Raw genomic sequence first — 266,972 nt, forward strand, 5'->3', positions numbered from 1 at the left:
TTGCTCGGCAACACTAACGTAGACCAAGATTGCATCTGTTCCATCTCTTCAGACTCCTCAAGAAGTTGGCAATGAGAAGACACGGTGGGTAACAACTTCTAGTGACTATTTGCAGTTTCATCATACTGCTCGGCAACACCAACGCAGACCAAAAATGCATCTGTTCCATCTCTTCAGACTCCTCAGGAAGTTGGCAATGAGAAGACACGGTGGGTAACAACTTCTAGTGACTAGTGGCAGTTTCATCATAGTGCTCGGCAACACCAACGTAGACCAAAAATGCATCTGTTCTATCTCTTCAGACATCGCAGGAAGTGGTCATTCATTGACGCCAGTCTAGTGTCCGGCATGGTCATTCCTTGTCGCCAGTCAAGTGTCCGGCATGGTCTTTCCTTGTCGCCAGTCAAGTGTCCGGCATCGTCATTCATTATCGCCAGTCAAGTGTCCGGCATCGTCATTCATTGTCGCCAGTCAAGTGTCCGGCATGGTCATTCATTGACGCCAGTCTAGTGTCCGGCATGGTCATTCCTTGTCGCCAGTCAAGTGTCCGGCATGGTCATTCATTATCGCCAGTCAAGTGTCCGGCATGTTCATTCATTATCGCCATTCAAGTGTCCGGCATGGTCATTCCTTGTCGCCATTCAAGTGTCCGGCATCGTCATTCATTGACGCCAGTCTAGTGTCCGGCATGGTCATTCATTGACGCCAGTCAAGTGTCCGGCATGGTCATTCATTATCGCCATTCAAGTGTCCGGCATGGTCATTCCTTGTCGCCATTCAAGTGTCCGGCATGGTCATTCATTATCGCCATTCAAGTGTCCGGCATGGTCATTCCTTGTCGCCATTCAAGTGTCCGGCATGGTCATTCGTTATCGCCAGTCAAGTGCCTGGCATGGTCATTCGTTATCGCCAGTCAAGTGTCCGGCATGGTCATTCATTATCGCTAGTCAAGCGTCCGGAATGGTCATTCATTATCGCCATTCAAGTGTCCGGCATGGTCATTCATTATCGCCATTCAAGTGTCCGGCATGGTCATTCCTTGTCGCCATTCAAGTGTCCGGCATGGTCATTCGTTATCGCCATTCAAGTGCCTGGTATGGTCATTTATTATCGCCAGTCAAGTGTCCGGCATGGTCATTCATTATCGCTAGTCAAGTGTCCGGCATGGTCATTCATTATCGCCAGTCAAGTGTCCGGCATAGTCATTCATTATCGCCAGTCAAGTGTCCGGCATGGTCATTTATTATCGCCAGTCAAGTGTCCGGCATCGTCATTCATTATCGCCAGTCAAGTGTCCGGCATGGTCATTTATTATCGCCATTCAAGTGTCCGGCATGGTCATTCATTGTCGCCAGTCAAGTGTCCGGCATGGTCATTTATTATCGCCATTCAAGTGTCCGGCATGGTCATTCATTGTTGCCAGTCAAGTGTCCGGCATAGTCATTCATTATCGCCAGTCAAGTGTCCGGCATGGTCATTTATTATCGCCATTCAAGTGTCCGGCATGGTCATTCATTGTCGCCAGTCAAGTGTCCGGCATAGTCATTCATTATCGCCAGTCAAGTGTCCGGCATGGTCATTTATTATCGCCATTCAAGTGTCCGGCATGGTCATTCATTGTCGCCAGTCAAGTGTCTGGCATGGTCATTCATTATCGCCAGTCAAGTGTCCGGCATGGTCATTCCTTGTCGCCAGTCAAGTGTTCGGCATGGTCATTGGCTTGTCATCAACTCCCCAAACAAAGCGCACGTAAAATATGACCTATACACCTGTCCCGGAAAGATTACAAATGGACAGTAGGAAAAATAGGAAAATCATTGCAATTGTTGAACGTGAACCTTACAAAATGTGCTGTTTTACTCACTTTCTTGTTGACTTAGCTTGGTTCGTCCGATTTGCCCCATCCCTACGTAAACTCATGACTTGTGATGTGACTAATCCCTACCTGATATTCGGCTCATCCTTACATAACTACACCCCTTACTCAGATGTCAATCAGCTCATTTGATTCATCAAACAGGGATTATAACAGTTATCAAGCCCTTCATGATCACCTTTTATTGCCTGATAATATCAACATAATCGTTCCAACATATATCAGTTAGGTGTGTCAGCTTCTGACGTTAATAGTCATAAAAACACAAGCTGAGAACGGATCATACAGTGAATAAAATAATAAATATTTATTCGCCAAGATCACAGATAATTTTGGTTATATGAAATAGATATGAATTTAGATAGAGGTATTATGGTATGGTTAAATTAATATATGAAGCTTGGAGGGTGGGGCTGTTGTTAGATACTGTCAGGTAATACCATGGAAACAGGTGAGATACAGGGTTCCAGAAAAGGGATGACATTGTGGAAGCTGCTTACACTGGTTGGGGTAAGTCTTTGCATTTAATTGTTTCATTTAGAATGGTGTATTTTGAAGATAGAATATTTAGTTGGGTATTGTTTCTAGATGTAACTATATGTATATATTGCTTTTGATAACGAGTAACCACTTAATTTTTTTTATTGAAGTATAATCACTTCTTTGAGTAGCATTTAGAAGTTGGTGTGATGAAGTAAGACGAGTTCTATGGATGAACAACTTCTTTATTACAATTAGTGCGACGTTTCGGTGTAGATCCTAACACCTTTATCAAGCAAGTGATTCTTTATTACAATTAGTGCGACGTTTCGGTGTAGATCCTGCTTGATAAAGGTGTTAGGATCTACACCGAAACGTCGCACTAATTGTAATAAAGAAGTAACTGTTGTTCATCCATAGAACTTGTCTTACTTCGAAGTATAATCAGTTTCACTCAGTGTAATGTAAATCGGAGTATTGACGCATCGGTGTATGTATTGTGAGGTATTGACACGTACCTAAGTGACAGTAGTTGTTGCTGTTCTATTGTAGAGTCCCGGAACTGACCGGTCAACCTTAGAATAACGTAAGGAGGAAGGAAGTACCTCCGATAGGTGTCAGCAGCGATATCTCCATATGAGTGTGGGCGTCATACAGCATCCTTCTGCGGAAGTACGTGACGTTGGATGGACAGAGACGTGGCATCCATGTTAACAGGCATCCTCAGCTCTTGAAATAGTTTCCATGACAACACATTATTAGTATTACTATGTGTTACTGAACCATGGTTCACATTGCATTTAAATTCAATAAACATCTTCAATTAAAACAAATGGCTGAATGGTTTATTTCTAATCCACTCTGGATTTATTGACATTATATAATTCTGATGCAATGAGATTTCTTTCATTGTAAAATAAGCAATAACACGGTCGATGTTTGCTGACATGGGTATATGTAAAACCAGCTGAGTTTATCAAAATCCTCTCAAGTTCAGCGAACGTACAGTTCAGGCGCTCGTGCCAACATGGATGTACATGCAACTCGGCAAGCATTGTTGTCAGCCTCGATTCTAAAATGCAGTTTGCAAAATGTGGACACCCCTCCTCTGGACCCTCACCTGTCAAAGCTCCTTGCGTCTGCCTCCACATGGGGCGGAGCTAGCACACAGGCTGAACAGTCGAAAAGAGATCTGGCCAAAGCTCGAGTCGTTATCCAGTACATTCAGCAAGTTCGTACTTTTTCGTATTTTACTTAAATACTTTACTTTATCTTTATTCATTTGTGCTGATGAATGGCTCGTTTCATTTTCAGTCGTACAACATAGCAAGTTGCCACCCTCACTGCCCGCTGAATATGTATTACTGAAGTTGATATTATACTGTCTGTGATGTTATATACTGTCTGTGTTGTTATATACTGTCTGTGATGTTATATACTGTCTGTGATGTTATATACTGTGTTGTTATATACTGTCTGTGTTGTTATATACTGTCTGTGATGTTATATACTGTCTGTGGTGTTATATACTGTCTGTGATGTTATATACTGTCTGTGATGTTATATACTGTCTGTGTTGTTATATACTGTCTGTGTTGCTATTGTATTACTACTCAAAAACAATCATCGTGTCAAGAGCATTAATCGTGTTATAGTTTATACTGTCACTATTGATACAGTTAGTTCATACTGTCACTATTGGAACAAGTAGTTTATACTGTCATTATTGAAACAGCTAGTTTATACTGTAACTATTGCTACAGTTACTTCATATTGTCACTATTGATAAGTTAGTTTATACTGTCACTATTGCTATAGTTAGTGTATACTGTCACTACTGATATAGCCAGTTTATACTGTCACTATTGAAACAGCTAGTTTATACTGTAACTATTGCTACAGTTAGTTTCTACTGTAACTATTGCTACAGTTAGTTTCTACTGTAACTATTGAAACAGTTAGTAGATACTGTTACTATGGATACATTGGACTGGTGTTCGTGTTATCGACCACTACTTTGCTGGTTAGGACATGTGCAACAACCCCCCCGCAGGCCCAGATCAATAATTTGACAAACTCATAACAATTGAAACGCCATTACCTCTATGAGTTTGCTTGCAGAATGCTTGCCCTCCGACTCACCGTGTTCGCCCTCCTGCTCTGTGGGACCTGTGGTTTCTCCAGGTATATCAAGACATTCACTGAATAAGCTCTTATCACAACTACAATTCCTACAATTTTATCTTATAATGTCAAACATCTCTAGAATCGAACCCCGGTGGCTTGGGTCTTGGCACTCACTGTCACTATATCACCCAACTCACTCACTATATCTCCCAACAAACTCACTCACTCACTATATCACCCAACTCACTCACTCACTCACTATATCACCCAACTCACTCACTCACTCACTATATCACCCAACTCACTCACTCACTATATCACCCAACTCACTAACTCACTCACTAAATCTCACAACAAACTCACTCACTCACTATACCACCCAACAAATCACTCACTCACTATATCACCCAACTAACTCACTCACTAAATCTCCCAACAAACTCACTCACCCACTCACGTTTCTTGAAGGTACTGGTTTAACCTGCTTAACAACTGCAACCCCCCTGAGCAACTGGTGGGGAAGTTCTGTGCTGTTGTGGTGGACAACGACGTCGACGATGACGGCATAGTAGACTTCAGAGACGTTCAAAAACAAATCCTGTATTTTGACTACGACGGTAAGGACTGTTTAGGGAGCAACCAATTGATAACCTGGAAGGGGGACTGGGATGTCCTTACAAAGTACTTCTACTGAGGAAAATAATTGCAAAAAACATATGACAGGCACAACTTACAGAGATCCTAGGAAGGACAGTGTGGTTAAGGACACTTGTTAACCCTCTAGAAAGAGAAAATATTAACATTGCGGAAAATATCTAATGAAGACAGTGATATGAACTATGTATTCATGTGTATTCAATTATCTTTATTCAGGTGTATGTATTCAGGCTGCAGTGTTCACATTCTCCGAAAAGTTCTGGGTTGGTTTGACAGTTCGCTTTCTGGGAGAAGTCCCATTCGCTGTCTGGGCTGCGTGTAGAGGGGACAAGGGCCCTGAGATGATGATGAGCCTAACCAGCCTGAGTGTGCCAGGATCACCCAAACCCTCTTTGCTGCATTTTTTATTTTAATCTGTAAATAATAATAACAACAACAACAACAACAATAATAATAATAGGGAGGGAGGTAGAAGAGGGAGGGTCAGTCAGTATACTAGGAGGAGTTATTGACCATCTCGTGGAAGGTCAGGATTATACGAACTTTGAAATGCAGGTTAGGGACAAACTCCAAAATGCCCATATCAAGCACAAACAAATTAAAACTCAAGAAAATCTGGAGTTCAGAGCTGAACGCTCGCAATAAAGTTAAAGCCACCAATACTTATGCTGTACTCGTCCTTTCCTATTCTTTTGGTGCTGTTAAATGGACGAAACTAGAAATTCAGGGTATTGACTCCCTCACACGAAGAATCATGTCAATACCCTGAATTTCTAGTTTCGTCCATTTAACAGCACCAAAAGAATAGGAAAGGACGAGTACAGCATAAGTATTGGTGGCTTTAACTTTATTGCGAGCGTTCAGCTCTGAACTCCAGATTTTCTTGAGTTTTAATTTGTTTGTGCTTGATATGGGCATTTTGGAGTTTGTCCCTAACCTGCATTTCAAAGTTCGTATAATCCTGACCTTCCACGAGATGGTCAATAACTCCTCCTAGTATACTGACTGACCCTCCCTCTTCTACCTCCCTCCCTATTATTATTATTGTTGTTGTTGTTGTTGTTGTTGTTATTATTATTTACAGATTAAAATAAAAAATGCAGCAAAGAGGGTTTGGGTGATCCTGGCACACTCAGGCTGGTTAGGCTCATCATCATCTCAGGGCCCTTGTCCCCTCTACACGCAGCCCAGACAGCGAATGGGACTTCTCCCAGAAAGCGAACTGTCAAACCAACCCAGAACTTTTCGGAGAATGTGAACACTGCAGCCTGAATACATACACCTGAATAAAGATAATTGAATACACATGAATACATAGTTCATATCACTGTCTTCATTAGATATTTTCCGCAATGTTAATATTTTCTCTTTCTAGAGGGTTAACAAGTGCCCTTAACCATCCCTCACACGAAGAATCATGTCAATAGATCCCACCACCCTCGCTCATCCCTCAATTGCCAATCATAATGGGAGGGTGTGGATTGATTAACGTGGATGCTCTTCATGATAGAATAATTTGTATTCTGCACATTTATTTGTCTGATGATCCTCTTGTGTAGCATGACAAGACTCCAGATGAAAACAAGGCATTCCGCAGTTTTCCTAAGCCAAGTATGTGGGCCATAATCTCAATGTCAGTGTTGATTTTGTTGATGGTTCTGTACTGCTGGACGGTACAGAAATGAGTGTCAACCAAGCGAAGTGCCATATCAAGTCGGCCCAGACTCAGTTGATCAAGGAGAGGCTAACTGGACAAATTATGTGCAGTGTGTTGAGAAGATCAGCAACCCTTATACCTTATAATGATGACCCAAACAACTATGGTATTTGTGAAAAACATTGTATTTCTCAATCTAACCAACAGATGACCCTTGCAGCTTGCAACAGTGGGAGGTCGTGACCAGGTGGACGTGCAGGTACGGCTACTCCGAGGACTACGCCCGATTCATGTACTCAATCTGGGACCCCAACAAAGATGGCGTTGTGAATGCAGATGACTTCACTGGATTCAGTAAGATATATTATAAAGATATGTGTCCATCAGCTGGTGCTTTTAGCGGGCGACTTTTAGTGTTTAGTCGAAAGAATTCAAGAATCATGGAATATATATTACAGTAACCTGATTATACAGAATAGACTGAGTGCACCACAATGTCTTACAACGTCGGAATGACGAACTAAACTGAAGGAAGCATTGAAAACGTCACATTGTTCAAGTGTCTTTGTGAATCTCGTGTCCGAGTTGATTTGGGGAAATATTGATTTGATTTAAGATTCCCGACCTGTAACATTACATGTAAACGCATGTATCGAAAGATCATCACAACATTAGATGATACTGGTTCAGTCAGTTGCTGTCCTTGTTTGTCAGAGTCAGCCGACGCACCCCTGCTCCCTGTTCCCAGCGTGAGTCGATGCTCCTGGTGTGAATCCCGTGTGTACTAATGATTATTCACAGGCAACCGTGATGATATACAGCTGGAACTGAAGCAACGTAAAGCAACATTCACTTACTTTTTTATCTTTTTTTTCAGATTTTTCCACTATCGACTTCTTATCGATTCAATATATTGTAAGTACATAAACAGTCAAGATTTGTCTGTTTAATCCCAAGTCACGAACACATTTTATTTCAACATCATTCTCCAATGTCACTCGTCACGTAGGTTCAATTCATTTGTAGGAAGCCGATTTGAGATGAAATCAATCACTCTGTCTTATTCCGTTAGTCGTGAGTTCGAATCCCTGATTAAAAGTCGAATCCCTACGTTCATCATACATTAAACACTGACTGAAGTGACATCACACATTGACTACCCAAACAGCGCTTGATATCAATTTCACACACTCACTCTCCTCCTGTCTTCAGCGTTTCAAGGACATGTACTGCGGTGACCCGAAAAACAGGGAGAACCCCGTTGACCGAGTCCAGTGTGCCGAGGTGGATGCACTCAAGCCAGAGGACATCAAGTGTACATAAGGATGACCCACAATCACCTGCAAGGGACCTGTCATCTAATGCTTGAAAAAGCAATTATGCTTTAGACCGTTGAAAAAAAGAAACTGACACCAAAAATGCCTCTTTGCCACGTTTAGTTAAAAATATATCTGGAGTTGCAGTTGTTGCAGTTGTTGCTGAAAAATATCCAGTTTCCCTCCAAAACCCCAGCAGATTATCGGAAACTAATGTAGAAACGTCAATAAAGCTGTTGGTAATAACAATATTTTTGTACTCCCTGGGGAAGTTGTCAGGGGCTGCCATCATCGCCGGGTGTCTGCTATTTTATTAGACGCTGCTTGTAGTGACTGAGGGGCGGTGGGGTAGCCTGGAGGTTAAGGCGTTCGACTGTCACACTGAAGGCCCGGGTTCGATTCCCCACATGAGTACAATGTGTGAAGCCCATTTCTGGTGTCCCCCGCCGTGATATTGCTGGAATATTGGTAAAAGCGGCGTAAAACAATACTCACTCACTCAAGACTTGTTTCTTCATCTCGATAACAAAGGAAACATTCGACATCTGCTCACAAAAGATGTTGCACATGTCATGGCTAGATGTTTAGTCCTGTCAAGGCTTGCCTGTTATAATAGATTGATGGGTAACATCACAAATGAACAGCTCAAGAGGCTTACTGCACGTATTGCTACAAAAACTTTAAGATGGACACCCATAACTTCTGCTCTGATGTCGCTGCATTGGTTGCCTCTCAAAGGTAGAACTGATTTAAAACTACTGACATTAGCCTACACATGCTTCCATGAATTAGCCCCGCTGTATCTGTTAGAACTGATAAGCCATCTAGATCTCTCCGTTCTGAAAGTGAACATCTGCTGAAAGTTAATAAAAACTTGAAAACTTGAAAACTTTTGGTCACTGATCTTTCGAATACTGTGCTTCAACACTTAGGAACAACAGACTTCAAGTCCATTTCCGGTGTCCTCCACTGTGATATTGCTGGGATATTGATAAAGGCTGGGTAAAACCATATTCACTCACTTGAAGTGATTGATCATAATCCGTCAAACAAATGGACTGGACAAAACAGATTAAATGCAGATTCACACTCATGTACTCATTCCACAAGGTGTTAAGACCTCTGTATTTATTGATAACCAAAACATGCTATAAGGGCTAGTCACATGGGTAGCTACAACATTGCAGAACTGGATAGATCAGAACATTTTTAATGCAAATGTCGTATTCAAACATCGAAAACTACATAAGGTCAATTTAGCAATTTCAAAGACTGAAACGAAAATACAGCGAGGGCTGAAACTTTATACCTAGAGTTTCCATATGTGGTTACTGTTGCAGAAGATATCCTCAAAAATCACACCCACCAATCCCTCTGGTGTGTTCTGGCTGTAATGTAATAGAGGTAGGGTAGTCAAAGGAATTATCAAACAATAGTTATCATTACATCATAGCCACAATTCCTGCAGTTTGGCTAATATCACACTGAAAAAAGTCAACAGACGTCTACTTCACTGTCACCATCCCAGCCAGTTGTGAGATAAACCGTACCTCGTGCAAAACCCCGTACACATGGCTGGACTCGTCATCTCTTTCCGCCCAATAATCCAATAGATGCAGATTTATTAGGGAGGTCAGAGGGACTACTTCCTGTGGTAGTATTCTAAGAAACATAGATAATGGAGGATTGGCTGGATCTAGCATATAACTGGGCGACAAAAGAAAGTATAGGTCGAGTTCCATGATCGATAAAAAAAATAACAAGAAGAGGTTTTGTTGTGAATTATAATATAATCTAGGGAGGGGAAAAAATTATTGATCAACCACAGTTTAAATGAAATTGTGCAATCACAGGTAATGTAAGCTCAAGGTAAACAATGGTGGGGTAAGAAGTTTCATTTTCAAAAGTGAAATGTCACCAAGAAATTGTCAGACACATTACAAGTTCATTGTCAACACAGTTGCCTTCAATAGCGTGTATGACCTTCAGCTGCCTCAATGCATGCTGTGATACGCCGCCTCATCGATGACGTATGTCTTCTGAAGACGTGGACTGGAATCCGTTGCCACACGTCTCTCAGGGCCTCCTGCAATTCTTGTCTGTTGACGGGAGGCAAATGGCGTGCTCTAATCTGTCTGTCAAGATGGTCCCACAGATGTTCAATATGATTCATATCGGGTGAGTGGGCAGGCCAGGGCAAAAGTCAACGTTCTGCTGGTTTAGAAAGTTCCGAGTCATTCTTGCAGTATGGGGCCTGGCATTGTCGTGTTGACACAATGCCCCCTGCTGTTGGTTTTGTAAGAACGGAAGCACAACAGGCTGCAACACTTGGTCTCTGTATTGCACAGCGTTCAGGTTTCCCTGTATAAGCACCAAATCAGTCTTCTGATCTCCACAAATACCGCCCCACACCATGACACCTCCCCCGCCGAATGGTTGGACCTCTCGAATACACGCCGGAGCCAAACGTTCCCCCCTCCGTCGATAAACTCGTTCTCTGCCGTCATTTCGAAACAAGTTAAACCGACTCTCATCAGTAAACAGCACTCGGCACCAATTTCTCACTTGCCAGCGTCGAACCTGCCTCTCCCATCGCAGTCTTATAATCAGGCGTCGATGTTGAGCAAAGGACAATACGCTCGGATTCCAGCAGCACGAAGTCGTCGTAGTACTGTACGTTGGCTAATGGGATGTGCCAACGCTGTTGCTGCCGTCGCCGTCGCCGTTACGAATCGCAGGTGAATGAGCCGTATCTGACCGTCCTCCAGTCGTGTTGTCACTCGGGGTCATCCGGTCCTGTGTCCTCCCTATCTGCCTGTACCGTTGAATCAGCCTGGCTACTGTCAATGGTGTACAACCAAACCTTCTGGCAATTTGGACCTGTGTTGCCCCCATTTCGGCCATACCGATGATGAAGCGAGATGGACAGGAAGAACAACAACTAGCACACAGGAAATAAAGCCACATGCACAGGAAGAACAACAACTAGCACACAGGAAATGAAGCAAGATGTACAGGAAGAACAGCAACTAGAACACAGGAAATGAAGCAAGATGTACAGGAAGAACAACAACTAGAACACAGGAAATGAAGCAAGATGTACAGGAAGAACAACAACTAGAACACAGGAAATGTAGCCAGATGGACAGGAAGAACAACAACTAGAACACAGGAAATGAAGCAAGATGTACAGGAAGAACAGCAACTAGAACACAGGAAATGTAGCCAGATGGACAGGAAGAACAACAACTAGCACACAGGAAATGAAGCAAGATGTACAGGAAGAACAACAACTAGAACACAGGAAATGAAGCCAGATGTACAGGAAGAACAACAACTAGCACACAGGAAATGAAGCAAGATGTACAGGAAGAACAACAACTAGCACACAGGAAATGAAGCAAGATGTACAGGAAGAACAACAACTAGCACACAGGAAATGAAGCAAGATGTACAGGAAGAACAACAACTAGAACACAGGAAATGAAGCGAGATGTACAGGAAGAACAACAACTAGAACACAGGAAATGAAGCAAGATGTACAGGAAGAACAACAACTAGCACACAGGAAATGTAGCCAGATGTACAGGAAGAACAACAACTAGCACACAGGAAATGTAGCCAGATGTACAGGAAGAACAACAACTAGAACACAGGAAATGAAGCAAGATGTACAGGAAGAACAACAACTAGCACACAGGAAATGTAGCCAGATGTACAGGAAGAACAACAACTAGAACACAGGAAATGAAGCAAGATGTACAGGAAGAACAACAACTAGAACACAGGAAATGTAGCCAGATGTACAGGAAGAACAACAACTAGCACACAGGAAATGAAGCAAGATGTACAGGAAGAACAACAACTAGCACACAGGAAATGAAGCAAGATGTACAGGAAGAACAACAACTAGCACACAGGAAATGAAGCAAGATGTACAGGAAGAACAACAACTAGCACACAGGAAATGAAGCAAGATGTACAGGAAGAACAACAACTAGAACACAGGAAATGAAGCAAGATGTACAGGAAGAACAACAACTAGCACACAGGAAATGAAGCGAGATGTACAGGAAGAACAACAACTAGCACACAGGAAATGAAGCAAGATGTACAGGAAGAACAACAACTAGCACACAGGAAATGAAGCCAGATGTACAGGAAGAACAACAACTAGAACACAGGAAATGAAGCAAGATATACAGTAAGCATTATTATCAAAAGGATGAAACAGTTGTGTCAAGCTGATAGGGCCTTAATTAAAATAGTCTGTTGCTTCATTAGATCTTTAAATGACAAAAAAATGACATAAAATCACGCGTACAGGTACTCTTTTATTCGTAAACTCATTAACATTTTGGTCAGGGGAGACAACCGTGTATTTTCAAGGCCCGTGGTTTCAGTCCTAGTTGTCCACCTTGATTGTCTTGTTGGCTGTCGGGTCCATGAAGCGTTTGCCGGTCATGTCGTTATAGTTGTTGCAGTCGAGAATAGCGTTGTCGCTCACCTGTGATACGTTTTTGATTTAAACATAATTTTTACAAGTTTTCAGAAATTAATGAGCCCTTCCTTAAAAACATGTACATGGTTAACGTTATATGATAAAACAATTGAGATATGTATAAACGGAGTATATGTATACAAACAGAGAGAAGCTTCAGTGTGGTTGAAATATGTATGGGCACAGTAATATGTTTATTAAAAGCAGGGACGATATTTGGTAATATCGAAGACGAATCGGTTGTAGCCAATATCAACTGTAATCACTCATTAATTTTGTGGTCTATGGATTTGGTAGTCAGGTTGTGGATCGGGTGGTCAGATTGTGAATCGGGTGGTCAGATCTGGGATCGCGTGGTCAGGTTATGGATCGGTCGGTGAGATTGGGGATCATGTGGTCAGGTTTCGGATGGTGTGGTCAGGTTGTGGTCGGATTGTCAGGTTGTGGATCGGGTGGTCAGGTTGGGATCGGGTGGTCAGGTTGGGGATCCTGTTGTCAGATTGGGATCTGATGGCCAGTTTGGGGATCCCGTTGTCAGATTGGGATGGGATGGCCAAGTTGGGGATCCCGTTGTCAGATTGGGATCGGATGGCCAAGTTGGGGATCCTGTTGTCAGATTGGGATCGGATGGCCAGGTTGGGGATCCTGTTGTCAGATTGGGATCGGATGGCCAAGTTGGGGATCCTGTTGTCAGATTGGGATCGGATGGCCAGTTTGGGGATCCCGTTGTCAGATTCGGATCGGATGGCCAGGTTGGGGATCTCGTTGTCAGATTGGGATCGGATGGCCAGGTTGGGGATCTCGTTGTCAGATTGGGATCGGATGGCCAAGTTGGGGATCCTGTTGTCAGATTGGGATGGGATGGCCAAGTTGGGGATCCCGTTGTCAGATTGGGATCAGATGGCCAGGTTGGGGATCCCGTTGTCAGATTGGGATCGGATGGCCAGGTTGTGGATCTCGTTGTCAGATTGGGATCGGATGGCCAAGTTGGGGATCCTGTTGTCAGATTGGGATCGGATGGCCAAGTTGGGGATCCCGTTGTCAGATTGGGATCGGATGGCCAGGTTTGGGATCGGATGGCCAGGTTGTGGATCTCGTTGTCAGATTGGGATCGGATGGCCAGGTTGGGGATCGGATGGCAAGGTTGTGGATCGGGAGCTCAGGTTGGGATCGGGTGCTCAGATTGTGGATCGGATGGCTAAGGTGTGGATCGGATGGCAAGGTTGTGGATCGGCGTGGGACATATTATTGGATCAGACCGGTTATTTACAGGCCGTCATCCTGATACTAGAATGTTGCAACAGCGGCGTTCGACAAGAAACAAAAACACCCCACACATGTCTTACAATGTCTATCTTGGTTCCGGGGGGATGGTGGTGCTCAACGACGCTGTTGTTGTCGAGGGTGTTGAAGGCTGTGATGAGGACCCAGCGCCGTTTGTCGCTGTTGTTGGCGGCACTGTTGTGGAGCAAGTTGCAGTGGAAGAATAGGGCGTCGCCTAGCAACCAGAAGTGACTGATGAGGAGGAGGTTTGGGGAACGTAGCATTGGCACACAGCTCTTTTATCACCATTTGTCCAAAATCTACTGGTAAACACAGGCGATTATTTTGATCTTCTTTAAATAATTGTGTGAGGGTTTTTTGCCGATGTGAGTAGTATTTCTGTTTTAACACGGTGTGTCAAATGTTGGAGGAAACGATGGGATGCAGGTCTCAGACGTTTAAAACTTGGGTGAAATTCACGAACGGGTAAGGTGCTGACAATCTGAGCAACACAAGCGAATCATCGTAGGGGACGTAACTCTGAACAATAGACACAGAGGTGTCTCTCTCGAACAAAATTATTTGCACTTGAGTTTTCCATCTACTTCAAACCAAGCGTTTGTTTTAATCCATAAACTTCGAGACATCCAGGGTGTGCTGGCATGATTAATCTCACCTTGTTCCAGCTCGACGTATCTGTGTTTGCACATGGCCTGCACCAGCTCCACTCGCTCGAGGTCAGCGCCGATCTGGCCAGCGACAAACTTGTGTTCGATACGTCCACACTTGTGGGATTTTTCCAGAATCTGAAACAGTCAGCAGTGAATGTCCAAACTAGTTGTTTGATGCTTAACGACGCTTCGGTACTAGTCCAGCTAAGTGACCCGTGATGTATTGACGGCGTATTCACGGTTGATGGAGGAACTAGTGAATGCAACTCGTGAAGTATTGATGGTGTTTTCACGGGTGATTGAGGAATAGTGAATACAACCCGTGAAGTATTGACGGTGTATTCACGGTTGATGGAGGAACTAGTGAATACAACCCGTGAAGTATAGATGGTGTTTTCACGGGTGATGGAGGAATAGTGAATACAACCCGTGAAGTATAGATGGTGTTTTCACGGGTGATGGAGGAATAGTGAATACAACCCGTGAGGTAGTGACGGTGTCTTCACGGGTGATGGAGGACCTAATGAATACAACCCGTGAAGTATTGACAGTGTATTCACGGTTGATGGAGGAATAGTGAATACAACCCGCGAAGTATAGATGGTGTTTTCACGGGTGATGGAGGAATAGTGAATACAACCCCTGAAGCATTGACGGTGTATTCATGGTTGATGGAGGAACTAGTGAATACAACCCGTGAAGTATAGATGGTGTTTTCACGGGTGATGGAGGAATAGTGAATACAACCCGTGAGGTAGTGACGGTGTCTTCACGGGTGATGGAGGACCTAATGAATACAACCCGTGAAGTATTGACAGTGTATTCACGGTTGATGGAGGAATAGTGAATACATCCCGCGAAGTATAGATGGTGTTTTCACGGGTGATGGAGGAATAGTGAATACAACCCGTGAAGTATTGACGGTGTATTCATGGTTGATGGAGGAACTAGTGAATACAACCCGTGAAGTATAGATGGTGTTTTCACGGGTGATGGAGGAATAGTGAATACAACCCGTGAGGTAGTGACGGTGTCTTCACGGGTGATGGAGGACCTAATGAATACAACCCGTGAAGTATTGACAGTGTATTCACGGGTGATGGAGGAATAGTGAATACAACCCGTGAAGTATAGATGGTGTTTTCACGGGTGATGGAGGAATAGTGAATACAACCCGTGAAGTATTGACGGTGTATTCATGGAATACTAGTGAATACAACCCGTGAAGTATAGATGGTGTTTTCACGGGTGATGGAGGAATAGTGAATACAACCCGTGAGGTAGTGACGGTGTCTTCACGGGTGATGGAGGACCTAGTGAATACAACCCGTGAAGTATTGATGTTGTTTTCACGGGTGATGGAGGAATAGTGAATACAACCCGTGAAGTAGTGACGGTGTCTTCACGGGTGATGGCGAGACTAGTGAATACAACCCGTGAAGTATAGATGGTGTTTTCACAGGTGATGGAGAAATAGTGAATTCAACCCGTGAAGTATTGACGGTGTATTCATGGTTGATGGAGGAACTAGTGAATACAACCCGTGAAGTAGTGACGGTGTCTTCACGGGTGATGGAGGAATAGTGAATACAACCCGTGAAGTATAGATGGTGTTTTCACGGGTGATGGAGGAATAGTGAATACAACCCGTGAAGTATAGATGGTGTTTTCACGGGTGATGGAGGAATAGTGAATACAACCCGTGAAGTATAGATGGTGTTTTCACGGGTGATGGAGGAATAGTGAATACAACCCGTGAGGTAGTGACGGTGTCTTCACGGGTGATGGAGGACCTAGTGAATACAACCCGTGAAGTATAGATGGTGTTTTCACGGGTGATGGAGGAATAATGAATACAACCCGTGAAGTATTGACGGTGTCTTCACGGGTGATGGCGGGACTAGTGAATACAACCCATGAAGTATAGATGGTGTATTCACGGGTGATGGAGGAACTAGTCAAGACAACCCGTGAAGCATTGACGGTGTATTCACGGGTGATGGAGGAACTAGTGAATTCAACCCGTGAAGTATTGACGGTGTATTCACGGGTGATGGAGGAATAGTGAATACAACCCGTGAAGTAGTGACGTTGAGGCTCTGGACAATCGTGGGTACAACGATAACCATTAACTTTTGATGTTTCCCACTGATCCCAAGAGAGGATACTAACGGTATATTCAAAGTTAGAAGACCATACAGTGTTTCTTCAAAGCCGATGAAAACTGTGTCATTAGTACAATTTAGAAAGCCTGAACTCTTAATCTACAAGATATTAGGAACGAACGCAACATCATGAGCATTCGGCGAACTGGAACATTTCATAATGAAAAATATACAATTGTTCTTACAGTCTCTTGGCTGTGTCGTGGGAAATAGTACTGACTTGTGGATGGTAAGCGCATCAAGTACGAAGCATCCCTGTGTCCTGTGATTGATCATGAGAGCCTAAGGATAAACCGTTGAATTGAAGGCTGGTCTATTGAGACCTGACATTTCATTTACAGGAGCTTACGTACTTCTACAGATCGATAAGAAGGCATTTTGGCATTCACATTATGAATTTAATTTTCACTTGGAAATTACTTGTTTAACCATATTTTTACCGAACTGTTTATCCATAGTTATCCACAGTTACCTCAAGGCACCCATTCTCTTTGTCGCATGTGTCGATAGCCGTGAACACCGCCAGCATATCCGGCTTGAGAAGTCCGTTGTAGTACCAGTAGCTGACAGACAAAACATGATTGAGTTTAACGCGACTTTGAGCATCTGTCAGGTTATATTGTTTGTTTGTTGTAAATAATCCACCTGAACAAGATAATCAGGGGATTGACACCATGAACATCAATCTACGCATTTGGGATGAGATGACATCTACCAAGTCAGCGATCCTGACTACCAGATCCCGTTAGTCGCCTCTTTGGACAAGCATGGGTTGTTGAGGACGAATTATAACCTGGTGATTACGGGGCTGTCCGGTTATAAGACAAGGAGAGGGCTTACCGCAGTAGTTTAGTGAGTGAGTGAGTGAGTGAGTTTAACGCCTATTTTAACATTATTCTAGGTATATCGCGGCGTGTAAGCTTAATGTGGGAGGAAAACAAAGTGATGCAGGTCTCAGACGTTTACCACTTAGGTGAAACCTACGAGCACGGGTATGGTGCTGACAAACCTAAAAACATAATCGGGGCGAACCGGGATTCGAACCCACAATCATAGGTTTCTGGCGTGCCCCGGGGCGCAACTCTGCATAGCGACGCAGTAGTTTAACAAAACATTACGGTATGGTGCTGACAGACGTTTGGTCATAATCTGATTGATTCAAATCTACGATTAGCGGATCCTAGAACAGCAAAGAGACACAACTCATCGTCTTCGGTAACTTCGGTCCCAGGGCCAGGGAGTTAAGTAAAAGCAAGGACACATGCTTATATTCGATGGACTCTTCTTTGAGCAAGGACTAACTATTTCATCGCAGTAAAAGTAAGAAATATTTTAATGAGAAAATAAAGAGGAAATACGATGGTATTATCTATAAAGTACCCATAATCCTGATGCCACACAAAACTTCCCCCAGTCTGCGCCTCCTTCATCATCAGTTTAGAGTGGTAGTGATACACATCGCCTCCCAGCAGCTGAAACAAACATCTCATGTACACTTGTAATCGCCAAAACCAGTCGCACACATTCTAGGAAATCCGAGTAGTGCCGACAGGCCGTTCGTGACTACTCGTGTCATTCCGGGACTAGCCGAATGGCGACATCCGCGCGCCCATTCGTGACCAATTCGTGTTATTCTGGGACAAGCCGAACAGCGACTCCAGACTCCAGCCCCTCTCGTGGCCATTTCTGCGACTGGGTTCCGTCTAAGCGCAAACGGTCATTGTTAAAAGAATTGTCAACTCGTTGCGTAATGATTCACATATATTTCCCCCATGTCATATGCATTCCAGGTGCTGTTTAAAACACATCGAGACTTGCGGTATGTATACAGTATGATTGAACAAATTTAATTATATCTAGGATATATTTTTAGATGCAAGATATATGTAATATCTTCATTAGTCATGAAGGATTCTTTGACTGAAATACTTGAAGACATACGCGCATTCTGATTGTTTTGTCGTATTTTCGCACAAAACATTCATCGATAGGGGGACACGTCTTCCTGTAGGTTACGGAAAGGGGCGAGTGGTGACGAATGCCGCGCGTCCTTATCGTGGTCATTTTATCAACCTGGTTTCGTCTTCGCGCATAACGAAGTCCACTGTTTGTGCCACTCCTGCCTTGTTACTTTCACCCCCTGTTATTCAGTATGGTAAAACAATTGTGCCTGTCACACTGGTATAGTTTTCATTACAAATATGCCTATAAGGTGAGGTGACGAGAAATTTGGTTTAAGATTATTGCACTTATATAGCGATGTGTGTGTGTGTGTGGCTGCTTGTCCTAGTCCGGTCTAGTGCTGATTTTATAGAGCCAGCTCACTAAGATACCATGCCGCAGTTTAACATGAATACCCCACTCAGACACAGTATACTGACTCCGAGCCGACCAGTCCTTGTTTTAGGCCCTTTACGCAGAGCGCCAGACAGGGTAACAACAAGTACCATCTTTTATATCTTTTAACGTCTTATAGTATGACGCGGCCGGGCAACGAACCACAGACCTTCCCCTCTCCGGGCAGACGCTCTACCACTAGACCACGGAGGCGGTCAATATGCCTATAAACAAAAACATATTAAGGAGAGATTCCTTTACCGATGTACCTATAATCTGATTCTGATTGGTTTGACGTGTTTTCGCACATGACATCGATCGATAGTCTTCTTGTTACATCTTCCCGAAGCAAGGGAGTTAACTGACTATAAAAGTCCAGTTTCCACCCTTGCCAAACTAGGCAGGGATAGGATCGATGGTAGCGCCACCAGTAGCTATTACGAATCATGTCTCTTCTATGTTCCTCCTATTGACCAACCAGACTCCACCTCTCATATTACTTGCATTTGCTTCCAACAAGATGGCGGCGTCCAGTCGTCTTGACTGGACGCCGCCATCTTGTTGGGAGCAAATAATCAATAATCTATGCAAAGTACATCAAATCACGTGAGATCCTTGATTAAAATGAAAAGATTTAGAAAATATGTCTACCGACCATCTGCACGACAGTCGTCATGCTGTTTACGAACCGGATGTCGATTTCCTTACGCGATGTTTGATTGGATTATGCGAGTCGTTTAATAGGCCAGCAAAAGTAACAGACACTCAAAAATTCCAATCTAGTTCGGCAAGGTTTGAAGCTGAACTTTCATCGTCAGTTAACTCCCTTGCCTAGGGAAAACAAGCAAGAATCTGAATAGTTCCGAGGTACTACGATAAATTAAGATAAGAATAGCAAATGACAAGACCAAAGTATCTCCAACATGCACATGTCATTGTTTCAATGTTGACACTTTGTTGATCTGAGGCTATTACGTTGAAAAACATTGTATCAACATTGATGTCTGATTGTTGATTATAGATAGACATTTCATCATCACAACTTTAGAATCCAACCAAAAATCTATCATTATGTCATGTCAACGTTGAAGTACAACATTGTTTCAACACTGATTCAACATTATTGTTCTCGCTGGTTCAAGTATGGAACTCTATGGCGTTGAACCAGCTTCCATTACCTTTTCAACAGTGCCAGCAACCCTCTCACTCCGCGACACCATGCCTGTGATGTCACTTCCGGGATGACTCCAGACACAGAGGCGGCTCTTCCGGTTGTTTCCATCGGACAGCTTTCATGCGCAAAAGGTGACATTATATTAGCATAGCTGGGAATGTGTTGGCGTAAGGTTTGAATCAATTTCGAACAGCATTCGCTGGTTTTAGCTGCACCTCCAAAGCTCTATTCATTCTGATGTGTAGATACGTGGCTACTTCAGTAAACAGGAGTTTTTCAGTTTTGATAATAGTAAATATGAGTACAACATTTCACTTATTTGTTCATTGTATGTGGAAGAAATCTCAATCTGTACTTTTACCTCGACCCTCATATTCATAAACTGGAATTATAAATGGAAACAGTGTACTTATTCAAAATGTTTCCATGTACGTATTTCATGCACTGAACATATCGTTATGTCAAGCGTATTCACACGTACGTCACGTGGATACCCTCTTACCTCACAGAAACAACTGCGGGATTTGACAAATAATCGCAAACCAACGCATCCACATCCACACCAAGAGCCATACCAACCCACATCCACGCCCACACCCACGTCAACATCCACATCCACATCAATACCCCTACCTCTGACCATACTCTAACCCACACATCCACATTCACGCCCACAATTTCACATCCACACCCACGCCCACGCCCACGCCCACATCCACACTCACGCCAGCATGATGTCAATGACTGGATTGTCTGGTCCAGACTCGATTATTTACAGACAGCCCTCATACAGCTGGAATATTGCTGAGTGCGGCGTTAAACAACAATCAAACAAAACTACCTTCAGTGATGTACAGCATGTACCCATTACCAAAATACAATGTCACATCGTGAACCATGTAATCTGAAGGAGGGAAGAGAGTAGTTCTTGTATTTTACATAGCGTACAATTGTACATGCCATCCATGATTACTCTTGTATCTACACACGACCTTCCGGTGCAGTACTCGAGGACTACACCCCTACCCGTTGTCTCCACTAACGTTGTACACGTACCCCGAAGGAATGCTTGAGGATCTCGCCGTTCTCCTCCAGCGCCTTCTTCACCTTATTGAGTTCCGCCGTGTTCAGAAGCCCCCTGTCAAGCAAACACTACTCCTATATACGTGTGTGACACTGGACCTAGATCCACGTGATGAGAGGCAGTACGTCATGGTTACGTGTGTGACACTGGACCTAGGTCCACGTGATGAGAGGCAGTACGCCATGGTTACGTGTGTGATACTGAACCTTGATCCACGTGAGGAAAGGAAGTACGTCATGGTTACGTGTGTGACACTGGACCTAGATCCACGTGATGAGAGGCAGTACGTCATGGTTACGTGTGTGACACTGGACCTAGGTCCACGTGATAAGAGTCAGTACGTCATGGTTACGTGTGTGATACTGAACATTGATCCACGTGAGGAAAGCAAGTACGTCATGGTTACGTGTGTTACACGGGATCAGATCCACGTGATAAGAGGCAGTACGTCATGGTTACGTGTGTTACACGGGATCAGATCCACGGGATAAGGGGCAGTACGTCATGGTTACGTGTGTGATACTGGACCTTGATCCACGTGAGGAAAGGAAGTACGTCATTGTTACGTGTGTGACACTGGACCTAGATCCACGCGATAAGAGGCAGTACGTCATGGTTACGTGTGTGACACTGGACTTAGATCCACGTGAGGAAAGGAAGTACGTCATGGTTACGTGTGTGACTCTAGACCTAGATCAACATGATAAGAGGCTGTACGTCATGGTTAAGTGTGTCACATTGGACCTAGGTCCACGTGATACGATGCAGTACGACATGGTTACGTATGTGATACTGGAACTAGATCCACGTGATAAGAGGCAGTACGTCATGGTTACGTGTGTTACACGGGATCAGGTCCACGTAATAAGGGGCAGTACGTCATGGTTACATGTGTGATACTGGACCTTGATCCACGCGAGGAAAGGAAGTACGTCATGCTTACGTGTTTGACACTGGACATAGACCCACGTGATAAAGGGCAGTATGTCATAGTTACGTGTGTGAGACTGGACCTAGATACACGTCATAATGAGCAGTACGTCGTGGTGAACCTACGTGTGACGTACCTGATGATGATGTATCCGTACTCATCGAATGCTTTCTTCATATCATCGGACGCTTTGAAGCCAGGCTTATACGTGAACTCTGGAATTAAACGCTGCAGTCAATTGTTATACATCACTTCCGGTCACATGGCCATCATTCTGGTTTATCTGGTTTACGCAGAGAGTTGTCACTGAGAAAAAAGATTTTATTTTAATAAGATTGTATTAAATTTTGATTCGTAAAATTAATTTGCACGGCACGGGTGGCCCAGTCGTCTAGGGTTCCGCGATTCGCTGTGCAGAGTTGCGTCCCTTGGGCACGCAAGAAACCTGTGATTGTGGGTTCGAATCTCTGTTCGTCCCGATTATGTTTCTAGGTTTGTCAGCAGAACGCCCGTGCTCGTGGGTTTCACCGAAGTGATAAACGTCTGAGGCCTGCGCCACTTCGGGCTTTCCTCCAACGCCGTGATGTAGTCTGGAATACTGTTAAAGCGGCGTTAAACCAAACTCACTCACTCACTCAAAATCGGGAATGACACCATACGTACAAGTGTGGCGCTACTGCATGAGGCACGTGCAAACTGTAGGATGTGTTTTGGTGTTACGGTTCACAGACGCACAGGTATTAATATTTCATGATCCCCTACTTTTTTGGGAGAGTATACATTTTACGGATTTCATTTTCAAATCGTTGTCGCTAAAATATGTTAAAATTTGCTGATAGACGAGGGATCATAATTGGGTCGAATCTGGGATTCAAACCCGACCATCGGATACTGGCAGCCAGGGGACGCAACTCTACACTGCGAGTTACTCTTCCATGGGTAACTGGACCACTCCACTCGTGATGTGATCAACACGGAGGGCTGAAATCAGTGACAATGACGTCCTATTTTGCTTTACTTACCAGTCGCCATTGTCTCGAATATTTGATCTGGTGAATCCAATTCTGAAGAGAATAAAGTGTTTCGTTATTCGAACAAAAAACGCACCGAAGGGTATCGAATGTAGTCTTATGCCACGGTGATATGCAGGGAAATTGGGATTTAGGGTTTGACGATCCAGTGAGCGATATCATGACCACAGATCCACGCCTTCGTTACGCTGACACGAAATGAACCAAGCCAATGAGCCAGACTCCTCATCCATTGAGTCGCCTCGTGCGACATGCATAGGTTGTTCGATGCCATTTCTAACTAGAATCCCAAGGGACGTTGGGATTCGAGGACAGAATAGGTACATCATACCCGATGGCGTGGACCTTGCTCATAATATCAATCACTGGTTTGACTTCATTATTTTACAGGTCGTCTGCATACAGCTGTTATAGTAAGTGTGACTTTAAACTGCAAACGAAAGCTGCCGTAATATATTTTGTTTGTTTGTTGTTTAACGGCGCACTCAGCAATATCCCAGCTATGTGACGGCGGTCTGTAAATAATCGAGTCTGGACCAGACAATCCAGTCATTGACATCATATGTATCCATCCACGCGATTGGGATACGATGACATGTATGAACCAAGTCAGCGAGCCTGACCATCCGATCCCGTTAGTCGCCTCTTACGACAAGCATAATCGCCTCTTACAGCAAGCATGGGTTACTGAAGACCTATTCTACCCCGGATCTTCACGGGTCTGCCGTAATATATAGCTGACGTCAAAAAACCCATCTCACGCACATAACAGCGAAAATTATGATCCACCATATACATAATTTTGTTAGCGGTAGCGTAAAACGATATTGTTTGTTTGTAGGACATGTACTCACATAATATTACAACCTTTCCAGACCGGCACAGCGGACGATCGGATCACAATGCACCTTCAGTCTGGCTGAAAGACATATGGCTAGTCCTATATATACGACGCATAAGATTAGTTTTTAGTTTGGTCAAGGCCAAATCTCTAACACACATTTGAGAAGGTGGTTGATAACACATGTAAGTTAATGGTCACGACGAATGTGGACATGAATTATTCATGTTGCTGATTACAAGTAACCTAAATTTCAGTTTATTCTGTCGGTCCGGGAATCAGTCTACAGATCGTTACTCTTCGGGTGGTAATTTTTATATTAACGGCACATCACATATGTTTTTAATGTAAAAAATTGACTTGCCTTTGCGTGTGTTTGTGACGAGTACCACCGATGGAGAAGGACGCATTCACTTTTTCGCGAACATCTGGTATCATCACTATTTGATTGTGATTCATAAAACTTGCTCATGATATAGTCGGAATCGTACAATCGACTCTTATCGATTTCTTATGAATATAGAATGGTTTTGTCGCTGTTATCCGTTGCACGCATGCTGTTTGGGGTGAATCGGCTTTTTACAACACCCTTACGGAATCGTCGTGATGAAAATGAATATTATGAAAATGCAAAAAAAACATGAAAATTATGCAAAACAGTTTATTATCACAGCCTGATTATAAGGTCGAAATGCCGATACACGAGCCGACCAGCTGTCAATCCACATGGTCATGACTTCGTAATAGTTGGCTCGATTACTGCAAGAGTCAGTATGCAGACAACAACAGAATTTGTACACAATTCCATCGCGTACACCTGCTGGTGCTGAGATGTAGATCCAACTTCCAGCCCATCTCCGTGATGAGATGAGCCCTGAGAGGAAAATATGCATTCCTCTAATTATTGTGGAGAAATATAGAGAATCTCACCCGAGTTTCCTTTGAAATCAAATATATCAACACAAATTGATAAAAGTGGAAAAACGCCGAAGCTTGCCTCGGCGTTTTTCCACTTTTATCGACGAGTTTTGATATATATGATATCACAAGGGTGAGATTTTATTTATCATCCAGCATCATTCTTCCAACTTTTTTCAGTTTGTAGACAGTAATAAGCAGTGTCTCAATAAAAAGTACTGCTAACAGCTTCAGTAGCAGAGCCATTAGTGATGCCATTTGATTGTGACGTCATGGTAACAATGACGTCATAATGGTCTGCAAAGCATTGTGATGCAATTTCATTGTAGCAATATCTACAGTATACATATCGCTTGGTCTCACGCAAGCGATATCTCCTGTGGGAGCCAGTTTTGGATGATAAAGCAAGAAACGACTGCATTTTATTTTTGAAAAATTTGACAAAGCAGGTATTTTCCATAGAATAGCCAAATAGACGAAACCTTATCATCGCCCCTGAGAAGTTTTCTGGATTAAGGCAACAGTAGTGGTAATGCTAGTTTCACATACCCCGCACTGAAAAACAGTAGCGCCATTTTTATCGTATTTATAGCCAATCAAATCGCTGGCTTTTTTTCAGTGCGGAGTATGTCAAGGACAAGGTCGTCTGTGGCGGACGGGGCACGGCAAAGGTCTTTTTGAGACGAATAAATGTACGTTAACTCATTATATCATCAGGTTTATGTGTCGCGGACAGAATGACGATGGGCGGGCTGACAGATGCCATCGATTGAACGTGTTTTGGCTCGTGGTATTTATGTACACCATCCAGTAAACAGAAAAATCGGTAAGTTAGCGGTACAAATTCTGAGCAGGGATTTTGGCTCGGAACAGAAAAATCACGATATTTTGAGCTTCTGAAGATGCAGGCTCCCAAAGCAAGGCTTCGATTTTCTCCGTCTATGTCTCATTGTGTAGCTAAATGTATTGGCTTGAAATGAGTGTGTAGTTTTATGGGGGTATTTACAGCGGACATAGTTGAATTCGTCCTCGAACGAACTAGGTGAGTTGGCCTCGTTACTTCCCTCTCCTTTGATATAGTATACTGACACTGGATGTGACCATATATCTTGTAGCTGCTATTTCTTTGCGTTGCAAGCCCCTGTGCTACTAGTGTGTCTAGTCGCATTGACGAATACACGGAGTTCACGTTCCACGGCGGTCCCATGTTCAAAGGGATTGCTGTCTAATTCACGCGGAAAGATTTTCTTTAGTTTTTTCAGCACGGTTTGGTCTTGATTTCAAAACACTGAACGACACAGGTGAACCAATTTTCACTAACAGAAGGCACGTGTCATCAATGCAGATAAAAGTTGCCGAAGCGGACATAAAGTATTCGCAAGAACCTTTCATCAAAACATGCTTGTAAAGGATTCCTGGCCCCAGTAGCAGAACGGTGTGTCATGACGTGAGTTCGATTATAAGCAATTTACTGACCTGATTGAACTTGTGTCAACCAGTGTTGAAACGGTAGGACTTCAGATGTGCCTTGAATGATGAGAGTGATTGGTGAGAGCTTGAAGTCTGTTGTTCCTAAGTGTTGAAGCACAGCATTCGAAAGGTCAGTGACCAAAAGTTTTCAAGTTTTCAAGTTTTTCGGAACTTTCTGCAGATGTTCACTTTCAGAACGGAGAGATCTAGATGGCTTATCAGTTCTAAGAGATATAGCGGGGCTAATTCATGGAAGCATGTGTAGGCTAATGTCAGTAGTTTAAAATCAGTTCCAGCTTTGAGAGGCAACCAATGCAGCGACATCAGAGCAGAAGTTATGGGTGTCCATCTTAAAGTTTTTGTAGCAATACGTGCAGTAAGCCTCTTGAGCTGTTCATTTGTGATGTTACCCATCAATCTATTATAACAGGCAAGCCTTGACAGGACTAAACATCTAGCCATGACATGTGCAACATCTTTTGTGAGCAGATGTCGAATGCTTCCTTTGTTATCGAGATGAAGAAACAAGTCTTGAGTGAGTATGGTTTTACGCCGCTTTTAGCAATATTCCAGCAATATCACGGCGGGGGACACCAGAAATGGGCTTCACACATTGTACCCATGTCGGGAATGGAACCCGGGTCTTCGGCGTGACGAGCGAACGCTTTAACCACTAGGCTACCTGACCGCAGTCTTGAAGATGTAGTTACATGTTGTTCAATTGTAAGATGAAACCCTAGAATTTTCACTGAATCAGAGAAGGCAAATAGATGGCGTTAACTCCCACCCGTTAAAGTTTTGAACTGTGTCCAACCAGCATTGCATCAGTCTTGTTGTTGTTTAATTTCAGGTTGTGTTCAAACCATCCACGACTTGGTGGCTCTCGTGCAATCTTCGATCTTTGGAAGCTCGAAGTTCCATATCAGTCATGGGCATAGTAGTGATAGCACGTGATGCACTTGGTGATTTGCCTCATACTTTTCATGTATAAAGTGAAAAGAATTGGCCCGAGAACTGATCCTTTAGGAACACAAGACTAGAGGACAATTCCATCTGATATTGCTTGATTGGTAGTTACTGGTGACTGCGTCCATCAAGTGTGACGAGATACATTTATATTGCTATAACACACAACTATGAGAGGTTAACAAGTGCTTCTTTGTATTGAATGCATGTAAAACGACAAGATAGTTCAAAATAACTGCCCCATGAAGATCCGGGTTAGAATAGGTCTTCAACAACCCATGCTTGACGGAACAGGCGACTAGGCTTGTAGCAGGCGACTAACGGAATCGGGTGGTCAGGCTCACAGACTTGGTTGATGCATGTCATCGTGTCCCAATTGTGTAGAGTGATGCTCGTGAATTCAGTCACTGCATTGTCTGGTCCAGATTCGATTATTTACAGACCATCATCATATAGCTGAAATATTGCTGAGTGCAGCTTTAAACAACAATCAAACAAACCAACAAATCAAAAGAACACGTGGGGTATCAAACATAACCTCAAAATCATCATCAAAGTTGCGTTATTGATTCTAGAGCATTTATGTTATTAATCGAAAGATACATTTCCCTGACGCATCTCAGAATACAATATTTACCAGTAACACTAATTAACTTCGACCGGTATGACACGAAAGTCAAGTATTACTTGGCGATCAGTGATCTGGGATGCCGATGTGTTTAGAAATGTTCAAAATTCAGTGTGTCCATCAGTAGCCATCTTCCCGGGGCAAGGGAGATAACTGACTCTTAAAGTCAAGTGTACAGTCAGTTACCTCCCTTGCCTCGGGAAGATGCTAGTATCTGGACCAAGAACACAACCACTTCGATACCTAGTCGATCATATTCATCATAATGCTTTTATTCCTGATTGAATCAATATAAATGAAAGTAATTATTTGTAACAATGAGGTCACTTGAAGGCAACTAACCATGGTACTGTGGCAGGTGAGAAAGTTACATATTCTCGTGATGTTGATTGTCTTTATTTGTAATAAATCGTGCATGTTGATATGCTTAACCTTGGAATTGGAATTGAGAAACGTGTGAGTGTACCATACGCCCAAGGCTGAGTTAAAAAGCCTCATCTGTTAAAGCAAAGACATCCTATGAAGTGAGGTACAATTAGATATAGGCAACTATAACTACTAGTGCCAAGCTCCTCACAGCGATAGCCCGTTCGCGGAGCTCTCTATACCATCGCTGCCACCAGTCAAAACTCCCCACTGTGATAGGTGGCCCCAACCATGCTTGGAGTTGAACTCGCAACCGAATGACCGTTGTTTACAAACAAGTGACGACTGTCGTGACGCCGAATACACATACCCCTGCGAAATTACTTTCTTTGTTTTCCCATTTGAATTTCTTTTTTTATTAAAACTATCATATTATTGATATAGTAAGAATGTAAGGGAGAAGTTGTTTGATTTTCCGTTAGTCTGCAATCTCGAACCAATCTGATTATACAAACAACAAAGTAAATTGATCTTGAAAACATGGTCAGTCGTAAACCTTTTCAAAATTCACCATGATGGCATTCCCAAAGACATAAACAAAAGTATGAACGTGACTACATTTGGGGTTAGAGGCCAAATTGCAAGATTCTTGTATAGCGCCGACACTGGTGGCAGCGATGTTACCGAGAGTGTAACGAAGGTGTCACGCGCTGAGAAGGAGCTTGTACTAGTACTACTGAGGGGAGACAATCCGTTGCGGACGGGTGCCCCGTGCAGGCATGGGCTCAGTAATCTGTAGATCTGTGGTATATTTTAATCTCATTAAAATCAGAGTCCATCAAGTCCAAATTGTAGGATCCAAGGAACGTATAAATATAACAAAATGTCATTCAAATCACATCTTAGTTCTCGCTACCGTTAAACAAAGATCTGAGCGCATCCCATCCAACGAACTTTGATCCGACCAATCAGAGCCTCGCTTGCAAAATCATGAAAGTGAAAGTCGGAATGTGTTTTCTAATCAAGTAACCTTGAAACATTTAACACGTGATATCCCGAACGACAATTACGAGCTTGATGACTAAATCCATACAATATAGGTCATCTATTGGCCATTCCAGAATCTTCTTTTGTCCATTTTTCATATTTAAAATCGAGTTTTTGTCAAAATATGTTTCGAAGCGTTGTCACCAGTTTGAAACTAGTGCCGTAAAGCACGAGACCAGCTGCCTTCTGACTGGCGGATGTCGACTTCTTGTCAGTCATTCCATTGGTCGGTCAAAGTTCGCGAAAGATCGTTCTGACGTGACCCGTAACGGGATGTCCTCAGATCTTTGTTTAGCGGTAGCAGAACTAAGATGTGATTTTAATGAGATTGTGTTATATCTATACGTTCCTTGGATCCTACAATTTGGACTTTAGGTAACATTATACATTATTTTATTTACACGAACAGAGATAGAATGTGACAACAGGAAGTCCCAGAAAACAGAATGTTCCAGAATAATAGGGTGTTCAGGTAACTATGTAAGGCATCCATAGAGCTTAGTGTTGCAGATAAAAATGTGCCCCGATATCAAAATGTTTCCAGATTAGAGGGTGTTCCAGATAACACGATATTACAGGTAACACGGTGTTCCAGATAATATGTGTTAAAAAACTAGGTATACAGATAAGAAGATGCCCTGCTAACATGGCGTTTCTTGATAACAGTGTTCCAGATACAAAGGCGTCCAAATAAAACTAGTGTTACAGATAACAGGATGTTCCAGATAATAATGTGTCGAGATAACAGGGTGTCCTTGAGGTAACGGGGTGTATCCAAATATACTCACTAACGCGAATCCTAGAAACATGTAGAGCAGTATGTACGTTAAGAAGAGATGTTTCCAATGTGTACAACTTGATGACAAAGGTAACATTCAGTTAAGTGTTACCTCAGTGTCAATATTCTTTATCACGATATGCTGCACGTGATTTCCAAACTTTACACCTATTCATGCACGAGACAAAAGGTGCATCTCAAGTCATGGATCTATGACGTCACATGTGATGCGTTCATGAGCGTCGGATCACACAACATATCAGTATGTTCGTTTGTGGATCAAACCAATCCAATATCTCTTGAATATGCATAATTCTTAATATATTAACCTGCATACATATACATGGTATTCGTGTTCTTTTTGTCGGTGAGTATGTTATCGTGTTTCCAGATTACAAGGAGTTTCCAGATAGTAAAGTGTTTCAGAAAGGAGGTTTTTCCCAGCATACAAACATTTTTCAAGATAGGTTTTCATTCCAGTTTATTTTTTTTCGAGATTACAGGCTATATGCAGATGGTGGTTTGTGTCAGATGTAAGTATTGGTATGATTCTACAATCAACGAAGTGATCAGCAGCATCGATGTTGGCTGCAGGAATGAGAGAGTGAGCGAATGAGGTTTTGCGCCGCTGTTTGCAATATCTTAGAAACATCACAGCGGCGGACACCATATAATATGGTGTAAGAGTGGCACGTTGAGGGGTGGAAATGGATACCACTCACTCACTCACTTCCTTTGATGCATGATTGTCTTAAGTCCATCCCTTCTCAGTTAAATCAGTAGGTACAATGCAAAGGGTTCTTCTTTTGACTGGTTCTTTCTCCATCATGGGGTAGCCTAGTGGTTAAAGCGTTCGCTCGTCACGCCGTGATGTTGCTGGAATATTGCTAAAAGCGGCGTAAAGCAATACCCACTCACTCACTCACTCACTCACTCATAACTGCCGTGTCTGACGTCAACACAATCCCTTGATAAGTTCCAGGTGGCTCAGTGTAGTCTGTCAGGTTTCAGGAGAACAAACGGATAGATAAAGTACTGGAGTGTTTTGTGTCGGGGTCGGGTTTCCAGTCAGTGATTATCTCTGCCCCTAGTTACATTTGACACCCCTACCGTCACACACAGATCTCACCCACACGCTAAAACACAGCAGCGTTCTTGTGGAACCAGCGCCCACCTCCGATCACAATGTGTGTTGGGTCTTCGAATGAGTTTCACAATGGCGTCAACAGTACTTCGGTTTTCTCATGGCGTGGCGGGTTTATGTGGGCGGGTGAGTGAGTGAGTTGGGTTTTACGCCGCTTTTAGCAACATTCCAGCAACATCACGGAAATCGAACGCTTTAAAGGAAAATCCAAACATTACCAGGTCTTGAACTTTGATCACTTTGACGGAACCCCAGTCTGTCCTACAGACCTAGAAACAAATATATCCAATACAGCCCATGCAAGTCTATAATATTTGACAAGTCTAGATTACTACAATATGAAAATGAAGAAGTCTCTGGGCTCCTTTTTATTCTATTTATAACTATAATTTAACTGGTTTTATTCTGTGAAATAGTTTATTTCAGAGACTCGATGTTAGTCCAACGTAGTCGGCAAGCAAAGGGGTGTTTTCGACAGACCAAGAATCACTATCAGAATCTGGTACAGATACAGTGAGTGAGTGAGTATGGTTTTACGCCGCTTTTAGCAATATTCCAGCAATATCAACAGAAATTGGATTCACACATTGTACCCATGTCGGGAATCGAACCCGGATCTTCGGCGTGACGAGCGAACGATTTAACCACTAGGCTACCCGACCGCCACTGGTACAGATACAACGACTGGCATTGGAAATGAACAGGGATCGATATCTCTGTACGAAAAAGATGAGGCCAATGTGCCCTCTTTAGCATTTGGAGAATATGCAATGATACACAGCCCTGTAATTTTTCCTTACAGCATGTGTATGAATGTGAGTGAGTGAGAAGGGTTAACGTTGCTTTTCGCAATATTCAAAAAATCCTGAAAGGGCTTCACACAGTTCTATCCAAGTGGGCATCGGATCTGGAACTTCAGCGTGACAAGAGAACACTTTTTTTCAGCGGGATAATATATCCCACATACCCCGCCACGAACAAGACAGACTGCACGTGGATTTCTGAGAGTCAGAATAAATCCCATATACACAGCTTCGAAGATAAAAGCCTCACGCTTTTTCCGAGTCAGTGAAAGTCACGTGACATAACAGTTAACCTCAGCTCAATCGAACAGCTGTTTTCTATCAATTTTTAATTATTATACAACGTCATATTAAAACATGTCGCTAAGATAAATTCGCTGTAGCAGTGGTGGTGAGTGGTATAAAAGTTAACGTGGGAGCATAAAGCCACATGTAGCCCGATTATTACTGCTACAACTTTTAATGTCACCAAACTGATTGAAGTGATTGACAGCAGTCGTTATTATTTCTATGTAGGGGAGGGGGCCAAAATTCCCATCCGACAACATAAACTTCTCAGCTTCACTATCGTAGGTAAAACGAGATGTAATACACAATTTATATGTGTTTATTGTAAGCTTGTCGTAAGTGGCAACTTAATGGGTCTGGTGGTCAGGCTCGGTTTTTTTTATTGTTTGTTGTTTAACGCCGCGCTCAGTAATATTCCAGCTGTAATAATCGAGTCTGGACCAGTCAATCCAGTGAATGACATCATGAGCATCGATCCACGCAACAGGGATACCATGACATACGACATGACAGCGAGCCTGACCACCTGATCCCGTTAGTCGCCTCTTACAACAAGACCTGGGTCTTCGCTGGAGGAGTCAAGCATGGGTTGCTGAAGATCAATTCCAACTCTGATTTTCAGGGGGATGTAATACAATAAACACGCTTTAACTTGTTGGCGTTGGTACATAACTTCTGTTGATAAGCAGCTTTTGAGGTTCACATGCCAAATATATAGTGTGTGTTTAAAGGATTTATTTGTATCATGTTTGTATATCATATTTTATTTTATTAGTTCGTTTCATAAAATGTTGTGTGTTCTGTACTGATTACACGGTCCTATCCGCGTATATAGCCCTCTCAACATTCTAGCTAGTGGCAAATTTGGAAGTACAGCGAAAAACGCGTTAATATGGACGGCACCGTTCCAAGTGCTTACCTGGATTAAGAGAATTCCTGGATTAACGAGTGATTATATGTAGCCGTTCCTGGCAGTTATTGCTGGTTAATCCGGGTTTCAGGACAAACAGGATTTTAACTGTATATCATTTGTGTTAATACATATTAAGTATGCAACACCGATATTTGTTAACGTAGGCAGGAAGTTGAACTTCTCACCTTTTCTCAATAGCGTCAACCACAGCCATCTTGTAATGTTGATTCTGTCACAGATCTGTATTACTTTCAGTTTGTCGAACGCGAACAATGCTGTGTGTCGAATATGACATTAATACCCGTATGTGTTCTTCATATAACCGCTTGTCCGAAGCAGGTCACCTTAAGTATATACCTGGGGTCACTACACGCCAGTATATGGGTTAAGAAGATGTTTATAAACACGATGGCCTCAGGCCAATGTCCAAAAACAAAAGTAAAATAAAACACAGAAATCCTGAAGAAAATTGTAAATATACACAACTCAACCAAAGTAAAATATGCTACTCGGGAGAAGTTAAAAAACCACCCGATTCTTTCATTATATTTATTGACTGAGGTTATTAATATCTATACATTAGAGCTGTGTGAAAGTACCTATTGCGTAAGTAATTAAATGTCCGACAATATGCCTTAATTTTAATAACCAAAAAATGTAAAAATATTATACCTGTAAGATCAGTATGTGATGTTTTGGGTTTTTTAACTTGCACTTTACATATTACCTAAAACAGCTGAAGTTATTATTTCAATTAAGCTCGGATTGTCTTAGGACACCGTTACTCACATGCAGATAAGTGGGTTGCAGTAAGTATTACATGAAACTGCATCTCAATGAAGTATATATGTTACATACTGGCACTATAAATTTAACATCAAGTTCCAATTGTGAGTAAATATGGTTTTACGCCGCTTTCACCAATATTATTCCACCAATATCACGATGGGAAAACCAGAAATGGACTTCACACATTACACCAATGTGGGGAATCGAACCCTGGTCTTCGACGAGACGAGACGAGACGAGCGAACGCTTGAACCACTAGCCTACCGAGCGCCCCCATATCCCCCCTCCCCCCAATTGTACGTTATTGGACACAAATAATGAGGACAATATAATGGAGACCTGGTTTTATACAGTAGCATGTTTAAGAGTCAGTATAGAAGGAGTACAACTGATCTATCCATTCCACCGTTGCGTGCAGCAAAACACAAGTGTCTTAAAGCTTGGATTTTAAACGCAAAGAGGCCCATAGCTTTTAATGACCTTGCAGGTCGTAGCTATAGGAGCGTCCCTTAGATGATCCACGTGATTATTCCACAAATACCCATAATCCTTTGTTGCTCCGAACCGGCTTAAGGATTTGCCAGATTGTAGCATTATTGTTTATAATGTGTCTATGATTGTGAAGTACGGAGGCTCTGTGGGCTGCGTTACGGCTGAGAGGCGACGGCTTACTGAGCACTCACACCGAACCAGATCTATTAACACGATCTGATCTCCATACTCGGGATCGAACCATAAATCGCCCTGCTTGGGAGCTCTCAGTCGCTCGTGGCAACGGGTTAAGATCTACCTGGTAGCGGGGCACTGCCGACACTCTAGTCTCAACTACCGTTAGGACATAGCGGGGAATAGGACAGCGTAGCGGGTTTGCGCTTTCTAAAATGTGACATCACAAATTGCAGTTAAAAGCTTGTTATTTAGAAGCTTTGGATCACTTTCTCCACCTTGTGAGATTTTTTAAAGATGGCGGAGCTCGATGTCGCTACGTTTCCTGCCGGAAACTGGATCGCGCATCAACTACGACTTGTGAATGATGACAGCAAGAAGTTGTTTCCTTCCACGGCAGGGTCTAAGAGGTCGTACAGAAAATATGATTCTCTTTATATGGTGGACTTCGAGGACTTCCCGGACGGTGCGCTGACCACTCGTATGATGGACAAACTCAATGTAGGTATTTGCTGCGGTTGGGTCAAATCGCATTTTGGCCTTTATACTTCAAGATACAGGGGATACGTATATTTTGATTTGATCATACTCTATTAACAAAAGTTTTGAAAAGTGTATCTACAAACACGTAAATATTATGAATAATGTAAGGCTGTATAGCTAGTCAATTGATATGACGTGTCGAAGCTTTTTAGCATACTGTATATAACTGAAGTTAGACCAAGTTATTGAAATATTGAAATAAGAAGACCACTCGTGAAAATATCTCCTTTCTCCCGTCACTCGACACATGGAATGTCCTCTGTATATCCACCTTCTTTGCTAAAACCGAATAGCAGCCATTTCGGTAAATCCGGCCTTTGCCACTTCGTTATAGCCGCTATTTCGTTCAACCGATTTCACTAAGTCCGAGTTCGTTTTAACTGAAAATTTGCTCTATCCCACTTTGTTATATACTGAGCTTGTACATAACCTGAAGAATCTACATAGTATTACTAAATAGACAAAACATGAACTTACATATATAAGTGGAATTCGTTGTTGGCGAGCTTATAAAAGGGTGTGAATGACAGTTAACGCTAATGATATATCCTACTGATATATAAACCAGTTTGTCTGTAATTGTATGTAATAGGGATATATGATATACGTTTCGGTAATCCTGGATATGTTTAAAATCATGACAAATAATCATGCCATCTCTCTATCAGCACAGACACACAAGCAATGGCGCGTGTCTATCATTTCAGATCGAGCCACGTGATAGGCGGTGTTATGGAAATTTACACGTTATTGCTCAACGTGGCTGAATAAACATCATAACAATCGAATATTTACAGACCGCCGTCATATAGCTGGAATATTGCTGAGTACGGCGTTAAACAACAAACAAACAAAATATATACGTCTTCAAATACTATAATAAATATCTACAAGCCTTAAGGGTGGCGCTGTGGTATCTAGTGATTAAAGCGTTTGCTGGTGCCAGGGCACAATGTGTGAAGCCCATTTCTGGTGTCACCCGCCGTGGTGTTTCTGGAATAGTGCTAATAGCGGCGTAAAACCGTACTCACTCTCTGATATTGATGAATAAGTACATACGCTAGAGTGTAAGTATGTCACATGGATAGTTGTACTTTTTCTAAAAGTAGCACTTTTAACACCGATGTTAACAATTTCAAATATTATGAGGCGGGTTTTAAAAAAAATGTATATATACATATTCATATATAATTATATTCTCTAAACGTAAAAAAAATATTTGTGAAAATATTCTTGTACCTTTTTCGTAAAATGTTCAATAAATTTTCACCTTATGCGAGAATGCAGTTGTGATCGAAGAACTCGATTTATTATGATTTCAACCACTTAATTAACAATATTAATGTGATCGAGACACAATATTCGGGCCAAAGAACACATTTATAATAATACAATTCTCAGTCAATGGCAACAGTTTTTTTATTTCAAAGGACGAGTCAAGATAAGAGACCGTTTTAGTCAATGAAAATGTCAGTTAAGAATTTACACTTTCACATTTTTGTAATTCTGACATGATCAAATACATAATCATATAAAAAATGATTGGAAAAGGGAATAATTATTCGAAACTCAAGGGAAACACTTATCATGAATAAAAACAATTTTTGACCGCATGTTTGTACTGTTTCTTCATAGACCTATCACCCGATATTGCATTAGATTCCAAACAACCTCGGCTAACCTAGATGGGTAGTAAATCAGTAACCAGCTCATAGTCCAAACCTAGGTTTTGAAATGGGTCTCTTCTAGACCTGCTTTGCGGTTTTACAAACTGGCCCTTTGATATGAATATAATGTTTATTTGTGATTGGTTAAAAGTCATAATTATTTACGTGAAAATTCCATGGCGTGAATTGAACCTGCAACTTCTCATATTATGTTTAGTTTTCCCACCGAGCCATCGGGTCAGGTGATGAAAGACTGTTCAATTTTCCATGTCATGACTTCAGTTGTGTCCATGATGCATGTGTTTCATTCTCTCGCTTGCTTTGATCGAATTCTTTTTATACCGCGACACAATGCATTGTTTCACTATAAGGTTTCTCGATGTTTTCTTATTTTTTCTTGTATTTCTACCATTTAGATGGTTCATGAGAACACGACTCTGGGGTTTTGGTTGAAAATGAAAAACCGCGAACTCGAGAAAAGGGCTTTTCCCTCGCAGTTTTACCTTAACATGTAACCTGCTGGGCCATAGACAATATACACTCATGTGTGATGGTGGCTAGACCTGAAACAAACGAAACAAAGAACGGTGATTCGATGATGAATTTTAAACGGGTATCATAGTCGTATTTTGGACCTTACGTTTATTTTTATTCTCATCCTAGTAACGTTTTGAAAACGTTTGTAATTGTTTGGTCAGATCCAAATTTGAAAAGTTTACTTTCGTTTTCCCGTCTTTTATTCAGTTTGAGAGGGGGCGGTCGGGTAGGCTAGTGGTTAAAGCGTTCGCGCGTCACACCGAAGGCCCGTGTTCGATTCCGCACATGGGTACAATGTGTGAAGCCCATTTCTGGTGTCGCCCGTCGCGATATTGCAGGAATATTGCTAAAAGCGGCGTAAAACCATACTCACTCACTCTCTCAAGTCTGAGACAAAGACTTGCTCATATTCAGAAATTAGAAACAAACGCTTCCCGAAAACGCTCAAATCAGCCATTTTGCCACATTTAGCCTTACCAATTCGTTAGGTCGTGTTAAAAACCATGCCAACTCCCTAATAACTGTGATACCAATTTCTTAATGTTTTCCTCGCTTCTTACACAACGCAGCTCTCACGGGCCTCAGTGAAAGTAGACTGTCATATAGCAGGTGTGTTCTTTTTTCAAATGTGGTAATTTGGAAACAATCACAGTAAACGATGGTTATAACGAACTTAAAGGGACCACTAATTTTAGTTCGTTATAACCGTAGTTGTAAAACCACGATGTATATTGATATGCTACCTTTTTTATCCTGTTATTCCAACTTTGATATAGCCATAGTACATACACAGTGGATGTTTCGTGAAGGGGCTATGGGCCCTGTCTCACACTCTCAGGGATCGAACTCAGTAAGTCGACGCTTCATGGAAACCTACAATCCAGCAATTAGCAATGTGTCGTGCTTTGCAGGGCACGTTGTTCACAACATTACACGGCGTGGCTTGCCAAGTGTCTGGGGGACAAAGATTAGCGTGATCATGTCTGTGGTATATCCGCTGATTACTGTAAGAGCTGAAGGCAGACATGCTAGATGAGGTGTGGAGTAAACGGTCTGCTTGGTGCCACCTATAGACACTCGACGTAGATTATTATGTGTGTGTTGCTAATGGTAGGACAGTAGGGAAATACAGACTGGGGGATGCATACACACACACGCACGCACACACAAACACGCACGCACGCACGCACGCACGCACGCATGGGATACAGTGGAGTGGAGTGAGTATGGTTTTACGCCGCTTTTAGCAATATTCCAGCAATATCACGACGGGGGACACCAGAAATGGGCATCACACATTGTACCCATGTCGGGATTCGAACCCGGGACTTCGGCGTGACGAGCGAACGCTTTAACCACTAGGCTACCCGACCGCCCCGCATAAGATACAGGGGTAGGTAGACACATGCAGAGTTGCGTCCCTTTGGCACGCCAGACACCTATGATTGTGGGTTCGAATTCCAGTTCTGCTCGATTATGTTTCTAGGTTTGTCAGCACCATACCCGTGCTCGTGGGTTTCACCGAAGTGGTAAAGGTCTGAGATCTGGATCACTTCGGGCTTTCCTCCCACATTAAGCTGACACGCCGCGGTGTAACTGGAATACTGTTAAAAGCGGCGTTAAACACAAATCACTCACTCACTCATAAGGATGATAGCTGTACCATGGTGCACAATGGGTGCATTGCAAACTATTTTAAGTCACTGATGCACATGTGGTTTTATGCGAGTGAGTCACGGGTTGAGATATGTGATTAATGAGCACCCTCATGTATCGTCTTTGAGTCGCACGCAAGGTAATTGATTCGATGGGGTTTTATGCCTTGAGTAGATACCCGCTGACATTTCAGTTCAAATCTGATCAATCTAGCGGGGATAGGTATTGATTAGATAACGGGATTGTTGTAGACATATACGGGGGATTTTATGGCAGCCTGATCACGTACAGGTACATACGCAAGACGTCGGTGTGAGACACACTAGTAACATAATATATAGTATGAGCCTCTTCGTGTGCTGAATGAGTTGGGTTTAACATTGCTCTGACGATGTTCCAATTATATCACGACATGTCTGTGGCATGAAAGCCCGAAGTGATGCAGGTCTCAGACGTTTACCACTTCGGTGAAACCCATGAAGTCCAGAAACATAATCAGATCGAAATTGAGGTTCGAACATGGGTTTCTGGCACATTTAAGGGACGCAACTCTGCACAGTGTTGCAGCACCTTAGACGATTTGACTGCTCCTGTGGTAGATAATCAGTTGCAGCCATACAAAGCGTCTCTGATCTAAACTGATATAACCGCTGGGATTCCATGCCTCTTAAATTTCTGCTTGGTATCTTTATAAATACATACTGCAGTTTACGTTCAAACAAAAGATAACTCTTTGAATAAGGTAAAAAACATGTACACGTGTACTTCCGTTTGACTTACCTCTAGAAAGGATTACATATAGAGCATCCGTGTTTATCCGGGTTAGAATAGATCTTCAGCAACCCATGCTTGTCGTAAGAAGCAACTAACGGGATCGGGTGGTAAGGTTCGCCGATTTGGTTTGATACATGTCATCTTATCCCAATTGCGTGGATCGATGCTCATGATGTCATTCACATGATTTCTGGTCTAGAATCGATTATTTACAGGCCGTTCTCATATGGCCGGAATATTGCTGAGTGCGGCGCTAAACAACAAACAAACAAACAACAGGGCATCATTACTATATTTACAAAGCATGTCGCTGGTTCACTCAAAACAAATATTTTTTTTAAATGGGCATAAGCCATGAAGCATAGTCTTTCTGTAAAAAAATATTTGAATCAAATTTGTTGTGAGTATGGGGTTTTATTTTATGTTTTTATATTGTTTAAGAAAAAAAGAGGGGGTGGAAGCATGAGTAAAATATGAATGAAAGGGCGACAGGTGAAGGTGGTGAGGGCAAATTGGGTTAATGTGTTCAAGATTATGTGTGTGTGTGTGTGTGTGTGTGTGTGTGTGTGTGTGTGTGTGTGTGTGTGTGTGTGTGTGTGTGTGTGTGTGTGTGTGTGTGTGTGTGTGTGTGTGTGTGTGTGCGTGCGCGTGCGTGCGTGTGTATGTGCGTGTGCGTGTTTATGCTCTCGCGTGTGCGTGTGCGAGTGACTTGTACTAGTCTGGATAAACTGTCATACAGACCCTGAAACAAATATATCCAATACAGCCTTTGCAAGTCCAGAATATTTGGCAAGTCTAGTATCTGAAAAAAAAGAAAGCTCTCTTGGCTATTTTGTATTTATTTATATTTTATGACTATAACTTTACAACTGTTTTTTCTGTAGATTATATTCATTTCAGAGACTAGATGTTAGTCTGTAGCCCGGACTAATGCCGATTTTATAGTGCTAGCCCACTCAGATATCATGCCGCAGTTTAACATGCATACCCTATTCAGACACGGTGTACTGACCCAGAGACGAGCCGCACAGGCCTTGTTTTTTTACCATTATTCCGAGCGCCAGGCAGGGTAACAAGTACGCGTTGCCGGGGCCAGTAGAACTCCCAACCTTCCCCTCTCCGGGTAGACGCTCTACCACTAGACCACGGAGGCGGTCTGACTGTGTGAACGATTCCTTATGGCTAAAAACATAGTGGTGGTGTTGAATTGGATGAATTTGTCTGTGAAAATTCGTGCGTTTTTATATAAATGTCAAGCCGTGTGTGTATTCACAAAATGTTTGTATTCCTCAACCATTAGTCACCGCTCTTTGGTCTAGTGGTAGAGCGTCCGCCCGGAGAGATGGTACTTGTTGTTACCTTGTCTGGCGCTCGGCATAAAGGGGCTTAAACAAGGACTGGTCGGCTCGGAGTCAGTATACTGTGTCTGAGTCTGGCATTCGTGTTAAACTGCGGCATGGTATCTCAGTGAGCTAGTAGTAAAAATCGGCATTAGGCCGGACTAGTACAAGCAGACACACGCCCCCACGCACGCACGCACGCACGCACGCTCGCACGTCGCTATGTAAGTGCAATCATCTTGGTCGCGATGGTGAACCCAAATTCACCTCACCTCACCTCAACCGTCAGTTTGAGCAATTGGCTGAAGCGCACGTAAAATATAACTTCTGTGGTACAAAGCTTCACAATTTCTCTCTGTTTTCACGGCTTCACAGATAGAGGGTGAGTCAATGACTTGGCTTTGATCAACAGTTAAGTTCAATCACGGTGTGTCAGTATTCACTAAAGAGATATTACTGCCAACTGCAAGATTTTTTCCATATTACATTTGAACAAGTCTAGACATATTGTGTAATGAGCTGTAGGAACAAGGCCCGGGCATCTTGTATTGACCAGGTATAACAGTAAACTGACGTCCGGGCTTAATAGAGGAAATACGGTACGCTTTATACTGTCAGCTGCATACTGCTATTTGAGTAGTTGGTTTTATACGTCCGTCAAGGTCATCTTGTTCCTAATAATTCCACAAGAACATCTGTCTATTGCCGGGCATATCAACGACTTTAATAGACAATTTGTCTGTCCGGTTGTCAAAAACCTTTCAATTTCCGGGGTTAGTCTTTCACAATTTCAGTTTTGTGCTGGAAGTTCTGAGAAAAAGACAAATTTGTTCAATTTCGTATCAAAATAATATGATAAATTGAAATGGGCGGATGCTAGTGTTGTCGTTTTTCGAAAAAATACGAACTAAATAATTTCAAATCAAAATCCCTGGACCGCCATGAAATATTTGAAACATTAACCTCAGGATTCAATTAAATGTTTATTGCGTGTAAAAGTCCAGAAGAATTTGGTTTTTTCCCTTTCAACCACAATATGCCCCTTCTTATCATACCGTGTCGCTTTAAATTCCTTAGCCATAGTGTCATCAAGTTTAAATGTACACGATATATGTCATTAATGTCAAGTACCTTAATGGTTCTCAGGTAAATACCACAACCGAAAAATCACGGACTGTTACAACAAAAGACGCCAAGGTGCTCATCCAACGCTCTACTGCCCCGCATAGCCTCGTTCTGGTGTTTGTTTCAGCTGGAAGAGATCCAAAAGAAACGGGAGACGATAGCTGACGTGTTGTTCAACTCGAACTCTAGGGACCCGGGGCATGTAAGTAGAATGTTTTATTACTGTCTGGTTTTAATAATACTTACATTCAGTTGGCGGGGTAGCCTAGTGGCTATTGCGTTAGCCCGTGACGCCGAAAGGATGGGTTTAATTCCTAAGTACAATGTGAAACCATTTATTGTGTACCTCGGCGTGATATTGCTGGAATAATGCTAAATTCGGTGTAAAACTATGCTCACTTACTTTCTCGTATGGTGGATTAGACATTCTACCATGGCATTGAAGGATGATCTAATTTAATTGGCTAATGGGCGATATCCACATCTGACCACATCACTGCACGGATTACGTGCGCCTATATCAACAGAATAGGTTTCACTCCTAATTAATCGAATTGATTTTCATGTGGGTACTTCAAAGATGTCTGCCTCCTCATTTGAAAGAGTGTGTCAGTGAGTGAGTTGGGTTTAACGCCTCTTTGAACAGTATTCCAGTTACATCAAGGCGTGTCAGCTTGGTCTTTTGTTTGTTTGCTGTTTAACGCCGCACTCAGCAATATTCCAGCTATGTGACGAAGATCTGTAAATAATCGAGTCTAGATTGACATCTTGAGCATCGATCCATACAATTGGGGTACGATGACGTGCATCAACCAAGTCAGCGAGCCTGACCACCCGATTACGCTAGTCGCCTCTTGCGACAAGCAAAGGCGCCTCTTACGACAAGCATAGTCGCCTCTTACGACAAGCAAAGTCGCCTCTTACGAGAAGCAAAGTCGCCTCTTACGACAAGCAAAGTCGCCTCTTACGACAAGCATAGTCGCCTCTCACGACAAGCAAAGTCCCCTCTTGCGACAAGCAAAGTCACCTCTTACGACAAGCAAAGGCGCCTCTTACGACAAGCATAGTCGCCTCTTACGACAAGCAAAGTCGCCTCTTACGAGAAGCAAAGTCGCCTCTTACGACAAGCATAGTCGCCTCTTACGACAAGCATAGTCGCCTCTTGCGACAAGCAAAATCACCTCTTACGACAAGCAAAGTCGCCTCTTACGACAAGCATAGTCGCCTCTTGCGACAAGCAAAGTCGCCTCTTGCGACAAGCATAGTCGCCTCTTGCGACAAGCATAGTCGCCTCTTACGACAAGCAAAGTCGCCTCTTACGACAAGCATAGTCGCCTCTTACGACAAGCAAAGTCGCCTCTTGCGACAAGCAAAGTCCCCTCTTGCGACAAGCATAGTCGCCTCTTACGACAAGCATAGTCGCCTCTTGCGACAAGCATGGTCGCCTCTTACGACAAGCATTGTCGCCTCTTACGACAAGCATTGTCGCCTCTTACGACAAGCATAGTCGCCTCTCACGACAAGCATAGACGCCTCTCACGACAAGCATAGTCGCCTCTCACGACAAGCATAGTCGCCTCTTACGACAAGCAAAGTCGCCTCTAACGACAAGCATAGTCGCCTCTAACGACAAGCAAAGTCGCCTCTTACGACAAGCAAAGTCGCCTCTTACGACAAGTATAGTCGCCTCTTACGACAAGCAAAGTCGCCTCTTACGACAAGTATAGTCGCCTCTTACGACAAGCATAGTCGCCTCTTGCGACAAGCAAAGTCGCCTCTTACGACAAGCATAGTCGCCTCTTGCGACAAGCATAGTCGCCTCTCACGACAAGCATTGTCGTCTCTTACGACAAGCATAGTCGCCTCTTACGACAAGCATAGTCGCCTCTTACGACAAGCATAGTCGCCTCTCACGACAAGCATAGTCGCCTCTCACGACAAGCATAGTCGCCTCTTACGACAAGCAAAATCGCCTCTTACGACAAGCATAGTCGCCTCTTACGACAAGCAAAGTCGCCTCTTACGACAAGCATAGTCGCCTCTTACGACAAGCAAAGTCGCCTCTTACGACAAGCATAGTCGCCTCTTACGACAAGCATAGTCGCCTCTTACGACAAGCAAAGTCACCTCTTACGACAAGCATAGTCGCCTCTTACGACAAGCATGTGCTGCTGAAGGATCCCGGATCCTCATGGGTTGTCACCTTCATCTGGAAAGCCCGAATTGATGCAATTTCAAAAAGAAAAGGTGTATGTCTTGAAGTATTGACATCAAAGTTTAAATCCCCTGTGACGTCCTAATGACTACCCATACTCGATTATCCACTGTAATATTTCTCCATATTTTTATAATGACACCCAGGACTCCTTTGCTATCGCTGCTTTGTGAGTGAGTGAGTAAGTTTTACGCCGCCTTTAGCAATATTCCAGCAACATCACGACGGGGGACACCAGAAATGGGCTTCACACATTGTGCCTATGTTGGGAATCGAACCCGGGTCTTCGGCGCGACGAGCGAACGCTTTAACCACTAGGCTACCCCACCGCCGCTGCTTCGCTCTCTCCATCTCGCTTACCAGTTACCTCCTACAGAATTTGTGTCGCGGATGAAATTATCGTATACAGTGTATCGTTACAATTTTTTCCGTTCAGTGGTTTGCCTGATCCAGACTCGATCATTTACTTTTAGTCGTGATGTTTCTAAATTAATTCTTACTTGCAGTGTATAGCAACATTCACTCACTGACACTTTGAACGAGTCATCAGCTGTGACATATATTAGATTCACCATAACTAGAAAAGAAAACGAAACGATTACTATTAAATAACAATAGTAATGATGATGATGATGATGATGATGATGATGATGATGATGATGGTGGTGGTGGTGGTGGTGGTGGTGGTAAACCTGGATACTTTTACATTCGTTATTTAAGAAAACCTTCAATCCTTATTACATTGTGTATATATACCAGAACGTATCTTTAAAAAAACTACACAAGCTGCACTAATGCTTGTGAAACTGGAACACTCTATGTTGTAGCGTAGGACAATTGATTTGAATGTCATAACTGGGATTAATTTTTCAATGATAAACTCATTCCATATAACACCCCCCTGAACTATTGATGTCTCAGTGCTATGTTTGACTGGAGATCGTGTTTTTTCGTAGACCCAGATTAATATAACCCCTATTGACAATGCACACAGCAAATCAAAAATCGTTTTTGTTTATTCGACGGGGTTGTGTTACCTGCCTGATATGTCAAGGCTCGTCCAACAACTTACCCCGCTATACCACCCGCTCCCGTAAATTGTGTCCTTGTTAAGTCATTGTCTCTTTTTCGTACAAATACTTTTCCACTAGATACAATAATTAATGATACATAACCTCCTGAATAAAATACCATGACAATCAAATGCAAATAATTTCGCTTTATAACGAGACAATAATCAACCCTTCAGAAGGTAATTGTTTTCATATTACGCGCCTGCGCAAAGCACCTTGGTAACGCAATTATTACAAAGCAGACGACAGAAGTGGAAACTGGTTAGATTGACGCACACATCTGAAATATTTCTTAAAACTTTGAAGAAAACATCGTTTGTAATCTGAAAGAAGCTATCAAACCCCAAGGTATGTGATTATTATGTTAGGATTAACATACATGTACGTTAGACAGACAGGTTTCTGTCAATGCAAATATCTAGCTAATTTGCTGGTGTGGGATTACAAGTATACGTGAATCCATGTTGCTGGCCTCTAGCCTAGACAAGACAGGTCACAGAAATAATGTTAGGTTTCATGCTGTAAAGTCTTTACTTGACGAATTCATCTTAAAATAAACACATAGGTATCCTTATGATTAAATACGGTTAGAATAGCGTTCGAGCGCTTGAGAAAATATTTCTGATACTGCGTTTTGGATTTTCGTAACCTGTATGTATAGATAGATGAATTAAAAAGATAGGGAATGTTTTAAGAATATACAAATTGTATATATGTGACATGAACCGTAGAAAGTTGTATATTTTCAATAGCTTTAAGTTACATGTAGAAGCTGTCGTATCAAAACTACCCAACAAAATTAAGTATACACTTGAAAATGCACATTCATTCTGCTCGTTACTGTGTACTGTAAAATTGGGACCATCGTGTTCCTTGAGATACCGTATGTATCACCTGTTGTGAGATATGCCTACTCTATGATTTGATATCAACTCCATCACCATCGGGGGGCACAGATGGCCCAGTCGTCTAAGGCGCCGCGATTCGCTGTGCAGAGTTGCGTCACTTGGGCGCGCCAGAAACCTATGATTGTGGGTTCGAATCCCGGTTCGCCCCGATTATGTTTCTAGGTTTGTCAGCACCATACCCGTGCTCGTGGGTTTCACCGAAGTGGTACACGTCTGAGACCTGCATCACTTCGGGATTTCCTTCCACATTAAGCTGTCACGCCGTGATATAACTGGAATACTGTTAAAAGCGGCGTCACACCCAGCTCACTCACATCGAATAACCGTTGCTTGTTTGTTTCATGTTTAGCCACTATCAAACGTGGTGTTTGGATTGTCTGGTTATTTACAGGCCACCGTCAACAATCAACAATCATTGTGACGTTTCAGTTCAGGTGCGAGTACGTTTTCCAACAACTGGGGATAGCAAGGGTATACAGCTAGCTTTACATATAAACATAGACTAACGCATAGCTTAGTTTTCATATGTTTATAGATATGGCATTTTTTTTACAAATCCTTGTATATTTGTGAAACATACATTAATCCGTTGAAGATAACTGTAGCTCTTGTTTAGTGTTTCGATAGTTTCTGTCTATTAGTTCAGGGCACAACATAAGCTCGCGAGAGAGACATGAGTTCGAGCCTTGATGCCCCGAACTAGCATTTCTTAACAAACAGAGGTGTCCCAGGCTAGGGTTTGAATTAGGCTTAAATTGATTGTTATTTTTAAAAGGGAGATATTAACTTCTTACTGCCTGTTTCGTATTTTTTACTATTATATTTACTAAATTACAATTTTGAGGGTAAACGCGGATAGAATATGATCTACGTTTATAACGAACACACGAAGTGACGGATATAACGAACTTATGCTGTATATATGCTTATAACGAACTACGGTTATAACGACCTAAAATTAGTTGTCCCTTAGAGTTCGCTATAACCGTAGTATTCTGTAATTGATTTATATGATTAATGTACTATCACTATTCATTTGGATGATGTTTAGTTACACTTATTGCTAGTATGTATGTTATAGCCTCCAAGGGGCTAATCAAATAATGTTAACAGGTAGGGTGAAGATTATGGAAATGGAATAACACACTACATCTAGTCATGTTTATGGACACACAACACACTTTGTATCTAGTCTACCTCAGAGCAGGGTACTGGGGTACGTTACTCGTCTTAATCTGTCCATTGGACATCAACAATTCCCTGTCACTCACCAGCTTGAGATATTGATCCGCGGTGGTTGTTCCAAGTTATGGCAATGTCAAGAGCTTGTTAAACAGTCCTCCGCTCACCCATGATAACCCCGCACACAGGAGTACTCCTTGCAGCGTACCTGTAAACACCTCCCGGACAAGGAGCTTAGGCAGCTCGACATGATTTTAGTAACGGGGCCATTAAAGCCTCGCCGACCTAATTTATTGTATACCAGGTGAAATAAAAAGTTACCCGTATGTGAAAAACGGTACTACTTGCAACTGTTAGGTAAAACAAATGTTAACTGTTATTCAGTGTCTCAGATCACAGAGTGGTCCGGGTCTTTTTTGTTCATTGGACTTTATTTATTTCACTGAGCGGGCATTCATTTGAAGAGATAATTTAAAAAAACACAACCACCGACCATATTGTTTGGAAAACAAATCCATTAAACCAGGTAATTTAAAAAAGAGAGACAGCACAAAATGTCCGTGCAAAGACGGATATACGTTTTCTTAAATGACATGATCAATATAAGGTTATGTGCCCATCTGGCAATCACATACAATCATCTAGATCATGTAATAGCGAACTTGAGCCTCTATGTTTCTTACTACACGGGGCGGTCGGGTAGCCTAGTGGTTAAAGCGTTTGCTCGTCACGCCGATGACCCGGGTTCGATTCCCGACATGGGTACAATGTGTGAAGCCCATTTCTGGTGTCCCCCGCCGTGATATTGCTGGAATATTGCTAAAAGCGGTGTAAATCCATATTCACCCACTCTAACTACTCGACACTATATATTCCCTCAAAGGGGTAAAACGCCGAAAAACAACATCCAATGAAAGAGCAGATGCTGAGACGCATACATACTAAGTAGTTAAGGTATAATTTAGGACAAGTGGAAATTTGACATTTTGAGGGTTTTGTTATATGATATCATTATAAGGACTATTGGACTAAAATGTTTCTAAGTTTCAATTGCTGAGCCATAGTGCGGATGCGCCTTTAAGCAATATTCACTCACTCACCAAGACGCAATCTTTGCCCACCTGGTCGTTATGAGTTATGTCCCTTATCTGCATCGCCCAGCACGTGTACAATACAACACTCTTACAATCTTCACTGACAGGTTAATCCTCTGTGTTTCAGTGGCATATAATTTGTACGTATACTATTAGCGGTGAACGAGTGAACGATATTTTAGCTTTTGAACACATTGTTGTGTACACGGTGCACACACAGGAGAAGTAATCCCACGAACAATACGTCTTTGTTACCACTAAGTGTGCCGTACACAGTTATATGCGAAAACAAACTTTCGCGACTATACACCATCGGAGTGACGCACGGTTATAGATGGAGTTCTAAGCGGAATATAAGTCTGTTGATCCCACTCCGAGAAAAGTCGCCATACCGTTTTTACAACATTTTTACAAACTCTTTTTACAAAAAAACATTCTAAATATTTCTTATTGTCACTGATATATCCTCCTCCTATAATTGTTATTTGTAATTCATGATGTGAATTAAGGAAGTGTATAAATGACCATGAAATATCGTTTTAGATGTTTGGAAATTGGACGATACCAGAAAGAATACTGGACAAGGAGAGTTCCAAAGGAAGGCGTAAGTATGATGATAACTGTGCATCAGTAGATGGCTATCTGTTCCGCGAACCATGGAACACCTGTAAATGTAAATCTTGTCCCTGATCACATTTCACTGGATGTGCTTCAGAACAAATCAGGCCAAATAAAATTAGTCTTGTAGTAAGTATTTTACATGTTGAAAGTGATGAAGTGCTGAATAATAGTTGTTACAGTCCTTTTAGGTTTAGGTTTCAAGGTCACGTTTGCTTTTTTCAGGAAACATTCTGAAGGTCACAAAGCCGGTAGATGACAACTCACCAGCGACACGTAAGACGTGGAGATTTCTATAGTTGTTCAGATATCTGCATCGGGTGGTCACATTCAGTGATCTTGTGACCTGGGCTCCTTTCCACAAAACGATAGTAGGGCTAAGAAGATCGTAACTCCCATACTTTAACATGAACTTAATTCAATCGTAAGGCTAAGACCAATTTATGGAACGCGGGCCTGGCTGATTGTGTGTCATTGTACCTATTGACCGTTGCCCACTCTTTGAGGCCAGGATGTGTCCAGTCCAGGCTTGGTTATATACAGGTTGGCGTATTTCAGCTTGAATCTTGCTGACTGCGAAATCAAATAACATCCACTATGACGTCGCCAGAGCGGTTTACAACGTTATAAACCTGTCCTATAGCTCCAACCAACCTCCATAGTGTTCGTGGATTCAGTAGGACTAGAACCGACTTTCATTTCGAAACTTTTCCCTGATCTATATGCATGAGCATTAATTAATCACCACCTGTTTCAAAATCCAATTCCGAAAAATAATGGAACCCTAACTTGTCAGCATGTTGTATAAATGTACTGCACGTGCATCACGCAACCTGAATGAACTAACGCAAGTTCCGCACCAGGAATGGCAGAGGATCCCGATATTGAAAATCAGCAGTATAAAGAGATGCCTCGCAAGTGTCATCCGTGAGGGGGGGTGGATACTCTAGAAACGGACTGCAGAGTCAGTGGTGATTCCTAGGTTGACAATAATCGTTTTGCACTGCATAATGTGACAGGCGTGGTGTGGGCTGGGGTTACTTTTCAGCGTTGTTGAAATTAACGTGTTTAGACTTGTTCGCATAACGCCAATAAATCGGTACCGATTGCTGGTGTCAGCTTCGTTAATTGTGTAGTGGTAGTGCTAGGCATCCTGTTTGTCAGTTTCCAACAGTTTTATTTTTTTAATGAGGAAATATCCGAAAAAGTGCTTAACTGATGCTTATGAGTATACATACCTGACAGCAATGATACTGTAATGATATAATGTACTGTAATGATACATACACACTGGAGGTTGAGAACTCCATGCAATTTTTGTTGAACAACCTTGGGGATAAGATTGGTCAGTCCTATTTTATCCACCTTGCCCTGTCGCATACCAACATCGTTTGTAGCGTTAACACTGCCGTTATTGCAGTTCCAGTCATAAGGAAAACGACCCCAGGTGCCCGCCATCCTTCCCCTGCTCGGAGCTCACACCTTCCCAAGATGTCGTCCAGGTCCGCCCGGCCACCCACCAAGCCTGTCGCCAAGTCCCTGCCGTGTACGCCTATCCCGAGAGCCAAGTCGGTCGGCGCACATGACCACGACAGACTGAAGGAGGTAGGCCGAGTTTTCACAATCACTTCACGGTACTTCTCTCCTACGTTAAACGTCGTGATATCATATTTTGCTGGTCACTTGAGGTGGGGCAGTCCTCTGAGGCGCGGACTTAGCTGTGCGGAGTTCCGTCCTCTAGGCGTGGGTGACCCAGTTCTCCTAGATTCGAAGTCCAGATTTGCTTTGAATAGACTCCCTGGTCCCGCCGCGTGGGTTTCCCTAGATAAGCTGAGGCACCATAATATCGCTAAAATACTGTTCCATTAGCATTAAACCCAACTCCCTTTTTTCTAGTATCGATGATGGTGATGGTGATGGCGGTTGTGGTGGGGATAATTGTGATGATGGCGGTAATAGTATAGTGCTTTGATCGCCTAAACCTCTTTATGCTGGTGTTTAATCAAATGAACTCTTTCTTTGTTTTGATTGGCCTGAAGCTTCAGACACGATTTATCGGTACGATCAGGCAAATAACCTTGATTGTGCTGTGATCATCTAAAGAACCCTACACATAACGACAATCATAAGTGGGATGCGACTGTTCCAGGAACTGTGCGCCTCCTTGCGGCCCGGGGCTGTCGGCCTGGCCGAGGACTGGATGAAAGACGCCCCTCACATGGAACGCGAGGTTATAAAGAAGATCCTGCGCATGCAGGAGAAGCGGTCGCACCTGGACCAAGCCATGAGGAGGACACTCCTCCCGGACGCACGCCAGGCCGTGGAGAAATGGCTGGATCGTGCCACTGAAAGCGGTAGGTTCCTCTTTGACTTACTGACCACTTTATTCGCCAGCGGCTGCCTAAACATGGCTGTGTATATGATGACATCTATACAAAAATTCGATTTTGATGTTACAACTGTTTATAGATATAGACAAAGAATAAATTTTAGGCACCCCTCTATGTTTACAATGACTGGTCGTACGGACGTTCGCATTGAAACCCCGATGACATAACCTAGGAAATACGAGTGTGGTTTGCAAGAAGACACCTCTAATAATAAGAAAACTTAAAAAGAATATCCTGTTTTGATAGTTTTATTGTGATTCCAACAAAAACAGTAGCCACAACAACTATGGAGGTGCAGAGTCAGGAACACAATTCTACATCATGACTGATGATGAAAACTGTCATTTTAAATCCAAAGATGACATTCATGACACAAGTTATCAAGAGCGGGTACACGGCCTGGATGACAGTAAGTCATCTATCTGCTGAATGGGCAACTGCAGCCATTCCCGATGAAGAACTGCCTACAGTTGGACAGTGTCTGTACCAGTGGGTCCAGTGCCTGAGTGTCCAACGTCCCAACATGTCCCAAATATGCGCCAGCGGGTTCAGGTCAGGACTCATGGCATGCCACAACGGTGTCGCCACAGCATCATTCTGGAGAGGAACTGTGACTACTCGCGAACGATTTGGCCCTAAATTGTCATCCATGTCGGGTGGCGAGTGGGTGTTTGTCGAAATGCGGCACAGCAACTGGACGTTACGAATGTACCGATAACCACTGAGGTTTCCTTGGATGGTGACAAGATCCAGCTTACAATCGTGTAACAGGCAATCCCGAACCATTACCGAACCTCCTCCATGCGGTGTCGTAGGTCTTATGTTCCTGGGTGTGTTGGCAGTAGCTTTATGCCTTCAAACCCTCAATCAACAATCAATGACATGGAGTAGGAACCTGCTCTCATCGGATCAATAGACTTTTCGCTAAGTCCTCAGTTTCCAAGCTCCCCGGGCAAAACACCATGCTTAACGAATTCTCTGTTCTGGTTGACCTACGTCGATTGGGTAACTATTGGTGATGTTGCAATTGGTTGACGACGTACATGCCGAAACAGGGCCATCTCCTCACGCCTTGACGGCATGCGAGGTCTTCCTGACCGTTGGAGATCCGGTACAGCATTGGTTTGCCCGTGTTTTCGTACCAGTCTGCTGATTACGATATAATGATACCCTAGGTGACGTCCTATGTTTTTGTAGGTCATGTCTGTCAAATGGATACAAATAATACGCCATCTTTGCGCCTCTGATAACCTTCTTCGTGTTCAAAGATAATGCTTCAACAATGCAAGACAGAGACGCTTAATACCCACAACTGCGGTGTATAGATACTGCATTTTGATAACTACATGGGTGGCATGCTGCACGTGCATGTGGTGCTGCGATTTGACGTTTCAGTTGCCATTGTACTGTCTTATCATTCTATACATATTCATAACGAAATTTGCAGTTTAGTTAGAATGGGAATATTTCAGTATTAATTATTTTCAACGGAGTTTGACTTTTTTGTGTGTGTGTGCATAGATCATCTTCCCGAGGCAAGGGAGTATATGAGTGCTAAAGGTCCAACTTCTTTGTCTCGGGAAGTGGAAAACAGATGTGTTCATTAATCAATCCCATTTAATAATTGCTGTGGGTTTGACATTATTCTAGCCTTGCAATTAGTTCAGTTTAATTGTTAGTAGTTCGACAGAGAGTTGTGAATTTGTTGATGCAGCATTTAACAATATGTATCTTTTCGTAAATATGTGTAACCTGGCTGATTGTGTGTCATAATACCGGAAGCGGATCGTTGTTTGCTATCAACCACTGTTTTCCTGGCGGAGAATGACATTCACTCTCCTTCTTGCTCTCGTTTCTCTTCATCCGGGAGCAGAAATTCTGCACATAGTGTACGGAAAAATGTCTATTTCAGAACGCCAAGTTGCACTCAAATTCTTCACGTCTCTTGCCGGAAGTAAACTCATGGGGGTGACAGCTGACGAACAAAGGTCAAGGTTCCAGCAGGTCATCAGTACGCTACAGAGGTAAGGATACTGTTCTACACTAAGCTTTGTCTGTTTGCAACGCTTATGCTCTACACTCAGCTTTGTCTGTTGTAACGCTTATGCTCTACACCTAGCTTTGCCTGTTTGTAACGCTTATGCTCTACACTCAGCTTTGCCTGTTTGTAACGCTTATGCTCTACACTCAGCTTTGTCTGTTTGTAACGCTTATGCTCTACACTCAGCTTTGCCTGTTTGTAACGCTTATGCTCTACACCTAGCTTTGCCTGTTTGTAACGCTTATGCTCTACACTCAGCTTTGCCTGTTTGTAACGCTTATGCTCTACACTCAGCTTTGTCTGTTTGTAACGCTTATGCTCTACACTCAGCTTTGCCTGTTTGTAACGCTTATGCTCTACACCTAGCTTTGCCTGTTTGTAACGCTTATGCTCTACACTCAGCTTTGCCTGTTTGTAACGCTTATGCTCTACACTCAGCTTTGTATGTTTGTAACGCTTATGCTCTACACTCAGCTTTGTATGTTTGTAACGCTTATGCTCTACACCTAGCTTTGCCTGTTTGTAACGCTTATGCTCTACACTCAACTTTGCCTGTTTGTAACGCTTATGCTCTACACCTAGCTTTGCCTGTTTGTAACGCTTATGCTCTACACTCAGCTTTGTCTGTTTGTAACGCTTATGCTCTACACTCAGCTTTGCCTGTTTGTAACGCTTATGCTCTACACTCAGCTTTGTATGTTTGTAACGCTTATGCTCTACACTCAGCTTTGTATGTTTGTAACGCTTATGCTCTACACTCAGCTTTGTATGTTTGTAACGCTTATGCTCTACACCTAGCTTTGCCTGTTTGTAACGCTTATGCTCTACACCTAGCTTTGCCTGTTTGTAACGCTTATGCTCTACACTCAGCTTTGTCTGTTTGTAACGCTTATGCTCTACACTCAGCTTTGTCTGTTTGTAACGCTTATGCTCTACACTCAGCTTTGCCTGTTTGTAACGCTTATGCTCTACACTCAGCTTTGTCTGTTTGCAACGCTTATGCTCTACACTCAGCTTTGTCTGTTTGTAACGCTTATGCTCTACACTCAGCTTTGCCTGTTTGTAACGCTTATGCTCTACACTCAGCTTTGCCTGTTTGTAACGCTTATGCTCTACACCTAGCTTTGCCTGTTTGTAACGCTTATGCTCTACACTCAGCTTTGTCTGTTTGTAACGCTTATGCTCTACACTCAGCTTTGCCTGTTTGTAACGCTTATGCTCTACACTCAGCTTTGCCTGTTTGTAACGCTTATGCTCTACACTCAGCTTTGCCTGTTTGTAACGCTTATGCTCTACACTCAGCTTTGTCTGTTTGTAACGCTTATGCTCTACACCTAGCTTTGCCTGTTTGTAACGCTTATGCTCTACACTCAGCTTTGTATGTTTGTAACGCTTATGCTCTACACCTAGCTTTGCCTGTTTGTAACGCTTATGCTCTACACTCAGCTTTGTATGTTTGTAACGCTTATGCTCTACACTCAGCTTTGTCTGTTTGTAACGCTTATGCTCTACACCTAGCTTTGCCTGTTTGTAACGCTTATGCTCTACACTCAGCTTTGTCTGTTTCTAACGCTTATGCTCTACACCTAGCTTTGCCTGTTTGTAACGCTTATGCTCTACACTCAGCTTTGCCTGTTTGTAACGCTTATGCTCTACACTCAGCTTTGTCTGTTTGTAACGCTTATGCTCTACACCTAGCTTTGCCTGTTCGTAACGCTTATGCTCTACACCTAGCTTTGCCTGTTCGTAACGTTTATGCTCTACACCTAGCTTTGCCTGTTCGTAACGCTTATGCTCTACACCTAGCTTTGCCTGTTCGTAACGCTTATGCTCTACACTCAGCTTTGTCTGTTTGTAACGCTTATGCTCTACACCTAGCTTTGCCTGTTCGTAACGCTTATGCTCTACACTCAGCTTTGCCTGTTTGTAAAGCTTATGCTCTACACCTAGCTTTGTCTGTTTGTTTTACAGGATGTCATGTTCATATATGAAAATCAGTTCAGTTCATATCAGTAAATTATGTTTTGTGAAATTATCTGATTTGGAAATAATATATGATAAAATTGTAGTCTCGGGGAAAGAAATAGTTAAAATAGGGTAAATCTGGTATTCTATTGTGGTACGATTACTACAATATTAGATATCAATAATGCATCCTGAAAATATCATTTAAACAGCAGTGGCAGTGTGTTTAGCATTTACTTGATTACTTGATGACGTAACTCTATTGTTGTTGCAGTTGTTTCTGAGCCAGTACTTCACTGGTTATTCCGAACATAATTTAAACAAGTAAAACTGACGCAACCATGGGTCATTATGCAAAATCATAGAGCAATTATATACCAACCATAACATGGTTTAAGTCGGAAATATCACCCTGAACGGTTGATTCTGGAGGCAGTATTATGTATAACTCCGTGAAGGACTGACGATGTGGTAAAGCTGGACTGATGCTGAGTATACTGATACACAACATTCACGCTCTATTGCAGGAACAAGGGACGTGGCACCCCCCGCCCCTCTGACCGACCCACAGATTCCAGTCAGGACAACTCCCGCCTGCAGTTCGTCAAGTTGCTGGACCCGGAAACACGCTCCCGGCGCTGGCAACAAACCACGTGGCACCATCTCCCAGAATACCGGGACAAGGACCGCGTGAACAACTGGAGCTCGCACTACATCCGCCCCCACGCCGCTGTCCCCCGACACTTCGTCATCCACCCTGACTGGGGCTGAACCCAGGGGGAAGAGCTCACCCCACTTGCCTCAGCTAAACCGAAGCCAGTGATTTACAAAACAGTAATCGAATTTTAATCTGGGTAACTAAACATTAAATATCAACTCCGGGCCAAGTTATATGATGTAAAATGTCTCTTTCCCCTCACATTATAGTGCAAAAAAGTCACTGTTTCTCTTCACATATATATTTGCATTCGATGTTTAGATTTTAATTTTATTGACGTTACTTATATATTCTGGGATTGTATGAAGAATAATACAATTTCTAGTTTTGTTGTAAAAATAAAAATGTTAAGACTCCACAGTCACGAAATTTTTTTGGCTCCAGCCCTTTTTGGAACCTAAGTGTTCAATGGGTCCTTAGGCCAGATCCATGTAATTGCATGTTTCATATATTTGAATGTTGAAAAAGTGCTGAAAAGTGACAGGCAGTTCTGTACAATACATTGTAGTAGATAATTTTAGTCGAAGTAGCAACAGCAGTGTATTTATGTTACGGAGATCTCACTGATTTGTAACATTTAAATGTTTGTACATATACATCCAGTATTATTGAGTTTAATCAACTCTAGGTTGAAAAGTCTCTGCACTTCATTTATTACAGCTAGTGTGTCTTCATTATCTAAATAATTAGGTTTAGGAACAAGATTATGACATAGGATAAGGCAAAAGAAGAAGGTTGAATTCTCTTAAAAAAGGAATGTGTCGAGATGAAAAGTATTTCACTATTGTTTGTCTCCTATGCAAGTTGTTTATTACAATCTAATCAAAAATGAGTAAAATGCAAAGTTCATTTTCTTCAAAATATTAATCAGTGTAATCGAACAAAGCCTATGCAAACTTGAGACTTCATGTTGCCTTTCTATATATACGATCCATATGGTAAATATATAATTCAAACCTTGATCGAATGTGAAGCCAGCACAGCCGGAAGCGCTCGTTAAATCTCTTAAGATGTCAGTAATCGTTTCGGCAATTACGTGCGTGGGTAGAACCTCCAACAAAGGTTCAGTAATTAGTATTATTACTTGGTAGATATCTACCGACAACGGCACTGATGGACTCTTCTCGGCATTGGCCCACTTATAAATCGTGTATATATTTTCTGTTCGGGAAGACATATAAACTTGAATGTCTGCACGGTGGAATGTTTCGTTTCGATGTACAAGCATGCTTCCTTGCCGAGTGGTTGACATGTGCACCGTTACACCCTGCAGTACTCAGCAGTATTAATACCAAGTATTGACCCCTTCTGTGATATTTGGAATGCATACATCAGTCGATGTGAGTGTACCACTATTTATTTTATCTATCACCATTTTTATGTATACCGACACACACACAAAAAGCATTAGCGAAACTGAATATTCTTTTCCGGATTTTTAGAATAATTCGGTCTTATAGACGTGTTTCTTTTGATGTTTAAGTTAGACCCGCACTAAGACAACCACAAGTCTTAAATAGGGAGTAAGATCTCGTTAATTTGTCTATCGGGGATGCGTTTCTTGTGTATGTCGTTGTTGGTGACAGGTGAACGTTCTGTAGAACACCCTATCTGTTAATAGTCCTGTTATTTAAGCATGCACTATGAATATCCAGAATTGTTCTTGATTGAAAGTTTCATAACCTCGTACATATCACAAAGACGAATATTTAGGTACGTACAATACAAACTGAAATTATTGTTCGAGTATACAATAAATAGAATGTAAAATGAATACACTACTCATAGAGAAATCATATATGTCATTCTGTTTAGATATACATGTGACATATTGTGGGGATATTCTCGTTTTCTTGAACAATGCACAACCACGACAAAATTAGAATGTGCTTGTGATTGAGAGGTTATATATCAATTGTAAACAATATTGCCATATTCTCAACATTCTACTCAATGTACAAACAGAAGATCAGTGGATGAGGTAGTGAAGCTGTCAGAACCTCTATACAGCTTAAATGACTGTGTGAAGCTGTAATTTCCGATATCATGCACCAGGACGGGACACTATATAATTATACATGCGGGAATCCTGGTTATCCAGTCAGTTGGGTTATATGTATTATCCGGGTTAGGTTTTCCGGGCTTACACGGTTCCTTCAGTGGATTTTGTCCTATATTCTAAGATCAACTCAAAGATGGTTTGTGTAGTCCCTGCACCGGCCGTGCAATGGTGTGTGCTGTGCTATATAGCCACTGGGTGTGCGTTCTGATATTAGTGATAGCATCGTGACAAACATCTGTGTAGCAATGATTAAATGTTTCATGAAACTTTTTGTTCATTCGTTGATACATATTACTAATTTATTTTTTGAAACATCGTAGTTTGTTGCTTGCAATAAAATCAAATTAACAGTCATTGCTTGTTTATATTACTTTTTTGCACGCATATGCTCATAAAGTTGGTGAATCAAGTGTATTTGCCGCTTGCAGACATGACCAGCATGTGCCCGTTCAAGCCTATCTACCATATAGATCATTCCGTGTCATTTAATGCAATATTACATACACAGTGTTGCGTTGTATGTTCAATATGGTGGCCTCGTTTGAGGATCACTAGGTCTCTGTGCAGAGTTGCGTCCCCTTGACTGTGCTAAGATCCGCTTGTAGAGGGTTCAAATACCAGATTCAGCCCGATAAAGACCTAGCACCATCAACACTTAATGCGTGATATCTAAAGGTATAATAAATGTTTGGGTTTTCTCTTATTAGGCTGAAACTTTGTACTTCCAAGTCTACATATGCAAATTATATCTTGACCTGAACTCGATATACGACCAATCCGGGTGATAATATATGTTTATCTAGATATACCACCAATCCGGGTGATTATATTGAGAGGTTTATCTGTATATACAACCAATCTAAAAAAATATCATATGTTGAAAATATTTATTTAAATATAATTTGTGTTCAGCAAAATAAGCACAACAAAAATTGCTCGTCAAGTCATGTAGAGGTGTAATCTACATGCAAAATTTGCACACAAATATAGGTGAATATATACACTTCACCCTAATACAGTAATATATTCATGGCAGGTTGACTCATCCGTCGCTTAGTCAGTCTAACACGCCAGTGACGTTACATCATGAAATCATTAATGCATGCTTAACAAATAAGTGAATGTTTGCATGTACACAAGACTATGTGGATTACAGGTAACAACACGTATATCCAAAAGTCCTTCAAACAATGACATCGATAAGTCATCTAAACCTATTAATCGATCAGTTATCATTGTGTATATATAATGGCACATGGCAGAGCTAGGTTCATCTTCCCGAGGCAAGGGCGTTAACTGGACTAACTTGACTTTTATAGGCAGTAAACTCCCTTGCCTCGGGAAGATGATCTAGGTTAGGCGTATTTTACGACGCTGGTCCTAACAGTGAAATATTCTGGTTAGAGGTGTCATTCATACACAAGCTCTTTTTGTAACAATTTGCACATCATATAGACCACCAACGACACAAATGGCTATTGGTCAGTTGTTAAATTCTATGAAATTATTTCCCACCTATAATTCTACGCAAGCTGGTAAGCTGGGAAATATCTGTGACCCGTGTGAGTACATCCAATTAGTCACTTGAACACATCGATGAGATCATCACAAATCAACTTTCCTATACAGTGAAACCCTGATAGTCTGGACACTGTACGTTGAGGAACTCAACCTCACGGAGAACTACCGTTGCGAACGTCTATACATTATATATGGGACATCACAAAGTACCCATTATACGTTTATCCTGATATTGGTTAATCTGGACAATGTCACTAGACCGGGTACTGTCCTGACTAACAAGGGTTCAGTGTATCTTATTAAGGCCCCTCTCATATCATTTCGTGAAAGTATTTCCGGTACTAGACAACGTTGGCGTGAGACGAGCCACGTCAACTGTCCGAGTCCGCATCTTCAGCTAGTTCTGACCACGTGCGCTGTCTGTCCAGATCGCCCTGACAGAGCTGACCTAGTTTAATGACGACCTCATCATTGGAACTCCTCCACAAGAGGAAACGCCGATATACGAAATACTGATTCAGGGCCCGACGACCTGGAATAGAACAACAGTTATATTGGCAGGGTCTAAACCACAAGCATAAGTGGGACATAAATGGAATCATGGTATCGCCTTCATATATACGCCAGATCCCATAGAACGACGTGTTGTCCTCGAATTGTAAGAAGCGAGAGATTCATGCCAGAATTGACGCCATGCCTATGCATAGTGGAATGACAGACGCCATTTACAGAAACCCCTCATGCCAGAATTGACGCCATGTCTATACACAGTGGAATGACAGACGCCATTTATTGCAACCCTTCATGTCAGAATTGACGCCATCTCTATACATAGTGGAATGACAGACGCCATTTACAGAAACCCTTCATGCCAGAATTGACGCCATGTCTATACTAGAGGAATGACAGACGCCATTTACAGAAACCCTTCATGCCAGAATTGACGCCATATCTATACTAGAGGAATGACAGACGCCATTTACAGAAACCCTTCATGCCAGAATTGACGCCATGTCTATACTAGAGGAATGACTGATGCTACTTACTGCAACCCTATGAATTTAGCATCCTCTTCAAAACAGACAATTGTTTCATGTGAAAAGATGAGCGGAACATTTTTATCATTACCGTCGGCATGTACAAAGAATAATTATTCTTGTCTCGTGCTTTCTGGAACGAGTCTATTGTTTTAGAACTCATCCCTAACCAACCTTCTGCCATGTGTTCAGACGGGGAGTCCACTCGCACGATGTTTGGGTGTACAGCTTTTCTTATAACCGCCAACACCTGGAAACAAAGAACATGGAGCCACATACACCATATTTCCCTTTCCGACTGATCACCATAAATATTCAAGAACGTCTCTCAATTGTGGCGACACTGTTAACTGTTGGCTTGGATTTTGTATCGAGATTAGATATTTTTCAGCTTCAACTGCAAAACCGGATATATTTTTTAGATAAGACTTCTTTTTTTAAAGTAAAACACAACGTAATGTTTGTGGCAAGCATTTTCCTTTCCTCCGAGGTCTGAAGCATACTTTTTTTTCAAGAATGTTGAAGAATATCAAATAGCTGGTCTCTAAAAGCCTACCTCTCTCCCTTGCTTGTCTCCTTCTAAGAAACACCCCATGACATTGATGGCTGCCTCCTCTGGCCTCAGTTTGCTGATCATGTGCCCGAGCTTGGACCAGAACCTGTATAAAGTATCAGCATATTCATATGGTATACCATACATGACATCAGCGCATTCATTCACAATCATAATGCCCAGGACCATAGAGTGAAATGTATCCAGTTTTCGTGTCATAACCATGCTTCCACGAGATTACGGGTCAAAATATATCCCTACACCTTTGCCTGTAGTAAAAACCGACTACTTGGATTGGGTAGCCTTGTGTGGCTGGTGTGTGACTCCGCGATGCTATACCCTACTATGATATTTACACGGAGTTTTCACACCTCCTTTCTCACTGGCTCTTGCGTGTCATCGTAACCAGATGGCTTGGGACGTTGCTCATAGTATCAATCACGGGATTGTCTTGAGCAAACTCGGTTATTTCCAGGCCGCCGACAAGGAGCTGCGGTATTGCTGAGTGTGGCTTTTAACAAGAAACAAACGAACATCAGTGTAATAATGTCTCTGATTGGCACATACTGGGACGACACTTACTCAATGACGGGTGCATAGTCAGCCCGCTGCAGTTTCTGGGGCGTCATTACGTAGTTCTTCAGCAGGTAGCAGAACCCAGTTCCGCCCTGCAACAGAACACAACCTTAACACAAATTGAACCCACCAGACCACACCGTTAACAGTGCCAGAACACAACGTTAACACAACCAGAACATAATGTCAACCCCATCAGAACACAACGTTCAAACAACCAGAACACAACGTTAGCACAAACAGAACAAAACGTTCACACTAACAGAACACAACATTAACACAACCAGAACACAATGTTAACACTGCCAGAACACAACGTTCAAACAACCAGAACATAACGTTGACACTACCAGGACACAACGTTCACACTACCAGGACACAACGTTCACACTAACAGAACACAACATTAACACAACCAGAACACAATGTTAACACTGCCAGAACACAACGTTCAAACAACCAGAACATAAAGTTGACACTATTCACACTACCAGGACACAACGTTCACACTACCAGGGCACAATGTTAACACAACGTTCACACTACCAGGACACAACGTTCACACTACCAGGACACAGTGTTAACACAACGTTCACACTACCAGGACACAGTGTTAACACAACCAGAACACAACGTTCATACTACCAGGACACAGTGTTAACATTGTCAGAACACAACGTTCAAACACCCAGAACATAACGTTAACACAACCAGAACACAACTCGTCACTCCAACGTCACTCTTTTGTAATTGGAGATTTAAAAAAAACTTCATTTCGTCAAGTGAATTTATTGTAACATCATGGATCTCCCAAAATCCATTGCAATTTTCGCTACGGTAATGCATTCCTGAAAATACAAAACACATCGACAGAAATGAGTAATTGAGTTTACGCCGCATTTGGCACCAAGAGTGGAATCGAACCCGGGTTTTCGGCGTGACGAGCGATTGCTTTCACCATTAAGCTACCCGTCGTCACCCTTTTAACATTCATAGAAGAATCTAAAATACCAGTTCAGTCTTACCCCACATAGCAGTAAACACGAATGCATCTTGCATCCCATGTGGTAATGATCAAGTCGACTTTGTACTGCATCTGAAAAATATATCATTTAATATGTATTCTAAAGTTTCCGTTCTATGACAAGAATTCTCAGTATCGTTATTATGCTATTGTTAAAATTTCTTCTTTTCACGTGTATTGAGATATAAACTGCTTGGCAAAATAAAGAATACAACCATGTTTAAAATTAAACACAAGATTTTTTTTATTGGATGGTGATATAAAATTTTGATTGGGGTATCATTGTTGTGTTTTGGACCTTGCGTTAGCAGTTTCTTTTTCGGAGCCTGTTTTCAGCCTAGTAACGTTTTGACAACGTTTGTAATGTTTTGGTCAAATCTAGTGTACACCTTTTGTCCGGCAGTTTGCACCTATTGCTTTAACTGAAACTTTTTAAACAGTCACAAAATGCATCGTCTACAAATTTGTTTAATATTCTCAAGCCTTTTTTTAAAGCACGCCTTTGTGAAATGTTCCGACCACGAGAGATCACGATCAACGATATGTATCCTCAATACTTGAACTTACTTAAAATATCTTCGAAAGACCATGTCTCGAATTCCTGCAAACAAACGTACAAATCAAATATAGAACGCTTTCTGTTATGTTTCCGTACGTTTATATAAATCGCTTTTGCTGTCATTGATATGTAAGAAGGTTACACCAATCACAGACTATATTATTGATAATATGCATTCTTGTGGTTTCAGTCCACTTTAAGTAATACCTAGCAATACAACATGGAGAGACACCAGAAATGTATGTTTCACACACAAAACCATTATTGCGAATAGAACACGGGCCTTGGTGTGATGTGGAAACACTTTAACTACTAGACTTCCCCAACGCCACACAAGGTACTCCTTAGTTTTCAAAACTGTCACATTTTAAAACTTTCACATTGTCACTACAAACATCTACTCTGAATCTTAGTCAACCTTCACCTTGCCTTTGGCTGAGTTGTTAAATAATATTGTTCTCAGCCATTCATTATTATACAATTAAAAAACATTTGTTACATGTTAAAGTGGCGGTATGGTAGCCTAGTGGTCAAAGCGTTGGCTCGTCCCGCCTAAAACTGAGGTTCGCTTCCCAGTGAAATCTCTGGAGTCTCTCTGTCATGGTGTGGCCTAAATATTGCTAAAAGCCGCGTAAAACCTACTCACTCACTCAACCCACTAATCAGTTGTCACCCACACCCACACCCACACTCACTCCATAACAGATCATCACTCGCAGACTTAAACTAGGTTAATTCTATTTCAATGCCAATGTGTCACTGCCATTGATTTTCAAATATAAGATTAATGTTGAGTTGGATTCTCTGAAGGTTATAAAGGTAAGTATTCCGAATTATGGCAATATTTGCTATTGTACTCACGTAAACAATAAATATGACATTTTTATCCTTCTTGATCGCCTTCTTCATAGAATGACATCGGGGCAGGCGCGATGACACCAGCTGTGGCAAAACAGAAGCAGAACACAATCAGCTGCGTATTCCAAGCAGCAGTATCGATGTCGTAGCCGGACTGAGTAAACGAGAGGTCGACGTGAGAGCGTCACATTTTGTGAAGTTAATTACCATACTGATGCGGAAGTTAGCACTTTTACCGACATCTTCCTGAGGCAAGAGAGTTAACTGACCATAAAAGTCCAGTTTCCACCCTTGCAGAAATAGGCTGGAATTATATAGTTATATTTTGGCTGGACTAACGAGTCTATGCGTAGTCCAATCATAATCGCGTAACGATATCGACATCCGGTTCGTAAACTGCCGTGCTGGGTCTGCAAAGCATGTGTACCAACAACTCGGCCTAAACATATATTTTACAAATCTTTTCATATTTTTAATCAAGGTGCACACGTTATTTGATGCACTTCGCGAAGTAAGACTCGTTTTATTACAATACAAATTTTGATTTTCGATCAGATTGTCTTGACTGGGAGCTGCCATTTTGTTTGAAGCAAATGCAAGTGATATGAGTGGTGGAATCTGATTGGTAGATTGATAGAAGGGACATAACTCGTAATAGCAACTGGTGGCGCTACGATCGTGCCAAGAAATTCCAGCATAATTTAGTTCGGCAAGGGTGGAAACTGGACGTTTACAGTTAGTAAACTCCCTTGCCTCGGGAAGATGTTTAACCGAGGGAGAACAAACTGCACCGAAACTGAATAAAGAACGCAAGAACCCTTCAACTCTTTCGTCAAATAAATGTTTCCCTTTAGTTAAAATATATAAAACGACAACCTCTTTCTATAGTCAAAAGAAATTTCTGCTAAAAACCTTGTACTATTCCGACTACATCATAACAATGTGATTGTGAATCACTACCAAACAGAACCCGTGGAGATCTGGGGTAGAATAGGTCTTCAGCAACCATCGTTGCCGTAAAACGCGACTATGCTTGTCCTAAGAGGCGACTAAAGGGATCAGGTGGTCAGGCTCGCTGACTTGGTTGATATATGTCATCGTATCCCGATTGCGTGTATTGATGCTCATGACGCCAATTTCTGGATTGTCTGGTCCAGACTCAATTATTGACAAACGGCCGTCATATAGCTGTAATATTGCTAAGTGCGGCGTCAAACAACAAACAAACAAAAACTATCTGATAAGTGATGATAACAGGTATTTGAGAAAAGGTGAGTTTCACCAAACTGGTAAACGTCTAAGACATGCATCCTTCGACGTGATATAAATATCTGTTCTGTAAGAAATACTGTTCAAAGCGGCGTTGAATAGAATAAAAGAATAGAAGTTAATATAAAAGTAATGATAAATCTCCCATGTTATCAAATTAATCACACCTAATCGGTACCGTTTCGTCAATACTTCTCGAACAGCCGATGTGTGACAGTCGTGAATATTTAACACAATCAGTATCTCGAGTTCGTGCCTAATTGACATCTCTTCCCAAACCTTCTTTCTAATACAGTTGTTTCATGTTTCCATGACAACTATCAAGTCACCGATCTGGCACACTCAAATATTCAAGAGATTGGTCGTTCCAACGTGCCCTAATCGGTTTAATCCCGCAGAAACCACTTTCATGTGACACGAAAGCCGGAGCATTAAGCGATCGATAGGCGTCTTTCTAAATAAAACTCGATACAAAGATGAAGTGCCAGTGTTTATTTTCGAAAGTTTCTCTTCATGCGGATTCCCTACACAGGCGTTTTTCAAAAGGTACATCTGAACATTTTTTAAATTGAGATAACCCATGTCTATAATCCTGTCAGCCACCCCTCTTTAAATTGACCACAGGTATTCGTTCCCAACCTTTCCACAGACTTAATTTAGAATAGGATGTTTATTCACGCCATTGTACCTGCTAAAACGCCCCACACATGCCGACAACAGAACCTGTTCGTCTTTGGTAGAACATGCCCTTAATGATATACTGACAAACGTTCAAAACTCATTTTCGAATTTTTGTAATATTTGGCAAAATGGATATTCAAATAAAATAAAGTTGTTCCGTGAATTTAGGCATGAGTTGGTTTGTTTGTTATTTTGAGTCGCACTCAGCAATATTTCAGCTATATGACAGCGGTCTGTAAATAATCAAGTCTGGATCAGACAATCCGGTGATTGATATCATGAGCATCGATCCACGCAATTGGGATCGATGACGTGCTTCAACTAAGTTAGCGAGCCTGACCACCCGATCCCGTTAGTCGCCTCCTACGACAAGCATAGTCGCCTTCAGGCAAGGATAATGAAATCAAATAATGTCGTTGTACGGGTTCAAATCTGAAACAGTGTGTTTCAATGAGCTCGAAAACACATGTTGTCATTTCGAGTTCCAATTTATAATGCTGTTATGTTAAAAGGCCTTGCCACAATAAATGTGCCGCCGTACCAGCTCTGCAAGATTTGAAGTTCGGGTAGTCCAGATGAGCTCCCATTAACTATCTACTTTTTTGTGAATGGTGACCCTTCTCACCTCAAACTTGCCGAGGGGATAAAAAGGTGAATATTGTGCCCAACACATGACACCACCTTAAGCCTCAACAATCAGACAATTGTTTGTTATTTTACGCCGCACTCAGCAATTTAACAGAACGAGTAAAATGTCATCTCAAGCTAATCCTCATCCAAGGCGAATGACGATAGAAGGTGAGAAATTGAATGCATGTGATAACACGTGAAACATGTATCTCATACCGGTACTTGGTGAACGATGGCTAAATATGCGAATCTAAAACTACTTTGTTAATCAGGTCCTACTTACGACTATCCTTGGGTTCATGAAGTTGTCGTGACCGTAGGTGTGGACCCTCTCATCGTGCTGCTCCTGATTCCAGCGCATCTTCTCAATCTCAGACACCACCCTACTGATGTCCTCCCTCGCCTGTACAGCTGCACAAAGACAACACAGACAATACAAGCTGTACAAAGACAATACAGACAATACAAGCTGCACAAAGACAACACAGACAATACAAGCTGTACAAAGACAACACAGACAATACAAGCTGCACAAAGACAACACAGACAATACAAGCTGTACAAAGACAATACAGACAATACAAGCTGTACAAAGACAACACAGACAATACAAGCTGCACAAAGACAACACAGACAATACAAGCTGTACAAAGACAATACAGACAATACAAGCTGCACAAAGACAACACAGACAATACAAGCTGTACAAAGACAACACAGACAATACAAGCTGTACAAAGACAACACAGACAATACAAGCTGTACAAAGACAACACAGACAATACAAGCTGTACAGAGACAACACAGACAATACAAGCTGTACAGAGACAACACAGACAATACAAGCTGCACAAAGACAATACTACAGAAATACAGACAATACAAGCTGCACAAAGACACTACTACAGCAATACAGACAATACAAGCTGTACAAAGACAACACAGACAATACAAGCTGTACAAAGACAATACTACAGAAATACAGACAATACAAGCTGGACAAAGACACTACTACAGCAACACAGACAATACAAGCTGTACAAAGACAACACAGACAATACAAGCTGTACAAAGACAATACAGACAATACAAGCTGTACAGAGACAACACAGACAATACAAGCTGCACAAAGACAACACAGACAATACAAGCTGCACAAAGACAACACAGACAATACAAGCTGCACAAAGACAACACAGACAATACAAGCTGTACAAAGACAACACAGACAATACAAGCTGTACAAAGACAACACAGACAATACAAGCTGTACAAAGACAATACAGACAATACAAGCTGTACAAAGACAACACAGACAATACAAGCTGCACAAAGACAACACAGACAATACAAGCTGTACAAAGACAACACAGACAATACAAGCTGTACAAAGACAACACAGACAATACAAGCTGCACAAAGACAACACAGACAATACAAGCTGTACAAAGACAACACAGACAATACAAGCTGTACAAAGACAACACAGACAATACAAGCTGTACAAAGACAACACAGACAATACAAGCTGCACAAAGACAATACTACAGAAATACAGACAATACAAGCTGCACAAAGACAATACTACAGAAATACAGACAATACAAGCTGCACAAAGACAATACTACAGCAATACAGACAATACAAGCTGCACAGAGACAATACTACAGCAATACAGACAATACAAGCTGCGCAGAGACAATACTACAGAAATACAGACAATACAAGCTGCACAGAGACAATACTACAGCAATACAGACAATTCAAGCTGCACAAAGACAATACTACAGAAATACAGACAATACAAGCTGCATCGGGACAATACCACAGCAATAGAAACAATACAGCTGCGCAGAGACAATACCATAGCAACAGAAACAATACAAGCTGCACAAAGACAATACCACAGCAATAGAAACAATACAAGCTGCACAAAGACAATACCACAGCAATAGAAACAATACAAGCTGCACAAAGACAATACCACAGCAATAGAAACAATACAAGCTGCACAAAGACAATACCACAGCAATAGAAACAATACAAGCTGCACAAAGGCAATACCACAGCAACAGAAACAATACAAGCTGCACAAAGGCAATACCACAGCAACAGAAACAATACAAGCTGCACAAAGACAATACCACAGCAACAGAAACAATACAAGCTGCACAGAGACAATACCACAGCAATACAGACAATACAAGCTGCACAAAGACAATACCACAGCAACAGAAACAATACAAGCTGCACAAAGACAATACCACAGCAATAGAAACAATACAAGCTGCACAAAGACAATACCACAGCAATAGAAACAATACAAGCTGCACAGAGACAATACCACAGCAATAGAAACAATACAAGCTGCACAAAGACAATACCAGTGCAACAGAAACAATACAAGCTGCACAAAGACAATACCACAGCAATAGAAACAATACAAGCTGCACAAAGACAATACCACAGCAATAGAAACAATACAAGCTGCACAAAGACAATACCACAGCAACAGAAACAATACAAGCTGCACAAAGACAATACCACAGCAATAGAAACAATACAAGCTGCACAAAGACAATACCACAGCAATAGAAACAATACAAGCTGCACAAAGACAATACCACAGCAACAGAAACAATACAAGCTGCACAAAGACAATACCACAGCAATAGAAACAATACAAGCTGCACAAAGACAATACCACAGCAACAGAAACAATACAAGCTGCACAAAGACAATACCACAGCAATAGAAACAATACAAGCTGCACAAAGACAATACCACAGCAATAGAAACAATACAAGCTGCACAGAGACAATACCACAGCAATAGAAACAATACAAGCTGCACAAAGACAATACCACAGCAATAGAAACAATACAAGCTGCACAAAGACAATACCACAGCAATAGAAACAATACAAGCTGCACAAAGACAATACCACAGCAATAGAAACAATACAAGCTGCACAAAGACAATACCACAGCAATAGAAACAATACAAGCTGCAAAAAGACAATTCGGTAGCAATACAGACACTACAAGCTGCACTCAGCACAGTACAAGCTGCACTTAGATAGCACGGTACAAGCTGCACTTAGATAGCACGGTACAAGCTGCACTTAGATAGCACGGTACAAGCTGCACTCAGCACGGTACAAGCTGCACTCAGATAGCACGGTACAAGCTGCACTTAGATAGCACGGTACAAGCTGCATTTAGTCAGCACGGTACAAGCTGCACTTAGATAGCACGGTACAAGCTGCACTTAGATAGCACGGTACAAGCTGCACTCAGCACGGTACAAGCTGCACTCAGATAGCACGGTACAAGTTGCACTTAGATAGCACGGTACAAGCTGCATTTAGTCAGCACGGTACAAGTTGCACTTAGATAGCAGGGTACAAGTTGCACTTAGATAGCACGGTACAAGCTGCACTCAGATAGCACGGTACAAGCTGCACTTAGATAGCACGGTACAAGCTGCATTTAGTCAGCACGGTACAAGCTGCACTTAGATAGCACGGTACATGCTGCACTCAGATAGCACGGTACAAGTTGCACTCAGATAGCACGGTACAAGTTGCACTTAGATAGCACGGTACAAGCTGCACTTAGATAGCACGGTACAAGCTGCACTTAGATAGCACGGTACAAGCTGCATTTAGTCAGCACGGTACAAGCTGCACTCAGCACGGTACAAGCTGCACTCAGATAGCACGGTACAAGCTGCACTTAGATAGCACGGTACAAGCTGCACTCAGCACGGTACAAGTTGCACTTAGATAGCACGGTACAAGCTGCATTTAGTCAGCACGGTACAAGCTGCACTTAGATAGCACGGTACAAGCTGCACTTAGATAGCACGGTACAAGCTGCATTTAGTCAGCACGGTACAAGTTGCACTTAGATAGCAGGGTACATGCTGCACTCAGATAGCACGGTACAAGCTGCACTTAGATAGCACGGTACAAGCTGCACTCAGATAGCAGGGTACAAGTTGCACTTAGATAGCACGGTACAAGCTGCACTTAGATAGCACGGTACAAGCTGCTCTTAGATAGCACGGTACAAGCTGCACTTAGATAGCACGGTACAAGTTGCACTTAGATAGCACGGTACAAGCTGCACTCAGATAGCACGGTACAAGTTGCACTTAGATAGCACGGTACAAGCTGCACTTAGATAGCACGGTACAAGTTGCACTTAGATAGCACGGTACAAGCTGCACTCAGATAGCAAAGTACAAGCTGCACTCAAAGATACTATCAGCATTTATCAGCATTTATGCGTTTGCTTAGTTAAATTTACTCCCGTTAAAATCAGCTTAACAATTGACAAATAATGTTCATAACAACAATGGGATAATTTACAGTAAGAAGCTCACTTGTGTTGATGAAATACTTACATAATGCCGACAAGTCTTACCTTGTAATGACGTCATGCCAATGGCAGCATCAGCTTGTAATCTAGGAAGGTTGAAAGTCTGACCCGCGGGTTTCATCCACGGCCTCATGCGGCCAGTTCTAATTTCTTGGCGGGATTTCGACTCCTCGTCCCCTCGGTCATCAATCTCGCCGAGTCTCGAAATACTCTCGCCATATCTTGTAACAGTCTCGCTGAACTTTGACCCGATTGGCGGAAGTGGGGCTTGGGCGTTTGGTTTGGCGTGACGCGGCCTGGGAGATCTTTGACTACAAAAAAGAAAACACAATTCTCCAGAATTCTAATTCACGTGATCTGCAACATATAAGTCGAAAACGCCGATAGTAGGTTTCATACATTAATCATGATGGTAGGGTAGAAGAATGGTTTCGAGGATCTGGGTTCGATTTCCCACAAGGGGGCCCCCATTTCTAGTGTCGGTGTTTTCTGCCAAAACGGCCGAGAAAGTCCTACTCAGAACCAATGACACATCAAAGCGACAACAGAGAGGCATCAATATCTATGTTAACAAGACCGCCTCCGTGGTCTAGTGGTAGACCGTCTCCCAAGAGAGCGGAAGGTCAGGGGTTCGATCCCAGGCCACGTCATGCCCAGAGATGGTACTTGTTGTTACCCTGCCTGGCGATCGGCATTAAGGGGCCAAAACAAAGGCTGGTCGGCTCGGAGTCAATAGACTGTGTCCGAGTGAGGAGTTCACGTGAAACTGCGGCATTGTGTCTCAGTGGTTAGCACTATATCAGTCTGGACTAGTACAAACAGCCACACACACACACACACACACGCGCGCGCGCGCACGAACGAGCGTGTAAGCACGCCGCTATTTAAGTGCAATAATCTCGAACGCGACGTTAAACCCCATTTCACCTCACCTGTGTTAGCATATAACATAGATTTAACGATCTACACTCATCATGTCTAGTGCATCACTGATTATGTAAATAAAATTGACAATCCCTTTCCATATTCATAAGGAGACTCTGCTAAAAGCGGAGTCGATCTTAAGATTCCGACTATATCACAATCATGTGTTTATGAACCACTATGAAATAGTGATTATACAAGGTGTCCGCGAAAAGTTTAGCATATCTTGCCCCGCAATTAGCACCCGTCACAAACACATGCAAAGACAAGTCAATTGTTCCCCTGAACAAAAACACTGGAATATATGGTGAAGTCGAAATAGCGAATTGCATAATACATATTGAGCTGTGATGTCTGTTTAGTCGGGAGACACATTACAGCGTGGAGACGCTATATACTATGGATATATATTAAGGGAACTAATGATCTGGATGTAACTAACGCTGAGAAGTATATTAACAATACCGTGGCGTTGCAACTGAACGCAACATCTGATGCAATTTCAAACCATACATGAACAGCACGTGATGCGGTACACAGTACGCGTGCACACAGAATCATAATCACTGATGCAATTGAGCTAGCCACGCGCCTGAAAATGCCTCCGATGCGGTATCTCAATAAACAGGCAAAATGGCGAATTGTGGGTACAATAGAGTGTGGGACGTCACTATCCCAAGTTGTGTGGCAAATAAACAAAGTGGGACAGTGGGACAAGTACCGTCAAACGGTTGGGGATGCAGTGGGCGTTGGTGGCCTGACAAAAAACGACACCTACACAAATAATCTCATGACAGTAATTACACTATATAATAGTTTAAAATCAATAGAGAATTTCGTACAATAACAAGAAAGAGATTATAAACATATACCGTCAAAAACCCACTCCATGCATCCCCACTAAAATCAATAAAGGTTAACCTAACAGCTCACAATAGGCAGCAAAGAGTTTAGGTGGTTTAGGCAACGCCAGGGACGTGTTACAGCATGTTTACAGACGAATCAAGGTTTCGCCTCCGATTCAGAGATGGCAGAAAACCTTGTTGGCGACGTAGCGGCGAGCGGTATGCAAGGGCAACAATTCTTGATAATGATCTGTATGGGTGCGGTAGTGTCATGGTGTGGGGCGGTATCACACGTGACAGGCGAACTAATCTGGTAACTGTGAATGGGCATTTGACGAACCAGCGATATGTGGTCAAACTTTTTGCGCCCTGTCGTCGTTCCATTCGTTCCATTAAATGTTCTCGTCATTACACCTTCATTAGCATTTCATCAGTTCCCTTAACTTTTGTCACTAGTGTATACACCAAACTGAGACATTTCCTTTGTTATTGGAGTAATAATTAACTGCTAGATAGATTAAATTTACAAAGTAATTTTTGAATGACTCGATCCTATTATGCAAGGACTGTCAATTGAACCGAGCCAAGTATCTTTTTAACGAATATGAAACGCGTTGCAATGAATTCATCGCCAACGACTATCAACGAGATTCTATTGAGCGTAAAAGATAAATTGATCTTGAATATCGAATGACGACTTTGACTTGAACTTGAAAAGACAAACAAGTGATTAAAGTTACATGACAGGATCACTGAAAATCAATGACACGGGGTGTTTCGCGAAAAGCGTAAGAGCCTCCTGTCCTACCGGTAGCACCCGCAAATTTTCATCAAAGAACTTTCAAAAAAGTAAGTGTTTGGTTGTTGCCTAACGCCGCACCCAGCAACTCTCCTGCAATACAACGGTGTTCTGTAAACAATCGAGTCTGTACTAGACAATCCAGTGATCAGTATCCTGAGTAAAATATTAATGACCCATCAATGACGCCATCAATATGTAGACGGGTTATTGGCTGTATATGCGTTGCCTCACATTTATCTTTATACAGCATTGCAAATACCAAGGCGACATATGTTATTAGCCATGGTTTCTTATGAAAGAAAATAATTTTGGTCACCTCAAATTATCAAGGATCCGGAATCCAGATTTATTCAAAAGTGAATTATCAAATTATCTGAGTACATCTATTTTTCTCATTGACATTCGAGATATGTTCGAAATGTCTACAATTACCGTTAAGGGGGTACAGGTGGCCAAGTTGTATAAGGCACCGCAATTCGCTGAACAACCTATGATCGTGGGTTCGAATCCCATTTTGCCACGATTGTTTCTAGGTTCGTTAGCACCATGCTCGTGGGTTTCAACAAAGTGGTAATGTCTGAGACATGCATCATTTTCGTCCCTTATTAAGCTGAAACGCCTTGATATAACTAGAATACTGTGTTAAACCCAACACTAATTACCGTTTAAGGCTTTCAAGGTGTGTCATATATCTGGCTTTTTTATGAAGTAGTTCTCTCTCGCCCAAAGCGACATCTAGCGCCACTTTACTCAACCCTTCCTGTTGAAGCACCTCCCGCACCTGCGCAGGCATCATATAATCCGGGTCTTCAAAGTCAACTTCCGGGCTAGGAGTTGAGTAAGATGGCGACCCACTTGGACTCGGGTCTAACACACAAGAAGCCCTTTTCACAGGCATCGTAACCATGAATTGTAACGGGAAGGACGACAACTCATTCGCAACTGCAGTTGGTAAATCTCCGGTCGCCATGGTGACACACTTGTACCGTTAGTTCCAAAGTCAAAAGCAGAGAATACGGTCTAGAAGAGCTCAGGAATCCATTTTTGCTTAAGTCATCTTGGGTTGTGTATGTATATATTTACACGTTCCGGTCATAATTCATTAAATGACGTCACTTCAATACACTCCTTTTGAACTTATCGGTATAAACACATGCGACATCTCATTCCAGTTCTCCCCCAGTTAATCCCGATGCAGTCACGCACAACCGCACTGGGTCTTAGCTACGAATGTTTTTAAAGTCTTCATGTCAAGTCCATCCAAACATCGCTAATAAGTAACCAGCAAATGAGGGCTCGATCTCTGTATCGGCAACTGATCTGTAGTTCTCGTTGAATTAATAATGATCATTACTTTACGCATCATTAAATGTTGATGCCCGCTTGCTTTTTCTTGGTAAATGCACGTTCTCTGTGTACTGAGTAGAACCGATCTCACTTTGTTGTTCACGTACATGGGAATGCCATTACGTACGTGACTTTAGAGCCATGTTGGAAGGAAATACTTGGAAAGGCATTGTGATGAACCCAATACCCTTGATATGCCTTGTGATGAACAGTAGCCTTGATATGCCTTGTGATGAACACAGTAGCCTTGATATGCCTTGTGATGAACACAGTAGCCTTGATATGCCTTGTGATGAACACAGTAGCCTTGATATGCCTTGTGATGAACACAGTAGCCTTGATATGCCTTGTGATGAACACAGTAGCCTTGATATGCCTTGTGATGAAAGAAATAACTTGGATGTGATCAACGCAAAAGCCTTGATATGTTTGCTTTGTACCTTCACTGTTAAATCTTTTCACTTAATGTATTTTAAATAAATCTCTGTAAAAATAGTAAAAAACCCTGACGTCTTCTTATGAACTACATTTCTTGATGCCAGTTAGCTGATTTATTATTTTAAACTAGTTTGACAGACGAATCACTTTCGTCACATTCTGTCCACAGCTGATACACAATCAGATTCAGGAGAACAATTGAGTAAACCAACTGACATACACGGAGTCTATCGGTGCAAATGTCCAGTCTGAGTTGCTCTCTAGAGATGTACAGAGAAAGCAGCGAGAAGGACGATCCAGGCAGACCACACTCTCATCCACTGTAGTTTAAACTACGCACATCCTCTTCCTCTGGTACGCCGCAATCCTTAACAATCCTTTAAAATTGGTCCATGTTGTTAGTTGATATCAATGTTAGGTAACGGTCAGATATAAGTACATTCAAACCTTATCCAAGCTGTAGTAATTCACAAGTCCTACATGAAATGTTCTTGATATTCAACATCCACATCCTTTAACATTTATCCGAGAGGGGGATATAGGTGTATATATAAGCAGTTCATATTCAACATCACATCCTTCAACATCTATTGGATAAGCTGTATATACAAGTAGTCCCTATTCATCATCTCAGCATCCAGCATCCAGCATCCAGCATCCAGCATCAAGGTCCTTCCAGATCAAACTCTCCAAATAAAACACACCGTGCAATCAAGCAACCTTCTCCGTGAAGTCAGACATGAATTTCACCAAACACCACCGGCTCCTACTCCGGGTTTAATCAGGTTATCCGTGCCCTCACCTGGATCAGCGCCCCAGTAACCGGGATCAGACGCATGCCGTTCCCACGGCCAATAGAGTGTCACTGACATCATGGTTACTGATCCTGCCTCCTGATCTGTGTTGAAGACACATGGGTCTTTAAGTCGACACGACCTACATGATTTAATAATTGGTTATGACCACATTCTGTGACTAAAGATAGAAGAATAAACAACGTCGCTTAGCGAAGCATCGTTGTCTTTCACTTACGGATCGATTTTCTCCGCAGTCAATACGTGTCTATCATAGCCTACTGTACTGGTTTGATCAGTCGTTCTGCCATGTCGCTGACAATACCGTAGACACTCCTCATTAGGTTCCCTCGGCAGCCTGTTTTGTTATTACTCGTCTATAGGTGTACCCTGGTGACCTTTTGGTGGAAGATCTGTTATTACACGTCTAGAGGGGCACCCTGGTAACCTTTTGGTGGAAGATCTGTTATTACACGTCTAGATGGACACCCTGGTGACCTTTTGGTGGAAGATCTGTTATTACACGTCTAGATGGACACCCTGGTGACCTGTTGGTGGAGGATCTGTTATTACACGTATAGATCGACACCCTGGTGACCTTTTTGTGGAAGATCTGTTATAACACGTCTAGAGGGACACCCTAGTGACCTTTTGGTGGAAGATCTGTTATTACACGTATAGATGGACACCCTGGTGACCTTTTGGTGGAAGATCTGTTATTACACGTCCAGATGGACACCCTGGTAGCATTCGGTGGAAGATCTGTTATTACACGGATAGATCGACACCCTGGTGACCTTTTGGTGGAGGATCTGTAATTACACGTCTAGATGGACACCCTGGTGACCTTTTGGAAGAAAATCTGTTAATAAACGTCCAGATGGACACCCTGGTGACCTTTTGGTGGAAGAGCTGTTATTACACGTCCAGATGGACACCCTGGTGACCTTTGGCGGAAGATCTGTTATTACACGTCCATATGGGCACCCTGGTGACCTTTGGTGGAAGATCTGTTATTACACGTATAGATGGACACCCTGGTGACCTTTGGTGGAAGATCTGTTATTACACGTATAGATGGACACCCTGGTGACCTTTGGCGGAAGATCTGTTATTACACGTCTAGATGGGCACCCTGGTTACCCTTTGGTGGAAGATCTGTTATTACACGTCTAGATGAACAACTTGGTAGCCTTTTGATGGAAGATCTGTTATTACACGTATAGATGGACACCCTGGTAACCAAGTGCAAGATCTGCTGTTCTTCATCTACAGGTCCCGCCTGGTAACCAAGTGCAAGATCTGCTGTACATCATCTACAGGTCCCGCCTGGTAACCAAGTGCAAGATCTGCTGTACTTCATCTACAGGTCCCGCCTGGTAACCAAGTGCAAGATCTGCTGTACTTCATCTACAGGTCCCGCCTGGTACCCAGTGCAAGATCTGCTGTACTTCATCTACAGGCCCCGCCTGGTACCCAGTACAAGATCTGCTGTACTTCATCTACAGGTCCCGCCTGGTACCCAGTGCAAGATCTGCTGTTCTTCATCTACAGGTCCCGCCTGGTACCCAGTGCAAGATCTGCTGTACTTCATCTACAGGTCCCGCCTGGTACCCAGTGCAAGATCTGCTGTACTTCATCTACAGGTCCCGCCTGGTACCCAGTGCAAGATCTGCTGTACTTCATCTACAGGTCCCGCCTTGTACCCAGTGCAAGATCTGCTGTACTTCATCTACAGGTCCCGCCTGGTACCCAGTGCAAGATCTGCTGTACTTCATCTACAGGTCCCGCCTGGTACCAAGTGCAAGATCTGCTGTTCTTCATCTACAGGTCCCGCCTTGTACCCAGTGCAAGATCTGCTGTACATCATCTACAGGTCCCGCCTGGTACCCAGTGCAAGATCTGCTGTACTTCATCTACAGGTCCCGCCTTGTACCCAGTGCAAGATCTGCTGTACATCATCTACAGGTCCCGCCTGATAACCTTCTGGTCGATGGTATTACCGCTATCATACATCTACGTGCATGACTCACGTTACTGACAATGCGGTATTCACCCATCAATATATTCGTCCTGGTGACATTTTGGTGCCTAGAGGTATTTGACTCGGCGACCATACAAACTTATACAAACTCGCATTTTATTTGCCCCGCATTCTTGAATTTTTGAGTCGGTTGATCCGTGAACCAAACAATAAAACATGAAACACCATGGTAATTGTGGTCCTCGTTTCAGGGCGAAGGTAGTATACAGGTAGGAGTGAGTTAGTGAGTGAGTTAAAATTTAACGTCCCGTCGGCAGTATTCAGCCAAATAGTGACGATAAGTGCATATGAAATTAACACATATCATGTCACATTATCACACATTAGTAACATTTTTAAGAAAGATGTACAATTCAAATGTCATGAAAGTTTGCTGTCTGTAAGGTCTTTTTCCAAGGTATTTGTATCCTGTTAGTATGGAATCTAGAAGGGACATTGTCGCGATGTCGCATTTGGCTTGTATTTGATACAGCGACTACGCGACAATGTCCCTTCTAAGATTCCATATATTAGTGATTTCCATACATAATATATATGGATATTTGAACACACGGGATTAATATTTAAACCGACTTTTTCACATGCCAGTCCCGTGACGCAATCCATTTCCAGGACTGAACTGAACTGAACTGAACGGAACGGAACGGAACGGAACTGAAATTAAATCCCAATTTAACAGAACGAGTAAAATGTCATTCCAGGCTAATCTTGAGCATCGATCTACCAAATGGAACCATCTTGAGAGCGAGATTTTAGTAGAGGATATTGTGTTTTGAGGTGAAAGTAGGACAACACACCGATGTCTGGCAATGCACGTAAGTGGTGTATGTGGCAAGAACATTTCCGAAGAAATCAAGCTCCCAAACACAACATTGTGACAGTCATGAAGCACGTGACCTCGGACAGCACGTGCAGATTTACCACTGTCACCCAGGTTGTGAGCAGGTTTTTTTGGTAACCAAAAGCTCAAAGACACAATCTTAAAAACACATTTAATCACCGAGTAAGCAACAACGCTGACCTTGCGACGTTTGCAACGTGCCGACCGTTTACCTGCGTCAGAATACGTCAGAATATTGTTGCCCAAACTCTGCATGTTTCTCAATCTGTCATCAGCAGATTATGGGTCCGGGATCCGACACCAAAAAACACATACTGTCGATGATCGCCGCCGGCCTTGACGCCCAGGGCAACAACTACAGCCCAGGACAGATTAGTCAGAACGTTGGCATTAAGAAATAAGTTGCAAACTGCCACCCAGATAAGGGACCGGGTGCAACAGACAAATGGTTTAAGAGTACATGCCCAGGCGGTGCGAAATGGCCTGCACAGATGACATTGATGTGCACGACGTCCACGTGTCATGAATTCGTGCATGTCTGCCCAACAGAAGTGGTTTTACCCGATGTTAGTGACGTTTCCTGCAAAATTCATTTTTTCAAATTTGACCCCTTTAACGACCTAGTGTGCCACCATCTCATCACACCAGCCATTAGAACCGATCAGATCTGATCGCCTACTCCCCAGCAGATATGATCATATCATTCCAAATAGATCAGAAGATACGTCTTGATGATTCACACTACCCCTTACCTTTTAGCATAGTACACTGTCAGGAAGAGGAGCCTATTGTGTTTATTATAATAATAATAATAACAACAACAACAATGATAATAATCCCGTGTCGTGATGCGCCGGCCTAGAATTGTGAATTTCCGACACATCAAATAGATTATATGCGGTATGTTGCTTAATCAGGATGAGTCCGGATGGGAATTAAAGCGTGAATAATTCATGCGTAGTTTCCCGACACGCCTTGTGTCGACACCTTCACACAGTGCGGACCACGGAGACGCGGCAACAAGTCTTGACCATTTGTCTACCAGTTAAGGAATATGTCATGAAAGAGTTGACAATCACTGACTTTTTTTCACAACGCCAAAAGAAGTTACAAATCTTTTTGTGAACTAATTTATTCTCAAAATGGAACTAAACTATTTTCTCACAGCTAGTTTCTTTGCAAGTTTATATATATTTTTTTTCATTTTATTAAATTAAACGTTCTACCTTATTTTCATCATTCAAAACAACTTTAAAAAGGCAAGGCCTTTGTATGGGAAGTATTGCCACGAAATGAATGTACATTTGATTTGTAATTTTTATAAAGTTATTAATTTGTAAAATTGTTATTTTTTATCTAGCACGATGAAACTGCCTACGACGTAAGACCCGAGAAAAATCTATCAGAAAACATATCTAAAAAAACGTGTTCTTTTACCGACGAGAGTAGGCATCAAATGCATCTTTTTTTAAGATGGGAAGGTATTTCCTACATAGTGTTGTTTATAGTTATCAACGATTGATCTGAACACACACTTTTAATCTTCATATTTCGATCCTTAACGGAAACACAATTAACGCAACTTGAGATGCTGCTTGTGTTTTTTTCTTTCGGAAGAGCGACGATCACCCCAGATACAGTTACATATATAGACGTGGCGATCACCCAAGATGCAGTTATATATATAGACGTGTACCTGTGAAAGTCTTAGTTCAAAGATATCGATTACATTTATAGGTGTTAATTCCACTGATTTGATCGTAGTGCATAAAGGGAAAGGAACGTATGCCATGACGGAGATTGGGTGGAGTTATCTCCCTTTGATCGGATCGCGGCAATGGCAATAAATAATTGTGAGAAATGGTATGACGAATTGGAGTGTTTTTTGCAATGTGTTCACATCCGACATATCCAGTGAACAAATTTTCTGTTTTGGTACAACATGAGGACACATTCTTTTTTCCAGTCTATTTTTTTATCAACTATTCAAGAGAATAACCAACGATCAACGAGGAATTACAGATAATATGTCCTTGGTGAATAAATCGCGTCAGTCCCGGAGGTCTTTCAGCATTCTGTCACAAGGGACAGCTAATCATTAATTCCATGTTTCGAGTAGATTATTCTAAATATAACTCATATTGAAATTGTCATATCGTACGTTTCTCAGCACTGTGACGTCATATATCGTCAACTGACCAATCAGCATTGAGAATCACAAGAATGCGCATGTGCGAATATTGGAAAGTTGTTACATATAATCACTCTACCCTTCTGGGTAATATCCTCTAATAAGAAATGGTCGGTCATTTTCAGTTGCCATGGAAATATATGACGTCATTCATTGTATCAGGACTTAACATTCCAGAGCGAAGGCCTGTCGTTCTCGCAGCTGTTTAAGCACGCGTACATTGAGAGTGCTGCGGCTCATTACGAAAACGTTTTGTATTTGCAGTGTCAACAATTAATGTCGTCTTCTCAAAACTAGTTCCCACACGAAGTTAACAGTTTAAAACGCGTACAAGGAAAGCCAATTAACAGAAGTTGTGTTAGCAATGAGATTCATTTATCATCCAAATATCATCATATCGCTTGGGTGAGATCAAGCGATATCTACATTGTAGATATCGCTGCAATGAAATTGCATCACAATGCTTTGTAGAACATTGTGACGTCATTGTTACCATGACGTCACAATCAAATGCATCACTAATGGCTCTGCTACAGAATCTGTTAGCAGTACTTTTTACACTTAAGACACTGCTTAATACTGTCTACAAACTGAAAATGTTGGAAGAATGATGTTGGATAATAAATAAAATCTCACCCTCGTGTCTTTTGATATCAAATATATCAACACTATGATAACAGCCTCGGAGTTTTTCAACTTTTGTCAAATCATGTTGATATATTTGATACCAAAAGACACTCGGGTGAGATTCTGTATATATTTTCTACATAAATCTGAGGACAATAAACTAGCACAAAAATCTAATGATTTGAACAAAACAGGAAGCCATCAAAAGGATTTTCTACATAATTCTGAGGACAATAAACTAGCACAAAAATCTAATGATTTGAACAAAATAGGAAGTCATCAAAAGGAGAAACAAGCATGTCAAAGTCCTGCTCATTCAGGCTTGTCATTTCAAAGGAATATTCTTTTTACAGAGCCAAATATTAATTTTGAGAGAATAATTATGAGCATGGTCATAACTAAGTCAAATTTAAAATATCGCAAAAATAGAACACATCACTCAGTCCCACTACTAACTACACATATACCAAATTTCATGAGATTTGGGTCTAAGAGCACTGAGTTATGACCATTAATAAATTTAAACAGACCGGGACATAAGTCAGGTGAGCTAAAAATGGTTCCATTGAATACAAACTACAAACGAACTCAGAAACACTTGCTTCATGCTTACAGGTTAGCCTTCAGATATCCACGGGGCGGTCGGATAGCCTAGTGGTTAAAGCGTTCGTTCGTCACGCTGAAGACCCGGGTTTGATTCCCGACATGGGTACAATGTGTGAAGCCCATTTCTGGTGTCCCACGCCGTGATATTGCTGGAAAATTGCTAAAAGCGGCGTAAAACCATTCTCACTTTCTCAGATATCCACGACACTGTATTTACAACCAAAGGAGCAACTAGCCTATTCTACGTATACTTCATTACAGAGTCTCTTCCCCGAGGATGGGGAACAGAGATTATGAAATCCGTGTGCAAAAAGGCGTCATTATAGTCAAGTATAGTTCAGTTCTGCAGTCTTCAATTTCCTTGACAATTTGCAGATGGTTTTGTGTGTTTCACACTTAATTAAACAATATGCACTTACTCTACCAACCTGTTTGACAATAAATTGGGAAGTGATTAATGGCCACCTCTATCAGGGCTTCCTTGATAAAGAAATTAACGAAACGTAAGATTATATAAGACGAAACAACCAGCCCATGCATGTACGCATGAACTGTGTTGTAACAGACCAAGGTGCTCGACAAATGGAACCTACAAAGGAAGCAAATGTGTGACACACCTTATCCGTTCACGTTTGTCAATCCAACGTTTCCGGATATACCAACCCTACTTATCCCCTAATCCACACCCAACCTCATCTCATCCCTACGTATCCCCTCATCCCAAACCTACTGATCCCCTCATCCCAACCCTACTGATCCCCTCATCCCAACCCTACTTATCCCCTCATCCCAAACCTACTTATCCCCTCATCCCAACCCTACTTATCCCCTCATCCCAACCCTACCTATCCCCTCATCCCAACCCTACTTATCCCCTCATCCCAACCCTACTTATCCCCTCATCCCAACCCTACTTATCCCCTCATCCCAAACCTACTGATCCCCTCATCACAATCCTCCTTATCCCCTCATACCAACCCTAATTATCCCATCATCCCAAACCTACTTATCCCCTCATCCCAACCCTACTTATCCCCTCATCCCAAACCTACTTATCCCCTCATCCCAACCCTACTTATCCCCTCATCCCAACCCTACTTATCCCCTCATCCCAACCCTACCTATCCCCTCATCCCAACCCTACCTATCCCCTCATCCCAAACCTACTGATCCCCTCATCACAATCCTCCTTATCCCCTCATCCCAAACCTACTTATCCCCTCATCCCAACCCTACTTATCCCCTCATCCCAACCCTACCTATCCCCTCATCCCAACCCTACTTATCCCCTCATCCCAAACCTACTGATCCCCTCATCACAATCCTCCTTATCCCCTCATACCAACCCTACTTATCCCCTCATCCCAATCCTCCTTATCCCCTCATACCAACCCTAATTATCCCATCATCACAACCCTACGTATCCCCTCATCCCAATCCTCCTTATCCCCTCATACCAACCCTACTTATCCCATCATCCCAACCCTACCTATCCCCTCATACCAACCCTAATTATCCCATCATCACAACCCTACTTATCGCATCATCCCAACCCTACTGATCCCCTCATCCCAACCCTCCTTATCCCATCATCCCAAACCTACTTATCCCGCTCACTTTTCAACGGCAACTTACATCTAGATCTAAATATGAAACAGAAGCGGCGGTTTCACTGGACTGCTTCAGTTCTTGTTCAGGAGGGTAAATCAGTGGAAAGGAATTGGTAAATGAGATGTCTTTTATATTGAACTATATCAGAGAATCGATATCTGAAGCTTAAGTTAAATTTGAGTGAGGATGTTAATGTACACACGTTTCTCTCTTTCTCTTCCTTTCTGTCATTTAATGTATTAATTGTAAATAAAAAAAACATGTAAATCTGTGGGAGTGGACGACCTAAGCTGTGATAACTTGTATAAAATATGTCTAAACATCGCACATCTGACTAATTTTATGTTCTAGGACGTTAACAATAATTCACAGAGTGAGTGAGTGAGTTGGATTTAACGTTACTTTCAGCTTGATGTGCGAGTGATGCGGGTCATAAAGGTTTACCACCATGTATGGTGCTGAAGATGAATCATAATCTGGGCGAATATGAGATTCGTACCCACAACAAACAAATATGTCTTGAGGACACCAAATCTGCTACAAAATCTTTGTTTTATAAAAATATTCTGCTCGAAACGGGTAACAGATTCTAATGCCGAAACACTTGGAACCACGCCCTCCTCTCTTGAAGACGAAACGGGTGCCAAAAAACATTACCATCAACGTAAGCACCAATGAACATGCTGGAAAGAAAAGTGAAAATAACAAATTTACTCACAATTTCCGTGGTTCTTTAGCAAGAACAGGTCGGCTTTGCTTCCGCAACTTATCCTTTTCCGAAAAGTTCCTGCAATAAGAGCAAGAACAGAATGGTTTCCATTGGATTGTTGTGAAGAATACCACGGACATGCCCCCGTTGTATCTACATAGAAGATGCAGGAGATGACTCGTTATTAAAGAGGGAGGTCGCTTTATATTAGGCATTAACGCCCCAATCGCGCGCTTAGAAGCCATCAATCACGAAAGATGAGCAAAAAACATAACGGCGAGAGGGAGAGTTAATTAACTTGCCGCGAAACGCGGCCCGGGAATATGAAGCAAATTTGTGAAATATTTACGAAATGAGTAATAAAAACTGCTTCTGCGCTGTAGAATTATTTCTCTTGGATAGGCCTGTCGGGATAAACACATTGTTTGGACGGCAGTTATAGATGCATGGTGTGTTTTAACGAGTGGAGACTGAGTACACTGTCTATAAGCCCTTGTACCATAATTTAAACACGTTAAAAGGCATAGACATGTGTTTAAAATCTAAACATTCAAAAGGACGTAAACGTGGTCATAATCCAAACGTGTTTAGGACCTATTTCGATTCTTAACATTAAGGCGGCACGGGTGGCCCAGTTGTCAAAGTAGCCGGAATTCGCTGTGCAGGGCTGTGGCCGGTCGTTTCTCCATACCTCTCCCGCTTAAAACAAGGTCTGGGATGAGATATGGCGACACGTACGACAGGACCAGAACCAGCCGGTAACCGTTTTGACTCAGCTGGCCAATCTTTGGTTGACATTGGGAACAACTTCCTCCAGGCTGTCACCTGGTGTCTTTAAGGCGCAGTCGCTATCCCGCCTGTATCAACGCAAATGGTCACGCCCGATACTGACATTGTCAATTGATTTATTGCACCACCCCTATTAATGAATTTGTTATCATAAACATTGCTAAAACAGACCAATGACCAAATATTATGTTGTTAATTTCAGTAACATAACATTTATATCACTTTATATGAAGCACAGTTCCTTTTCCGCTAGTATAGTCATTAAAACTATATGAATGGAACACTGAAAATATATAATGACGACAGGTGTTTACGAAAAGGATAAGCATGTCCTGCTCTATAACAGTAGCGCCCGCCACTGACACAATTTCCGTTGAAAAGTATGGGTATAAGTTAATCAAGCAACATGACGTTGGCCTGAAAACATTCGAATCTGGACAAGATAATTAACATTATCAGCAATGATCCACGCGAACGGGGTACAACGCCAAGAAAGTCACCGAGTCTTACCACCCGATCCGTTAAGGGGCCCTGAGTACGGAGGTCAAGGTCAAGGTCAGAGTATGGTATAGCATTAAGCATCATGTTGACAAACGATGTGTCATATTAAGTAAATTCCTCTAAATGTTTAGCATACAATTTCTCGAACGACTTAATCAGGTCTTAGGTGACAACACCTTGAAAATCTGTCTTCCCACGAAATTTGAATAAATTGTAATGTACCTTAGCAACAGAGAAATGTGGACACCATAAGCTTGAGCCGATGATATGGCTGGAAATTCACGAATGGAAAATAGAATTCAACCTTACTGTCGAACAGCTTGGTGAACAGGTTGCCATTAGTTTGAATTTCTATGTAAAGATCCTGATACGAAGCTGAGTATGGCTTCTTTGTGTCTTTGTTTTCAAACTGGTGAATAGATGTTTGGCTTGAAAGATATTGATGAAATATGACTTTAAGAGATTTATCACTTAAAGACAATATTAGATTCAGACTTACGCTTATTAACAATACTCTCGAGGCCTATGTATGATTCAATTGTTCCATGTGTTCAGGTCTTCACACACGTACATGTTGTTAATGTTGCTGGTATGTGAGTGAGATCCTTCTACTTCTAAATGTGTTCAGGTCTTCACACACGTATATGTTGTGGATGTTGCTGGTTTGTGAGTGAGATCCTTCTACTTCTAAATGTGTTCAGGTCTTCACACACGTACATGTTGTGGATGTTGCTGGTTTGTGAGTGAGATCCTTCTACTTCTAAATGTGTTCAGGTCTTCACACACGTACATGTTGTGGATGTTGCTGGTTTGTGAGTGAGATCCTTCTACTTCTAAATGTGTTCAGGTCTTCACACACGTACATGTTGTGGATGTTGCTGGTTTGTGAGTGAGATCCTTCTACTTCTAAATGTGTTCAGGTCTTCACACACGTACATGTTGTGGATGTTGCTGGTTTGTGAGTGAGATCCTTCTACTTCTAAATGTGTTCAGGTCTTCACACACGTATATGTTGTGGATGTTGCTGGTATGTATGTGCGATCCTTCTACTTCTAAATGTGTTCAGGTCTTCACACACGTACATGTTGTGGATGTTGCTGGTATGTGAGTGAGATCCTTCTACTTCTAAGTGTTCAGGTCTTCACACACGTACATGTTGTTGATGTTGCTGGTATGTGAGTGAGATCCTTCTACTTCTAAATGTGTTCAGGTCTTCACCTACGTACATGTTGTGGATGTCGCTGGTATGTGAGTGAGATCCTTCTACTTCTAAGTGTTCAGGTCTTCACACACGTACATGTTGTTAATGTTGCTGGTATGTGAGTGAGATCCTTCTACTTCTAAGTGTTCAGGTCTTCACCTACGTACATGGTGTGGATGTTGCTGGTATGTAAGTGAGATCCTTCTACTTCTAAGTGTTCAGGTCTTCACACACGTACATGTTGTGGCTGTTGCTGGTATGTAAGTGAGTTCCTTCTACTTCTAAATGTGTTCAGTTCTTCACCTACGTACATGGTGTGGATGTTGCTGGTATGTGAGTGAGATCCTTCTACTTCTAAGTGTTCAGGTCTTCACACACGTACATGTTGTGGATGTTGCTGGTATGTCAGTGAGATCCTTCTACTTCTAAGTGTTCAGGTCTTCACCTACGTACATGTTGTGGATGTTGCTGGTATGTAAGTGAGATCCTTCTACTTCTAAATGTGTTCAGGTCTTCACCTACGTACATGGTGTGGATGTTGCTGGTATGTAAGTGAGATCCTTCTACTTCTAAGTGTTCAGGTCTTCACACACATACATGTTGTGGATGTTGCTGGTATGTGAGTGAGATCCTTCTACTTCTAAATGTGTTCAGTTCTTCACAACACGTACATCTTGTGGATGTTGCTGGTATGTAAGTGAGATCCTTTTACTTCTAAATGTGTTCAGGTCTTCACACACGTACATGTTGTGGATGTTGCTGGTATGTAAGTGAGATCCTTCTACTTCTAAGTGTTCAGGTCTTCGTACACGTACATGTTGTGGATGTTGCTGGTATGTAAGTGAGATCCTTCTACTTCTAAGTGTGTTCAGGTCTTCACACACGTATATGTTGTGGATGTTGCTGGTATGTGAGTGAGATCCTTCTACTTCTAAGTGTTCAGGTCTTCATACACGTATATGTTGTGGATGTTGCTGGTATGTAAGTGAGATCCTTCTACTTCTAAATGTGTTCAGGTCTTCATACACGTATATGTTGTGGATGATGCTGGTATGTAAGTGAGATCCTTCTACTTCTAAGTGTTCAGGTCTTCACACACATACATGTTGTGGATGTTGCTGGTATGTAAGTGAGATCCTTCTACTTCTAAATGTGTTCAGGTCTTCACACACGTACATGTTGTGGATATTGCTGGTATGTAAGTGAGATCCTTCTACTTCTAAGTGTTCAGGTCTTCACACACGTACATGTTGTTAATGTTGCTGGTATGTGAGTGAGATCCTTCTACTTCTAAGTGTTCAGGTCTTCACACACGTACATGTTGTGGCTGTTGCTGGTATGTAAGTGAGTTCCTTCTACTTCTAAATGTGTTCAGGTCTTCACCTACGTACATGGTGTGGATGTTGCTGGTATGTAAGTGAGATCCTTCTACTTCTAAGTGTTCAGGTCTTCACACACGTACATGTTGTGGCTGTTGCTGGTATGTAAGTGAGATCCTTCTACTTCTAAATGTGTTCAGTTCTTCACCTACGTACATGGTGTGGATGTTGCTGGTATGTAAGTGAGATCCTTCTACTTCTAAGTGTTCAGGTCTTCACACACATACATGTTGTGGATGTTGCTGGTATGTAAGTGAGATCCTTCTACTTCTAAATGTGTTCAGGTCTTCACACACGTACATGTTGTGGATGTTGCTGGTATGTAAGTGAGATCCTTCTACTTCTAAGTGTTCAGGTATTCACAACACGTACATGTTGTGGATGTTGCTGTTATGTAAGTGAGGTCCTCCTCCTTCTAAATGTGTTCAGACACACAAAACAAAACACACTCTAAACCTTTCGTCCGTTTAGGATTTACACACAATCCCCAAAGCACATTTAGAGCTGTATGTAACATGTCTTCTATGACGTTACCTGGACACATTTTTACATTGTAGCTTTTTGTCGAGTTGAATTCCAGCAATGTTTTCCCCAAACTCTGACGCTTCGGAAATGGCCATTGCTTAGAGACACGCAAGGGGTACTGGGGACCTACTCAGCCCCAGAAACCCAACTTAGAGACAAGCATGCGATACTGTTTTTTGACAGAACTCCGACTTAAAGACAAGGATGCGCTAAGGGACCTCTTCTGTTCAAGATTACCCACCTCGAGGCAATTGAAAGTGTGCGAAACATAGATTCATATAGATTTGTATGGGTCAACATTTCAAAAAGACAAGAAACGTCATAATATCATTAAACCTATAACTGAAACAATAGCTCTATAATATGTAACAGATACTTATATGCCCAAGCAAATATTTCCCGATTGATATAGGCCAAGTATACGGCTTATTGCGGGTAATGATTTGTCGGATGTCGCGTTCTGTATAATGACTTGTACAGGATGTTATGCAATTATCTTATATATGGGCTCGTCTTCTGAAAAAACGTAGAGATAAACTTACCTCCCATCCACAAACTTGTGTTTCAAATTGATCTAAACAAACTTAAACATATTCATTTGTTTGAGAACTATCTGAATTCGTATATCAATCAAACGAAACATTTCACATAAACTTAAAAACTATGCAAGCAACATTAGAGTTATTTACACAATCTGTAAACTACTGGTGAAACTAGCTGCCCTGGTTACATTGAGATTTGAGTGTCACCATAATGAATAAGAGATCCTAGTACATCCTGGATACCATGTAGACTGTCTGGACAATTGCTGGACTTCAGGACCGCCAAGAATGAAACCACAGAACGTTACAAAGGGGGGCAACACTAAACAAAGAGATAGAGAACGCCACGTGGGAGGGACTGGCTGACAGTCTTGTCTTATCACATTGATGCCGAACACCAGGCAGTGTAACAACAAGTACCATCAATTAGCCCTGTCTTGTTATGACGGGGATCGAACCATCGACGTTCCGCTCTCTGGGCAGATACTCCATCCACTTGACTACGGATGTGGACTCTTGTGAATGAGTGAAGGAACACTGAGGCGAGAGTTATCACTCGCTCCTTCGCAATACGTGTTGTGAAGCGTTGTGAAGTGTTGTGAAGTGTTGTGAAGCGTTGTGAAACGTTGTGAAGTGTTGTGAAGTGTTGTGAAGCGTTGTGAAGCGTTGTGAAGTGTTGTGAAGTGAAGTGTTGAGGTGAGGCACGGGGTGTTGAATGGATGCATGGTGTGAGGAATAGAAGCGCGAAGATTTTTAACAAAAGCATAAAGTGTAAACTGAAGTGTCAAAGAGAAGACTGAAGTTTCAAAGTGTAAACTGAGGTGTCAAAGAGGAGACTGAAGTGTCAAAGAGGAGACTGAGGTGTCAAAGTGGAGACTGAAGTGTCAAAGTGGAGACTGAAATGTCAAAGAGGAGACTTAAGGGTCAAAGAGGAGACTGAAGTGTCAAAGAGGAGACTGAAGTGTTAAAGAGGAGACTGAGGTGTCAAAGTGGAGACTCAAGTTTCAAAGAGGTGACTGAGGTGTCAAAGTGGAGACTGGAGTTTCAAAGAGGAGACTGAAGTGTCAAAGTGGAGACTGAAGTATCAAAGAGGAGACTGAAGTGTAAAAGAGGAGACTGAAGTGTGAAAGAGGAGACTGAAGTGTCAAAGTGGAGACTGAAATGTCAAAGAGGAGACTGAAGTGGGAAAGAGGAGACTGAAGTATCAAAGTGGAGACTGAAATGTCAATGAGGAGACTGAAGTGTCAAAGTGGAGACTGAAATGTCAAAGAGGAGACTTAAGGGTCAAAGCAAACACGTTCACTTAACCTAATTTAAGATTTTACGTTCTGTATGCTAACATCCGATTTCGCCCCGAACGTTTTGGTCAATCTGTAGGTATCATGTGGACCTTGCCTGCATTTGAAATAAGCAATTAAAATCGCAAAGTGATATCAGTTACATGGAGACCACTTAAAATACTTGGCCTCGTGTCTCAGTACTAGAGAGAAATTTCATACTTACAATACTAATGCTGATATGTGACGGGGTTGCTTTCTCTTGCCCATCGTCGCCTTAAGTGGCGTCCGTCAACACCCAGAGCGATTTCCACACCGATGGAGTGGAGGGATTGGTTACCAGGTATTGATTCAGTACCCATCGCGTGAGAATCCCAATGTTTTATCCGGATAAGGTGTTTTTCCATCGATTTAATTACTTGTCTGTTGTTCTTGTGTTGCCAAGGCGGTGTCAAATTTTCTTATATAAATATATTCAGCAAGTTGGAATAATAGTTCAGGTGATGGAATGTTTGTGTTCTATTTACAGTAGGTTTCATTAGCAAGTTTCATAATAAAATATGCATTTGACAAAAATGGAGGGACATTAGATTGTGTGCAAGTCATTATTTTCATTGTCCCACTAAACACGGTGCACCTCTTACTCACAGGCAAACATATCTTTATTCGGGTTGGAAGGTAGAATGCATAAATTCGAAGCAGTTGTGTCTTTGCTTTGAACTGATAAAGTTGCTTATGGCTTGTGAAAGCGTGAACGTCATTTGATGGATGACGTCAGGTGTTTCATTGCGTTGACGTAACATGGCATTGTAATCTCCACCTCCAATGCTCTCCACATCCATGCACAGTTATAACAGTTTCTATTTCTTAACATGACATTATATTCTTGCCAATATCTTAATATCAAATAACCTGTCGGACAACAAAAGTATAAACTTGAAAATAATACTTGACTTGACCACACAGAAAACAAAACGTCATCAAAACGTTACTAGGTTGAAACATATTCCTAAACACAGCAAACGTGAGGTCCGAAACACAACTATGATACCATATACAAATACATCCCCATCGAATACTCATTCCTTGTCTGTTACATTCATAGCCACCTTGAAACATCTACGAATACTTTCTTTTGTCCGGGAGTTTACAGTAACAGTACGTCCTTTATATTGAAGTCCACAATAGTGTCCCATCTGTAATGACCCATTAAAGTCTTATAAGCGCACGTACTGGTATTGATCTATGACACCATGCATATGAACCCGATACTTTCAGTATTCAACACAAACGCAGAGGTATACTTACACTTGTGACACCTGAATAAGATCCCCAAGATTGTCCTCCTCTTCCTCCTCAACATCTTCACCAGAGTTATCTCCCCAGCTGACCGTCGACGACCTTGCCGAGTTAAGGTATTTAGCGCTGAGGTATGACGTGTTACTCGGGGTGTCACTGACCTCAATCGTCCGACTCACTACCCCTGACGAGCTCACAATGGAGTCCACATCAGTCTCAACCATCAACACAGGGGTTTCAAAACTCGTCTCTAACCGCCTGCCCATAATGTGTTCAACCTCATTGTCTTCATCAGTTCTCGATGAATGGACCTTCTTATGTCCTTTATCACTAGATCTATTAGATATCAGCTTGTTTTTGCTAAAACGTCTTCTAGTTCTTTCCCCTTTTCTTGCCAGTTTTCGTTTGTTTGTTTGGACAGTGGAGCCAACATAAAGTCTATTTCTGTCAATGATAGGGCTTCTTCTTGCACTGTCTTGTTCGTCGACTCTTCCTATAATAGGCAGAGTTGCTATTTCATTTCTGTCGTGCCCTTCTGTTGAATTCACCCTCACGAAAATAGGCATTTCAGTATCGCTTTGTCCTGCTGAGAGCAAGCCCCCCTTCCCCAAATTCGATCGTCCTTTAGAGGTTCTGCTGTAATTCTGGGTCGTTGTACCACTTGTTGAAGCACGAGTTGAAGTACGGGTTGAAGCGCGGGTTGGAACACCACTAGATTGTCTCCACATGTTCCTGTCTTGGCTGTACTTGTGTGCATCCATCCCCAGGTACTCCACCGACCATTCCTCTATGCCGCCACTCCTTGGCACTCTATGCCCAGTGGATACAGGGGTTTCTGTTTTGGAGAATTGGAACACATAATCCTTCCTCCGTGTTGCTGTTGCAGCTACCTTGGAGCTAAGTCTGTGTCCTCTTTCAGGGATTCCAAATCCACTTGAGGTCAACACGACCTCTGGATTTCCCTGGCGTCTGAAAGCGTTTGATCCATCCCGCCTGTCCTTTCTGACATGAACCGATGTTCCCCGGAGATTTAGATGATTATATTCGGCAATTGTTTGGTCACTGGGGACATCAGTCTGATTGCTATGAGTTGACCATGAGTCCTTTTCCTCACGAAACTCACCATTTTTTATTGACGACTGAGAGTGCACATGCTCACCTACAGTCCGTTTCACAGTCTCGTGAGTTGTTTTATCAATCACAATCTTGGGAGATCTGGCTCCTCTAAGGGGGAGTGCACTTGTCTTAGGTTTACCCCTTGTATTCTGTGCAATGCGTCTATTTATGTGCTCAAGCCTTTCCTGAAACCTCTTCTTCCACGGGCTGCCCTTTCTTTCCGACGAATTGTCTCTTTGGGTCACATTAAAATGCGGGGGTGTTTCGGGTGTCATTCGTTGGCTCTCTTTCCTCGAGCTTCTTCCACTTGTGCTTGTTCGAGAGCGTGTCCTTTCTTTATGATCTGGGGATAACATGTTATTCCCGCGGGAACAGCCCCTGTGAGACAGAGGAGAAAGTTTCCCACCACTTCCCTTGTCTTCAATATCCACACTTAGGTCTGGAGTAAATGTGACAGTTTTTTTCCTTGATGTTGTGTAATCAAGGCTGTTCGATGGATGATTGTACTCCTTTGTGTGAACACCAAGTAGGCCGCCATGGTCGCGTGTGAATGAAGGAGAATTCCTCAATTGTTCACTAATATATTCTTCTTGCATTTGTCTTTCATTGCCAGGGTTGAGTCTCAGCTCATGCTTATCAAGAGCTGGTTTAGTCTCGTGGGTGTCCCGCACCTCAAAGTACGTTCCATTATGATAAATGGCATAACCTACTTCATGGTTCTTCTCCTGTCCCTTCAACCCATCATCTGTGTTGTTGACATTATCCAAGATAAGGATATCAATCTTGCTTGAAGTCTTGTCATTGCAGTCTTGAGAACCATTGGCAAGTTCATTATGAAACGAGGGCTGTCGATGTAGCTCAACCTCAGTGTATTTTGTTGCACCGGCTCCTTCAGAAGCTTCGTCCAAGGAAAGACTAAGAACAGCTTCTTGCAAAGGTGGGAATAGGGAACCAATACCAACGTAGATCTTCCCTTGGCGTTTCAATGTCTGTCTCCTCTGCTGAACATCGCCATCTAAAGAAGGAATATCAGAACTTTTATACGAAGGCAACTTAGGGAGGTCAGCTCCAAAATGATCGTCCTCTTTCAACTTGAAAGAATCTTTAGATTCGTCAACAACTAAAGGAAGAGGGGAGCGTTTGTGGAGATCTTTCCAGCCTGTTGGCCAAGAATATACATCCCTTTTGTTATCCATGGGGGCCAATGTTGTGTCAATGTGAAGTTGGTTCATCTCATCTGTGGTGCCTATACTAAAAGCGGGTAAGAATTGCATTATGTACATATACTGCACTGCCAGTGCCCACATGCATTTCTCCCAATGGTAGAATTAATATATAAAAGTAACACTGATTCATTCACGTTTTGTAAGACAAATGTCAGTTCACATTTTGGATATTGAATGTTGTAGTGAATACGTGTCTTGAAATAACATGAATAGGAATCCATTGAATAAAGTGTCAGATCCATGCCCTGCCATGTTCTCAGTTACATGAATATTTGTCACAATTGATTCCTACACAGGAAGCCCATTTCTTGAAAAGAGGTTTATATTTAAGTGTCCTTGTTGATTCTTAACGTTTAAAAAACCGTAACATTTGTTTAAGGTTACCTAACTCCTGGGACATCAATAAGTCATGTGCCCCTTGATTGCTTCATAATCCCCACGCAAGGATGAGCAGCAAGGGGACCATCCCTGTCTATGTTGACATGTGAGGCGCATCACCCATCGGCTGACAGATCGATGGGGAACTATAGAGGAAAAGCAAACATCACCTTCTTTACCCTATTTACGTCCAGACACAACTTGGTGTAGCAGTGTGGAGCTTGAAGTGCTCTGTGTCGATCTTCCTCTTGGATATGCTTTGGCTTGTCTTTTCACTTGAAAAAATGTTCAAGATACATCGATACCATTTATCCCGATAGCTTTTTTCCACATGGGATGTGACATTTCATGAGCCTTCAATATCCAAGATAGTTTAACCTCGAGGCATATATACACATATTCACATTCATTTCAGAATGTATCCTTTAGCTGCCCATATGTTGCCCAAGAAATGTTCTTGTCCTTGCCACCTCTGTGATTTTGGCTTCGGTCTAAACATTATTTGTCTGTGCCATTTACCTGGGTAGATTTGATGTTCATGTCCATTATCCACACAATCGGAGTAACCACTTGTCCATGATCATCTTGAGATCACAAAAAATAAATCACAATTTTCCACCGCTTCCGCCAAGTCTCGAGGAAACACTAGTCTAGTTGTTGTCTCGAACCTCGTCTTTATTCCTTTGTGAAATCCAGAAATCCAGAAATCAACCTCCAGACAATAGCATGTGATTGTGCTGAATCATAACTATCCAAAGTCTCATCCCATGTCAATTTCTTAACTCTATGACTCGTTGAGAGCAGGTCATATCACTCTGTCCTCTTGAACACTTAACATCGAGCCGGATCTTCATAAGCTGGTCAATTCTGATGTGATGACGTCGTTGTGATACGGCTTCAACAGTGGAGCTAATAACGTATCACTTTCATCACGGGCGTCGGGGTTCATGAAACACTTTCATGAAATACATTCTCGCACATATAGCGCTCTCAGGATCACACACATGTTCATCTAGCCATGATACCAATGGCTTTGTTCAAGGTACTCCAGAAACTAGAAATATTACCTGATATATTCTGCACATGCTCCCAGTTAAAGTAGGTCATATCGCACACGTTTCCCAGATTGAACGCTGCGTTATATTACCAAATTAATTACATCCACGCACACATTGCTCCCTTGAGATTCCAATTTCGACAGCCATTTCCCACGGAGGTTCTACAGGCCAGACACAATGACGAAGGTCATTGCACTGTGTATTGTCCCTGACGTTGACCGCTCCTTGAAGATAATGCATCGCCAGTTTATGTTGATATTAATCAGCATACATTTTACTATTGACCATCCCTAGACTCATGCTGGTTTAAAAACAGTTGTGTAAATCTTGTGGTCTCGGGGAATTAACGTCTATTGCGCTTGAATCAGGCGGTATGAATTTTGAATGAGACGTTAGACATGCAACGCTTTGACGCCTGCCGTCACTGATATGGGGCGCTTGATGACTGACCTAGAGATTTGTCCTTTGTTAAAAGTCATTCTACAAAACAGAACAAGTATTGGGAATTTGTTTCAGTCTGAGGAATGAATAATAATGGTTTTAAAACTGTATTTAAACGTTTCGGCAGCAACTCATGTTATACCGGAATGGTTGATAGCTGTAGTTTTGAGTGATTAAATATCAAAAGTATCATGTAGGGCCATCGTGTGGAACCCCATTCACGTTACTAGGGGTACTTGATTCTATCTTGATCAACAAAGAAACAGCAGACAATCTAAAGACCTGTGAACAGTAATGGGCAATGAACACTGGTATGGTAAACAGAGATATATTCAAATGTACACTTATTATTGAACAACACACCATGTATATACTCGTAAAAGCGACAAAACATTCCATATCCATCAGAAATCTCTGCCAAAAGCCGAGTCGACTGTACGATTCCGACTATAGCATAAGCATGTGTTTATGAATCACAACTAGTGATGACGCCAAGTGTTCCTGAAATTGTGAGCGTACCATACCCCACCGGTGGTTCCCGTCACAAACACATACAAAGGCGTGACCGGGTTGACAAATGACAAGATAGTATGAATGATCGGTATCAGTGAGGATTGCAATGTAGAACTTATAGGTGTAATGTTATATTACTCTGTATAAGATAGCTACGCGATAAATCGCAAAGAACAATAATAGCGAAGTGTGGTTTATTTCACGATAAAACATAATTAGTTCTATCGTGACGTCATTTTTGAAGATGCGCTCGCAACTTGATGACGTCGTATATTAGATGACGTATTTTTTGAGAGGGCAGGATCTAGTGAGTTCTTCCCCATAGATGAAGGTGGACCACGCAGGTAAACGCGATGGCTGAACGATCGCATCCAAAGGCTGGAGAGATAAAACAATCGGTATTGGGAGAAAAGGTACAGGTAATCGACGTAAGAATTGTGAGAATATACGGTAAATACCCACCTGTGCATAAAATGGACTGTCCGACATTGCCGAGGTCGGATTCTATTAAGGGAGTCATCATTATTGAAATACGGGTAAATATTTTTAAAGCTTGTACACTTTATCATTATCCTTAAAGAGGCTGTACATAATGTTGATTTCTCATAATAGGAATAAACAACGCTGTGCCCTTCAAGGCTTATTCCTGCATTGTTTTACTGTACGATAAACAACCCTACTCGTCGTTTATTTCTTAAATAAGCCGAGCCCATAAACCGCTGAGTTTCTCCACGTTACAGTTGGAAAGAAACAGATACTTTTTCTGGGAAGCTGACATGATCAGCACCTGTCAGAAAGAAGATTTCCAACACCAAACATTAAAATTATCTTTTGAGTAAAGGGTGGGTGTGTCAGGCTTTAAATATATTATATGGGTATGAAATCGTATTCGATACCTCGTTCTCAAAAGGATACTTATTCTTGGCCGCTCTCAATAGCGGTCAGTAGATGTCCGATAGTAGCCACGAGCATTTCAGAAATACAGTATCAAATAATATTGGGGGAATACTGGCTGTTATTATCGTATTTATGACAACAAAGGCTGTTGGTGTTAATAAGTTGTTAGTGCACACTGTATATAGAGTTAAACGAGCTGCTGTAATCAATGAAGTTTAACAGTAAAATCTGATTCTGCAATCGTGGTAAAAATTCAGTGCAATTCAGTGTCTTTATTGAATACTGTCAACACCGTTGTGTCGAAGGTGAAGGAACCTACGTAAATACTTAAGAGTTATGCGAGGTTCGACACAACCGAAAATAATGAATAAGGGAGGAATAGGAAGGGGCCATGCTTTTACTTAGAGACAACGGTAAGTTCGACACATCAAAGTTCGAAACAATGGCATTTGACTGTACTATTGTACACATTATGTATATATATATATATAGATTCTTGTGACACAGTTGTGGTTTCTTCGGAGCATTAAACTGAATTATGATTGGATTGGGGACATAGAGACTAGTTATTCTGTAGAAAAACATGTCTAACATATACGTTACGCAAAGTGCGCAGCTGTGCAGTCTAAACAATTCTGAACAAGGTGTACCAACAATTATGTTGCGGCGTCCATTATATACTTGAATGAAGTATTTGGAAATTTCTTGGCACCTTATAATAGACACAGCTCAAGTCAATGACTGCATCCTTGAGTTCTTTATCAAACGTTACTTATTTTGCTATCACCCTATGTGTTGATCCATCAATTAGTAACCAACACGCCCAAATGGGACATTGCTGTTTATCTTAGCTATTTAGCCCTTATCGAGTGGGTAAATTTTTAATGCAGCATTCAGCAACATTCACCGTTAACCAAGCAAACCAGTGACTGAAACCACGTCATCGGGACACGATGACACACAACCAGTAGCCACAAAATCTGGACCCCTGATCCTCCCTAGTCGGCTCTTACAAGCCTGGCATAGTCGAAACCCTTACAAGCTGGAATTCCCAAGGGACCTGGAGCTAAGAGGACGATGGACCGTGAATAGTCCTAGATAGGGCGTTTCTCACAGATGGGTTTGATACCCTACATGTGAATATGGAGTGAAGTGTATTGTTTGTGTCAATACAGAAAGGGCGAATTCCAGAAACACATTGAAGTAATTCGTCCACCAGGACAGGAAGACACCTGGTCGGGTCATCATTATGAAGTTTCGAGAAACAACAGAACGGCTTTTAAACGCTTGTTGGTAAATATTTTAATCCATAGAGACAAGGACAGGCGAAAGAAGAACATTAGTGACAGCGTAATAAACAAAAGCACCTCTTTCGTAGCATGATATTTACAAGATTAACGCCAAGTGCACAAATAAACGTAAGGACTTTTCACCAATGTTCGATTAATACATCGTGGGTAGTATTTCTGCTTTACACTCACGCACTTACTACCCTTCCCTTGGAAAATTCTGCTAGTAACATGTTATCACAATTATTATAGAACAATAGAGTATTCTGCAGGATTTACAGATCAATTAGTCAACATGTACAAACACAGGCCCCATACCATGCAATCAATCAGCAATCAGTCGCACATTCGCAATGTATTACTTCGGTGGGTTGGGGTTTACGCCTCTCTGGGGAATATTACAGCCTTGTCGAGACGGGGAACACAATCAATTGACCAGAAACTACAATTTCAGGACCAGTCACCTCTTTGTCCCGAACAAAACATATTTGATAACTATTACTACAGCGTGTTCTATATTTAACAAAGAATATTCCAGGTGAAACCCGGGTTATAAAATGTACGATGGGTGAAACATGTCACTTATGTCCTTATTTGATTTGGTCAGTTCTCAGTATTCTATCATATTTCGTTATGTGGACTTGAAACAGCTGGGTTGAAACCAGATGCAGGGTCTTGTAGGACCATAGAAGTGTAAAACTTGCTGATGAAGCTAAATCTCTTTACAACAACAAACATTCATTATAACAATTCGTTGTGACCTTAAAACACAAATCTAAATATCACACTTATTCAAGCTATAGAGTATGTCATACATAATGGATTGAAACGTTCACCCAGGCCAAAGACGTTTGGCTGAATGTTAGATTGCTTTCAGAAGACCCTGATAATTACATAGCCATTATAAATCAAAAAGATAACATTGATGTGTTATGAATATCATGAAGAGTACAAAGTAAGCATTGAGTAGGAAAATGCATCTCTCCCTGGGACCTGATATTTCCTTAGCAACGTATCTCCTAGGCTTCGAGGTTAATACCATGAGTACCACTGTGCCAAGTAGCCAAGGTTTCATCTTTAAATGTTCATCCACTGCATGTACTTGCTATTGTGACCAATCTTAAGATGAGAAGATCGCAACAGGAACACGACTCTCCTAATGGTTCAGTTTTGAAGGATAACTATTTATTACCTGGATAATAGTCTGCATGATTTTATCCAAACTATTGAAAATTACAGTAGACACTGTGATATATATATCCTGCTATTCACGAGCATTGAATATAAGGGAGGAAGACTTGTTTCCAGGACCATTGTTCCCACTGCCATGTAAAATAGTTTCTTACACTATGTAAGCCTCTTAACAAAAGGGAGTAACTTTCACCTCACAGCATTAGTTCTTTGTTACTTCTCCAACATGTCTTAAGTCTTTGCAATCTTTGCTTACAGAGATAAAGAGATAACTGGGGATCACAGCAGCTTTGAAACTGGAAATGAATTCAAAGAACAAGGTAGGATATGGGCCCTTTTTGGCCCACAGGAAATGTCAATTTTTTAGTTCGTTGAAAATCTTGTAATATTGGTATGAAAAATGATTAATTAGTTCAAATGTCTGACAACAGACTTTGTTTCTTTCTTACACTTCCATGTTTGGTAATAATTAGTAAGTCCTTAGCAAGATTATCTTTCACCAATGATTGTAATATTTATATCTACATACTTATGAAAATCAGCTATGGTCAAATACTTGCTTATGTTAAAAATTTGGGAATACACTTTCAGAAACACTAAACCATTTTGACACTTCGTAGCCTTCCCTATATATTTTGACATCTAATAAATCCCAAACTACAAGTGTTGAAATGAACAAAGTGTAATTCTCATTCACATGAACACATCTTTTATAACAATTTATAAATGTCTTACTTATTTCTTTAACGATGCAGAACCTGTGGGCCAGCATACCACACCTTGTTCTTTACTTTCTACCAGACTGAAATATCTCTCCACAAGTGAGATGTATATAAACAAGTCTATTATTAAGCTTGACTTGGCAAGCTAGCAAAGATGATTGCATACTCGAACAAATACACAGAGAAGGTTCTTGTCGAGTACTGACAGTTACATTGAGACAATTTGAAAAGCAAATCAAACTAGTAATACCATGTGGTCAAATATCTCATTCCATTTCTTCCTTTAAATAAAGAATTATGCTCCATGGTCCGGTGCTTATTTCTATTGTTGGTCTACATGTTGTCGAGGTCCTCTTTTGTTTGATTTCTAATGTAGTGAACATCTACGGTATTTTCTGAATGCTGCTCTAATGACAGTATTCAAACCTAGAAAATAACACCACATAATACTCCTGAAAACAGGCAAAATAAATAAAATGGGAACAAAGACAATTTTCACTTTAAAATAATTCTTTATACAATGTCACATATATGTACAACATACACATTTGCATTGCCACATACAACTTTACATATTTGCTGCACAAACAATTGCATCAACTATACAATACACATGTATATATATATATATCTTAAAACTTAAGAAAATACAAATTATTTCCGTAAAATTTCATGGACACAGTCATAACACCTATCAACCATTTATACAACATAACTAGCCCTCAACTAACCAGCATAACAATCAATGCCCATCAGTACCTAATACAGAACAGAGCCATGTAACAGGATAGTAGAGTTATTGTCTACAACTTTAAAGCCCAACAAAAAAGGCATGCATTTAACAATGGAGAACAAAAATCTTTAACAAGTTGCTCCTAAAAACATTAACTTATACTACCCAATAGAAGTTAAGGACCACTTGACCCTATTATCTTACTAGAGTTAATCTGTCATGGCAAGACATTAACTATTGTAATATGAACGAATGGGGTGGTCCTTAACTTCTTTTGAAGTCTCTGAAACTGGTTTTGGTGGGAAATTAAACCATATTGACTTTGTAAGCCAGCATGAAAATGTAAAACATATGGTTAACTCCAACATGTCTTTTATAACCTATTATGATATATATGTTATATCATTGGTGACCTTTTTGTGATTATGTGAGTATTTATGTTCTAATATTTTCACACATTCAATATCTCAGAAAAAAACCATAATCATGGTAGCAACAGCTGTAAATATTAATATACCAGAGGTGACCATGACATGACCATTCCTATATCTCAATATATCCACTGCTCCAGAGACAACACAAATAGTCTTTTTGAGAGTGATTTCATTCAAATCCTGAACATATCTGACATAAATGTTTAGCCATGTATACTAAAGCCAGAGCAACTGCCTTTTTTCATTTCACAGATGGGCCAAAAAATAACAAAAATATTGTGTTGCTTGCTTACTGCAATCCACTACTTGATCAAACCTTTGTTTTCAGTCCAATTCAATATGTTCAAGGCCTTCAGCTGGAATAAACCAACCATGCATATTTAGAATAAACTAGCATGATAAATAAATTCTTTTATACCAGGCTGTTTCTTCCCTCTCTTCTCTGTGAACCAAGAAATGCGATTGGCACGGCCCTAAGTGTGTTTGACAAATGTCTGTATAAAAACAAATATAAGGTGATATTGCAAAGATGTGTGTATACTGACTGTGTGTATAGTTGGGTTATTCTTTGCTAGTTATTGTGAAAGGTATTTTTGGTAGAATCAACATTTTTGTCATAATATCTCAACATTGTATAACTGGTTGTTTGAGCAAAACATTCATTCTGCCATAGCAATAACCATCAGATCTTAAACACAGGTTTTTCTGGCAGATGCTAGACCAAGAAACACAACAGTTTCTTTGCTGCATAATGATGCGAACAGTTGGACAAAGCCATATTGCAAAGTTAAACACAAATATCAAACCGGTTTTACCCTTGATAGTCCTAAAAGAACATCTTGTGTCATATTCGATATTGAAAAACAGTACTTACTACAAGCATTCACAAAAGATGGAAATAGATTTCAGAGATATTTTTTATCAAATAGACTCACAAAGTGTTGGACATGTTATTGAAGAGTCAATGTCAAAACTTTGTCACAAGACATTTGGGAAATCCACGGCTTGTTCCAGAGTCTTTTCAATATGGTTAGTTGAGATGTGACAGAGATAGGGTTACTGAATGCCTTAAGTAAGTGGAATAAAGGAGGGTGCCCAGTGCCGAGGTAAGACAACATCAGTGACCATCAGTGATTAAAGTACTGACAATCTGTGACCATGCCAGGTGCTAACTACAACATACCGTATTTTCTTGAGTATAGTGCACACTTTTTTGTCCAAAAAACACAACTAAATTAACAAGATATTGGAATATATTATTCCTGATAAAGAATAGTTTCAGATACAATTTTTGCCGATCCTTGCATTAAAATCCTGTAAAGTTATATCATTGGGTGTGTCTTGACCGAAACACCAGTAGATTCCAATGGAATGTAAAACAATGCCTAGCAGAACAAGAAATACAATTTATATAGTAAATCAACATGTGTGGTGAGTTTCTCGTCACCCATTTGTTTACCGAAATTTGCTGAAGGGGTAGATCTAAGGTGTAATTTTTTTCGGCGCTTGATATTCAAACTTTTTTTCTCAAAATACTGATTCCGCTAGAGAGAGGTGCGCATTATACATGGGTGCACACTATACTCAAGAAAATATGGTATGCAGAAGTTTGGTGGTGTATAAGGAAGGTTAAGGTTTGAAGAAATAAAAGTTGATGATATACTATTACAGTATGGTTTGGTTTCGAAGAGCTTAACACAATCAGGAATCTTGGAAAGAAGAAATTGAAAAGAAAGAAGCCTCAGAGCATGTAGGATGTGTGCAAAACAATAACAACAATGGGAAGTCACTGATTTTGTCACAGATGCAGCATTACCGTATTCACAATCACAACATTTGAGTTCTTGATCCTGTTCTAAATCAAAGCTTTACAAGCGTGTAAAAAACGATTTTACTGACTGACAGATCGAAGAGCCATGATGGTACATTTTAAAGTTAGCAGGTTTGTAAGACATTGTTTCAACAAAACAATATCACAAAATCTTAAGTCCTGTCATCATGAGTGTCTTGTTAGACCTTTGCAAAAGAGCCTACCAAACAACAATCTAATGAAACTTGTTGATTAGTTAAATACAATGTGAAGTGAAAATCCCCATCTTCTTAAGGCTTAAACTTTCAATTTCGTTTTTCCAAGTTTTGGGACAAACCATGACAAACTCATTTGAGACAGTTTGCTTGCCTTGCAATTTTGTCAAGGAGACACGGCAGCCCTTGTCCAAACAGCTTCCACCAACACACTATATGTTAGTAATACGTGATACAGACGTCCATATTTTGTCCAATAACTACATTGAAATTGCATATTCAAAGCTGATAATTCTACATGAAAATAAAATCTGAAAGACAACAAAACTTTCATCACATCAGTATCCAACACATATGGTTGAACATTTCAAAATATTTTATAAATAAGTTATCACAAACAAGTGGAGAGTGAGTGAGTGAATGAGTGAGTGACGTTTGACTGCCTGTTTCCACATCATGCAATCCAGCTGCGTACCATCTTCCTTGCTCCGATCTGAGTATTGCAGGCCAGCATTCAGAGCCCCTTGGATTGTCTTGGTTAGATGGACATGTCACACGCATGGTTTTAGTCTGGACCCAGACTGACCTACTAAGGGAGAGTTCCATGAAACATTGTGAACTGTTTCTACTCGTGGAATTTCTCCCATCAAGACTGAGCTAACTAATTTAAATATTAGATGTAGTCAATCTTACCATTTCTGACTTAAGACAAAAGTTTGTACTCCCTAAAGATTTGCTTAGAGACACATTAAAGTAAATGATACATGCATTCTCTCATAAATAACAAACAATTCTGAAAGTGTATGAACTGAACAGTTAAATTTAAAATATTTCCACATGAATTATTGGCAACATTTCACTCATAAAGATGTATCTTCCCTTTCTTCAATTTATTTGAACCTGATATTAGAACACAAAACTGTACTATTGCCTTGTAGCCTGGCAACAGTGGCTGAATATTCCAAGGAGCTCTGAATGTCATTTATAACCTTGACAACAACATTTGGCACTTGTACGAGGAGCGTGTTTGGTGGGGCGGCATGCACGCACATGCATGTGCATGCACACGCGCATTCTTGAGGCGGAGTGGCTACAGACAACAACAACATGCAGCATGCACCAAGTTCATAGTTCAGCCATCTGAAAAGAGACAATAGAGTCAGATAGAGATAGATAGAAGTCCAGTTACAGGAGAGAAGCACTGACATCATACAAAACATAACGGCTGCTAATTGTTGCATTAGGTACCACCAGTCCTTACAAACATTTCAGAACTAGCCTATTTAAATAAAAAATAAGATTTGATTGGATGGATATCAAACTTTAATTTCTAACCTGAAATCTGAAACTAGTAGTAATCATAAGTGTCGAAGAAAATTAAGTTTTAACAACAAGATCTTTCATATTTCCATTTCTATCTAGATCATTTTCCAAGATTTCTTTGGTCCGTGATAAAATACGTTTTTTTGGTAAAAGGAGAATGTACTGATATTTCAGCTATTCTAATGTACATGTCTTGTTATGCTACCAAGGCATACCACAATGCAGACTATCTGAAGACTAAGATCATGCACCTATTATCACCTATGTAACATTGTTGTCAAGACTATTCAGTATTGTCAGAAGTATCTTCCTACCTCGAACTACCTGACAGACATGTAATCTACATTCAGTTTAACACCATATCTACACACAATCAACACCTAGTTTGGGTCATGAAAAATTCTTAAATTATCCATTGAAGAAAATTTACATTCATTTGGTAATATTGATAGCATTAGGTATTAACTGGTTATAAGTGTACATTTTCCCCCATGTACTTCAGTTAGAACTTCAAAAAGTTCGGTTGTCTCAAGCACCATTCAGAAGAGCATTCATTCTTCAGAACAAGTAGTCATTTACGTTGTTGGGAAATTACCATTAGACATACAGAATAGGGAAATCGATGACAAACGGATTATTTTTCGTTGATATTTCTCATGCGTACTTTAAACCAAAGCACTTTTTTATATTGGAAAAATAACCTCTTACTACCTCAGACCACATATTACTTCGACTGATCAGAAGCAGAAATGGTACATGAAGGAGTGAATACGATTTTATGCTGCTTATAGCAATATTTCAGCAATGTCATGGCGAAGAACACGAGAAATGAGTTTCACACATTGTACCTAGGTCTTCGGCATGACGAGTGAATGCTTTAAGCACTAGGCTACCCCACTGAACGGACCCATATCTCATCTTCACTCACTAGTCTTTAGATTGACACATTGTCCTAAGGAGCATTTTGATTATCTTCTAATTTAGAAAAAGAATATATGAAAAGAAAAAGATAATATAAGAATCTTCTGGCACAAGTCCAAAGAAAATGAAAGATGGTTAACAGTTATTTGGGGGGTTTAAGCATATTTTAGAATTAAATGAAAAGTGTTCCATAACCATCAAGCTGTGCAACCCCAAATTCTCATCCTATGCAGCAATTTTTGGGGGAAATGGCATTCTACCGACATCTATTTACCAAGTAGCAAAGACAACATTCAATGCAGTGCTTCATGACTGATAGCATGACAGTCTGTCATCAATATCTAATTACTGCGATTCATACCGATAATGTCTTTACCAGAAACTTGGATTGATGCAGTTAATTACTGTGACATTCACGTCAACTAAATATTTGATGACCTTCCCCTTAATGATTTTCTTCACCTGATCGCACTCTTTCAGCTGATTAGGTTAAATAATTTGTGAATAACCGTCTTTCACAAATTAAATCCTTTCAGACCAACTCTAATCCTATGGCAGCATGGCCCTTACAAAGTTTGACATTTTAGATTAGATTCTGAAAGAAATACATACAGATATAGTAAGGGAGAGTGCATTCTGTTGTGTCGGCATTCCGTTAGATGTGTGACCTGAATGCTCTGGCTAAAGTGCAATTAGTTTTACTGATGCAAGAATGCAATGAATGTTCTTCCATGCAATAGTATGGAGAGAGGAAAGTTGAAGTAGTTTTTCTCTTCTTTGTTTAAAACTTTTCTTACAAGCTGTCCTTTTCAATGGCATTCGTATCAACTACCCCATAATAATTCAGCTAAAGAAATGAAAACAATACCATCAGGGTAAAAAACATAACAATAAGGATAGCAGTTAAATATGAGATCAGAGAAGCTTGTTTATGTATCACAGCAACTAACAGCACCACCTGATACAATACTGAATAAAAATCAACTCAACTACCCTTTAGGTGACTTTCCAAGAATTGAAATAGAAAACAGGTCATTTTGAGATGAATTATTAAATCGTCACGCGGATAGCAGTACATGTGGAAATGTCATATTTACAAGTGGTCATCTGTTGGTGGTTTGCTTCATAAATATTAGATTTTATAGAGATTTATATCATGAAGTTTATATTAACAAATTTTAAATCTTAGAACAAAACAGTAAACCAACATAAGGTAAAACATTGTTCAAAAGTCAGCATGAAAGTTAAGGGGTCATAATGTTTGCTGAAAATTGTGGTGGTTCCCAGAGTCAGACACCAAAACAACAAACCTCAACATCCCCAGGAACCCATAATTTCAAACACTGTAAAACACTGCATAAAAAGATGAAAATAATCTGCAATATTTCAGATACTATTGATTAACGGTCAATACAATATGATCTATTTAGATGATAACAGGAATATTTATATATCTATTTTGAGATGAGGAATATGCCAACAATATATTGAGGTTGAGCTTCAACAACCGACTGTCAGAACAACACCACTATGAGCAAAATCTATTTATAGGAAGGAGTTAGTCATGGTAGGTTCTGTGGTTAGGTGTTTTATTCCCATGGCTTGTGATACCCATTTGGGAAAAGACAATGGGACCTCACTAACAAAATCTGTAGCACCAGTTCATAAAATAGTTTTGATTTTAAACCATGTGTAGGTGTATAAAAATACTGTGGAATACACATCCATCTATCAAAATTTAGAGTACATGTGTGGATTAGATTTTCTTTGTATAAGAATGATGATTTATCATTATCGTCACTCTTCACGTGTTTGTATACATTTGTATGGAGTAGCAGTCATCTGACTTTCACGAGGTATACACTGCCTCATTTCCCTGCCTGACTATATATAGACACACGTCACTACTACGAGCATGTATTTATGGGTCACTGTGACCCAGTCCTCCAACCCCTGTGTACACATGTCCACCTACCACTACCTGACATTGAAGCAATGTGTCAAGTACATGGCTACAGAGCTATGGCACATAGTATTCCCTATGCATACTGAGGGCTCACAGCTCCGAGCACTTATCTAGAACTAGACAATGTCTTGATTCGTTGGTTAAAACTAGTGACTAAGCTGTATGTATTCACAGGATTTGGAGGAATTTAATGTAAACAAACCCGTGAAGTACTGACAATGATGTTAGATTGACAATGTCATTATGGATTGATAAGGGTTTGATGGTGTTTATGTCCAGGTGAGATCTACCACACAAATGTCAGACACAGACGCAGCTTGACTCACACCATATACGGCAACTTGAACAACAGCAACTTCATGCATAAACACATGGCCACATCAAATGTGTCAAGCTGATTTTGTCAGAAGAAATTTCTGCTTCTAGGAAACACTGCTATTAGAGCACATGTTTTAAGGCTCTACTCCCTAACAGGGTACCTTCAAAGTTAAATGAGGAAAACAACATTTATTCTAAGTGAGCAACAGTTTAAAGGAACATGCCATTGTCAGGTCAAAAAGATTGTAATTAGGTAGGGGGAAAAATCCTTGTTTATACAATCATAACAAAAATGGTTAATATAAGTTACTGGTGCCCACATCTTCATGAGTGCCCAGCAGCACATTTACTAACTCTGTTGTGTAAAACTTCAAGATGCGATGAATGTATTCATAAACCTCCAGCAATGTCATCCCATCGTATCTTATAACCCCTTCTCCACCAAACCCCCCACCCCCCCATACTTCCTATGACACACAGAACATACTGTCAATGTTAAATATTTCAGTGGAACTTGCTACCTTTGTATCTGTAGGTGTGAACCACTAGGCTACAGGGAAGCTGAAAAATGACAATGCTTTTAAGAATAGTTTTCAGCTACATGTATGTGAGCAAGAGATATTTTACGTCTGTTTCCAAATGGAAAGTATGTTTGAAACATATAATTGTTGATACATATTTGTCCAGATTTTTCTTTCAGTTGATTACTTATATTACTAAGGTAAAACTGTTCTCCTTGGATTTTTTGAAAATTAAAAGTAATAATACCCTAGGATGTGGGTATAAAATCTCACAAAAACCATCACACATGTTTTATCCTACACACAAACTGTGTTATTATTCAAGTAATTACTAAAGTTCACCATCAACTGTTTTTCAATACTTTCTTCCAATAGTTTTGGATTAAGCAGCTTGTATTCACATTAAGGACTATTCAGTGGGTACATCATCTCATTCGTTATGAAGCTCTATCATGTGTTGATGTTGTTGCAAGAAGCCGCTTAGTCAAGACAATGGCCCCCTGTTGATGTCTGTTGTGTCTTAGCAACCTCAAATAATTTGATAACATATAGTTACCGGTATCACCCTTAACAGGATACCATCAACAAAATGTATAACTGTTGTAGAAAATATAAATAAGAAAAAAACATATTTTGAACAAGCTCTAAATTATGAAGGCAATATGACGACAAAACCTTTGTGACCTAACTATGGCATGACTTTGCATTTCCTAGAAGCACCATTGTAACACAAACTGACAGAACACTCTACAACCTAGACCCTACTTTCTTTGAGCACTACCACATCTTCAATAACATCGTCATACAATTCACCTGGGACACTCTCTGAACACTCCTCTGTTGTTGACACAGCACTGCCACCATTCTTCAGCACTTCTTTTTTACTATCTAGCCCATTTCCTAGCTCCTCTCCTACTGAAATCAAAGAGTTGCCATTGGGCACACTGTCATTGTCACCGTTTTCTAGAAGCAACGGGCTCCCTTTGCCCTCAACAAGCTCTGACAGAGTTCGGTTGAGACTCTCAGAGTCCTCCAAAGCTTCACTAACATCATCAGCTGAATCATCATTGTAGATACTGTCCCCGAGCAGGCCTCCATTAGGTGGTGAGAAAGTCATCTTCAGTTGCATCACCTGGACATCACCAAAGGAAACAGTCAACATTCTAGTTCTGTATCTAAGCTTTATCACCATGGCCTGGAATTAATCAAGTCTGAACCAGGCAAACCAGTGACTGAAAACTTGAGCAATGATCCAAGCCATCAGGGCATGGTGATATGCAATGTGGCAAGACACAATGCCTGACCATCAGATCCTGATACATTTCCTCTTACTACCAGCAATGGGGTGCTTGGGATCTAGTCTAAATGAACACTTATTGAGCAGTGTTGGGTTGGAAGGTGTTGTCTCTAGCACACAGAGGAAAGAAGTGAGGAGAAGTCATGGAAGAGCTGTAGAATAATGGTGCTATTATAGGAACAACTAGTTGTGTGTAGTAGACAGTGAAGAGGACTTCTGTTGAAAATCTGAAGAGTTATTTGTTGTGCAGTTGCATCCAAATTACAGGATTTATGACAACAATGTAATAGAGGTAGAGGATTCAAAAGAATTACAGCTATACAACAAGTGCATAAGATTCATCTTTTTCAAAATGAGAAGCAGACTCCAGGGCCCACTTGCACAAAGCGCTACGACTATTGTAAGCCTATGTTAAAGTACGATCATCTTAGAGCTAAGATCGCTTTATGCAAGTGGGTCCAGATCCATTCAGTCACCTTCATACCAGGTGTAGCAGTCTGCAGTATTCCCTACAAAAATGTCTTTGTCTCACCTCATCCTGCAGATCAAAGATCTGGTTCTCAAGGTCCTCGGTGTCCTCTTCTCCGTGTAGCTGACCCGCAGCCAACATCTCCTCCTTCTACACAGGCAACAGAGAACACTTAGTTGGGCATGCATCAGCAACATCAGCAACATTATCTTACTGGGGCTATGTTAACACTAACACACACACACACACACACACACACACACACACACACATTCGCAGTCTGAAACATTTAGAGTCAAAATTTGTCTATTGGCAATAATTGTAACTGCTCTTAATGTTAGTATTTGGGCTATTACAGTCTGTGCCATCAACCTTTGAGTTAGACTGAAGTTGGTTATTAGCATCGTTTATGTTCATTTTGATGTCATTATTAGAATATTACTACCTGAGGTTTCAACAAAATTTTACTAAACTAGAGCTTCAGACAAGTGGCCAAGTGTGAGCGGTGAGTGAATGAGGAGCTGTGTTTACTGACCTAGTCAACAATTAAAAATCTTAAACAGGACTGCGGTACAACTAGGACCTTGATCGGACAAACCAATGTTGAACAGCATGACAGTGAAACAACAGTGAGCATTAGTCCCCGTAGTCACTGATAAATTACAATAACACAGATGACATTATGGCCACCAGATCCCTACTAAGTTGCCTCTGAAGACAGGCATAGCGAACTGAGATTCTATATAGTTGCCTCTGATAATTCTATTTATCCATCGCTAAGAGGTTGATCAGGATACTCCATCAGCTTCTGAACTGACTGAAGACAAGGTAATGGATGGAGAAATATAAAGAATGAAGCTGTCTTTGATACTGGGAAGAAACTGGACAAATCATGCGTAAAAAGATTCAGAAAAGCCTTTAGAACATTCTCTATAGAGGTAGGAAACTTTGGTAGAAGACAGCTAGAATATGCAGTGACTGGTCACTGAGGTTTGTTATTTGGCAGCAGTTACGCCAGCTTAATCAGCAAGCATTTACTCTTAGTACCTAATTGTGACTGCCTTAGACCTTTCTTTTGTTTACATGTACACTGAGTGTATATGGAAAAATTAGGGGATGTTTATTTTCCTCAAACAGTTAATCATAAATATACCATTTGTTTGTTGTTTAACGCCACAGTCAGCAATGTTCCAGCTATATGATGGCAGTCTGTAAATAATTGAGTCTGGACCAGACAATCCAGTGATTGACATCATGGCCATCGATCCACACAATTGGGATGACATGCATCAACCAAGTCAGCAAACCTGACCACCCAAACCCGTTAGGCATAGTCGCCTTTTACAGCAAGCATGGATTGATGAAGACCTATTCTACCCCGGGTCTTCACGGGTCTCATAAACATACAAAATCTTGACATCCGTATTGATGAAAATACAAAGCAAACACCACTGACATCAAGCATTCACACAAAATATTTCATCACCCAAGATGTATACATATTCTTTATACTTGTTTCTTTCTGACATTTTCAAACATTTTATCATTGTACAATCACACACATACTACAAGATGTGACATAGAAAAAAGTTTCATGTCAACACAATCTGAAAAACGTTAATTGGCAACACTGCTTGAAACTGCTGCAGTTTCAGTGGGCAAAATAAGACAATAGCAATTGACTGACAACGCTGCAACACAGACAACTGATGAATTCCAGTTGCTAGGCAACTGATAGTGGAGTTATGGCTCACCTGAATTTCAATACTTGCTATTTTCTGTTTAAGTTCAGCTATCATAGAAGTATTTTCTGCCTCTTTAATACGAGCCATCATAGACTCTTCCTTTTTCTGAAAGACATTTGTTGGGTTTTGTACAACGTCAAGAATTACTTACATGTCTCAATATTTCTTTTCTTAAACATAGTTAAATGATCCAACACAGACATCAAAATAAGAATACATATCTGTAAGTCACTAAACTATCAAAAATTACATTTGTGGTGTTCATACTATTAAACTGGTTTAATTGTTGTTTAATGCCGTACTCAGTAATATTCCAGCTACATGACAGCAATCTGTAAATAATCAAGTCTGGACCAGATATTCAAGTGATTGACATCATGAGCATCAATCTACACAATTGGGACACGCTGACATGCATGAACCAAGTCTTTTAGCCCGACCACCCAATTCCGTTGCCTCTTACAGCAAGCACAGGGTCTGAAGGCCATTTCCAACCAGGTCATTATAACAGGTTCTTATTAATACTAACATGTTACATAGGAATATTTAAATAACCAGTATCTTAAAAACACACCTAAATTTCAAGTTCACAGAAATAATTCCATAAATCAAGTTACATAATTGATAAACCTCATATGATTTCAAAACAGTTAAAAGTCAAACTGATTTGCTGTAGAGATGCACAACTGAAGCAATGGAAAGCTTAGCAGAAAATAAATTTCATGCACAAAAATATCACAAAGAAATTATAAAGGGCATTCCACATTATTAAATCAAAAAGTATAAGCCTTACAAGATGACTTACCCTTGACTCCATGTCATCTATTTTACGCAAAAGCTCCTTAATAGTGGTTTTCATCTCCCGATCAGATTCTGCAGCTTCCTGAAGACGTGTTTTCAATAATTTGCTGTCTTCGTCCATTCGGCGAATTTGATTGGTACATATGTGGTTCTATAACAGAACAGATACATACAGACACATATCTTAGCAGGAACATTTAAGCTTTGATATGCACTTGTAAAATGCTTGATAAATGACCATTACATTGTAAAAGGATATCTATTTCTCAGACTATGTTAATCAATAGTGAATGCATGAATGAGATTTACCATTGAATTATGCCTGTAAGGGTTTTATAGGCATGAAATAATTCAAAAGTAAAAACCAATTAATCACAATAATCATGGTCCAATTTTCTCACATGATGATAGGATTACCTCCCCTTATCTACACTTTGCTAATGAACGCAATGGCTCACTGGACACTTGTCCAAGATAATGAAAATACCAAGTGTTAGCCCTCTTTTATTTTTTTCTCAACAGATCTGCTTATGTTAAGCATAGCACAACTGAAGCAAATCAAAGTTATAAGTTATTTGTTGATATGAATGAGAACTAATCCTTTTCCCATGTTCATGGACTACACAAAATGTACAGGAAAGGCTAAAATGAGCATAATGAAAAGGTTTTAGGGGGTTGATCTGAACTAATTTTTAGGAAATAGAGAAATTATTTTGCTCATGATTTGATTTTGCTACTTTCACTCATTTTATCCAAATGTAAAATTTTATCCATACAATGATGCCAGATGATGAATTACAAAAGGTGATAAAAACTTAAAGATGTTCCATGACCTTAAAACTGGATTTTAAAGTGGATATTCTTTTCATTTGCCAGAGGAATCCCTTTGAAGTGTTGCTTGAGGGAGTGCCTGATAATAAAGCTGGAACTGTGAACACTCACACCAGCAGTTGTGACTCACTTGTGTTTCAAGCTCCATGACCTTCTGCTTGGTCTCCTTGCTCTCTGCCAGAGCCTGGGCCTCCCTCACTTTCACTGTCATCAACTCCTCCTGCAGGTGCTTGATCTCCTGCTTGCTGCTCTTCTCCTTCGGTGACGTCACACTGTTTTGCCTCTCCATGTACGTCTACAGCAACAACACACAGGGTCAAGTCTTGCCTGTCTTGTCTTACAGGGGAAGATTAATATGTAACTATCAACTGGTCAGTGGAGTCCACTAATGTTGAACATCACTGGTCCAATGCAAAACTCAATATGTACAAATCAAACAGTTGGGTTGGTATAGAGATAGGTTGGTATCTCCACACTGCTAAGGTTTGTTGCAATTGTAATTGTTCTATTAGGGTAATGAGGAGGACCTTGGCTTTCATACTTTATTTCAAACACTGCTAAATTTTCTCTCAGACATCAGCTATGATTTACCTGTATGAAATACTATGAAATCACTAATTGAGATGAGACTATGCTTGAAATATGCTCACATAACACCCTATCAAAAACCAAAAAATAATATAATCATGCTACAAAAATCATAGTTCCAATAAAATCTCATGTTGAAAATTAAATTTTAATTACAAATAACAGCTGGGCCATCTACAAATTATTACAAATTATAGTAAAAAAGGAGCAATCTTATCTGTTTTGATTGGATATTTTCTTTTGATCAGTTCCATTATTAAATGCAAGTGTTAATTGTGTGGTTCAAACTGGCAGGTATGTTTTCCAAAGCCTCTTTATTAGTGAAGATAAGTGTCAGCATACATCATTAGAAATACCAATATATTATGTTGTAAATATGTTCTGCACATATTGTATCCATGTTGGGAATCGAAACCAGACCTTTGGCATGACAAGCAAGTGCTTTAACTACTGACCCTCCCCCCTTGTTACACTGAAGACATCTAACCTCCCAATAGGTCTCAATCTCGTTGACTTTCTGGCGGAGCTCCTTCAAGGACAGGTTGGCCTCTGCTTCCCGCAGCTTCACTGCAATCAGCTCTTCCTGCAGGTGCTGTACATCATTGCTGGGCGCCCGCTGCATCTTCAGGTTCGTCTGCAATGTTCAAATGTTACTGAAACAGCTCTCCATGGACAGAATCTGACATGTACAATAAATAAAATATCAGAAAGAAAGGGGGTCAATAGTTGTTGCTATTGTGCTATGTAAAATCCTTTTCAACGGGAATATTACATTGCAGTCATGTTCTTGCAGTCATTCTTATAGTCATTGAACAGCGGCCTGTACACAATGGTGTCTGAAACCAGGCCAACACATGGTAATTTGCATTAGCCATGATCCAGTTTTAATATGATGACACAAAGTCAGGCAGATTACATTGTACCACCTGATCCTCATGTAATTTGACAAGCATGGGTCAATGAAGACCTCTTCTGCACCAGAAACTCTACCAGGATCACATAAGTAATAACATATGTAGATGGTAAAGAAATGTCTCAGCAACTGAAAAAGTGACTATTGCCGTATGGCAGCCTGATGGTTATCAAGTTTGACCAGGTAGAGCAGTGGTTGATACAGTCTGGATTACGATTTGCCACACAATCATCCAGGCCACACCTTGAGACCATGCGATGATCATTAATCAGCTCTCAAAAGCATGGTGTGGCCCTATAGTGTCCCTGCAATTGATATTTTGTTTTGTGACATACATCCTCTAGCTCCTTGATCTTGGTCTTGAGTTCCTTGATGAGGATGTTGGTCTCTGTCTCCTTCAGCCGCACCCCGATCAGCTCCTCCTGAAGCTGCTTTATGATGGTCTTGGCACTCTCGTCGGTCAGACACTCTGCCTCATCTATGCACTGAGTCTGAAACACACAACATACTTATACAGCACTTGCACTTTCCTGTACTACATATGGGAGAGCATTAGGTCAGTGACACAGTCATGTCAAGTCTTAGACATATATGACAGACTACAAGTACTTGAAAAATGGATTTTGATAATTCTTTTCCATTAGAATATGTGAGTGAATGTTGTTTAATGCCACAGTCAGCAATATTCCAGCTATACACAGTGGTCTGTAAGACAAGACAAGACAAACTAATGGTTGATATTATGAGCACCATCCCACAGCGCCAGGGTACAATGCCACACAATCAACCACAGCCTGACAACTTGATCCAATCTAGTCGACTTTTAGATGCACCAGACCTGCATGGACCTATTTTAACCCAGGTTCTCTAGGCTCTGCTATCAGCAAATGAGAATATGAGACATCTTGAATTTAAAGAAAACAAAACTGTCTGATACAAACACATACATTCTAAAGCATCCTGAGCAGGCATATTCACTGCTTCAGAGAAAGGAAGATCCTGTTTTATACCTGATATATCTCCTAGAAAGATTAATAATTTGCTTCATAAAAGAGAAAATCATTTGACTTGAGTTACAATAGTTCAACATAATTGTTTCTTGCTCAACTTCTCATTATATTAATCTATGAACACAACATTAATTATGCCATTGAACTTCTGAAACACAAGTGACAAAATGACCCAGTCCCATGTTAGTATGTACATGCTAGAGGGATTACGGTGCCGCCTTCACATTACTGTATGTCTGTCAAAAAGAAACATTTTACCGAGTCCTATGGAAATAAGTAATGAGAATTCTGAACCTTTTCTTCTCATTCACCTCAAAACAGACACTACAAACCTGCTGTCATAGCCAGACATTTTAAATACTGTTCTAACTGTTACATATCACATGCTTGAAACAGATACGAAATTGAGTTAATCTGCTGTACTATGATGTGGTAACTTGTGCATTATTACACTTCACTACTGGACTCATCATTGGCGGTTAAGTGAGTGACTGAGAGAGGAGGTTTTTCGTCACTCTAAAATATTTTCTGTTATATCACGGAGTGTCAGCTTGATGTAAGTGGAAAGTGATATAGGTCACAGATGTTTACTGGTTATGGTGATGAATGAACCTAGCAACATAATAATGGCAAACCAAGATTCAAGCCCTGTTCATGATCATAGGTTTCTGACACACCTAAGGGAGGAAACTCTGCACAGCAACTTGCTGCACCTTAGACGACTATAACACCGGTGCCCCCAGAAAACAGGTATGGTATTATATCTTGATGCTGCACATTATAAAACCTTTTTAAAACCTGAAGTCATCAGTTTGATCTACCTCATGACAGTCCTCATACAAGAAGACTTTGAGATGGATAACACCTTGATATTTCAAAAGGGTATATTACACTAGCTGGCTTCATGTACTGATGTTGCATGTGATAACATGCTGCCTTGGTCACGGTAGCCACATTGCGTGACTCTGCAATAATCATTGACATGCTATATTGTCGGACGCAAGCAATTTCCATAACCAGTTACACATATATATGAAGGACAAGCAAATATTCCATCCAATTTCAATAATGCTACCATGGATTTGACTTCATTTGTTGTTAAAGATAAGATACATAGTCACAAACTCACTCAAAGCTCATTTGAATATTTGTCAAATAGAATTATAGTTTGGTGTCTTTTCAGTACAAATTCAGTAATCCAATCTTAACTGTATACTGTAATATTAATATCTCATTACTATACAATACAAACATAACAGGTTCATTATGCTCACAACATCCTCCAAAGACCTGACAGGTCAGGCTTCTGTTGGGCCGATAGCCTTAGTTCTCTGAGCATTAACCTTAAGTGTTTGGAGTTCTGTTGGACCAGTAACCCTAAGGCTTTGGGGTTCTGTTGGGCCAGTAACCTTAAGTCTTTGTGGTTCTGTTGGGCCAGTAACCTTAAGTCTTTGTGGTTCTGTTGGACCAGTAACCCTAAGTCTTTGGGGTTCTGTTGGGCCAGTAACCATAAGTCTTTGGGGTTCTGTTGGGCCAGTAACCTTAAGGCTTTGGGGTTCTGTTGGGCCAGTAACCTTAAGTCTTTGTGGTTCTGGTTGACCAGTAACCATAAGTCTTTGGGGTTCTGTTGGGCCAGTAACCTTAAGGCTTTGGGGTTCTGTTGGACCAGTAACCTGAAGTCTTTGGGGTTCTGTTGGACCAGTAACCTTAAGTCTTTGGGGTTCTGTTGGGCCAGTAACCTTAAGTCTTTGTGGCTCTGCCCGGCCAATAAACTTAGCTTTACCTAGCTGTTAATTCTATAACATGAAGAACAGCACAAACCAACATTTAGTAGTACAGTATCAGTAATCCAAGGGCATCTTTAAAATAGTGAACCCAGCTGAATGCACAGTATGTGGTATTATGTGATGTCAGATCTAAACAGTTCAGACAGGATACAAAAACTGACAAGTCACTGGATGTACTACAATAACATCAGCAAGTTAGAGCTGTTTTTGCATGAACATGTGACTAATGACTTACATGAAATTGTTTTCCTCAGTGTAACTCTTGTAATTTCAAAACCGCTATGTATTTGGAATCACTGACTTTCCTATCCCTAAATTATATCCAAAAATCGGATCATACATTCATGCATTGATACAAAGCAATACAGTTTCGTAAAAGGAGGATACGTAAAGTGATGTGAATATGAATGTAACACATTATTTCTGAAAGGATGTAATTGGAGTTCTCAAGTTACTGTTCTTCTGAGCAACAAAAATTAAAGGTTGGGTCTCTGAGCAGTGAACCTTAAACATTTTTTATGTATCATATCGTCTATTGTGGTGAATTTTAATACCACTGTAATCCATTTAGTATTATGCCATTGTGTATCATCACATCCCTACTGTCAGAGCTGCTGAACTCAACACTGGCTTGTCACATCTTTACTGTCTTTAGTCACTGAGAAGGCTTGCAAGTTGACTAAAGCAACAATGTTAGGACAAGTGCAAGTAGGGTGGAGATGATGACTACAGTTATACAGAAGGAAACAATATACTCATGTGGCACCACACAGGCTCATCATTAGTGGGGAAAATGGTGGGAAAAGCTAGGTGTTACTATATATATAAAACTCTTAAAACTGAGCGAAAGTACATAACTATTAATAATAATAGGAATAACAAATGTTTCATATAACACTCAATATAAAAATATATAATTAACTCAAATATGTTAAAAATGTGAAAATGCAATTAAAATCCAAAAGAATATCAAATACTATTGGTGATTGGTTTGAAACAAGCAGCTCATTGAGGATAAAATCTCAGAGTGAGTGAGTATCATTTATGCCGCTTTTAGCAATATTCCAGCAATATCACAGCAGGGGACACCAGAAATGGGCTTCACACATTGTATCCATGTGGGGGATTAGACTCGGGTCTTCTGTGTGACGAGTGAACGCTTTTAACCTCTTGGCTATGCAACCACCCCCTTAAGTAATACATACATATATATATGATTACTCAGCTCATCCTTGCATACCCAGTGCATTATATCTCCATTCTATTTCAATAAATATGCTGGACACATTCACCAAAGTTTTTGTACCGGACGTTACGTCACTATCTCCATCTCTCCTACCATAGCATAGCAATCCTAACACTCATCAGTGATCAGATGGCTATTTATAGCTCCGTGCCATTTGAATTTTGCTGCCAACTAGGTCCAGGATATTTATCAAAATAGAATGGAGATATAACACACTGGAACATGGAGGATGTACACAGATGCACCCAAGACATGACCGACAAGCTATATATCTGGCGGGATATAAGGAGAAAACACTGCCACCTGGTGTTAATTGTGTCCAATACCTGCTACCCAGCAACCAGAGATGGATCACGTTGACTCTCAAACGATCAACAGTGGAACTCATCAGATTTTCTTTTCTGTTTTGACGGCAACGTGTTCACAGTTGTGATGATTTGAGAATATTTGAAATGTCAACCATTGGCATTGTCTCTTGAAAAAATCATTTATCTAGAAAACTAAGAATGTAGAATACATGTCCGAAAATTGTCCTAAGGCCCCCTTAAAGTTTTTTTTCTTCTTCTGATATTTGCAATTTTTAATCAGGTTCGATCTGTTTCACAAACATTTAAAACAATTAACTTTTTCATCAAATGTGACCACCAGTCCACTACACCAGGCCCTTAGTGATCCATCTCTGGTGTTTGCTTCTGAAAGGCCTGAAAAGAAGGTCCCTGTAAGCACACTGCCCCATCAACTGTTGCTAGCAGGGTCTAGCTAGAACCCACAGAAGTAAAGTAGAACAGAAGTTCCCTAGCTTAACATACCCAGTGTCCACAATTGAGGTCTTTGAAACCATTTATGCCCTAGAAGGTTGATTAAATAAATGACAAATATAAAACAAAATTAAACATTCTACTGTAATTACACAACGGCATGCAAAAGATTAGGACATGATGTGAATTACTTCCAAATAATTCCACTGTAGATAATGTTAGAATGAATTGGAAATCTGAAATCATTTTCCTACAATAAATAAAATATTAAGTTTTTTGTTAGTGCCATGCATAGCATATTTTTTCAGCTTATGAGCAACATTTTATGGAATTTTATTTATTTGGCCAAAATATATCGGATTTCAAATATCCCTACACAATACTTTAGAAATGTCAAAAAAAATAATTTAGAAGCAACACAAAAAGCTTAAAAGAAAGACACAACAATTCTTTATAGTAAAAACAAATCAGGACAATAAGCATGTTTCAAAAACAGTTGCAAAATATACATGTTACAGTACCTTAAATGAAAGGGCCCTGTCCCACAATGTTATCTTAGGCCCACCACTATAGCTACAATATCAGGGATAGTTTATTAAACATTTCCCAATTCATGTTGTTATCATGTGGTTATAGTTATAACTAATGACTGTAGGAGACTTGTATTTCATGATATAACAGGACCAATAGGAGGAAGAGGCTTAAGTTTAACATTATTGCCTTTGATGCAATGTTATAACAATATTATACACCTCTGAGTTGTTTTAACCAAATAACAATTTCTCCCAATTTGTCTGTCAAGGGTACTTTGTTGGAATCCTAGATAATTCCCTCACACCTACACTTATGAAAATCATTTTGTAAGACTTGGCCTAAGATTATCACTGTCACTGGTTCACAACTTGGGAACATCACAGTCTGTGCCCAAACTTTTGATTCAGCTATCTCGAACCTTTCACTTTACATCATTTTCAGTAGATCTGGACCACTAAAATGTTACTGCACTCGGGCAGGGACTTGGCACTGAAGTCCCAGACTGACATCATCAACCAGCTAAAGCTTAGCTCTACAAGCTTCATTGCAATTGTTTCCGTTTCAAATGAAAAGTAGTTTGAAGTAGCACAAGGAGTATTTAATCATGCAGAAAAACATTTCATGAAAGTTTCTACTACTACAATTTGCACACCCAACCTAGAGGTAACACATAATCATACTCACTCTTCTCTTAACCTCGGCAATGAGTATGTCAGCATCTTCCAGTTTCTTCTGAGCTTCATAGTGAGACTGTTTGAGAACTGAGAGCTCATTTTTCAGAGCATACATTTCCTCAGCCTCTTGGGCCCGGATCACCTGGTCTTGAATAAGTCGATCTGCCAGAGATGCAGACTCCTGAAAGGATTAGTTAATGTTAATATGGAAGATACATGACTCCATGTACCATGTCACATCAATAGATGAAAATACCATACTACCCAGAGATACCCTCTTCGGATCACTTAAGCTCATTTATTACCCTTGTCATGAATCGAACAAAAAAACACATAGAGGGACATGTATGTGAAACATAAGGGGTCCGAATCTTTCAGTGATTCATTAAAGCCTGATTGTTTGTTTGTTTCACGCTACATTCAGCAATATACAGCATTATGATGGTGGTCTGTAAATAAATGAGTCTGGACCAGACAATCAAGTGATTAACATTATTTGCATCAATCTACGCAGTTGGAATACGTTGACATTCATCAACCAAGTCAGTGAATCTGATCACACGATCTCGTTAGTTGCCTCTAATGACAAGCATAGTCGGCTCTTATCAAAACCTTATTGGACTGCACAGCAGCACTATCAAAGAGTGAGGGAATTTATGTTGCTTGATGCCACAGCCAGCAATATTACAGCTACCTGACAGTAACCACTAGGAACTCAGACCTGGACCAGTCAAGCCTATCTTGCCAGCATGATTAAAAGTGCAACACTGGGGTATGATCAGACTGGTATGACACATGAGACCAGTCATACCATCTGCTGTCCAGTATGTCTGCATTAACAAACATGATCATATGCATTAATTCTGATCATGCCCTGGAATACCCATGTGGGCAGCCTCAACCCTTCACTTTACATCAAAGTACAATATCTGTTCTGCAGAAGGTGAGGTTAAAGGTGAAATGGGGTTGAACATCACGTCCAAGATCAGTCCACTTATATAGCCATGTGCATGCACGTGAGTGTGTGTGTGTGAGAGTGAGTGAGTTGGGTTTAAACTAAAGCAGCTTGTCAAAATATTCCAGACATATAACGGGTGTGTCAGCTTAGTGTGGCTTGTAAGCCTGAAGTGAAGCAGGTCTCAGAGACTAACCACTTTGGTGAAACCCACTGGTGTGGTGTTGACAGGCCTAGAAACATAATCGGAAAACTACTTGAACCCTGGAACGTGAACATTTTTTACATACCTTTTCAAGATTATCAATTCTTTGCCTGAGTAATCTATTTTCTGTTCTCAGCCTCTGCAACAAAAGAAGATATGGTGAAATGTCTAAATCAATAGGTTCCCTCCTTTGTTGCCCAGGTCATCAACATATGTCACAGACTAATGAATTAGATGGAGAGTAAGAACACAAGACAGGGAACAAACTCTATTCATAGACAGGCAAACACACTGGCCATTGGGCTCTCCACCACTTCAACCAATGCCTTGTTATATCTGCTGGTTACAAGCAACAATATATTTACAGGTACTATCTTGTAACATTGGTTCGATGGATAGTAATTCTATAGGGCTGTTTACCCGCAGTTCTATCTGTTCCTCATTTTCTTTGCTTTTCAAGGCAGTGTACTCCTTCTCCAACCTGAAAACAAAGACAAACATAGTATAACAAAGAAAATAACATAGAATAACATAACTTCTTGAATCCATGGAAATATCAACATCAAAACAAATACTGCAGCCGAAATATTTCCCCATTTCAAAATGCAGTTTTCGAAGCATGAAAGACAAAGAGTCCTTGTCATCACCTCAATGCTACAAATTTCCATTGTATTATGGGCCGGTGGCTGAAGTACCGAATAAATTTGTCAGTCTGTATATTCTACAAAATATTCAGGTATGTACACTTTGCAACTCATTGATACAGCAGACTCACTAGAATTATAATAGTTGCCATGGTTTCGGAATACCAAGGACCCATTTTGGATGAAGTGACTTTTCTTCAGTGTTAAACATGTTAAAAGTCTTGAAGTGCAAGCCACTTAACAAATTTAACAGCAACTAAAATGTCCACTGTGTGTCTATGGTGACGAATTAAGTTATCAGACATGTTCCATCAGACACATACCCTTGAATTAAACACTCTCTTGGCTTAAAATCTCCCAAATCTTGCTTATTCTACATGGAAGAAACTAATCTTGATAAACAAGTCAGGGAAGTGAAAATCAACTATGTACCTGAACCAGAAGCGATTCATGTTTCAAATTGATCTGAATTATACTGTCAAACAAGATCGTGAACTAAGAACTAAGTTGGAGCATAAAACAATGTCACAGTCAACCCAATGTGATAGATGGGGCTTGAGACCAACAGTATCACAGCCATCAGGTTCACTGTCCTCATACATAGGGAACACTCTCTGAAAGCACTGTGCCCCCTATAAGACTTAGTACAGAAACAACATACTTAACCCTAATTAAAACCCTGATCTACAGGTGTCACTTGGGAATCTGCTAATGCTTTGTTCTCAAGCACCCAAGCTAAACCTGCGACAAATGTCATTAAGGAGTACTACTCTGTAGGCACAGGTAGCTGTATTCCTTAGGTAGTACTTATCTAATTAGACATGATAGACAGAGGCTGTAATTAAAGACTGGGGATTAGTAAAGATAACCGCCAGGTCTAGTTAGGAGGTGAATGTTTGGGTTATCTCTTTTGGGGTTATGGTATTGTCTGTAAACAAGGGACATCAGCGACAATCAGGTGTAATGACAAAATGAGGTGTACCCTCAAACCAATTTCTGGTACAATTAAGCTGTATTGGGTATAATCTCTTTTCCCCCACTTACTAATACAATGGTGGCACAGGGGTGCCATGGGCTTTGTTAGAGGTAATTCTATTTTTTTTCTTTTCACAACATATTTTTTTCCAGGACATCCAGCAAACAATTATTGCTTCTAGAACAAATATTTTTTCAGCAAAATTACAAACTACATGGACACATTCAATTGAATTTTAAAATACATTTAAGACATATGATTTACTAGATCTTATGATGACACAGTGTCCGTGGGTGTTAGGCAATTCATGTAATGTTGAAATATTTATGAGTGAAATGACATCAAGATGATTTATAGAAATATCTCTGCACTTTCTTAGTTTCAGGTCACCGAATCCTTTATAAATTCAACAGTGTTTGAAGAATATCATATTGTATTAATAAGTGAATTTGCTAGAGACAATTGACATAAGGGCATTGTGCATGATAACATTAACATTTTAATGGACATTCTAATTATTACTCAATTAGAACAAAACACTCTTAATGCCATTTTGACTGATAGTCTATGTGCTAGAAAATGAAACCCATTTTCATAAATCTTGGGACCCCTGAAAGATTCAGTTTTAACACTAGGTCTATGAGAAAGTCCCCATTATTGTTTTCCTTAATTTTGAACTTTGCTCATCATTAGCATGAAAAGTAAATGGAAGATGAAACTACAGAGACTTACAGAGTCTAACAGTACTGTTGTCAGCTCAATACCATAATCTGTACAAGAGTCCAACAGGTGTAGTCAAATTTCTTTTGGTCTAATCTGAACTAATCAAAATCTATACATGAACATGAAAATCTACTGGAAATGATGTCAAGTGACAAATTCTTGCCAGAATAATTATGTGTTAGCAGAGACATTAACAGTGCTAGGCACAGTGTATCTCCTCCCTCATAAAGAGTTTATAATATGCATTATGTGTCTCTTTAACACTGACATATGCACTTCCAATTTATGTCAAGTTGAGCGTATATAAAGCAGGCATGTCACAATACAGTACATAGCGCAATACTTCATATGTGCCCCTTTTACATGAATTTCATCATCAGGGTTAGAACTCAACTCGGAAGCTTTACTAGCCCGGGGAAAGACAAAATGCACTTGTAATGTTAACACAATGTGGAAACTTGGAAGTTTGTTCTAGCCCACAGACATTTGTAGAAGCCCTGGGCTAGCGGGCTAGCGTTAAATTCTAACCCTGATCAAGTACCAATTGCTGTCAAATCAACACAAGGTTAATTAACCAGTTTGTGTTACATGTCTGGTTAATCTGGTCCTGTTCTAAGTCTTTAGAACTGATACATATAAGAGAGAGAATTTAAGAATGTCCACTTCTTTATTATGAGGAACAGGGGCGGTCGCGTAGCCTAGTGGTTAAAGCGTTCGCTCGTTACACTGAAGACCTGGGTTCGATTCCGACATGGGAACAATGTGTGAACCCCATTTCTGGTGTCCCCGCTGTGAAGCGGCATAAAACCATACTCACTCACTACTATGAGGAACACGTTTTTGAGCATGTGCTTACTCCTTCCCTTATACTCCGAAACCTTGTGTTCCTCATACTAAAGAAGTTGACATCCATAAATTCCAATAGTTATATGCAATCAGATATAACATTTTGTTCAGGAAATGCTATAAGATCATTTTTAACAGAATTAATACATGAATGGATACAGCAGTAGGCGTGTCGTGTATGATATTGAGTGTAAATTCTTACAGCATCAATACAGCAATGAATTGTGAATATAAAACCTGACTAAACATGAAAAGAAATATCAGAAAATATATCACTTGTTAACTTTTAGTTATATGTGAATACCATATAAGGATAAAGATAATATTTTTCTTCTCTGAATATATTTTCCAAAATCAAAGGGCATAGCAAGCACTTGTTTATTTGAGATAAAAATTGATAATTGTCATTCTTTTGGAACGTTGGAATATTGACAAGTGTTCATATTAATGTTAAGTGCTGACAGCTTCTGCAACCCTTGATACATGATACGTCTATAAGTATTTCCTACCAGTAATAATGACAATACGCCATGTCACCAACAGAGGTAACAGCTGGCCTGAATGCCTGAGGATCATGTTGTTTGTGACTCAGACAGTTAAATAGTTATTATGATTCCTAATCACCAGCTATCACACCTACTAGTAACACAGACCTCGTCAACAGTTATTTTAATACATGTATATGAACCAAAAAATCTAGACATTTGTCTCGAAACTCTCTGACCTAGAATTCCCCACAGATAATTATGAATTTACATCACGTACAATGATACTTCATGAAACCACATTCTACAACGATATGCTTCTGTTACCATGGTGACCCCTTTATACCACATGCTATGACTTGAATGAAACTCAACAGTCAAATAGTCAATCCAGTACAAGTACATATTTAGCCAAAATATTTGTAGAGCATAGAAACCTTTCAGTTTTCTTTTCATAGTTTTAATCTGTCACTTCAGATGAGGCCTGTTTGAGTATGTAATGTTGTTTGTTTGTTGATGCCAGCTATATGAAGGCAGACTAAATAATCAAGCCTTGAAAGACAATCCATTATGAGCATTGATCTACATGATTGAGATATGATAACATGCAACCAAGTGACAGGGCCTAACCACCAGATCCATTTAGTTGTTCATTTAATGGTTCAGCAGGAGACCTATTTTCTTATCCAGATTCCTCGTCTGTCTCCCAGACAGTAGAGAAAAAAATAAAGAAATGATTCCGATTCAAGTCTAGAACGGTTTGGCAAGTCTACATCAGCTCTACAGTAAGCCTAGCTCTGGGCCCCACTTGGCTCCTTGTATTTTCTGTAGATATACATTTTGAAATAAGATAACTTTATTTCTGGGACTAAATGTTAGTGTACCAGATTCCAACAAATGGAAATGTTATGCTTGAGAGAGCCAGTAATCAGAATTATATGACAGAGTACCCTCAGCTAACCTCTAGGTCAACATTAGCTATGTACCTTTATAATACCTTACAGTGAGGCAGCAATATACCCCGGAGAGGAAATTGTAATCAAGGACAAATTCTAAAGCCTACCAGTGATCAAACAGATTCTTTATTCATATCTTCATTCAGAGGGATCATCTTGTGTAGCATTCTCTACCTGTCTACCTTTACTCAATCACATGTGGTAGAAATCTTTATTTTATACCACTGGCAACTACCATATTGTCACTAGTAACCAATTAGAGACCTTCTAACATGACTGCACACATTGCTAAATGTTTCCAGGCCTACAGGAAGAGGTTTACCTTGGATTCCATACCAAGTGCCCAAACCGAAGTGGGGAAAAAGTTATATTGTTCCAAATTGAGATTTTTAAAAATGTTCATATTTTACTAAATCCAGAGGTATTTTAACATTGCATCAATGAAATAATCTAAAATTCATATACATTCGTAGTGACGATCCGATATATCTAACTAATCCACATCTGAACTTAAAACAAGTGGTTTATGAAAAAACACCATTTGTGGAGAAAACCCTACTATCTCCAGACTGTCACACTGTCTCACGCATAAATGGCTGTTTCTAACATCACTGCAACCAAATAAATGTGATTTAGAAGCTGACATCATTCAGTACAGGTGGGCGATGTACCTCAACATTCCTGAGTTTCCTCATATCCTGTTCAAGAACCTGTGTGTACAACTCATCATATTTCCCTAACTACAGCCACCAGAAGCATACCACTTTGTCAAAACCTGCACAATCACAAAAATAATCCACGCAGGAAACAGTGAATAAATATTTCATCAGATTGATTTTCTGGATGTGATATTTACATTTTGACTATTCAGTGCTTGCAGTGTGACCTATTTCAAGACTGGTGAGGTGACCTGTTTGCATTCAGCCTAAGAAATGTCGAATGTGGTTACTTATGAATACAAATGTCACCGTTATCACCTGAATAATTGATATGGTATTCATCAGCTACAAAAAGTGTAATAGGTGAAAGTATCCCTTCTGTATGTTTAGTTGACAATGAGTGATCAGCGATGCAGAAAGATAACTGACACTAACAAAACAACCCTGACACTGTTTACTGCCAGGACACACAAGGAACAATAATTAAAACTTACTCATCAAACTCGACAAAATCCATTTGTAATGGTAGGATGGTTATTCATCTTGTACCCTGGTTCCAGCACCAGGAATCCCTCCTCTGGACAGGTAATGTCCCCCCACGATCATCTGTGTCTCCAATCCCGTGGAGTCATGCTCTGTCGCAGTCAGCCAAACACACGTCACCTGATTACAGTTCACTTCAAGATAATCTATAGTGAGCCACGTAACCAACTCTCTGCGATCTGGTTGGGATATGCACATAGAACATGCCATGAAACTTGCAGTGTCGAAACTTGAGAAAGTAATGTCCGAGGGTCCGACAAGTAAACCGGTCACTCACATGCTCTGTGACCCTGAATAGCTTACAGCTACCTGTAGCTAAGCCGTGTCACCCACAAAGGTCTGGCTATACTATAGCCCAGTGAGGATATCCTTTCAAGTCCATATATTGCTCTGAACCTTTAGCTTCAGTCTTACCAGTATCTACGGTGTCAACAATCAACAGATTTCTCATTATGAACTTTTAAAATGTACTGACAGCACTGTAAAGAGGAATGTGTTAATTTGGCTGGGCATTGGAAGTCATGTTTGAAATTACGCAAATTCAGATTTTTTTTATCCTTTCTTGAAATATATTCTTTCTATCATAATACTGTATATTAATTTGTATTACCTGATATGTTTCACACCTGTTGATCGGGAGATCTTTAAAGGATTTTAGTCCTATTTTATATTCATTTGAAAAGAATCAATGTGTTTCTGTCTTCTCTACATACATGAATAGAATGACAGTTTGTAACAGTAACCTTGCCTCACATTCACAGCGAAGTCCTATACCTTGCAATATATTTCCTGAAGTCTTAGGTAAACAGGGTAATAGTCGATACTTGTCAGCACAAGTAGTGATACTCAGAACTAGATCTTTACTTGGAAAAAACACTTCCAAAACTAACAATTAACGTCAATCCAGACATCCATTATATTAAGACAAATATTGACTTCTCATTTCCTGGTGAGATAAAGCTTGTGAAAAACACTTAACTTGAGTGCCGGGTCTCAACATTCCTAAATGAAGTGAAATTAACAAATATGGAAACACAAGACAGGAATAAAGGAACAACAATCTGTCAATGCCAGTACACACTATGTTTCAATTGCAAGGAAGTATCAGATGACTTGAACTTCTTGAATATTATATATGTGCCTTCATGAGTCAGTCTTCCCTAACCACAAAACAAACGTAGATGATCAGGTTATGAGATTAAAGCTTTAATCAAATTAAACAAGAGCTATCCTATCGAATTCAAACTGAGATGCAATCCCTGCGTGACTGTGGCCTTATTAAACTTTAAACTGCTGTGAAGCAGCATGAGGGTAAGCCATAAACACCCCCAGTTGGGCCACAAGGCCACACTGCTGACAGCCCTAGGCAGTCTGCCTTCCTAAGACTTCATGCTTAGACTCTCATCACAAGGTTGAGGTATCACGCCTCAATGAACACGTTCAACTCCTATCCACAGTCTATAGAGAGTGACTTTTGGTTGTTTCCCTTAACCTTGCATTTTGAAACCCTACTGAGCAAGCCCCAAGCCTTTGGTTTTGCACAAAAGGTGTTTATAGTACAAATTTCTAAACTTGCCCTTCATGTACAGATGAAGATGGTTATAGCAATGTTGAAAAACAATTAATGCAACCCTGTTGATCAAGTGCTGTCCCTTTTGTTTAGCCTACAAAATTCCCCCTCACAACTGTAGAGAACTAGAAGGTATTTTGTATCATTGTTGAAAAATAATTAATGCACCAATAGGACTCCTTGTCATGCATAATCCTATCTGAAGGAAGTTGTGATGTGCTTTTCCTGTTGATAGACATATTAATATTCATAATCTCTTTCTTATGAATGAAGTGAAACAAGATTAATTCTTGAAGCATGCATGTGTCCTGACTTGGATAAAACCACAGTCATAATTGAAGAACCACATTTATTACAAACTCGCTTGGTGAGTGAGTGAGCAATACTTACGCGACTCAGTTAGACTGATATACTATTTTGTAAAAATGAATCTCTTTCTTTAAAAGCCCACATCAGCACTAGAATATGTCAGTTAGACAGATATACTATTTTGCAAAGATGATATATCTCTTGTGAACAGCCCATCACATCTACACTAGAATATAGACCATGTACATCTTAATCTTACTAAAATCATATTGTCAGAATGCTTCGTTTGGCTGATGTGACCTCCTGTGAAGGTGTCCTCAGATCTTCATTGAGAGAGGCATCGTATCAGAGTAAAAGATCTTGTATTAAAGGGATTGTACACATCTATACTGTAAAACTGAATTATATACATGTATTATACAAAATATACTATGCATGCTAGTCCTACAACTTAATTATTAAATTGTATGTGTTGAAAGTACTCATAATATTCTTTCAGTTTCCTCCAAAGTATTTTGTGTTGTACTCAGTTATCAAAGTAGAAAAAAATTATGTTTGCCTGATTGACTTCTATTCTCAAAGTGAAATACACATCCTAAATACCTATTGCAGAATGCTGAACCTGTCTTAAAACGCTCCAAGTTGGACACTCAATACAGACCTAAACCTAACATTGGTATCCTAATGAGGTGCTGGACATTTCTTTCATAAATCCTTTACAAGGATGTGTTTAGTTGCACAGGTACACTTCAAAGCAAGGAGGTTTCACTATAAATCTCCGAACCACTTGGCTACATGAATGTGGTCAGGCCGGACACAGGTTCACATTCCGCACTGACCAGTGAGTCCTGGCCCTGTGCTGGGGACCTGCAGATGTCAGCAGATGACAGCAGCTGTCTCAGGCTGTCTCTGTACATGGATCTCATGTCTCAAATGCTAAAGACCATGAAGTGGAGGAATGACGTGACATGAGGTGAAGTGGGGTTTTATGGTGCATTCAAAATTATTGCACTTACAAAGTGACATGCATACACATGTGTGTATATGTGTGTCCTGTTCAAAAGTTGATGCTTTTACTTGTCCGGACTAATGCCAGATTTGTAACGCTAGCCACTGGGATACTACCATGCCACAGTTTAACATGGATATCCAACTCAGCACAGTATATATACTCCGAGCAGACCAGTCCTTGTTTCATACCCTTATGCTTAGTGTCAGGTAGGGTAACAACTGGTCTGTCATAGAGACCCTGAAACAAATATACAGCGCTAGAAATTGGCCCCTAGTCCTGTAGTCCTTGCCAAACTGTCCAATAGTTAAGGTATCATAAGGACTAGTAGACATTTGCCATTTTTAAGGGTTTTGCTATATGTTATCATTGTAAGGACTAGTGGACTAAAAATGTTAGTTTCTACCACTGATATATCTAAAAGAGACCATGCAAGACTCTAATAGTGAGCAAGTCTAGATTTTCTAGTGGTTTTTTTATCTGCTAAAGTCTAAAGGATACACATAGCAGATATTATATTATGGACAGAATTATGAAATATATGCTCCACACCTTCACTCAAAAAAATTCATTTCTGAATGTTTTCAGGAAAGCTAGATTTATATTTCACCTTTCAGTTTTAGGGATGAAACATGTGTGAATTTTGACCACAACAGCAACCTTATTTTCACTACAGGAAAATCCAACCAGTGGTTCAAAATGGTCACGTGAACAGTTTATCAGAGTTGAGATATAAAATAAGGTCAGTGAATTAAGTTGCGTTGACATGGTAATACCTGAGTCCAGCCACCTGATCTCTGTCAACAAGACAGGTGGACTGACAACAGGTCTCATGTTGCCAGTACGTGGGTGGGTCACCTACACTGGTAGGTAAGGGCAGTATCACCTTGCTCTGGGTGGCTTGCCTCACATATTAAGATGGCCATGACATATATGTTATATATAATTGTCTTATTTATTCAAATATTTCGAATTGGGAAGGGATAGTTCATAGTTCTTTAATATTGTGGATGGTTGCTTGACAGTTTAAGCATCTGTTCAGATAAGCATTCATTTTTTTAGATTATTATTTGTTTTTTCAAGCTGTGTGTATTATTTTATACCACAGTGAGATATTTTTAGGTCTCGAAATTGATCCATGCCCAGGTAGATCTATGGTTGATAGTTTGAGCAAAGATCTGAGATGTTCATACAGACAATCAGCAAGCCAGATAACAAATTGTAACCACCAGATCCTCCAGATCCTCACTTTAGTCAGCTCTCTAGAAAAGAATCGGGGTACTCAGGACATATCCAACACCTGAATCACTATATAAAAATAATCTTAATCTGCTGATGGACTTTTTGAGACAATGTAATTAACACAATCTGCATGATCTAAACTATTAGTCTAAATACCAGGTATAGCAAATGTTTGTTAGGCAAGTTATTTTAATTTGATATGAATGGCCTTTATAAAAAATGGCAATTACAAGTTGTGATAAGGCAGGTTTTATATTAACTTTTCTTTTTTGCTAAGTTTCAAAGATTTCTAAGATTTCAATATACTTATCTTGTACTGTTCAACATTAAAACATGAAACTATGAATCATGAATCATCCATGAATCAGATGACTTTCATTCCTTCAAACCTGTCTCACATATCTTAACCCCTTCATCTCACAATCTTTGTAATATCATGACACCTTTCATTGATAAAACTTGTTATCACTGAACCCACTGTCCCCCTAGGCTGGCTGGCTGGCAATCACTCACTCACCCCCTTGTTAATCCATCCACCTACCTTCTGTTGTGCTGCCTGGGTCACAACAAGAAGAACTATGCCTTCCCCAGCTGACAGACACTGACTCCTTCCCCACCCCCTCCCTTCTGTTACCACTACAGGAGCCATATCTGAACCAGCAGACAGACACTGACTCCCTCCCCACCCCCTCCCTTCTGTTACCACTACAGGAGCCATATCTGAACCAGCTGGCAGACACTGACTCCCCCACCCTTAAATGTGCTGCCTGGCTCTTTCGCCTTTAACGTAGGTTCAAACACAACAGCAGATACCTTCACGTGAAACTAGATTCCATCACATTATGTACATGCAATTAAAATCACACTAGTGTATTTTTCCAGGCTTCAAGTTCTAATCTGTAAGGCTATCTGGACATCAAAAACTGTAAACTCAACATCAGTCATTGAAGAAATAAAGGAAACTGAGTCTCCCTACAATTTCTTATCAGGCCAGGACCAGCAGTCAGCAGCAGTATTGGATGCTGTGTGAATAGTGATCTGATTGGAGATAGAATTGTCTTACTTTGAACAGTTAGAACTAGGGTGCAATCTACCGGTACAAATGTCTTTGCAACTGAACTCCCAACCCCACAAGTCAGCTTTTGTGACAAGCATTAGGTATGGCAATGTCTGAAATTAAGCATGAAAGTCAAGGGGACTTGTCATAACCCTAATGTTACAGCCTGCGACCGTCTCCACAAGTCCAAAGCCTCTGTCTAGTAAAATATCGGTAAAGATAATTGTGACTTGTTTGTGGAATTGAATTCTATACGTAAATTAAAATGTCCCAGTCCCTCCACCATTATTATTTTCCCTTCTGCCCAACTCTTCCTGTAACACAAAAGTCCTAAATAAAGCAAGGGCAGCCTATGTTCCGTTGTGACTATGATAAAGACTTACTAGTAACACAGTAATTATTTCTTTTCACTCATCTGGTGCAGGTTTTAGTGTCAAATATTTGCAATCGTGAGTTCCATGAACTTTATACAATGCACATGATGTTCTGTTATAGGACACCTCAGGTGATTGTCTTTTTCATGTCCTCTTGTCACTACAACCACAAGCTTCAAGAAGGAGACAATTGCCCAAATGCATATTTTATCAGTTATCTCACTGGGTCTTCTTTTCAATTTAAAAGGAGATATTTGTTTCAATCAAAATTATTTATTTTCAGAATTTTCAGAAACTAAGCGTTAGTCTAAGACTGATGTTAAAAGTTAAAACTTGGATGTTTTCTGGATTACAGTTGAAAACCTCAATTACCCGAAGACCCCCCTTTATCTTGAACATTTTATTTGGTAGCATTCTCCTAAGACTCCCAAAAGGGTTGGGAAGATATTTTCCTGCTCTCCCAAGCCAGGTCCTGTAGCAGGGTATCCCATGTTCAGATTGTAATGGCTGCATTGTGTAATCAACTGTTGCCTGGAGCTAGGAGAGGAAGATGAAAGTCCAGCAGGGAGGAGTCAGGAATGACTGCCATCCATCACACTGCACAACAAGTGCCCTTCACAGGGAAATGGGACCTAAATATCCCTGACCAGGGCTTACAATGGAAACTGTCACACCCTGAATAAGAACAACAAATCAATGAACCTATTCCACTGAGCTTGATACTAATACATGTACATATATATCACCATTGTTACAAACATAACTGTCAAATTTCATTAAAAGAATAAAATTTAATATCAAGTTTTTTCAATCTTTGACAGACTTTAAAATGACAAAGACTCATCATCTACTTCTTTGATGCCAGTGAGTCATCAACATTCCCCTGTTATAAAGAAAGTATCCATTATCAGCAGCATCTAAATGTCGACTTTGAATTGTTTAATCAGTCCAAAGTCTTCGTAAAGTGACAACATCTTGCTTAAAAATGTTAAGGAAGCGGGGTATGTGGCAGGCTCTGATCAACACTCTTGCAGCACGTAATCAAGGTTCAGTCCGACCTGGCTCCTGTCTGCGGGGCCACACCTACCTTCACAATGTCTTTCAGCATTAACTGCATCATATTTTCTCCAATAAACCCTGGGCCTTATTCAATTCTAAGTCTGAGTTATCTTTTATTGAAATTTGGGTCAGGCCTTTAAAAATGGTCAGTCAATTATACCCTGTTCAAATATTATAGTGTAACAAGACTAATTTATGCTTTATAGTGTTAACCAATCTTCATTATTGAACTGCCTGTTGTCATGAATTTCCATGAGTTCATGTAAAACTCTAAATAATGGTAGATTTGTGCTGTAGTTGAAACAAATAGCACATGAGTATTAATCGGTGAAAATATGGCACATCTTTTCTAATTATTGTATATGCAACAAGTATGGGATTCCTCTTGGTAGAAATGATTCATCATTCAAAACACCAGAGTGCTAACCATGGTTACCGAGTCAAATAAAGTGATGTGAGTTTAGTTTAAGCCACTGATACAAATTTCAGTTATATCACTTGTCTCTGCTTGATGTGAGAAGAAAGCCTGAAGTGATGAATGTCAGACATTTACCTATTGGAGAACACATGAGTATGTTATGGTGCTAATTAACCTAAAAACATTATCAGGGTGATACTAGAATTCAAACTCATGATCATCATGATCATAGGTTTCTGGCACACCTAAGGAACACAACTCTGCGCAGCAAATTATGGTGCCTTAGAAAAAAAGGCCATGCAAGACCCAATCAAATAAATAGTTAAATAGAAATATAATTAACAAAGTGCATTGTTCAGGTTAGTATGTTCATAAAATGACAGTAAAGAACTAAACTTGAACAAACAAAAAAACAGTGTGTCATCAACATGGTCATTGTACCCAGACTATTCATGCTATTGGGAATGGTACTCTTGTATTCAAAATGTCTGTCCCAGAGTCGTTCACTTACTCATAACCTCTTTGGCCTATAACTCCATAGTTAAACTATAAACCATATCATTTCACCACATAACATAGCCATATGCAGAATTAAAAAAAAAAATTCCCAAAAGCACTCTTGAAATGCACATTGCATACTGGGGTCAACTTCATGTATTTATAACCACTGTTCGTCTACAGACAGTCATGGATGTTGTCAGGCCTGCAGAATACAGTGGTACGCCTGGACACTTGAGCCCCTTGACCACTGACCCAGCAAATCAGATGGCGACACCAGCTCAGTAAAATGAGCATTCTTTTCAAATGAGGGGAACAAAGCACAGTTTACATTTCCTGCAGTCAAGTGTAAAAGGACAGACCTATACTAATACAACCGAAACAAATATTTGAGCAATCCTGATATTTGTAGTTACCCAATGATCACTAATTCATGTTGAATACCCATGCCCATGCAACCATCAACATACTGATTAGCTACACAGTCTGTTTTGACAATCATGAGAGACTGTAGACAGTGTACAGGGGTATATTTGTATTTCGAGCCATGAGGTATGTCTTCATGTAGGGTTGTAAGTAGCCATCACCAATAATAATTTTGTGACCTTAGCGACTTGTCAAAATTATCTTGCTCTTTCTTATATATATAATACCAGTATGAAGACTATGACTACAGCTCAGGACGAGTGTCTAAAGTCACAAACTGAAGATTCATGTCCATATATTCATCATGCAAACCACCCTGCTTTAGACAACAAAAATGCTTTTAGAAAGAGAAACAAAGTCAAAGTCCTGAATGTTTGCTTACATGGCATAGACCACTGAGTCATCCCTTGAGAGTGATCAATGTGTAATTATATGTAAATATAGCAAGCAAGCATGACTTCTGTGCTAGTTGTCAGTGTAAACATGGGAAAGTGGTCAAACAGCTGTACAGACAGTATCTCTTCTTCCTTGTAGTGACAGCATGTAGACATCTTAATGGCCAAACCCTGGGGCAGTTTTAACAGAGATATTGACAAGGTATTGTACCACACAAAAGCAGGCTTGATTCCTTGACCTACTGGTCCAGATAGACAACATAAACATCCACAGACACCTTCCTGCACTTACTGACAGGGCACCTGAGACAAATACTGACAGGTTACAGTGTAATGGGTTACAATGCAAACAATAGTTTTAAGAGTTTTAGTGTCTCAATTTCAGCCTATATACCACATGGGGGGTAGTGGAGTGATTGTTGTTTTACGCCCAAGTCAGCAACATTACAGCTATATCACAGCTGCAGTTACTGACTTAATCCACTAGTCTGAAGTTCAATTCTGTGTAAAATTCTGTTCAGTGTTCAGCTAATAGTCCACATCACTAAAATCTACTGATGATGACGCCAACTTCAACTTCAAAAAGAGCTGAGTTTAGGCAAGTAGACTCAGCAGAGACTGCAACTGCCTGTTAACACTAATGTCTTGGCCAGGGAAACCAATGGTTGGCAGCCTCAGCAAATATCCCCTGTTGGGATATGGTAACACACAATCAGCCAGGTGCCCACCTGATACTGACTTAGTCACCTCTTATGACAAGCTTGGGATGTTGGTGACAAGAGAATCCATGTGAGTCATACCACATGGCATCAAATGCGTACTCATGTACTCATGTATCTATGCTACTCCTAGACTAACATTTAGTCTCTGAAATCTTATATTACACAATATCCTTCTTGACTCTAAAAAAAATTAAAAAATTCCCTATTCTGATTTCAGAATAGAGTGAAATAGGGCTAGCTTGAGCTGGCTAGACTTGCTTTGAATGCATTTCTAGATTATGTTTTTTTCATGAAATAAATATATTCCACGGTCATGGTGCAGGACTATGCTACTCCCAGTGTTCCAAATTAAGCATGAAAGCCGAGAGGTCCTTGTCACAAGCGTAATGTTAAAATGTAGAGATTTAGGGGGTCTCTAGATTCAAATACCACAGTAGAAGACCTGAAGTATTCCAGGACACCCCATTCATTTCGACACTGTACTCCCCTATTGCTAACAATTATCATGTTAGAGCCCTTTTGGAAATAATAACAACAACAATAATAAAAGTAAAAAAATAATCAATTCATATGGCGCTGTACTCCATGCATAAGCATGCTCTAAGCGCTTAGACATTTATTACCCTGGTCAATGGATCAGTGTGCACTCAACAATCATTCTCAGCTCCCTGGGAGTATACAACCCAAGCATCATTTCCTGATAGTTTTTTTGTCCATAAACAAAGGAATCTTTACACTATGTCTGAGTCACATCATCTACATGACAGAATACTTAATTGATAAATGTGCATTGCCTTCCAAAAGTGGCAGGAGATTATTGGGTCATTTGCGTCAGCTCTGCAAGAACATATCTAGTGCAGAAAGAAATTATATACTGCATATTGCCAATCACTTACTTTTTCATTTTCTTGGAACTATATCGGACTTGATATGCTGTTTTGAGAAGGAGCTCAGTGTCATTTTCATATTTTGCGCGAACATCTTTTTGAAAGTACTGGAAAGAAAAATATAATCACATCATTCACTACATTGTAGCATGTAGAAACCAATGCCACTGTCAACCTGATACGGACAATAGTTCAGTGACAACTTCATTGATATACTCTCAATAATAAGCTACTTCTCTCCCTACTCACGGACAGGAAATAGCCAGCTTCCTGTTGCCTGTAGAGTTGATCAGGGAAATATTGAGCACTCTTCAACATCACTGTGACTTATATCGATGATATTCCACAGGCACAGTGTGATAAGTTTAATGCTGCTTGGAACAGCATTTCACATGTTATGTCAGCTTATTGTAGATGGGAAGCGTTGTTGTTGTTTGTTGGTTTGTTGTTTAACGCTGTGCTCAGCAATAATCCAGCTCTATAACAGTGGTCTGTAAATAATCATGTCTGGACCAGACAATCCAGTGATTGACATCATGAGCATCGATCTACGCAGTTGGGAAACGATGACATGCATCAACCAAATCATTGAGCTTGACCACCCAATCCCGTTTGTCGCCTCTTACGACAAACTTAGTCGCCTTTTACGGTAAGCATGGGTTGAAAAGCTTTAAGTGACACAGGTCAAAGATGTTAACTACTATGGTGAAACAGGGATGGAGCTGAAAAAGCAGTGATCATAATCATAGAGATTTAAGAACTCAAGCCAATGATCACTGGATCCTGGCATATCTAAGGGGTGTCACTCTGCAAACTGTGACTCCTCAGACCACACCATGCCACCTAAGAGATGATGATGATGATGATGATGATGATGGAGATGAATAGCAGTAAGATTACCTTAAGCATGCCCTCCATGTCGAGAGACATCAGGTCCTCGTGACTAGTCTGTAGAATGGCCATCCCCACTCGGAATATCATCTCCATCCCCTGCACACAGAAGGCAAATGAGTTCAGTCCATAATGTGGGCTTTCCAGATTAATGGGGCTTTCAGTGAATATACATCAGTTTCCACCCACATAATCAATGTTTGAAATTAAGCAGGAAAGTCCAGGTGCCCTTGTTATAACCCTAATGTTCAAAGTTAAGATTTAGGGGTTCCTTAGATTTAAACACCATAGAAGACCTCAAGGACACCAGCACCCACTGCATAAAGTGTGTAATCAGTAATTTAATCAAAATTGTAAAAGAGTACATTCATAGTAAACCATACACTTGTCGTAACCCTTCACAATCACTATCTCTTTGATGCAAAAGACAAGTTTAGAAAACATAAACATTTTAAACCAAAGGAGGTAATTCACAGGAACCACTAGACATAAGTAAATATGGTTTCATTGTGCATTCATCTTCCCTTGCTTCTATCTAAATCAAACTTGAAAAAAATATCAGGAAAGAATAGATCCTAGATGCTTTTAGCACTGCATATGAAATGACATTTCCCATGAGGTGCAATGGATTTGGATTATACTACATCTTTCCGTTTTGGCAGAAATGATTCTCATTTAGGACAATGGACTTTAGGACAATGGATGCATGTATTAGCTGACTCTTATTCAGTGATGTAAGAATTTTCAGTTTTCCCCCCCAAGAAAACAAAAAAACAAAAACAATTATCTCCCAGAGATGCCAAGCCAAATTTGAGACAAATAGGAGAATCTTAGATACTTTGGATACCCTTGATCAACAAAAAAAAATAGTTGTCATCATTGGCATGATTGACTGAATTCCTCAAAAATACATCATCTTCAACACTACATAAACCAAATTCCTAAAACTATGTAAACATGACAAGATAAATATATATGTCAATACCTTGTATAATTTACATACATCACACACTAGAATGAACATAATCAGTTTTGACAAATGTTTCATAGAACTAGATTACACATAGTCATATCAACAAGCTGTTCATGGTTTTTTTAAATCATGCTTTTTACATTCGTTACAACCACTGTGATAGTGAAATCAGTGTCTAATATAAATCACTGGTGCAACGTTTCGCCAAAATTATCAGTATATTTCCTTTGACCTTATTGGCTGAAATATTGTGCAGATATCGTAATGATTCCATCAAAATGTCAATGATCTGCATCTCTGGTTGCTGTGTACTGGTGTGTGAGCCAAGAGCTACTTCACCAAGTGGGCTGATGTTTTGTGCTCACCTCTGATATGAATATATCCATGATACGGCAGGCAAGAGACAGTGGAAGTGACGTGGTAAAGAGCGTCAGGAACCACGAGGATGCGTACATGGAGGTGTGGAAGTTCTGAGTCTGAAAGTGCAGGTACAAGTCCGGCAGGAGTTCCTGGAACAATGTATAATCACAAGTCAGCAAACAACACGCATGTTGAAATTTGCAGCACACTTAACAGTTGCCACTGATCATCTGCAACTGCAGAAATTGTTTATATACAGACTGGATATATAGTAATATAACTTTATCTCTGGGACTAGATGTTTGTCTGTAAGCCATACAGCAGCATGCAGTGTGTGACTGACCTGGATGAGGCACTCCAGCTTGTACATGCACAGCCCCAGTTCCGCCATGCTGGGCTTGAACATCTCCCTCATGCGGAACTCCTGCATCAGGCGGACTAGGACAGCAAATGCTTCCTCCTCTGGCATCTGGGGACACAAACATAGTTTCAGAACACCATATGTGAAAGTGGACAGCAGCATGTGTATTTGTTGGCTTAGCTGATTTGGGCAGGGGAATATGGGCCTTTCATGAACATTACAGTGTTTGACACTGACCAGAATTTGCCAGTGGTCCAAAGGACCAGCACATGGAAAAATCTACTGCTCCTATTGAATCTCTACTGGCCACAATGGTGATGACCAAAAAAGGTCTTAAATTGCAGATACTTTATCATGTTCATACAAGAAGTGAGTGTGCACAAATAGAATGAGAAACCTTTATACCACACAGGGTTGTTTGGTATAAACAAGTCTGTTTAGGTTGTAGGTTTTGCTTAAGAGCTTAGAGTCAGTCTGTCACCAATTTCAAAAGTCATGTAAACTTATTTAAACTTCCTTTGTTTCGTCCCCAAAATAACACTAAATCACCAGACCATGCTGACCAGCATCTATTTAATTTTACTGGTCCTTTTGGAAATATACCATACTAGACATGGAACAGCAAACCTGTGTTGATATCAAACACTGCATTATGGTCATGAATATCAAATGCATGTAACATTCAATACTGGGCTATTGCAACATTCAATAACTTCATACAAATATTTCCTGTCCACTGTATTTGCCCCCTTTATCCTTAGGTTGAATTCTGTTGCATTTTAACTTGCAAAACACAATAAAAGCCACAAAAGGCATCCTTATTACATTATCTACAGAATGAAGTGCAGGTCTGTTAAGAAGGAAGGCATCTATTCACATTTCTATAACACAACATTTCACACTGACATAATGATTAACGCATGACCATTTGAAACCCCTGATTGTAGAACAGACAGACTCGCAAGCAAGAGTTTAAAATAACTAATCATTCAATGATACAGAGCATTCTTATACCTTTTGGCAAAATACAGGGTAGGCCCTTCCATAAACAGACATAAACGTTTTTGAATAACTTGAGTTTTGGGTTGAAGATGAAGATATCAGCTTACAGGACTGCATAGCATTGAGAATTGAGACATTAACCATTGCGATGAACAGAGCTGAGTAATGCTGTAGACTTGTCAGTACACCAAATGACAGCTGCTGCTAGTAACATGAGTATAGCAGGGCAAGTTTACTCAACACCTGGTGCCTGATTCCAGCTATACATCATGGTGGTCAGTAAATAGTCAAGTGAAGACCAGACAAACCAGAAACTGATATTATGAGCACCACCCTATGCCATCAGGGCACAATGACACTCAAATTACCTGGCCTCACCCACCAATCCACAACCAACCCACTTTGGTATTCCAACCAAGAATGTCACTGCAATGAATCTTTATATTAAACACATACTTTGTGTGAGAGAGACAGGAGCTTGAATACCACTATAGCATCAATGCTTAAATTTACCTGCATAAGTAGAAGTCCCACGATGAAGCCGCTGCCCTGACAGTACCCAACCTCCCGGTCGTGGAGAGAGTACGCCTGCAACACAAAACTAGGATCAGAGGAAGCAGGACTACCAGCAACAGTGCAGTCAACTAAAGCCAAGTACACCAATGCCATCAAGCATCAACAGTGCAGTCAACTAAAGCCAGGTACACCAATGCCATCAAGCATCAACAGTGCAGTCAACTAATGCCATGTACACCAATGCCATCAAGCATCAACAGTCCAGTCAACTAAAGCCAGGTACACCAATGCCATCAAGCATCAACAGTGCAGTCAACTAAAGCCATGTACACCAATGCCATCAAGCAACAATAGTGCAGCAATTGATACCATGAGCAACATCCCACTGGCAGGGGTATGATGGCATGTTAATGCAACTGATCCATCTCGTCACCTAATACGACAAGAATAGGGGACCTATTCTAGCCCGGAACCCCCACAGAGTGTGAGTGATTTAGCATCCAGCAAATTATTTGACATCAGTCAAATGAATATAAGAATACATACAGGTAAATTAATGACAACTGAGAAAATTCTCTAAGATTCATGAGCCAATGAATCATGACCTTATTCATGTGTTGTATTTTATCATTGAGGTAACAATACTATAGTCCTATCAATCATAGCATCAACATTTAATGAATCATTACAGTTTTAGTTTGTCATAGAAATAGTTCACAGAAATTTACTACCAGTCATTATACTGTCATGCACATAACAAATATGTCCATCTTCTCACCTTCATGACATTGAAAAGACTTTCTTGTCCTAATCCATCCTTCTCCTTGAAGAAATCGTGATCAGGGAAAGTCCTTGCAATATCTCGGCGAATAAGCTTCTCACACGGTGAGGTTTTCTTGAGATATTCTGCGTACAGCTGTTTGAACTGAGAGTCGTTCACACCCAGTAACAGCTGCCAGGCTAGACCACGGAAATGGTGAGGAATCCCTTTCCGAACCAATTCCTGAGAAAGAAGAAACAAGTTCGTGAATGAAGTATGGTCTGTAAATCATTGAATCTGGACCAGATAAACCAACAGTTGAAATCTGGAGCTACAATGCTTTACTTCATTTCCATGAATTTTACTGATATCATCTTGTTGCACATAATCAGAAGCCTGAAGCCTATTGTAGATGGGGATTTCAAAGTCAGATTGCAGAAATCAACCACCGACACACTGAACATTGAGTTCTGGTGATTAGAATATGTCAGTTATATGTAACATGTAATCTACAATTAATATAAATTGTAATGATTAAAACTGCCATACTTTTTGTGTTCCCCAGGACTTTCAATATAAATTATAGGCATCCATTCTCAGCTTGTATACATATATATTGTAATATTTTGTATCTGGTACAACTCTTCAAGTCACACATTGTAACAACTTGATTTCCACATATCGGTAATCAGTTCTTCAAAAAAGCAGGATCAAGTCTGCCTCCATGAGGGAAAGTGGGAATAAATCATTACTTCCATGTTTACAGATACCTAAATGGTCGTGTGAAGTATCTTAAGAGTTATCTCCCCTTAGATCACTAGCCTATCAATACAACACAATCTCATTAAAATCAGACCTTATAATCTGATACAATACCTCCCTGTATTAACATCTTGGGACACCTGCATAGACGGTTGCATCAGGTGAATCCTGAACGATCTTTGACCACCAAATCTAAATGAAGCCTGCATGGGTTCTTGAGCCAAATAACCATCAGCTTTCAAAAACGACTCAGAATTATATTTTCCACCTCCAATGTTCCACAGAAAACCACAGAGAACACAAATATTACTTTGATGGTACTTGCATTTGGGTGTACATATCCACAACAATATAATGAGGCTGTTATACTATCTTCTTTTAGAATTTGCCGTTTGAGTTCGTTTGTGAGATACAGAAATGCAGCTTTGCTGGTTTGAACACTCGTACTGAGAATTTAGATGCCTTTAGATGATATATTGATATATTGTGATACTTTTGAGTCAATATATATTCCTACTAAAATTTCCAATCAATGCCATCCCCAGCAGAGATATGATTGAACATCAATGTGATTATGTGATTGCTATACAAGTAATACATTATGAAGATCATGACACAAATCCTATGACAAGATAAACCAAATCTTAATATTTGAGTATTCACGAACAACTAAAGCATATTACTAGATGCAAGATTTTTCTTACGAGATTTTCCCAGGAGTTAATACATGTTTCAAGAGGAACCCTATAATTCAAGGCTTCTTCAAGCCTGTATGAATCCTGTCACCACAGGAAAGGACGGCCCTGAAAGTGTTCCTACCTTGATGTAGCCTGTTTTCTTCTTGATACTGTCCCACTCGTTGACGAGACGCCCCCATGTCTCCCATAAGTTTTCAGATGGATTGGCAGCTGAAATACAATAAATGAAATAGAACTCTAGCTGCATAATATATGGTCACAGCCTGTTCAATATGAACCCTGATACCCAAGTTTACTGTTAATATTTGGTTATATTGATAACCCAAAAATATGCTTTTGATAATGATGGACCACATGTTTCAAATCTTACTGAGCAAACATAATCTAATGAGGGCTATGAAACATCCGTGTTGTACTTTTCTCTTTGTCAATAAGTAAAAGAGTATGCGCTTTCTTAAACCTTTTTCAGCTATATTCTAGCCATATTGTGTTGAGGATATCATGAATGTGCTTCAATCATGCAGGAAATCAAACCCATGTTTTTGACAAAATGAGCCAAAGCTTTATCCGCTATCCCATCCATCTCATCTCAAATACAACAATGGCTAGGCACACAATACCCTGATGTCTGTACTTCCAGCCATTACAATGCAAAAGCAGTTACATTTATGTTTTCACACTAAGTGACCAAATAATAACTCATCCAAGTCGATAGCTGAAATCCAGTTCACTCCCTTGTGAACATAAATTCATGAAAATGCTGGAAAATACATTTATAAGCAAGCTGTCAGCTCAAGATCCCGGAAACATGCTCCATGACAGACAGCACCATTACAGGCAGGGAGGTGAGGGAAAGTAAAGACCGGTCATAATGACTCGAGAAGGGTCAAAACACCACTATGGTCAACAGTTGACATCAGAGGCCACGGAAAGAATCAGGACAGGACAATCAAGTGATTGATATTATGAACAACATTCCACACAATGACTCGCCATCAACCAAGCCCCCTGACTCTGACCACACAATCCATTAAGTCACTTGTACGGCCAGCATAGATTGCTAAGGACCTATTCTGGAATTCTCACGGGGTACCTGAGATAAATACTGAATGTCTGAACCTTTATTTTTCTCAATGGGGTTCATTTGAGGGGAGAAATCTTAAGCTTAAGATCACATTGATATTTCATTAGTGAATGGCAAAGACTTCTCAAAGGACAAATGCAATCCTAGACTAACATATTCAGTCCCTGAAAAAAAGTTATGTATAAAATTAAACAAAATCATTCTACAAGTACTACAGCATCCTTTAAGTCTCATAATTTCAGGTGAAAGGGGGATGAGAGTAGAATGGGGAGCAAATATTTTATTATAGAAACGGAGTATGGATTGTGTATGTGACAAATCCAGTCCAAACAGTCTTCTGACTAATTTATCAAGTGAGGTTTATCATGTTTACCTATTCCACATAAGCATACAGAGACTGATTCAGACAAATAGCCTTTAATAATCTGCTGATGTTCAACATAGTAAAATAGACCAATAACCTTTGGAAGCTAAAGTTTCAGGGATCACATTACAGTGGGTGAAGGGACACCATCGGTTGTGTTATCTGGTGCTTAATATGAGAGTTGGAAAACATTTCAAATCCATATCCCAACACTGGACTGTCAACAAGTGCCAAGACACAAGACAACTGTTTTGTCTTTAATCCATATAGCAATATTTTAAACTGGCAATTTCCAAACCAGGGATGCACCACATTACACAAGGCTGCCCATATCATTCATATGTATATGAAGAATCACTACATCCTGTGGCAATATTTACCTACTATCACAGTCTGTGACTTTAAAGTCAGAATTCTTTGGTCTTGTAAGCTAGTAAGCTCAGATAATCATGTTAAAGATAGTATGTTCAATCCGTAGGTTCAATCCAGATTATAAATGTCTGAGGAATGACTCTAGACAGACTGACTGTAACAGTCTACCTGTACCTCTGTCATTATGCTGAACAAAGCTGATGAATATTGAGGATGAATAATACGAATGAATGAACAATGCTACAATGCTGATGAACAATGTGGATGAACAATGCAATGCTGATGTGGGTGAATATATGATCTACATATACTTAAGATGGTGAATATGGTTTAACACTGCTTTTAGCAGTATTCCAGCAATAATGGCTTTACACATTGTACCTATGTGTAAATTCCAACCAGCGTGGCGAGCAATGCTTTAACCACAAGGCCACCCTATAGCCCCGATGACATCATAGACAGTATGAAAGAAATAAAACCATTGTAGAAGTGCCTACCAAAAGTAAATGTACACAAGCACTTATTGACCATGATGAACATAATAAACACATTTCAGGTGCAGAAAGTAGTTATTGCCATCTTTTGGGGCTATCAATCAGAACAGACCTCAAATTACAGCAAGGCTGCCAAACGTGTCAACATAACAACATTAGTAGCAATGATCACCATCAGCTACTGGGTGGTTGTAAAGCATCTTCCTGACTATAAAAGTCCAGTTTCTACCCTTGCCAGACCAGGCAGGAATTTCTGGGCTCGATCATAGCGCCACCAGTGACTATTATGAGTTATGCCCCTTCTGTCTCCCTTCTATTGACTAATCAGATTCCATCTCTCATATTATTCACATTTGCTTCAAACAAAATGGCGGCGCCTAGCTGAAACGATCTGATCGATAATCAAGATCTATATTGTAATAAAACGGGTCTTTCCCCCGTGAAGTGCATCTGATCACTTGAGCACCTTGATTACAACATGAATAGATTTGCAAAATATCTGTCGATGCCCAGTTGACGGTATGCATGCTTTGCAAATCATGTAATCGACCGAAACCTGTACGTTGAAATCCATGTAGTTTATGAACCGGATGTCTAGTTTGATACGCGATTTTGACTGATCTATGCATGACCCGTTAATCAAGCTAAAATGTAGCTCCGGAATCCTAGCCTAGTTCGGCAAGGGTGGAAACTTGACTTTTTTTGGTCAGTTAACGCCCTTGCCTCAAGAGGATGGTTGTAAAGTAACCTGATTGTTAATAAACAAAACTGCAATTAAACATTTTCCAACCCCAAAGATTATGTCCTCTCAAAAATCCATGTGTTAGTGTTATGACTACACAGAAAACTTCATTCCCCTCTATTGTTTGCCTACATATCTTTCAGTTTAGTCCACAGTTTAGTTCATGTGGCATTCATTCAGCTGACACAAAACCAGAGACACATATCTTCCATATCAAATTTACACAGCCTCGGTTGAAACGAAGCAGTAAGGACCTAATCATTATCCTGATGTTAAAACTTAGAAGACTTAGGTCATCTAGATTCATTACCATAGGTAAGAAACAAGATCCCAAGGACCCATCCCCCACTGCACGCACGCATACACGCACGCGCAATCCCCGTACATAGTCAAAATATTGTGGATGAATGTTTTACACTACATTGGCACAGCCTATCAAACTCATTGCATATATACTTAATTGACTCATCCTCATCATCCTTCTAAATTTCATATTAAAAGTTTATCAAATGGAAATGTGATACGATTAGACAAAATCAGTGTTAAATGGGTTTAAAAGCCTAAAATTCGAATGTACCAGTTCCTCATTGATAAGCATGAAAATTTGCAATTCAAAATATATACATTTTTGTACATTTACAGCCTCCAACCAACACTTTCCTAGGTATGACTGGCACCACAGGTCAACACCATATGGTAACCAAAAAACTTACTACTTATTTGTGTAACATGGCACCCTTCAATATTCTAGCTATATGACGGCAGACCTGTAATTACCATTCTGGGCCAGACAAACCAGTGATTGATACTGCGAGCAATGATCCTTGTCATCAGGGCACTTTGGACACTCCATGAACTCTACACTCAAGCACCAAGCCTGTTGACCCGGTAGATTAAGTCTCCTTATAAGACAAGCATTTATTGCTTAGGAGCAATTCGAACCCGGAATCCCCATGGGGAAAACCTTACTAAATGATCATTCCAGATCCCAATACATAAACATAAACCCAAAGTCCAGTCAGTCCCATGTATTCACAGACTCCTTTTTAATGAAACGCAACTGAAACTCAAACTAACTTCAACTTTTCTGTAATTGTTTTTCATGCGAGCAAAACAATGCAAAGCAACTGCAACACCAGAAAATACAAAAATGACATGCATCAACAAATAGAATCAAGAAAACTAAACACACGATTTGATTCTAGGACAACTGTAACCAACTTCACAAGAATGGGAAATGATGTACTCATTCACAGAACTCAATAGAACGTGATGTCCGACATACCTTCTTCCATCTTAGTGGGACGGCCGAAAAAACTTTTTCTCATCATCACTTCACTGACGCAGCATTTTCAGAATAAAACACAATTCAAAACATTCCATTCCTATTCATAGTGTCATATCTTAAAAATCTATGGTTATTTGTGAACAATGCATTTGCTGCAAATGCTCGCAAAATATTTATCTTTTTAAATTTGCTATCATGGTTAAATTTCTGACACGGAAACAACAGTCCGACCTTAATTTTCATGATTATAGCGCCTTGCTCGAGCATGGGATTCAAGGAAGTAATAGTGTTTCAATATTGATTACCAAATAATTAAAAAACACTGAAATAGGACAGGGTGTCCTTCTTTGATAAAAAGGAGGGAAAACATTTTATTGTATTTCATTTCAGTCTTAAATTGGTATGGATGTATTGTGCATAATTGTTAACATCTGTTTGAAATTTGTTACATTGTTTGAATTCTGAATAGGAAGAAATAGTTGTTTTGTCTACTTATTCTAAATGTTCCATATTATGTACATGTTAACCTCATATGTTTGGTTTGAAAGTATTTACCAGTATGTATGGACAGATGCCATGAAGATAATATACACACATGTCTATCAAGGTAAAAAGAGAGAAACAGGATCTGTAGCTCACCTGGCTCTAACTTAAGTTGCATATCCATAAAAGAATCACTTAACTAGTGACAAATGTGATTGAATACTGGGTAAATACAGTATGTTGTCTGTGTTATCTGCATATCATGTATCATGTAGCTTTACATAAAGGATTTTGTTAAAATCAATATCGTGGAAATTGAAAACAAGCCTAAGTGAGATTGTTGGCATTCTTGCTCATGCACAGTTTCAGCTTCATAGGTCCTACAGTCTTAGACAAAGCAAATTTATATAGTAGTAGACACGTCTTGGAAACATTAACCAAAAGTTTACTTAATAAAACAGTTGAAGGTATCAAAGTTAATTCTCTTCTTGTTTTATCACAATTTTGAAGTACATTCAGCATCACAGCTCTAGCATGGGACGACTGTCAAAAGAATTTTAAACATGAGAGAAGTTATTGGTGTGAAAATCCATGCAAAATCTGATACTCTATTCCATAAAAACATAGCTATATCTAACACAAGATCATGCATAAAATTAGATAGACCTATTATTTCCCTGAACACTCTCAGAGGCTCAAGACACAACTGAAGAGCGCTTTGACACAAAAATATGACTTACTCTGTATTGACCATAACTGACTCGTTCCAATAGCATGCACTTGGACAGGAAAGTTGTAGACTTACCATGCTTACTCATCTTAAAAGAACCTGATTTCCTCGTCATATTTGCTTGCACCCAGTCCGAACAGAGTTACAAGTGTACAACCAGCACAGAAATAGCAGTTACCTCCTACTGTTAGGGTATGATAGCCAATATTTCCATTCATGCTATGTGGATCAAGCAATGTGCTTCCACAAAAACATCACCCCACTGCATGACCCACATTTAGCCACAATACTGCCCATCACTTTCTAGTTCCTGTTTCCTGCTTGTTGGAGGACATATGAACGACTATCTTGACATATGAACAACTATGTTGACACTGTAACAAGGTCCCTGTGGAAGTGAGAGGTAAAAGACTATTACTGTTGACCATACACCATTAGGGGCATTAAATGGCATATCATGATATCATAAGTAATATATCAACCAGTAATTATTGTTATCAGGGAAGTAAAAAAAGACACAAACTACGCTCATGAAACTTAGTCATACACGCCATTATTATTAGAACTTCCTTAAATATTTTACAAGTGAAGGTCTTAAGGGCATTATATCTTTATCAGGTTTTGTAAACTTATGGTGTTTTTCGAACGAAAAATGCCTTATTAATTTTTATCATGAAAATAATTCTTTAATATTGACCAATACAACCAATCCGATAATTGCTCAATATTTGTTTGCATGCGTTTGACTGAACTTGTGTAGTGACTTGTATCATGGACACTAATACATTTAGCATCCATGCTTGTATCTCAACAAGTACAAGGGAGGCAACTCTGTTGCCACTTTGCATTTTCAGGCCTCACAATTATTTTATGCTGGGAGCCAATCACCTCATGCTTAAATACATGCAGGGGGCATTTGTGATAATTTCAGATGCTAAAATGCATGACCCAATTCAAAACCTTTTCCATCAAAGAACCTTTTCACCAAAACTTGTCATGACTTAAGGTTGCAGGTACAGCATACGTACACATTGATGGGCAAAAATCGGTGTTTTCTATCCATCAAATGTTCCAGATACATAGCAAAATGATTCAGTTTGTATGAAACCTATACTGAAACTAAACAAGTTTGGTTGCTAGATTGAAATGTGGTTTTCTTGGAGGTAATTAATATATATAGTGAGTTAGCTGAAGTCGTTGTAGATCTGAGAAATCTGCCCAGTGATAAAGGATTTATGTGTCTTGCCAGTGAGCAAGAAAGTCTTTCCTTTGTTTATTTTGCTTTATCATTATATTAAGATAGTCATCGAGTCACACTAAAAGACTGGAAGACCTGAAGTAACACATGTCCTAAATATGTCACATTGAAATTACAAGCCTGCCCACATCAGCAGTGCAATGTTTGTTTACACATATCTTCCAAAACAAATCAGATACTTGATTAAATTTTGTACAGTGTTTTTGTTACATAAAGCTATATCCATACTGTTTCTGAAATGGTCACTCGACGGCAGCCCTTCAACACATGCTTAAATACTGTGTTGCTTTCCTTGATCCAAAGACTCATGTCAGGAGTTAAAGTTTTGACTGCAGTCTCCATCTCTAAGTACCATCCATTCTCAGTAGCTGTGACATATTTAACATCAGCCACTTTTCTAACATCCATATAAAAGGGTTAGATGAAGGTGGCATCAGTGATGTTGTTTGTTTGTTTGTTTGTTGTTAAAGGACGCACTCAGCAATATTCCAGCTCTGTAAATAATCGGGTTGGCTCAGACAATCCAGTGACTGGCATCATCAGTGATCATGAACATCGATCTACACAATTGGGATACGATGACATATGTATCAGCTAAGTCGGACAGCCTGACCACCCGATCTCGTTGGCCGCCTCTTACGACAAGCATAGTCACCCGTTACGGCAAATAATGGGTTGCTGAAGACCTATTCTAACCGTGATCTTCACGGGTACATCAATGATGTGATACACTTGTCCATCATATGTCTGATCGTCGTCAGCACTTCACAGGTTTCCCCTCCACACGTCTCTATCCCCTGTGAATACGAACAGCCACTACCAAAGTTACAATTTTTGATAAGCGAAACAAGATAAGGCCTGGTTCTCACTTGCAAGTGACTTGAAGCCATCTATTCTATACACTGCTTGATTGTCATGTGATGGAAGGTTTCAGTGTTCATATATGGGTTAAGGCTCATTTGACTTCCATGCTTCATTTTACTGTATTTCCAGGTGATGGAGGATTGTTGTGTATACAAACTTGTGAAGTATTGATGATGATGTCTGACTTAATTTGAAACATTTGGTCAATAAATGCAATATAGTTGGGAAGCAATCATTCAAACTTTCTTGAATAATTACCGGCTGAGTGAAAATAACGGCTGAAAAACTTAGAACCCATTCATAAGGTTGTTATTTGCCAACAAGAAAGCATATACTTAAGAAAATGGTGAAAAGTATATACATATGTTGATAGAGCCAATGACGCTTGGTATCTTGGGGCAATCCTTCATAACAAGCAAGGGGTATATGCTTTATCCTACATGATCAGTGACAAAAATCTCATGCTTTGAAATATCCTATCACTAAGTGCTACAGCAAGAAGAGACCATTGATAAATATGTTTATGACCAATACTGTTCATGAACGATTGAACATGAAAGCAAAAAAACGAAATCATAACATACCTCATTCTTGCAAACAACCATACGTGCTGTATGATATGTAAATAGATTTGACAACTGGCTCCAACATGACACATGACACATGAGTTCTGCATGCTTCAATGCCATGAATATTGTAAAGATGAATACATAAAGATAGATAACCAAATGTCAGATCACATAATGACAATTCTCAGATTAATTACAGTCTGTGCCTAAACCTTCTGTAAATTCACTATCAGGCAATAGCATTATCTTATCTATTTTATCTCCAAATCCAACATGATGCCCAGCATCAATTTCAACAGATATTACTCTTTCACAAAATCAGCTTCCTGTATTAAAATGAAACTTTAATTACCCAGAAATTATTTATTATTTTTACAAGTCTGCAAAAATGATCTGCTTGTCATTTATCTAATACAGTGTTGGGGGGTCCGGGGGTCCTGGAGGTCTTAACCCATATCTACACATAATGATCTGGGGATCCCCCACATCTTGAACATTAGGGTTAAGATAAGGACCCCTTGACTTGCATGCTTAATTTCTAACATTGTAATATGTAGGAAAAGTGATGGTCAAGAAGGAACTGTCACAAGTCTCACACTAGCAGGTTTATGCTAATTTCGAACAGCCAGAAGAAACAATACTAGTCTAGGATTGGGTAAAGACACAGACTGATTGATGAACAGTAATACCTCACACAGAACATGCAGTTGTACAGCGAGAGACTGCTGCATCACACTCACCTGCCTCCTCCTCGTAGGAGACTTGAGCGCTGTAGTGGCTGTTTGAGGAAGTGGTAGAGATCACACTAGAGCCAGAGCCTTTCCTTGAATGCCCAGGGGTGGGGGAGCGAGCTACCAGGGCGTTGCAAGACTTCTCATCAGCTTCCAGTTTCCTGCAACATCAGTTCTAGCCAATTTATTATCTTAAGAAGTGAGGCCACAGTTTATAAAGTTTTCATGACTTTTGAATAATTTTACTTGAGAGGTGGTTAAGTATTGTAATTGCATCCAGAGTGACACAGTTTGTTAATAGATTTAGCATTACACAGCTGCCGGTGGTCAAATGCAGTAAACTGACTCATGCTTTCAGAAGAGAGTGTCACACTATGTTGTAGTGTGTCTGTGAAAACAAATACCACAAACTCATTACTGAGCAAATACCACCATCAACAGATACACTGAGGCCCCCAGATAGAGTGTAACCTTAATGAGTTGATTGGTTTGAACTCAAAAAGGTTGAAGTTAAAAATTCAAACATGACAAATCATTAATGAAATTAATTTAAGCTATTTAAGAAAATTACATATGTTTTCTGAAACATACCTAAAATAAATATTTAACTAAAATTAAAGCCAAATTGTAAAGGCAGTCTTTGCCAAAAACTCTTAAGTCTACCAGCCCGAACTTGTATCTTTCATTTTTGTCAGTTGATTTTAGGGTAATAAAATAGACTACATGTAGCAGCTTGACCCAGGTTTCAGACTAGTGGCTAAAGTCCCAGGCTGCAAATTGGAAGAGGACGGCTGAAATGTGTCACTGAACTTTTTCACCAAGAAATGAATTTACACAAATAACTGTCCCTAAGCCTAATAGGCAAAACCAATGAATTTCATATTGACACATAGTCATAGCGTTACAGACAAATTGATTATTTCATCATTGATCATTGTAGAAGGAAAACCTAATATGAGCTGTCAAGTTAAGAATTACAAGACCACACTCCTTATAGGAAAATAAAATAGATACTGTTAATTATTTAGATACATTATCATCACTCCATGTCAGAATGATCTTGATGAAATACTACGAATCCCCCCGGGAGGGAAATAAATTTCTGAGCGGGAGAATAAATCCCTTATACCCCGCCATGAAGAAGACAGGCTACACATGGATTTCTTAACTGGAGAATAAATCTCTGATACCCCACCTCTGAGTAAAAAAGCTGCATGCTTTTTCCGAGTCAATGAAAGCCATGTGACAGAGCACAAGTTAACCTCAGCTCAATCGAACAGCTGTTTTCTATCAATTTTTAATTTGTTTTATTTCTCTTACAAAGGCTGATTAAAACATGTCGGTAAGATAGATTTGTTGTAGCAGTATCACTCAGGGTACATACAGCTTTTATGGGTCTCTCCAGTTCATGGAACACAGGACTCATAAAACCACATGTACTCCACATGGTACTGCTACAACTTATAATGTCTACCTGATTTTGACACCACATCCGCCAAATTCAAAGAAGTATTTTCACACACTTTAAACACCAACTTCCATGTAGATAATAATAATCCTAGACAACATATTTACAAAGCACAGAAAGTAAGTGTTTATTCTCTGGCTGTTCACCACTGCAAACAGTGATATTTTACAATTAGGCCAGTTACAGCTTCTGTGTGTCCAAACCAAACAGATTCTCAATCTCCCAATCTCTCTGTTCACCTGTGACCATGTCTAACACAGGCAAATATACCTATGGGTGGATGTCACAATCCCTTATTGGGTTACTCTCACAAACAGTATATGAATTGAAACCAAATATTAACAAAGTAATATAACCACATGTCAATATGGTCAAGAGGTTGGAACATGTGGAAAATATGATGTGATATCATATCTGTTGACATTGTCTTTGGGACAAATAAATGAAAGCAGTGAACCAACACAGTGCAGATATTGTAATAAATATTCCCCAAAATAAATAATATCTACCAGTATATACTAGAATAAAAAGAGAAATATGTCACAAAAATAATCAGTGGCACCATTCATATGAGAAAAACATAAATTCAAGGTAATTATAGATAAATGCAAAAAATGTTCACTCTACAACTGTACAAAATCTGGTATGAAATACAATTACCATCCTGAATAGGAAATTACATAGGTATTACTATTTGGACAGAATGATGAACTTTTGGGCAGCTAGAACCAGCGTTTTAGGATAATTCCTTGAAGCATTAACTTTTTAAGCTATATACACATAGTCTAATCCATAATTGGTAAAGTTTGTTTACAACACCAAACATTTTCTAGAACTGAGCCTCTGACTAGTTGTTGAGCCTGTTGAGTTGGAATTCTGAATTTCACACAAGTGTATTCATTTCTGTCATCTTTTACATCTACTTGGGGCGGTCGGGTAGCCTAATGGTTAAAGCATTGGCTCGTCATTAATTACCAATAAAATATTAAATGCAATTAAGCATGAGCATAGACAATATAGACAGACAAAACGGGGCAATGACATAAAAAAATAGCAGACACCTATCTTTGGTCCAATTCATCAAAACATTATGCTCATAGAAACTATAACATGTACAACATGTACAATGGTCAGTAAGTCTTCTGAAATGTCATGTAAGCAAAAAGCAGTAAAACCGTTTCATCACACAGTGGCCTGGCAAATCAGAAAAGTAAAAGCATGTATTTATCTGTCCCAAACTCCTGCATACTTAGAAGTGTTGTTAAGCATATTTTAAGTCCTCTTCGACATGTGTAAATGATTGCAGAATGAAAATTCCAGGAGACATTGAATTTACTTTGACATCAAAGGTATGGAAGAGTTTTATGGAAAAACAAAAAGCCATGTGTTGGTGATGCTTAGGGACAGTGTCAAAAACATAAGGACATATTTTCGATTTCAAAACTGATTTTGCATGACAAAAATAATATCATTTAAACTATCCTATTAATTCATCGAACACAGCTATTTTCAATACTTACATGTTATAGAGAACTGTTTATTTATTTTCTAGTATAGCATAGAAGACACACTTATATAACTATTCAAAGTATACCATGTATTAAGAAATGATATGTGATACTTCAGAGGTAGACACCATTGGTCGCATCCAACTAGTTCGCAGCTCATCTTGGACTAGTGGTTTTCGTAAATTAAATACATATCCTGCTTATTATGATCCTTGGTGTCTCAGCTTATCACCTGTGACTATGTGTTTCACAAAAGTAGCATTCAAAAATTCAAATACTTGATATTAAACTATCAAATACCTGGCATATATACAAACACATGTTCATGTTTTCACTGATAGTTGAGAAAGCCTTTGAAAATCTTGAACGGTTATTCCACATGGCAGAATATTTTCAAGGCAGAAAAGTTTAGGCTGATGTATACGTTGGTTTTGGTCGTTTGACTGTCTTATACAAGTTCAGCTATAGATTTTTCTAAAATAGTTACAAGGCAGTCATATACCCCTTCTAAGCTTCAGTTTCCTGTAACAAAATCTGTAAAATAAACAAGAAAATATGGACTGTCACGTAAATTCTTGGTCTCAGTGGGGAGCACTTACAAAGATTAGTTACAGATTTCTCTAGGTTGGTCAGGGGTGCTTATTGAGCAGGGCGCTTAGTCATGTAATTGCGGCAGATATGGCACATTAAGTTATATCCACCACATGTTCTTCATACTTCTCCAATAGGATAAGATACAGGCCTACAGATATGCCTTTCAGACTCTCAACAGACCTTGTGCATTGCAATGTAAAGATCTAAATATGACACCTCCTCCAAAACAGGATTGTGTACATCATGTATAGACAATCATCTGTAGTTTCAAAACCAGGATTCTTGGCACTTAGGAAAATTTGCTATCTTTCCTTAATTACAAAGCAAAACTGGACATTGTAAACTTGAATGTACTTTACCATAGGCTACTTAAAAATGCCTTGACACAATCCCTCACACATTCAAAGAATTCTTTCAGCTGACTGTTACACAAATTGATTTACTGCTAACTTGTGGAGCTTTATACTTGTGGAAGTGTGGAGATTCCTTCTGGTCAAACAAACCTGTTTGCTTCTTCGAGTTTTGCTAACAACTCCAGTTCAGGGCTTCCCGGGCCCTCGGGATTCCCTTCTTCAGAAGGGATGGGATCACTCGTTGATGTTGTCTCCATGGAAACCAATAGGTAGACTCCTCTTTAATGCGATTTCAGCCATTTACTGTCATTTATGATCCTAAAAATGAAAATATGTGAGCATTAATATAATAACAAGAATTTATCTAAACAGGTCAAATGTTCATTGCAAGATTGTAATTTATGCCAATCACACTGCATGTGTGACCACATTCACCCATTTTGCCAAGAAACAGTTTCAGCACAGTATGCTATGGGCCAAATGTCTTGTCTTTTAAGGTTTAGGAGATTTCACCAGTCCTTCCTAAATTTTATTAGCCTCAGACTAACATGTTAATGTCTAACACTATTTTATCCCTTTAAATGACTCTTATTTCTTCGAACACTGCATGTTATAAATAGTATTCTCCTTCCCAGCTCCTGCCAGTTGCATAGTTTGTTGGCATCCATACAAACTAATAAATGTCATTAAGAGTTCATGGAGGAAGGGAGGTAACTCTAACTGTTAATTCTCCAGTACTGTTTACTGATGCTGAAAGGAACACTATGTTCTACACATTTGTTTATGTTATATATCTGTACACCGTGTTCTAACTTACAAGAGTGCTGGGGTCGTTGAGGTTTGCTGCTTAGTATTTGAATCTAGTGATCCCTAAATGTTCAACATTCAACATTCAACATTAGGGTAATGACAGGGATCCCTTGAATTTCATTCTTAATTTCAAACACTGTGTACACATGACAAAACATTTCATGCACACCTTCAGATACTCAATTTGGCAAATGTCAGGCCTTTTCAGCATATTCAAGCTAAATTACAACTTAGGCCCAAACATGAAACCTCTCTCTGCATACACAACTGGTGCCTGGTCTTGTAAGCTGGCTATTCCAACATCCCCACAGACAAGAGTACTAATACTAATAGGATCCATTCTGCCCTTAGTTAGATTCCTACTTCAGACAAGCTTCCAACTTACCAATACATCCTGATGGTGTATCAAGGACATTTCTTTTTCCATAAAGTAGTTGCTATGATACATAATGCTGACTTCCCATTACTATGATTACTTAACACTGAATGACACTGCAAACATTTAGCTAGATTGTGTGGTCATGGTGGTAAGGTCATTTCCTTCATCAAGATAATGTTCAAGATAATCTATACCATGTATTCTTGGTACAACTGTGTCAGCCTATCAGTGCAATGATGAAACTGTATGTCCTTGGAATGCACTGTAACAGGTCATTGAACTTCCTATGATTATCAATCACCATTACCCAGTTACTTGAGAGTCTGATCAGATTAATCAGACCATATCAGCTACCTTTCCAGTGAAGGAAACTAAACAGGGACCTTGAGGTTTACTGCTAAGGTATTTGCATCTAGGAACCCCTAAATCTTTTACTGTTAACAAGAATATGACAAGAACTCTTTGTGATAACGAACATGAATATGAAAGCATTACCTATCATGCCTATAGATGTGACATCCCTGGAAGAGGTACGATGAATGTCCTTTTGGGAAATGTTAAACTTTAAAGTTAAGAAAAACTATAAAATATTGCTTTGGAAATGATCAAACATATTCAAATGGCTGACAACTAGCCTCTTTTCTTTCTTACAGTAATCATGGTGATACACTTGCAAGTTTTGGACTTCTGGCATGGTCAAATATACCAATATGGTAGATATTTGTTTGTAATGTTTAATGTACCAGTACATACATCTCCTATGAAAATCAGTTTCTTGGGACAAATATTTGTTCAAATATAGGAAAAAGACCTCATGAAAAAATATAATATCAGCCTTTTCCACTTTGATATAAATTATAGAGAGATAATCTCTAACTCACTATCGATCAATAATCAATAAATATTGGAAAAGTAACTTCACACAATTATGCGGGAAAGTCTCAAAAGAGATCAACATATTTCTCACCACTGGTGAGTGACACATTTATACATAGATTGTGTTTTGTACAATGTTGTAGATATTTGAGATATAACAAAAAAAGTTGCTTTCTGTCATCGACAATTGACATTATTAATAATAACAATTTTATCACAATAGTTTATGTAAGTTATTATCGATGACAACAATTTCATATCAATAATCGTTAATAGTTTTTCCCATCAATGATAATTCCGATTTTTAATCAGTTTAGCCAGCCCTAATAATTTCTAACCCTGATACTGTAATCATGTTAATTATCCAGATCCTGTGGGCCAAAGAACGTCCTTATCCTACTGTTTCCTTTGGATAAACATTGTATCATTTTACCACTGATACTGCATGTGGCAGCAAGGTCATATCATACGTTCACCTCTGAACCATCTTTCAACTGCAGACTATTATATAGATGCATTTGTCTGTGAGATGTCAACATGTTGCAAGTAGGGCTGTGTAATGGGAAAAAAAAAAAATCGATATTGCAAAATACTGCAATACAAGTACTGTATAACATTATTTGTGAATGAATTTCAGTGTAGATGTTTGGTTAATTGATACAAATAATAAGGAAACTTATTATGTATTATTTACCCAATTTACTGGAACACAGAAAATATATTGCAATGTGTATTGTTAAAAAGCCTACTTCAGTATACAGGTAATACCATGCAGTCCAAGTTGAAAGCAGGTTTAATCAATAATGTGATGATCATAGGTAAAACAGGTACAATCATTGATAATGAAATACAAAATAAAATGAATAATTGCTGTCAGTTTATCCAATTTCCAGTGAATAATTTAATATCCACTGTGTCACCTGATTTACAGAATGTCAGTGATCAGAGTAGAGATAGTAAGTGCGTGCACAGATACATTATACAATGACCGTACTATCAAGCTCTCAACCCTCCTCTGACATGCTACAATACAACCTACTGGTTAGCTGTGAGCAGCAGTATTACAGAGACCTACATCCCATCAGTCTGCCATGTTAGCAGAGCTCCAGATGAGCTGCGTATTTGTGTAAAATACACACAATAAATCACAATTACCCAATTAATGTTGAGTTGTTTGCATACAAATATGCATGAACATTTCTAAAATGCAACAGTATTACAAGACTCTGGGTGTAAAACGATACACCGATGCATCATGAGTTTTCATACGACAACACAATACATAATACGCTTTTTTCTGTATCGATAAAAGACAATATACTTGCAAAAATAACTTACTTACTTCTCTGACTGCAGCCCTCTCATTTCTGTCAGTCAAATATCACAAAATGTATTGTAATTAGTGTTTCAAGGTAACTACAACCAATACCTACATCAAACATGTCTACATGCTTTTCCCTTGGATCCTGCTCTGAAATATTCATCGTGAAGAAGATTCCACACGACTTGACATGAATAACCGTATCACAATAGGCATCGTATGGAGACCTTGCTGTATTATTTCACCCTTCAACAGTCTGCATAGAAATACCCATGAGACTGGACCCAAAGGAGTAAAAATATACTAAATACCCAAAGAAAACAATCAATATCCAATGTGAAAGATAACTTGTGAGTAAATACTCAATGACTCAAAACATCTCCAGCCTGTCAACAATATTACAGAGGCCGTATCCCACCAGTCTGCCATACTAGTCAACAAAGAAACTTCATCTCACATCAAGGCAAGCTTTCTGATGGCTTATATTGTGTGCATCAATCTGTGCAGTGATGAGCTAAGGTCCCTACTGTCCATGTCTTCAAAGTTGTCCACTACCATGCAAGAACTATCCATCGTCAGCAGACTCTTGCGTGGATAGAAGCTCTTGATATCAATAACTGGATTGTCTGATCCAGACTCGATTATTTACCGACTGCCGCCATATAGCTGGAACATTGCGGAGTGTGGCGTAAAACAACAAACAAACTCTAACCAACCAGACACCTGTGATCCACAGTTGTTCTACATTCTTTACATGACCATCATGTAGTACTGGGGACCTGTCCCTACGATACAACCAAACAGGCAGCCTTCAAGTAGGGCTTTCCTCCTACCAACAATATTTTGAAAGAGTTTATATCAGGTTCCGGCTGTATTTTCAGAGAGGCTTCAAACTCTAGTTGAAGGGCTATCACTGAGCATAAGATGACTGCAAAGGTTCTGCACCACAATCAACCAACCCATCACAATTAACCTAATCATTATGCTCAAACCAACTGCACTGAAAACAAATACTTATGAGATGAATTTTAGAACAGCAGGACATAAATACTCTATTCCTAAAGCACATTACCCCAAGATTACAAAAAGACAACAGCCAGAATTCCTGACAGAATGCCTGATAACATGCTAGTCCACACCTGCACCTCAAGCTATTGAAAACACATCATTAACTAGTATAGAAATTGGGGCCAGGTTCAAAGTAAAAGCCAAACTGCCTAGCTATCAGAATGTCAATGGAACTAGCAGAAATTCCTCTTTCATGGAGTTTACTTTTATGCTGCTAACTCATTATCTCAATCAACACATTTGTAAAAAATCACTTCTCAACTACTTACTAATAGAATGCATGCTAATTTTCTGTACTTTCAGTTGCGCTGAGCTTTTGAGCTTACACTGTAAAGAGAGCCAGACCTAAAAATCAAGTATCAACACAATGGCAGTTTGTGCTTAGCAGGTAAATATTGCGAATGAAGTCTATTTCTTGAAGGCTTCCAAATACTTTGAAAAGGAAAGATTCAACAGCAATAAAATCTGTGTATTTAGATCCAGCCACATATTCAAAACAAACAGCCTTTGTTTACTGATTGTCGTTCATACCAGTATTTGTTTAAATTACAATTTTGAATTGTGCTTGAGATTTGCAGATCCTGGAGTTTTAAATCTTTAAACTAATCCTGGCTTGTTTTAAGTTCTTTACCCATTTAAGTTCAATACTGGACTTTGGTGGAAGGATTATCACAAACCGTCCTGAAATATTCTTTGGTGTGGCAGACTCCTACTTTACTTTTTATTCTTTAAATCAACATTATTATCGTGAGTAACTAGGGGGGAAACGATACAGCAAGACCACGATACGATATGTATCATGATACATAGGTCACAACATGATACAAAGGGATGCAACTCTGCACAGAAAATGGCAGCACCCTAGACCATGGAACCACCCAGCAACCTTGTATATATATTACAAATAAAAAACTTTAAAAAGGCAGAGACATACATATATGTCTATGCTTTAGTCGTAGTATCTATGTGCTGAGGGCTCTTTATGCAATATACATTACATATGACCATGAAGTAAGACGAGTTCTATGCGTCACTTGCTTGATAAAGGTGTTAGGATCTACACCGAAACGTCGCACTAATTGTAATAAAGAAGTTGTTCATCCATAGAACTCGTCTTACTTCATCACACCAACTTCTAAATGCCACTCAAAGAAGATATGACCATGAAATCATGAAATTTTACAGCAACTGACTGAATAACAGACAAACTGGCTTTAGGCCTGTCCGGTACATGCACAAACACAAGTTCTGTGAAGCACCAGTCAGATGACACTGGAGCCGCGCGGAGAGAAGTGCACTTTATTGCTGTAACCACCTACATGATGCAGTCTTGACTTCAAAATTTTGTCATCAGGAGAGTCCCATATATAACCCAGTCACCAGTCCGAAGCCAGTAACTATTTAATCGCCTTGTACTTGTCCACATACTACCTAGGATAAAAATATAATGCACAAAACATTATGTCAAAATCTAAGCACAGATTTTTCAGGAAGTCATCCAAAATGTCCAGGATAATTGTTTTTAAAATTTTGTAATGATATGGAAGAATGTCCAATCAAATGTTGATAAATGATTTGTCTCTTGTAAAATCCCTGCTCCATCTGTCTTGACTAACTTTTCTTTTTTTTTACTAAGTAGAGAGAGAGTTAACTGACCATGCTGACTAGTTTTCACACACGCTAGAAATTACTAGCGAAACATTATTTTGCCAGGGAACAAATTTATCACTTGCCCACTCAACAAAAGCTACCTCCCTATATCTTTCAGGTCAGTTGCAATTTCCTATTAACAGTTCACCTCTTTTCTGTCATCTTTTGACGACTGCTGAAACAAATAAGTTTTTTCTCTGTCACAATAGTAAACTACCCAAACTCAGGAAACTGTTACCACCCTCAGGATTGGTAACAATTACTGTTCACTGTTCAGAAGCTTGATGTCGATCAATACGTTTCGTTCCCTCCCTGCACAGGCCGACCACACCAACAGCTAAGCCAGACTAATTCCAGCTCCTGACCACCATCTCAGTAATCTTACATCTTAGTTCTAATTACAGCAATATTTCCTCTTGTGCTCCTCCCTAGATTTGTTTGCACTGGGATTCTCCGGTCGCTCACACTGACTCCAGGCCAAGACTTTCATCCCACCTTCCCTCCAACACCCAGCATTGTGTTTCACTGTCCAAGTTTACCTCTTGACCATGTTGACCAGCACATTGTCCTTGCCTCTTCACAATTTGATAACACAACTCCTGGTAGTGGTGTTTGTTATTTCCTTAACACTGAGTACAAAGCCAAATTCTTCAGCAATCAGTCTCAGATATCTATAACACACATCGAAAAAGATCAAGATTTGTCTTGCTCCATTGCAGCTGTTAAGAGTATCAGTTTCATAAAAAGTAAGACTTGCAGTGTAAATTTGTTTTTTCAAATTTCAAGTCATTGTACAAATTTCAACCATCGAGAAAAGTTTGAGATAGGCCATGTTTCCTAATGAATCCAGTGATTTTGCTGGAAGCAAATGGCATCTGTACTTTGGCTGATGCATTCTCATTGATTGTCAACTTACTGCAAGTTGCCATGATTACACAGCAGTGTTCTGCACCCTACCTGGCATTCTGCCTCAAACTGTTCTGAAGTCAGCCTGAAACCAACTCGTTATGTACTTTTGTAGTAACACTTATTATAGGTTTATTACTTAATTGAATATGTATTCATGTTTGATAATCTTAACATTTTCATGGACAGTGATTACTATAGGCATGATAGGGGTGTAATGAAATGTTATGTGATCTATCAATAACGTCATGATTAATATGTTACACTATTGACAGTTTCGACTGATGTAATAAAATAAACACAACAATACTAGCAGTAATAGCAATTAATATTTAGTATTTTAACATTGATTTTTATCCAAGTACACCTGGTTTGTGGACAAATAATATAACCTTAATCTGACGATATATTCGGACTTACTCGCTACCTCCCTTAAACATGTTAAAACTTCCCCAGTATAACAGGGCTCCAAGTTCATATTTCTACTTACTTGTTTACTAAGTAAATATTTTAATTCACTAGCCAAAATGAAATTTAAGTGGCCATGCAAATTCACACTACCTCTTTTCCACACTTGCCAAGAGACAAGTGTTCTAAAATGTTTTGTTGGTTTCCCAAAATTTCACTCACAAATGCAACCAATTTACTCTCAACTTGGAGCTTTGGTATATCATTATATGTCATGCTTTGACTTGACATCTGGAATAAAGACTGGAGTGAATGAGTTTGCTTTTACGCCGCTTTTAGCAATATTCCAGCAATATCATGGCGGGGGACACCATAAATGGGCTTCACACATTGTACCCATGTCGGGATTCAATACCGGGTCTACAGCGTGACGAGCGAATGCTTTAACCACTTGGCTACCCGACTGCCCTCAATAAAGACCCGGGAACCTGCACTGCAATAAGTTATACACAGTATGGTGCTCATCATGATCCGATTGACTAATATTGGCAGTTGTACTGGAATAGCCAATATGGGGACAGTGGGACAATATAGTTCCCCAGTATCACATGATTGTTGTAAGAGCCAAGTGATGAAGATTGGCTTGTTACATTGTGTGATCTGGATGGTTGTGTATTTATCATGCTCATGCTGTCAACCACTAGTTTGTCTGGCCCGGACTCTTTTACATGACACAACTGGAATACTTCAGACTTCAGTGTTCAACTATAGCAATATCATAATACAAACACACATTTAAATTACAGCTGGCATTTCAATGTCACAATGTGTGTCAAACGCTTTTGGATCTAACATTGTCTAATACACCAAACTTGTGCATCACATTCATCAGAATTTTATGTTAGAATTATTCATATGGACAATTACTAGTTGAGCTCATTAGACTGGACAGAATGTTACCAGACGTGGGCTTCAGACTATTGGATAAGTTGCAGAATGTGTTTAGGTTTTCAACAACAAAAACTGTTTAAGATCTTAAAGCTGTCAATGGCCAGTGTCACCTCCACTTTTCACACATTGGAACAGAAGGAACCAATTACTAATTTACTAATTATACAGCACTAGTGACGCTCTAACATTCACAGTGATGCCCTGTCATTCAATACTTCCATGGCAGGTACTGACCCCTAATTCAGAAGCACTGCTGAAGTCCCATTTATACATATAATGCTAATCCTAGCACTGTCACAAGTAGGCTTTGTTTGTTTTCTGGCCTGAACTGTAGCAGGTCTTACTTGGATTTCACACAACTTCTACTGATCCTACAGATGTATGGCTGGGCTCACGACTGGGCATGTTCACATACCTTATGAATAATGAAGTTCTCATTGTAACAACCTGAAAATAATGAGTCCAAGTAAATACCCACTACTATTCAAGAATAAATAGGTCAGGAATCACAGCACTAATGCTACACAAGTTAGTCCAGTAATGCATGTACAAATGTATTTTGTAAATAGTTGGCATGCCTATCTGTTATTATTACTCAGACAAAATTTAAAGGTAAGGTTTCACCTCAAGCCAATATTGTTGAAAAGAGCTATATTCAAGATATTACAGGAGCTATTTGTAGTAACAAAAAATGAAATGAGTGATGTTGTAAATTATTGGTGGTCCATGAGTGAGTGAGTGAGTGAGTGAGTGAGTGAGTGAGTGATGGTGGGTGAAACATAAAGCTTTACACTGTTTTTAGCCATAATCCTGCTATATCACAGAAGAGACACCAGAGATTAATTGGCTTCACACATTATACCAAAGAAGGAATCAACCCTGGCCTTCAAATGAGCTAACACTTTAACCACAAAACTACCCCACCTCTATAAAATAATAATGAGATATGCTCATGACAGCACACGCAAGGTAAATTCATTAATTGGAAAAAATATGTAAATGAAATCACAGGAAATGTACCTGTGTACACACAAGTTAAACAGATCCGATTTCAAGGCCTAATGCTGTTGCATTGTTTGCTGATGTGTGTCGTTGATGTGTTTGTGTTACAGAGTATAGTCAAATAATTGCTATTCTGTTCATTGGTATCTACAGGATTGATCATGTTGATACAGAGAAAGGGTACAGAAATTTTAAACAGTTCCCAAAACTAATATCCACTAACCAATGATCAAGCTTGAAAACCTTATAAACGGATGACTAGAATTTCCTTCTAAACTATCCCTGCTTTATACACACATCATGGACAGATGCACAGGAAACATCTTTGTAGGAAAGGCACATTTCTAATATCCTAAGGAAGGATTAGTAAGTTTAATGATGAGCCAAGGTTAGAGACAAAAGTACTGTACTTTTTGGCACATTTGCAGTGTTCGATATTAAGAATGAAAAATCATTGGGTTCTTGTCATAACCCTGATGTTAAAGTTTAATAATTGAGGGGATGCCTAGATGCAAACACAGCGTGAGCAACACAGGTCCCACCTTAATTTCTAACACTGACATGCATCTATTTTATGATAAAGAGACTATGAAATAAATCTTGTATTGTGAGATCCTGACCAGTAGGACCAGATTCTGACCAGCCACATCAATGCAAGGATAGTCAATACCTCAGCAATTACTCAAGTTAATAGCACTTACTAATGACAACTGACAAGACTAGACAAAACTAGGAAGGGCATCACAGGCTGCATAGGGCCATGAGGGGCAGATAAATGTGAAAATACTAAAATCATAATATCAATAGGTTCAATATGTCCCCTCTGAGAATACATCCAGCTATGTTTAGGTTCAAGGCATCATTTTAGTACTCATTACATATGGGCTTTCATAAGCTAACCATATTTGATTGACAGAAAGTTTTGTCTATGCAACTTAATCATGTTAATCCACTACTCCAAAGCCTGAGCCAAGTAAAATTCTATTTGGTTTTGCAAGCACGGAATGCTCATCTAAGATTATTAAAACAATGTCTTCTAAAGGTGATGCCAACTGCTGCTGCACCATCTTATAACTGCATGTAACTGTATGCTCTACTGGTCTAGGACCTAAATCTTTACCGTTTAAGGAGCCCGGACTTTCATGCTTACCCCCGGTAGGTAAATTTGAGCACTGTGTACAATCATAAGACACCTGCTCCTTAAAATATTTTTAGGTATGCAATCACAGTATTCAACATGTTCAAAAGAAGTCAGTGCGGCGTTAAACAACAAACCAACAACAACCAGGTACGTCTTAAATCTTTCATTTATAACATTTTAGGACTGAATATGTACACTTTTAGAAGCAGTGCATGAAACAAACAAAAACGCCAGACTGCCATCAGGACCCAAAGACTTTAGAAGCTGCAGGCCCTGACTAAACACTTCAGGGTCTCATTTAAAGAAACTGAAGCTTATTGTGACAAATAAATAAATAAATAAATAAAAACTTACTGCAGGCCATAAGGACCCATACACATATAGAACTACATGCCCACAGAAGATCTACCTGCTGCTGTCCTACGGGCGGGTGCTTGGTCCTATGGGCGGGTGCTAATTTCCAACACTGCTCAGAAATAGTGACAGAAAAGGAACAACCCCTAACAAACTCCTCAGATATAACATAAACATGACAGAGCCCTCAGGGTGACAATTCTGAAGCAACAAAGCTGGTATTTAACCCCTGCTCAATATAAGTTTATCTGACATGGAAAAGCTGAAGATCATTCTGATCTTCCACGATCAGAGTCAACTTCGATCCCACTTTACGACAACATAGATGAGGCAGAGTTTACTGAGGCCATTAACTCCTGCCGACCTCCCTAGGTTGGCCGACAACATCTGACCACGGGCATGTTTTTCTGGACACCAAATGTTCTCGAGCTTCAGCACATAATCCACTTATCCTGACTCCAAGCCCTTCAGACAGGTACAACATAGGACAATGTGTTTTCCAGGTGCTAGAGCTGAGAGGTGTTAACAGTAATGGTCTAAACAAGAAGTTGGTGTTTTCCCCTCAAGTACTGATTCCCAGGAGATTCCACAAATACATGCAACTTGCTTCACTGCAATCAAGCAGTGTGTTTCCTTCATATCTATGTTACTGGGGACAAGGACCAGAAGCATCTATACTCAACTTGGAAGGGGATGAAAGCAACTTTGTCATTGGCAAAATAAATACCAGATGTCATCAGGTGTGCATGACAATAGACTAGAATGCCTGTCAACACAACCAAAATTAATACATACATCTACACAAGAAAAGACATCTCAGGCATTTATCATACAAGTTTCAGGTAGCCATTCAAGTCAAAACTGGGAGAAGGAGCATATGACTTAAACATGTTAAACAGGGTTAGAAATTAAATTTAATATTTCACTAGTCCACAAATTATGATTTGCTACAAAGACAAGGATGATGCCTGTGAACATATGCATTGAGTTGCTGGCTTCTTAATGGTACCTTGGCTGTCCACAAGGATGTGTCACTAGTCTGTCACTCCTACATGAAACTTACTAGCCTCGGACTAGTGGATGCAGGATTATTTTGAACCCTGCTTAAGCAGGGGGTCTTAAAACAAAGGGAAATTCCAAAAATTGTATGTATTTCCTAACAGAGAAATTGTGAGGTATTTCATTCACATGGTAGAATATGATTATCAATACATTCATGATTCATGTACTTCCTTTTCAGTGAGATTGTTAAGATCAATCTTCATTTGACCATTGCATTACTGTGGCATTGTTGTCTTTTCAATGAGTTAGTGCTAATAGCTTGTTAAATGAAACACGTAGAAGTAATACGATGACTGCTGACAGGGCAGGAGTAAGGAGTGATACCATACATGAAATCAGATGCAGTTTTCAAATGCCCTTCAATCCAGTTTGTGAATGGTTTGAAAAGTTCTTTCTAAAAAATGAGTTCTTAATGTTGTAGTATTTGAGGTTCAGGTTAGCGTGTTAGCAGTCTGTAACTTTAGCCACTAGTCTGAAGCCTGAGACAATACATGCAGGCTAGAACTAAACTGAAAATCTTCACTAGCCCTTGTAATGTTAAAACACAGGGGAAACTGGGAAATTTGTACTTGCCTACAGGAATATTTTCTAGCCTAGGGAGCTAGGCTAGGGAGCTAGTTTTAAGTTCTAACCCTGTTATCAATAGGCGTCATATATATACTTTTGGGGTAAGTCAGGTCACCAATCATATTTTAGTCAAACCTCGACGTGCCCTAATACAGACTTGGGTTCTTCTTACCTGACAAACTCTGACATGTGACAAAAGGTGGAATGTGTACTGATTGGGAGTACCGACACTGCCTGTCAACCCTTCAATCACCTGTCAATCAATACACTAACCATCACACCCACTTCATCACCTGCCTGACAGTCGGCTGACCTGCACACTTACTTCTCTCTCAACTGAGGTCATATGCTTCAGTGAGGAAGTTCTTATTAACTTATTTATTGTTATGTCTAAAAAGGGTTTGTGTCTGTGTGCCCTGGAGGCAAATACTCTCCATCCTGAGTGTTCTTTATCTCTGTTCTACAGGTGGATCTGCTTGTTCTTCTTAAGTTTCTTCTGCTGAGTGTAAAGTTCATGGTCTGAATATGGTGAACAAAGTTATGAACATAAGAGGTATGCTTCATGGAATCAGTAAACAAATCAGTTAAAGTGCTAGTTCAAATAGCTAGGAGGTCACGTCAGGTGAACTTTCTAATCAGCTAATTACCATTGAGGCTTCTAAATTCTCAAGTGAGCGAAGCATTCAAACAGGCATATTTGATTTCTGTTCATCAAAAATTAATATAATATGAGGAATCCTGAATGCCAAAAAATAAAACCACTCAATAATATTGTGGAAATGTTGTACATCCTATCATTTCTGAGTGCAATGGCATCTACACTCAAAAGGATGGATTATCGAGGGCATATTTGGGTTCTGTGGTGGTTTTCTTGTAAGATTGAAATTGGCGAATCATGGTGTAGGAAAAGAAGCTGAATCAGTTTAGCAAGCTGCCATCTGATTGGCTTAATATCCCATGCATTCTTCATTTAGTTTAGGCGCTCAAAGTTTGATAAGAGTTCTATGGAAATGTCCTCGGATCATGAAGCAGAGTGGTATTGTATCAGAGGAAGAGATCTGATTTCAGTGAGATTGAATGATGATAGGGCTAGAATTACTCTAAAACTTTAAGGTTTATTCATAACCAAATAAATCGACACGTAAATTTACCTATCAATTCTGAAACTACAGGCCCAAAAAGAGATCTATGTGCCATGGGCCTACAGACAGGCGCTTATTTCAACACTGTATTCACTGCAGTGCTGTGATAGAATATCACTAGAAGAAGCAGTCAGTATGGTCAAAACAAATCCTAAAAAATATTTATCATTGATGATCAACTTAACTGAAAATTTCCAGCATTTCAAATATATGCAGTTGGCTAAAAAACGTTACTTCATGTACTTAGGCACGTAATCAATGCACATAAAAATTGAACATTTGTCTTTGCCAACTAGAGAAGAACAGTCCTACAGGAAGTGCTTGCCTGTATCTGTATTCCGAGTGTTTGGTTCTGGCATGTGATCTAGATTACTTACGCAAATAATCAATTCACATAAAAATGGAACATGTGTCTTTGCCAACAAGACAAGAACAGACCTACATGAAGAGTTTGCCTGTATCAGTATTCCGATTCTTTGGTTCCAGCTTGTGATCTGATGAACAAATTCAGTGTCAGATAAAAGATCTGAATTTCTGAACTGAAACCAGACTTGTTAAAGAATGCAATATTATCAGTCATTTGCCATCGATTGTTTGGCACTGACTAGCCTAAATTCCTTAACGTAACATCTATTTGATGCAGATTTAATGGACATTGATCTTATTGGGCCATGCACTGAACATGATACTGATAGAAAGTGGCATTGGGTGCACACATACTGTTTCTGTCAGTGGTTGCATGTAAAATAACAGGCCACGGTGACCATGCTGGTAATGATATTGTTTGTGTCGATTCCCAAATCAGGAAACAAAATGTTAATCCAGAAATCTGTATGTAAAAGAACCTAGTGTGTCAACAGTGCCATTCTTCAACATAAACTTAAATAAACATAAACGACAGTCATAGTGCTAAGATCGTTTGGTGGAACCTGGCCCAGCTGTTGTGATGTTGTTACATAATGTACAAAACCCGGATTACATTGTGTTTGAAAACATAATCATGATAATACCAAAGAAAGCAGAACTGATTAATCAACTTGGGTTTGCTTGAATTATGACATGAATACACACTTGGTATGTTTATTAATGGCAACATATCCTTAAATGTGAAGTAGGATTAGACAAATTCAATTTTTCCTTAGCCAATGCCAAAATATTACTCGACATCTGCAAAGGTATTTCATAATGTTACTAAACAATTATGTTTAATCGGCCTGTGCTACAAGCTTGAACTTGGCTCTTACATTCGGTTTAAGTAGAACTATGACGTGTTGACTGAAATTCAGAAACTGTTGATGTTAACATTGCTTTTTATTGTTAACAATAAAGTCCTTACCTTTGTGGCTGAATAATGAATTTTAAATAGACTTATACTGTTACTTTTGAATTTTGTCCATCATGTTGTGTCAATTGTGATACCCTTCCAGATACACATAAGAGAATTTAGGGTTATCAACTTCTTCATTATGAGGAACACAACATTTCAGAGAACCGTATTCGACATAATAACCGCCCAGGGCGCTCTCAAAATTAGAAATAGGGGGCTCTTATTAGAACATTATTTTGGTGGAAAAAGAAAGAGTTGAAAGATAAATTTCGTGGTTTATGCTGACACACTGAAAAGTTTAAATGCGACAGCTACATATTGCCAGGATTTAATTGCCCATAATTAAGAATGCATAATAACACACAAGTGCGTATTATACGTGAATAAATAAGTCTTGTGTACATTGATCAATCGGAAGGAGTGGGATTTGGGATTGTTCACTAGCCAATATATTAGCAAATATCTCTGTGGGCACTTTTTAGAGCGGGGTGCTTATTACGTCAAATATGGTATATGCTTACTTCTTCATCAGATGATCATGCAGTATCGCTAAAATATTAAAACTTTACTTTGCAAAAGTCTAGTTTTAGTATTGATAAGAGATGCAGAGATGCCTTAAAGCTTTGTTAGCAACAGAAGTATCTTTCAGTTTCACTTGTTATTTATTGTTGACCATTGTTGACTTGAGACATAATGATTAGGAAAATGTGTGACAATCTGACAATGATCTGATTTAAATATTTTGAATTTCAAAACTGCGGTCCTCTCAAAAAGGTTCAGGAGCAAAATATCTTCCCTAACCATGAAACTATTAAACCACTCTTGACTCACCTGAACAACAATTTCACACCTGACCAGTAGTGATTGTTGAAATGATAAACTGTAAACTACAAAGACTATGAGTAAAAACCTCTACATTTTTTTCTCACCCTGTTCAAGCAACACTGTATGTCGTCATGCTCTCAATCTCGTCCCACACAATGCACCACAATACATACATCCTTGCTTTCATGACTCCTGTATATTGTTAGCAACCAGGATACTCCCTCTGGCCTCATGACCAGGACAAACAGCTTCGTGAATTGCCTCTACACACCTACATAACACATACAAGCTGAAATAGTACCTACTGTGTATTATTTACTTTCAGCCACTGGCAGAAAGGTCATCATAATTACATTACATATAAGCAATAGGGAACATGATCCTGGCCAAGGTACATAAATATACCGCACTGAATGCATAAGCCTTCCTTATACATAAACATGATATTAAAGCACCCTTTAGAAGTTTTCCCTACCATGAAGATCTGAGTTATAATTGGCCTTCAGCAACCAATGCTTGCTGTTAGAGGGATCGGGTGGTCAGAATCAAGGACTAGGTTGATGCATGACAACATATCCCAATTGGGTGTAGATCGATGCTCATGATATCAATCATCACAAACAGAATAGAAGTTTTCATAGTTCATAACCAGTGTTTAAAGTTTATTCCTGGCTTTCTTTGTCAAACTGTATTAATAGGAAATACCAGTATGCACGCAATACAAATACATATCTGACAGGCCAGGAATTCATCTAGATCTCAACCTAGAAGAGGAAATTTGGCCCCAAACCAAATCTCCTAAAATTCCAAATTCATGTTTGTATTGTTAGAGAAGTCATGTTATGGCTTAGTAGACATGGTAGAGGTGACTTTTACTTCACTGATTCACAGGACCAATATAAATGAAGAGGCTTTAATGCTTAGTTTTAAATATTGCATTTATTAAGGGTGAAACGATAAATAGAAACACAGTGCAATGCGATATATGGACTTCTCAACATTGCACCACTAGCATTGACTGCAAAAATATAATAATAGTTAAAATAATACTGAATTTAACAAAAATAAAAACTTTAAAAAATAAAAAATACCACCTATGACCATGTATGACTCGACCTTCTTTAAACTGCTTACCATCTATAACATGCTATAATGCTCATCAATTATTTAGACCCCGAAGGTAGCGTTGTAGCGAGGGATCACTGTATTTTGAACAAAATAATTAAAAAAATCCCAATTTGCCTGACAAGGGCATTTAGTATGGAATCAGAGAGATTTAATCCCAGCGTGGACACATTTTAGAATAAATACAGTAATCTGCGTCTCAGATGAGGGACTGTGTTATATAGTATATTAAACAGACACTGGAATCTCAAATTGTATTGCCAGATCTTTTGCCAGGTGCCCAACATTGTTTCTCAAGTATGTCTGTTCAGCCGTGATAGTTACACTTTTTATAAGGTAATAACATTCACTTCATACCTTACTATAGCTCATTCAGATCACCTGGGGCATACTTATCGGGGTACTGCTAGTAACATACAGCATGTTCAATGAGCTGATATTCAGTGTCACCCAAACATTATCCTATCTCATGTACATGATGTACTCTTTTCATAAAAATCATAATTGTTTGGGGTTGGGGATTTAATGGTGGCTATATATTCTAGGGATCTACAAGAAAGCCATATACATGATGTCTGTACAACAAAACAAAAACGAATCACAGGCTAAACAAGACAATTCTCAAACCAAAATTTCTATTCAGTCATAATGCATAATTTTGTTCTTGGGCAAAAACTATAAGTTGCATACACCAACAGGGCGGTGGGATAGTGTAGAGGTTAGCACACTGATTTGGTTGATGCATGTCATTGTATCCAAATTGCGTGGATTGATGCATAATAAGTCACTGATACTCTAGTCCACTCTCGATTATTTAAAGACCACCGTCATATAGCTGGAATATTGCTGAGTGCGGCGTTAAACAACAAACACATCAGGGATGGTAATTAAAGATTGTCCTGAGGTCCTTGATGTTTGCTCCTCTAGGATTTGAATCAGCAACAACCTAAATCTTCAACTTTTAACATAAGGACAAGGGCTCCTTGACTTCATGGAAAATTTCAAACACTTTACATGATACATGTGATTCATGAGATTAACATGTGTCGTCTGATCAAAACTGATGAATCATTTTCAAGTTCAATAATTTAACACATTCAAGACACTGAAGTAGTGAACTTGCACTAATTCACTAAGTTGCAAATAAATCAAATTGTATTAACATTACCCTTTAAGTCCCATACAAATATAACCTACATTTATATATCAACCACTGAATACATCCCTGTATTGTATTTGCGTAGGACATGTTGACAGCACAATGTTAACGTGATAGATAGTGACTGAGCACATGACAAACAAAGGTAGGCTTGTACCTTACCTGTCACACGGAAAAAGTCATTGAACACATTCAGCAGTGTTCAGGATTTGTAACAAGGAATAATGTCCACTAGCATGGAAAGGATATATGTAACTAGCATTAACAAAGGATTGAAGGAATTAGTCCACTAGAGGGAATTTAGCAAATCATTTATTAACACACTGCCTATGCTGACAAGCAGAAATTATGTATACAATTAAAAAATGTGACACACACACTCGTTCACTGATGAAAAACAAATACTGGATCCAACACTGGATTATCATTCATAATTCATACTTTCTGCATGATTTGTTTGTTGATTTATGCCACATTCAGCAATATTCAAGCTATATCACTGCGGTCTGTAAACAATTAAGTCTTTATTCTGCATAAGACTAACAACTTAAATAATAACATACAATAGAACAAAGTTATAAAAACATGCCTCATATCCACCTCGAACTTTATAACTTTTTCGGTGGACTGTCAGACCCACAGATTTCAAGTTCCCATTTATGATTCTTATGATCACTTGTATCACAATAGCATTTCATGACCAATATGTGACTAGTAGGGGTGTCATGATAAATCGAAATATCAATATATTGCTTCCGGTAAGCACTTAAAGTCAATAAATCGATTGTTAAATCAGTTTCTGATCAATAGTATCAATTTCAGTTAGGAATCGTTAGTTTCAATTGTACTTACAATATCAATAAAATACATGCAATGCTGTTCAAATTTGTTTTTCTTTTGATCATGAGTGGTAGTAATTTACACATGGTAATGTGGAAGCTTCTTTTTCTTAAATTATTAGGGTAAAGAAAAAACAAACCAGTCATATCTCAAACATTACTTTTTATTTGTTGTTATCGTTATCACATTCAAAGGAAACTTCAGTTCCAAGGTTTGATTCAACTCTACAATCTATCTAAAATGATACACTGAAAACTATAGATATTTATCGCAATAGTTGCTTGCAATATCGATAGTTATCGTGATAGTTTCTTTCAGTATCAATAGTTATCGCAATAGTGATTTCAAGACAAGTAGATAAAGAAATTGATTAGAAATTGAATAAAATTTCACTTCAAATTTTCTGGTGACTTTGCTCATGTTGAATACAGTTCCTGGTTTGTTTAATCACCCATGTTATATCAACCTGTTTACCATGTTTACTGCCTAATCAGTTTATGACAGCTAATCAGTAGCTGAAGGACCAAGCTGCAAATGAATTAATGACCGGTATCATGCAATGTGAATATCTATTTAGCCATTGGGGATAATTAAGAATGTACTTGTCATTGATAGCTTTCATAAGAAAAGGCAAAGACATAGATGTGTGTAGAACATACTTTGTCTATTCTAATATTTACGAATTGGGAATGTACTGTTGGAGTGCCACTTATTCTTATGCAGGTATTTGATAAAGCTCAGTTTTGTAAAATCATTATGCAGAATTGGTGGCGAAGAGTTTTGAGGTGTGTCCCATATTGATAAATGACTGATGAGATCACTTACACAGATGTTTCACTGACATCATAAACCGATATATGTTCTCTGTTGACATCAAGTCTATTATGATGAATTAAAAACTCAAGTGACACATAGGCCTAATATCCTACCTGGCTAAAAGAATTATCTTTATTCATTAACAGTTGATAACATAATAAACTTTATAGAATTTACAATAAAGTTCGAATAGAAGTATGACACGTCCTTAAATGACTTGATACAGCTGACATGTCTGCTAGAATCTAATCATTTCTCATTTTCATGTTTATTTTACGCTAGGGAAACCTGTGAATTCCTCGATTTGTGATGGAGAAAATGAACTAATTTAGGACCAAAAGCTTCAACCGGATGTCCATATGTCTAGTTCATAGTGTAACAGCATGCAGTAACAGCAAAGACAGTGAGTCATGAATGATTACCAGTCGCTAGTAAAAACTCTCGATGTGGAGCAATGCAAATTCCATGACAAGATCCAACACTGCAGACGACAAAATCAGACCCACATATTATTATTTTTCAGAGGATCATATCTAGGCTGTCCAATACAACATGAACATATTATCAATCATGATCATACCTTTAAATAATTGTGTGGGGTTCCTTGATGTACAGAAAAGAATGTATCACGCTCCAGCTGCCATATTCCGAGAGAAAGTTTCTGACACGGCACATCACTCCGCCCTCTTTGCGGCGGCCATGTCTATTTTCTTCAGCATTGTACTACTACCGTAACAACTAATCATCGCCAAGCAAACAGGTGCGTCCGACTTCTGACAATGTGGGAAATAGTAACCTATTTCTCCATCTTGTTCCGGGTAATTATCTAATCCTATTAATGTACATAAATCAAATTCATAAAATGCGTATCAACATATTCATTACATTGGCAAACATTTTTTTTTTCATAAACAAGAATGGCATTACCTTACTGGCGTTAAGGTTTTTAAAGAAACACGTCCTACAAAAAGTCTATAAAGCAACAAATAAGATAATTTTAAGTTTTTCGCAGTGTTATGACTACGGGAAAACACATTCGGAAATTATAGGCAAATCGGTATTTTGGTTGCATCAAACAAACAACAGTATATATTCATGTTAATTGACAAACTACAAGTAGATTAACATTGATCTAACATAGATTATTAAATACAAATATGACCCATCAATGGATTTGAAGATTTATCACTTAATGTTTTAAAGCTCTTGAATCTATGGTGTAAGGTCTTAGACTCTTAACTAAATTTCTTTGCGTAACTGTGATGTCTGTGTTAAACTATATGTTTGTTAAAAACAGATTCTAATAACATGAGCATGTTATCGGTTCAGTCTAAATTTCGGAAGATCAAATCAGTTGTTCTTTGGACGATCAAATTGAAAGCATTTGACAACGACTGAAGACGACTATTCATCTAACACGTGCAATATGTTATAGGAAAATAGTTTCCATCTGGATCGTATAGAATTTCCATTTTTGACAAGCACTTGTTGATGCCTGTCTGACTTAGAACAATAAATGATATCACTCTTTAACACCTTGCGTTTGATCACAAGACCGATCGCTCATCTGTCAACGGGTTATATCGATCATGTGTGGGGATAAGTAAAACATATGTCAAACAAGGACAATTTTATTCACGGGAAAAGAACGCTGTATTTCAGTTTCTCCTGGACTTATGTTAAAAATACTCTGGTACTGCATTTTTTAAGTAACAGCAGTACTCAAAACTAGTAAGTAGTGACAAGAGTTATAGTGGCACTACTGGTAGTAAAAATAGCATAATTAGCAGCTGTACATAGCAGCAGTAACAGCGGTAGTATTAATTGTAGAAGTAACATCAGTACTTAGTAGTAGTAACACCAGTAGCAGTACTAGTAGTAACATCAGTAGTAGTAGTAGCAGTAGTAGTAGAAGAAGTAGTAGAAGTAATAGTAGTAGTAGTAGTAGTAGTAGTAGTAGTAGTTTTGTTTGTTTGTTTGTTTGTTTGTTTGTTAACGCCGCACTCAGCAATATTCCAGCCATATGGCGGCGGTCTGTAAATAATCGAGTCTGGACCAGACAATCAAGTGATTGATATCATGAGCATCGATGCACGCAATTGGAATCGATGACATGCATCAACCATATGTCAGCGACCCTGACGACCCGATCCCGTTAGTCCCGTTAGGATCTACACGGGTCAGTAGCATCAAAAATAAAGTAGTAGTAATATAATCATATTAAATTAAAATACATCAATATATTAATAATAGTAGTAATACAGAGGCGGGTCCATAGTTTTGAAGGGGGGCGGGGGTGCGTTATGCGGGTGCACGTGAGGGTAGTAGTAGTAGAAGTAGTAGTAATAGTAGTAGTAGTAGTAGTAAAGTGCCCCATGGCGGGGTATAGAGTTGACACTGTTTTCTTGTTATAACTTATAATCACCATCACCATTATTAGTAACTAACCAGTGCTGTTAATATTGACACCATAATCACCACCAATAACCGAGGAACTTGAAACCACGACGCACCAATTTCAGCATGTTTTCCTTGTTTGCTGATGATAACACACAATTTACATGCACGAAACGAATGTAATCAATTTAATTATAAAACACATGCATACGTAAACCCAACTTTTCCTCCCTAAACGTGACACCAACCGGCGAGATTATCCGAAAAATAGCAATGCATTTGTATTTATAGATAAAAACGAACTGTGTAATATATATTCCTACATCACCTACAAATGGAAAAGTCAACACTTTTTTATCATTATTTATTTCAAATCTTTTCTGCCCGATATATAATAACAATATGTACATATTTGCAGTCCCGGATAAAAGCTCTATGTATATTTATATACATATTGTCTGCGCTATAAACTGCCCCACAGAACCACATTTGAGTGTTATGTATAAAGGTCGACAACTCTCATTGTACCTTTATAACAGGTGCGAAGTCATGCGCAGGGCTTCTTCGCTGTTTCGGGACACGCCTTCTACTAAAGTAGTACAACTTTTGGGAACATTCATCAAGTGTCACGGTTGATTTCAGACCAGGCCAGCAAGAACGAATCTGCGCAGTGGCGCATGTTCAGAACTGCCATAAAGTGAGTGGAAGATGGGTTTCGGATGTTATAGGTACTGCATGCATGTTCAGGAGCTGTGCGTCTCACGTAGATACACTGGTGGTCAAACGTTACGTAGCGACATGCTTGAAGTGTCGTGAGGTGTCCTGCTTTCTGTGAAGTATCCTGCTTTCTGTGAAGTGTCCTGCTTTCTGTGAAGTGTCCTGCTTTCTGTTTAGTTTCATGCTTTCTGTTTAGTTTCATGTTTTACTTGTTGGTTCATGCTTTCTGTGACGTGTCCTGCTTTCTGTGACGTGTCCTGCTTTCTGTGAAGTGTCCTACTTTCTGTGATGTGTCCTGCTTTCTGTGACGTGTCCTGCTTTCTGTGAAGTATCCTGCTTTCTGTGAAGTGTCCTGCTTTCTGTGACGTGTTCTGCTTTCTGTGATAGGTCATGCTTTCTGTGAAGTGTCACGCTTTCTGTGAAGTGTACTGCTTTCTGTGATGTGTCCTGCTTTCTGTGACATTTCATGCTTTCTGTTTAGTTTCATGCTTTCTGTGAAGTGTCCTGCTTTCTGTGACGTGTTCTTCTTTCTGTGAAGTGTCCTGCTTTCTGTGATGTGTTCTGCTTTCTGTGACGTGTCCTGCTTTCTGTGAAGTGTCCTGCTTTCTGCGATGTGTCCTGCTTTCTGTGACGTGTCCTTCTTTCTGTGAAGTGTCACGCTTTCTGTGACATATTCTGCTTTCTGTGAAGTGTCCTGCTTTCTGTGATGTGTCCTGCTTTCTGTGGCGTGTCCTGCTTTCTGTGAAGTGTGTCCTGCTTTCTGTGACGTGTCCTGCTTTCTGTGAAGTGTCCTGCTTTCTGTGTCATTTCATGCTTTCTGTTTAGTTTCATGCTTTCTGTGACGTGTCCTGCTTTCTGTGAAGTGTCCTGCTTTCTGTGAAGAGTCATGCTTCCTGTGCTCTCAGTTACTTTTCATGATTTCCGTGATGTTTCAAGCAGGCTTGACCCCGCGATGAATAATTTCTTTTTCTTTGCGGTTGTATCGACAGTCACGTTAAAAAGTCTTTATTTGAATAGTATTACCTCCAATAAATATAAAAAACAGGTTGTCATTAAATCTAATACCGATAGAACAAACGTGTTGGGGTGCAGGCATTCGAGGTCAATATTCTTCCAGGAAAATAAAAAAAAGTCTCACTGAAGTTAGGCTTTAAAAAGAGGGAATCCATTCAGATAGGCTTACGCAACGCTTTTGTTCGATCTGTCCGTGTTTAAGTCTTTCACGTCAATAAAACAGTGTTCTGTGCCGCCATGCGGTATATGGATTGAAAAAAATCTTCCCAAAAATACACATCTTTTTGTACTCCACATGTACTTCTAGTAGTTGTTCCATCATTTTATACATTCCATATATATATTTATCAATTCATCTGTCACAATTATAGCGAAAATGCGTTTCCATTTATTTGAACGACAGTTTCCAATATAACATCAAGCAGCCCATGAGAAAATAACAAATAAGGCAACCCAGACGTTATGTGAATAAACGCTGACAGCAGCTGTGATATACGTGATTGACATCTGGCAAAGGGGATGTCAAAACTAAAGGAGGGAAATGTGAGACAAAATCAATTTTGGAAGTCTCGCGAGCATGATTCACGCTTGTTGAGTCAAGCAAACCCGGTGCTCCTAACTCGACACTAACAGTATACATAACACTCGACCAGGGCTGCTGTTAATGACAGCGTGGCCCAGACATAATTATACTGATTTACCTGGTCGGGCCACGTTAAAGGTGTGTGGCGTGAATTGAGATCAAGCACTTTTGTTGGGTAGAAACAAATACTCCGTAAATAATATACTTTTTCTTGTTAAAGGTTTCAAATAACATCTGCAATAATCTCAAATGATTTACGTTCCTCGTATGGTGTTATTTTATAATAACACCAACTACTGGTCGGCGCAGAAAGAAAAGATATAGTCAGGAAGATAGCTGAATATCTACATGTTTACATGGGCGGTGGGGTAGCCTAGTGGTTAAAGCGTTCGCTCGTCACGCCGAAGGCCCGGGTTCGATTCCGCACATGCCCATTTCTGGTGTCCCCCGCCGTGATATTGCTGGAATATTGCTAAAAGCGGCGTAAAACCACACTCACTAGCTAAATGTTAACTTCTGTTTAAGAATAGGTTGATTGTAACTTGAACAGAACATTACATGGATTGATGTTTTATTGACAATCACCGAATAGAGAACTTGTCGCCGCATTGTACAGTGCTTGCGTTTGGTTTATAAAATTTAAGTCAAATAAGTTTACTGAGGCTACCACATATTCTGGCAACCAGTGTTAATGAAGGATAACTTAAATTAGAGTAGTACCCTAAATAAAACTTAAGATATACAAAATGGCTGCCAGGAGAATCAACGCTACTGCTGTAACACACCACCATGAGGTGTTACCCGAACATCCGGGGTAGAATAGGTCTTCAGCAACCATTGCTTGTCATAAAAGGCTTGGCTCATGCATGTTATCGTATCCCAATTTTGTGGATCTATACTCATGATGTCAATCACTAGATTGTCTGGTTCAGACTCGATTATTTACAGACCGCCGTCATATGGCTGGAATATTGCTGAGTCTGGCGTTAGACAACAAACAAACAAATGTGTATTGCTTGACAGACTGAAAACTGTACCTTTTCTATTCAATGCAATGTAAAAACACATAATTAAGCTCAAAATAACGCTATAGCTTCAAACAGAGATCCAATTATCAAAGAGTAAAATCTTAAGTATTTATATCAACAATCAAAAGTTACATTCCCCTTATGCATATCAGAATACATATAATACTATCAATAACGCAGTGATTATAGTTCATAAACATCCTTGTTCATGATTGAATCAATAAATGAAACTGATTAGCCTTAACAATGACGTCACTTGGAGGCTGCTGACGAGACTACCTGGAGTACAGCAGGGATGGGTAGCATGGGTCAACCGAAGTATGACGTACACAAGTTAACGTGAGCTGTGTCATCTCAAAACCGCACATTGTATATAATTACCACGTTGCTGAAATCTGCTGGTCTGGCGCTGTATACATACAGATACAAAGGGCCATAGTGACAGTGAATGTCGGATTCTTATCCTGGCACGGATAAGGGAGGCAACTCTGTATGCACGATGAAACCTTAGGTTGTAGATGATTATCTCTTTGGTGAGACCTATCGGCGTGATGCTGTGCGCATACAGATAAAGGATCATGATGAAAGTGAATGTGGGATTTGATTCGTATTCGTTAGGGAATCCCCATGTAGCCTCCTTGGTCTAGTGGTAGAGCGTCAGCCCGGAGAACGGAAGATTGGGGTTTTCATGCCAAAACACGTTGAAAGATGGTACTTGTTGTTACTTTGTCTTTTAAACTGCCCTCCTTCGTCGGGCAGTTAATGGAAGACCTCGGGCTTCTGCAAATGATAATGCGCTGAAAATTAGCGTTACCCTTATAATAACGTCATTACTATTGTGACGTCACTTAACATGCCGTCGAAAGTGCAGGTTATATGACGTAAGCATTTTTATTTGGCAACATTCTAGCTATATGACGGCTGGTTGTAAATAATCGAGTCTGGACTGACAAGCCAGTGATTGCCATCATGAGCGTCCATCGACGCAATTTGGATACGATGACTTGCACCATCCAAATCAGCGAGCCTGACCACCGGATCCTGTTACTTGCCTCTCACGAGTCGCCTTTTACGGCAAGCATGGGTTACTGAGGACCTCTTCTTACCGGATCTTCACGGATTAGTTTCTGTGGAGTGCGTGCGTGCGTGCGTGCGTATCTTAGTTGTCTAACGCCTCACCAAGTAGTATTCCTGTTATATCACGGCGCTTGGACCAGCCAAACCAGTGACTGATATCGTGAGCAACAATCCACACCGACGGGGATACACGGATCACGCCATCTAGGCCACCGAGCCTGACCACCTGATCCATTTAGTCGCCTCTACTGACGAGCACGGGTTCTATCCGGAAATCCACACATAATGTTCGTTTATCCTGGGTAATATCGATATAATTTACATACCTTTAGATATTACTTTCAATTATACATCCTTTACATTTAGCGGTATTGTAGGAGGTTAGCGGCATAGCAGAAGTATGTATTGAGACTCGTGTCAGATTGCGTAATATGATCGATAGCCTGTGATGTAATCATACACTGTTACGTCACTATATGCCACCTCTACCACACAGTATATTACGTCAAAATGCCGTAGGCGCATGGAATCATTATAACGCGCATGCCTCGTCTTTAAATTTCATCGCTTATCTCGAGCTATATTGATAATAGATAAGGCAATATATCACAAGCAATATATAATCACGAATTCATATGATGACCCTTGTGTTCCAGCATTTGTAAAAAACTTTTCGTCACACATACTCTTGCAGAGAGTTTACGTACGCTTCAGTGACTATTGAAGGTTTGGTTTTGGTTTGGTTTGTTGTTTAACGCCGCACTCAGCAATATTCCAGCTACATGACGGCGGACTGAAAATAATCGAGTCTGGACCAGACAATCCAGTGATTGACATCATGAGCATCGACCCACGCAATTGGGATACGATGACATGCATCAACCAAGTCAGCGAGTCTGACCACCCGATCCCGTTTCCCGCATTGTGTCGATTGCAGTAAATGTTTCAAAACCGATATTGTTGTTTCTTTTTACAATATCGATTTTGAAACATTTACTGCAATCAACACGAATGTCACTGACCCACTTTTACAAATATGGAAACGTCATAGAACAAACCAGATGACGTCACTATTGAACGTGACGTCACCTATCCCTATTCCATGACGTCACCTAACAACGGGAGTGATAATGGCCCGTCGTCAAGCAATATGAGGGCATTATCAAGTTACAGTGGTCCGCTCATTTTTGATAACATGCGGGCGGTTAAATGATAATTCAATCCATTTTAGCTATAATAAACGATATCTCCTATTTACCTGTGATGAAAATGCGTCAGTCTTTGGCAGACAATTGTGATGTTACTATGACGTAACAATCAAAAGACTTCACTAATCTCGCGACAACTGAAGCTGGTTAAGATTTTTTATAGCTAAAATGAATAGAATTATCATTAAACTCCTTGAATACTTTAAAACTTTTATCGACTGGTGTTGGTATATTTGATACCCGAAGTCACATGTGTTAGCTTCTGTATGTAATAACACTAGGCGCGACGGTGAGGTGAGGTGAGGTGAGGTGAGGTGAGGTGAGGTGAGGTGGAATTGGGTTAACATCGCGTTCAGGGTCGGGTAGCCAAGTGGTTAAAGCGTTCGCTCGTCACACGGTAGACACTGGTTCGATTCCCGACATGGGTACAATGTTTGAAACCCATTTCCCCCGCCGTGATATTGCTGGAATCGAGGCCTTAGGACAGCAATGTTGTTGTCATCATCATCGTCGTCTTTGGCATCATCATCATCATCATCATCATCCTTCGGGCCAACAATTACCAGAATTTCGTCTCAATATGTTTTTTTTTCATAAGTTGGATCCAAAACCATGAAAGGAGTTTAATATCATATATGGTTCTTGTCAGAATTAAAAATGCTTAAACGAGAATTTGATCGCTATATTATTATAATCTTGGCATGTTATTTTATCCTTTATATTTTCTTTACAGATGCTCGGAATGCTCATTATTGAAACTCACGAAAAATGTATTTGTAACACAAATAAATCTGGACCTAATTTAGAAACAAACACGTTTATATATATGTGTGTAAAACAGTAACAATATATTATTTACTTATTACAAAACGTGAATCGTGACTTATAATGTTGCTTGTTGAATGTATTAACATTAATTTCAAAATTAACTTCGATCCGCTTTCGGAATAGAATCTGCATTTATAGTAACCCAACACTTCCTGTTTCGAAACGGCATGGGTGATATTCCAGAGGGTTGGGAAAAGAGAACTAGTCGGTCTAGCGGTATGCCATGAAACAATCTTCATCTTCATCCATTTCATGCAATTGTTATGTTCTTTAAACATTGGCAGACATGGGTCATATTTACACTAATTAATGCACATATCTTATTTTAATGAAATTGTGTATCACGAGTTTTTATCCTACATGTAATTTGACAGGGTTTAGAAAAGCCCGCTAATGATATGTTAAACGGCCTACAGTATAGTAGATCGATTTCGTTTGTTTGCCGACGTAACACATTTTTAAATTTAATAGATTCACCTCATCTTCATCTTACTTCGCCTCATCTTCATCTTACTTCATAGACTTATTGATGATATCATGATTGACTTCTGCCAGTTCTTGAATGCTGTTAATGTGTGTGTTTCTTTTGTTCGAATCAAAACACCATTCGTCTTTATTTATTTGCTGTTTATTTCTATGCGGTCAGCTTATTCGAAGTTATGGTATTCATTATAATTTGATATTAATAATGTTTGGCAGTTTCAGTATTGTTATGAATTAATAATAGGAATAATAATAAAAGTAATAATATCAGGGGTAACCAGAGGTCGAAAACATTATTATTACCCCCAAAACGACTTGTCAGTAAAAAGATCGGCATATATATTGAGGAATAGCATATAATATTTTCAAAATGGTCAATGCTCATTTCTCGAATGTGGAAATGGTCTCTATGATAAGTGGTTTTGCCGCACACATGTTTTATGGGGATTTGTTTGTTTTGAGGTTTGAATGGTTCCTCGAAAAGGTTGGTGGTTCAAAGTAAATGAAGATGTTAGCCATTCATGCCATGGTAAAAGGATTATAAAACAGCTTCACCTATAGCTAATACTTGGATATGTTTCTAAACTGAAATAGTGAAAATTGCCTTCTTGTTATATACCTAGAGTTATGAGATATGTTTGAGGTATACATAATTGACTCAGGACAAGACAAACTACTGATTGATATTATAAGTCTCAGACAATGACAGTACAAAATGAATGTCAACCAAGTCAATTTGGCAAAGCCAGCTGATTCTTTGTGTTTATTTTGTTGTTTGTTTGTTTGTTATATAACACCATGCTCAGCAGTATTCCAGCTATATGATGGCAGGCTGTAAATAAAATAATCGAGTCTGGACCAGACAATCCAGTGATTGGCATCAAGATAATTATGCTTGTTGTAAGAGGCGACTAATGGGATTGGGTGGTCAGGCTTGCTGACTTGATTGATGCATGTCATCGATCACACATGCATGGATCGATGCTTATGATGTCAATCACTGGATTGTCTGGTCCAGACTCGATTATTTACAGACCGCCCTCATATAGCTGGAATATTGCTGAGTGCGGCGTAAAAACCAACCAACCAATCAAACCTTGTTGAAACTTGTCCCCAGCAACCGATGCTGGTTGTAGGAGGTGTCACAATGGATCGGGTGGTTTGGTGACTTGGTTCATAACGTGTCATTGTACGCTGGATCATTGCTTATATCAATCACTGGATTATTATCAGTCCTTTTTCATACTGCTTATTGTGGGGTTGAACAACAAACATATCATCAACAGTGTTATGCGGTCCGTGTTCCCAGGTAAAGACTACTATCTGAACATCTACACCAAGGAAAGTCAGTGGGACCCACCATCTGAGCCCGCCAAGAAGATGAGTGCCAAGACCGTGCGAGCATCACACCTGCTGGTGAAACACTGTGAGTCTCGCAGGCCGATGAACTGGAAGAAAGAGGAGATAACTCGCACCAAAGATGAGGCATTACAGTTACTTCTGGGTGAGGAGGGATTCCGTGGTTTGCTTAGGGGGGGGAATCATTGTAGGAAGGCTGATGCAAGGTGGGGAGGAGTTCATTCGGGGTGCACTGAAATTCTGTGTTCATATTTCAGGTTATCGGCAACAGATAACATCCGGCCAGGCAGAGTTTGGTGACCTGGCTAAACAGCACAGTGACTGCAGCTCGGCAAACCGGGAAGGTGACCTTGGATCCTTCGGGCCAGGGCAGATGCAGAAGCCCTTCGAGGAGGCCACATTTGCCCTCGACGTCGGCGAGCTCAGTGAACCAATCTGGACAGACTCTGGCGTACATATTATTCTTCGCACAGGATAAACTTTCTCTCCCAAACTCATCACAGAAGTCATTGTTACAATCACATTGTGGACTACCACAGTAATAATGTCAGTGACCATAGTAACGCAATAGAGGTTGCTGAAGATGGAAGGATGAGATTCATGTGATGTGGTCAACTGATAAAGATTTATGAACTGGATTATATAGGTTTTGATTTTTCTATTTTGACCATGTCTGTACACCAGTTTTTAAAAATTTCAAATTTGTCTGAATTTAGGGAAAAAATCTCATCATGGTGGATGCAAATTATGTAGCATTTCGAGCTCATTCCCCATCTTATTTACCCAGGGAATGGATGTAAATTTATGAAGCATGTCTATTTGACAACTTTTTAGAAGCAATTTTGTCAACTTCCATTTTTGTTCCATTGGTTTATTATTTGATATTAAAAATGGTCATTCTATTCCCCTTCCTTTACAGTTTGTAGTTTGTTATCATCACCAGCAAGAGTCAAACAGATTGTCAATGATTTCATGGAGCTGACTACTTGATTTGGCAACATTATGAGACCCATTTGTTGCTCAGAGGAATGATCTGAAGTACAGCATGGTTCAATCTCATTAAAATCAGATCTCAGTTTTTGCCATCCCTAAACAAAGATCTGAGGACATCCCATTACGGGTCATGTCAGAACGACCTTTCATCCCACCAATCAAAGCGTCGCTTACCAGATCATGAATGTGACAGTCAGAATGTGTTTTCTAATCATGCAACCTCGAAAAAGTTAACACAGGGTATTTCGAACAACTGATTCCATTAAAATTGTCTCTCGCTTCCGTGGGATAAACATTTCAACCGAGGAGGCGTTGCACAGTATTTGGGAAGCACTGCCCTACAATCGCAACCATATATTAGACATTCCGGAATGTTTCTTTGTTCAGTTTTCAAAATTTTAATCGAGAACTGTGTCAACATATTTTTCAAGTGTAGTCTGAAATGGAAGTCACCAGGTTGAAACGAGTGCCGTAAAGCTTGAGAAAGCTGCTTTCTAATTGGCTGATGTCAACTTCTTGTTAGTTGTTTCAGTGATCGGCCAAAGTTCGCTAAAGATCGTTGTGACGTGACCCATAATGGGATGACCTCAGATCTTTGTTTAGCGTCAGTGAGAACTTAGGTTTGATTTTAGTGAGATTGATCTTGTATATGAAATAACTGGGAACTAAACGTGACTCTGTAAATGCTATAACCAAGGATCTAAGTGTGAATGTCTTAGGTGAATGTAAGGATCTAACTGTTAGTGGAATATGAGGAAAAACTCACCTAACTATTGAGACATGAAAAGTCTCCCTAACATGAAGCCATTCTTGAACCACCATTGATTCCGCAAACTATTTAACAATGATGTCTCTGGAAGAATGCTCCTCAATGTCCCAAGCTTTTCAAATAAAAGCCCGATTGCATGGGTAATTGCTAATGTTTTCTGTAACTAGTTTGTCTGGTCCACACTGATTTATTTCGAGGCCACTGTAGTACAGCTGGAATATTGCTGACCGCGGTGTTAAATAACATTCACTCACTCGTATGACAAGGTTTGTTTGTTGTTAAATGTCACACTCAGAAATATTCCAGCTCTGACAGTGGTCTGTAAATAATCAAGTCTGGAACAGACAATCCAGTGATTGACATCATGAGCATTGATCTACGCAATTGGGATACGATGACCACATGATCCTGTCTCTAACAGCAAGCATCTTCTAACCTGGATTTTCACGGGTTAAAAACAAGGAGGCAGCTAAAATGAGGATTAGGTCTCAGCGTGTGACCTGGTTCATTTCGTCATTGTAACCCAATGGTGTGGATTGTTGCCCATGCCGTCGACTGGTTAGTCTTCTGTACAGACATCTCTGGACCAATGAAACAGGAACTTCACTCGTGTTTATTCCCATCAGTGATGACACCTGAATGTGCTCAAGCCGGATGAATCTGAATTTCAACATGGTAGCCATAGTATTAGTTTCTAGCAGTATCACGAGAAGTACATGTGGTTTTATGTGGCCTGTGTGTACCATGAGCTAGGATGTGAGTGGTTAAAAACTTTGAGGGACACATAAAACCACATGTACCCCTTGTGATACTGCTACAATGACTTTTTGTTATCGACATGTTATTATTTGCCATTGTAAAACAATTAAAACAAATTCAAAATTGATAGAAAAACAGCTGTTCAATTGAGCTTAGGTTAAATTTTGCTAAGTCATGTAACTTTCATTAACTTGGCAAAAGTGTGCAGCCTTTTGCTTTGAAGCGGGGTATAAGGGATTTATTCTCTCAATCAGAAATCCATGTGCAGCCTGTTTTGTTCATGGCGGGGTATAAGGGAGGAGCTTGATGTTTTTAGAGTTTGAGCGTACACAGTAATGGCCCTTGATCCATGTTCATTTACAAGGTACATAGTGTCTGGGGACTTCACAAACTACTGAAGTTAGCTTATGAAAGAGCTACCTAACCAGAGATTGATAATTGGTGCCATATGTTATTTTTTCTTGTTTTCACCAATTTGCCTGCCAAACGTACTCAGTTTTGAATCCTAGATTATGCCTGTACAATGTTTCGCATGAAATGCTTGTGCAGCACAGTCCTTTAAATGCAGTCTACTCATGTAGTGAAAGTGTGATTCACATGGAGAAATCCACACATTCTCAGCTTAAATTTAGTATCGATGACCTGCTCTGTGATCTTATATCAGTGTGTACAGTCAACGTGAAGATTCCGGGGTAGAATAGGTCTTCAGCAACCCTTGCTTGCTGTAAAAGGCAACTATGCTTGTCGTCAAAGGCGACTAATGGGATCGGGTGGTTAGGCTCGCCGACTTGGTTGATGCAGGTCATCGATCCCAATTGCTTGGATCGATGCTCATGAAATCAATCACTGGATTGTCTGGTCCAGACTCGATTATTTGCAGACCGCCGTCATAAAGCTGTAATATTGCGGCGTAAAACCAACCAACCTCCCTGTGTGTGTGTTTGTTGTTGAACACCGCACTTGGCAATAATCCAGCTGTATCACTACTATATGAAATCAGATATATCAAAATTGTCATGTGCCCCATGGCAGGGAGATATAGAAGAAAACACTGTTTTCTTGTTAGTGTTAATGTGTAACATTGCAATTATATTGGGGCTAGGATAAATTAAGATGAATTTCTAATCAATGGAAAATATTCTGAGGAAGGTTTTCTATACCAAGCTCTTTACAACGCTGTGTTGCAGATTTTATGTTGATGACATCTAAACATCTACATCTCAACATTGTTATCCCCTGGGTTGTCCATCCGTTTTCAGAGCAAAACTCCTAAACCGTTGAATATTTCTAGTTGAAACTGGCTTTACAGATCAGTCTAGTGATGAGGATGCTTTTTGATGATTTGGTAGTTATATTTATTTCATTGTTTTTGGTTTCATGACAAGTGGGAGTTAACTGAAAATGGAGGGTAGTGCTCTTTCCCTGAGAAAACTTCAAAACCTGATGAATATTTCTGGATGAAACTACTATACAGATCAGTATAGTGGAGAACAGGGTGCTGTTGTACAAAACAACCTCAGCACTACCTACGCCTGTCAAAAGTCTATGTTAGGTATGGGAGTTACGATCACCATAGCGGTAAGATTGCTTTGTACACGGCAGCCTGGTGCCTTTAGATGATTTGGGATATTGAGTGAGTGAGTTGGGTTTAACGCCGCTTTTAACAGTATTCCAGTTATATCACGGCGTGTCAGCTTAATGTGGGAGGAAAGCGCAAAGTGATGCAGGTCTAAGATGTTTACCACTTCGGTGAAACCCACAAGCACGGGTATGGTGCTGACAAACCTAGAAACATAATTGGGGCGAACCGGGATTCGAACCCACAATCATAGGTTTCTGGCGTGCCCAAGGGACGCAACTCTGCACAGCGAATCGCGGCGCCTTAGACGACTGGGCCACCCGTATTATATTGAAACATACTGAACAGCATTATTATTTTTTCAGTGAACGGAAGGTATCCCATGGCAAAGAATCAAAAGTGGGGTATAAATAGCCAAACCCCATTTCTAAATTGCACCAGACAGGGTGTGGGGGATATGTGGTGTAAAAGCGGTATGTTATCTCTGGATGAAGACAAACCAATGGTTGACACCATCAGCAACGATCCACATCCTCAGTCACATTTTAGCACCAAGCATGTGCTCATGGGGGACCTGGCTTGGAATCCAAAGTGCATGTCCACCGTTTCCAAATTGACTACCCAATCCATTTAATGCCTCTTATGACAAACATAGCTTGCTGCAGACCAATTCAAACCTGCCACTCCTGTGAAGATCCGGGTTAGGTCTTCAGCAACCCATGCTTGTTGTGAGAGGCAATTAACGGGATCGTGTGGCGAGGGTCGCTGACTTGGTTGATGCATGTCATCGCATCCCAATTCATGAATTGATGCTCGTGATGTCAATCACTTTATTGTTTGGTCCAGACTTGATTATTTAAATACCGCTGTCTTCTAGCTGGAATATTGCTGAACATGGTGTTAAACAACAAAAAAGACCCCAAAATATATCCAACCTGGTATCCCCACACAACTACCATGGCTATTGGGGCCTTTAACGCTTGGAGTATCAAGAACATGGTCCACTCCATCGTACTTGTAATACAAACAATAAAGACTTACAGGACATAAATATTTATTACATACAACACATGATAATACATGGTAATGACAGGTGGGCATGTACAGAAAATGTTCACATACACGTGACGTGCACGAGTGTTCACCAAGGCTGATGTGCATGTTCTCACACACTACCTTCACACAGAGTCAACATACTGCGTTCATGTGGGGCGTTCCTAGGATGATCACATGTACAAAGGCTACAGTGGGAGGTCATTTTGAAGATGGAAAACTAGAATCTGTGGCAATCCAAGATCTGAACACTCTGAACGTGTTCAGCAATTGTGCACTGCTACAGTTTGCATATAATACTGCCTCTTTGAAGTTCAGCAATGTATCTTACACAAGTGGGCGCTGTCCTCGTCCCGTACATGAAGCTGTACTTGTGACACTGAGCCCTGCATTGCAATTAATTAACTGGGTAATCTTAATGAGAAACTAAGAGTTGATTTGAGGCTAGAATAACAAAACATTGGTTCCTAGGCATCTTTGGTAACTATATATCAGTGGGCAAAAGCAGGCTTCAGAGCTGCTCACTTGTGGTCATGAATGAGCATAAAGTTCTTTCATGTCTTATACTTCAGGTGCACAAGAATGGTAACTGTATTTAGACATAAATTGTCTCCAATATGTAACCATTCAAAAATGAATTTGTAAATAAATTTGGGGGTAAATAATTGAAATGACCCTCCTGGCCCTTTTTTCTGACCCCTTGTCATCATTTCACAGGTACAATTCTCTTGACCATCAGCAACCACAATGTTATTAAAAGTATATTTTAATTATTAAGCCACATCTGTATAACTGCCCATCACTGAACACCACGGTCCACTTCGGTCCTTTACAAAATTGCAGACAGCCACACAAACTAAGACATCACAACTGTACAATAACATGTAACCATGGTAACCGTGGGGGTACTTAATTTCATCACCACTGACCACATCAGTTGTCAATTTCACGAAATCTTTGGCAGAACAATTATCCCAATACAATGATGTCTGCAGCAAAATCTATCTCACCCTACATAAACTTACCAAGTCGAGAACTAAAGATGAATAATTCAAAAGTTTATGATCAGGAAAATAAATAATTTCAAAAATAGTTTCAATTTCAAATCTGGTCAAATTAAGTCCAAGACCGATCCTACTTTCTACACACAGCAAGTATCAGTTTCCTTGTCAACCTAATCTCAATGCAAATCTTACAAAGCGAACATTCCTAAGCATTATATACATCATAACGAAAGTACAAATGTTAGAAATGACGGATGAACAATCCAGGAATAGGAGACAGTATGTCAACAGAATCTGTGGTCTCTTGTCATCATCTTTGCTTCAAACATCTTCTCATATCTAGATTTTTCAGTCTTTTGTACACTGTACACGTTTTCGATGATGAAAGTTGAAATGTCGTCAGTGGAGGAGGTAATATCTAGTCCAGTCCGAGTTAGAGCCTAGCACATGGTGGCTATGTTTCATCTTTTGCTGTTGGTGTGACTAGCTCCCCGCATGGGCATCTTGAAGTTAGATGCTGCTTGGTACTGGAGCTGGTAGGCCAGGGGGTGGATCTTGAAGCCGTACAGTCTGAAACAAGGAGAAACGTGAGCAGGCCTCAGCAATACCCCGGACTTTAATCTAACATATTTCTAAGTTCTAAACATGAAGAAAGCAATATTTTCTAAGAAAATCCACTTATCGAAATCAAACTTTGCACTGCACCTCTCCTATTGGTATAGAAACTGTACCTCAAGTTGGAAAAGAATCCATGAAGTATTTTTAAAGTTATAGTTCACACAAACAAATGTCCTTGGAAGGACGGACGGACAGACATATCTATATCCCCCTGCCCATTGCTTGTAAGGACAGTTACACTGCCAGTGTCCACTTGTGATCGTAGAACTACCAGCATCATAACTGTAATACTGTACCATAGGCTTACAGTAACCATAGCGCAAAATCTCTTTTTGCAATGCGGCCCTGATTGTTGGATAATCATCAGAGGAAGAGTTAAACAAATCATTTCGCTCTATTGAAATCCAATATGAGGAGAAAATGTATTGGTAGTTCTTTCAAATTTTCACCCGTCTTTGAACTAGTTGATTAGTGGCTGTGTGACTAGCATTGAGGAACAACAGCATGAATCATATTGGTTCATCCCCACCTCGAACAGTATTTCAGTTCTATCACTGTCAGCTTGATGTTAAAGTGTGGTATAGATTTTCAATGTTGACTACTTTGGTGAACCTCAGCATCAGTACCATCCTGACAAACATTTTGAATCAGGGCAATGAATCCGAGATTAAAACCTATCATAAGATTCTGGATCACCAAGGGGACACAACTCTGCACAATAAATTAGATGACTGGGACAGTGCATATTTGATTTTTTGTAAAAAGCAGGAGACCTTATTGGTACTTACCTGGGAACAAACTGGTTGGCTGGACGCTTGGGTCTGTACTCGGGGTGCACCATGAAGAGCATGTGGGGGAAGCCGGTGCCGAAGTAGGCGCCATCGGTGTGGTGGTGGCGGGAGGACTTAGGGGTGTACACGTCTTGACATTTGGGGCAGTACAGCTTCACCATCGCCTCGCCGGGAACATCTGACAAACCTGGAACATCCACACATTACTGTCAGAGACAACACAGATGACAGATCGATCTTATACATGGGGGAGTGAGTTTAGTTTATTGATGCTTTGAACAGTCTTTCACTTACATCATGATATGATAGCTTAAAGTGGGAGGAAAGACGGAAGTGACGTGAAAGCTATAGGCATGGTGCTGACAAAGCTAGAAACATTATCAGGGTGAACTAGGACTGCATTGGTTGATGTCATAGCACTGTACGACGCCAGTGGAATGTCACTTCACGCCATTAATTGAGGGAAATATGTAAATGTGAACATATTTATCTGATTTACCAAAAATGTAACTAACTTGCAATGTTTTCCTTTACATGAACATGGTTAAACTATTCAGTTTCTATTCATTATACTACAATGGAAAATGTATCGTGGGGAGTGATTTCTCTATATGCACATGTGAATTTAAAGCAGTATAGAATAAGTAAGTGCACTAAGTGCAATAGAATGTACTGGACCCCCCTTCTTTTTTCATTTGGAAAGCATGGCTTGATTAAAGGAACTTGCTCCAGGTGCATGTTCACATGGAAACCAGTTGCACCAGACAAAACCAGTTGCACCAGACAAAACCAGGTTGCACTTTGGCCCAATAATTGTATCAATGATGAAACATAGGCTGGTCTGTTGCCAGTGTCACACTGCTGTCAAATAGGAACATGAGCACATACCCTTGAAGTACCCACAGCTTGATGATGTCAAAGAAATTCCATGTAACACATGGATTAGTTGTGTAGCATGGTAATAATGTTTACAGGTAATGAGTGTGTTCAGAGATCGATTTTGTGTGCAAATTTCATTGATTTTTTCAAAAGCATGTAAACATAAATATTAGGTTGTATTTTTCAATCACAGGATGCACTTGTGCATGTTTTATATAGCTAAACGTGATCCTGGGAAAGCAAGATTTGTACAGGCTTGACAAGGCCTTCAATCTTAATGTCTCTCTGGAAAATTCTTGATTTTTAGTGTCAACCTTGAAAAGCCTTGAAAATCACCAAAAACAGCTGAATCATTGCCAAGTTATTAAAACACACAAAACAAAAGTGATGACCAAGGATGTCTTAGTGTGATTTATCACAGTAAAAGATTTGCCACTTTGCCAAACACCTTGAAGAATTCATGACAGGCTTAATTAGTATTTTTTTGTTGCAAAATCAATCTTGTTTGAAAATTTGTGATGTTAATAGTCACATTGTTTTTTAGGTCTTATGACTAATATATAGTATTGTCTTACAACTAATATATAGTTCGTTGGATTGAATTTTTTTAAAAAGCCTTGAAATTGACACTTGAAAGATTTGAAAAGCCCTGCATTTTAGTGTTCGATATCTGTGTGAACCATTATTGTGGAAATACCCATCATAGAAAAAGTTAAATACTCAGAATATAGAAACAACAGACATTCCTAACTTGCATCCTAACTAGCATCAAGTGCTTGGGGCCTGGTACCCAAGATCTCCATTGAGCCTAAATCCAATGGTGAATTTAAAGCTACCTCCTTACGACAATACCAAATATAAGTAAGATATCTGTAGTCTTTACGTTCTGCTCAAACTGCCAGCAGTCGAACACAAACACACAGACACTTAATGTGGCACTGCTGCTTGACTGAGACAATCATGGACAAGACTGATCCAGCTCAAAGCAGTGCACGGAGGACAGAGGAATGTGTGCACCACCATTGCACTGGACAGCCTCCATTCTCCAGTAGTTCACACCTCAAAGCTGTCTTGAATTCCATTCAGCATCACGATGCTTGTGTGGTATGGTGTGATGTGGTGTGGTGTGTGTGGTGCACGTGGGTGTGTGGTGTGGTGTGTGTGGTGCACGTGGGTGTGCATGTGGAGTGGTGTGTGGTGTGGTGTGTGTGGTGCGCGTGGGTGTGCATGTGGAGTGGTGTGTGGTGTGGTGTGTGTGGTGCACGTGGGTGTGCATGTGGAGTGGTGTGCGGTGTGGTGTGTGTGGTGCGCGTGGGTGTGCGTGTGGAGTGGTGTGTGTGGTGCACGTGGGTGTGCGTGTGGTGTGGTGTGGTGTGGTGTGGTGTGGTGTGCATGGGTGCTATTTGATGTAGTGTGGTATGCGTGTGAGTGTGCGAGTGTGTCTAAACATTTGGCATATTTGTCCAGGGTATGTATCATAACAATAAACAATACACTCCGAAGTACCAGTCTTTGTTTTAGTCCCTTAATGCCAAGCACCAGGCAGGGAAACAACATGTACATATCTCAGTGTCCTTTGGTCTGACACGGACATGGATCCATCCCCCGAAATTTCGCTCTCCCGGCAGCAGCTTTATCCACGAGACACTGGTGGTCCACAGAGAAAACAGCATGGACTGATATCAGTAAACATCACCGGTACTAAGGAGGACAAGCCAACATTTTACCCCCTGCCCGAACGACCCCATAGGACTGACAATTGTGTTTACCAATGGGAAGCATGGGCTGATTTTCACAGTATACCCGCGGGCAATAGCCAAAGTCTCCCTGCTGCCATTTCTCAATCTGGAAACAAAGATCACAGAAACATGAAGGACTGAAAAGACTGATGACACATAGGTGGAATACAAACATCACAAACTACCATCAACCAGCTATCTACCTCCAAAGTATTTTACATAATCGCACTGAAGTTCACCTTCTTAAGATGTCACAAGACAAGAGTTTTTCTTATCAAAGCATTCAGGGACAACTTGTCATGACGACCAAACTGACCAAATTTCAAGGTAATATATTTCAGAATTGGTCATAATGATGTCTTTATAAAGTTCAAAATGTATAAAATAATCATCATGATCATATAGGCAAAATATAACCATATAAATGACATTTACAAAATGTTTTCTAAATGAAGTCGAAATAGCTAGGTCTTTAATTTTACCATGTTTACAATGTTTACCATGTTTACCATGTTTACCATGTATAGGCTGATGAAGGCAAAACAATAAAGATAACTTTTGTTCTGAACAAATTGAACTTGATGTGGCATAGAAAATGATCTTGACCGTTTGAAAAGCAGAGTAAATAAATCACTGATTAAACAAATACATGGTTTGCACAATATCATCTATCAGCTATTACAAGTGTGGCAATATTAAACTTTATTTTAATCTAATAGTTTGACGTTAATACCGGTATTTAGATGACTTTATCAGTTAAAACATCAATAATATTCAACATGTTCTACACTGGACATGCATCAATGTGAAAACAATACAGAGTTTAAAAAAAATAAAAACATTGGGTACAGATTTGTCAATAACATGTTCAAATGTTGATTTGTTTGTTGATGTACTCATCAATATTCCAGCAATATGATGGCTGTCTTTAAATAATTGAATCTTGAACAGGCAAACCACTGATTGACAGCATCAGCATTGATCTACGCAATCTGGATACAATGACTTGACAAACAAGTCAGTAAGCCTGACCGCCCAATCCTGTTGGTTGTATCTTACAACAAGCATGGGTTGCTGAAGACCAATTGTATCACAGATCTTCACTGGGGTGGGGAGGGGGAGAGAATGGGCTTAGCTTGTGTAGAAGTATAAAAGAAAGGTGATTCTTAATTTTCAGATGGATGGCAAGCCATGATATAAGCTCACACTGACAATGTCAAGGCAAGCTAATTTCAGGATAGAGGTATAATATTATTTCAACCAAGAAAAAGAACATTATTCTATTTTCAGAGTTAATAAAGTTGAGCATAGAACAGGCTTACACTAATTATCTAGTCATAGCTCATTGTGCAAACAGATGAAAGTATCAGATTAGATAGTCATAGAACAACCTCCTCTACAACAAACTAGAACTGTGACATGACTGTCACCAATACTGAACAGGTTTGAATACACCATGTTCCTCCATCAACCCTGAACACATACGGCAGCATGTAGTCGCTATTTCTTACCACCAAATCACAACACGGCTGGTGCCAGCAAGCTGGAAACAACTGAGAGCTCAGACCAATGAGAGGTCAAATTACATCTCACACGTGCAATGTCTGGTGCAGCATGTGACACAGGTTTATGGCCGACGGCTCTACTGCTTCAGCATCAGGCAATGGTTGGGTTTACATGAATATCATGCACAGTGTAGAACATTAAATGTCCTTGAGCAACAAACAGCCTCGTTTCATAAGCTGACTTAAAATAGACAAACATCAGTATTATACTGCAGAGATACGCATTCACAGGTGATGGAGGAATGTAGTGTGTACAAAACCTGGAAGGAACTGATGTGACATGACACTGGTGGAAATCAATGTGACATGCACAAATGCTCTCAAATCCAACACTCAACATGATGAGGGTCTATTCTAGATGTGTTTGAACACCTAGCAAGTCACCACACAATCAGTCCCAGTGGAATTAAGAGTTATTTGGAATCGGTTGGCATTAAAATAAAGCAGTTGTCAGTAATGACCTTTTTTGGATGAGGCAAACTGAACAGATGTCAAGTAGGACTGAACGAAAACAAAATGATTGATAAGAAGCATCAGCTAGTTCATTTCATACATGTTACCATGGTTACAGGTAAGCTAACTCCTTATGATACACAGTCTGTACAAGAGCACTGCTTGATCCTCCACACTTGAATGTCTCCATCTTCATTAGAAGCTATTATTCCTCAAACATTTTTTATTTGCGGGAATTAACAGTTTATTTTTAAATATATTGTTCTATTAGGATTTTAAATATCAGAATGCTTTTTGAAGAGGACAGCCAGACTGGGATTAAGGGTACCAAATCTGCACTTACCAATTTGTACTTTATGTAGTCTTCCATCAAGCCTGCTTACTAATCAGGTTTAATTCCATTATAAAATCATTTTGAATTTGACACTAGGAGATATATATAATCTTAAACACACTGGAATATGTGATACAAACAGGGTCGGGCTTTAGAAGGTGGCATAATAGATATAATCTTGGTGACTGGCTGTTCTCTTGGAAAAACATGTCAGTGTTTCAAGGCTGCAAAATACTCACAAACCTGACTTAGCCATGGAAAGGATAAGGGTAAAACTAAAGAAAGTTCCCGTTCTTGAAGTAACTAGTACCCGAAGTCCATAGCGAGTGAGTGAGCAGGTTTTTACCCCCGTTTATTCCTATTCCAATACTGGTTTATATGGGCTTAGCATCAAACCTGAATCGTCAGCGACCCCACAGTCCATTTGTCTTAACTTAGAGGAATCTTAGAGCCTTATTTTTTTCAACTGCCCAGTTCTGTTGAAATAGAGGCAAGTCTTTCTTGTGAAGAAACTGGAGGCCAGAGACATCTGACCTTCATTGAAGCACCATACACATGGCCTTCCCTAGCTGTCTAGGTTACATGCCCGGTGTGGGCGCAGCAAGCTTACCATCTGGGCAATGCCTCGATTAGTCATAATGTATCGGGCGTGAATCAAGCCATATAGCATCTCCGCAGCCTGTTCAATAAGATCACTCTGATTGGGGTTGTCTTCTAGTTCGTCATCTATACAAAAAGCAAAACGAGCGTTAATCACTTGTACAGACTCTCATCTTGTCGTCACCCACTGGGGTTGTGAGCATCCAGAGTGACATTCTTCGTCAATATGCACTGGAAGCCCCTGTAATAACCTCATAATTACATGGTTGGTTGCAAAAAAATGCCAGTGTCAATTTCTTGCAGGTGCAAAATCTTCAAATTAAAACTTCCATTTTTTATTAGAATTCTGTCCGTCACCAAAAAAATCAAATATACACTTGATGAAATAAGAAACACACATTTCTTGTCTGAAACCATAACATAATTCAAAATTATGCACAACTTATTTCATCTAATGTCACCATGAATTTTTTAGGCATGAGGTGAACGGCAGTTTTCTTGGTGGGAAAACACATTTGGCTAATCTACAATCAAACCAAGAGCCAACTGTCTTTGAGGTCATGTTTAAGGGAACTTATTCATCTGGGCCCACTTGCACAAAGCGATCTTAGCGCTAAGACTCTCATAAGCCTATGTTAAAGTATGGGAGTTAAGATCATCTAAGATCGCTTTGAGCAAGTGGGCCCTGGTCACAAACTGATATTCAAACAAACCAAGTGTCTTGACGAAGATACTGGGTGACTAGAAATGAGAATCTGCACTGTATGAGACAATGAGTCATGAAGATGAAGTACTGTGAATGAATAACTGGGTCCTGAGCATTCTGAGGTTCCTAGGTGTATAGCAGTCAATCCCCTGGCACTGTCTTTCTCAACAATCTCTCTCAAATCTCATCTTTCTCCTTGATATAATATCCCTGTGTGAAGGGGACAGGTCGTTCTCATCACAACGTTTGAATTTCACTTGCCATAAGTCTACATAGTATAAGTGAGTTTGTGAGCATGGTATTATATTCTAACTGAATTCAGGCATCACATACATCAACTCTACTGCAGTGAATAATGCACAAAACCTTTGTCTTGCTTATTGTAAAAGACATAAATATTGCTGGTGAGCTTATGGAACATGTGACAGACTTGGGGCAGCACATGAACCAATACAAACTAGGAGGCACCTGAAACAGCAGTTTAAGCAGAATTAATTAAAGAAAATCTACTCATTGGTTTAATATGTCCAATATACAGGATCCAAGGGGACCAAGATATATTGACTACATAAAGAAAACTATGAATACCCAATGAATGTTGCTCGGAAAGTGGAGCTCTGGCATGACTGAAATAGTTTAGTAATGGAGAGGTGTAACACAGCTGGGCTCCAAACAGCTGAACGCATGCACGCATAACAAGCAGGCACTGATCAGTCAACAAGACTACCTAGGAACTTCTACAGAGGGTTTAATAAAGCAGTCAACATGGGGGAAGCCCCATCCAGTCGGGAACCTCCATGGTGTGTGACAAGTGAAGTTTAACATGGGAAGGACTTAGGCTATGGGAACCATCAACTGTGCTTAGCAAAGAGAGCCTGAACTGCGAAATGAAATTAATTCTTGAATATGCCTCAAATAATATTTCTGTAGAAAAGATCAGCTAAGTAACAAAATGGGTTTCCAAAAACTGATTATTTCCTGCATTTATTTTTGCAATATTTCAACCGGTCACTGTTTTACAGGAATACCAACAGTGTTCATTCTAGGGTAGGGCATTTTACTCATCTACTTAGCAGGGCATTGTCACATCTATATGGCATCGCATTGTCACATCTATATGGCAGGGCATTGTCACATCTATATAGGTCATTATATCTTCTTAAACAGGGCATCATCACATCTATTTAGCAGGGCATCATCACATCTATTTAGCAGGGCATCATTACATCTATTTAGCAGGGCAAAGTAACATATAGCAGGGCATTGTCGCACTTATTTAGCAGGGCATTGTCATATCTATTTCAATTAAGATGCAGGACATATGACCGATGTGTCACAACTGGGACTGGGGTTTCCCAAACCAGAAATCCTACATTGTAAACATTACACACTTATCATCACATTGGTAAAGCTGGGCAGGCAAAGTCATGTCAACAAAATATAGTAATTAAGGATGCTTAAACATCTTATAGAATTATTAATTTTCCTCAAAAAATTGTGGAACCCCTTTCTGACAATGTCAAAATAATGCCTGAATCACATCCATATTTACTAAGAACCCATGTTTATCACTGGCATTTTCAAGTCCAAACAAGTTAAAGGGCCCCATATGTTTTACAAAAAAGTTTGTTGTTTAATGCTGATGTCAGCAAGTTTTACTACATGGGTAGCGATCTTGTCCAGACAAACCAGGGATTTATGAGATGCCACACATAGCCGGGGAACGATGACAGACTAACCACCCCGACAAGTATAGGTCGCTGGGACGTTCTCACCCCAACCAGAGTATAACTAGAATGAACACTGTAAATTATCAAGTTTTATTACTGGATGAGTCATCATAAGTTTGACAAGATGAAAGAAGATCTGACAATCATGACAATGGTCCCAAACAGACATATTTACTGTTGTAATCAACTTTAAAGCTATGGATACAAGATACTGTCCCACACCTGTCACACACCTGACCCCTAAGCCCCTCCCCCTTGGGCAGCAGTGGCTTACCATCTTACAGATGCCGGAATTGGTAAGTATGAATCTAGCATGTATCTGACAGTATAGCATCTCGGCAGTGTGTTCGATCACATCAGTACCAGGGGCCTCCTCCTCTTCATCTAGACACAGGGTAGATAGTTAAACACACACCACCAAAACTAAATTCATTCCTCTTGTACATTGTTGGAAATTATGTATGAAGGTCATAACTCTGATGTTAAAAGTTAAAAACGTAGGTGTCCATAAATTCAAATACTATACCTGGAGAAAACCTCTAGTTTCTTCTTAATTTCCAAAACTGAAGTACAATGCTCAGGATATTTGGTGTACAAAATTTATCAATTCTGCCTAAGCCAAATAATTTACTCTTGTCTTGAGTGAAGTCTTATCTATTCATTTATATAGTGGTATCTAATTGGCAGTTTTATGAGCCCGGATCCTGTCTTACAAAGAGGATTGTTGAGCGGAGACTACATTGTACAGTGTTCGAATAGGCCCATAGTTTCAAACTTGTATGAGTTCTTATGGCCTGAAGTAAATTTATTTGTCACAATAAGTTGCATTTTTTTAAAATGACAGCCTGAAGTGTTTAGTCAGGGCCTGCAGGTTCTAAAGTCTGTGGGTCCTGATGGCAGCCTGGCAATTTTAATTTTTGTTTTAAACACTGGCATCCTAACTACAGTGGCGTAACTAATACTGACTTGCAATAGTTGTAGAAGTACGATCTCTTCATGAAACAGGGTCTAGACATACAATCAGACATGTGATAGTTTCGAACAAAGTTTGAATTCCTTCTTTTATATCTCCATGTTTCCCCTAACCTGACGTTAATTTCTGGTGAAAGAAAACAGGATTTCATTTATTTGCAGCTCCCAGCTGTTCAATAAAACCCAATCAAAATGTACTGCTGATACATTTTGGTAAAACATTGCATTGGGTCAAATCACAGCTGATTCTCATGTCTTTTATTGAATGAAAGCATGGCAGTGCGGGAAAGAAAAGAAGCTTTTACAGTTAAAGAAATTGGCAAAAAAGTGAAAAATAGTTTTCGATCAGTGAAAAAGTTACAATTTTTGTTCGGTAATTCATTCACAAAGTGTATTGCCCTGGTAAAGTTCAGGCTGGGGGCTTATGGGCCTCCAAAATCTAGCTTTTTAGTCTTTGCCATCCTTCAATCACATGCCTGTACAATACCCTACACTGAGACTTGGGGATAGTGCTACAAGCAGGTGATGGAGCTTATAGTTTAACGCTGAAACAGACGTGAAACAAAGTCAAATACACAGAGCTGCAATTTTAACCCACTGTGTACCTGAAACATTTACTAGTCTGCATAGAAATAACTTAGGGACATCCCTAAAATGCCTAAATTCCACTAGGATGCCTTCATCATCCCAAGGCAAGGGAGTTAACTGACTTCAAAAATCCAATTTCCACCCCTGACGAACAAGGCTGAGATTATGGAGTAACATGCTGGCTGGACTAATGAGTCTATGCATAGTCCAATCAAAATCACGTAACCAAATCAACATCTGGATATTTTCCAAATCTTTTCATGTTTCAATCAAGGTGCTCAAGTGATAGGATACACTTTGCAAGGTAAAACCTGTTTTATTACAATAAAGATCTTTATTATTGATGAGATCATCTTGGTCATGTTGACAGGGTGCCTCCATTTTGTTTAAAACAAGTGCAATTAATGTGAGGGGTGGAATCTGATTGGTCAGTAGGAGGGACATAGAAGTAATAGCCACTGGTGGCACAACACTTGAGCCCATAAATTCCAGCCTAGTTCAGCAAGGTAGGAAACTGGACTTTTACAGTTAGTTAACTCCCTTGCCTTAGGAAGATGGGATACCATTTTCAAAAGACAAAACCATATGCATTCATGGCGGTAAAAGATATAATTATTAATTAAAGAGATCTGTTTCTTTAGAGGGTTGACATGTCATACAATTTCTGTATTTTCATGACAATGGTTAACAGTAATACTCAGAAGCTGTAGTGTAGCTTGGATCACGTCCCTTGTAAAATTCAAAGTGTACAATTGTTCAGAAATTGTTTTCTTCCCAACCCTCTCTCCACTTGATACCCCTGCCCTAATTAATGTACACTAGGTCCAGAAACATCAATACATATGTGCATTTCCTAGTTAAGACCATCAAAAACAAGGGAATGTATGTTGTGACTTTATAATTGTTTAAAAATGACAATCTGTAACAGACTGCTTTCAAATAACAATTATGTATACAGTTAATCTACGAAAGCTCTGATTCTGTTTTCAAGAACTTCAGAGGGAGTAAGTTTCATAAAATATGGATAATACTGTGATGGTGATAAAAGCTACGATGCAACTCGAGGAAACAGGTTTCAAGGCATGGTTTCCAGATTTGGGTTGGTCAGGGAACTGGAAACGCACATATTTCTGTTTTTGGTTCTAACAGTGTCAAGGATGATGTCTGGTAGACTGGAGTCTCCAACAAGGCATGCTGTTATTTGCGATGCAGTCTGACATACCTGGTTCCAGGTCCAAGATCATGTCTAGGGCCTGTCTGTAGTGTGGCACCTGTTCATTGAGACCAGTCAAGTTAAACTTATCTTGAATATAGTCCTCATCCACCTGAAAACACAACATTTATATTTATACTCAGCCAAATTGAGGCATGATGTCACGCAATCAACCATGTCACTTTTGTCACCTTATACTAGTCATATGAACTTGGTAAAACACATGCATGGCACTGTCAAACCTAGAAGAACATTCAGGACAAACTAGGATTTGAATCCATAATAAAAGATTTCTGGAACGCCTAAGCAACAATTCTGCACAGCAAATTGTGGTGCCTTAGCGATTGAGTGAGTTGAGTTTAACACCGCTTTGAATAGTATTCCAGTCATATCAAAGCCTATTGTGGGAGGAAAGCCTGATGCGACATATGTCTTAGACATTTGCCACTTTGGTGAAACCCGGGGCAAACAAGGATTCAAAACCACAATCATAGGTTTCTGGCATGCTCAAATGATGAAACTTTGCACAGTGAATTGCGGCGCCTTAAATAACTGGGTCACCCTTGAGTTCTGTAATAGGTGAGTGAGTAAGTTTGATTTAACGCTGATTTTCACTGTATTTCAGTTATATCGCTGCATGTCAGCTTCATGTGGGAGGAAAGCCAGAAGTGATGCAGGGTTCAGATGTTTACCATGTTTACCAGGGACGCAACTCTGCACAGCAAATCGTGGTGCCTCAGATGACTGGGCCACCCATGACCCCCGAGCTGTAATAGTACATACCTCGCAAAAGAACTCATTTCCCCTTAGCCCACAGAACCAGGATATCCAGGAGACTTCTTCTGAACTGCTCATGATGCCTCAATGTCTGAAAGCATTACACAATTGGGTTATCACAATATGTCCACCTCATACATCGCAATATTTGAGACAAGATACAAAACGTATCGCAAAAATTTTATTTGTGCTGTTTTGGAAAACAATATGGTAACCCTCCAAAACAGTTACTCATTCTTATTAATTGAAATCCTCATTCAAAGTACTCATTCTTATTAATTGAAATCCTCATTCAAAGTATATTTTCCATAAATTTTACAAAAATACACAATACAAAGATATGGTTTAATGCTGCACTCGGCAATATTCCAGCAATTTGTAAATAATGGAGTTTGGACCAGACATTCCAGTGACTGACATCATGAGCATCTTTGCCATCAATCCATACAATCAACCCAGTCACAGAGCCTGACAACACGATCCATTTAGCCATCTCTAGGTTTTTTGGGACCCATACTCTTGCCTGAAAATCCCCACATGTCTGATTAAGGAATAGAAAGGTACATAGGTTTCAAAAACACCCTATGATGCGTAACCAGACATTGGAAAGTGTGTTGAAATCCTTCAACATTATTCTGTCATGCCTTATTTATAATGTCGCTATGGAAAGCACTGAAGATGTGGTTTTGGTTTGTTTGTTGTTTAACGCCCCACTCAGCAATATTCCAGCTATATGACGACGGTCTGTAAATAATTGAGTCTGGACCAGACAATCCACTGATTGACATCATGAGCATCGATAAGAAAAGTCTGTGGTTCAAATCTCATCACGGTTTTATTATTGCATTTACATCAGCAATTTAATCAAAATCAGATCTTTGTCGACGTAAAAAGATTTTTATATAATGATTGTGCAACATTAGTACAATCAGAAAGCACTAACCATGCATGTGTTTAAAGAAGCATACCTTTATGATTTTGGCGGTTACCTGGTTACAGTAAGAAATACAAATGGGTTATTCAAGTAAAGATTTTTGAAGGGAGTTTTCTTGAATAGGGAACACCAATGCTACTGCACAACCCGTTTCTTCTTCAAACATGTCAAATAGCCTACTGAAAATCTGTATTCCTGGAACCTCTTGTCAAACTTTAACGCACACAATAATCAAGTGTTCATTAAAATATGCTTTATGTTTCATAATAACCAACCACGTAAACTGAAAGGAACGTAATTTCGTAATGGACATTGAAACATGTACTTCGCACTAATTTACCTTGTATCAGATCGGTTAATGGTGACGACGGAAGTTCTGTGCGCATGTGCCCAGCAGCGCCACCTCGCGTCAATAATATGAATGAGATAGACCGGTGTCAATAAAGTAATTCTACACACGTTTCGATGACATCACGTGTTTTCGAAAACACGTCGATGTACAAACGAAATTGACGGATTATCTGACCCAGAATTTCGCAAATGTAGTTTTATAAAAACAATTACTCGCCGCGGTTGCAATAATGAAACTGAATTGACATGAAAGTAGGTCAATACAGGAAGGAATTAACCCTTTGACTTCCTATTCAAAAGACGGGCGTTTTTTTTATAATTTCTTTCATGAACATCCATCTGTCTCTTTTATTTCTCCCCACTGGTAATTTTGTATGTGATCACTGAACCCAAACGGAAATTTTGTATTTTTGTAAATCGTACTTCGATATTCGATTCTAAGGTTTGGGACACAAATCTAGAGATAAAAAAGAGGCCTGCATTTACGATAATAATAGGTTTTCTATTTTGAAAAAAAGATAATTTGTTCAAGAAAACAATACACCAAATCGCTATTTCGAGACCGAAAAGAAAATATCGTGTCTCAAACAAAAACCTCTGATTTTGGCGAGCAAGATATGAAAGAAATGGCGGAACAGCAGATATGATCTTGATTTGGTTATGGATTACTGAAAGACAATTTATTAATAACACAAGAGCGGAGTTATATTATACGGCGATAGAAACTAACAGTTTTAGTCCACTAGTCCTTATAATGATAACATCGCATAGCCGAACACCTAAAAAGGGGACAAATTCTACTGGTCCTTGTGATTTGGGCAATTCGGGAAGGACTAGGGGACTAGTGCCAATTTCTAACGGTGTATTATATATTACAAAGTGTCTTTAATCATGTAAACGATCCCATCTCAAACGTTGTAGTTTCAAAGTTTTGATAAATAATTGTTCAGCATATAATTCACTAGTGCCACATTTAATGTTAATTAAGTTTGTGATGTTCTTATTTATTTTTATATGTCTTATTAATAAGCTGAATACCCGTGAGGATTCGAGTAAAAATAGGTCTACAGCAACTCATGCTTGCCCTAAAAGGCGACAAACGGGACCGGGTGGTCAGGCTCAATGACTTGGATGATGCATGACGTCATCTAGCTGGAATATTGCTGAGTGCGGTTGGTTTGTTGTTTAACGCTGCACTCGGCAATATTCAAGCTATATGTCGGCGGTCTGTAAATAGTCGAGTCTGGACCCGAAAATCCCATAATTGACATCATGAGCATCGATCCACGCAATTGGGATCGATGTGCAGAGTGCGACGTCAAACAACAAACAACAATAAGCTGATACCTTGTGCTGTAACCCAAATTTCCTTTGGGAAAATATAGTGTTATCTTATCTTCTCAATCGGTAAACTATGTAACAATTACAGACATGGTTATTTACACAGGATTGAAGGCCAGACCTACTTGTTAAAAAAGCTGATCATATTTCGTTTGATGAGAATACACATTTTGAAAATGTTATGACGTCAACAACATGTGTGTACTATTCCTAGACCTGACCGACCTCACTGAACGCAACTGGGCTCCAGTCTTCTGGATATGTGCATGCTAGCCGGCGTACCAAAGAGTGTAACCAGTTATTAGTTTCAAGAAGAAAAACCCATAGCATAACACACAATATTTCCAAATAAAACTCCCCTTCCAAAACAACAGTTATATATTTAATGTATCTAGAAAAATAGCACCATGCGTGATAAACTAGGCTAGAACTCTACTGCAGCGCCTTATTACTAGAAGTCAGCTTGTGGCGGGTTCCTTGGCCCTGTATAGAGCTGAGAGCTATGACGCGCCAAATTTGTTTAACTTCCGGTGCCTTGGCCCATGCTGAAAATTGTCAACAAACTGATGTTGGAAATGTGAATATATTTGTCACACTTAATACCATACGTGTAGCGGATTTCCGAGAAGGTATACCCCAACCATACTATCTAACCTATCTTATTCATATCTCGTACATAAATGGGAGCCAAACGATTTGATACCCTGTACGTTTCGACCCCTACTGATATTACAAAACAGTCCTCCCTTGTGCGTCCGCGGGGAATGCTCAGTGCGACCCCTGGTTCATCAGGCAACAGCCGATTGTCGATCCCCGCTTATTAACAAGGGGTATGTATATTGGTGCGGTAGTCATTTCGAATCCTCGCATGTACTCACCTGTCGAATCCACTGTAATATAAAAAGAAAAAGTTTAGATCTAGTCCAGATCTACTTTGCAAAAAGCATGCTTATTGTTACCAAGTGTGAAAAATGATGACAATTTTCATGCAATCGAAATGAACTAATACATTATAGAACATAATAATTGACAATCACAAAAATGTATTTGTAATAATTATTATCAAAATACTCACTTGTGTAAGTTACTTGTGTAATTTCTTTATCTAAGCGCTAAGTAACAGTTTGTGAAGAAGATATATAATCCTTTGACTTCGGGATATAACAGCCTGCAGACCAACCGCCTAAGCAGGGGAACCCTTAGGTATTTAGCAGTAGTGTCGAATCTAGCAGCAGTGTCGAATCTAGCAGCAGTGTCGAATCGTCTGACATTCAAATTAACCAACGTTGTGGCAGAAATGGTTGTGTACAGTCTGACTCAGAGATATGTTCAGTGGATGTTTATGAATGATATGAGTTGGTTTTTGTTTCTGAAATTGTCTACTAATCAGCCACATGATGGTGATACTTTTTTGTGACGATAAATCAAAATATTGATATATTGCATTTGCAATTGGTAAGCACTTAAAGTCAATAAATTGATTGTTAAATCAGATTCCGATCAATAGTATCGATTTCAGTTAGGAATATTGATAGTTTGGATTGTACTTACCATATCAGTAAAATACATGCAATGCTGTTCAAATTTGTTTTTCTTTTGATCATGAGTGGTAGTAATGTACACAAAGTAATGTGGAAATTTCTTTTACTTAAATTATTAGGATAAAGAAAAAACAAATCAGTCATATATCAAACTTTACTTTTTATTTGTTGTTATGGTTATCACATTCAAAGGAAACTTCAGTTCCAAGGTTTAATTCAACTCTAAAATCCATCTAAAATGATGCTTGCAATATCATGAATATGGATAGTTATTGCAATAATGATTTCCAGACCAAAAGTCACCCCTAGTATCGAAGTTGACGGACACCTAAAGCAGTGGTATTGGACGTTTGTTTCAAATAATTTGGAATTTATTTATCCCAATCTATGTTTTAGTTTCAACTTATGTCATGGCTTGGTAGAAGCAACTTGTATTTCACTGACCAATAAAGAGGTAGAAGCTTCAAATCTTAGATGATACATTGTTGCATGGAATGCAATGTATGAAAATATGTTAAAATACCCCTGACTTTATAAAAAAGGGCATTGATAAGAATATTTAACAATTTCAGTTCTGAAAAAACTTATAACAAATAATTTACCCTATCTCACAATATACATTTCTGATTCTTCTTGCGATCCTAAGTGGAAATGTTGCCTAAGCAAAGGTTTCCAGGCTTTGAAAAAAAAAAAAATCCACCCGAACACACTCTATCTGGGGGGGCACGGGTGGCCCAGTTGTCTAAGGTGCTGTTATGTTACTTGGTTTGTCAGAACCATACCCGTGCTCGTGGTAAACGTCTGAACCCTGCATCACTTCTGGCTTTCCTCCCACATGAAGCTGACACGCAGCGATATAACTGAAATACAGTGAAAATCAGCGTTAAATCAAACTCACTCACTCACCTATTACAGAACTCAAGGGTGACCCAGTAATTTAAGGCGCCGCAATTTGCTGTGCAGAGATGCGTCCGTTGGGCACACCAGAAACCTATGATAGTGGGTTTGAATCCCGGTTTCACCCCGATTACGTTTCTTGATTTGTCAGCACCATACCCGTGCTCGGGGGTTTCACCGAAGTGGTAAACGTCTGAGACCTGCATCACTTCGGGCTTTCCTCCCACATTGAGCTGACACGCCATGATATAACTGGAATACTGTTAAAAGAGGCGTTAAAGCAACTCACTCACTCACTCCCATCTATCTGGGTCATGCAGGCTTGTCGTGCCGGTTGACCTACATGCACTGAACACTGGATACACAGCTTGTTGTAAATTGACTTCTTTAAGTGGAATTTAGAAGTTGGTGTGATGAACATGATGAAGAAGTTGTCGTTAATTGTGACCTGTGATTTCAGCAATTAAGTACCAGGACAAAGATGGCTGAACGTCCAGAGGACCTCAATCTCCCCAATGCAGTCGTGACCAGAATCATCAAAGATGCAGTAAGTGTCCGAATGATCATAAGATTGGTTTACCAATTGTTTGTTTGACAAAATTTAATGTTTGATCAGATAATCATTAAATCAACGATAATACACAAACATTAACATTAACCATAACATTAACTTCAATAATATATATTCTTTAAAAATTGATTCTTCTACACCTATGAAGATCAGGGTTAGAATAGGTCTTCAGCAATCCATGCTTGTCAGTAAAGGCGACAATGCTTGTTGTAAGAAGCGACTTATGAGATCAGATGGTTTAGGCTCGCTGATTTGGTTGATGTATGTCATCGTATCCCAATTGCGTGGATGTTCATGATGGCAGTCACTGGATTGGATGGCCCACACTCGAATGTTTACAGTCTGCCGTCATATAGCTGGAATATTGCTGAGTGTGTCAATAAACAAACAAACGTTTGTCAACTGTGTTGGTGGCTGTGTGTATGAACAGGCTAGCTGACAAATGTTGCGCAGTGAGTGAGTCGTGAGATGACATGTGCAGCAAGGACTTTTATTTATTGTTTATTCATCTTTACTGCATTAGCATCAGAAACTATGTGGAGGATAAAGCACATCCGAGGGTTTTTATAGTTAAAACCTGCATCTATGGAATAATACAGAGGCTTCAGCCTAGGGTTTCATCTCAAAGATAAGAGTTATAAATATTATAAAGACCCAGGGGGAAGTGTGGTTTACATTCACTGGGCTACAGATACATATGTGTTCGATCCCTGGGAATATATAAAAAAAACATTTGTCGTTTGATTTTACATCTCATTACATTGTGTTCAACTTCAAATGCAAAATATATTTCTAACGAGAAACATTCATATGTTACAATGTAAACAGAAGTTGTATTAATAAAATACCGGGGATATTATAAGATATTAAATAGCAAATATGCCTTGAATATCATTAAAATCCTGGGGATATTTCAACGTCCCTGTTTATGAGATTTAACCAGACTGGAGAACAATAGGATGATGTCACTGGAGGTTTGTAAGCATGTGTTGTAGGGGTGAAACCATACTTCAGTGTACCGGTGCATCAACGTTGGCATATGTCTGTAACTCACTCACTCACTCACTCACTCACTCACTCACTCACTCACTCACTCACTCACTCACTCACTCACTCACTCACTCACTCACTCTGGTATCATTACTCTGCTGCAGATTTATGATTTGAGATGAGTATGTATAGTCTTGTTGAATCATTATTTTGAGTCCTACTTACCATTTGTAAGCTTCATATTAGCACCTTCTGTTTTCTTGTGTCAGATCCCTGATGGCGTGAACGTAGGCAAGGAGGCGAGGCTGGCCATCTCCAAGGCTGCCAGCGTGTTTGTGCTCTACGCCACGTCATGGTATGTACAACACCCAATGTAACCTTTCAGCTGTATTTGTGACAGCTCTTTATTTACTGAATGCAACATCACAGTGCTGAACTCTGATGCAGTGAGTAATGCACAAAATTGAAGGTGTGGCTTATTGTAACTTAGACTAGAGATTTATTTCGGTTGTGATGAACAGACACAGCATGAGACAGAATTTTGTAGAAGCAGTCCACTCACTTGTTCACAGTACCACCCCAAGCTTGTGTGTTGGGATCACTGTAATGGGGGGAGGCACATTGATCTGTTTCCTTTTGTTTATTGTTTTGGAAAATATTGTATAATTTAGTTAGAAATCATTTTAACATGTTAAAGTGTTTTATGTTGATTTTTATCCCCCCGACATATAATGACGGGGGGGATATAGCCATCAGTTGTCCGGTCCGTCTGTCCATCTGTCTGTCCGTCTGTAATCATTGTTTGTCTGGAGCATATTTCCTAAACCGTACAACCTAGCTTCACAAAACTTGGTACCCTTACCAATCAGGCTCAGTAGTAGTGCCTTTTGCTATTAGAGATTTTTAGAATTTTTTATTTTTGTCATTTCCATGGAAATATGATAAACTTAAGAATTTGAGGGTAGTCCTCTTGTCCGGACCATATTTCCCGAACCATACAACTTAGCTTCTCAAAAGGTTTTACACCTATCAAGCAGCTTATGTAGTGGTGCCTTTGCTATTAACAGATTGTTCTTTGTTTTCTTTAATTTAAATTGAAAATTGATGAACTTAGGGCACAAATGTAGGGTAATGTCCTCGTCTGGAGCATATCTTCTAAACCATGCGACAGAGACTTACCAAACTTTATGCACATATCAATCATGTTCACTTGTAGTGCAGTTTGTTATTTATAGATTTTAGTCTTTTTAATTTGTAGCACCTGACATATAATTCTAAGGTGTACTATTTAGCGATATCATATACTATATATGATGTGAGCTACATAACCTAGTACATTCTCTTTATGCCTTTGTGTCATCAGGCTACTACAGAGCTACTCATATGCGAATCTGCGAAGTTGTTGTTATTACAATTTCATCAGATCATCAGAAAGTGAGCTACATGAACCAATATTTAATAACCTTCTTTATATTTCTGGTTTTGGCATCAAGGAAAAAGATTTCCTTGCCAATGTAAATACATTTGAAGGTACACACAGTTTACCGATATGCCACGTCGGGGGATATGTCATCTTTGGATGACTCTTGTTTAATTTTTTATTTACATGGTCTTTATTCTTTCAATGAGGGAAGCAGTTCTCTTTACTTGATTGATGGCTGTGGCTGTGGCATTTGATAAATAATGTTCAACATTTCCCGCAGTTGTATTGTGCTGGATCATGGATTCTTGTTATGGAGAGTGTTTGGATCGGAAAATTATAGATTGTGGATTATACAGGGAGATAATACTGAGATAACTGTCATTTTATATGTTACGGTCAGGGTATAAACATCTTCCTGAGGCAAGGGAGTTGACTGAAGGTTCAATTTCCGAACTAGACTGAAATTTCTGGGCTCGGTCGTAGTGCCACCAGTGGCTATTACAAGTTATGTCCCTTCTATGTCCCTCCTATTGTACAATCAGATTCCACCCCTCATAGCCACTGAATTTGCTTCAAACAATATGGCAGCGCCCTGTCAAGACGATCTGATTGATAATCAAGATCTTTATTGTAATAGAATGGGTCTTTACAAACCGGATGTCGCGATTTTGATTGGACTATGCATGGACTCATTAATTTAGCCAAAATGTAACTCCATAAGTCCAGCATAGTTCGGCAAGCATGGAAAATGGACTTTTACAGTCAGTTAACTCCCTTGCCTCGAGAAGATGGGGTATAAAATATTGATTATCAATATTATAGGGAGATAAATCCGGTCATTTTATATGTTTTGGTTAGGTTCTTGCATTTTATGTACATACAATTTGAGAATGAATGTTAATATAGTACATTGTGGGTCCTTTGGGAGTATGGCTGTGTTAATGCCTTGGTTACACGCACGCACGCACGCACAACTAAACAATCACAGATAACTACGGTAGTATAAAAGAATTGGGTAATCCTTAACTTCTTTTGAGTAGTATATGTGGTAGTGGCCCTGTTGACACTAACACCCTCTTTTCTTTCAACAGTTCCAATAACTTCTCAATGAAGGCGAAGCGGAAGACGATCTCGGCCCAGGACGTGGTGGACGCCATGGAGGAGATGGAGTTTGAGCAGTTTGTCAGCCCCCTGCAGCAGTGTCTCGATGGTTTGTCTATTTGTCGTGCCCTTTTGTAGTGCAATTCCAGTCCATCCACTCTCATTGATGGGATTAAGAAAAGTTCTTTCACTCCAATAAAATAGCTCTCTGCGTGAAGATTTGACAATACCTCCATGGAATGTCATATCAGGTGACCTTCCTAATCAGCCAATCAGCATCAAGGCGTCTAAATTCTTGGTACGAATGAGAGAAGCATTTAGACCAGCATATTCGATTTCTGTATCTTAAAAACAAAATTAATTGGCCGGTTCCGAAAGTAAATGATAAAGACAATGCCATTGTAGTAAGACAAGTTCTATGGATGAACAACTTCTTTATTACAATTAGTGTGACGTTTCGGTGTAGATCCTAACACCTTTATCAAGCAAGTGTTGCTCATCCATAGAACTCGTCTTACTTCATCACACCAACTTCTAAGTGCCACTCAAAGAAAAAAGTGCTATTGTATTGTGAATATTGTATAGATCCTGTTGTTTCTGTGTGTCATGTCATCTCCACCCAAAGGGGAAGACCATTGAAGGAATATTTGTGTTTTGTGTGGGGTTTCTTTGTTAAAATCAAAATTTCTGAATTATGGTGGTAAAGAAATGAAGCCAAGACATCTAAGAAGGCTTGTTAGACAACTTGTTGGATCGATTGGGTGCTCAAAGTTAGCTCAGAGTTGTATCATATCAGAGTATAAGTTCTGATTTTGTGAGATTGATTCATACAAGGATGTTAAAATATATTCTCTGTGAAATTGAGCAAAAGTTTGGACAATTTGTGTACACTTAATACTGTGATAATTATTTTTAGAGCTTTTCAGTGAATGAGTGGGGTGTTAGAAAGGGATGTTACTGTATTCAACGCACTTTGTGGTTCTCAATATGTTTTGTAAACTCTCTCCTCCTCCTCTCCCCCCCCCCCACCCCCACCCACCCCCCCCCCCCACCACCACCACCACCAGTATTTTGGTTGGTTTGTTGTTTTACGCCGCACTCAGCAGTATTCCAGCTATTTGACGGCGGTCTGTAAATAATCGAGTCAGGATCAGACAATCCAGTGATTGATGTCATGAGCATCGATCCACGCAATTGGGATCGATGACATGCATCAACCAAGTCAGTGAGCCTGACCACAAAGTCCCGTAAGTCGCCTCTTACGGCAAGCATGGGTTGGTGAAGACCTATTCCACCCAGGATCTTCACGGGTCCCACCGGTATGTAATATAGGGGGAAATACCTGGTAGTGGTCCGCTTGTCTGTCGTCCGTAATCATTCTTTGTTCCGGATCTTATCTCTAAAACTAACTGATATTCTTACATGAAACGCTTCACACACAAAGATCTGGCCTACAACTGGTGCCTTTTGCTATTTAGGGAGTTTTAGAGTTTATTTCTTTGGCAAGAAGTTTGACTTCGACTCTGTTCATATGGTTATGTACCTGACATAGAAATACAAAGTTCCGAATCCGGTATGGTTTTGATAGCTCAATAACTACTCTTGTATACAGACAGACAGATTAGATAAAAAATTCTCTTATCAAGTTGGACTTGAAGTGACAGTCAGATAATTTGTTCTTTTGAACTTGTGGGGGCCGAGGGGATTGGTCAATTTCTGAATGACAATTGTTTTATCAGATCATACAGAAAAATACGCTATAGAGAAAGATTATTACACAGGTGTCAAATACACATTTGTCTCTTCCAATGAAGATTATGCTCCAGATTTTTTTTTTCATTGTTCAGCATTCAGGAATGAACAGAAAGGAAAGAAGGAAGCATCAGAACGAAGGAAGAAGGAACGAGAACAGAATGCATCATTGGAGGAAGATAAGAATGGAGACACAACAATGGAGGAAGATGGTGCGGAAGTCATCACCATCAACGGCGATGATGAAGAGGAAGAGGAGGAGGGAGAGGAAGGGGGAGAAGAGGAGGAGGAACCAGAGGAAGGAGATGATGATGACGTGCAGGAAATAGTATGAAAGTAGGTCAAGAAAGGTCATCTCATCAGCAAGGTCATCTCATCAGCAAGGTCAAGGCTATGTCACCCAAATTTCTGCTATATGAAATATGTCACAAGTGTTTTGCAACTGATAATTTGAAAAGGAATTTTGAAGGTTGTATATGCTCTTAATGATGTTGCAATTATCAACATCAATAGATTACACTAATTTCGGTAAAGGGTCTCTGTCCATGGGATGATGTGAAGGATGAAGCCGGTGTTTGCACTGACTCACAACTTGTATATAGTCATCTGTAAATAAACATTATTGTCTTGTCACAAGCATTGTGTTCAATTATTGAAATATGGTCTGTACAGATCAGCAGAGATCACGAGCCCACCTTGCCCCCATCTGACCAACATGACAGCAGTAGACAGGGAAGTTGCTGCTTGCAGAGAGTTGGATGGGTGACTGTGATCCGCAGATTGACTCCTGAGAGTTTCTAAGGCTTCGGTCCTGCCCATTTAACACATGTGGTGTTTCCTTGGACTAATGTCTTTGTTCAAAATATGCCACTCTTTATCCAGCAGTGAATGGGTACCTGGGAGGACGAGACGGTAATGTGACTGTTAACCTTGGAGTGCCTCTGGGCAGTTTGGTTTGTATACTCCCCTGGGAGCTAAGAATAAAGCATTGATCCAGGGTATTCATAATGTACAGTGCCTGTGAACAGATTATATAAAAAATAGATTATAATCATTACATTTTAACCATTATTTTCGGGAACAAATTGTTTTTCAAGAGTATCCCAGCCTGTCTCTTCCCATCAAATATGTGAAATAGTTCCTCTCATACTGGTTGAAGATGGGGTTGGATTTTCAGCATGGATACCAAGTGTGCTGCTCCTGGTATGGTGCTTGAGGTGTTAGACCGCCTCCGTGGTCTAGTGGTAGAGCGTCCGCCCCAAGAGCGGAAGGTCCGGGGTTTGATCCCCGGCCGCATCATACCAACAGATGTTGAAAGATGGTACTTGTTGTTACCCTGTCTGGCGCTCGGTATTAAGGGGCTAAAACAAGGACTGGTTAGCTCGGAGTCTGTGTACTGTGTCTGAGTGAGGTTTTCATGTTAAACTGCGGCATGGTATCTCAGTGAGCTAGCACTAGAAATTGGGAACAGACTGGACTACAACAAGCAGCCACACACACACACACGTGCATGCACGTCGCTATATCAGTGCAATAATCTTGGACGCGACCTTAAACCCCATTTCGCCTCACCTGTAACAGCAACGTGTCTGGTTGATAGCACAGCGACATAACTACCCATTACCCCCAGTTGGTAATGGAATCACCCATATAAAAACACCAGAAATTACTCCACGTACTATGTCCTGCCATGACAGTTTAAAATATGAAAGAATTGGGTGGTCCTTCACTTCTTTTGAGCAGTATATATAAGTTCACTTTATTTATGAATGATGTGTAATGTGAACTTAATAAATATAGTCAATATAAAGCCTAGATAATGCCGATTCCACCTTAATCATTAACTCACTGACAAATAGTGTGTTCTGTAGCGGTAAAATGTAGTGGTGTGTTAAAGGAAGACAATGTAACCCAAGGAGTTTATATAAGATCAAACTCAACACGTCAGTTTTGTAGAGAGAGATCCATTGAACCCCATTTGAGGTGCCACACACAACATTAAACCCCGTTAGAGGTGCCACACAACGTTAAACCCCATTTGAGGTGTCACACACGTTAAACCCCATTTGAGGTGCCAAACAACGTTAAACACCATAAGAGATGCCACACACAACGTTTAACCCAATTTGAGGTGCCACAAACAACGTTAAACCCCATTTGAGGTGCCACGCAACGTTAAACACCATTTGAGGTGCCACACACAACATTAAACCCCATTTGAGGCGCCACACAACGTTAAATACCATTTGAGGTGCCACACACAACGTTAAACCCCGTTAGAGGTGCCACAACGTTAAACCCCGTTAGAGGTGTCACACAACGTTAGAGGTGTCACACAACGTTAAACCCCATTTGAGGTGCCACACACAACGTTAAACCCCATTTGAGGTGCCACACACAACGTTAAACCCCGTTAGAGGTGCCACACAACGTTAAACACCATAAGAGGTGCCACACACAACGTTAAACCCCGTTAGAGGTGCCACACAACGTTAAACCCCATTTGAGGTGTCACACACGTTAAACCCCATTTGAGGTGCCAAACAACGTTAAACACCATAAGAGATGCCACACACAACGTTTAACCCAATTTGAGGTGCCACAAACAACGTTAAACCCCATTTGAGGTGCCACGCAACGTTAAACACCATTTGAGGTGCCACACACAACATTAAACCCCATTTGAGGAGCCACACAACGTTAAATACAATTTGAGGTGCCATACACAACGTTAAACCCCGTTAGAGGTGCCACACAACGTTAAACCCCGTTAGAGGTGTCACACAACGTTAGAGGTGTCACAAAACGTTAAACCCCATTTGAGGTGCCACACACAACGTTAAACCCCATTTGAGGTGCCACACACAACGTTAAACCCCGTTAGAGGTGCCACACAACGTTAAACACCATAAGAGGTGCCACACACAACGTTAAACCCCATTTGAGGTGCCACACACAACGTTAAACCCCATTTGAGGTGCCACACACAACGTTAAACCCCATTTGAGGTGCCACACAACGTTAAACATCATAAGAGGTGTCACACACAACGTCAAACCCCGTTACAGGTGCCACGCAACGTTAAACCCCATTTGAGGTGCCACACAACGTTAAACACCATTTGAGGTGCCACACAACGTAAAACACCATTTGAGGTGCCACACACAACGTTAAACCCCATTTGAGGTGCCACACACAAAGTTAAACCCCATTTCAGCTCACCTTCAAGTTTGGCGGAAGATACGAGAATCAAAGACTTGATCAAAATACTCCTTATTATATCGAGTAGAGCCCCCAAATAAACAGTATCCAATTCCAGATGGCTGTCTAATGGGAGATAACCTCTGATTTTAATGAAACTGACAATCACTCGACTTGGTGACCCTTATTTGTCCTTTTTGTTTGTTGTTCAGCGCCCCACTCAGCAATGTTCCAGCTATATGACGGCGGTCTGTACATAATCCAATCTGGACCAGACAATCCAGTGACTGATATCCATGCGATTGGGATCGATGACATGCATCAACCATGTCAGGGAGCCTGACCACCCAATCCCGTTAATCGCCTCTTACGACAAGCATAGTCGCCTTTTACGACAAGCATGGGTTCCTGAAGACTATTGTACCCCGGTGACCCTTATTCATTACACATTGATAACATATTCCGTAAAGCTCCGAGTTCAGTTTCCCACATGGATACGCTGTTAGAAGGCCGTTCTCTATATCCCTGCATTATGTAGAGGGGAATGTCGGAGTAACTCCCAGATCCTTAAAACGAATGGACCAGAGGCCAATGGCAAGATTGATTCGATTCGATCATACTAAATTATGAATGCCAAATACATTTTATATCGCCCCGTGTCTTTATATGTTGTTTAAATGTTTTCGCATAGATAAATAAATTCTTAAGCCCAATACGTCTTTATATCATCTTTCAGGTTTTAGAAGGTTTGGGTAAAAGTTGAATCAACATCATCACAATGTCTACTGTTGTCTTTTTTAGTCAACCGAATCTAGGTGAATCTCACTTACCTCTTGTTCGACGTTCGTGTCACATTTTGTCAGGACTTACGCTGAGCAAAGACGTATGTTCGTCTTTGCACTGAGCGACCATTTTTATCGAACGAAGTTCCAGTAAAATCTTGTATATGGGTTTATAACGTGACCCGTATTGAGGCGAAGACCGCAAACAGTTGCAAATGGAGTTGCGTTCTATAGCGACCATGGTCAGATTTTTGTTCCGAAATATAAATGTATGAGGCACCTTTTTACCAATGGAATGACGAGAAGTCGACATTAGTCAATCAGAAGGCAGCTTATTCGTGCTTTACGGCACTAATTTCAAATTGGCGACTACGCTTCGAAACATATTTTGACAAATTATCGATTAAAAATTTGAAACCCGAACAAAAGAACTTTCTGGAATGGCTAATAGATGGTCTAGAGTGTATGGATTCAGTGGTTAACCCCATAACTATCGTTCGGAATACCCCGTGTATAAGGTTTTCGGGTTGCATGGTAAGAAATCACATTTCGACTGTCACTTTCATGATCTGGTAAGCGACGCTCTGATTGGTCGGGTGAAAGGTCGTTCTGACATGACCCGTAATGGGATGTCCTCAGATCTTTGTTTAGCGGTAGCGAAAACAAAGATCTGATTTTAATGAGATTGTGTCTTTAACTGGATTTTAACAAACTCAGTAAACTGTTTTCTCTCGTTGAAATGTTTGATACAAAAACGTGTGTCGCCCGACGGTATTCAAAGCTGCGGAGGCCGGACCTAAGGCGTTTTATGTTTTGACACAATTGCGTGACCTAAAATACAACGTAGGTTCATGAGAACAGAACTGCAGGCAAAGTCGATGTGTTCATCAACAGGTCCTCGGTCAGGGTTTTCAATGTGCGGAGTTTCAAGAGGTACAAGTGGTTTCGTCATCTAAACAGCAACGACTTATATAGCTTACATATGAACTCATAGAAGGGACATTGTCGCGTTGTCGCGAAAAGTCTCACATTTAAGCAAAACGCGACACCTCGACATTTTGACAATATGTCTCATTCTCGCGCTTTGAATTCTATTTTTTACTTTTACCCAATCGACAACGCGACATTTTTCAAGGTCAAATATATCTTGTCGCAATGTTGCCCTATCTAAAAGGGTTTTACAATACGCGAAATCAAAGTACCAGTGACAATGTGGGTTGCTTTTCTCAAAGTTACAGGGGGCATGGATGGCCCAGTCGTCAAAGGCGCCGTGATTCGCTGTGCAGAGTTGCGTCCCTTGGGCGCGCCAGAAGCCTATGATTGTGGGTTCGAATACCAGTTCGGCCTGATTGTGTTTCTAGGTTTGTCAGCACCATACCCGTGCTCGTGGGTTTCACCGAAGTGTTAAACGTCTGAGACCTGCATCACTTCGGGTTTTCCTCCAACATTAAGCTGACACGCCGTGATATAACTGGAATACTGGTAAAAGCGGCGTTAAACCCAACTCACTCACTCTCAAAGTTACAACAAATCTTTCATTGATGCTTTAGAATTTATTTTATGTATCGTTAATGCGGGTGTCGTGTTTTATAAACAAAACATGTTTTCACACCAAGAAACAAACTCTACATTATTTAAACCCGGTCTCCATCAACTTTTCAATCGAGGAGGGGACACGGTTGGCCCAGACACTTTAGACAACACAATTCGCTGTGCAGAGTTAGGTCCTCTGGCATACCAGAAAAAAAACATTCTGCTGGTTCAAATCTATTGGACTTGGATCGCTAGGTACATAAATGTCACCCTGAACCATCCATAGACGCTATAATAACTTGCACATGTACGACAGGCTGAATGGGCTAATATTCCCCATTGTGTGATCCGTACTCTCACTTCATCATGGGCAGGTGGCGCCAGGCAGCGCTGGTGCTAATGAATGACATACGAGATATTGAGTTCTCATGACCTTCACCTTTGTCATTTTCCTTGTCATGTCTTGATATTGGACACGTCCATTGTTGTCGAGTTTGCAGCACTCATCAACGCCCAGATGACCTTTGTGTTACTTCCCACATTGTATGTTTAGCCTGATCTGTTCACATCCGGGTTACAGTAGGTCTTCAGCAACCCATGCTTGTTGTAAGGGGGCGGTCGGGTAGCCTAGTGGTTAAAACGTTCGCTCGTCACGCTGAAGACCCGGGTTCGATTCCCGACATGGGTATAACGTGTGAAGCCCATTTCTGGTGTCCCCTGCCGTGATAGTGCCGGAATATTGCTAAAAGCGGAGTAAAACCATATTCACTCACCCACTCACTCACTTGCTGTAAGAGGCGTCTCTGCTTGACTTAAGCGGCGACTAACGGGATCGGATGGTCTGGCTCTGACTTGGTTGATGCATGTCATCGTTTATCAATTGCGTGGATCGATGCACATGATGTCAGTCACTGGATTGTCTGGTCCAGACTCGATTATTTACAGTCCGCCGTCATATCGCTGGAATATTGCTGAGTGCCTCAGCTAAAGCTCAGTGAACAGTGAGTGCGAAATTCGCGCTTTGGTTAAGTTTGTAATTTGTTGCTTGGTTTTGTAGTAGGGACAGCAACATGACAATTTATGTCCCTGCTGGGATTCCGTAGTTTCGACCATTTAAACGAAGAAACCCCGTGTGTTTGAGCTCTTACCTTAAAGCCTAAAATCAAATTTGTGATATCAATAAATGTCGAGCGACATTGGTATCATTAAATGATTATTGATATCGTGAAAGGATTAAAAGCTAAAACGTCGCTCCTATATTACTTCCTGTTTGACCACTTCTTGGCAGCAATCTTTTCAAAAGCGTTTGTGTTTTCTTGACCAAAAAAAGAGTTGACATTCACTCGTTCTATTAAGACATCTTAATGATAGGCTTTTGCATAGCAAAGTTCAAATCACTTGGATAAAGTGGGCCCTGTCTCACTCGCCTATTGATGCGACGTTATCACTTTGACAAAAAATGTTTCTATTAAACAGTTTGTCCCGGAAGGGAATTGATTCACAAATTGAGCCCGATGCTTTCTGTCAAAATGCCAAAAACCACAGCCAAAACAAATCCGATTAATCTGAGAGACATGACTTGAAATAAGAGTTGACTTGACTGATTAATCCACGGACATGGCCCATTCACGCTTCACCCATCCCACGTGACCATTCGACTCCACACAGCGACAAATCAGCTTCCTATACAACCGTCTCCTCGTAAATCCGCCCGTGCATTTCCTGGTGATTCCGTTAATGGCTGTTGTGGTATTGTCAAGAGCTCTCACATTTTCCCCAGACAGCTACAAACTCCTTACACCTTCCGGTAGGTGTCTATGTTCAGATACATGACGTGTTAATAAGCTATTCGGAGGGATAGACGTCAGCTACAGGCTCAGTTAGGAGTTTCTGTGACATTGACGGGTCTTAGAGCAAGTATCGACATGACGCGGTATTAACAAAAGATCATTAAAAGTAAATCTTATTTTAAGCTGAGAAGTTATTGTGAATGTATCATTTTAAAGTGTATATTTAAATCGTGCACACGGTTGATGTTATATTTCAAAGCCAGTGAAAAAATTGTTTTGTTTGTTGACACCGCACACATCAATATTCCAGTCTGGACCAGACAAACCAGTGGTTGATATTATACGTAAATTTTCCCCGGTCTGATGACACACAATCAACCAAGTCACCGAGCCTGTCGCCTCCCCGTGAAAGATCCGGGATAGAATGGGTCTTCAGCAACCCATGCTTGTCGTAAGAGGCGACTAACGGGATCGTGTGGTCAGACTCGTGGACTTGGTCAATGGTGTCATCAGACCAATGGGAATTTACGCCTAATATCAATCAATGGACAGTCCCTCTGCAATCAACTAGGGGAACGAGTGGTCCAGTCGTCTAAGGCGCCGCAATTCCCTGTGCAGAGTTGCGTCCCTTGGGGACGCCAGAAACCTCTGATTGTTGGTTCGAATCACGGTTCGTCCTGATTATGTTTCTAGGTTTGTCAACACCATACCCGTGCTCGTGGGTTTCACCGAAGTGGTAAACGTCTGAGACCTGCATCACTTCGGGCTTTTCTCCCATATTAAGCTGACGCGCCGCGATATAACTGGAATACTGTTCAAAGCGGCGTTAAACCCAACTCAGTCAGTCAGTCATTGCAATCAACTGGTATTTTATCTTTTTTTCAACATGTTTGAAACATAAATTTACGTTGATCTGAAAGTTGTCTTTTAGATAATTCAAATCCACCGCAGATGTTGTTAATGTGGCGTATTCTATGTCAATATTGAATAACTAGACAAAATATTTCTCTGATAGAATTTATGAAAATGAAATGTCAAGTGTAAAGAAACTTTAACTTTGAACCTTTAAACTTTACAAATTCGATTTTGCCAGTTAAGGAGTTGATATGTTCATTTTTTGTGGAACTTGTACACCAAGGGACCAAATAGCTGAAATGTACAGCGGGTTTACACACCCGAATATATACATGTCTGTTATGTGAAAAATTTGACAAAATAATATAATTTCATTTTTGAAGTGCGGTGGGGTAGCCTGGTGGTTAAAGCGTTCGCTCGTCACGCCGAAGACCCGGGTTCGATTCCCCACATGGGTACAATGTGGGAAGCCCATTTCTGCCCAGTTCCTTGCCGTAATGTGTTAACGGATGATATGTGACAGAGCTAAGGCTATACACTCATTAGTGTGTTGGTTAATTGACTCTTGGTTGTTAATTGGTCACAGCCGACTTTGTGGACCGCCTATGCATCTGTCAATATCTCGTCAAAGTGTTGTTTTCATTTTATTACTGTTATACAACCTGATGGGGTATAAACATCTATTGCTTAGCTGATCAGCTTATGTACTTTGTCCGACTTAAGTAATCAGTGATCATTGTCAGTGTAAATTTGGCTTTTCATCCTCAAAATCCAATCCATTTATACACTAAGCCTATAGTTATAAACCTGTAAACCCATTACCACGTTTCCGTTATTACTTTAATCGTGGTCAATGACATCCTGGTCTCTGGAGCAAAGTGTCGGGACACACCTTACTCGTGGGTTTCACCAAAGTGGTAAATGTCTATTGTTTCAAAGCGGCGTTAACCCCTCTCGCTCACTCTGCCCTGGAATCCCCACTGGGGGTCAGTATAATGGCCATTACTTCCTCGAAACCGAGATAACAATGCGATGCCAAAGGACAAATATATTTGGGTAGTGCCATTACTGCACTTGTTAATATTTAATGAGGTTAAGAGCTAGACTGTCCACAATGCTTAGAGGCAAACTACTTTGAAATATATACGCTTGGGAAAATAGTAAGCACCATTTACCATCAAATCATATATTAAACTTTGAAAGGCATTTAGAAGTGATGCACATGAGGAAGAGAATATATGGATGTCAACTTCTTTATTATGAGGAACACTGTGTTCCTCATAATAAAGAAGTTGACATCCATATATTCTCTTCCTTATTTATAAAACTGCCATTCAAAAAATAAAGTGCATCCTTAATACAATTATTGACCAAATTGTAATTGTATTGTAAATGTTTCATTGGAAAGTATATTTTGACTACCCTCTCAATGTTTCCCTGTATCTTGGGATCATACGGTATGACACAGTACTTGCGACGATCCCATTGTCTGCGGTTGCTGATGGTATCTCGTGTGTAGATAAACTACCAGGCAAAAGAAAGTATACACTTGAAAATTGGACTAAAACACTAGAACCGTTATCAAAACGCTACTAGGCTGAAAACAGTCGCCGAAAGACTGCATACTTAAGGTCCAAAACTCAAGTATGATACTTGTATCAAATACATCACCATCGATCATTCATTTCTTGTTTGTTTGTTTCATTTGTAACCACCATCAAAGACAACTTCTCGAGGCAAGGGAGTTACCTGACTGTGAAAGTCCAGTTTCCACCCTTGCCGCACAAGGGTGGAATTTCTGGGCTCGATCGTAGCGCCACCAGTGTCTATTACGAGTTATGTCCCTTCTATGTTCCTCCTATTGACCAATCAGATTCCACCTTTCTCATCACTTGCATTTGCTTTAAACAAAATGGCGGCCCCCGATCGCTAATTAAGATCTATATTGAAATAAAACGGGTCTTACTTCGCGAAATGTATCTAATAACAGCAAACATGAAACGATTTTGACAATATCTGTTGATGCCGAGTTGGCGGTACACATGTTTTGCAAATCCTGCAATCGACAAAACAATCTGCACAGCAATTAACGATCCGGATGTCGATTTCGTTACGCGATTTTGATTGGACTATGCATATACTCGTTTGTCCAGTCAAAATATCACTCCATAATTCAAGCCTAGTTCGGCAAGGGGGAAAACTGGACTTTTATCGTCAGTTAACGCCCTAGCCTCGGGAAGATGCATCAAACATGGGTGTATACTTTCATTGCCCGGCAATTTATTATTATTCAAAAGAAACATCGGGACATAAGAAAATATTGAAGAGATCGTGCTTAATCTTTTAGCAGGTACAGTAAAGTACGTTTATAACGAACTCAAGGGGACTACTAATTTTAGCTCGTTATAACCGTAGTTCGTTATAAGCATATATACAGCATAACTACAGCAAATAGTCGGGACCAAAAGAGTAAGTTCGTTATATCCGTCAGTTCGTTATAAGCGTGTTCGTTATAACCGTAGATTACGGTATGTACTAGGGGCTGTATAAACCACTTCAGTTTGCTTTTAGTTTTAATGTGGAAACGAAAACTATAAAAATGTAAAGAACTATGAACTGCAGTATTACATCTTTCAACTGGTCTGGACCAGACAGTCCAGTGATTGATATCATGCGCATCGATCAACGCAATTGAAGGGATACGATGACATGCATCAACCAAGTCGGCGAGCCTGACCACCCGATCCCGTTAGTCGTCTTTTACGACAAGCATGAGTTACTGAAGACATATTTTTCATGGTTCCTCTCATTACAACAATCTGATATGGCATTTTGTTCATTGTACCATATTGTCATCAATCCTAATTGCGTGGATCGATGCTCATGATATTAATCACAGGATTGTCTGGTCTAGACTCGATTATTTACAGACCGCTGTCATACAGCTGAGTGCGGCGTAAAACAACAAACAAACCAAACCAAACCAACCAACCTGAGACACTCCCCTCTAAACAATTACGTCGTCCAATTTAAGACATCATCAAGCTACGAGCGCATGTTCGAATCTCCAAAAATGACGTCATGGTAGAACAATGATAGTGAAATCAACAATGCTTCGTTCTTAACTGATATTTGCGATTTATCGTGTAGCTATCTTATATTGTTTCATTCATTCTTACAGGGCGTCTTTTGTCTTCAGAAACATTAATAAACAGACTTCACCCCCTCGTCTGTGCCATGGCTTACCACTCCCGTACACATTCCTGGCTATTACAGAAGTTTAAGAAAATTCATTTCCTACTTTGTGTCACCATTATTCCCTTATTTGGCTAAAATTCGCCCTTCATTGAAAGCACGCCACACTGCAGAAGTGACACACACTCTCAGAGGATTAACTGTCAGGGACAAGCGGATGTCACGTGTCACATGAACACCGGTTGGCTTGTGACACTGATGGAACAGCCATTTAAAGACCAGTAATGGAACTATCGCCAGTGTCCCTGGTGTCGGCTTCGCCAAGTAGTCTCGGTGCTGGGTCTGAGGGGTTGGGTGGCCTAGTGATGAAAGCGTTCGCTCGTCACGTCGAAGGCCTTGGTTCGATTCCCACTTTGGTACAGTGTGTGAGTACAACGATCTAACTATTGAAGAAAACGTTTTCCCCAGCACTATGAACGCTTTGTTATAGGACAAAATAATCCTGGCATAAAAGTCGGAAACCAATATCACCTCAGATCTTTTTTATTCCGATACGGTACTTTTCTAATTATTTATACAGACCTGACGACACCTCTATAGTAGCGAGCTTTCACCGCCCAATCTTAATGAAGGATGCGCAGGTTCTTGAACCAATCACGTGCAGTTCTCTAAAACGTTTCGGCTGCATTTCTGCACCTCCTCGATTCTGGAGTTTTGATTTCACCAAAAAAAACCTTAATAACACAATTATATCCTCGATAATACACTCCTTCGCACTCAACTGTCAGAAGCATAATTCTTTTATAATTTACCCGTCTCGCTTTCATACAGATACATTCAGCCTTCTAGGAGCTGTAACCACGCGAAACGCCTCGAATGAGGTAGCCAGTCGCGCAAATGAATCAACGATTGTAAACAAGCACTTGACAGCTGAGCTTTCTATTACCGGTAGGGTAACGGAGGTGTTAAGCGCTTTGACGGAACATGGGTTGTTAACAACTAAGGGAGGTAGCTCTCATTTACGAGCTGCCGTAGGAGTATCGCCATAGGATACTCGAAGTTTCGGTTATATATGAGTGTTTCATTCAACTTGCTGCCACTACGATACATCAGACATAACCTTACAATGCATGCCGTCACACACGTACACACACTGCCAATACACACAGCTAGTTTGATTACCACATGTAGTTGTGTGAGGTAACACACCCAGTCAACGCATTCATTCTGATGTCACGTGGAAATTCCGGGTCAGAACAGATCCCCAGTATCTATTACCGATGTCGTAAGAGGCGACGAAATGGATCCGGTGGTTAGGCTCGGTGACTTGGCTAATTGCATGTAATCGAACTTTTACGGTGGGACGTTGTTGATCATATCAAACATTGTGTTTTCTGGCCCAGGCTCAATTATTTACAGGGCGTGTATTTATCTGAAATATTGATGACTACAGCGGTAAATATTATTCAATGGCTTCCGACTGAATATAAACATTGACAAACAGTCCCCCACCGACCTAAAAAATTAAGTAATAATTAATATTTGATAAACATCCGAACCTTCAACAGTTTATCAAAGGTATTTGACTAATAAAACGCAGAAAACACTTCAAACCGTATCTATATGTAAATACCGAGCATAATATCAACTTTTCAGATGCCATTCAATTCATCTTTGCATACCAGTGTCTGGCCGCCTAGTCCAAACCATCGACATTAATCTTCGCTGTCGTAACCCTTAGCGATATTCCCGGGATAATGGCCGGTGTATAATCCTTCCTCCCACGCTTAATGTCAAGGAAATATCGCATTAAAACCAGCTCCCTTTACAACGATTTCTCCCCGTCGCCATCCAAGCGAAATAAATGATGGCTCCCTAGCTTCGCCAAACCTCCCAGTCATCAGGCTCTGTTATGATCAGAGACGATTAATCGTTGATAATTCGATGTAAGCGGGTCTCATATCCTCTAGCGAGACTGAAGAATGTGAAACACTCCATGTTTATTTCTCGGTTTATGACGAGAAATCACTTAGGGATAAATCAATGGGGCCCTGTCGGGGTTTTATTTTATGTGCCTCTGCTGTTGCCATGGACACGGACAGTACAAAACATTTAATTGCAAAATGTAAATGGTGCACAAAATAAAAATGACTGTTAACTTGACCAACATTAATTCTAACGTGATTTTGGGACGACTGACGAGATTTAAATCGGGTGTCTTTTCAACCTCTTTAGTTACTCCCGAGTTGGTTATCAATTCAGTCCAACACTTCTGGTTGATGTCGTAAAACTGCGTCGTTGAACATTCAATTTTGCTGAGCCCGGGGTAACAGGAAGTAGTCTAATACGAATGACCCAGAGGCACAGGATGTTTTCTTGTGTACATCTTTTTCATTGAGTAATGTCACGTGTGTGCGCACGTGTATAACAAGACTAAATGGTTGTTCCATCGCGCAGGCTCCAAAGTTAAAAGTGTTTCTATTTTTTTTTATATGTTGATTACTTTGTTGCCTTTGAAAAGTTTGTGATTTGTTTAAAGCATTTACATAAATTTAAGCAGCATGTAATTTTGGGAAAGGGAGGCTCCGCATTAAAAGTACTTATCAATTTCATTACTAGCATGCGAACATAATTGACATGTATATATGCAACTTTCAAAGCGAGGATTAGCGTTAGGACGGATCCTGACCCCCAGAAATCAATTGGGCCACGATTAATTTATCAACAGAATCTATTCTACAAGTTTCAAGAAAGGTGAAACAAATCAAAGAATAATGGTAAATGAAGCATGAATTTCGTAAGATAAAAATGATAAACCATCCGTTTCGTCGTCGGTAAATCGAAACGTAGGTCTATATATATATAAAAATGATTTTATGTCTTGATACACGTGCCTGAAAAAAGGTTTCCTGTGGGTTATTGACACCTGTGGAAAATGTAATTAAATACAGTTTTTCTGTCATATCAGTATTTCATATTTGAGGACATCCACGCGTGAGAATGTCAGCTCAGGAATGTAAGACACGTTGCAGTCGCGTACAGTGGAGCATCCGTATCACGTGCAAGCAAAGTTTGCCTTCACACGTGCCCTGCAATGAAACCTCTTTGAGGACACAAGATGGCTGAAGAAGTCTTGGGGATGTCATTCCAGATCTGGAGGAAGGCCTGCTTCTGCAGTTGGAACAACGTTGACTGTTTTAAAGACGGCACAAACTGTTCAGGGAAGTGAGGGGGTATTCTGTTGTGTCATGAAGTCAGTGACTAAAGACACGTGAAGATCCAGGGTAGAATAGGTCTCCAGCAACCAATGCTTGCCGTAAAAGGCGACTATGCTTGTAAGAGGCGATTAACGGGATCGGGTGGTCAGGCTCGCTGACTTGGTTGATGCATGTCCTCGGTCCCAATTTCGTAGATCGATGCTCATGATGTCAATCACTGGATTGTCTGATGCAGACACGATTATATAAAGACCCCGTCATGTAGCTGGAATATTGCAGAGTGCGGCGTTAAACAAAAAACAATGTGTGATATGACGTCCGTGATATTGAACGAACGGGAGGACGGGGCAATTCATTGTGGTAAAGAATACCAGTCAATCAGCCCTTGATATCACCTATTGGGTTCCATGGTGACCGTTGAGGCCTCTAATACGATTACGTTTCCCACAGAACGTTACAAAACACGTCAACGTAACGTATCCCTCTGTCAAGACGGAGCCTTGTCTCGTGTGTATAGTGGTTGGTGATTTTATCGCCGTTTTGAAGAGTGTTTCAGTTATACCACGGCGTCCCAGCTTGATGTGGGAAGGAAATACCTTGAGTGAGTGAGTGAGTGAGTGAGTGAGTGAGTGAGTGAGTGAGTGAGTTTAACGCCACTCTTTTCATTATTCCAGTTTTATCACGATGTGTCAGCTTGAAGATGGAAAGCCCGGAAGGATGCGGGTCTCAGGCGTTTACCATTTTGGTGAAACCTACCAGCAAAGATGAGGTGCTGGCAAATCACCTACAAGGAGAATAGCAGCATAGTCTTGCCCCTGAATGATGGGCGAGCTGCAGGGTGGCGCCGCAACAAAAGCGGACGCACTGCAGTCTGAAAACCGATTAATTACACCAACCAGACATGACGTCAAACGAGGGTGTGTGGGGATGGGAATGGGTTGGCGGTGGGGGTCGGGAGCTTGTTGCTAACTGTCAAAGTGACTGAATGGTGTTACGTTGACCCCCAAAACGTCTAGCCACAACACGACATTCCCGTTTCTCCCAGGACATAGACAGGACATGTCCATTAAGGCGTGTAGGTAGATACAATGTAAGTTACAATGTTTTAGCAGCTGGGAGGCCACGGCTTACACGACTGTGGAGCCGCCATTCGCTGTACAGAGTTGGGTCCCTTATGATCGCCTTTGACAGTGGGTTTACATATTAGATTCGCCCTGACTCTATTCACATGTTCGTGGTTTCACCAAACGTCCAAGAACTACACGTCTTCGTGTTTTCCTCCCACGTCAAACCGACTGGGAGTGATATGATTGAAGTAGTATTTAAAGTCGCGTTAAACCAAACTCACTCAGCTTGTTATTTGTGAAAAGGGCATCTTCCCAAGGCAAGGGAGTTAACTTACTATAAAAGTCGAGTTTCCACCCTTGCCGAACTAGACTGGAATTCCTGGGTGTGATTATGGAGTGATATTTTGACTGTACTAACGAGTCTGAGGTTATTCCAAACAAAATTGCGTAACGAAATCGACATCCGGTTCGTAAACTACCGTGAAAATTTCGATCGATTGCAGGATTTGCAAAGCATGTGTACCGCCAACTCGACGTCAACAGATATTTTCCGAATCTTTTCACAGTTTTAAACAAGATTTGAAGCGAAGTAAGACCCGTTTTGTCACAATATAACTTTGATTATCGATCAGATCGTCATGACTGGGATCGCCATTTTGTTTGAAGCAAATGCAAGTGATATGAGAGTTAGAATCTGATTAGTCAGTAGGCGGGACGTAACTCGTAATAGCCACTGGTGGCGCTGTGATCGAGCCAGGAAATTCAAGCCTAGTTCAGCGAGGATCGAAACTGGACTTTTACAGTCAGTTAACTCCCTTGCCTAGGGAAGATGGGATAAGGGATAATATCAACATAAATAACTTGTTTCCCCTTCTGTTTCCACATGACATTAAGAATCATCAACCTAACCATGAACATTCTCACAGTAAAACCCAACTCACTAAATCTCGTTTTCAAAGAAACCGCTCCCGATTTGTTAACATCGAAACAACCAACCTTATCAGGGCCCCAACGCCAAATGAAACCCGACTTGAGTGTTGGGCGACTGGCAATCGTTTATAGACAAGAGACCCTAAAGTGCTATTTCCCTAGTGTGAAATTTACATCGCATTCATATTGCCTGAAAAGAAAATTCATTAACGTGTCGACGATTGTATGTCTTTTAACTTCCCACTTGTGTTGGGAGTCTTAGGAAAACTTGTTTCGTGGACGTTTTTTCGGGGAAAACTGATCAGGCATTTGTTTGTGGAGACACTTCAAGTAAATTACAGATCGCTTTACCTGTTAAATTACGCGATAAGAGTCATAATAGTGCGCCTGTTTTGCTGAGTAGGCTATTTTTTAGTCTTGATGTTGTGTTATGTCTTGATATGAAAACATAACATCAGTCTTTCGTGTCTGGGTGGGATGACTTGTAATGATGGTAACGGACTTGTCTTGTACATCATTGATGTGTAATTTACAAACAGAAAATAATATTTCCAGCTGTGACTTCAGGGAATAAAGTTTCAATAAAATTAGTGTTTGAAATACAAGTAATGTTTTTGGTAGATTTAGAAATGAGACTAAACGAAACTCTGTTTGCAAAGATCTGTCTGGACATTTAGTTTGAACCTTTGTTCAATGGCAATGATACCCGTGAAGATCCGGGATAGAATAGGTCTTCAGCAACCTATGCTTGTCGTAAAAGGCGACTAACGGGATCGGGTGGTCATCCATCCACTCAGGCTTCAAAACAGTCCTTTTTTTATAGTTTTTCGTCTCAGTAAAAACACGCTTCACCTGTTTATGTCCTATTCCTGGGCTTGCTGAAGCGAAGTGGTCATCCATCCATGGCGAGTAGTCTACTACTACTACTACTAGTACTACTACTACTGCTACTACCCACACAACAAATGCCACTGCTACCATCACCACCAAGCTCCTCACAGCGATAGTACGTTCCCGGAGCTCTCTATACTATCGCTGCCACCAGTCAAAACTCCCTACTGTGAATAGGTGGCCACAACCATGCTTGGAGTTGAACTCGCAACCGAATGACCGTTATGTTTACAAACAAGTGACGACTGTCGTGACGCCGAATACACTTATCGCAGCTAAATTACTTTCTTCGTTTGTCAAATTGAATTTCTGTTTCATTAAAACTATCGTATTATTGATATAGTAAGAATGTAAGGGAGAAATTGGTTGATTTTCCGTAAGTCTGCAATCTCGAACCAATCTGATTATACAAACAACAAAGTAAATTCATCTGGAAAACATGGTCAGTCGTAAACCTTTTCAAATTGAAATATGAAGGCATTCCCAAAGACATCAAAAGAAGTATAAACGTTACTACATATGGGGTTGGAGGGCAAATTTCAAGATTCTTGTAATGGCCGCGCCCACACTGGTGGCAGCGATGTTACCGAGAGTGTAACGAAGGTGTCACGCGCTGGGAAGGAGCTTGCACCACCACCACTACTACTATTACTACTACTACTACTACTACTACTACTACTACTACTACTACTACTATTACTACTACTACCACTACTACTACTACTGCCACGACGACTACTACTACCACTGCTGCTGCGAGTAACAAGGCGACTACCAAGCAGACAACACGTCTTCACAAGAAACACGGGAAACAGATAGCGTTGATGTTCATTGCCCACAGTTGTTCTCATTATCACGTACTCAGTCTTATCTTTGCAAACATAAACACTACCGATATCGCCATAAAAAGATAACAGGTCAAGGTCAGCTAATTTCTCTCAATATCCTCAAAAATGTTAAAAATGGTAAGCTGTACATTATTCACAGCAGCATTTAAATTTTATTCTATTTTAGTGTTATCAGTTCAACATATATACTGAGTCAAATTAAAAACTTCACATTTTAAAAAGTAATCCCATATATGATATACAACGGACAAATGTATCAGTGAAGGTAATTTTTAATCATTAATGTCCAAAGAAGGATTTTAATTAACGGTGGTAACCATAATTTGTTCCAAGCACCTACGGTATTCGGTAATAACAACAACAGTTTAAATCATAAGTCCCAAGCACGACAATCCGATGGCACACAAGTTCAGTAGCATGTATGGCCACCATGTGCATTGACAACTGCCACACAACTCCTCCGCATTGACCTTGTGATGTTTGTGAACACATGATTGGGAAGACGACGCCATTGTTGCTGCAAAATGGTGCCAAGATCTTGCAAATTCTGTGGTTGGTTCTGGAGAGTGCGCAGACTTCTGCCAAGAGCATCCCAGACGTGTTCGATGGGATTGAGGTCGGGAGACCTTGACGGCCAGTCCATGACGTTGACTCCCGCATTCTGAAGGAAATTCCTTGTCAAAATTGCTGTGTGGGGTCTGGCATTGTCGTGTTGGAAGATCAAACCGGGTCCATGTGCTGCCATAAAAGGCAGAAGTTCTGGTGTCAATACCTGGTCGCGGTAAGCAGCAGCGTTGAGGTTGCCACGGATGACAAGAAGCCTGGAACGTGCATTGCCTCAGAAAGCACCCCACACCATGACACTTCCGCCTCGAAATCTGTCAACTTCCTGTACACAACACTGGGCGTAACGTTCATGACGCGCCTCCACACCCTCGCCCTACCATCAGCAAATCGAAGATTAAATCGGGATTCATCACTGAAGACGACTTGATTCCAATTCCTCTGAGTCCATCGTAAGTGTCGCTGTGCCCACAATTGACGTTGACGTCTGTGTAATTGAGTCAGAATCGGCCCGCAGTATGGCCGTCGTGCTTGAAGGTGAGCAGTTCCCAGACGGTTTCGAACAGTTTGCGCACACAGTCTACCCCTAAACAGTTCATTATTGGTTGATGTAGCCGTCAAAAATCGGTTACGGAGGTGACGTAAGACGATCCTCTGCATGTGACGTCACACGTGGTCGACCTGGCCGAGGGCGGTCAGCGGTGGTACCCGTTTGCTGTAGACGCGTCTGTAAATCATAAACAGTCCGTCGACTACAACCCACCATCCTTGCGACTTCAGCTACGGACGTTCCCGTCTGCAACATGCCGATGGCACGTTCACATTGCACATTTGAAAGGTGTGGCATGACAATTGGCCGTAAAGACTTTTGTTTTCTTGTGTTTTTCTTTTTTTCGTTAATGACTGCTAACAAGTATGGCTGAAAACACGTGCGATATTATGGCCACGTGACCAGTTGCACGTGAAAAACCACTTTTGCCACTATAGTGCTGTTCACATGATTTTGATCGATTCACCTGCACAAAAACGGGTGTTATCTGAAGACAATACGTGGCCGTTACTGTATAAATACACAATAAGGGCCAACAATGATAACTGGTCAAAATGTTAAAATTTTAGGATTGTGAAGTTTTTAATTTGGTTCAGTATATATCCTTAATGAGTATTTTACGACACTCACAAATAGAAACAGTCAGAGATAAACGACCGAGCTTGCGTTTTGACAATGGTGCACTGGTGTCATTCGATGACGTTAAACAATAATTGCCACCATTGTTTTTGTGTCAGACAAGGGAGATAACTCCAGCACTGCATGCGACTGTGTGCAGATTTCGCATGTGTCTCAAGTAAATGTTCAGAATCAGCTGAATCTTGCTCAGTTGGATCTTGTTGGGGCTTTTTTCAAAGCAGCATCACTTATTGAAGCGCTCGGCAAATACCACAAAAAAGTTATTTCAATAATCATTATAATCCATAGCACGGAAGAATGTTGTCAAACGCTGCCATTGCAATGAATTTTTGGCAACTACATGAACCATACCTGTTTCACCAGCGCTGTTGTTTATTCAAGTTTGTGTTTTCGTCGCCTGTTCTACCTCATCACATCGCACAGTCCCCGAACCATATTAATACCCCTCCAACCAAACCCTGGCTTACTTTAACCTTAAGCCCTAAATAAAGCAAGTCTAGATTTATCTCAGGTTCTGAATCTCACTGGGGCTCCTTTTAAGTTTGAATTTGTTTCCATCAATATTATATATTGTCTACCGACTGTAACCGAGAAATATGCTTGGACCGTAGCTTATAAGTCTGTCTCCCAGACCCAAGAGAAATAATCATAACGGAGCCCAACTAAAGTCTAGAATGATTTGGCATGTCTAGATGACCTCCGCTCCTGAAATTAAGAATTGTTCTGAGCTCCATTTGGATATTATTATTCATAGTTTGTAGGTATATATTTTTAAATAAGATAACTTTATGGCTGGATTTTAATGTCAGACTACATAGCTTTCACAGTACGGCAGTAACCTCTTTGGCATTGAACTTTAACGGAAACAGATAGTAGAAAAAGATAGAAGCTTGGTTATACATATTAAACTAATTCTTTCCAATAATGAAGCCCCAAATCTGTTTATTCAACTCACAGTTTCTGAAAGTAAATGGGTATTTAGTAAAAGTGAAATGTGATCACTCCCCCTAAAAACAATGATATTCATAATGCCGAAAAGTGTACACTATTTGGTATCTTCCTCGCACCTCGATGACAAAATAGAAACTTGACACTTACAACCGATATAACTGACAGGTGAGTGAGTGAGTATGGTTTTACGCCACTTTTAGCAATATTCCAGCAATATCACGGCGGGGGACACCAAAAATGGGCTTCACATATTGTACCAATGTCGGGAATCGAACCCGGGTCTTCGGCGTGACGAGCGAACGCTTTAACCACAAGGCTACCCGACCGCCCCTATAACTGACAGGACCAGTACATATGTGTTTTTACAGCGCTTTAGTTTCAACACAAACGTTAACAATGGGATATATAATGCATTAAATGTTGACGTTTAAACAAGTATTATAGCTAAATGGATGTAATTATCATAAAATTGTTTTCAGAAATCTGCAGGCCTCTGTAACTCGATGGCAGTCCGCTTTTCCCGAACGGCGGACTGCTATCTATTCTATTGCTATGTGACGTCATTGGCGTCACGTTTCTTGTTTGTGACGTAATCCTATATTATGTTCGATGAAGTTGCTATTTGTAACTCAGTGAACTCCGTTGTAAGCTTTTTCTCTCTGTATGTTTTATTATCAAAGTCACGAACGTGGTTTCCTTAAGAATTTATGTCTTTGCACGTCACAATTAATGATAATAAAACACAAAACAGTGTCGAATATCGATTCTGTACCAGAATTTTCATATGAAATATGTCAGGTGGTTATTGGAAAATCCAAGATGGCTGTTACTGATAGTATACGGTCTCATATTAGGCCTGTAACAACCATCTTGGATTTATACTGACGGTATACGGGCTCATGTGGGGACAGTAGCTCTGCGCTCTGTTTGGTCAATCTCAGTATGGGGCATAATAAAAAAATAACATACGCCAAAAGAGTCTAAAATTATGTGAAAAAAATGTAACAAAGTTTCCTACGTAACATTTTTTTGGTGTTGAGGTACCATATCAAACCTCGTTGGTTTTTCCAGTAGTAAACGTCTAAGACCTGACTCACTTTGCGCCTAACCCGTGAAGATCCGGTTTGGGATAGGTCTTCAGCAACCCATGCTTGCCGTAAAAGACAACTAACAGTATCGGGTGGTCAGGTTCGCTGTCTTGGTTGATGCATGTCATCGTATCCCAACTGTGTATATCGATGCTCATGATGTCAATCACTGGATTGTCTGGCCCTGACTCGATTATTTATAGACGCCCGTCATATAGTTGGAATATTGCTGAGTGCGGCGTTAAACAACAAACGAACAAACTCTGTGCCTCACATGTCAGTCTGACACGCCCAGATATAAATGAACACTCTTCAAAGCAGCGTTACACTCACTCACTCACTCAAATCGCTAGCTGGGCACACCGAAGATCCGGGTTCGATTCCCTCTTTGACGCAATGTGTGAGGCCTATTCTTGGTGTCCCCGTTGGTATGTCTTAAATATAACCAAGGTTGGCGTAAAATCAAGCTCAGTCTGATATAAAGTCCAGTTTCCAACCAGTTGCCGAACTAGGCTGGACTTTCCAAGCTCGATCGTAGCGCCACCAGTGGCTATTATGAGTTATGTCCCATCTGTGTCCCTCCTATTAACCAATCAGATTCCATCTCTCATATCTGTGGCGGCGCACAGTCAAGACCGATCGATAACCAAGAATTCTTTTGCAATAAAACGGGTCTTAATCAAATCACTTTGAGGGAAAATATCTGTCGACGCTCAGATAGCGATACATATGCTTTGCAAACCTGCAGTCGAACGAAATCTATACGTTCGAACCCATGTCGTCTACGAACCGGATGTCTCGCTCGTTACGCGATTTTGATGGGATTATGCATAGACTCGTTAGTCCAACGAAAATGTAACTCTAGAATTCCAGTCTAGTTCGGCAAGGGTGAAAACTGGACTTTGATAATAGTCAGTTAACGCCCTTGCCTGGGGAAGATGATATAAACACGGCGGGGGACTCACTGATATTTCAGCTATATCACATCAGATCAGACTGCATAAACGATGCTTTAATGATGGTTATTCATAATACATATTTCATTTTTTCCCTCGTGTTTTCTGAAAAGATTTATTCCAAACGATGAGACGTTGAAACACGTGGCACTTGTTTTCAGAAAACAGTGCAAACATTAAACATTTATCTTGAAAATATCCGCCTTTGAATGGCCTTGGGAATGTGGGCGAACTGAAAACGGATTTCGTTTATTCAAAACTCGCCAAAGAGCATGTTTACACGCTGATTTCTGTTTGTCTGAAAAAAGCAGCGATCTTCCAGCCAAGTGACAGCTATTGACGAGCACGATGTATATTTCAAAGGCAACACGGTATCACATTTCACAGTCTCCGCTACCAGCAACATTCATGCATATTTCAAGCAACGCCTTTCATCGAATCTATTTCATTGAGATGAGAGTTGTTTGTCAGTCAGTTGTTTTCGTAGCTCTTATTTTAGCATGCGAAATCACTATCATGTGTATCTTAGATAAAGCAATTGGCACCAAGGAGAGAGTGTTAATTATTGATGTCAATTTCTCTATCACGTTTGCAACGTGTTTGGTGTGCAAGCGCTAGGCAAGAGTTTTGCTTGCAAAGATCACACACTTCTATAAGCTCCTGGCGGCTCCGGTCAAGTGGCCCTTATATCAATTAACCCATAAACGGTGAAACACTGGAAGCCAATAATCTGTCCATTACTTTATGTCAATGGTGAATCGATAAGTAATAATGTATCTGTGTTCTCACCAGACCCGGAGAAATTGATGAGACAATTTAAGCAGGCTGAAATTGACGGAAAGGATAGTTATGTTTTCTGAGTAAATGAGTGAGTTAAACATAAACCGCCAGGCAATGGAAAGTATACACTTGAAAATTTGATTTGGACAAACAATTACTAACGTTATCAAAAGGTTACAAGGCGAGAACAGTCGCCTCAACACTGCAAACTTAAGGTCCAAAACACAACTATGATACCCGTGCCAAATACATCACCATCGAATAACCGTTTCATTCTTTTTTTAATATTTAGCCATGGATGTATACTCTTTGATGGCCCTGTGGTTTGCTTCGCTTCAATGTAGTGCTATATCATGTATACTGGGCGGCGCTAAATTGAATTTGGAACCGAAAACGCACGCGAGGTTTCGAATTGTAATTGCCGCGTTGCTTAAATCACATGTGGTTAATGTGATCTGAGTAGGGTACGGGTGGCCCAGTCGTGTAAGGCGCCGCGAATCGCCGTGCAGAGTTGCGTCCCTTTGGCACGCCAGAAACCTATGATTGCGAGTTCAAATTCCAGTTCGCCCTGATTATGTTTCTAGGTTTGTCAGCACTATACCCGTGCTCGTGGGTTTCACCGAAATGGTTAACGTCTGAGACCTGCATCACTTGGGGCTTTCCTCCCACATTAAGCTGGCAGCCGCGATATAACTGAAATGATGTCAAAAGTTGCGTTAAACCCAACTCACTCACTATTGTGATTTGAAAACCCCGACTGACCAATAAACATGCAGTATTTTCCAAAGTCATGGCAGGAATAATAGTTTTGAACACCGCGGGTTACATTATTTAAGTGGCACTAAGGAAACTTAGAAGCATAATTTTGTCGAAAAGGGATTCGAACCAACGCCTTTGATTTAAATCCAAGGATACAGATATGGTGCAGACAGACCAAGGGAAGTCGCAATGAGTGAGCATGAGGTTCCAACCCACAATCAAGAAATAACCTAACGTATCGAGGTGGGGTGCCGCATCCAACTGGGCGAAACTCATCGTCTGTTTTCTGAGTGAGTGAGTGAGTGAGGACGTGCGTGCGTGTCAAGTAAAGATCCGGGGTAGAATAGGTCTTCATCAACCCATGCTTCCCGTAAAAGCGACTATGCTTGTCGTAAGAGGCGACTAAAGGGATCGGGTGGTCAGATTCGCTGACTTAGTTAATGCATGTCATCGATCCAAAATCGAGTGGATCGATGCTCATGATGTCAATCACTGGATTATCTGGTCCTGACGCGATTATTTACAGACCGCCGTCATTTTGCTGGAATATTGCTAAAAGCGGTGCAAAACAATGTTCACTTCAAAACTATGTTGACTACAACACGTCAAAAGGAGATTTTAAGTTTTCTGTTTAAAAGGGGAAAAAATAGCGTCTTCGCTTTTTAGTCGAAGGTAAATATTTATTTGAAGAATCGCGTTCACACGGTGCTGCATAATTTATTTTTAACTGCTATGCAAGCCATGTAACTCAATATCCGTGTGCTCCAGAACGTGAACAAAATATTTTAATAAATAACGTTAACATATTCATGGAAATTTACTGTGATGATATTCTCTGTCACCGGTATCTGTGCTGTCTGAGTCCAGACAATGTTGTCCCGTCCCGTCAAGCTATACAGGTTTTAACATGCCCCACGACAGGGTATTCCCTAGATTGATAACTTGTAGCTTCACATCGGCACCAAGAAATAAAGATCTGTTGTTTAGAAATCTATACCTACTACATATAAAATAAAATCCAAATGGAGCTCCGAAAAACCCGAGGCAATCTAGACTTGACAAATCATTCTAGACTTGAGTTTGACTCTTTTTTTAATTGATCCTCTAAGTTCTGGGAGGTAGAATAGATCATGTTACTGTGCGTGTGCGTGTGCTTGCGTGATTGTACTATGCACTTGTTATAGTGTTATCCCACTGAGATACCATGGCACAGTCAAACATGAATACCCCACCCAGACAAAGTACTCTCCGAGCCGACCAGCCTTTATTTCGACCTCTTAATTCCGAGCGCCAGGCAGGGTAACAACAAGTACCATCTTTTAATCTTTTAGAATGAATGAATGAATGAATGAATGAATGAATGAAACTCGACTCGAACTCCATTTTCTCGTTGAACATTATACACAACTTGATAGTTTGCGCAGTATCCTTAACTGCTTGTCCCGAACCACGAAAAACCATATATATATGTCGATTGTTCCTAGATCTTCGAGTTAATTACATATGAAACTATATTTCTACTGTCGATCATTTGTCCTACCAGTGAGTGAATTTACGTTTTAATAAGCCAGCGCTTTAACCCCTAGACCTACCCAAAATCAAACAATTGAATTGAAATATGTCTCGTTCTCCTATTCTATTATCGCCGAGGATAGGTGTAAACTTGCTGATGAATATTTATTCATTCCAGTTCCTTTCATGAAAATATGTAAGATCAGTTTCTTGCGTAAGAACAGCAGTTTCAAACAAAAGTTTATGATTAATCTCAGATACAAAATGAATCGTCTTCGCTATGTTGGACGCGATCCGTTCTGTATGGATGTAAAACACCAATAGCAACTTCATGTTTGAAAATGTCACGTTCCAACAAATTGCAAATCTATGTTTTCGTACGTTCGGTAGGCGTCCCTTCTCTTTCCGTGCAGCGAAGGTATAATTCCCGGATGGACTGCCAAGCCTACATTTTCAGTTTGAAGCTGAATTTGATCGGAATTAAAACAAATTTGTGTAAACTGAAACCATTTCCATACTCAGACGATGTCTTGATTTGTACAGCTTCAGGAAGCCAAATAGGAAACGTCGTTTTGTTCAGATTTTGCAGTTCCTGGATTTGAATCGAAATGCGCTGGTTGACGGGTTGTTGCGTGCGTGGTTGAGTGAGTGAGTGAGTGGTTGAGTGAGTAAGTGGTTGTGTGAAAGTTGAGTGGTTGGTTGAGTGGTTGGTTGAGTGGTTGGTTGAGTGAGTGGTTGAGTGAGTGAGCGGTTGAGTGAGTGAGTGAGTGAGTAAGTGGGTGAGTGAGTGAGTGAGTGAGTGAGTGAGTGAGTGAGATTTAATGCCGCTTTGAAACATGCATCCCCCATCTCCCATCCATCCCTACCAACCTCCACATTTCCCCCTCGTTATCCCCCCCCCCCCCCCATCACATTCCCCATGTTATACCCGCCCACTCGCCCAATCATCTCCCACCCATCCCTAAATCCACGCATCCCTCATCCATACCCCCCCTCCCTCCCCCCAAAGCTATCCCATAACACACACACCACTCAGACCGCGTTTCCACCTCATCTCAGCCACGTTGTTGTAGTCTGGTGTCTGTGATCAACAACTCTACCGTTTCGTCCTGGATTGACCAGACAGGGATTTCCTGGCGCCTTCTCACGCTAGCCAATCAATGGTTGTCCATGTTACCAGGCCTGCCAGGATTAGCCGGCTCCGCTAAGAGGATTAGTGGATTATGAGACAACCCCTGCAATCATTTCATCTGAAGAGGCTGACCTAACGATGTGTTCGTTTCTTGTCCTCCTTCAGACCAATCCTGTTTGAATATTGGCAGTTAACAAAGGTCGCCTTTTTATAAAGGTCAGTCAGTCATAAGAAACAGTATCATTACCGCCTCACAAATGTATGGCTGTATTTCAAATTGTAACCCCAATTACAATCGTTGATAAAACAGCAGGTAATTCGTATTAAAAAGTGAATGGACATTATTTGTTTAATTTATGAAGTGGTTTGAGTGTATGGATGGACATATGATGGAATATTGGTCCATTGTTTATGTAGGAAAGGAGGGGTGATTCGATAGATTCATAGAGAGAAAATGAATGGTTGATGGTTGAATGCGTGGTTGATTGGTGACGGGTGAATGGTAGATGTTGAATGGGTGGTTGATCAATGATTAATGAATGGTAGATGGTTGTTTGGTGGGTTGATCGATGATGGATGAATGAACGATGTTGAATGGGTGATTGATTGATGTGTTATGAATGGTAGATGATTGAATGGGTGGTTGATTAATGATGGATTGATGGTTGAATGGGTGAACGAGTGATGATGGATGAATGGCAGATCGTTGAACGGGTGGTTGATCGATGATTGAAGAATGGTTGATGGTTGGTGTTGATCGAATGGTGATTGATGAAAGGTTGATGGTTGAATGGATGGCTGATTAATGATGGATAGATGGTTGAATGGTTGACTGAGTGATGATGAGTGAATGGCAGATCGTTGTACGGGTGGTTAATTGGTGAGGGATGAATGGTAGATGTTGAATGAGTTGTTGATTGATGATGAGTGAATGGCAGATCGTTGAATGGGTGGTGGATAGATGTATCGATGAATTTACTAATATATGGCTGGTAATAAGATGCCGAATAGATGAAAGACGAATCGATGGATAATGCATGGATGACTAGATGATGGCTGGTTGGGATGGAGAAGAATGCTTGGATATTAGCATAGCTTGCCTGATTGAAAAATCGATTGTCTGATAGTATCAACACATACTAACCATGGGATAACAATACATTACATAAAAAAATCAGACTTGATAGATGACACCGTGAACGAAACTGAACATCAAACCAATTAACATTTTTATATTTTTGAATTTACACATTTACACCCGACTTGAAATATGAATAATTGCGTTAAAATCTCGGGTATGCCCGTCATCGCAGATAATTCACGGCAATGCTCAATAGTTAATGATCCGTGCCATCTCATTTGGAACTGCAGACGCGGCAGTTCATACCGAACGATGCGGATGACGCCGGTCTTTGATCTCACTTCACTCGGCCGCTTCGTACCGCCATCCGTCGGAAACGCCGCATCGTTTTCATGGCTCGCCGAGGAATCTTTTAGTTTCCAACCAAAATGAAGAGGACACTGAAAAGCATGTGACCGAGTGTTGTCAATTAAACTAAAGCCAAGGAAAGATGAAACCATTACCAGAACACCAGGGCGCCATCAAAACATTCTGTTTAAGTCTTAATTTATTGATTGTCTTCGATCGGAATTCAAACGAGACTGGGAAATTATAAATATTTAACGCCTCGGGGTCGCCCCTAAAACTTTGTCTTGTAGCATGTTTTCTTGTAATGCAATCAATAGCTAGTTTGAAATCCGACTCCCTGGAGGTGACGCGCGGCAGTTCTGAATACAGGAGCTGTTTTACTGGAGGTAATAAGAAAGAGTCTTAAATTATTATTTTTTTGGCAAATTTGAGAAAAATGTTCTGTTTCAGTCTCGAATCAATACATGTAGTTGATCTTGCAATGCAGATCCACTAAAGATCAAATTGGAATATTGGATATGTGTTCAACGAAACCTATCTTCACTCTCTGATTGGCAACCAGGCCGTCGCAACTAAAAAACAACGCGTAGCTGGTGCCATTTAGCGTTGAAGGAACTACAACGGCTTAGGGGGTTTTCATTCGTATTGATTTTTTGCCAAATGTTTCATTGAAAGAAATCTAAAGGTGTTTTCAAGGTTCACTTAAGGTAATGGTTTTTTTCGCGATCCGTCTTTTATAAATGTATAAGGTCAAAAAGCATATATAGTTTCTCTCTAAAAGGTCTTGAGGTTGTGGGGCTCATGTTACCCAGTAGTCGAAAGTACCGCGACTGACATGAGGAGAGTTGTGTTTCTTATTTCTTTCCAGGATCCGCTGATCACGGGTTCGAATCCCTGATCCGCCTTGGCGACACCATGCCGGTTATCACCGGTTTCATGAAAGAGGTAAACATTTAACACTGCATGAAATATTCCTGGTTGGAATTGGTCTTCAGCAACCCATGCTTGTCGTAAGATCGGGATCGGGTGGTCAGCCTCGCTGACTTGGTTGATGCATGTCATCGTGTCCTAATTGCGCAGATCGATGCTCATGAATTCAATCACTGGATTATCTGGTCCAGACTCGATTATTGTGGCGTACGTCTTTGGTGTCCCCCTCCTCTCCCCTACTGAAGTTCCTTATTGCCCGAAGGATCCATTCCGATTTTGAAGTAAGCTGACTCCACTGTTCGCAACCAGCCTAGCGCTTTCAGTCTTCAGGCTAAAACATGTACAAATCTATTCCATATCCGGTTATAGGTGCGCATGCGCATTGTATTACAATACCTCAACTCCTTCGTCACTACTCGCCCTTTCCGTAACCTGCAAGAAGACTTGTCCCCATATCGATGAATGTTATGTGCGAAAATACGACAAACGAATCAGAACCACCTTCCCGAGGCAAGGGAGTTAACTGACTTTAAAAGTCCAGTTTCCACCCTTGCCGAACTAGGCTGGAATTACTGGGCTCGATCGTTTCGCCACCAGTGGCTATTACCAGCTATGTCCCTTCTAAGCCTCTCCTATGGACCAATCAGATTCCACCTCTCATATCACTTGCTTTTGCTTCACACAAAATGGTGGCGCCGAGTCAGGACGATCTGGTCGATAATCAAGATCTATATTGTGATAAAACGGGTCTTATATCGCGAAATGCATCAACTCACGTGAGCACCTTGATTAAAAACATGAAAAGATTTGGAAAATATCTGCTGACAACGAGTTGGTGGTGAACATGCTTTGCATAGACTCGTTAGTCAAGCCAAAATGTAACGCCATAATACCAGCCTAGTTCGGTCGGCAAGGGTGGAAACTGGACTTTTATAGTCAGTTAACTCCCTTGCCTCGGGAAGATGATCAGAATGCGCGTATGACTTCAATTACTTCGGCCAAAGAATTCCTCAGGAATAATGTTTGATTTTACATATGTCTTGCATCTAAAACTATACCCAAGATACATTTAAATGTGTTCAACTATACTGTATAATAATGTAAGTCTCAATGTGTTTTCAGTAGCATCAGGAATATATATGATATATGGGGGAAATATACGTGAATCATTACGCAACGAGTTGACAATTCTTTTAACGATGACCGTTTGCTCTTAGAACCCAATCGCAAAACTGGCCACGAGATGGGCACGAGTCGCTATTCGGCTTGTCCTGAAACATCACGAGTTGGTCACGAATGATCTCAACTAGGGCCGCGCCCCTCAAAGCCATCTTCCCGAGGCAAAGGAGTTAAGTAACTGTAAAAATCCAGTTTCCACCCTTGCCGAACTAGGCTGGAATTTCTGCCCCTTCTATGTCTTTCCTATTAACCTATCAGATTCCACCTCTCATATCGTTTGCATTTCCTTTAAACAAAATGGCGACCCCTAGTCAAGACGATCTGATCGATAATCAAAATCGTTTTTTGAAATATAAAGGATTTTACTTCGCGAAGTGCATCCAATCACGCGAGCATCTTGAATAAAACCACTAACAGATTTGGAAAATATCTGTGGACGCCGAGTTGGCGGTACACATGTTTTGCATATCCTGCAATCGACCGAAATCTGCACGGCAGTTTAGGAACCGGATGTCGATTTCATTTCGCAATTTTGATTGGACAATGCATTGACTCGTTAGTCCAACCAATATGACTCCATAATTCCAGCCTAGTGCAAGGGTGGAAACTGGACTTTTATTGTCAATTAACTCTTTTGCCTCCGGAAGATGTTCAAAGTATATTTATCACTTCGACTGTCTTAAATATAGGCACCGAGTCAATACATAAACGCTGAAAGACCTAAAGTTTGTTTTTATTGTTTGGTGTTTAACGATTGACATCATGAACATCGATCCACGCAGTTGAGATACGATGACATGCATCAACCAAGTCAGCAAGCCTGTCTACTCCACCCCGTTGGTTGCTGAAGACCTATTCTACCCCGGGTCTTCACGAGTGAATGACCTAAGTGAGTGAGTATGATTTTACGCCCCTTTTAGCAATATTCCAGCAATATCACGGCGGGGGACACCAGAAATGGGCTTCACACATTGTACCCATGTCGGGAATCGAACCCGGGTCTTCGGCGTGACGGGCGAACGCTTTAACCACTAGGCTACCCGACCGCCCCTGAAAGACCTAAAGGAACAAAACAAAGAATTTATTTATGTAAACATCGCACAGTGCCTTTTGTGTTCAAGAAAAGTCTTCACCCATTCCTTTCTGAAAGGCACAGCATTTAAGCATTTTAGTAAAGTTAAGGATGGGAATTAGGTCTGTCGTAGCTTTATGATCGATTTTTTATCACACCGGTAATAAACGGCGACGGAAATTGCATCCCAAAGTCAATAATTTCACCTATGATACAGATAGCGACAAAGTGATAGTAGAGAGTAGTGAACATTGATTTCCAAGTAGTTGCAATCAGAGAATGTTCTTTCCGAGAACTGTCCGTCAGGCCGACAGTTTCAGCCAGTGCACCTGTGCTCCATCTGGGTTTTGAGTCAGAGTTAACCTGTCCAAATATGGAACAGGATTTCCATGCGGCACTAGATTCACGTGTGTCAAGTGAGGATTCCGAGTGTCGATTTCGCTAGTTCATTTGGTCTCTGTTGGTCGGTTTCCAACAGTGGTGTTGCTGCAATAGTGTTAAAGCAGCGTAAAAATATATTCATTCAGTTTTGTCTGGATGATTGGATACATCCTCGCAGAGTAAGACGTGACCTAAAAGATATTAAAATGATATAGTTTTGATAACGATGTTGGAAGAATTGTATCCCAGTTTCGTTGAAATCCTGCTATTGGTTGTCCAAACATTTCTCCACACCTGCTATGACGTCATTGTTCGAGTCGAAATGTGTCCCGGATGGAGGTGTCCTCATGTCTGGGCACAGATGAAAGAATAAGGTTGATACTGACGGAATTCAAAGTCACACTCGTGGTTTGTAGCCATGGCAGTTGAATTGTGCACTGGCACATTGCCCTGATGGAAGAGCACACCTTTTCTCAACACGTCTCACGTCTAAATTTCACCCCGTAATTACCTGAAAAGTGCAGCTAAAGGTGTTTCGGCTGGAAGTGTTGAACCCAGGTTTCACACATAATCACAAACTGTTGCAAGAACCTTTCTGGATCATCTTCAAACAGAGCAAAATTATCACTGAAATGTTGTGCCTGGCTTGTTTTTGATCAGATGCCAGAAGCTTTGGAAACCAAATTAGCTGATACTCTTCATTGCGAAAGTTGGTGTGATAATGGAATGTACTCTCTGGGAAATGCCTCCTGAACTAACAATATGACGCACGCTCATCCGCCTGTCGATAATCAACATATCGTAGATTCTCTTGATCATTTCTTGTGTTTCCAGGGTTGGGGTCGTCTATAAGGTTCTCCCTGACACACTTAAACTCTGCTGCCATCCTCTTTACCCCATAGGAAGGGGCATCCTTACTTACTTACTTTGGAGATTTAACGTGAGCTTTCCGACTGATGCGTATTTGGCACACGGAGGGGCATCCTTCCCTAGTGTTGTACTTATATCTTCATGGGTGGATTTTGCCCTTCTCATGCAAGTACTTGATCACCCGATCCCATTGCATCAGCCGGGGGCACGGGTGGCCCAGTCGTCTAAGGCGCCGCGATTCGCTGTGCAGAGTTGCGTCCCTTGGGCACGCCAGAAACCTATGATTGTGGGTTCGAATCCCGGTTCGCCCCGATTATGTTTCTAGGTTTGTCAGCACCATACCCGTGCTCGTGGGTTTCACCGAAGTGGTAAACGTCTGAGACCTGCATCACTTGGGGCTTTCCTCCCACATTAAGCTGACACGCCGCGTTAAAACTTGAATACTGTTAAAAGCAGTGTTAAACCCAACTCACTCACTCACTCATTGCATCAGCCAAGTCAGCGAGCCTGACCACCCGATCCCGTTAGTCGCCTTTTACGACTAGCACAGTCACCTTTTACGACACGTATGGGTTGCTGAAGATCAATTCTTACCGGAATCTTCGCGGGACGGAGTGATCAGGCTCGCTGACGTGGCTGATGCATGTCATCGTATCTCAGATGATGTCAGTCACTGGATTGTCTGGTCCAGACTCGGATATTTACAGACAGCCGTCATATAGTTGGAATATTGCTGAGCGCAATAAACAAACAACAAACCAACATAATTGTATTTGCTAGCTTTTATACATTCAAATATATTATTTTGTATACTTATGACCTTCTTGTGTACCTGGACAACAATTATAAAAGTAAAGAAGTCTTCAATATACATATATACATTTTACTTCAAATATATTCGTCAATGATGTAAGGTTCTACCTGGTAATTTGTAACGATGAGATGGCAAAGATATTGATGAGCGAATTTGCTCCCGTTCTAAATGTTGAAAAAGCCATGATTACTCGCTCTGGGCTTGGGATTAATCAATTTAAATTTGGAAAACGTGAGACATCACACTATGACAAGTGCTTAATGCCCAAAGGGAAACGTCGGTGTATTGAACGCATAAATTTAGTGAGCGAATTCTTGTAATCAGTGAGCTAATATAAATAATGGTCGCTGAAACAATTTGTGTAATTGTCATGGAAACAATATGGGTAATGGTCATGGCAACAATATGGGTAATTATCATAGAAACAATCAAAGGCTCCCCTAACCGAATATTAAATGCTTATTTATCCAAACTAGCAAACTCAAGGAGAATCAGCGAAAATAACATGTCTTGAAATTCACATTAAAAGTTTTCAAGTTTTCGTTTTGGCCAAATTACAAAAGTCACAAATGTAGGTAGCGCATGTTTAGACCTATTCAGTGCCTTTGACATATTGAAACGCCCAAGCAGGGCTGTTATACAAGTAATCATGGCCCGGGTTAAGCGTAAGTGTCGTGAAACGGCAAATGTCACGCTTTTCCACCGACAGTACGCTCATTCTCTGACCAAGTGTCATCAATCAACGCAACTCCGAATAAATAGCTTCTCGAGGTAATGAAGTGTGCCGAGTGTCGTGGAGTTCCTCGCTAAAACAGACAAATTAACTCTTTTGTGGCTCCAATTCCAACTATCAATTTCTTTGTCGGGAATTCATTACTCGCACAAGAACAGTTAATTTCAGTAAAGGGTTGGTAAGTTCTTCCGGATTGTAAAGAATGGATACATTAGACTCATCAATATGTGTCCCTCTCACCCATCTGCATCTTATCACCTGTCTCTCAGTGCTAACAACGCCCATGAAGATGCCGGTAGGAGTTTGTCTTCAGCAACCCAGTCTTGTGGTAAGAGGCGACTATACTTGTCGTAAGAGGCGTCTGACAGGATCGGGTGGTCAGACTGGCAGACTTGGTTGATGCATGTCATCGTATCCCAGTTGCAGAGAATGATACGCATGATGTCTATCACTGGATTGGTCCAGACTACCCGTCATATAGCTGGAACACACATACAAACAAACAGACAGACAAACAGTGCCAATTGGTCCCCTTCTGTCGGTTTCTGTCTTCTGTACTCACATAGTATGTTGCTCACCTCGTCTGTCCTCTTCCATCACGTAGCTACGATCTTCAGTGTCGTGTAGCTCACCTCGTCTGTCCTCTTCCATCATGTAGCTACGATCTTCAGTGTCGTGTAGCTCACCTCGTCTGTCCTCTTCCATCATATAGCTACTATCTTCAGTATCATGTATCTCATCTCGTCTGTCCCAAACCATCATGTAGCTACTATCGTCATTGTCGTGTAGCTCACATCTATTCCAGACCATCACGTAGCTACTATTTTCAGTGTCGTGTAGCTCACCTCGTCTGTCCCCAGCCATCGTGTAGCTACTAACGTCAGTGTCGTGTAGCTCACCTCGTCTGTCCTCTTCCATCATGTAGCTACGATCGCCAGTGTCGTGTAGCTCACCTCGTCTGTCCTTTTTCATCATGTAGCTACGATCTTCGGTGTCGTGTAGCTCACCTCGTCTGTCCTCTTCCATCATATAGCTACTATCTTCAGTGTCGTGTAGCTCATCTCGTCTGTCCCAAACCATCATGTAGCTATTACATTCAGTATCATGTATCTCATCTCGTCTGTCCCAAACCATCATGTAGCTACTATCGTCATTGTCGTGTAGCTCACCTCGTCTGTTCCCTACCATCATATAGCTACTAACGTCAGTGTCGTGTTGCCCAACGCGTCTGTTCCCTACCATCACGTAGCTACAACCTTCAGTATCATGTAGCTCACATCGTCTGTTCCCTGCCATCGTGTACCTACTAACGTCAGTGTCGTGTAGCTCACATCGTCTGTTCCCTGCCATCATGTAGCTACTATCTTCAGTGTCGTGTAGCTCACCTCGTTAGTCCCGAACCATCATGTAGCTACTATCGTCGTGTAGCTCACCTCGTCTGTCCTCTTCCATCATGTAGCTACGATCGTCAGTGCCGTGTAGCTCACCTCGTCTGTCCTTTTTCATCATGTAGCTACGATCTTCAGTGTCGTGTAGCTCACCTCGTCTGTCCTCTTCCATCATATAGCTACTATCTTCAGTGTCGTGTAGCTCATCTCGTCTGTCCCAAACCATCATGTAGCTACTATCGTCATTGTCGTGTAGCTCACATCTATTCCAGACCATCACGTAGCTACTAACGTCAGTGTCGTGTAGCTCACATCGTCTGTTCCCTGCCATCATGTAGCTACTATCTTCAGTGTCGTGTAGCTCACCTCGTTAGTCCCGAACCATCATGTAGCTACTATCGTCAGTGTCGTGTAGCTCACATCGTCTGTTCCCTACCGTCATGTAGCTACTATCTTCAGTGTCGTGTAGCTCACCTCGTCTGTTCCCTACCATCATGTTGCTACTATTTTCAGTGTCGTGAAGCTCACCTCGTCTGTTCCCTACCATCATGTTGCTACTATCTTCAGTGTCGTGTAGCTCACATCGTCTGTTCCCTACCATCATGTTGCTACTATTTTCAGTGTCGTGTAGCTCACCTCGTCTGTTCCCTACCATCATGTTGCTACTATCTTCAGTGTCGTGTAGCTGACCTCGTCAGTCCCGAACCATCATGTAGCTACTATCTTCAGTTTCGTGTAGCTCACCTCGTCTGTCCCAAAGCATCATATAGCTACTATCGTCAGTGTCATGGATCGCAACTTGATATTTCTGTTGTAGGAAACATGCTTTCTCAAACTGCCATTCATATACAAACATTCTTACCAACGTGACAGTCATATGAAATAACTTTTACTTAGAATGGCAGTCATATAAGAACATACTTTCTCTAATCACCGGTACCGGCACAACGTATTTCTCAAGCTGCTAATTCCCTGACCTTAATGATCGCCTTTGACCACCGCCCATCCTGGACAATTTGCCCACCTTGTTCAACCATCACCCCTCCCGTGTACACCATGCGGTAATCACGGACAGATGTCCCCAGTGGACACGGCGTTGACCACAGGTCAACTCGTCTGTATTGTCACCTCTGCAGGGAGTCCCACCGGTCAAGTGTGTCCAGCTCTATGGAATTAGAGGACGGTTGTGTGAGAAGACAATGCTATTAATTCTCTGTTGGTAGATGAATGTGTCCGATAACACAGATATTAAGCTTCACCAGAGGTCGCACCAAGGCTAAGTAGGCCTGGCTGTGTCGTAAACTTGTCTGTAGGACACACGTGCGCTGTGTAACTTAAGTCTTTGTGTGAGGTGTTAAGTCTTATACTAGCAACAGTAACTGTTTATTCTACTAAGATAGAAAGAGAGAGACCAAAACTATCCAGGGCTGAATGACAGGAATAATGTCTTCAACTTCCAATTGGGAACTTTCCTTTCATGTCGAGCAATATTCAACAAGTTCTAGGTGTTGGTGACTACATTTCACAACTTGTAAGGTACGAGGGGCGTTCAGTAAGTTTCGCAACTTCAATATAAGACCAAGTCGAAGATTATCTTTTGCACTTTTATTTTTCAATATAATCTCTATTCACCTCAATACACTTATTCCATTTTTCCATCAAGCTTTTAAAACTACTTTTGAAGAAATCCGCAGATTGACCCTCTAACCACGCCTCTGTGACAGCCTTAATGTACTCGTCATCCTGGAAGCGTTTTCCATGTAGGGCAGATTTCATTTGCCGGAACAGAATTGTCGCTTTTTCTTTTTTGGAGGATTTTGTTAAAAAAACCAACAGAATGCAATGTTAACTCGAGTCAACTGTTTGTTTAGCGAGATACAAACAATCATACCGGTGACGAGTGCAGAAAGGAAATTATAATTTGACCTACCTACACCACGTGTTACTGTAGGTCTTCCAGCCTTTTGGTATGACTCGATGACCATCTTTAAGTAGCTTTATCTGTGCATACACACAAGGATGTGTTCCTGGTTTGAATCCTGATTTTATGTGTGAAATGTAATGGTGATTAATCATTTATTACGGACATTAACTTCCCCATGAACGGAACTTAATCAAACTACATTCCAAAGACAAGGTTTCTCCAATTCAGAACCAAGTCATACATCATTTTCGGTAATGTCTTCAACGTCAAATAAATCATATTCTTCAATGCTGTATTCGCATTTGACGCCATGATTGAGTATGTCTAATAAAAGGAAAACATTCTGGGGATATTTATGGCTTTCACTGCATATCTGAAAGATCGATTTAGAAATTGAAGGAAACGCTGCATATCATTTTACCGATTTTTAAAGTTGATTTTTAAAGATGATTTTGGGGGCTCTGCAACCGGGCTGTAAAATCAACTTTCCGTTGCTTAGTTTTTTTTCCGAAAAATATCTTTAAAGGTCCTCTCCGCTATAAAATTAAACAAGGGAGAAACATTTTATACTACCCGTGGTGATTATTGTTATATTATTACTGTGGGCCGTATAAGTCCCCAGTAACTCATGGCTGGGTGACCTTGACGGGAGAGGTCATTTGGTGCTTGTGGTGTCAACGAATGGGTTCTCCCGTCCCAACTGAATCATTCACATACTGGATTGTCTGGTCCAAACTCGTTTATTTACAGACCTCCGTCATATAGCTGAAATATTGCAGAATTCGGCGTTAAAAAAACAAACAAAAATGTCACGTTTTAAAAAGAATGAAGGAGTTGTTATTCATCCAAAGTGAAGATGTGAGTATGGTAATGCGTCGTTTTGTTGCCACCATCATCAAGGCGGAGGACATCATCTATAGGCTTTACACACTGTACCACGCGGGCAATCGAACCCCTTCCATCCTTCGTCATCCTTTGTCTTCCACGTCTAACGCATGTAGAGGCCTCAATATGTTTCAGTAGCCATGGCACTATTTTACGATGAGCAATGACACAGCGTGATATATTCCGCACTGTATTCTTACACCGGCAGTTATTGTTATTTTGGCTTCTATCGTGCGGCACTAATGTCCTACACTCTAAATAGGACAAAGCGATCTATTCCTATATCTACTCTGAGCTCGCTATCACAGACAGTGAATCTCTGCAGTACTCGTGTCTGTTAATCCAGAGAGCAATTTACTGTCTGAATTCCAGACAGACCAACAATGCTCCATGGCTACTGTTTATGCAGGACGACAAGCTCTGTAGCTGACGAATCCCGTCTAGACCGTGAACCTGATGCACGAAGTGTCTCAATACAGACGTAAGCCCGGACCAGTATTCATAAATGGGTTACATTTTCTGCTTCTTTCTTTCGAGATGTCATATTTTTTAGCAGTCCTTTGATTAAAAATGTAACATTGAAATGTAGATGAAAAACGTAGGTTTCCAGCCGTCATGTCGGGCTGACACGTGAGTGTTATTAATAGAAACGCGTGGACGTAAATGTCAGACAATGTCCAAGGCCCATTTGCAGAAAACAATCTTAGTGTTACGATCATCCTTGTCTGTGTTAAAGATTGGGAGTTAGTTCTATGGTGCAGTCTGAGTTTCACGAATATTGTCAAACGAATAGATAAAAAATAGTCGGTTTCAGAAGAAGGCTTATTATCTACGATGCTTCATTTTTTATAAACAAATAAACAAAGCTGACACTAACGTTATTTGTCTGAGCAGAACCTTTGATATTTGGGAATTGTATCGCTGGGAAAAGTGGAGATCGGTGAGAAAATGCCCTAGCGTGTTAGTTTCTGTACAATGATTGGCACCTGGTTGCACCTGGTAGTAACGCAAAAAAATAACCTTTTCGACTCATGGAGAACAGTCGATATTGTGCTGGTGACCGTGAGTGGATGGGTGAGTGAGTGAGTGAGTGAGTGAGTGGGTGAGTGGGTGAGAGGGTGAGTGGATGGATGTGTTTGGTCGGAAGGAGTTATTCGTTGTATAGAACTAGAGTTGCTTCCCTTGCGAGGGTTTGCTGATCCCTTATTCGTCACTGATTATCATCCTTAGTTCACCGTGCTCGTTGCTTTATTTGCGTTTCCTTCCTTCCCCTGCAAAGCAATATAATCATTATCTTAATTTACAAATGAATATATATGGTCACAGTTCCGTTTGCCACTTTGTGTATTTCAGTATGTTGCAAAAAACATTTCAGAGCAGACAGGTAACTGATTTTGTTTTTTATCCAGTTTATCTAATTTGGTTACACTTGCATGTAATTAATTAATTTTAATAGCGAAAGTTTTAATCTGCTAAATTTCTTCAAATTCCCTGTTACTGTAATGGCTGACGTGCGTAATCTGTTCAAGGTCGTTGTTTACACATACATTATTTCCGGGTTAGAGTCGTAACTTATGCAACCCAGTCACCTAAGCTAAGTCTACAGATGCGACTATTGGTAAACATATTGTGTGGTCAGGGTCGGTACCTTGGTGACTAGTGTCAAATCTGCGTGTCGTCACTCACTGACGGCGTTCGACGTTATATCAACAAGTAGTCCAGGCCTATTATTTACAGGACGCCTTTGATTTTACAGGTCGCCTGGATTATTACCGACTGCGGATAACAAACAAACAAACAAACAAACAAACGAAACAAACAAACAAACAAACGAAACAAAGACAGAACTGTTGTAGATAGCAATGTTTTACCTGCTGAGGATTTCACTCCTGGAATTGCACCGCAGTTATCTGCCCTTTATTTGGAGTTCAAGGCCTTTCAATAATTCCAATTAAGTCAATATTGGCGATTCAATTAGATAAGGTAAATCAGTTTCCATTGGATATTTATGCAGTACTCCAGTACCCGGCGTTCGATTGATTAATTGTACTCTCATCGGTGGGGACTTTTCATAATTCCCCAGATCTAAATAATACATAACTGCCCGGATGCGATTATATAGTCCATGCGTGCTTCTAAACATTTCGTGTATTTATTTATGCAACTTTTATGCATTTCTCATGTCACTGGGATGTGCTAATATTTTCTCAAGTCGCTGCCATCGGCTGTTGCAATTGGACACATTGTTGATTCCAGTGTCAGTTGCCTAAATTTAACGGTCCCTTGTGGGAGGTCTGAATTAAACATACATATGCATTTCTATGGTATAGCTGTTAAGACGGAGACTGCTTTAGTTTCCGACATCCACACGAGTCAGGCGTTTTATTGTCGCCCAAGAATCCCTTAATTTGTATCTCTAATTTGTATGGGTATTCATATCACCGACCTAAAGTTATTCACGGTGTTTGCTCAATTGGACTTGGAAGTGTTTATTCATCCCTGTTTGTTTCTTTGGGAATATAATAATTGGGAAAATTCTGTACTGGGGCAATCAAGGAACTGTCTTTGGCTGTTGGGTGTTACTCAGGCATGCTCACACTGTACGACTTATCGTATGCCATATGTTGTCACGGGCGGGTCTTTATTATATGCGACCCATGATGATCCGGGGTAGAATAGGTCTTCCGCAACCCATGCTTGCTGTAAAAGGTGACTATGCTTGTCGTAAAAGGCGACTAACGGGATCGGGTGGTCAGGCCAACAACATGACACAGATTCTGCCTCTCTGCCAACAGCACGACATAGTTTCTGCCTTGCTGCCAACAGCATGACATAGTTTCTGCCTCTGCCAACAGCATGACACAGTTTCTGCCTCTCTGCCAACAGCATCACACAGTTTCTGCCTCTCTGCCAACAGCATGACATAGTTTCTGCCTCTGCCAAGAGCACGACATAGTTTCTGCCTCTCTGCCAACAGCACGACATAGTTTCTACCTCTCTGCCAACAGCATGACACGACGTTGCGGCCTGCTGACTTTGTAGTGACGTAATCTGTAAATTAATCACCTTGGACTTCTCTGCCTCGTGCGTGTCCGCTGTGTTTTGACGCAATTGAAATTAAATATTTAAATGTTGTGTCCAACTTTTGACATAAGAATATGACGCCTATATCTCCCACTGTCGGACAATTACACAAAATTCACAAGCAGACATTACTATTACAATAACTCGATTAATAGGCGCAGATGAAGAAGATGATGTTATGGGATTTAAGCTTATGATGATGAGAGAGCCTTGATGATTGTACATATGGTCCACCGAGGGTAGCGAAACATAGGGAGGGGTGTGGGGGTGTGGGGTGTGGGGATTGACAAGGAATACAAATAAATTTAACATGGGGAATATCTGAACAAAAAGCTGTAAAACTATTTAAAACTATGAATCTGAATATTTTTTAAAGAAAAACACCTCGTTGTATTGGTTGTACTAGTCCGGACTGATGCCGATTTATTGTGCCAGCACACTGACGCAGTTTAACATGAATATCCCACTCAGACACAGTATAATGACTGCGAGCAGACTAATCCTTGTTTTAGCCCCATAATGCCGAGCGCCAGACAGGGTAACAACAAGTACCATCTTTTAACGTCTTTTGGTATGATGCGGCCGGGGATCGAACCCCGGACCTTCCGCTCTCCGGGCGGATGCTCTACCACTAGACCACGAAGGCGGTCTGAGTTCAAGCGTATGATGGAGATAGTGTCAGGGTCTGGGGAGGAATATGTCGACACGTGAAAACAAGGTTGGTTATCAGTCGAGATGAGGCTTCAATCCCTTCTGCAGCCGTTTCGTCATCACCCACCAAGACCGATGCCTCAACGCTGACGCAGAACAACATGAACATTTCTGTTTTGCCATGACCTTCAAGTTCTTCAAGACATGAACCACATCAAGCATTTGTGGAATCATCTTGACAGGCAAATCAAAAGGCGACCAGTCAACCGTCAGGGCATCTTTATGAATCTTCTTTATGAATTGCACACAACATCTTCCCGAGGCAAGAGAGTTAACTGACTATAAAAGTCCAGTTTCCACCCTTGTCGAACTCGGCTCGTGTTATGGAGTTACATTTTGGCTGGACTGACGAGTCTATGCATAGTCCAATCAAAATCGATCACTGAAATCGAAGTCCGGTTAGTTGTCGTTGTCAACATATATTTTCCAAGTCTTTTCATGTTTTTAAACAAGGTGCTCACGTGATTTGATGCACTTCGCGATGTAAAACCCGTTTTATCACAATATAGATCTTGATTATCGATTAGGGCGCCGCCATTTTCTTTCAAACAAATGCAAGTGATACGAGAGGTGGAATCTGATTAGTCCATAGGAGAGGCTTAAAAGGGCCTTATTCGGCAAGGGTGGAAACTGGACTTATAAAGTCAGTTAACTCCCTTACCTCCGGAAGATGGGCAACAAATAACTTTGCTTTGATGCAAGTGATGGACACACCTGTTATCAATCCGGTGTTTACTGACTTTACAGAGGCTGTACATGCTGTTGTTTGACAAGTGTTTTGTTTTGTTTGTTCTTTAACGCTGCGCTCAGCAACATTCAAGCTATATGACGTCTATATTACGGTTTGTAAATAATCGAGTCTGGACCAGACGAGCTGGTAAATGACATCATAGGCATCAATCCACGCAACTGGGATACGATGACATGCATCAACCAAGTCAGCGAGCCTGACCACCCGATCCCGTTAGTCGCCTCTTACGACAAGCATTGGTTTACTGAAGACCCCGGATCTTCACCATGTGTCTTTGCGTCACTGTTAAAGGAACAATTTCTGCTTTTTGGCAGTGTACTTTTTCAACATCATGCCAAAACACGAATGAAAAGTAAACTATGGAGATATCGGCTTACTTGATTATTGAATAAACTGTTACACATGTCGAAGCTAAAAGGGCCATTTCTCAACTGATTGCTGGAGATGTTGCCCCCTTAAGCTCAGAAATGCAGAAACAGTCAGATTAAAGTTTTGCAGTTTCTTGAAAAACAAAAACATCAATAGAATATTCCATTTCTATTTTTTGTGACTGAATATTTACTGTTTGAGTCTTTAATCCTGATAGTGCTACTAGTGGTAGTAATGTATGGTTCCTTGGTCGCAATGTGTTCGATTTGCGCTCAGTGTATCCTCAGTTATCGCCCTTGGTGTTTTTTCGCGTTCGTATATAACATATTCCTGTTGTTTAACCGTTACCTCTATACTCCAGGGCAAAAGAAAGTTCACACCCATGTTTGATGCTGGCTACAAATGAAATCAACAAATGGTTATTCGAGGGTGATATTGCCTTAAATGTGCAGTGTTTCGGCGACTGTTTTCAGTAACGATTTGATGACGTTTGTAATTCGTTTGTTTTGGTCAAATCCAGTTTTCAAGTGTATACTTTTTTTGCCCGACAGTTTACACGAACGACCCTTACCTATAAGTGTAAAGGGGTTCAGTGTACACGAAAACACTGACGATCCAGGGAAACCTTTTGCTCACCACAGACGACCCATGTTTTTTTCCATAATGGATCCATTTTCTTTTTCTGTTTGGTCACTCACTCACTCACTCACTGCACACTATCGAGTAGACCAGGGTCATTTTTTGAGTGAATAACAGATGCCAGGCGCAACCATGTGTCAATCACTGTACAGAAACTGACACGCTGAGCCATTTTCTCGTCAGTTTCATATTCTTCTAAATTACACACGCCCACAGATCTCTACTTTCCCCAGCGATACAAGTCCCAAATATCACACGTTCTGCAGGGACAAATAACTATCGGTGTCTGGTTAGTTTATAAAAAAACCTGAGCATCTTTGATTATAGACGTGCTACTGATACAGACTATTTCTTCTGTCCATGTGATCGCTGAAGACTCCCACAAAACACGGAAGTTGTGTTTTCCCCTCGTGAGTGTGTGCAGAAGGACCACTTATAGTCATAACAGGGCAATGGATAACAGTCTTTTATTTTTTCTCTTCAGAAGGGGAGCGGTGTATTATTTTGTGTTTTTTGTTTGTTGTTTTAAGTTACACAACTTTTATCGGACCAATTCTATCTTAAAGATAAAACAATACATCTAAATAAAAAAGATCAGCTCCTTAAATCAGCTCGACTGTTGTGTGTGTATGTTACAGCAGCTAGCTGCACCAGCCATACGGGCCCAGGTTTCTTAGTCACTTAATGTGGAATGACAGAATCCTATTGTCCTGGTTCGAATCCCACATTCTTCCTGTACCATCATATCGGTGTGCGTTGGTTGTACACCAAGTGGTAGCCACACCGTGATACAAGTGGAATACTGTAAGTTCAAAGCGGCGTTAATCCCAACTCACTCACTCAATTATTATAAGGGAGGAGTTCAATAGTTCCCATCCTCGACCATGCAGGGTATACTATATCCACTCTGTAATGATTAATACCCTTGATCCATTCACTACAAATAGGGGCGGCTGGGTAGCCCATGTTGGTAAAGCGTCACGCCGAAGACCAATGCGTGAAGCCCATTTCTGGTGTCCCTCGCCGTGATATTGCTGAAATACAGCTAGAAGCGGCGTAAAACCATACTCACTCACTACTCACTACAAAGACTGATCTTCGAATCAGAGAGATGGTTACATCCTATGATGACAGCGACCGTGGCGAATGATTCCATGGTAATTATAAAAATATAAAGGAAATATATGACATTAGATAACCGAGGTTGCCTGGATACTGATATTATTCCTGTCACGAGTAATATACACATATAACGTTACTGACACGTGAATGCCGTATAACGAGGTGAGTTTAAGTATGGAAGCCACTTTCATGTAGAATAGTGTAAATATGTTCAAGGTGTTGGCAAATCTTCTACTCCTGCAGCTGTTTTAAGTGAGGGTGGTCGATGTAATATATATTGTGATTCACTCACCAGGTGCATTAAATATTGGTGCAAACTTGTATGTGTGTCGGATACTAGATATCCCAAACAATGTCATGACATGTTGGGAAAATTGGACGAGCAATGCAGAATTCCATGGTCCTCAAATGTTAAGAAGTTTCTTTATTCATGTTGTTTTAATTATGTGTGGAATAATCAAAGTCTCGGAAACATTGATTTATTTCTTTTAGAATTTCAACAAAGAATTAAAGACTGTTGTGTTCAATCTCTTTTTTTCAACGCTAAATGAGCATTCAAATTTAGTTTTTACTCCACGATAAAGCCAACTTTCGCCATTGAACCATATTTGCTTCATGCACACCAGAGACTAAAGGAGATGTTTAACAGTAATAAGATTTGGAGAAATACAAATTATGAAACATATAGGCAGGCGGGAGCTAGAAATCTTAGATTTGTCCTTTTTGTAAAAATATTACAGAAGATGGGTTACCCTTTTTTAGTATGCCCAACTTATTATATTTTAAGACACACATATTTTCACAACACTAACCTAACTTAATATATTCTCTAAGAACTTTACTACAAACTCCTACCAACGAAAGCTTGTCATTATGTGCTAAATACATTAAAGAAGCCCTATCTATACGTTCTTCATTATTATAATTCTAATTTGTACTTTAACTGTTCATTGGACACCTTGATATTGTACCACCACTTTGTATACAATACATGTATCTATAATGCACTTGGGCATGTGGCCTTTATTATTGATTAAAAGTATCGGAGTCGTTATATCCGGACTTGTATTTTTAACTTCGTGGAGGCGGTAGGTAGATATGTGGTGCAGGTGGTCGCTCGTGTATCGGAAGAGTGGGTTCGATTCCCGGGATTTAGTTTACCAGGTCGTGATACTGCTGGAAAGCCCGGGAACATTCGAGTTAGAATTGTCTTCAGAAACGAATGCTTCACGTAAGAAGCGGCTTAACGGGATCGCTGTATCGCCGATATGGTTGATGCATGTTATCGTGTCCCGCGTAGATCGATGCTCATGATGGTAATCACTGGATTGTCTGCTCCAGACTCGATTATTTACAGACCGCCGCCATAAAGCTGGATTTTTGCTGGGTGCGTTAAACAACAAAGAAAGAAAGTAAGACAGAAAGCAACAAACAAACAAACTGCCGCATGAAAAATAGTTGACAGCGGCATAACCACGAACTAAAAACTATCTGTGTGACTTCAACGTACAGATATTTTCCAAATCTTATCATGTTTTTAATCAAGGTCCTCACATGATTTGGTGCACTTCGCGATGTAATACCCGTTTTATCACAGTACATATCTTGATTATCGATCAGATCGAATTGACTGGGCATCGCCATTTTGTTTGAAGCAAATGCAAATGATACGAGGGGTGGAATCTGATTGGTCCATAGGAGAGTCATAGAAGGGACATAACTCGAAAAAGCCACTGGTGGCGCTACGATCAAGCCTAGGAATTCCAGCCTAGTTCGGCAAGGGTGGAAACTGGACTTTTGTAGTCAGTTAACTCTCTTGCCTCGGGAAGACGTTCGTTGTGGGTTTTTGTGAAACTTGTTTCTTTTTTATTCTGCTGAATAATCTTTGATTAATTTATGAGAAAAGTTCTGAAACA

General features: G+C 40.3%; 9 protein-coding genes across 15 annotated transcripts; 4 read left to right on the plus strand and 5 right to left on the minus strand.

Annotated features, from left to right (window-relative positions):
- The first annotated feature begins 4,478 nt into the window (after positions 1-4,478).
- On the plus strand, positions 4,479-8,130 carry LOC139458756 (uncharacterized). Its single transcript, XM_071240169.1, has 5 exons — positions 4,479-4,540; positions 4,952-5,100; positions 7,005-7,151; positions 7,675-7,712; positions 8,010-8,130. Exons 1-5 carry the CDS (start codon positions 4,479-4,481, stop codon positions 8,118-8,120), a joined length of 507 nt encoding a protein of 168 aa, XP_071096270.1. The 3' UTR covers positions 8,121-8,130.
- Positions 8,131-12,434: 4,304 nt separating this feature from the next.
- On the minus strand, positions 12,435-26,576 carry LOC139458755 (L-proline trans-4-hydroxylase-like). The gene is made up of 11 exons (XM_071240168.1): positions 26,506-26,576; positions 24,125-24,189; positions 23,262-23,303; positions 22,376-22,454; positions 21,281-21,362; positions 20,229-20,339; positions 18,094-18,185; positions 17,186-17,276; positions 14,554-14,683; positions 13,961-14,112; positions 12,435-12,620 (listed from the first exon to the last, which is right to left on the minus strand). The coding sequence occupies exons 3-11, from the start codon at positions 23,269-23,271 to the stop codon at positions 12,519-12,521; spliced, it is 849 nt and encodes a 282-aa protein (XP_071096269.1). The 5' UTR covers positions 23,272-23,303; positions 24,125-24,189; positions 26,506-26,576; the 3' UTR covers positions 12,435-12,518.
- Positions 26,577-35,184: 8,608 nt separating this feature from the next.
- On the plus strand, positions 35,185-56,786 carry LOC139458757 (uncharacterized). The gene is made up of 8 exons (XM_071240170.1): positions 35,185-35,388; positions 42,657-42,731; positions 49,545-49,605; positions 49,845-49,895; positions 51,040-51,224; positions 51,769-51,973; positions 53,922-54,033; positions 56,543-56,786. The coding sequence occupies exons 1-8, from the start codon at positions 35,185-35,187 to the stop codon at positions 56,784-56,786; spliced, it is 1,137 nt and encodes a 378-aa protein (XP_071096271.1).
- Positions 56,787-59,749: 2,963 nt separating this feature from the next.
- Positions 59,750-95,603, minus strand: LOC139458758 (uncharacterized). Its single transcript, XM_071240171.1, has 11 exons — positions 93,190-95,603; positions 85,677-85,745; positions 71,934-72,199; positions 67,787-67,914; positions 64,927-65,007; positions 64,074-64,107; positions 63,508-63,578; positions 62,489-62,574; positions 61,910-62,012; positions 61,528-61,603; positions 59,750-60,848 (listed from the first exon to the last, which is right to left on the minus strand). Exons 1-11 carry the CDS (start codon positions 95,601-95,603, stop codon positions 60,688-60,690), a joined length of 3,489 nt encoding a protein of 1,162 aa, XP_071096272.1. The 3' UTR covers positions 59,750-60,687.
- A 4,526-nt stretch (positions 95,604-100,129) lies between these two features.
- On the minus strand, positions 100,130-179,517 carry LOC139459521 (ecotropic viral integration site 5 ortholog-like). Of its 5 annotated transcripts, XM_071241040.1 has the most exons (22): positions 179,398-179,517; positions 159,239-159,406; positions 155,175-155,326; positions 146,308-146,396; positions 144,745-144,969; positions 143,964-144,038; positions 142,431-142,556; positions 142,093-142,236; positions 140,764-140,853; positions 139,873-139,970; positions 124,486-124,546; positions 124,151-124,204; positions 122,916-123,086; positions 121,749-121,787; positions 117,232-117,387; positions 116,471-116,617; positions 115,526-115,690; positions 114,569-114,715; positions 113,773-113,868; positions 112,082-112,168; positions 111,066-111,384; positions 100,130-106,343 (listed from the first exon to the last, which is right to left on the minus strand). In XM_071241040.1, exons 2-22 carry the CDS (start codon positions 159,343-159,345, stop codon positions 106,336-106,338), a joined length of 2,556 nt encoding a protein of 851 aa, XP_071097141.1. In that variant the 5' UTR covers positions 159,346-159,406; positions 179,398-179,517; the 3' UTR covers positions 100,130-106,335. The 5 variants fall into 5 exon arrangements, with proteins under 5 accessions (XP_071097141.1, XP_071097138.1, XP_071097139.1 ...); XM_071241037.1 differs by lacking the exon at positions 100,130-106,343 and having other exon boundaries at positions 110,831-111,384; XM_071241038.1 differs by lacking the exons at positions 100,130-106,343; positions 121,749-121,787 and having other exon boundaries at positions 110,831-111,384.
- An 8,299-nt stretch (positions 179,518-187,816) lies between these two features.
- Positions 187,817-190,436, plus strand: LOC139458759 (uncharacterized). The gene is made up of 3 exons (XM_071240172.1): positions 187,817-187,885; positions 189,462-189,656; positions 189,769-190,436. Exons 1-3 carry the CDS (start codon positions 187,837-187,839, stop codon positions 189,987-189,989), a joined length of 465 nt encoding a protein of 154 aa, XP_071096273.1. The 5' UTR covers positions 187,817-187,836; the 3' UTR covers positions 189,990-190,436.
- A 4,212-nt stretch (positions 190,437-194,648) lies between these two features.
- Positions 194,649-209,947, minus strand: LOC139459522 (casein kinase II subunit beta). Of its 3 annotated transcripts, none has more exons than XM_071241043.1 (7): positions 209,908-209,947; positions 208,640-208,724; positions 207,866-207,968; positions 202,658-202,773; positions 199,726-199,801; positions 197,075-197,264; positions 194,649-196,238 (listed from the first exon to the last, which is right to left on the minus strand). In XM_071241043.1, exons 2-7 carry the CDS (start codon positions 208,709-208,711, stop codon positions 196,130-196,132), a joined length of 666 nt encoding a protein of 221 aa, XP_071097144.1. In that variant the 5' UTR covers positions 208,712-208,724; positions 209,908-209,947; the 3' UTR covers positions 194,649-196,129. The 3 variants fall into 3 exon arrangements, with proteins under 3 accessions (XP_071097144.1, XP_071097146.1, XP_071097145.1); XM_071241045.1 differs by lacking the exon at positions 202,658-202,773 and adding an exon at positions 205,358-205,467; XM_071241044.1 differs by lacking the exon at positions 209,908-209,947 and adding an exon at positions 209,748-209,840.
- A 1,842-nt stretch (positions 209,948-211,789) lies between these two features.
- Positions 211,790-220,130, plus strand: LOC139458760 (DNA polymerase epsilon subunit 3-like). Its single transcript, XM_071240173.1, has 5 exons — positions 211,790-211,888; positions 214,158-214,244; positions 215,528-215,613; positions 217,773-217,891; positions 219,630-220,130. Exons 2-5 carry the CDS (start codon positions 214,179-214,181, stop codon positions 219,866-219,868), a joined length of 510 nt encoding a protein of 169 aa, XP_071096274.1. The 5' UTR covers positions 211,790-211,888; positions 214,158-214,178; the 3' UTR covers positions 219,869-220,130.
- Positions 220,131-252,031: 31,901 nt separating this feature from the next.
- Positions 252,032-255,263, minus strand: LOC139459414 (high mobility group nucleosome-binding domain-containing protein 5-like). Its single transcript, XM_071240865.1, has 2 exons — positions 254,762-255,263; positions 252,032-252,117 (listed from the first exon to the last, which is right to left on the minus strand). Exons 1-2 carry the CDS (start codon positions 255,261-255,263, stop codon positions 252,032-252,034), a joined length of 588 nt encoding a protein of 195 aa, XP_071096966.1.
- Positions 255,264-266,972: the final 11,709 nt, after the last annotated feature.

This window comes from Haliotis cracherodii, unplaced genomic scaffold, assembly GCF_022045235.1.
Source record: "Haliotis cracherodii isolate W230 unplaced genomic scaffold, xgHalCrac1.p SCAF_13, whole genome shotgun sequence".
NCBI lineage: Eukaryota > Metazoa > Mollusca > Gastropoda > Lepetellida > Haliotidae > Haliotis > Haliotis cracherodii.

Bases quoted from the DNA above. Each gene is read 5' to 3' on its own strand.
- LOC139458757 (XM_071240170.1), top strand. From the start codon at position 35,185: ATGGCGGAGCTCGATGTCGCTACGTTTCCTGCCGGAAACTGGATCGCG. The intron at 35,389-42,656 runs GTAGGTATTTGC...TGTTTGTTTCAG, and splicing joins GTATGATGGACAAACTCAAT to CTGGAAGAGATCCAAAAGAA. The intron at 49,606-49,844 runs GTAAGTATGATG...TGCTTTTTTCAG, and splicing joins GGAGAGTTCCAAAGGAAGGC to GAAACATTCTGAAGGTCACA.
- LOC139459414 (XM_071240865.1), bottom strand. From the start codon at position 255,263: ATGGTTTGGGACAGACGAGATGAGCTACACGACACTGAAGATAGTAGC. The intron at 252,118-254,761 runs GTGAGCAACATA...ATCTGTGCCCAG, and splicing joins GATGGAAGAGGACAGACGAG to ACATGAGGACACCTCCATCC.
- LOC139458755 (XM_071240168.1), bottom strand. The intron at 18,186-20,228 runs GTAATGGAAGCT...TGTTTGTTTCAG, and splicing joins TTGCTGGCACTGTTGAAAAG to CTGCTGGGAGGCGATGTGTA. The intron at 12,621-13,960 runs GTAAGACATGTG...AACGTATCACAG, and splicing joins CCGGAACCAAGATAGACATT to GTGAGCGACAACGCTATTCT.
- LOC139458760 (XM_071240173.1), top strand. From the start codon at position 214,179: ATGGCTGAACGTCCAGAGGACCTCAATCTCCCCAATGCAGTCGTGACC. The intron at 214,245-215,527 runs GTAAGTGTCCGA...TTCTTGTGTCAG, and splicing joins CCAGAATCATCAAAGATGCA to ATCCCTGATGGCGTGAACGT. The intron at 217,892-219,629 runs GTTTGTCTATTT...TTCATTGTTCAG, and splicing joins CCTGCAGCAGTGTCTCGATG to CATTCAGGAATGAACAGAAA.
- LOC139458756 (XM_071240169.1), top strand. From the start codon at position 4,479: ATGCTTGCCCTCCGACTCACCGTGTTCGCCCTCCTGCTCTGTGGGACC. The intron at 4,541-4,951 runs GTATATCAAGAC...CGTTTCTTGAAG, and splicing joins GGGACCTGTGGTTTCTCCAG to GTACTGGTTTAACCTGCTTA. The intron at 5,101-7,004 runs GTAAGGACTGTT...TCTAACCAACAG, and splicing joins CCTGTATTTTGACTACGACG to ATGACCCTTGCAGCTTGCAA.
- LOC139458759 (XM_071240172.1), top strand. From the start codon at position 187,837: ATGGGTGATATTCCAGAGGGTTGGGAAAAGAGAACTAGTCGGTCTAGC. The intron at 187,886-189,461 runs GTATGCCATGAA...CCGTGTTCCCAG, and splicing joins GAGAACTAGTCGGTCTAGCG to GTAAAGACTACTATCTGAAC. The intron at 189,657-189,768 runs GTGAGGAGGGAT...TTCATATTTCAG, and splicing joins GGCATTACAGTTACTTCTGG to GTTATCGGCAACAGATAACA.
- LOC139459521 (XM_071241037.1), bottom strand. From the start codon at position 159,345: ATGGAGACAACATCAACGAGTGATCCCATCCCTTCTGAAGAAGGGAAT. The intron at 155,327-159,238 runs GTTTGTTTGACC...CTGATGTTGCAG, and splicing joins AAACTCGAAGAAGCAAACAG to GAAACTGGAAGCTGATGAGA. The intron at 115,691-116,470 runs GTTAGATGTCTT...TTGTTGCTGTAG, and splicing joins AGATTGAGACCTATTGGGAG to ACGTACATGGAGAGGCAAAA.
- LOC139458758 (XM_071240171.1), bottom strand. From the start codon at position 95,603: ATGTGGGCACTGGCAGTGCAGTATATGTACATAATGCAATTCTTACCC. The intron at 85,746-93,189 runs GTAAGTATACCT...CTCTTATTGCAG, and splicing joins CTTATTCAGGTGTCACAAGT to GAACTTTTCGGAAAAGGATA. The intron at 62,575-63,507 runs GTAAGACTGAAC...GTTCTGTTGCAG, and splicing joins CGTGTTTACTGCTATGTGGG to GGCGGAACTGGGTTCTGCTA.
- LOC139459522 (XM_071241043.1), bottom strand. From the start codon at position 208,711: ATGAGCAGTTCAGAAGAAGTCTCCTGGATATCCTGGTTCTGTGGGCTA. The intron at 207,969-208,639 runs GTATGTACTATT...TTGTGTTTTCAG, and splicing joins GAAATGAGTTCTTTTGCGAG to GTGGATGAGGACTATATTCA. The intron at 197,265-199,725 runs GTAAACACAATT...TGGATGTTCCAG, and splicing joins TCAGCCCATGCTTCCCATTG to GTTTGTCAGATGTTCCCGGC.